General features: G+C 39.1%; 7 protein-coding genes across 16 annotated transcripts in view; 4 read left to right on the top strand and 3 right to left on the bottom strand.

Annotated features, from left to right (window-relative positions):
- Positions 1–5602, top strand: part of SRP9 (signal recognition particle 9) — a 7034-nt gene extending 1432 nt beyond the window's left edge. The window contains exon 3 of the mRNA XM_081945893.1: positions 4542–5602. Within this exon, the coding sequence (XP_081802019.1) occupies positions 4542–4661 (120 nt within the window). The 3' untranslated portion in view covers positions 4662–5602. The remainder of the gene's footprint in view (positions 1–4541) is intronic.
- An 18472-nt stretch (positions 5603–24074) lies between these two features.
- EPHX1 (epoxide hydrolase 1) lies at positions 24075–106431 on the top strand (the record flags this gene model as incomplete). 4 transcript variants are annotated; one of them, XR_014174628.1, is made up of 9 exons in its annotated part: positions 24075–24254; positions 25716–25896; positions 26915–27142; positions 28013–28142; positions 32026–32237; positions 33399–33507; positions 36639–36764; positions 65009–65118; positions 106298–106431. XR_014174628.1 is itself a non-coding variant. In XM_081944128.1 (8 exons), 8 exons carry the CDS (start codon positions 24075–24077, stop codon positions 65010–65012), a joined length of 1170 nt encoding a protein of 389 aa, XP_081800254.1. In that variant the 3' UTR covers positions 65013–65250. The 4 variants fall into 4 exon arrangements, 2 of the variants coding, with proteins under 2 accessions (XP_081800254.1, XP_081800253.1); XR_014174629.1 differs by lacking the exon at positions 106298–106431 and adding an exon at positions 96239–96485; XM_081944128.1 differs by lacking the exon at positions 106298–106431 and having other exon boundaries at positions 65009–65250.
- On the bottom strand, positions 53249–112182 carry TMEM63A (transmembrane protein 63A). 5 transcript variants are annotated; one of them, XM_081944123.1, is made up of 23 exons: positions 111475–112006; positions 109750–109941; positions 109099–109172; positions 108927–108981; positions 106114–106151; positions 104713–104843; positions 98127–98178; positions 96509–96617; positions 91922–91992; positions 91656–91736; positions 84400–84523; positions 76284–76417; positions 75454–75591; positions 74137–74290; positions 73343–73449; positions 67913–67999; positions 66655–66714; positions 65263–65425; positions 63886–63991; positions 60806–60973; positions 56205–56320; positions 55945–56007; positions 53249–53877 (listed from the first exon to the last, which is right to left on the bottom strand). In XM_081944123.1, exons 1-23 carry the CDS (start codon positions 111547–111549, stop codon positions 53725–53727), a joined length of 2451 nt encoding a protein of 816 aa, XP_081800249.1. In that variant the 5' UTR covers positions 111550–112006; the 3' UTR covers positions 53249–53724. The 5 variants fall into 5 exon arrangements, with proteins under 5 accessions (XP_081800249.1, XP_081800250.1, XP_081800251.1 ...); XM_081944124.1 differs by lacking the exon at positions 111475–112006 and adding an exon at positions 112043–112182 and having other exon boundaries at positions 53250–53877; positions 104701–104843; XM_081944125.1 differs by lacking the exon at positions 111475–112006 and adding an exon at positions 112043–112177 and having other exon boundaries at positions 53250–53877; positions 104701–104843; positions 109750–109944.
- Positions 112183–112347: 165 nt separating this feature from the next.
- On the top strand, positions 112348–137962 carry LEFTY1 (left-right determination factor 1). 2 transcript variants are annotated; one of them, XM_081944129.1, is made up of 7 exons: positions 112348–112455; positions 113119–113240; positions 129985–130036; positions 132704–132839; positions 134047–134290; positions 135344–135583; positions 136633–137962. In XM_081944129.1, the coding sequence occupies exons 4-7, from the start codon at positions 132704–132706 to the stop codon at positions 136970–136972; spliced, it is 960 nt and encodes a 319-aa protein (XP_081800255.1). In that variant the 5' UTR covers positions 112348–112455; positions 113119–113240; positions 129985–130036; the 3' UTR covers positions 136973–137962. The 2 variants fall into 2 exon arrangements, with proteins under 2 accessions (XP_081800255.1, XP_081800256.1); XM_081944130.1 differs by lacking the exons at positions 112348–112455; positions 113119–113240 and adding an exon at positions 112549–112912.
- Positions 137963–151430: 13468 nt separating this feature from the next.
- On the bottom strand, positions 151431–162786 carry SDE2 (SDE2 telomere maintenance homolog). Of its 2 annotated transcripts, none has more exons than XM_081940282.1 (8): positions 162578–162786; positions 161774–162089; positions 161109–161226; positions 160211–160322; positions 155029–155198; positions 154409–154517; positions 152793–153144; positions 151431–152235 (listed from the first exon to the last, which is right to left on the bottom strand). In XM_081940282.1, the coding sequence occupies exons 1-8, from the start codon at positions 162607–162609 to the stop codon at positions 152020–152022; spliced, it is 1425 nt and encodes a 474-aa protein (XP_081796408.1). In that variant the 5' UTR covers positions 162610–162786; the 3' UTR covers positions 151431–152019. The 2 variants fall into 2 exon arrangements, with proteins under 2 accessions (XP_081796408.1, XP_081796409.1); XM_081940283.1 differs by lacking the exon at positions 162578–162786 and adding an exon at positions 162180–162327 and having other exon boundaries at positions 161774–161892.
- Positions 162787–192246: 29460 nt separating this feature from the next.
- Positions 192247–198439, top strand: H3-3A (H3.3 histone A). Its single transcript, XM_081945256.1, has 4 exons — positions 192247–192395; positions 193967–194121; positions 195001–195154; positions 197799–198439. The coding sequence occupies exons 2-4, from the start codon at positions 193994–193996 to the stop codon at positions 197925–197927; spliced, it is 411 nt and encodes a 136-aa protein (XP_081801382.1). The 5' UTR covers positions 192247–192395; positions 193967–193993; the 3' UTR covers positions 197928–198439.
- A 22761-nt stretch (positions 198440–221200) lies between these two features.
- On the bottom strand, positions 221201–236922 carry ACBD3 (acyl-CoA binding domain containing 3). The gene is made up of 8 exons (XM_081940248.1): positions 236562–236922; positions 230646–230787; positions 229958–230098; positions 228396–228554; positions 226182–226356; positions 225467–225650; positions 224296–224580; positions 221201–222969 (listed from the first exon to the last, which is right to left on the bottom strand). Exons 1-8 carry the CDS (start codon positions 236839–236841, stop codon positions 222758–222760), a joined length of 1578 nt encoding a protein of 525 aa, XP_081796374.1. The 5' UTR covers positions 236842–236922; the 3' UTR covers positions 221201–222757.
- Between the last annotated feature and the right edge of the window lie 6733 nt (positions 236923–243655).

The raw sequence follows: 243655 nt of genomic DNA, 5'->3' as shown, positions 1-243655 counted from the left end.
AGGTAGAAGGGAAAATCATCAAATTTGCAGACAACACCAAGCTGGTGAGAATAGCCAACACCCCAGAAGACACTAGCTGCATTTTCACAGACTTGAATACTGGGTCCTATCCAACAAAATGAAATTAAATGGTGAGAAAAGTAAGATTCTACACTTAGGCAATAAAAGCCAAATGCCCGGTATCAAATAGGGGGTAACTGGCACAACGGTAGTAACTGTGAGAGGAATCTTGGAGTCCTAGTGGACAATTACTTAAATATGAACCAGCAGTGTGCTTCAGCCAACAAAAAGGCTAACATTTTAAAAAGATACTGAGATTCTAGAAAGAGTCCAGAGAAGGGCAACAAAGATGATTAGGAAATTGGAGTCTAAAATATGACGAACAGTTGCGGGAATTGGGTATGTCCAGTTTAATTAAAAAGGACTAGGGGTGACATGATAGCCGTATCCCAATATTTAAGAGGCTGCCACAAATAAGAGGGAGTTAATCTAATTCCCCAAACCACCTGAAGACACAACAAGAAGCAGTGGATGGAAACTAATCAAGGAGAAAGCTTATTTCTCTTTAGAAATAAGGAGAAATTTTCTAACAGAACAATCAGTCAGTGGAATGACTTGCCTTCAGAAGCGGTGGGTGCTCCATTGCTGGAGGTTTTTAAGAAGAGATTGAACATTTGAGTTGTCTGAAATGATATAGATTCTTCGGCTTGAGAAGTGGGTTGGACTAGAGCAGTGATGGCTAACCTTTTTTGTCGAGGCGTGCCAAAAGTGGGGGGAGCCTGGAGGGGTCACACACATGTGGGCCCACACCCATAATGGAATGCCCTCCCTTGCACATGCGTGTACAACCCAATCCTCCCCCCTTGCATGTGTGCATGCCTCACTGAAGCCTCCGGACTTCCAGGAGATACGTTGGGTCGTTTATTGCCCTCCTGAAGCCTGGGGAGGGTGAAAAACAGCCCAACATGCAAGCCAGAAGTTGGGGAACAGATTTCCGGGTTTCCCGCTGGGCCGTTTTTCTTCCTCCAAAGCCTCTGGAGGGTGAAAAATGGCCAAAAATCAAGCCCAAAAATCAGCTTTGCAGCATGCACATGCACACTGGAGCTGACGGCAACGCCTTGCGTGCTCTCAGAAATGGCTCCACATGCAACCTGTGGCACACGTGCCATAGGTTCGCCATCATGGGACTAGAAGATCTCCAATTCTGTTACTTATTAAGGAAGTGCAGTCTTTGTATATATTTCATATATATTTTTAAACTCTTGGGAACATTCGTTTTTTAGATATCCTGATTAGAAGTAGCTGATTCTGCTTAAACTTTACGCTAAAGAACGATTTTTAATTAGATAGTCCTCAACGTACGACTGCAACTGAGGCCAACATTTCTGTTGCTAATTTAAACATTAAGTTTTTTCCCACTTTACGACCTTTCTTGCCGTAGTAGTTAAGTGAATCACTGTAGTTAAAATAGTAACACAGTTGTTAAGTGAATCTATCTTTCCCAGTGATTTTTGCTTGTCAGAAGTTCGCAAAAGAGATCACATAACTATAAAAAAAATAATTTGGTCCTGAGCAAATGCACTTCCTTTTTATATATTTTGTCCTCATAATCGCTGCTTCTCCTTTGTTAGGTCTTTCTGTCATAACAGCTTAATTTCCATTCTAAAACCACATTGTAATAGCTGTTTTATGTCCTCATGAGGATAAAGAACAAAGTATGTGTTTTAGACGTTTAAAAACCATTTTGCCATCAAATCAATGTTATCTCTGGGTGATCACATGGATAGACCTCTCCTCTAATCTGACTCCAACCTGGCCCTTCAGGTCTCCTAACAGTGTACCTATTGCTGTAGTAATTAAGGACACTCACTTTGCTCTTGGTTATCTTTCCCGCCCTTTTTTTCTTTCCCAATGTTACGGACATCTGAATAGAGCACAGTCTGCATAATGTATCCAAAATATGATTACTTGAACCATTTGTTCAAATGCCAATTGTGCCTTCTGCCATAAGAACTATGATCATGGCATCTGAATATCTTTTCCAAGATTTTCATAACCACCTTACCAAATTCTACTCTGTTGACAGCTGGTCCTTTTATTGTTGATGATCGGTTCTGAAATGCATTAGCTATCCACCAGATCACTGTCTTTGTTGTCAATTCTGATTGTTCTCCCTGTTATCATTCGTTTGGTCTTTATATTTATTTGTAGGCCCATTTTTTCATTGTGATCATTGACTTGCATTACTATAACTTCGAGATCACTTACCTCTATCAGACTAATGACATCAGCATTAGTGTAGTGCAGGTTGTTGATATTTCTTCCTATAATTTTAAATGCTCATCTTCTTCCAGTCCAGCCTTACTCAATATATTTTCCACATGTAGGCTGAATAAATAAGGGAGAATATATAGCCTTGTCTCATTCCTTTGCAACTGTAAAATAAGTTTTTATTATGGTCTGTGTAGATTGTGGCTTTCCTTACTTTGTCCTATGGGCTTTGTATGAAGAAGTTGAGATGTTTTGGGATTCTCATTTTCCTAAGGACATAACGTGCTTGACATAATTGAAACCTTTCTATAATCAGTAAAGCATATATTGACTTCTTTTTGGTATTATTTGGCTTTTTCAATTAACCAGGATGGTCTATTCTTCCTGTCTGTTTTTTTTCTCTAAAACCAGCTTCATCATGCCACATTTCCATGGCTATAATCTTCAGAGAAAGTTAGTTTGCTAACATGTGATATTGTATGATAATTTGCACATTCTGTTAAGTCTTCCATGGCTATAATCTTCAGAGAAAGTTAGTTTGCTAACATGTGATATTGTATGATAATTTGCACATTCTGTTAAGTCTTCTTTGATTGGTATGTAGACTAAGCTCCAATAGGGTTGACCACACTGTTAGTCTCCAGATTTGTTGGTATAGTTGAATTAGAACTGATTTGTCTTCTGTTGCTTGTTACATTTGTGTAGATATTCCATCAATACCTGCAGCCGTCTCAATTAGTAATGACCAATGTGCTCATCTAATTGCATTTGATTGTACTAAGAATTCATGTGAATTCTTCTTAAGGAGTATCTTCTTAAGTCTCTTGGTTGTCTCAAATATGTACAGAATTTCAGTACTGTATGCAGTAGTCCCCAAATTGACAGTCGTAACTTGAGCTTGGCAATTAGAGTTATAAATTGTGACTGTCAGAAAGTAGGTCACTACGTGACCAGAGCCGATTCTACAATCTTTTTCACAGTGGCTATTATGGAAACTCTGCAGTCATTAAGCAAATGCTGCAATTGTTCCTTGTTTGCTATGGACCAGTTTTGGCTGGAAACAGGAAGTAAATACTGGTTTCCAGCAAAACCGTTGTAAATCGTAATCATATGACGACTGGGCATTGCAAACGTCTGTAAATATGGATTGCTTGCTGAATGCTCAAAATGCGATCGGGTGGGAAGGGGAGATGATGTTGGAACTGTATCATAAATAGCTTTTGAGAGGAGATCCATTGAAACTTCAAATGGTTGTTAAGTGATCAGTTGTAAATCAAGGAGTTCCTGTATTCCTTCTGTATATGTTTGACTTCTTTGAATCTGTTATTACGGATCTATTGATATCCTTGAGCAGATCAGTGTGAGATTGGAATCTCCTGAGTTTGAGGAACTTTCGGAAGACTTTTCTTGTTTATCACATTACTGTTTAAATCTTTAGTATCTTTATAGATGTCATTTGTAGTATGGTTTCTTGTTTTTTTAAAAACAACGGTTCTCTGAAATTGTTTGTTAAATATATTCTTAAGATCTTTGATATTCTTGCCTTTAACTTCAGTTCTGAGCAATTTTATCTATTGTGATATCCATTTTGATTTCTTCTGTTTCTTGGTAATTTCTTTTCACATTAACTTATTTATTTCATTTTGCTTATTATATTTAAGATCTATTTCCATCACGGAGGGATTCTGAGCAGTGTACAATAAGATTTAATTCCACAGTTCCTCTTGAGGTTCAGGGTTTTAAAATGATTCCTGATGTTCTCCTTAAAATGGTGGGTATATTTTTAAGACCATAATATAGAAAGTGGTTGGCTTTATTCATCTGGCATGTTGGATGCAGTCAAACCTGAGAGCTTATCACACAGCACTGGATCATCAATCACTTTTTATTATTTTTCCAGGTGGTTTTTATTTTTGATAAAATACAGGAGTGCTTTTATCATTGCTTTTTCCAGCATAATATTGCTAAATTGTTCTTTTACCTCCAGCATCTTCCTACATTGCTGAAACTGTTGCCCTAAAAGGTGCCTCTTTTGGGAAAGTGGGGGGGGGGGCGCAAGTGGAAGATCTTAATGTCATGGGTGACCCTGCTGGGAAAATGTAGTCTTGACATAATCCTGGCATTCTTTGTGTATCCCTCCCAGAAACATTCCCCCACTGCCACAATGAAGCAGCATAGTAGGCGTGTGTGTGTGAGAGAGAGAAAGAGAGAGAAATTATTTTCAGGGAAATGCTGATAAGTCTTTTCCCTATGCTTTTTTTCCCTTTCAGTGTTTACTCTATAGGACAGATCAGGCTCAAGATGTAAAGAAAATTGAGAAATTCCACAGTCAATTAATGCGACTGATGGTAGCCAAAGAATCCCGCAGTGTCGCCATGGAAACAGACTGAATATGTGGAAATAAAATGAATGTTCCAGTCACGTATCACAGGAGGAACGTATCTATTGGATTTCGGCATATTTGGAATGGACACACGATGGCATCAAGTGGACTATTAAAATTGAGTTTTGTAAGGATTTGGGGGCTCCACTTCAGAGTGGCTGGTAGACTATATGCTTTCATTGAAAGCTTCTATTTATTTTTCTTTCAATTTGAGTGAGGAAATATATATATGTTCTTTTCTGGAATTCTTAAAGGTTAAAGTATACTCAGCCAGATTTATAACTTCCTTTCTTAAATCTTTAGGACATTGCCTAAAGATTTCTCTGATGGATTGAAGAATGCTGTTATATAGGCTTGGGGGGGAGGGTTGTGGAATTTTATGTTCTGTTAAATTAGCGATGTATAATCTTTATATATTGATGTATTATTTAGTTGGCAAATAACACCTGATAAAATGTTCTACTGGAAAAACAAGGATGCTTGTGAATCAATTCATGTGTCTAGACTTAAAGATTCAGAACTGATTCTTGCTTCATAACCATATAAACTGAAAAAGATGTTCTATTTGTTAACAGGCGAATGCTGAAAACAGCTATTTCTGTACTGTATTTAAGATTGCTGGCAAAGCAACCTTCGGTGAGATGGGCAGCATACAAGTTTGATGAATAAATAATTCAAACTGGCATTGATTTTTGAATGATAGAAAGGACTAAATGTGCAGAACATTTGATCTTGAACTGTTCCAGATGTGAAATTTCAGGAGTCATCACACTTCTAGTACAAAATTGAAACACTTTTGCAGTGCTTGAAACACCTGTTTCACACTTGAATGAGACATTTTGCAAAATATCATGTTAAAATGGTTTGAAACCAAATGTTTACTTGTAGAAACACTTGAGGCATATGAATAAAATTGTATGTAGAACTCTTAAATAACTGCTACTGAAACCAGCCTTCAAGTGTCTTCTAATTTATTTTCATATGAAGTTCTCACTTTCAAATGTTAAATTAAGTAGTGATAGATATGGGACTATGTATGATTAATGATAACAACAAAAGCTTCACAATCACCCGAAGTATAAAATGGTAGGCATAGCTTGCCAATAATAAAATAAAATTCATCTTAGATTGTTTTTCTGAAACTAGGAAATGTTCATAGAAACTAGAAAATAAACATGAAACTAGAAAATAATGCTCAAATGTTTTATTATAGAATTATCAGCTTCTCTAGGGAATTGCAATGATCAGAGATGTGTAAAGCAGGTTGTTCCAGGGATAAAATGTTTTAGGAAATCTAGATTTTTTTAAAATCTGAATTATATCAATCCAGCTGCCTTTGTGGTCCATTTCTCTGGAAGTAGACTACTGAAATACCATGGACCGCTTTTCAGTTCTTGACATACAAATCTGCCAGTGTTATATGCTCTCATTTTCAGGATATAGCATGCTTATTTTTTGCAAGTTCCTTGTGCAAGAATTTTCAGCTGAGATGGGAGCCATGAATGTGCAACTATCCAATTTAAAGGCTAACTAACATAAGTCACATCTATCAAGCATGTAGATTATCTTGTGCCTATCTTGTTCTGCATATAAGTATAACTGTGTTGAGGTAGATGACAAAAAATAAGGTAGATGAAAATGAAAGTGTTTGAGGATATTGTTTGGATCTTCATTTTGTTTTCATCTATGGCTGTGATGGCAAACCTATGGCACGCGTGACCAAAGTGGCACGTGAAGCCATGTCACCCAGCACGTGCGGCCTTGACTTATTTGTCTTCTGTGTTTCTGGCGTGCATGTGCGTGCGACAATCAGCTGTCCTTCGTGCACGGGGAAGTGTTGAAAACCAGTGCGCATGTGTGCTGGGCAGCTGATTGTCGGGTGCGCATGTGCGCTAGAATCCGCAAGTTTAGCTTTTCCGGAGCACGATCCCTTCATGTGTGCGGCAGTGCCAAAAACCAGCCTGCGCATGTGCACTAGCCAACTAATCATCGGGCTTGCATGTGCGCTACAACCCAGAAGCTCAGCTTTTCCAGAGCGCAGCCCTGAGGAGCGCACAGAAGCACATGTGCAGCATTTCTACGCAACCTTTTGGGGACACGGTGCAGGTTCGCCATCACGGATCTATGGTGTCCCAGTATTTTATTTCTCTGTGACTTCCAATTGCAAACAAAACCTACAACACAAGTGCAGTACCAACATCTTCTTACTCAGGATCCCTAATGCTGAGAGAATTGCTGCTTTCAATACACAGAAGGAAGTTATATAGAGATACCAGAACTAACGCTTCTCATAACTATACCAGACATGTCAAGCACACCCACAACTGGATCCGGCCTGTGCAGGCCATGCCTATCCCAGCCCTGTAAGGGCAAAAAAATCCCAATATGTCACAATAAGGCCTGCAATGCAATCAGGTTTGAAACCCTTGCTTTGTACCATTTGTTTAATTACTTTGAAGACTATCATTGTATGGGGCAGGGCTTAGTTTATTATATGAAGGTTGATCATGTTGTAAGAAACTATTTCTCACTCTACTTGAATTAGTTGGCTGTGAAATCAATTTTGTAATTTCAGGACATGTAAGTAAATGAGCCCCTGTGGTGGTTTCTTTAACTGATAGATGCTGTTACAATCTTATGAAGAAATATAATCTAGAAAAGCACTCTTCATACTTGAACGAATAAACTGTCCTTTAGAAACTAAATTAAAATTGGAAAATGAACAGGGGTATATTAGTTTCAATTACCTTTTCCATTTGGGGAAAAAAATCTCAGCTTCACAGTGGTCAAAAGTATTTCTAAACTACCATATTTTTTGGAGTATAAGACACACCTTAGTTTTGGGGGAGGAAAATAAGAAAAAAAAATCTGCCTACCAGCATCCATGGTATTCATTTGGCTAGCATCCTATCAGTGTTTGAGAAAGTTGAGGGCTGTTTGGAAACACACTATTGCTGTGTGAGCAACAAAGAAGGAGACAGCAAGGAGCCAGGGCATGGCTTGTTCTGTACTATAAAGCTGCATGCTGTGCTGATATCTGAAACTAAAAGTGAAAGTGAAACGTCTCTGTTGAACTACCACATTGGAAAACCTGCTTTTGGTATTGTATGTTTACTTAATGTGTTCTATATAAAGAGAAGTTATTGAATCATGCTGAATCAGTTACTTGTGTGTGCTTTCTGAATGTGATTGCTGCTGGAAACTCTGACACATCCTTGCAGCAAATAGCAAACAGCCATGTCAGATTCAGCACATTATTACAGCCTGAGTCAGTGTGAGCAGCTGATTGGTGGGTGGATCTGCCTCCCGGAATACCCCCAATCAGCTATTCCAGGCTGCAGGGATTGCCACAGACCATCGTCTCCTGTGCCTCGCATTTTTGGCTACATCCGGTGTATAAGACGCACCCAAATTTTCACCCTCTTTTGGGGGGGAGCGTGTCTTATACTTCGAAAAATATGGCAATTTGTTTTAGTGTTTAGATACTGCACTAATTTTAAAAACTTCCAGTAAGTGGAACCTGCAGTATGTAATGCTTCTAATCTGTATCACCCATGCTATCTCCCAGGATACTCCATTCACCTTTATTTCCTCCCTTGCCTGTCAGCTGGCATTCCATGCCCACTCAGGGTGCTTAAAAAATCCTGGAGCGTTCTTAAGAGCAATGTTCTTTAAGGCAAGTGGATGTCAACTCCCAATGCTGGCTGGGGAATTCTGGGAATTGAAATTCACTTGTCTTACAGTTGCTAAGGTTGAGAAGCACTGCTCTAGTCTAGAGTGTTCCCCACAACAACAAGAAAAGTTACTTTCTAGCTGGGAATTTCCAGGATTGGTTTCCACACACACATTCTATACACAAGCCTCAATCCTTTTTATGGATTTTGACACCCAAAATTGACCACTTTTGCTGAAATTCATTGTATCTAGAAAACAACAAATTTGAGAAACCTGATGAGAATAGTCTTCTGACTACTCTGGATGACCATGAAATCAGTTTATTTTGTTGATGAATATTCATTTCATGTGATTACTTCCGCTAACAAAATACAATTTTGAAAAAAAAATCTGCCAGCTATTCCAAAAAGCAGCCACACTTCTGTAGAGATATGGTGTTAGAATACTAATATATCTAATTTCCTTCCTTACTGAAGTAATGATAAGTCACACTTCTGGAACACATCTCCCATTCAGGCATTATTGTCTCTCCCCTCCCCCCCGCCCCATCTTGCATAATATAAAGTATATTATTCATAGTTTTCCAATGTAATTTATAAGCCAAGTTTGGAATATTGGAAACATAAATGTCATTCTTCACCTTTTCATATATCTGCACAAGATTATGACTTAAGGCCCAATGCTGAATGAAGATTTATAAGATTTAACGAAACAAACGCAAGATCCATTTCAGATCTCTTGTTTTGCCTCTTCCCAGTCCTTGCATTTTTTATCCTCCTTTTTTCCATCTTTTCATCAGAACTGCCCCAAGATATTTGGCTGCCTGCGGTAAAGGATAAAATGGTACTAATTTATGATACTAATTTCCTGTACAAATGTGTGAACCGGACAGTCGTCCTGACAGTACTGCGCCATAATATAGGGAGCCGCAGTCCATCGCCTTCCACCTCAGGGAGTTTAGGGGAAACGAGTACAAGTGGGCTGCCCTCTATAACGCGGACCGAAGCAGGGGTTTCTTAAGAACTACATTTCCCAGGCTTCCTTAGGTTTAAGCTTCCCTTCCCCTCCTTGACCGCGCCGGGCTTGGGTTGGAGTTGCTGTGGGGTGGGCGGGGAGTTCTGACCTGTTTTTGGAAGGACGAGGGGTTGATGTGATTGCGGGTTTTTACACTTTGTAATGAAAATTTAAGCCTTCCGTATATTGTGCATTCTCTCTTCTGTGTTGATTCCTTCCTCACTGACAGCATTCACACCGCTCGTCAACCGCTAAGCAGCCGCAGGGAAATCTTTTCGATCGTGGAAATGAGCTTCATATCTTGCTCAGGCAAGGGGGTCGGGGGGGAAACTTGGGCATACGGGTGGGATAGTCTCTCTCCCGCTAGCGTTTCCTAACGCGGTACTCTAATTGGGAGAAAACGAAGCGTGGCGTAGGTATCTGAGCCATGCCACGATCCGGTCTGAAAAGGTGCATCTTTTTCCTCCCCATACGTGTTCCTACATTTACACGATTTTGTGTTTCAGTTTATGCTCTCGAGTCCCACAGCTTGTGCAATTGTATGCTCTATTGTATGCAATTTGTAAAGTAACGACAGCAGAACCTAGGAGTTGAAAAGTCGCAGCCGCCTCTACGATCATTGAGATTTAAGATTTGCTTAAGAAATTTCAGGGTGCAGAGACGAATGCTTTTTAAAATACAAAATAGCAAAACAAGATGTAGGTTCCAAAAAAATTTCAAAAAGAGACCCTTGCTTATAACTGCATGATTTCAGCTGGGAAAACCTTTGGTTTTTTTTTTTTTTTACTTGGACTCAAATAAGAAAATGGATTTTGAGTTTACTTCCCATATTCCATGATATAACCAGACTTGGATGACAGCATCTTCTTCCAAAGACAACTTGATTCAGAGTCAGACAATCAAAACCTGAGAACAGAGAATGGAACAGATCAATCTGGATTACAACCTTCATTAGACATCTATATTTTCGGGGACCTGCTAAGGCTCTGATGGCACCTGAGTACAATTATTTTTTGCACTTTTGCTTTTTTGTATTTTCACTAAAACCTTTAGGCTGAGCTTTTGCACTTTTTTGTTCTTGGACTTGGCTGATGGCAACCTATTTCTCCCTGAGTTTCTGAAACTACTATCCTAAGATGACTTGTATGGGATAGGAGTTAAGAGTGTCAGTTTAAAGCTGAGAGATTCAGAGGCCATGAAATTCATTGAGAAACTCTGGAGTTCATTACTTTGCAACCTAACTTGCCTTGTAAATTTGCTTGGAAAATGAAATGGGGAATGGGCACTACTGCTTTAGGTGTTCAGAGAGGCAGAGATCAGGAGGCAACAACAAGAAGGATAATCAAAGCTTGTGACTCTAGGTGGCAACGGAGGCTTAGCTATTCCCAGAAAATAAAGATGTCTGGTGAAGGTTGTAATCCAGACTGATCTGTTCCATCCTCTGTTCTCAGGTTTTGATTATCTGAATCAAGTTGTCTCTGGAAAAAGATGCAGGCATTCAGTTTCCATAGAAACTGACAACAGTCCCTTGTCTGCAACTGTAGGACATTTAGAAAAAATGAAAGGAAATATTTGAATTAATTTTTTGGCTGTTATTTGGGATTTTATATATGTTATTGAATAATTTATTCTGTTGCAAAAATGATTTATATTATATGCAATACTGGCTACTCTCTCACAATACAAATATTATAGTAAACAAATCAATAATTATCAAAATATAAAAATGCAATTTTGAAAAATTATCCTATCTTTATCATATTAATAAATAATTCAAGGTGATGAACATACCTAATGTTCCTACCTCTTCCTATTTTTCCCACAACAACAACCCTTTGGGGTGAGTTGGGCTGAGAAAAAGGGACTGGCCCAAGGTTACCCAGTTGGCTTTCATGCCTAAGGCAGGACTAGAACTCATAATCTCCTGGTTTCTAGCTGGGTACATGAATCACTAGACTAAACTGGCTCAGAGTACTTATTCAACTAAAAATCTAAAATCATGTATATGGGTAAATTATCTACACAAGGACATACACTCTTAACCTTGTAAACTGCCCTGAAACGTTTATGAAAATCTGTGTCATACTTTGCATAAATAAATACAGCTTGTACAGAATATATATATACAGTTTGGCCATTGTTTTAAAGAACAAAGGAAACTAATGCTGTGAATTCTTATCTTGGAGTAATTTCCAATGAATATATTGGGAGTTATCTAAGTAGAACATTATAAGATTGCTTTGCATCTGAAATTTAAAGCAATGATAAGGTTCCATGTGTTTTTTAGGAAGAAAACTGAAATGTAACTCAAACCTTCAGAAATGGGCTTCTGAAGCCAAGATCATAGCTATGATTATCTGTATCATTTATCTTCTACCAGAAGTTTTAATTCTATGTTTGACTGGACTTGCAACTGCTGTTCATTCATTATTGGTTCAGTGTCCATGTATATTTCTCCAAAGTGAATATATCTATATGACCATGTGTCATTTGTCACCATTACATATCAAGAACCACCAATCCAACTTGCATGGAAGTTGGAAGCAGTCCATCAATTTCTTCTGATTCTGGTACACAAACCCTTGACTTCAATAGTAATTCTGTTGACATCATCAAGGCATGATGTGTGGAAATTACTTTCCCTTTCCCAAGACTGTTGAGTAATTAAATAGTTGTGGGTTTTCTCACATTTCTTTCTGCCTCAAGTGCTACTATGAGGACAACACAAGAGACCAAGCTAAATCTATTTTTATGTATAACATTCAGGGTATTGCTATGGTGCATTCAAAGACTGAAACAGAATATGTGAATAGCATTGAGTTTGTTTTTTTCTTTTGTGCATGTCTTAAATTAAAGAGTTTTTTGTTCTTGGATTCAGCTGATGGCAATGGCAACCTAGCTTTTCTCCTCCATGTGTTTTTGTACCTACTGTCTGAAGATGACTTTCTCAATCTTGGCAACTTTAGGATGTCTGGATTTCAAGTTTCAGAATTCCAGTCCTGGCATCTTAAACATATCAAAGTTGAGTAACACTGATAAAATAATTAAATAATTGTGGCTTTCTCACATTTCTTTCTGCCTCAAATGCTATTATGATGATATCAGTTATACTAATTGATTATATCAATTATTTTGATACCACCCTAACCAATTGCAACACAGTGATAACACCCCATTGAATTGTGAGAACAGATAATAGAAGATCCACTTGATCTCATTGATACCTCATTTTGGGCTTGGTCAATCTGGAACAGCACCACCTGCGGTTCGATGTAAGCATAGTACACAAAATTGTCTGCTATAACTTCTTGCCTGTCAACGATTGGTTCGGCTTCAGCCACAATAATACACGTGCAAACAATTGATACAAACTTAAGGTAAACCACTCCAAACTCGATTGCAGAAAATATGACTTCAGCAATAGAGTGGTCAATGCCTGGAATGGTCTACCTGAATCCATTGTTACAGCCTCAAATCCTCACAGCTTTAATCTTAAACTCTCTACTGTGGACATCACCCTATTCTTTTTTTTTATTAAAATTTTTTAATAAGTTTTACAATTATTTCCCCCTTTTCCCTCCCTCTTCCCCCAACCCTACCCCTCTTCCCTCCCTCCCTCCCCCCGACCTCCCAGAGCAAAATATAGGGTATAAACATTTAACAACCATACGCTAACATAAGCTAACCAATTTTAACATGCTACCATTCTTGTGTTTTAACTCCCCCTTTATTAAACTAGCTTTAAATAAATTGTAGCATTCCTTATGCCTTCATTCATAAGCTAACTGAAATTTTTTAGTCAGGTATTTGTTTTGAATATAGTCAATCCATCTTCTCCAGTCCAGCTTATACTTCTCATCTGAGTGGTCCTTCAGATACGCTGAAATTTTGGGCATTTCTGCTAAGTTTATTACTTTTAACGTCCATTCTTGGATAGTAGGCAACTTTTCCTTCTTCCAATACTGCTCCACCAAAAATCTTGCTGCCGTTGTTAGGTTCATAATCAAATTAGTCTCTTCAATAGTACAATCTGAAACTATACCTAACAAAAACAACTGGGGCATAAACTTTATCATCTTTTTCAAAATATTTTGAATAACCGACCATATTTTTATCTACAATGCTTTAACTTTTTTACAAGTCCACCAAATATGGTAATACGTGGCACTAACACAATCACATCTCCAACATTTAGATTGTAAATTCAGATACATACAGGCTAACTTTTTTGGATCTAAATGCCATCTGTACAGCATCTTGTAAAAATTCTCTCTCAAGTTCTGAGCTTGTGTAAATTTTACATTTCTTACCCAGATCTCTTCCCATGTTTCCATCATTATTGATTCTTCAAAATTTTGTGCCCATTTTATCATACAATCTTTAACTAATTCTGTTTCAGAGTCTATTTCTATCAATACATTATACAACCTTTTTATATGCATTTGACCCTGGTCCCTAATTTGTTTTACCAAATTATCCTCATTTTGGATAATACCAGTTTTCTGGTCTTTTTTCCATCTAGCCTGTAACTGTCCGTACTGAAACCAGGTTTGAGTTATCCTTTCCTCTCTTAATACATTCAAAGATTTTAACTGTGGTACACTTCCACCCATACTAAGAAGTTGTGCATATGTAATTACATCTTGTTTTTGTTCTATACTTATGTTCTCTATAGCGTGTCTGGGCACCCCCCACATGGGTATCTTATCATTTAACCTATATTGATATTTTTTCCAGACACACAATAAAGCATTCCTTAAAATATGGCTTTTAAAAATCTTAACCACCTTCTTGTCATATATTAGATAAGCATGCCAACCATATACCAGATCATAACCCTCAATATTCAATATTCTATCCTCTGTTAGGTTAATCCAATCGCTAATTGTTGTTAAAACTACTGCTTCATAATATAATTTTAAGTTGGGCATTTTTAAGCGTATATCTTGCATTATTTTAAGTTTTATTCTCGGTTTCTTCCCTGCCCAAACAAAGTTGATAATACCTTTCTGCCATTCTTCCAAATTTGTGTCTTTTTTAAGTATTGGTATCATTTGAAAGAAGAATAGAAACTTAGGCAAAACATTCATTTTGACTGCTGCTATCCTTCCCAACAAAGACAATTGTAGTTTTTTCCATTTATTCATTTCTATCTGTATTTTATGCCATAATGGTTCATAATTATACTTATATAATTTCCCATTTGAAGTTGTAATATAAATTCCTAAATATTTAACCTTTTTTACTATCTCACATTCTGTTACTCTTTCTAATTCTTCTTTTTGGTTTATAGTCATATTTTTAACTATCATCTTTGTCTTCCCTAAATTTACTTTAAACCCAGATATTTGACCGTATTGATTAATTATATTCATTAAACCTGTAACTGATTCCCCCAGCTGGGTTAAAGTTGCAACCAAGTCATCCACAAATGCTCTTACTCTGTATTCATAATGCCTAATCTTAATTCCTTGTAGTTCGTCAGACCCACATATTCTATTCAACAACAATTCCAAAGTTAAAATAAACAATAATGGAGACAAGGGACACCCCTGTCTTGTTCCTTTTTCAATTTTAAAAGATTCTGTTAAACCTCCATTAACTATAATTTGTGCTGTCTGTTTCTGATATATTGCCTTAATAGATTGCATGAAATGCTCTCCGAACTGCATCTTTTGTAATATTTTTATTAGAAATTGCCAATTGACTTGATCAAATGCTTTCTCAGCATCAAAAAATAGAAGCGCTGCCAGGACTTGATTGTTCTTTCCCAAATATTCCATTATATTAATAATTTGTCTGACATTACTTTTCATTTGTCTCCCCTGTATAAAACCAGACTGATCATTATGAATCGTTTGTTGCCCAATTGGCATTAACCTGTTTACCAGTATTTTAGCAAACATTTTATAATCTGTATTAAGTAATGAAATAGGCCTGTAGTTTTTTGGCTGGGTAGGATCCTGATCTTCTTTTGGAATCAAGGAAATAAAGGCTGTCTTCCAGGATGGTGGAACCCTGCCTTCCATTTGGATTTTATTAAATAATTCCCTAAGAGGTCCCACCATTTCTACGGTAGTTCTAACTTTTTATAATAAACTGCTGTCAAACCATCTGTGCCAAGAGCCTTGCTAATTTTTAACTGCTTAATTGCCAGGAAAATTTCCTCTGTAGTTACAAGTTGATTCAATCTTCCCCTTTGCTCATCTGTGAGTATAAGAATTTTCTCTTTCTCCAAATATCTGTCTATGTCTGAGCCTTGTATTTTATCACCAGCATACAATCTAGTGTAAAATTCTAAAAAAGTCTTTTTAATCATATCCTGTTGAAAAACTTCTTTACCTTTGTATTCTACTTTCTCTATAATACGAGACTTGTTTTTTCCTTAACATGTATGCTAACCATCTGCCTGGTTTATTGGCATTGCAAAAAGTGTTGTGTTTAGCATATAGAAGATTAGTAGCTATTTGGTCCGACATCAACATATTAAACTGCCCTCGCAATAGGGTAATTACCCCTTTTGTCTTCTTATCATCTGGTTTAGACATTAACTACTGCTCTTTTTTTTAATCTCTTCCTCTAATTCCCTTTGTTTCTCCCTTTGTCTGCACCTATAAATATTATTCAAATTTATTAAAACACCTCTCATGTATGCTTTACTTGGGTCCCAAACCATTTCCATAGATGTCCCCTTACGCATATTAAAAGCAAAATATTCTTTCAATAGTTTTTTACATTCCGTAACATTTTTCTCATATTTAAACAGATTTTCATTTAATCTCCAAGACCTCCTAGATCAGTCTCCATATTCAAATTCCATCCAAACCAGGTTCTGATCTGTTAATATTCTCGGACATATCTTAGCCTTCTTCACCCTAGAAAAAAAGTCATTTGTAATTAGTATAAAATGAATTCTAGAAAGGGATTGATGCCTATCAGAAAAAAATGTGAAATCCCGTTCTTTAACATTCCGTTCTCTCCAGATATCTCTCAATTCAAAATTGTCCATCATATCAAAAAAGGATTTAGGTAATCTTGTTCATGTTTTGTAAAAGCCTCTTCTTGTCTTGAACGGGATCCAGTACTCCATTCCAGTCACCCAATAAAACACAGGATCTATAACCCCATTGTGTTAATTTAGTGTAAAGCAGCTTATAAATATTTTCTTGTTGTTGATTGGGAGCATATACTCCTGTTAAGAGTATTTTCTTCCCTTCTATTAATAGTTCAATTGCAATATATCTTCCTTGAGTATCTGCTTCAATTAATTCAGCCTTTAAGTCTTTTCTTAAATATATGACTATACCATTTTTCTTCTCCAGAGCAGATGCTACGAAGTGTGGTCCCAGTCTTGCGTTCATCAAGTATTTCTGATCCTGTGTTCTAATGTGTGTTTCTTGTAAACAAATTACATCATTTTTAAATTGTTTCAAATAGTGAAATATTTTTTCCCTTTTTTGTGGTGAGTTTAAGCCATTAACATTCCAGGTTAGAAATTTAATTGTCATCTTTGGCATGCTGAAGCTTTCTAAGAGCTGCCTGGAAATCTTGCTGAGATTTCACCTTCGGTCTAGCTCCTCCCACAGCTTCTGTGCTCGTATTTATATTTTCTTGGACTATCATCTGGGCTTGTTGAGACTTTAATTCTTGTTCTTTACCTTTAGTGGCCGCACTGGTTTGTCTTTGTTCCATAATTTCTTCTGTTTCCTGCAGTAAACTCACAACCCCAGTTTGTGCCTGACTATAGGAGTATAGCAGAATTGTTTTCTTTCATGAGCTATTAAATGCAGGCATTTTTACCCAAGATCAAAAAGTCCTTGGTTCAAAGAGCAGTGCTGTGTATGGAATGGAAGAAGTTAGTCTTAACACCACTTCTCAGTCTAATCCACTTCATTGAGTTGTTATTAGAACATAATTATGGAGGAACTATGTACTTCACTCTGTAGACAAAAGGCAAAATAAATAGTTTTTGTAATGGATTGCATGAGCTAAATTACTAGAACTGAAATCTCATTTAAATCAATGGGCAAAACTAATCTGAATTTGTTAATTCCATTAAATGGAAACATTAGCTAATTTCATTCAAATCCATGACTTGAATTGCAACCCTTCCTCCCTCCCTCCTTTTTAATTTTAATCTTAATTTTATGATTGATTGAATCCTTAAGAGCAATTCAAGCAAAAAATGCTAGCTTTTATAAGGTGACCAACCGTCCTCCTTTAGGGAGGACAGTCCTTCTTTTGTAAGTTTTGTCCTCCCTTGAAAAGTGTCCTCCTACATGTCCTCCTTTTCGATATTTGAAGTCTAATCTGTTGCGCATTATGTGACGTATTTGTATTTGACATGACAATTCGTCAAGGCTCGGCATAGTGCGATTATGAGACGCATGGGCTCCGCATGGGAGACCTTGAGAGAGAGCGTCGCGTGCAAGTGGCTTTGTTTACTTCTTACAGAAACACGACACGGCACATACACACGCAGTAGACTGAGATTGAGATTGAATGTTGATACTGTAGCTGCAGCACTTGCCGTAAAATTCAATATGAAGGATATTTCTTGTTCAGATATTTCCAATATATTGTTTAAATTCTGAAAAATTAATACAATGGGAAAATCAACATGTTGAAATTGATAAAAGATGGGTGGATATTTTCAGCCATTTCAAAAATGAACATATTCCATGTGAACATTTATTTATACTTGTTTAATTTACGTTGTGCTGCCCTGGAACTAATGCAGCAGTTGAAAGAGTTTTTTTCAATTGCCAATGATTTTTCGACAAGTGAGAAATCGAGATTGAATGTTGATACTCTAGCTGCAGCACTTGCCGTAAAATTCAATATGAAGGATATTTCTTGTTCAGATATTTCCAATATATTGTTACAAGATGATACATTGACAAAAAATATTAATTCAATGGAAAAGTACTCATTTAAATAATAATTAACAGGCATGTAAGCATAATTACAATATAAAATGTTACAAATGTTTTTATTATGCATATATCATATTTTAGTGTATTATTGTTACAATGAATAAAATATTTCTTTTATTTACGATATTTTTTCCCAATTTATTTGTCCTCCTTTTCATTGTAAAAAAGTTGGTCACCTTAAGCTTTTAGAAAGCTCAGAACATGTTATTGGACATACCCAATTACTTCAGTGTACAAGCCCCTACATGCCGCTGTTAATTCTTCTCATCATTTTGTTGTAACAATTGGCACATGCAACATCAAACAAATAATAATTACAGGTGCTGGCATTTTCCAGCATTGGCTGCCTATGACATATAGCAAGGAGGCTTTAAAAAGAGGTTCGATATTGCATGAGTTCAATGAAGAGGAAAACGACAAAGAGGTATGTCTGGTCTTCAGCTCATTTTGTTCTCTGGTTTTCTTAATATATTGTTTGCTTATGTGATTACTATGTGCAGTGCTAGCTTGCATAGGGTAATTTTGATAGAAAACAAAGCATATTAAAAAAATAAACCAAATTTTGGTTTTCCACTTTCTAGCTTCTGCTTGTAGGGGGAACTAATTTTATCTTTTCATTTTTCTCCTTTCTTGGGGAGACGGGTTCTGTTATGAATGTCTTGAATAGCAGCATTTTAAAAAGGAGGGAGGAATCAATCCATCAAATAAAATGATGTAGAAAAGATCCAACACAGGGAAGGCCTCTGAGACACTAATTTCTCAAGTAGAAATGCTGGTTAGGCGTCTGGAGTTCCTATTGACGGTTGCCTTCTAAAAACCAGAATGTGACCAGCTGAAAATTGCAAATTTGATGAGTTGGAGAAGGAGAAGGTCAAGCTAGAGGGTTTAATTGTTGAGATATGTAAGAAGAAAGGATTTTATTTGTATGGATTTGGATTTGGATTTATTAGATTTATATGCCGCCCTTCTCCCAAGGACTCAGGGCGGCGTACAGCATTAAAAAACACATAGTACAAAAGTTAAAAGGAAATTAGAAACAGTCCAAAAAACAAACCCAATTTATATAACACTCACATTTTAAAAATTAAATAAAATTAACAGGCCAGGCCGGCTTGCTGGAAAAGCCAACTTTTTAGGGCGCGTCGGAAGGACCGGAGGTCAGGGATTATGCGAAGCTCCAGGGGCAGCTCATTCCAGAGGGAAGGCGCTCCCACAGAGAAGGCTGGAGATGGGAACACAGGGATCATTTCCTGTGGGACTAAAAAAAACCAAGCTCTTTTAAAAAATGGGAATGGAACAGTCCAAGATGACATTATGCCATGAGCAAAGTTAATAAAGTTTTCAGGGTTAGGGTTTAAGAAAATGATCCACAATACCATTGGATCAGGGATAAAATTCAGCAGGTAAAATTGACAGGTTCTGGAGAACCGGTAGCCGAAAAATTGAATAGTTCAGAGAACTGGAAAATACCACCTCTGGCTGGCCCCAGAGTGGGGTGGGAATGGAGATTTTGCAATATCCTTCTCCCAGGAGTGAGGAGGGAATGGGGATTTTGCAGTATCCTTCCCCTGGAGAGGGGTGGGAATGAAGATTTTGCAGTACCCTTCCCCTGCCATGTCTACCAAGCCACACCCACAGAACTGGTAGCAAAAAAAATTGAATTTACCACTGCATTGGATATATTTTCTCCTTTAATTTTTTCCTGGTTGGGGGGGGGGGGAGAGACAGTGTATCAGAGAAAGCAAACACCAGACATAACATACATGCTCACGTTAAACCCAAAAATACACTAAGGCAGAAGCTTGTCCACCCCAAGGAAAAAAACACCCAGATACAAACTAAGCAATGTGATATATGCAGTACAATCCTGTGAGACATGCAGATCTATACATTGGAGAAACAAAACAACCACTTCATGAATGCATGTCGCAACATAGGAGAAGAAACCCGTCAAGACAAGATTCAACAGTCCATCTGCATTTGAAAAACAAAGGTCACTCATTATAAAAAAGCAAAAAGTTGTAATTTGATATTAATGCCTTATTTTACCCCAACAGAGTCAGAAGTCAATGTTTCTTTTCCTTTTCTTTTTTCTTATCCTTCCTCACTTCTCTTCCCGCTATTCCTCCCCACCGTTTCCTATTTACTTCTGCATTTTGTATTGTAGGAAGTTATCACCCAGCCCTCTCCCAGAAAAATGAAATATCCTAGGAAATATTGAAAAGGCAGAATATTATATTTCCCTGGATGTGAAAAGGAAGAAACATGTTTTAAATTGAGAATAGCTCCCTGTAGCTTCCTGCCTCCACCCACTTTGTCAATGGGCCATTAAGAAAGCCAAGCCAGTCCCTTTACATAATAAAGAGTTCTCCCCTTCAGCTCCAGGGGGATGGGAATGAAGGCATGATAATATAAGCCTTTACTCAACTGACCACATGGCATCTGAGAACTCTGAGAATTCAACCAAACCTGGACTACAGAGTTGCCCCTGCATGGGCCCATGTTAGTCTGACAACCAATCAGAATACATTTCTTACACAGGAACAGGAAACAGAGATGTGGGACTGAACAGGTTATAAAAAGCCTAGCAAGCCCCTCCATCGTGCCTTCTCTTCTTCTCCACCAACATTGAAGCATGTGATCACATTTTCTGTTCAGGACTCAGGCCATGTGGTCCTATCCACCATTAAAACCATCTTTCCAAGCAGCCACCATGTCTCCAGTGTCTTTTTCCCCACTTGGAGCCAGAACCCAGAAGGATATTTCTTTCAACAGTATCTTATTTTATTTTATAATTCATTGCAAAAACGAAAGTCACTCTTTTGAAGACAGCAAAGTTCACGTTCTGGACAGAAAGGACTTCTAGAATGAAAGGCCAAAGAGGTCATCTACCTAAAAATTGAACAGCCTTAACAGAGGGGAAGGAATACAATACTACTTATCTTCTGTTTATAAGACAGTCCTTTCGGCAGTTCCAAGAAGGTTCCATACACATTTGCACTATTCAGGTGACCCTCAGGGCACAAATAAACCTTCAAGTGGCTTCAGCGACTCTTCCATTCTCCACCATTTAGTCAGCACTGAAGAAGCTTCTTGGATGAGATGTAAAACATTTTGAAGGAAAAAACAAAGTCCAGCTGCCTTTTGAAAGAGCGCCTTTGGGACAACCATGATCTGGACGACTGAGAGTCTACAGACACGCAACAAACTTTGTCCTTTGCATCCAGATGAAAGACTCAATGGCACCACATTTATTGGAAGAAAAATAACAACTTGGCAGAAAGAATTACATAGAGCTCCTTGGGTCAGCCCAATTCCCAAATAACCAGGGAAGGGCACTCCAGATTTCTCTGGAAGAGAGGTGGGAGTATAAAGGGCTTATACTTGGTGATTTCCATATGGAAAATGGAATTATTTTCCTTTTTTATTGATGTATTATTCATAATAGTTGCTCCAATCTGGGACCAGATCTGTTATATTTCCTGCAGTGAAAGCAAAAGCAAGCTGAAGTTCCTTTTTCATTAACCTTTCAGCTTGAGTTCTCAAATTTACTAGCACTGACTTTTCTTAAGCTGTCTAAAGTGCAAGCTGGCCATATTTTGACCATGAGTGCAAAAAAGAGTAAAAACAAAAAGTTGGTATTCATTAAAACAGTAAAAGATGCAGTATTGTGATTTTCTTTTCTTTTTTTTAGATCATATTTACCAACAGTGCAAAAACAAACCATTCTGTTTATTCTGTGAAACAATTCTGGGAAGATTAACTCAGGGAGCCCGTACACCAAAATACCTTTTGAATAATAACTTCCTTAAAAAATATACGTTTGAGATTTGAAGTGCTAATAATTCATAATTCCTAAGATAGTAGTGATTGTTTAAATACAAAATTCTTCACTTTGCTTATATTTTAAAAATCTCAGAACAATTAATATTAAGAAATCATTATTTGTGCATATATTAAAGGCGATTATGGAATATGTTTACACAATTGCAGAATGTTCCAGTGTTTTCTTGGATTGCTATTGCATCATATTTGTTTGCCATTTCCAATCCTCCCTGTTTATTTCCCACACTGAAATTTTCAGTATTACCATCTCCTGGCATCTCTGTTACAGTGTCTTGCCAAACTCTCGTTTTTATGATTTTTTTCATCACTGCAATTTGTTCAAAATATCTGTGAACAAATATATTTATGTTTTTGTGTGCCCATTAATCAGTAATCAGTACAGGTTTTAAGGGAAGCTGTGCTCTGTTTTAATGTACCAAACATCATCAACTATTTTTTTTCAGTTTTCTATTCAACGATAAGGAACAAAAAGGGTGTCTTAATGTTTTTCTAAGCCTGTTGTATCCATATCACTGTTTTAAATACTAAAGCTTCAAAAGAGGAGTGTGGGCGTGTGTGGGTGAATATTGAATAAACTTTCTCTGGTTACTCATTATGTTATTGACCATACTCTTATCATGGTTTTCACTTGCCCTGTGCATAGTGTAACTGCTGTGATGATTATTACAGATATTGCCCCGAAGGCAGACTGGTAAAACTATTCCCTTTGAACTCCTCTATCAAGAATCTGTGTGGGTAGATGTGGTGTGGGTTCTGTGATTTGTAATTCTGTGGTTTCTGTTAGACAATAACTTGTATATTTCAATTCAGTCCTTTTTTGTATTTGTTTTTTGTATTTCATTTGTTATATTTACAACTTGTTTTTATTCACAATTTTGAAACATCTTAACAGAAATAAAGTTACGGTAATAAAGCAACTGATAATATGCAGCATCTTCCATGAAAACAAAATAGCTTTTATGTCGTATGTATGTATTTATGAAACACCCAAAAGACCAGAAACAATGGCAAACAATAACAGAGAAGTCCAGTGTCCTATTTAAATTAAACACTAGGGTAAATAAGATTATTTCATTGTATTTGCAATATTTTATTTACAATATTTTATTTTATCATACAAACATCTGTATGATTCCTTGATTCACAAGACTGGTACTTTAAGCATTATTCGTTTTTAGCACAAATTCTATAGTGCTGCCATTGAAAGATCTGACTTTCTCCCATAACAAATGACTTCTTATAAAATGCTGTGTAACTTGAAATTACAAAAAAAGACTTTGTCTTGCTTGATTAATTCTGACTTATCTGTGTTAATATTAAATCTCATCATTCACAAAATACATGGAATTAAATTGATAAAGATTGTGATAAACAAATAATTCCTAGTTAATTATGAGTGTTCCTACCCTTACCAGCAATTCAAATGGCTACATGCACTATACATGTGTATATATGAGGCAGAGAGCCAGTTTGGTTTAATTGTTAAGGCACTAGACAAAATCCAGGAGACTATGAGTTCTAATCCTGCCTTAGTCATGAAAGCCAGCTGGGTGACTTGGGCTAATCACTGTCTCTTAGCCCAATTCATTTCATAGGGCTGTTGTTATCGAAGGAAAAGGAGGAGGGAGAAATATTAGATATATTTGCCTCTTTGAGTTGTTTATACAAATAATAAAGGTGGGATATAAATAAAATAAACAAATAATGTACTAATATACAATGGATAATTGCAAGTATATTCCAAAATCTTCGTTGATTGTTCCTTGCATAAAGGATATGTTTCAACCCCGTTTCAGATAATCCTGTAATATTACTGAGCTTCACGTTCAGATTAAAATTATATAAGCCTTATTCTTAAAACTGGAAAAATTATTTGCTCCTTTCTGGGGAGAAAAAGTCTTTTCTCTGATGAAAATGTTCTTTAATCTGATTACGACTCTGTAGTCAAGATGTTGCTTGAAATGATACTGGCTGCTGTTTTGGGGACCATTATCTACTTGTTCCTAACTAAGAAAAAAAAGGAAGATCTACCTATAGGAGATGGATGGTGGGCTGCAGGACAGAAGCCTGACTTTGAAGACACAATGATACATCCTTTTAAGGTGGTCACCTCAGAGGAGGAGATCAAGGTAAGATACTCTTTCATATTGAAGTACAGTAGAACATGGGGGCTAGTTGTACTGATCTGTTCATGCTTTCTGAGAGATAATGCAATAGCACGTCTACTCAAATACTAGTTAGAATTGCAGGCAAAATATTAAAGTACTTGTAAAGTACTTCAGATGAACCTCACTATTACCTCTTGAGTTTAATTTGTATAACTGATATAAGAAGCATAGAAAGTTGCTTTCTTCACAGAGAAAGAAATGAGACTACGCAAGACCCTGTTTAATAGCAATAGTGTTTAGAACAGTGGTTCTCAACTTTCCCAATGCCGCAACCCTTTAATACAGTTCCTCATGTTGTGGTGACCCCCAACCATAAAATTGGTGTCTTGGTTCCTAAGACTATCGAAAATATGTGTTTTCCGATAGCCTTAGGCAACCCCTCTGAAAGGGTTGTTCGACCCCCAAAGGGGTCCCGACCCACAGGTTGAGAACCACTGGTTTAGACTTACCCATGTTTCCATGAAAATAAGACCCTGTTTTATATATTTTTTTGCCACCAAAAAAAGGCACCAGGTCTTATTTTCAAGGGGTGGGGACGTCATCCACTGACTCACCTCACTTGCGTGCGCCCCTCCCCCTCCCCCCGCCTCTTTTTCACTACCAGAGGCCTTCAGGAACTTCTTCATCCGGCAAGGCCAGCAAGGCTTTCCTGAAGGCCTCTGCAGCTGATAACAGAGCTCCAGATCCATCCAGAGCTCTCTTATTAGCTACAGAGACCTTCAGAAAAGGCTCGCCAGCTGCAGCAAAAGAAAAGAAGAGAAAAAAATAAAAGCGTACCAACATTAATCAAGCAATAAGGTGAGAACGGGCAATGTCCTTATTGAATGTACTAATAATAAATGTTTAGATTTGTTGGTTGGGGTGATATTAAAGATGCCTCAGTTGCAGTAATGGTTTTCTCTTACCTTCGCTACTGGTTCGGAACTGGGAGCGTGTGCGCTTGCTTCGCTCGTGTGTGGCGCTTCTGCACATGCGCAGAGTGTCTGTGATGATGTCTGGGTGAGTGGGTGGAGCCTCCCGCCGCTGCTGCTACTGGTTTACCTGAACCAGGGCGAACCAGCAGAATAACACCTCTTACTCAGTTGAGCATATGATATGCAGATAATGGCATATTGTTGACAGAGACAGCAAATTTTAACAAAAGCTTTTTAGTAAGATTATATATAATCTATAACTTTCAATTGAAATATAAATAATAACTATTCATGATTATTTCCATGTGTAGAATAATGTTGTACCCCATCAAAATACATAGCAGTGGTCCTTTTTCAAGTTCTCAGGAAGGGAGTAAATATATAGCTTACAATACGTGATATATTTACTTAACTTCATTGCAGTCATTAAGAGCACATTACATGGTATCCCAGTTAGCTTTTTAAATTTTATCTTCTTTTTCCTGTACACACTTTGCTTGTGTTCTAGGATTTACATCAAAGACTTGACAAAGCAAGATTTGTAGAGCCATTAGAGGACAGTTGTTTTCATTATGGGTTTAATGCAATTTACCTTAAGAAAATTGTCTCTTATTGGAGAAATGAGTTCAACTGGGAGAAACAAGTGGAAATTCTCAATCAATTCCCACAATTCAAAACAAAGATTGAAGGTTTGCCACTAATAATTACTATAGTATGTTTGAGCTGAGTATTTTAAGCCATTTGTGTTCTTAGCAATTGTGCCTGAACTTTGCCATACCCTATTTGCCAGTCGGTGCATTCTGGTACTTCCTTTTAATTATGAGTGAACACACAACAGAGTCTTTGCCCAAACCTTTATTATATTTCCCTGATATAAGAGTCTTCTCCTCTTGTTCTCTGAATTGTCAACATTCCCCTCTTTGTTATCTTTCCCTTTTCTGTACCAAGGATATGGAGAGAACAAGATGTAGTAAACCTGGATAACCATGGATATCAGCACGTCCTTGAAAAAGGACATAATCAGCTGTAAATGTTGCAATGCTCATTAGCAAACTAAGTGTGGCCAACTGGCTATCTGAAACAATGGCCTGGATGTATGTGTGCTGAATGGGGCCAATCAGTTTGCCTCTTTGCAGATTGAGAACTCTTTCTCTGAGCTTCCTGGCAACTCACATCCCTTTTGGGATGGTGGAGGAACTAAACTGAACTTGGCTTAAGGCACGGAAGGGGGGGTGTATTTTGCCTAGTCACAGCCATGCTAATCAGGCAGTTTCGGTGTTGTTTCTCTTGCACAGAGGGATACTTTCAACCACATGGCTCTTTTCCTGCATATAAGTTCAGATAAAACATTTTCTTCAGAAAATCCCCAATAAACACACACAAGGAAGATATGTTCATTTTAATGTTTTTTACATACACTGAAGTGGATATCCTCAACTCCCCCTTTTTGCTGGAGTCGGTAAATTGAGATTACTTTTAAAAATAAAGCAAAAGAAGCTCAAACCACATTTTTGCTCTCCAGCAACCTTTGAGAGCGAGAGGCCATTGCTTCAGGCTGCAATCAATTTCATTTTGAGAATACAGATGCTAATTTGAAATCCACAGGGCACAACCCAGGACCCTATTGACTCTCAGAAAATTATATTATGTTGACCTATCTATTTAGTTATTTTCTGAAGATTCTGTGTCTATATTTTCTTCCTGTAGGAATCAATGTCCATTTTCTTCATATAAAACCTCCGCACTTGCCTAAAGGGCAGTCTGCTAAGCCTTTATTGATGATCCATGGTTGGCCTGGCTCAGTGTATGAACTGTACAAAATTATCCCTCTTTTGACTGACCCTACAAACCATGGCCTGAATGGTGACCATGTTTTTGAAATGATTTGCCCTTCCATCCCTGGCTTTGGCTTCTCGGAGGCTCCTCGCAAACAAGGTATCTGGTTTGGGACGGGGGAGTAAAAATAAAAGGCCCAAGGTATAGATTGTCTTCAACTTATGACCACAATTGAGCCCAACATTTCTGTTACTAAGTGAGACATTTGTTAAGTGAGTTTTGCCTCATTTTACGACCTTTCTTGCCATAGTTGTTAAGTGAATCACAGCACTTGTTAAATTAATAACCCAGTTGCTAAGTGAATCTGGATTCCCATTGACTTTGCTTGTCAGAAGGTCACAAGCAGTGATCACATGACCTCAGGACACGGCAATTGTCATGAGTCAGTTGCCAAGCATCTGAATTTTGATCATGTGCCCATGGGGCTGCTGTAATGGTTGTAAATGTGAAAAACAGTCACAAGTCACTTTTTTCAGTGATGTAACTTCAACCGGTCATTAAAAGAACTGTTGTAAATTGAGGATTACCTGTATTCTAGTCAGCCCTGTAGTGTCTGAGTGGGATTTGAACAACATGTCTCTTCTCCATATCCAAGATGCTGTGAAATGCACCACCCTTATTCAATACAAGCCACCAATCACATGTAACAGCCCCCCCCCTCCCGAATTCAATGAACATCCTGTGTCGTTATCTGCATGTTGTTAAAAGAAGAGGAGGGGTCTATTTTGGGCAAGTCTTTAGACAACTCTTCTAGAGTTTATTGAGACTTCTGGCAAGATTTAACATAGGGAATGATTTTCTAGTGAAATACTGTATTGGTAATTGTGATCTCATTGTTTTGGTAAAATATTTGCAGGGGAAAATGTTAACAGTCTTAAATATGAATAAAAGAACAATTGCAAGAACTGCTTATATCTGAATTTAGAAAAAAAAGTCTTACTTGGTTTTTTTCCTTTCCCTCCCCCCTAGGCTTTAATCCTATGTGTGCTGCCCGTGTCTTCTATAAGTTAATGCTCAAATTGGGCTTTAATAAATTCTACATTCAGGGAGGGGACTATGGGTCTCTGATATGCACAAATCTGGCACAGATTGCTCCGCGGTGAGATTTTTTCTTTGTAATGGTTAAATTCAAATCAGATTTATCGAAGCAGTGCTCAAAGATGAAGTGTCTTTATTCTGCTTTAGACTGTTGAGTAGCACTGTATCAATCTACAGTAGACAAATTCATTTTACAGAGCCCCCACTGGAAAAAACAATGCATTTTTAGTCATCAAGAGATTTCAACTTATTTTTCTTATTAAAAATGAATATGAAAAAAGAGTCTTACCAGAACAAATTTTGGATCATGAAATGTAAAGGCCATGTTTCTTGGATTATTACTACAGAAGTAGGACTGGATTGATTATTGGAATCTTTCACAAGTTACACTTTATATCTTACTGAATAAGTTTATGGAAAGTTTTCTCCTGTTTTCTCATTAACAGCTGCTGTTAAAATTAGTCTTAATATTATTCTTTATATTATTTCCATCTACGTAAATGGTATTTGATCTTTCAGTACTATACTCATGCTGCACTATAATGGTTATATTCAGAGGCCACATTCACAAGCAATCAATTTTCTTCCTCCCAAACGTAATTCGGAATAAAAAAAGCTAACACTCTCAATACATAGTACAGCTACTCCTCAACTGATGACCATAATGGAGCCTGGCTATTATAGTCAAGTCATGATGGTCATTAAGTGAAGCATCTACAGTGGGGCAAAAAAGTATTTAGTCAGCGACCAATTGTGCAAGTTCTCCCACTTAAAAAGATGAGAGAGGCCTGTAATTGGCATCATAGGTAGACCTCAACCATGAGAGACAAAATGTAAAAAAAAACCCAAACTATCACATTGGCTGATTTGGAAATAATTTATTTGTAAATTATGGTGGAAAATAAGTATTTGGTCAATATCAAAAGTTCATCTCAATATTTCGTTATATATCCTTTGTTGGCAATGACAGAGGTCAAACGTTTTCTGTAAGTCTTCACAAGGTTGGCACACACTGTTGCTGGTATGTTGGCCCATTCCTCCATGCAGATCTCCTCTAGAGCAGTGATGTTTTGGGGCTGTCGCTGGGCAACACGGACTTTCAACTCCCTCCAAAGGTTTTCTATGGGGTTGAGATCTGGAGACTGGCTAGGCCAATCCAGGACCTTGAAATGCTTCTTACGAAGCCACTCCTTCGTTGCCCGGGCAGTATGTTTGGAATCATTGTCATGTTGAAAGACCCAGCCACGTTTCATCTTCAATGCCCTTGCTGATGGAAGGAGGTTTGCACTCAAAATCTCATGATACATGGCCCCATTCATTCTGTCCTGTACACGGATCAGTCGTCCTGGTCCCTTTGCAGAGAAACAGCCCCAAAGCATGATGTTGCCACTCCCATGCTTCACAGTAGGTATGGTGTTCTTTGGATGCAACTCAGCATTCTCTCTCCTCCAAACACGACGAGTTGTGTTTCTACCAAACAGTTCTATTTTAGTTTCATCTGATCATATGACATTCTCCCAATCCTCTTCTGGATCATCCAAATGCTCTCTAGCAAACTTCAGATGGGCCTGGACATAGACTGGCTTAAGCAGGGGGACACGTCTGGCACTGCAGGATCTGAGTCCCTGGTGGCGTAGTGTGTTACTGATGGTAGCCTTTGTTACATTGGTCCCAGCTCTCTGCAGGTCATTCACTAGGTCCCCCCGTGTGATCCTGGGATTTTTGCTCACCGTTCTTGGGATCATTTTGACCCCACGGGGTGAGATCTTGCGTGGAGCCCCAGATCGAGGGAGATTATCAGTGGTCTTGTATGTCTTCCATTTTCTAATTATTGCTCCCACAGTTGATTTGTTCACACCAAGCTGCTTGCCTATTGCAGATTCAGTCTTCCCAGCCTGGTGCAGGTCTACAATTTTGTTTCTGGTGTCCTTTGACAGCTCTTTGGTCTTCACCATAGTGGAGTTTGGAGTGTGACTGTTTGAGGTTGTGGACAGGTGTCTTTTATACTGATAACAAGTTCAAACAGTTGCCATTGATACAGGTAATGAGTGCAGGACAGAGGAGCCTCCTAAAGAAGAAGGTACAGGTCTGTGAGAGCCAGAAATCTTGCTTGTTTGTAGGTGACCAAATACTTATTTTCCACCATAATTTACAAATAAATTCTTTCCAAATCAGCCAATGTGATTGTTTGGTCTTTTTTTTATATTTTGTCTCATATAGTTGAGGTCTACCTATGATGCCAATTACAGGCCTCTCTCATCTTTTTAAGTGGGAGAACTTGCACAATTAGTAGTTGACTAAATACTTTTTTGCCCCACTGTACATGATTACCTCACTTATGACCCCACCTTCCTTGCTCTTCCTAACGTGGTTTTTAAACAAGCAGGTCATTAAGCAGAGCACAGGGTGCTTCAGGGACTCTGGGGAAGTTCCTGGGAGGTCTAGTGCAGCTTCTGCCCCAGGCCTCCAAAGACCTCCCACACTCCCTAAGATAGCCTGTGCTCTGCTTTCCATCACTTGTTTGGGCCCAGCACCTTCCTCCTCACCCCACATCACCCATTGTGCACTTGCCTTTGGAAGACTTCTGGAAGTTAGGAAAGGAGAGTTTGCCACTCTGTTCCTCGGTCACATGGTGCAATCCCAGAAGTGGCTGCCATTTTCATGGCAGCTTCATTGAATTATGGGCACTCCAAAAATAGCAGCTGCTTCTGGGATCATGCCACATAGCCCAGGAATGGAGGGACTAACTCTGCCTCCTTAAAGTGAGCTTCAAGAAGCTCTTGAACTCTGCAAACCATTGTGGATTTTTCCAGAGTTCATGTTAGGGAAACAGAGTAGGCCTCTTCATTGCTGGGCTGCCATTTTCAAAACAATCACAATTCAATGATAAGTGACCGGTCATAAGTCAAGGATTATTTGTATGTTAAAAAACAACCAAAGAAATATTAGTTCCTTTATTGTCTTCTCTTCCTTTTTGACCATGAATGGATGTCTACTGGCATTGTATTTTTAATATCCCTTAAGCCAGGGGTGGGTTCCTGCAGTCACTACTGCCGGTTTGCTTGTGTGCACACTTCTCGCACATGCTTCATGTGCACTGCCTGTGCATGATGCGAACTGCACATGTATGCACAGTGCAATTAAAATTGTTCTACGCTTGCGCAGAACTGAAAAACAAGATGAACTAGTTTGGAGAACTAGTTTGGGGGTGTGTCAGGCCTGGGTCGCTGCCATCAAACTACTGGTTTGGCCGAACCAGTAGGAACCCCCCACTGCCTTAAGCTGACTTCTGAAAACATTAACTGTCAGTGATTGTATAAATACAAGAATACACAGAGGATAGAATTTGTCAGATTTTGCACTGGATGGATGTGGTCCATAATGAGAACAGAAACCAAAATATCCATGGGGCTTCTTACCTCATCCCCATCTTAACACTCTAGCATACAGCTGGCAGCTCAAGAGGTCCCTGCACAGTAAGAGAACCTCTTTTCTCTGGGGTATATTTTTGATTAAAGGAAGGAGTTGTCCATAGAGGCAGTGACCTATCAATGGATGTGGTCTGGGAAAAAGAATTACTGACAACAATAATGACCTGCCAAAAAACTAAACATCTGATTTCTTAAATTGAACTAGTCTTTCCAAGTTATCATTCAAGCTTTTGAATTGCAGGGACCATCTTCTTCAGCCAATGGACACGCTACATAGAGTTGCTAGATAGTGTAACTTATGCCATCTGGATGTACCACTTTAAAGCAGAATGGCTGAGAGTCACATGACTATGTCCCCAAAACTTCTGTTGAAGATTTATTTTACATCTGTAATATCCTGAAGAATCAAGTGTGTCATTTTTACTTTGAGTAATAAGACATAAATATACAAATTTGAACAAATCACAATGTTATTGTTAAAGTGCCTGACTTCTTTCTAAACAATTGTTTTAGCCACGTGAAAGGCATTCACTTAAATGTAGTATTCCTGACCGCTATCAGCTACAAGCAGCAACTCTCCATTCTACTGGGACAATATTTCCCAGGACTATTTGGCTTCCAGGCAGAAGATATTCAACAGATCTTTCCTTTCAAAAAAATGGTCTCTAAACTTATTCTAGAGACTGGCTATATGCACCTTCAAGCTACAAAGCCAGACACTGTAGGTAAGAGAAGCTTTTGCTTTGAGCATTGCGTGTGCTTGTTTTTGCAGACAAGTATTTATAGAATCAGGAAATGCACCTTTGGGTTTTTTTTTTAGTTACAGTTAGGTGTGGTAAGAAGCATCTAATGTAGCCAACCTTGGCTGAACCAAAATGCTAACGGGTCAAAGCTAGTTAGAAGGTAGGTGAAATCTCAGGTGTGTAGTTTAGACTGAGGCAAGTCTTCAAATGCATTGTTGGCTCTGAGTGTTTTGACCTTCTCTGTAGATGAATCTGTTCTAAGGACTTCACAAAAGGGGGTTGGGAACCTTCAGTAGTCACTGAGCTCTGTGGATACCTATTGGGGCTTCCAGTGGTTAGTAAGCCATGAGTTGTGTAACCTGTACTAGTATATATGAGTAAAAGTACTGCCATCTATCCAATTGAAGCATTCTTTGAAACAGATGAGAAACACAATGAGCTTCTTTTCCTTATGGTAGTAGTTCTGCCTTCAAGGGAAAGCTGGTGGGCCGACAAGGCAGGGACAAGTCTTGACTTAGCTTCATAGTTAATATGATACAAGTGGGTTGCAAGGAACATTCTTAAACTTCTTGTTTTCCCTTTATTAAAACATTGGATTAAATGGGGAACTGCTAGTGTTGGTAAACAGTGTGCAGTGTCTTAATTCTTTTGCAGTGTTTGATACATGCTGTTTCTCCCATAATGTTCCTTGTCATGAATCTGTTTATTAAATGTCATCTGGGGACAGTAATTTGTTATGTATCCATAAGCCCCCCAAGTAGATTAAACAAGAAACACAGCAAGATGATTTTACTTCTAATTCTGCTTAATTAGTAATGAAATCAGGTGATAAAAAGAGTCAGTGGGAGATGTGTACTTTCAAACTCATAAGATTCTGTTAATGTAAGACTAAATTAACAGAATCTTACAAGTCTGAAAGTAGAAATCTCACTGTCTCTTTTTACCACATAATAAGTTAGAGCAGATCCTTTCCAAGTTTCTTTTTCTGCCAGTTATGGGCTTCTCACTCTTTTAGCTAATAGTTCCCTAGGCAGCAATGAGCAATTCCCCCCCCACACACACTTCAAAAGAAAGCATTCCATTATAAAAGAGGCATCTGAAAGTTATCTAAATTGAAACTCGCCACTTTCTCTTTTTTCCTAGGCTGTGGCTTGTATGACTCTCCTGTGGGATTGGCTGCATACATCTTGGAGAAGTTTTCTACATGGACTGATCGCAGTTTTAAAAAACTAGAAGATGGCGGATTAGAAAAGTAGGTGTTATTTACCACCCCATCCCGAGCGTAGTTTAGCTGACTTTAATTGTCCCAAATTATATTGTATCTATTTGTTTTATGTTGTTCTGCGATGTGTTCATATGCTTAAACACTGATGGGTTAGGAGCTCCACAATGCTCTTCTGAGGACTAATCATGCAATGAGTTCTGCTGATGATTGTAATTTTATTGAACTAGAAAAAAAGAACTTCTATAGAACAGCTCTCCCATGTTTCAACTTAATTCTTAGTTCAACGTGACTCTTACAGTGTGCAAAACCTAATTTTCATTTATGGGGCATCTTTCCTGTGGCATAAATTGTGGAGTCAGGGATACCTATAAGATATCTTGTACTTTATCACTGTTCTACTTGACTGATTTTTAAAATATGGTTAATTATAAATAATGAATGAATAGGAAGCATTGCCTCAGCAGCTTCCAAGTTGATGCCCCATGAAATTCACTATGAGACATTGATTGTGTGGAGACTAGTATAGATTGCTCATCCGTACTGTAAAGCTGTTTACAAATTGTGCACTTGCTTGCAAATTGCAGAGCTAATTGTGAGAGAGACAGATGAAGCTTTGGTTTAGCAATAGATCTGTACATTGCACAAAATCCTCATGGAATCTCTCTGCTAAAATCTTATTGAAAAGGAGAAGGATTATGATAATTTAAAAATATTTTAAAACATAATTTTAACAAAATAAGGTAATTGAGATACTACAATGTGTGATATATCAAATTATAGGTCCATATAATCTAGTGCTCCATTTTATTCTGGTCAACTATATGCTCACAGAAAGGGAATGAGTCCATTAGTTCCCTCTGACCTGCATTCTACAACATCTAATTTTAGGATTCAGTTTTATTCATTTAAAGCCGAGTTCCCTAACCTTTCTGGCTTTGTGGACCAGTGGAGGGGGGGAGGAAAGAGAAGATGGTTCTAGGTGCGTGGCGGTCAAAGGTACACACAGCTCGGTTTGCATGAGAGATGGGCCTGGTGCAAATGGAGCACACACACATCCTCACCCACTACTCTCAAAAATGAGGATGTGCGCATATGCTCACCCTCCACTTCCATAGCCCAGTTCCAAATGGCTCAAGGCCTGGTAGTGGGCTGTGATTTAAAGTAAAGAGATCTGCTGATGATAGGGTTGAAAGCTATACAAAAAACCATGAAAAAAATAATGTTTGCTCCTAGGATGTAAGTTATGTTCCCTGATCCTAAAGAGTCAAATTAATTTTGGGTACCAACAATTGGTTTTCTGACAACTTCTTATTAATGTGTTATTATTGTTGCTAGAACCCACCCAGAGCACTTGAGAGATTATGACTCTGTTTTTAAAATCTTATGATTTCCTTTCACATGAATTGAATTTGAATGAAATGAAATCAAATGATTTCATTTCAGTCAAACCTTAATTTTTAAAAAATTGCTTGGAATGGTATCAGCTTGTAGCTTGCCTTGAAAGCAATGGTATACTGGGCAATGATATTTATTAGGTGTTTATTAACAGTGAGTTCACTTCAGAAATATTTGATACATTTTCCTTGCATTGAGTGACAGATGCAGCATTAATAGGCAGTAATTGCTCGTGTTTTTATCATCTTCTTAGTTAATATATTATTAATTGCATATGGTGAGATTCAGTTCATGAATAATAAATATCACAAAGTACTCATTTACTCTTACCATTCTGGAGAGAAAACAGTTTAATTAAAATGATGTTGCAAATCACAGCCAAAAAGAATAATGTGTTTGTCAAAGTCACTGTAAGTGACATTTCTGCCCTCTCTCATTTTCTTTATACTAAACGTTATGGACACCTACATCTAAAATAAAATCACTGGGATTTATTCCCAGTTAGGTTTGCATAGCAGCCACTCCAGGGCTCCATAGATGCGTTGGAATACAATAGCTAGTTGCCAGTTAGTGGTTTTAAGTATGGATGATGGGAGCTGTATTCCTGCCCATCTAGAGGAAGCTAAGTTAAGATATATTTTGTTGGCATGTAAGATCAAGTAGGAAATTGGAATACGAAGTTGTCAGAGAATAAATAGGTGGGAGAAGGCATTCCAGCTATGGTCTTAGCCATATAACAATTTTACTCAATCAGGGAAGATAATTTTTAAAAATTATAATTGAATGAAGTGATGAAATTTGCAAGCAAGATCAATGTAACACCCAGGTGGGAAGCTGAAGAAGTCTTCTCCATTGAACACAACTGCTAGGCTAATGTCAAAGGCAACAAGCCCCAAATAGATTCCAGAAACCTAAAAGCAGCCTTAGGATATTTAGAAATAGAAGACCTCAGCATGTTTCATTTTCAGATTGAAAATGCCATTTCCAATATAGGGGTGCTCCAGTAATTTTGGCTTCAACTCCATTAGTATATTGGCCTGAAATTATGGAAGCTGAAATCTAACACCTCTTTTCCTGTTGGCATATTATATTTATTAGTTTATAATATAAAATACAAAAATACAAAAGAAAATAGTAGGGAAAAGGGAAGTAGGCAGGGGAAAGGGAAGGGAAAAGTATGGGGCAAAAGGAAAAAAGAAAGAAAAGGTCTTGACTTCTGACTCCCTTTGGTGCAGTAGAATAAGATAATAGTACAAAACCTCAATTTTTTACTTTTGCATAATATAAACTAGCCATTTCTACAACAACAAACCTATGAATCAGTAAATAGTACAAAACCTCAATTTTTTACTTTTGCATAATATAAACTAGCCATTTCTACAACAACAAACCTATGAATCAGTAAATCCCAAAATCAAAATTTTAGGATTCAGTTTTATTCATTTAATTTTTTTCCACACCAAGCACAAAGTCCAAGCAGAAACAAAAATAATTCTATTTTTTTCTTTGATCAAAGCAGTCAATTTGGCCATCTCTGCTAAATCTAACAACAGTTGAGGAAGAGTGCAATGGCTACTGGTGCTTTGGATGCCAGGAGGGGAAGAGGAATATCAATTGTGCTGCCTTCAGGCAAAACCCAATAGGAGCCCTTTATTATGAGTCAGAGTAAAGTCAGAAGGCAACTGCCTACATTCCTTGTGAGCTGCACTAGCTACTGTTTGTAAAAAGAGATTAATTACAATGCATCAATTGTACTTTTTCAGGAAGTTCACTCTGGATGACCTTCTCACAAATGTAATGATCTATTGGACTTCAGGTTGTGTGGTTTCTTCAATGCGCTTCTACAAAGAACTTTTGGGGAAGGGTATTGGCGTAGAAAAACATGACAAGTAAGTGATTGCCATATTTCTATTTTGGAGTTCTTGCTCTAGAATGGTCTGTATCTCTAGGATGGTCAGTGTTATATCTCTGTTCTGCAAGCTGCATTGGCTGTCAGTTTGCCTCTAGGTGTAATTCAGTAGTTGTTGTTCTCTTCTTTGTCTGTTATGGAGTAGCTTCTGCTGGATCTTTTTTTGAATTTGATGAAGGCCCAATTGGGATAGCGATTGGTTCTGAGGGCTTCCTTGATGTGTTTTAGGGTTTTTTGTTTTTGTTTTCCATCTTTGCTGGTAGGCAAACTTTCAGCCTGGTGGTATAAGGTTCTCTCTTCAATCCCATTTTGTGCTCCACTGAGTGGTGAGTCTTAGCAAGAGGTCCTCCATAACAGACAAAGAAGAGAAGAACCAATGAAGCAACATTATCATTCCATACTTTGCAGGAATATCTGAAAAACCCAGGAATATTTTCAATCAACACAATACACACATACACACACACACTTTAAACCCAAAAATACACTAAGGCAGAAGCTTGCCCATCCCAAAGATAAAACTCCCAGACATAAACTGAGCAATGTGATATATGCAATACAATTCAGTGAGACATGTAGAGTTCTATACATTGGAGAAACAAAACAAATACTTCATAAAAGAATAAACCCATCAGGATAAGATTTAGCATTCCATCTGCATTTGAAAGATAAATGTCATTCTTTTGAAGACAGCAAAGTTCACGTTCTTGACCAGCGGTTTGAAAGAGGGGTCAAAGAGGCCATCAACATTAAAACTTAACAGCCTTCTCTCAACAGAAGGGACAGGATGCAACACCAGCTATCTTCTGTTTACAATACAGTCCTTTCAGCAGTTCCAAGAAGATTCCACACTCATTTGCACTATTCAGATGACCAAATCTATTGTGCAATCCCATCCAGGACCAGAGGTAAAAGAACCTTGTCTTGGGTGTGTTTGCGTGTCCAAATACAGCCACTCTGTTATCTCATCCAGTTCCCAACAGTCTTCAGACACTGAATAAATAATAAATACAGATTCAATAAATAATAACAAACTCCGACTTCCATCTTACAGTATAATCAAGACTGAGACCCAACAATATCTAGAGGACTGCAGTTTGATCACTTCCTACCTACTCTTAACTCTGAGGCACATATTTCCTGGAAATAAATCCTACTGATTTATGTTCAATTGTCTTTGTGTAGGTAGGATTATGTTTCGTGCCTCTTTACCTTTTGCTTGTGGCTCAAGAAAGCAATATTGTTGGTAGAAGATCATGCCTTTCATTATGCAATTATATCATTGCTTTGCAGGTTGCCTGTGGAGGTTCCCACAGGAATTGCTGTATTTCCCAATGAAATGTTGTACATTCCTCGTTCATGGGCTCAAAAGAAATATCTTAACATCGTTTCATTCAACTTCATGCCTCAAGGAGGTCATTTTGCAGCTTTTGAGGAACCAGAGCTCCTTGCAGCAGACATCATACAGTTTGTAGATAAAGTAGAAAAAGTCGCCTTTGTCCAATGAAAGAGAAGAAAGGTTCTGATTGGGTGATGGGAATAGTTTTACCTTCAGTGCAGGATTATTGCGATTAAATATGGGAAAAGGTGATTTGGGTTAAACTATTACCAATTGTGGCTCTGTTTATGCTAGTTGATGAAAATCAGATCCTCCATTCAAGCTGAACCCATGATGAGCTAGTACAGTGCTATGACTGAATGACTGAACTGCTCATGAAGACTTGGTCTATTTTTTTTTTGCATCATTATTGTACATCACCCATCTAGATGGGCTAGTTAAATAATAAGAGGGCAAATCCTTGCTAACAATCTAGAAACAGGCACAAAAGAGAAAGCAGGACAAGTGAAAGGAAATCTCATCTGTATGAGCTCACCGAGTAGCTCTTCCATAGTCACTCTTCCCTCTTTTTTTAAAACTCTTGAAACAGAGGGATGATAACACTGGCCTACCTTACAATACCTTATTCAGATAATATGGATGCTATTCACTGGATATGCAAAATGCAGCATTCCAGGAGCACATATTTCAGGATGAGCAAGGGTATCAAGAGAGTGTCAAAAAATATCAAAGTGGCAGGCATGGCCATACAGTCAAAATCTCATTGCTTTTTAATGCATGTGTGATGCACGTTAAGGATCAAGTCTTTGACTGTGCAGTCACACCTGCCATTTTGACTTTTTTGAGCTCTCTTTGGATGCCCCTGCTCTAAGCCACACTTAATGGCCTGCCTGGACTGTGCTCTAAAAAGATAGGCAGGGGCTGAGCAAAGTCGTTGAATTTAAAACTTTATGTAGATAAATAAAATACAGTTAATATAATTGTTTCTCCTGTAATTCCAAATAATTTCTCTTTTGTCACATTAATAAATCATAATTTAGTTAAAAGGAATTGCATGATGTACACCCTTGCTTTGCATAAAACACTAAGAACAATTATTAAGGTTGTTAAACCAATTGTCTGATACTTTTGTCAGTTACCGTATTTAAAGTGCCTCCCAGCTGATTAAACCGAAGGCATGAAAGACTGATGAAATAACTCTCATGTCCTCAGCTTTGATTTATTGATTCTGTGCTTTGTCAAAAATTATATGAACTGAAAGCCAACAAGACACATTTTTAAAGGCATATAAAATCAATCTTATGGTCCACAGTGTCACTTCTGGCCCCAGAATAAATTATTCAAATGAATGTAAATTGTGTTTACTGACTTTGGGGGATAAATTGCATCTCTCTGGAACAATTCTGACCTCCAAGAGAAGGTTTTCAATGGTTATTTTAAAAAAATACATGATGGAAGAGGGCAATGATAAAGATACCAAGAAAATTGAAGCCTGATGTCACCAGGAGTTGAGTTTTTTTTTTAAAAAAAATAGTCAAAGATAGAGGCAGTGAAGAATGAGCTTAGTAGAGAATGGAGGAACTAAAAGGGTGATTGTAAGGATGGAGTAGTGGAATTGTACAATACTCAAAGCTTTAAAAATATTTTCCAGTCTCAAACCATATCTTCTAGAACTTCTGTCTTGCTTCCTGCAGAGATCAAATGTTACCAAATTATTTCTGATTTTATGTTAATTGATGAGTGCTGCTCACTGTTCACACATGTATCTTTTTGTTTAGAATTCAATTCTTTTACAGAGCACCTCTGATTTAGGCTATTTGGTCATCAAATGCAGCCGATATAGCCTTTTGCTGACTGACTTGGATCTCATTTATTTTTCACTAGTCAGGAGCATTTCCCGATTACAATTCCACTCAGAAAACTCCACAGTAGAAAAGTGTATCTTACTAGCAACTTCACACATTTCTAAAAGTTCTTTGAACAATAAAACAGATTTGATGATAATATAGGAAATTGAAGGATGAGGGAAGAATCAATGCAGGCCGCTGTGTTATTACAGTTAGAGTGTATATTGAAATATACTAGCTGAAACAAAGAAACAGCAGAAGGAGCTATCAGTCTCCAAACCAGTATGTTAGCTTCCTGAATGTATTTGTTCCTTTCTCATAGTATAAAGAAAGAAAACTTCTGCCATTTAAATCCACATTTAAAATTCACTCTAGAGATTGGAAAAAAATTAAGACAATATTTGCCTTCAAATTTATACTCCACAGCCCACTACCATATAGAATATTTTCTACAATTATGCTTTAATAATAAATGCCAATGTTTTAACTAATGAGCAGATTTTGCAAATGTAATAGTTGCCTTCCTTCATAAAATATGTAGCTAATTGAGTAAGTCCAATTGAAAATTTCAGAAAATAGTGTACGTCTACTTTTTAAAATAGAAAATGAATCTCATAAACATTTTTATAAAACAGGAGGGTCCCTTGAAAATCTTAAATATTTCAGGAAGGATTGTGTGAATTTGATTTTCATGAATTTTATTGCAACATTCTGTACAATTGTATTTCTTTTTAAAGTATTTCAATAAATCATCAAGAATTAACTATGGACAATAATTCATAGATGGCATATTCAATTAAAATTAAATTATATTAATTGTCATTTTTTAAAGATTGTTTTTGTGGGAGGGGTAAACAAATTGGTCCATATTACCAACTTTAATGGCAAAGCTGCAGAGGACAATGGCTGTTCCTGTTTGGAAATATAAAGTTAGCTTTACACTGGAAATATAAACTTATTTTTTCACTAAATATCACTAAAGTGATATTCAAAAATGAGCAAAAACCTGTTTTCTGTGGGTAGAAAAATTAACGCAATAAAATAATGGTCTTTCAATGCAGGTTAAATATAGCAAAATATTTTTGCAATAATAATAATGTTTTCCATATAAGATTAATGCTGGATGTTTAAATGTTATTTTGAATCAACAAAAATAATGAGTAAGTTCTTTGTATTTCAAAGACCACATATACATTCATTTATATCTATTCCTAACTATTATATTTTCCTAGTTTGTAGCTTTGTGTTCTTATTCTTTTCGATTTCCAAATTCTGAAATTTTGTTTTCAAAAAATGAAATTTCTTTCATTCCATTTTGTGCCACACATTTGTGATGATAAAATGGTGGAAAGAGGGTTTGAATGATTGCGTGCAATTGTTTACAGTGTTCAAGCCTGATATGACTTCTTCAAATCGTATGCAAGAAGTCCTTCCATTCAAAAGCTTAAGAGAGATCAAAGTGAATTTCTACAGATCCTGGATCTTGATGAGATAGAGAGAGAGATTATTTGTGCAGATTTTAGAATTTTTAACGCAGTGCTCAAGTAAACTGTAATGATGCCAGAAATGACATGCAAAAATAACAGCTAACCTTGTGTTGACCTAAAGAAGCTTGTAATGGAAAATTCTGACAGCCAAAGATCCTAACTAGCACTGCTGTGCATTTTATTTCAATTGCATCTGTGTATGTGTTCATGAAGCAGACTAAACAAAAAGACAGGTGTTAAAATAGAGAGGAGAAACTTCCCCTGGGTTAGCCTATTCTGCTGCACCTGCCACCTGCCACCTCCTTCTCACGTTTCAAAAGCCTTTTGTCCTAGAAGAATGAGGATGAAATATTTCAAGAAGTAGCATCTGGTGTGCCATAGTTAAGTAGTGTTGAGGATTATCCTACAGACTTGAGGATGTTAAGGTATCAGGTTTTTATTTTCCATCTTCAATGTTTTATATTTCTGATCTTGGTTATAAGATCTTTTGAGTAACAGCCAAAGAAGAAAGATTTTGACTTATATTATTTTCAGAGGTTAATATTTCTGTTGTTCCAGTCACTGTTATAAATATGTGATTTTAGTATAATCATCCTGGATCACAGAATAATGTGGTTGTTGGAGGTGCTTTTTGATGAATGAGTTTTATATGTAAATAAGTGTAAATAAATCTTATTCCTGTGTATTGGGGGGGGGGAGACAACTCAAAATCTGGGGTTTTGGCTTGTTTTTAAAGGAACAATGAATACATGCACATGGCAATAAATGTAATTCCTAAAATAAAGGAGAATAAACTGTAGAAGACAGTAGGCATTTAAAAATGATAACGCTTTCGGGAAAGTTGGGTGGGGAGGTTAAAAGCATCAAGATGGCATCTGTGATTGAAGTCCCACCCCACTATCACTCTGTTATAAAAAAAATTAAGTTCTTAGTAGTATTTTTTAAAGGGAAGTGTATTATTCTGGTGAAAGTAAAGTAATTTCATTACTTTATTCCAGTCCCAAACTTTTGTAGTTAGGGTTGGGAAAAATACTTGAGTCTCTGCCACCAATGGTGATAATACTGAGTTAAATGAATTAATGAACATGTTTAACATCCAACAGCATCCTGTATGTGTCATTTCTCCTAGTCTTCCCACCATTCTATCATAATAACAAATTAATAAGCAATAGATTCTGATAATCTGACATTTCTTTTTCTATTAATGTTTTGTTTTCTATTCTTGACTTTCCCACAACCTTAATTTGCCCTCCTTTGGTTCCATATACTATATGTGATCTCCTGTTTCAGGCATGAGGTCACCTTCCTGAAATATACGTCAACATGTGATAAGGCTCTGTGGCAGAGCCACCACATAAATAAAATTAATGTTTCCTACTAGACAGATCTGTCATGTTACAGACAAAATAAGTGGAAAGGAGGCTTACTGAATGATGGTTGCCAGACTGGCTTTCCAATGAAGTGTGGGAGGCTTTCTTTTCAGCCTATGACTTCAGCAGCAACCTCTTTAGAGGTGAGAGGGAAATCCAATGCACATTCATCGAATGCTTTTCTTGGAAAGAGGAGGAGGAGGAGGAGGAGGAGGAGGAGGAGGAGGAGGAGAAGGAGAAGGAGGAGAAGAAGAAGAAGAAGAAGAAGAAGAAGAAGAAGAAGAAGAAGAAGAAGAAGAAGAAGAAGAAGAAGAAGAAGAAGAAGAAGAAGAAGGAAAACTAAACAATGAGACAAAGAACACAATATACCAGAGAGATAGCTGGTACAGTAGTAATTAAAAGATGGCATGTCTCTGTTGACTACCACAAGGTAGTACAGTATATAGACTCATTAAAATTCATGAGGCATTAATTATGATAAAGAAATCCTATTGATTGAAATATCTGGTCCATTCTGAGTGTAGTCAAAAGTTTAAGAGTTTAAAATGCAAGGGTCTAAAGCACTAGATGAGTGACAAAATCATCTTTGTTCTTTTCAAGGCTAATCAAACCCAAGGCTGTAATTCCACTCTATTATGAGTTTTACCTTAAGCAAAGCCCATAGGGAGGAAGAAGTGGCAGATTCCCCCTTTTATGTGTGAGGCCAAGGTGTCAAAAAGAGAATGTAATTTGGGGCATGTAGAGCTACAGTATGTTGGGGTTGCCACAAAGAAGAGGGAATCAAGCTATTCTCCAAGGCACCTGTGGACAGAACAAGAAGCAATGGGTGGAAACTAATCAAGGAGAGAAGCAACTTAGAACTGAGGAGAAACTTCCTGACAGTTAGAACAATTAATCAGTGGAACAGCTTGCCTCCAGAAGTTGTGAATGCCCCAACACTGGAAGTCTTTAAGAAGATGTTGGATAGCCATTTGTCTGGAACGGTATAGGGTTTCCTGCCTAGGCAGGGGGTTGGACTAGAAGACCTCCAAGGTCCCTTCCAACTCTACTATTGTATTGTATTGTATTATGTTTAATTGAGTCACATTTTCCGAAAATTCTGCACTGATTCTTTTGAGGATATGCTTCACAGTATCCAAAATTAAAACATGGAGGGAAAAACTGCTCATCAAAAGGTCATGCTTTTTCTATTCATCATGGAATGGTTCTCCTAACCTTTTCATATTTAATTAGTTCAGTCGACATGTGATCATTGCAGGATCGGGTGATTTAGTATGAAGACATGTTTACGTTTGGCTGCCAGGCTCTCCTTAATATTCAGTTGTGGTTTAAAGGGCTTCTGTCTCTAAAAGAGGCCAGCAAGAGAGGCCCTATTTTAGAATATTGACTTCCCATTGAAATGCTGCCTCAGCTGCCAAGAGTATTGTGAATATAGGATGGAAAATGTCCTGCTCAGAGTCACTATCTCATAAATAAGATTTGCTGCAAGAAAGAGTTGAGCTATTTTTAAAAAATGGTTGCCATTCTTATTTCTTGTTTAGGTATCTAAAAATTTGTATGTTTTTCCAAAAGCGAGAAATAAATATAAGAAGTTGATGGTGGCTGTGACCATGTAGTTAAAGAGCTGCCCCATTTTATATGTATCGTGAGGCATCTGAAATGATGTTTCATTTTCAATTATGTAGTTGCCATTAAGTTCTTGAATTCTTTTGATCTCTCAGTGCCCTTCATTTAGAAATTCTAAACATCAGAATATTACAATTCCTGTCAAACCATATAAAATGTGCGTTTTATGCTTCCATAATTTAACATAAGTTGCTTTTTAAGTGTAGGAGAAAATCAGGGGGGGGAAACATCTCTGTGACATAATAGATCATTTCTAATTGCTCCATTCTTGTAGCCTTTGTCTGCATGAATGTTGTCTGCTTGCCCCTTAGAGAATTGACAAATCCATTCAAGATGGTTTCTCCCACATTTTATTCTCCATTTCACTAAGTTTTTGGCTGGTGATAATTGGCTATTGTGGGTAAATTCTGTTATAAACAGTTAAAGCTATTCTTCCAACACAGAGCGTGTTGCATTATCTTCCTTTGTGTAGTTGTTGGGATGAAATACCTATCAAGGGAAAGACAACTAACCTTGACTCAATACTATTACTATATCTGAATCAAAAAAAGTTAAACCTTTGCCCTTAAGGTTTTAAGGCAGATTTCTTAGTGCCCCCCAGAGTGCACTGAGTTACAACTGCTCTAATTGGCTAGGAATCTATGGGAGTTGAAAGAAAGGTTGGCAAAGACCATCCTAAGCATTTATGACACCAAGCAGGGAAGAACTAATCCAGCCATCCCGATCGGATGTCCTTCAACTGTGTTGGGATTACCCTTCTTAAGGTAAAACCACTTGGAGTGCCATGATCTAAAGATAGGAACTTCTTTTTACCACTACAATAATTGTGTTTCTACCAATAATAAATCCTCAAGCTATGCACCTGATCTTTTAGAGTAGGGAGAAGGAACATATAATTGGTTATTTGTTCATCTTCTAATATTTAGGATCACCACATCCAATAGTGAGAGATAGTGACAATTGTAACCAAAAGTCTCTGGAAATTCCCAATTCCAGTTACAGCAGAAATTCCAGTTACAGCAGAAATTCATTTTCCTCCGGGCCAGAATTAGAACTATTTAACAGACAGATGAGTGAAAATGGTTTCATGTGGTTTTGGAATCACAGAGGGGGGGAAACACTTTATCTGTTTTGTATTCAAATAAATGGGTCCTTCAATATAGACATTATTAAACAGGAGAATATGATTCTGTACTCCTCTATATATTGGTGAATTAGAAGACATAATTTTTCTGAAAGAAGAAGTTGTAATTTGATCCATGCACTGTATCAAAAATTCTGTTAGAAAAACAGCTGTATGCATACTATATTCTTCAGAAATCCTAGCCTCACTCTAAAAATAGCACTTTCCAGAATCACTTGCAGAGATATTCAAAGGGGAGTAAAAAAATTAGGCAAGAGGCCAGACACTATGCAATCAAAGCCTCATCTCTTTTTAACTTGTTGTGATGTGTAATACAAAAGGCTGTGGCTTTGGCTACATAGTTGTGGCTGCCATCTTGATTTTTTTAAAATCCCCTCCCTGAAGATATTTCTGATCACTTGCAAATGAGTCCCTTCATATTTGAGACAACTTAGAAACAGAGACAAACTAAACAGGAGTCCCTTTTACACATTGGCAAATCATTTATAGACATTCACACACCCTTGCATACACCGTTCACATCACCATTCCATCATAAGGATTCAATATGCCTCTGTATAGGCAGCTGAAAGACAGCTGGTCTACATTCAGATGCTTCCAAAGAGATCCCTTTACAGGCTGGATGGAAATGAGGCCCAGCTCTATTGCTAGGCCTGTGTGAAAGAAATTGGGAGAGCTGCATTTGCCCCTGGAGAACTTTGCATCCAACACAGACTGATCTGAGACTGACCTCTGCAGCAGCTACTTGACATGTCTGAAATAAGTAGAATAATTACAATTACAAAGATGGATACTTTTGATGTATCAAAATTAGAAGACAGTTTTCAGGGCAGTTGCCTTTTGGGGTATTTGTGGTCTCAGTTTTACTTCTTTGCAGTTGGTCCAAACTATTCAAAGCAGTTGTGGGGCAGCTGTTACAAAATATGAAAAATGCCTTCTAGCTAATTGTGTACTTCTTAAAAAAAAACTGGCTTGTGATCCAATTTACTTATAACATAATTTTTAAAAGATTTACCTTTACAACACTTCCCAACATTTGGAATAGAAATTATCAGTAATAAATTGCAGTTTATATTTGCTGAAATGTATTAGGTTATATTACATTTGGCACATATCTGTACTCCTTGAGAAAGATAGATTTTATTATGATTATGTAGATATATGAAAGCATCTACAATTGACATGAAATAGGGGACCATTTAAAGGTTTAGTTTTAGAAACCAGCTGATTTCCTTTAAAAAAAATAGCAATTATATTAGAAATTACAATTACCAATATAAATAAAAGAAAAATAGTGCAGGAGAGAGAAAAATAGAAAAAAACAATAAAACATATATATGAAGAAATTACTTCCTCCTTCATCACAAGGAGGAAGTAATTTTAATAAATTATCTTCTCTTAAAAGGCAACAAATGATCCCATATCCCATCTCTCTTGAATATAAAAAGCCTAAAAGCTGAGTTGTTTAAATTTTAATCAGCAAAAGTCCATTCAGAGTTATCAAAGATAACATTTTCTATTTTAACCTTGATAAAATAAAGCAATTTTATATTCCTACCTTTTACTTTTAACAATCTTGGTATTTAGCCCCTTTAAATAATGTCCTAAAATTTGATTTCTTTGCATTTTTTTATTCATTCTTATAAATTCTTCAAAGTTTTAACAAGCCTCTATTATAAATCCAATATAAGAAAATTATCCAGGCCATTCTCTTGGCTATTTGTATATGCCTTTAAAACATCTGTTGGTTTTCTTTGTGTGTCCAATGTGGCATTCTTTTCCACATCATTCTTATAGCCCAGTGGTTCTGAACCTGTGGGTCACGACCCCTTTGGGGGTTGAACGTCCCTTTCACAGGGGTTGCCCAAGGCCATTGGAAAACACATATTTTTGAAAAAATACAGAAAACATAAAATAATTTTATGGTTGGGGGTCATCACATGAGGAACTGTATTAAAGGGTCACGGCATTAGGAAGGTTGAGACCCACTGTTATAGCCTGTCATTTTTAAATCACTTTCAGTCCAGTGTCATTCTTGTTAGGTAAAACTGACTAGAAAAAACATTTTTAAAAAGGATTTCTGGATCTATTATTCAAAATACTCTTTAATAATCCAGTGTTAAAATATTCTGTATTAGTATTTTTCTCCTTTAATTGTAATCTTTTAGTTCCTCTTGGTTCCCTCTAGCATCCAATCTTTAAAGTCTTATTCTACGTTTTTTTAAGAGAATTCAAAACAAAAACATTTTTCCTACATGAATTATAATTCATTCCAAAATATGATTTCAAATCCATCTGGAGCTTTGGTCCATTTCCAAAATCAAAGTTCTAATCACCTTTTTGCTGTTTATTAAGAATTGTTAGCTTATATTTAAAACTTTTTTTGCTAACGATTGAAGGAAGCCCAGTGCTATAAAACTGGTTGATCTAAAGGTTCTTAACAGCTAAAAATGTTAACAAGTAATTTCTGGAAGTTATTTAAAAAGGGAAGTATGTGAATTCAGTGTTTTTTTAAAGTTTTCTTAAAGCCTAAGGGTTTAGGTTTGAAGATCCATTTAGTTGGAGTGTGACCTCTTTGAACTTTCTGGAGTGAAAAACGTCTGTTCCCTGCCAGGGTGATTAGAGAGTTCCCTTGTGCCTGGTCTCTCTACCCCCCCGAACCCCCTTGGCTGCTCTACCACTCTGACTGATTCTTCTCTATACTGACTGGACTCTTTATTACTAACAATGACATCTAAAAGACCACCTCCTGGAAAGTCCGGCTTTGCTGCCTCTGCCCCGACATCTGCAACCTCAAGTCCGAGCACACAATCAACATTGACAGCTTTTAAACAAGTTAAAACTACGGACTTGGAGTTTCATCAAATGTTTCAGCAAATTTTACAGGGACAAGAGGAAATTAAGAAACAGCCGAAGGAGATGAAAGAAGAAATTAGAGGGAACCAGGAAAAAATTGATAAGAACTCACAGAGATTGGATCTCTTGGAGCAGGGGGCGGCTGAGATGAAAGGGGGGGGGGGTGGAGGGCGTGCAAAAGGGAAATAAAGAGCTTGACACCCAACAAATGAAAATAGAGTTTGAGAGAATGTCCTTTTATCTTAGATTTCAGAATGTGATGGAGACAGATGATGAAAACATTAGGGACATCATGACAACTATCCTGGCTGAGTATACCCAGAAAGAAAAACAACAGATGGGGTGGGAAATAGACCTGGTCTATAGAGTGAACTCCGCATATGCTAGAACACACAATGTCCCCAGGGAGGTGCACATTAAATTTCTTAGGAAAAGCACAAGAGATGAAATTCTGAATACACAAAGGGGACAAGCCCTGATATACAAAGATAAGGAGATAACTATACTGAAACAGATCCCCAAGAAAGTGAGGGAGAAAAGAAAATATTATTCGCAATTGGCGAATAAATTATACCAGAAGGGGGTGTGGTTTCGTTGGTTGCTGCCTGAAGGTATGTTAATATTCTGGGAGGAGACAAGGGTCAGAATTAACACACCCATAGAGGCGCAGGCCTTTATGGAAAAAAATAAATTACTCCTAGAAAAACCAGAAGACATCCCAGTAGATACACAAGACACGGGAGGTGCCGGAGCACTGCCAACAGGGGGAGATGGGGCGACATCAAGAAAGCTTAGATCACACAAATAAGTAAGAAAATCCACATGATACAAATTGATTGAAATTATTTTTGAATTTACCACACTGACTATATGTTATTATGTAATATTTGAATGCTATGCAAATGTACACCATGAGTCTGGAGGGGGCGTATACCTACCGCAGTTTGCGGCTGCCACAATTTGTAACTTTCCCCATACCTTTTCCTTTTGTAAAACACCAAAAAACCAATAAAACTTTGTTTAAAAAAAAAAAAACCACCACCGGGGAAACCAGGCTTTGCTGGTTCTGCCCCAACATCTTCAACGTCTAGCCCCAGTGGACAACAGACACTAACATCTTTGCTCCAGCCTAAACCCCTTTAATTTTTAATTAATTTATTAAATTTCTAGACCTCCCCCTCTCCCCGGAGGGACTCGGGGCGGTGTACAGGAATAAATTTAAAACATACAAACAATCATACACCTTGAGGTGGACCTAACCCAACAGATGTTTCAAACGATCTTAAAGGGGCAGGAGGAACTGAAGAATCAACTAAAAGAAATGAATGAACAGCTCAGAGAAAACCAGAACCGAACAGCCCAAAATACACAAAGATTGGAACTTTTGGAGGAGGGGACAGCTGAGATGAGGAGGGAGGGGGGGGGTCCAGAAAGGAAACCAAGAACTTGAGAACCATCAGATAAAAATGGAGTTTGAAAGGATGTCTTTTTTCCTTAGATTTCAAAATGTAATTGAGGCTGATGATGAAGACTTGAGGGACATTATGACAAAATTATTGGCTGAATATATAAAAAAAGACAGACAACAGTTGGGGTGGGATATTGACCTGGTCTATAGAGTAAACTCAGCATACGCCAGAACACATAATGTTCCAAGGGAGGTCCACATTAAATTTCTCAGAAAGACTACAAGAGATGAGATTCTGAGTGCACAAAGGGGGCAAGTATTAAAATACAAGGATAGAGAAATAGCCATCCTGAAACAAATCCCTAAGAAAGTTAGAGATAAAAGAAAAAAATATTCGCTTCTAGCAAAGAAATTATACCAGAAAGGGGTGTGGTTCAGATGGCTCATGCCAGAAGGTATGCTGATATTCTGGGAGGACACTAGAGTTAGAATTAACACAACTATGGAGGCTGAGGCCTTCATGGAAAAAAACAAAGTCCTCCTGGATAAATCTGATGACACTACACGGGACATACAGGACACGGGAGGTGCTGGAGCCTTGCTGGTGGGGAGAGAAGAGGCAACATCGAGAAAACTTAGATCACAAAAATGAACTAGAAAATCTGTTTGATATAAAATGATTGAAATTATTTGAAGATAAAAGGCTAAAATATGCTGACAAAATATTACTAAGTAGTAACAACTTAATGTATTAATAAATGAAAGTTATGTGAATGGGGGGAGGGCCATTTCCTGCATTATGTAACTGTCAAAATTTGTAACCTTATCCACCATCCCTTTTCCTGATTATTTTTTGTAAAACCAATAAAAAATTTGTTTGAAAAAAAAAAACTCTTTGAAAAGTGTTGATATAAAATGCAAAAAATGACAACCATAGTAAACCAAGGAGGATGAACCCCTTCCCTACCCAAAAAAATCTAGAATGTTGAGATTATTTTTGGAATAAAAACGCTAGGGGAAAACTGTTATCTGTATGTATAAAATATAGTGTAGTGTGGAAAGAGAGGACAGAGAGAATTTTTCCTTTGCTCTAATACACAGACCAGGAGTCATTCAATAAACCAATTGGAAAATATAGAAACAACAGAACCCCTTGTTCACACAGCACATAGGTAGACTGTGAATTATTACCACAGGATTTTGGATTGATCAGTAACTTAGATGACCATAAAAGAGAATTGGAAACATTCATAAAAATCAGTTTCCCAGAGAGAAATAGAGTATTCTATATACTCTATAATCAGTGCCTAGAATGCTGTAGGGGCCTGGATGAGGGACAATGGGCTACAATTGAAGCCTGTCAAGACTGAGTGGCTTTGGGTGCATGGAGTTTCAAGATCCAAGTGTTTGACATCTTCAATTTTAGATGGGGTTATATTATCCCATTCAGACCCAGTTCCAGGGGTTTTTGGACTCCACGGTTCCCCTGGGGTCGTAACTGCTACTCAAAGATCAGATAGTAGTTCTGACTAGGAAAGTCATTGCAGAGTTTCGGTTTGTGCACCAGCTGTGGCCTTTCCTAGATCAGGAGTCCCTGCACTCAGTCACTCAAGCTCTGAGGCATCTCATATTTGGACTACAGAAAAGCACTTTACATGGGCTACTCTTGAAAAGCATTTGGAAGATACAGCTGGCATACAGTGCAGCGATATGGGCAGTTCTTAGGGCCCCTAGAGTGGCCCATGTCACACCATTTCTTTGCAAGCTACACTAGCTGCCCATTTGCTTCCAGGTGAAGTTCAAGGTATTGCTTATGACCTTCAAAGCCCTCCATGGCATAGGTCCAGATCACTTGGTAAACCTTCTCATTCTACTAAGACAAGTCCACACCAATCGTGCTAGCAAAGGAGGTCAACTGGGAATCCTTTTCTGTCAAGGAACTCCAAATGACAGGATTCAGGAGAAGAGCTTTCTCTGCTGTAGTTCTGACCCTCTGAAACATCCTGCCCCACAGGTTGAGGTTTGCCCCCATCTTCCTATCCTTCTGCAAGAGGCTAAAGACCTGGCTCTGCTTGCTGTCTGGGGACCCCATCACTGGAGATGGCTACTGGACTTATTAGCTGGCCCCACCTCCCTACAGTGCTTCCAGCTCTCCCTCTGCCCGTCTTTTAAATTTCTTATGGTTGCACTTCCATTCTTTGATTGTTTTATGGCTTGTTGATGTTATGTTTATACTTATCATTTTTTTCCTGTTTTATTGTTGTAAGCCAGCCTGAGTAGACTTACGGTGAGATGGTCAGCACACATAAATAAATTTATTTATTAACAAATAAATAAATATAAATAAATACTATGTAAATTGCATTATGCTATTAATTCTGTGTTCAATATAATTTTTATTTTTATTAAACATATTTATGTGACTGCCCAAGTCACAAATAGTGACTCCAAGTAGCTTACAAAATTAAAAGTCCATAGTACAGAAACCCCTAACTTCCAACATCCTAAAAGAAAGCAACAATACATAATTGCCATATTGTTACTAAGAAAATTAAGGGATAAGCCCATGAATACCTGTGGTGTCGATCTCAACAATGTACAACAATCGGAATGGGAGGTAATAAATAAGATACTAGATTGTGCAAAAATGAACAGGTTGACATTGAGAATAAAGGACAAAGAGGAATCAGTGTACTTCAGGACATGGGGGTGGTTTTACAATTGGCTTGAAAAATGATATAAATAGAAAGAGAAAGGAACAAAACATGAAATAAATAACTCAGATGACACATTATTAAATTAGAGGGAGGGGAAATAAGAAAATATTAAAACGTAAAATATACAAGCGGAAAAATGACATAAGTGGAACTAATATTAGAAATAAAATGTAAACCGAAAATTATTTGTATGAAAATATAAAGTTGGGATTGCTGAAACACCATCAGAGAAAATAAATAAGTAAGGGCAACAATGGAAAGGAGGGGAGATTAGGAGGGAAAAGAAGAAAGGGTAAAGCAGGGAAAGTAAGGGTGGGGAATTAAGAGTAGGAGAGAGGGTAAGAAAGAGGAGAAGGGAGGAGGAGAGGGGAAAGAGAGGGGAAGAAGAAAGGAGGAAGGAGAGGAGGAAAGAAGAAGGTAGAAGGGAGGTTGAGAAGATGGAAGGAGTAAGGTTGTTGCAAAATAAGATGGAGGCACGAGGTGGCAAGAAAGTGACATATATATATATATATGCAAAAATGATATAGAGACTAATGATGAATAGACAAATGTTAAATAGTGATTATAAGAATGTATATCAATGAATGAATTTGAAAGGAAAAAATAAAAAACTTTAAAAAAGCAATGTACATTTTGGCAATATTTTACAACAGGTAGTTTCAAAATTCAATAAGAACCGAGGTAAATGTGCATTTGAATCCAGTGTTTTATTGAAAGTGATTGATTAATTACATTTAAATTTAATATTACTTCTTTCAAAAAATTTATCTACCTCATAATTCAAAAACAGTGTAACATATTTGTGATACTTTAGCAGATTTAAAGATTCTTTAAAAAAAAACCTTAAGAGATTAAAAATAATAAAATGTTTACATCCTTTATTGTTTGACATGTTAGCTCCTTTTGTGTGACGCCCTTAAAACTGTGACTAGAAAATTGATTTAAATAGTCCCATAAATAACAGTTCTCAGCCACCTATAGTCTGTCATCCCCAAATCCTTTTCGGTCATATTCTGGTCCTCTACATGAAGAGGTCATACTTCTTAAAAAGATTGCACTGAAACACAGGAATCCATTTGTGAAATCTGCTCTTTTGAAACAGGGCTAAGTGTGCCATCTTGTGTTAGTTCGTGATACCAAGATTTTTCACATCTCTCCGACATCTGTTTCCTCAGCGTAAGAGACACAGATGACATCTTCTTCCCCAATTCTTGAAATAGCTCCATAGGATATCTGACCTGCAGAAGATAAAATACTCTTTTCGGTAGAAACACGCTGCAGAACGCGAGGAACATAGATCTGTAATGGTAAGAGGTTTTCACATAATTAAATAACAAGGCAACTATAATTCTAAATTACCTAAGATTTTAATCTTAACTCACTCCATACTTTACTTCCAAGCATTTTCTATAGGAATAAAACAAACACATAAATTTCATTACTCCAATTCTACAGGCTAAATGTAAATTTATGTCTTATAAATCTGAAGTCAAATATATTTAAGTCGTGTTCCTATTCTTGTCCATCTCATGAAGTTACCAACTTGATATGGTGGGAAAATTCATAGCTTCAGTGTTCCTGAGAGTAATACGGGGAGAAGCATGACAGGTTCATGCTCACTGGAAGAGTTGAAAAGGGGAAAGTGAATCTAAAATCATAACATGTATGAGGGCAGATGAGATTCTGCAAAAAGGAAGAAAGTTATTCCACCTAGAACAGTGTTGGCGAAAGTTTTTGGCACCGAGTGCCAAAACAGGAATGAGCACGCATGGAGGAACGCCAGAAATTGGAAGAGCAGTTCCCCGGTGCGCATGCGCACACTGAGAAGCTGACCTTCCAGTTTCTGGCTTGCACATGCGCATGGGTCACTGGTTTCTGGCGGGCATTCACACACAAAGACTAGCTGGCTGGTGCGCATTCATGTGCCGGAAACTGGAAACTCAGGATGCAGTTAAATATACACGTTAATAGATTCTAACCAATTATATGTTTTTCAAGGATTACTACCAGCTCATGTTTACATATGCACTTATGCCATGAATAACTCATGATCTCCTAGTTTCTACTTTGACGCTTTAACCACTACATCAAACTGGTTCTCGTGGCAATAATTAAATCTTTAAGAAAAAAATTACGGATGACAAAGCATTTGCAGAGAGAAAGTATATTCAAGAACCAGCCAAAATAGAAACTGAGATGCAACAAGCAGAAGGCCAGTTGTGAAATAGGAAAGCAGCAGGTGAAGATTAAATATTCACTGAGCTGTTTTTGGCTGCAAGAGAAGCCTTTTAAAATAACAACAGATCTATGTCGAGAAACATGAAAAAGTCTTCTTCATATTTCTTCAAGAAGAAATATGTGACCTAGTGATTGGGTAGGGGGAATCAGTTATATTTAACTATGTTCTAAAGATAGAAGAGGTAGGACTGCAAGAGAATGGTCAAATGATTGCCTTATTAATTCTTCATGAAGGCAAAGTCTTCTGATCTTGCCCTCATAGATGCAGTTGTAGATGGAGAAAAATGCCAAATGAATAGAACCATTACAGAAAATGTAGATGGACACTAGATCACATAGTTAATATAAAATGAAGAATGGAGAGAAGAAAAATGTATTGAGATTTATTTATTAAATACAGCAGGACTATCAGAAAAAGTACCATATAAAGGCAATAATAAAAATAAAAATTTAAAAGTAATTATTTCAAGTGCTAATGCATGGCTACAGAAAAGAAGACACTTTTAAATTATAAATTCATAATCAGCTAGTAAAAATCCCATGAACTTCAGAAAGTAGCAAATAAAGACTGTCTGCTGTCTCAGGGCAGTGACCAGCAAGCAGAAACTAACGTTCTTGATGAAAGCAGATGGTAGATTAGAAAAAGACTCTATACATTGAGGGAAACCAAGAGACAGACAACAGATAAGGTGGACAATTATGAAGTGACCAAAGGCATTCCTTTTAAGAATTATCACCACATATAGCAAGAGTTTATCATTGCATAGTCACTATGCAATGGTTATATCTGATTCAACAGCATCTATCTAGCTAATTGTTCTGCTATATAACCTTCTAATATTACATAAATCAAGAATTGGTATGACTGCCAAGTAAAACATTACCAAAATTGAGCATCACATATATTATTATGTAGCAAACAGTTGTCTTAACCTGTTTCAGTTGCCCACAACATTTTATCTGCAAAGAAATGTTTTCTCAACAAGTCAGAATTAAAAACACTATATTTCAGTATTTCTCAATAGTGAAATCATTAATGCAAATATTTTGTAACTTCAGAACTCTCTAATAGACACAAGCCCTTTCTTAGAATATTTATTTTCCTATGTAATAATATCTGATACTTACAGAAGATGTTGGAGCTGAAATGTCAGCTTTATTTTCTTTATCCCTGGACAGATATTTTTCTTCCTATAAGTAACAATGAAAGAAAGTTAAATTGAAATAAATTTCAAAATATATACACAATATAAATATTCAAAATTCTACAAATAACTATTATATTTATCAACATATAGAAAGTGCTTTTATTTAATGATCATTTTATGTGTTTTACGTTAATATCTAAAATACAGCAATTTTAAAATTAAATGTTTTGATTCATTTACCTTGTATTGCATGGGGGTCAGATACCAGAACAAGCTAAAACAGGTATATGCTACGCAAACAACAATTGTTATGCATACAACTAAGAACGTAAGTAATGTTGTAGGTGCATTAAATCCTAGGAGAGAGAGAGAGAGAGAGAAAATAAATCTGTCAACTTAAACTTAAAAGCATGATAGACTAGGCAATGGTACAATTGTAGCAATGACAGGGGAGTGAAGACAGTAAATGCTAGTAGCCATTATTTGAATGGATTAACAGATAAATTCATCAGACTTGAAACTCAATAATGCAAATAGCTGTGTATTTGCCTTTAGTTTCAACTGTTGAAGGCATAAAAGCTCACTATGCAGTAGGTAATAATATTTGTTTATTACAGTCACAGACCAGCATTATAAACAAGAAGCATTAAAAAAAGACAACATAGTACAATTAGTGGTGGATTGTTAGTGAGCAGTGGGCAGTCAAAGTCTGCCTAATTTTGCAGAGAAAATCTAGCTACATTCAAAGAAACTACAACGGACTGATCCGATACATGTACAGCAATTGCACATAAAAATGATTGGTATCTCCCAAGTATTTATCCGGTGAGATGTTAGGAGATGGCTCCGTGAGTCCTTACAGAAGGTACAATATAATAGGACATGCGCTGTAATTTTGATAACCCCTTGTCCAGAGGGGCACAGTCTCAGTTCATATGGAATTTTTATATTGGCACTCTAAAAGTGCTGTGGGAAGTACATTGCAGCATGCTAAAGTTAGTGCTCTTTGGAGTTTGGGGACAGTTATATAATGTAAACATCTCGATGTTTTGAAAAGAGGAGTTTGCTCAGAAAACAAATGTTCTTGTTGGGCTTGCAGGTCTTTAATACGTTTAAAGTGCACACTTGTACCCTATCATTAAGAGCACTTCCTTGGAGAAGCCAAGACACTGACGTTTTGGGGAGATGGTTCTGAACCATACTGATTCGTAATTGACCTCTAAAAGGAAAGAATTCAAACCTGTGGGGGAAAGAGTAATTTTAACCAATGTGCTATAATGTAAATCCATGCACCTGTTTCGAGTTTAGATAATCCTGCCTCCCTCTTTAGTACTACATTTGTGACTTAGTGAGCTACCTGAAATACACGTATTAGGAATTTGGACTGCACACTTTCCAGAGAAGTAAAAGTAGAGTAAGGTCCCAGCTAAGCACCAAAGAGTAGTTGTGCATGAGCCATAGCTAAATATAGCTTCAGTGCTGCTGGAGTATACTGTGCTCCTTTGGAGAACTGAAATGATTCAATTGCTGCCTCTGTTTTTTGAGCATTTTGAATAACATAGTTTTGATGTACACTGTATTCAGTAAAGCTATGGAAAACCATACCCAAATATTTAAAGGATTTAACTTGCTTGATGTTCTGGCCATTTTTTCTTTCAGGCATGCAATTTAGGTCTTTTTGCAAAGATCATGATCTTAGTTTTACTATACAGTAATTGATTTCAAAAGTTTCTCTGAAGCAATAGCTAGCCAAAGCGTTCAGGGCTCCTATAAGTCCAATTTGTGTTTGCGATAAAATAACTATATCGTCTGCATACAACAAAGATGCACTATGTCTATTAGCTAATTTGGTGTGTGTGTGTGATATTCTAATTGATTAATTGGGCCACAAGTAGGTTATATAGAGATTAAACAGCAGAGGGGCTAAAATGCATATCTGCCTTACTCCTCTATAGCCTGGAATCTCATCAGGGTAGTCTTGCATACTGCATCAAACTTTGATTCTGGAATTCTTACAAAGATTGTAAATAAGCAATAACAGGAATCTCTCAATGGTAGTATGCAGACGCTTACTACATACAGAAAGCTTAAAGTCTTTCTCTGGAAATCAAATGCAGACTTAAAATAAATGAATACAGCATACAGTGATGAACTTGGTTTGGATATATATATTTCAGCTGGGTGATGAAGCGTAAGAGCATAAATACAAAGGGGGTACAATGGTTCAACAGTTAAAGAAACTGAGCTTGTCAGCTGGAAAGACTTGAGCGCAGTGTGACGGGTGTGCTCCCATTACTTGCCCTAGCTCCTGCCCACCTAGCAGTTTGGAAGCATGCAAATGTGAATAGATAAATAGGTACCACTTCGGTGGGAAGGTAACAGTGTTCCATGCGCCGGTATATAGTCATGCTGGCCACATAACCATGGAAATGCCTTCAGACAACACAGGTTCCCTCGGCTAAGAAATGGAAATAAGCAGTCCTTACAGTCCTTTTTTAAATTTTTGGATTGCAGAGTTATTAAAGGGGCAGTTATGGCTGGTTATGGGAGGTGTTGATGAAATGGAGTAAGAAGTGTCATATCATTCTTCCCCACCCTTGCATTTAAGTTATCAGAAACTATTATATAGGCTAAGAGAGTACACATACTATATACATGTATATATATGTACACATACATACACTTCAAATTTGGTCCATAAACTGTTAAATTAGGACCTGTTTTGAGATGATGGAAGAAACATTAACCAATAATAATAGGGCATTATTGAATTCTAGCAGCACAGACATTGTACAGCGGTCCATTGGATCTAATTATGTCTGAACGTGGCGAAGTTGATATATATATATACTCAAAACATTACAGAATCTGCTGCATACCTGCTCAGGAACTGCTGGGAATAAGAAGGATTTGTACCCATTTATATGCAAGTTGTTGTCAAGGTAATTTCTTGGAGTAGTAGGAGCATATTGAATTCAGCAATGTAATTTATAAAAGCAGAATATTTGGATTTAGCATTCCAGCCCACAATATTCCATGAGAGAATGGTTAGGGACTCCAAATGTCAATCTGAGTTCGCTGTATTTGCCCTTATTAAAGGCAAATTCTGAGGAACAGTAAGAAGGTTGTGTCATGCTGTTTGTTGTTGGGATCAACTATCGATGAGGCAAGTATATTCTGGGTATCAGAGAAGGCAACATCAGCATTAGAAGATAGCTCCAGGGATGACATAAGACCTGGAACCAGACCTCTGTCTCTGGGAAGTTGCCAAGTGCTGGAACATTGGTTCTTCATCTTTTATCAGAACAATCTTCAACATCCCCATTTAGTCCCCATAACGATTTACAGCCATTTTCTAAGGGATGCAGTCGGAGAACCACATTGTAGCAAATGTTGAAAGCAGGTTCAGAGAAGGCATGGGGTGGACTGTTCCTTCAGGATCTTTATGCTTAGGAAAGCACAAAGTTGTAGCAACATTTTGCCAGGCTGCAGATTACCAGGAGCTGGATTGGACACCATGGATTCTCCAGTGACTGTATAACTGGATTTTTTTTGATATTGTGGGAGTATTAGCAATTTGTTGATTGAATGTATTGCCACAATCATAAGTAAATGACAAGGCCATATCAATTAATGGCTTAGCTGTAAAGCATATTGTCCACATGTTTCTCTTAATTTGTCCAGTCTGTGTATGATGTCTGCTTGTTCTATATCTGGCAATGCACCAAATGAATCAATCAGCTTTCCTTCCAGTGAGTCCTCAGTAGACTTTCTAGATGAGACACTTGTCTCAACTCTGCCCTTTTTCTGCTGGAGAGTTGAGCCCGCCACAGTTGTTCCTTTTTCTGCCAATAGTGTCAGGGATGAGGACAGCTCTAAACTCCCTGGTAGCCTCACAGTGTTTATCAGCATGAGCAACATATGTCTTTATGGCTTCTGCAGTTATAGTGGCTTTTAGCTTACTTTGCAAAGGACTCCTTTAATTAGTTAACTTTATTTTTAATTGAAGTTAAATATTCAAAGACTGAAGTCATTGTGTGCTGTAAGCAGACATTGTCTAGATATGAAGTCTGTTCCATTCTCCCTTTTAAAGTTCAGATCATCCCCATCCCTGCATAATCAAGGTAGCTGCTGAATAGACAGCTGGAGTCAGGGGAGGGGAGGCATCCTCTATCAGGGAAGACAAAAGTTATATAGCTGTTGGTTTCCTATTTCCACCTGTAGATCCCACTCCAAGGAGTCATGTGTGTTATATCTATCTGATGAGATAGTAGAGTCAAAGTTACTTACTGAAGTTATCTGCTTATTTATCGTATATTCACTTATTTCCTGTTGCTTCAGAGGCTTGGTTGAAATCTGTGTTGAAGTGGATATAGTGTCTCTTCTTCTTCCTTTTCCCCATTCTTAAATCCCAGATTAAAAATTATTAAGTTATGACTGGAGCAGCAGATAAGTGACCTCTCAGGCAATACAATTTAAAAAATTAGAAACGGAGAGTAAAACTACTAAAATAAAAGAATAAAAATGGAGAGCATACACTCAGAACTGCTCATCCATCTCTATCTTGCACCCCATCTTATGCAGAAGGTATTGGTAAGCCATTTCTGAAAAATGTTGCCAGAAAAACTACATGGGCTTGCTCCTGCATTGACTCAAAGGACCACAGCAACAACCAACCACCCCTTTGGTTACCTCTGAATCTTTACATTTTAGGATATTGTTTTCGTTGGCTCTTATCCAAATGTATATCAGTGGATTAACAGAACACCCATGATACATAATGTAACATATTTATCTGCTGCAATGTCTGCATTCTTTTTCAGAGAAGCAGAGATATTTACCTAATCTTAAAAATGAGAAGAAAAACAGCCAGAAAAGGCAGAGGATAGGAGCTGCTAATGCCTGAGTCACAGCTGCAATATGAATCTGCTTCTCCAGTTTGGTGGGAAGGTATGCATAATAGAGGTTATAGCGATCAACGGTATGTTTCAGCAATAGATAAACTAACCCTGAAAATAAGAAAAATTATGACAGAATTACTAAGGGCTATAAAAAAGTTTAGCAAAAATGTATATCAACATCCAAAAAACTCCCTCAACTCATCCTCCACGCTTAGTGATAAAATAACTCTCAAAAACGAACACAAATGGCATAATGAATGGTTATAACATTTTGTTTTCTTAACACATATTATTATTTAAAATTCAATATATTACACATAAATAGTGCACAATGTTAAAATGCAATTTAACAACTAATGCAAAAAACTGACACTCTGGGTATCTTTCCTTACTATTCACACAAGCATTACAGACAGCTTTTAAACATAAGTTCCCATTATCTATGACATGTTGTTGAGATGTTCTGAGTATGGGAATAAAATATGAATGCTAGATGCAATACACTAGAAAGTATAAAAAGGTAAAATCAACTTTTTTATTATTAGTACTTAAAAAAGGCATCTTTGCCTCCTAAAGCCTGTAATTCTTTGGGAGGGAGGGGGCAAGGCAGGAAAAACACCCCCAAAGCATGGTTTCTGGAATTATTTTCTAATTATAAGCAGTAACCATAAGAGGAATCTGTAATTACATTACAAATGTGATCTAAAAGCTACCAGATATCTTCAATTTCTTTTCTTTCATGCTATTTCTTTCACTTGTAATAGGCCAGTGATGGTGAACCTTTTGGGCTCAGTATGTGAAAAATTCAGAAAATGACTAAGTTGACTTTGCTGGCGTGTCACTTCCCCACCCTTGAACAAAAGAGAAACAATTCTTTACATATTAATTTATTTTTAAAAAATACTGTCCAATTATGTCTGTGATTCTTAGAATCTGCTGTGTACCACTTGGATTCAGGCGGTGTTCTCTGTTGACAAGCCACTGTGATCTACCCAAGGTAGCTCAGGCTCACACAAGGTTTTCATTCTTGAAGCACCTTCGAAGAATATTCTTCTGTGGCCTCTGTAGCCTTCCCAAACCCCACAAAAGCACATCCAATTCTCAAGCAATTTTTGTAGGCTTCAGAAGCTGTGGCAAAGTACAGTCTCCTTGCATGGCTTCCAGAAGCCATGTGAGAGCACAGCTCATTTTTGGGGGGCTTCTGCAGCCTCTGAAAATTGTGCAAAAGCACACCCTGTTCTCACACTATTTTCGGAAGTTCTAGAGGTTACATGACTTCTTGTGGGTATGCAATTCTCACATGGTCTCAGCAGTCTCTGCAAATCAATTTTTGTTGACTGCAGAAACCACGTGAAAGTGGAGTGTGCTCTTGTGTATGGCCTCTGGAAATTGCGCAGTTTCTAGAGCCTTCAAAAATCACACAAGAATGGGGCATGATTTCGAGAACAGCTGTTGCTGGATGTTGATGAACACTGGCATGTCACTCAAAAAGTTGTGGTGTGTCACCTTTGACACATATGTCATAGACCAGGGGTGTCCAAACTTGGGAACTTTAAGACTTGTGGACTTCAACTCCCAGAATTCCCCAGCCAGCATGGCTGGCTGGGGAATTCTGGGAGTTGAAGTCCACAAGTCTTAAAGTTCCCAAGTTTGGACACCCCTGTCATAGACTCACCATCACTGTAATATGCTGTAATGCTCTTTCATATTTTTTTCAGAAATTTAAAATGCACAATCTAGATTCTTTATTTAAAAGCTGAATTGCTTTTGAAGTATATGCCCAATATTACTTCAGTAAATTTCTACCTCACACTTTTGTATGTCCAGATTTTACAGAAGATGGAGGCATGCATGAAGGAGAAAAAAACATCAGTAGGAGAACCCAATAGAATAAAGTAGAGTAGAGTAGAGTAGAGTAGAGAAGAATAACAGAGTTGGAAGGGACCTTGGAGGTCTTCTAGTCCAACCCCCTCCTCAGGCAGAAAACTCTTACACCAGTTCAGACAAATTAGCTATATAGCAATATCAACAGCAATAGCACTTAGACCTATATACCACCCCACTGTAAACTGGGTAGTTTGCAATGTCAGCAAATTGTCCCCAACAATTGGGGTCCACATTTTACAGACCCTGGAAGGATGGAAGGTTGACTCAACCTTAAGCCCTGTCAAGATTGAACTCCAGGCTGTGGGCAGAGATTGCCTGCAATATTGAATTCTAACCACTGCACCCCCAATTGTTATTGTTGAATATTTAAAACCACCAACTTCTTTCAGATCACTTAAAACATAAATGCTTAATGTAAAATGATAAATGACACTCTCTTTTTCTACAAATGGAACTACTAGATACATATGGCTTCAGATTCATGAATATTGGTAAACAGGTGACTCATTCCATTTTTCTTATATAGATTTGATGCCCTAAATCTCTTTTTCTTTTTTGCAAGGCTTCCTACCAAACTTAGACTAAACAGCATTTTTAAGCATCTTTGCAATGAAATAGTCACTTCATCTAAAACAAAACGATAAAAGTAATTACCGTATTTTTTGGAATATAACCTTTTTCCCTCAAAAAAGAGGCTGAAAATCCGAGTGCGTCTTATACACTGAATACAGCATTTTGTGCCTCCCGAAACCCCTCCCCTTTCACAAAAATGGCCATGCATAGCCTTTAGGAGGCTTTCAGAGTGCTCCTGGGGGCTGGGGAGGGCAGAAATGAGTGAAAAATGGGGCATTTCTTGCTCCATCCGACCCTCCCCCCCAGCCCCCAGGAGCACTCTATAAGCCTCCTGAGGCTATGCATGCCTTTTTGAAAAAAAAATGGGCCCGTTTTTGGGAGGTCTGCAGAGTGTGCAAAAACTTTTTTTTTTTAATTTGCCTCTTCAAAATCTTGGTGCGTCTTATACTCCAAAACATACGGTAAGTAACAAAGGCATTCATTTCAATGTTATTCCCAAGCCAAGTATCTGGCACTTCAGTCTGCCCCAAAATACAATCCCAGCTCATTTATCAACTTACCAAATGGGACAATAATAGGACATGTAATACTGTATGCTATGATGACCGTGAATACGCATAACATCCCAGCATACATTGCTCCAAATTCAAATTCATAAGCTTGTTCCTACAAGGAAATCAAAATACATTAAGCATGAAAATAATTCACATAAATTTCTAAGGAAACTGATTTTGGCAAATGTACATAAACAATCAACAATCAACTCCTCACTTATATAATTATGTGCACAATCTAGGCTTGTGATAAAAATTTCAGATTCTTAGATGGGAACATTTTGTACACACTGCAACATTCCCAGACTTCAGTGACTAAACATTGCTTGCACAGATTACCATTTCATGGGCAAAGGCTGACTCCCTCATTTCCTAAACTTATTAGGCCATCATTGCTCAGGAAAGCCCCAATGGTGGTGAAGATCTCTCTTTGATAGTGGCTACATCCAGCTCTTACACTGAAGAGGCTCTTGAAGAACCAATTAAACATTCTGGCGGTAACAGCTGAGCAGCTCATTGTCCAAACAGAATGGCACATAGCATCTGGAATCATTCACTGTAAAATTTGACAACAGAACGGTGGATAGGTTCAGACATACTCCCTATTTCCAGATAGATTAGGAGTTGCATATCTTTGACATATGAATCTCAATTGGCTACTATTCCAAATATGGCCATTGCTCATTCCACTAGGAGGGTAGCTAATCTGACCATTCTGTCAAGACAGCAATGTCCTTGGGAGATAATATTCAGGAGGGCCACATTGTCTGTATATTTCTTAATTGTTCTGTATAATGTATTTTTGCTTTAGCGGAAGATATTTCTGTGAGAAGATGCCTGAAAGGATGGTTCCTTCCCTCTAGCTGCATGTCATATTCAGCATGTTCCTCTCCCATGGTAAATATGGAGACCACTCTGGTTTGCTTGCTGTGAAGGGTACCCTCCACCACTGTAGGAAAGTGAAAAGTTAGTATTTATCATCCAATTTTCTTTCTACAGTGGATGATTGGCATCCAGCTGTCCTTGAGCTAAGTATTGCTTATGGTATGGAAGGCAGGGGAGGATATATCATTAAATGTTTTTTCTCTGAATAGGTTACTGTTGCTGTTATTCATTTTTCTATCTTTAGGTGACATAACTAGGAGCTGATTCATCCTGCCATAACTATATGCAAAGTTCTGTCTCCTGGTTTAAGTGGAAAGAACAAATTCAATAAAGGATATCTTCTACCCAGTAAAGGTAAGAAGTAGTGATGTTTCATGCACTACTAAGAGGTCAAAGTGTCTCAGAATGAACAGCAGCAAACCCAATGGGCAGAGATGTAAAACACTCCAATGGAAGAATTAAATATAAAATGTGTTATATGATAGAAAGATTTGATACCTGCTTAACATTTTTCCTCTCAGCAGAAGATTTGGCCATCATCATGCGAATGGTGTACATCATAAGGCCTGGGAAACGCAACAGTTGTGTTCCATTGCCAATAAAAGCTGAGGCAATTACATAGTTCACAAAGAAAGCTCCCTGATCAGGCAAAAAGACACACCTGCAATGAAAAAATAGGCATGCAATCTTATCTCCTTTTCACCCATCTGGAGACCATGGTGAACAGTGAGCATTTTCTTTCTCTTCTGCACATCTGTCTTGAATGGAAGCAGTGAAAACAGGGACCAGTATTGTCTTCAATGTCCACTCACAAAATAGGAAATCAATCCAACAATAATTTGCACACATACCCATGGTTTTGCCACATACTCATTTATTTTAAGACAACTGGAAGAATTTTGAAATACAAAAAAGTGACAAACTTTAAAAATACTGCAAATTCCTCTGAGGACAAAGGAAGTTCTGAGTTAAACTTGGGAAAAACGAAGTATTTTTTTCTATGCTTTTCTGCTGTGAATGAGATTTGCAGAGGCTTAAGGTACCTGTTTTGCTTTTGTAAGGCTTAATGTAAGTAATTTTATCTTTACCACTCATGCCGCCTCAAAAAAGTTGCCCCGACTCATTCTGAGGAGTCAGTAGCTCTCATGGCATATGAAATATATTCTAGAAAATATCGGTCAAGGGTGAACATCATAGTAAATAAAATCAATTGTTTGATTACATTGATGTCCCATCCACATAGCAGCCCTTCCTCCAATTTCCCTCCACAGCCAAGATAGAATGGGTTGACACAGAATGACCAGCCCAAAGTCATACTGTGATTTTTCTCAGATTTAAATCCTTGACAAGATATCAGTGGCTTGAGCTTTGAACATCTCTGATAGATCACTGCATATGATGTACTTGGGGCCAATGGCTGCACTAAAACAGAAAGGCTGCAGTGACTGGAGCAATGGTTCTAAGTAGAAGAGACAGCCTCTGAGTGTGGATAGCTCCAGTTTTTCCGGGGTTTTAGGATAAATTTAAGAGGCGTTTTAATTTTTAGAAAGCAATATTAAACTTCCCCCATCAACACTCCTTCTGAAGTTGCATAAAACCCACACAGAACTTATACAGCTCTTTGGCTTCACAATGCCTTCCTTTTCAATGGAATAACTTTAGGTCACACTTTTGGGGAGCAGCGCTCCTGAAGACACAAAGAGCAATGTTTACTAGTTATTCAAAATCATTTCCCAAGACAAACAAATCATCACATAAGAATCTTTACATTCAGTTCTTCCCACTGGGTAGTATCAATTTATGATTCATAAACGAAATAGTAACTGAAGACCCATTCACATATACTGGGTCAATTAGCAAAAGAATGAAAGCTTCTTTTTAGATACTTACTCTAATCTAACTCTAGATTCAGATGCTTTATCAAATAGCCAGCGAAAGAAGAAATCCAGACTGAAAGAAATATTTGGTGTTAATTTCTCCAATTTACTACAACATCAAATAGAAGAGAAAAATCTAAGTACAACAAATTTAATAGTTTCAAATCACTGTCTATCACCACACATATTATAAAAGCATAAAAGTTATTTTAAAAACCCAAGCTACAAATGGATCATGTTTAACAATCATTCGTTCAGCCGCTATTCAAACGTTTGACAGCATTGAATGAGTTGTACTTACCAGTCCTCAGAATTTCAGCCATCACAATATTCTGTGGTCACCATTTGCAATCTTCTTTGTTGGTTTTCGGCAAGTGAAGTTATTGGGGAAACCAGCAGGAAGTTGCAAGTGATGAGTACACGACATCCTTACTTAACCACTCAAGGGGATTCACTTAACAATGGCAATTGGGATTGCCAGAATTGCTGTCGCTAACTCCTGTATCGTGTTTTTAACTTTTTAGCCAATTAAAATCAATTATAATGTGTTTGATTTTAAAATGAAAAAAATAAGAAAGGTTTTTGAATAAAATCCAATGAAATTCTGCTCTTGGTGGAATTATTGTAAAAAGTAAAAATAACACCGGACCAACCACTCCCCACCCCAAGATGGACATGGCAAAAAAATCAATTAGGGCTGAAGGCTCACTGGAACAGGAGGAACAGTGACCTTTGAAATGCCATGAGTGTTTAGAAGTGATTCCCCTGCCCCTGTATCTGTATCCCTGGAAAAGGGGCGGGGGGAAACTATTGGATGAAATGAAAGACGGTTATGTTGCTATAGTTCCGTCAATAAAGCCTAGAAGTTTATGAATAAATTGTCCACTCATTCTGCCCAGAGAAGATTTTTGAGGTGTGGGAAAACGATAGATGAAAAAGGCAAGTCCCTTGGGCAATTCTGAATTTCAGCCAGTAAGGAGACATAGATATATAAACAACAGATATAGACCAAAATGTGATAAGCAAGTGAAAAGTATTCTACCTCTCAAACACTTAAATGTAGAGAGTTGCTGATTATTTTTACATGGTTTATGTACATTTTGTACTGCAAAGAGGAAATATGAAGAAAAAAATAATTAGGGAGAAAAAGAAATTATTTTTTTGGCATGGCAAAGATTGTTTCATGTATTTAAAGGCTGCAAAAAAAATAAATTTAAAAGAATGGAAACCATGTCATACTCAGAAAGCTAGAATTTTACAGTAGCCTTTACCTAGTCAAACCAAGTGAAGGTAATATTAGTACCATGAAGATCAAAAATGAGTAAATCTTGTGCATCATTATTCTGTTTTCATTAGACCTATTAAAAAAGAAGAAAATGATTAATTGTTGCACGTTGTCAAACATTATTGGGTTGGTATGGTAGTTGCAAATGGAAATGCTTAAACTTAAAATTTGGAAATAAGTTGATTTTGGATTACTCTGGAGTTGGTGTTATTTGTTACTCTGACTGTTTTTACACTAGTTTCTGTCAGCTCTATCTAAAAATTATCCTTTAGTGCAAGCATCCTTTACTTTACTTACTTTTATTTAGACTTTTATACCACCCCCTCTCCCCAAAGGGACTCGGGGCGGTGTACAGTTAGATAAAACACATCAACAAATAGAAAATACAAACATAAACATAAAAGAGGAGGCAATAAACTGTACATAAAGCAAAGTTTCAATTAAAAACACTATATAAATAACCCTAAAAATACCCAACTAAAATATCTGCCAGGAGGTAGAATAAGACTATGAATGGGCCAGGCCGGCTAAACGGAACAGGGGAGTCTTCAGTTTTTGACGGAAGGAGCGGAAGTCGGTGGTGGTTCTAATATCGGGGGGGAGGTCATTCCAGAGGGTTGGGCCCATCACAGAGAAGGCTCTACTCCTAGGTGCCGCCCGTTGGCATTGCTTAGTGGACGGCACCCGGAGGAGTCCTTCCCTGTGAGAGCGAATCGGTCGTAGGGAAGTATGTGGTAGGATGCGATCCCGCAAGTACCTAGGTCCTGAGCCATGGAGCGCTTTAAAGATGGTAATTAACACCTTGAAACGCACCCGAAAGACCACAGGCAGCCAGTGCAGCTCGCGCAGGAGCGGTGTTACATGGGAGTACCTAGTACTCCCCATAATAGCCCGCGCGGCTGCGTTCTGGACTAGCTGCAGTCTTCGAGCGCGTCCCAAGGGAAGCCCCATGTAGAGGGCATTGCAGTAGTCCAGCCGAGACGTCACCAGTGCATGAGTGACCGTGCGTAGGGCATCCCGGTCCAGTAGGGGGCGCAATTGGCGCACCAGGCGAACCTGGTGGAACGCCCCCCTTGCCACGGCTGCCACATGGTCATCCATTGACAGCCGGGCATCTAGGAGGACGCCCAAATTGCGCGCCCGTTCCACAGGGGGCAATTGCTCGCCCCCTATGGTCAGTGATGGAATCAACTGACTGAACCGGGGTGCCGGTAGCCACAGCCACTCAGTCTTGGAGGGGTTGAGCTTGAGTCTGTTGTCCCCCATCCAGACGCCGACGGCTTCCAAACACCGGGTCATCACCTCGACAGCCTCGTTGGGGTGGTCTGGGGTGGAAATGTACAGCTGCGTATCATCAGCATACAGATGATACTCCACCCCAAAACCATGGATGATCTCCCCCAGCGGCTTCACATATGCGTTGAACAGAAGGGGCGAGAGGACCGACCCCTGAGGCACCCCACAAGTGAGTGGCCTTAGGGTCGACCTCTGCCCCCCTGTCAACACACATTGCGTCTGGTCGGAGAGGTAGGAGCCGAACCACCGCAGAACGGTGCCTCCAACTCCCATCCCCCCCAGCCGGCGCAATAGGATACCATGGTCGATGGTATCAAAAGCCGCCGAGAGATCTAATAGGACCAGGATAGAGGAACAGCCCCTATCTCTGGCCCTCCAGAGATCATCGACCAACGCGACCAAGGCCGTCTCCGTGCTGTGTCCGGGCTGGAAGCCGGACTGGCGTGGGTCTAGATATTCGGATTCCTCAAGGTGTCGTGGAAACTGCTGTGCCACCACATTCTCTACAACCTTCGCTAAAAAGGGAAGGTTGGAGACTGGACGATAATTAGCTAACTCCATCGGGTCAAGGGAAGGCCTCTTGAGTAAGGGCCTCACCACCGCCTCTTTCAAGGCGGCAGGTAAGGACCCCTCGCTCAAAGAGGCGTTCACCAAGCCCAGTAGCCAGCCTGGTGTCACTTCCCAGGATGCCAGTACCAACCAGGAGGGACACGGGTCCATTAAACATGTGGTCGGTCGCAGCCGTCCACGCAACCTATCCAAATCCTCGGGGGCAACAGAATCAAACTCCTCCCAGAATGGTCTCACAAGACTCACTGTTGGCGGCTCCTCTGGTCCACTGAAGGGGGCCCATCCGCTCCGGATCTGAGTGATTTTGTCCTGCAGATATTCCCCAAACTCCTCTGCTCTGCCCTGTAAAGGGGCTTCCCGCGTCCTCTGTGATAAGAGAGAGCGGGTCACCCGAAACAGGGCGGCAGGGCGGATGCAATAAGAGTGGCAAAATGTCTGCGTTTGGCCACTCTTAATGCCACAAGGTAAGTCTGTGAATAGGCTCTTACCTGTGTTCGGTCAGATTCGGAGTGTGAGGACCTCCACCTGCCCTCTAGGCGTCTCCTATGGCGCTTCATCACCCTCAGGTCCTCGGTAAACCAAGGAGCCCGGGTGGGTCGTCGCCGCAGGAGAGGCCGCAAAGGCGCAACTCGGTCCAGGGCCCCAGCGGCCGCCCTATTCCAGGCGGCCACTAGGTTCTCGGAGCGAGAGCGGGTCAGGGCTACAGGGAATGGCCCAAGCTCCGTCTGGAACCTATCCGGTTCCATCAGGCGCCTGGGGCGGTACCAACTTGGACAGTTTGGTTCCGCCTCCTCGCGGTGGGGGGTAGCGCCAGGGAAGTCCAGCCGGAGACATGAGTGATCTGACCATGACAGGGGAGTGATGGTTACATCCCCTCTTCCCAGATCACTCGTCCACTGTTCAGATACGAAAATAAGGTCCAGAGTGTGGCCACCTTCGTGTGTGGGGCCCTGAATTAATTGGGTCAGGTCCATGGCTGTCATGGAAGCCATGAACTCCCGAGCTACCTCGGATGCTTCCCCCGTCGACGGCAAGTTGAAATCCCCCATAACCACAAGCTTGGGGGTCTCAACTGCCGTCTCTGAGATCAGCTCGAGGAGCTCGGGCAGGGCTGCTGATGCATAGCGAGGAGCCAAGTATACAATCAGCAAGCCCCACTGCCTCCCTGGGCCCCATTTCACACCAAGGGACTCACATCCGGGTATCTGAGGTACAGTGAACTCCCTCGGCTGTAGACATTCCCGTATAACTACCGCCACTCCACCACCCTTACCCAGGGCCCGAGGCTGATGGAATGCACGGAAACCCGGTGGGCACATTTCCACGAGGGGTAAACCACCCTCGTGGCCCAACCAGGTCTCCGTTATCCCTGCAAGGTCCAGCTCCCCCTCCGAGATCAACTCATTAATGAGGGGGGCCTTGTTGGTGACGGACCTTGCATTGCAGAGCATCAGCCTCAGGCCCTGGCTCTGTAGTTCCTGACCACCTAGATTGCGGGGGTTGGTACAAACGACCGGGTGTAACCAACAACCACGGTCTCCCAACCGATGTTGTGGTCTTCTCCTGTCCTCGCATCCCCTCCTCCCCGCGACCGATGTAATAAGACAACCCTCTATTGGAATGTTCTTTCCCCTCCCCCCCTCCACCACACTCACTTCCCTCCTAGACTCACCTGTTCGCCTGGCACTGGCCCCCCTCCTGGACAGATTCCCCCCCTCCCCCACCCTAAAACCCTCCCTGGAACCCCCTAAAAAGGATAAAAAATAATTAGTTAAAAAACCCCTAAGCTTCCGTTTCTTCATCCATAAGTCAAATACTAAACCGGATCCAATAAGCTATACAATAAATATTATTTGTGCAATCATTTAGTTGACTGCTTTCAATAAAAACCCCAACATGTTAAATATAAAAATATTTTGTTTATTTATGATCCAAGACCAAGTCACAAAATTTAAAACACAGCACATCTCTTGGATAGGAAGGCTCCATTCACAGTCACTCACACCCTGGTCATCCCCCGTTTGAATTCTATAGCGCACTCTACATGAGGCTGCCTTTGAGAACTACCTGAAAGCTTCAGCCTGTACATAATATAGCGGCAGAGACACCATATTTTTCAGAGTATAAGACACACCTTTCCCCCCCCAAAAGAGGGTGAAAATCTGGGTGTGTTTTATACACTGAATACAGCATTTTTGGCCTCCCAAAACCACACCACCTTCACAAAAATGGAGGTCCAGAGTGTTTTTGGAGGCCTGCAAGGTGCTCCTGGGGGCTGGGGAGGGCAAAAACAAGTGAAAAACGGACCATCTTTTTGCTAGCGCCCCCCCCCTCCCCGGAGCACTCTACAAGCCTCCTAAAGGCTATGCGGCCAAAAACGGGCCCGGTTTTGTGAAAAACAGGCCTTTTTTTGCTCGTTTTTGCCTTCCCAGTATCTAGGAGCACTTTGCAGGCCTCTCAAACACTCTGCATGCCCCATTTCTTCACAAAAAATGAGGTGTGCAGAGGGTTTGGGAGGTCTACAGAGTGCAAAAACTTTTTTTTAATTTACCTCTTCAAAATTTTGGTGCGTCTTATACTCCGGTGTGTCTTATACTCCAAAAATATGGTATATGAGTGGCCCTAAAACAATATAAGTTACACTTCAGCTCTGAGCTGCAGTGATTCCCAGTTTATTTTCAGATCCAATTCAAGGTACTGGTTTTGACTTTAGCTCTTTGACCAAATCCTTCAAGGCATGGGGCCAGATTATCTGAGAGACCACTTGTTCCTGATTACAACTGCCAGTCTCATCAGGTCTGGCAGAAGAAGTATGTTGCAGGTTCTGTCTTCTGAGGAGTTGCATCTAGTATAATCCAGAACATGAGTCTTTTCTGCTGTGGCATCCACCCTGCAAAATATCATCCCCCACATGGTAAGATTGGTCCTCCCCAATTCACTGTTAAACTTTCCATGTCCCTCAAAACGTGGATGTGTCAATTGATCTGGGGAACTCAAGGCAATGGTGAGTTGTTATGACCATTATGAGGCCAGGCTGGACAAATAAAACCATGACCGGTCTGGACAAGTAAAAACTGCTTTTCAGCAAAAACATTGTAAATCACAATAAATCAGTCACATGACTACAGGATGCTGCAAATGGCTGTAAATGTGGACTGGTTACTAAGCACCCAAAATTTGATCTTGGACCATAAATAAACAAATAATTATAATAATTCCATCAATAGCAAAAAAATCACATTGCTTGGATCTGACCTATACTATGCTGATACATTACAATATCCTAGGTTTTGGGGAAGAACTCAATACATATGAAGGCCAACTCAAGCTAAAGAAATGGCAGCTGTGACTTTACGTTATTGTGAACAGAGGATAATAATTAACATAAATATTATTTTGTGGTTTATATAAAGCTAAAATCAGAGCTGTGCAAAAAAAGAATGTGGGGAAAGTAGACATTACTGCAAATTCTGAATATTATCCCTTGCCTTTCCTATCCTTTAAATCTTCCAAATGTAATTTGATGAGCCAAAACAAAGAGTCTTCTTACTTTGTCCAGTGTGATTCAAACACTGTTGAATAATAGACGATGGTTGGTAGCAAAGCTGTAAAGGACCACAAAAGGAGTGTTGGGAAGAACTGACTAATAACAGGATTCTGAGGAAAGAATAAAGAGATATATAACTAGTTCTGCAGATTTACCACAAATGCGATCAAGCCAAACATATTTATTATATCAGCTTAACAACCATTGAAATAAAATTGTTCTTATGAAAAGAATAATAATAGCAGATAGGATTTGGAAAGAGATCAAAATCTCTTAGCAGCTTAATCCAGGAACAAAGATTACATTTAAAGAAACCCCAAAACCTGGTAATTTCCATTTCCAAACAATACCCTTTAAAACAAGATGAACAACTTTTAGTGGCAAGGAACTGACATGACTAATTCTTGACGTGTCTAAGGGCTAAGAATGGCATGATGCAAAATGAATGTTGCTGGGAATATTTCCTTTGTGGGAAGGCAGAATTTTAATTGATGTTCAATTATCTTTACTGAGGACGTACTTTTGTGTTTCCTATCTCAACACAACAGAAGAATGAACTCTGGCAGTAACACAGAAAGTGTATCAGGACTTACAACTATAGGACTTAAAGGATGAAAGGTGCTTGTCTATATTTGAGAAATATGTGTCAGTGTTTATTAAATGTGGTTATATTTCACATTATATTTTCTTTGCTTTTATTAATTAGAATGATAGTCAAGTTTAACCTCAGAGTGAAATCTTTTATGACAACCTAAAGAAGCACAGATGATTAAAATCAGATATAGTGCATTACTCACATTAAGATATTGAATCGGTTTGGTTACATAGAACTTGTCCATTGTTGAAATAATGATGGAAGGGGTTGTCAAGAAAAAGAGACCAGCAAAAAGGAGTAAATTGATAAAAAACCATTTACTCCACCACTTCCGTCCTTGAACTGAGAGATTATTCCTGTCAAGCAAAAATAGAGAAGACAAGCAGTAACAGTGCTTATTTTCCAAACTGGCATTAAGAATATGATATGTTTTGTTCAAAATAAAAATATGTAAAAATGAGAAAGTTATAGGTAAACCTGAAGTGGAGATTAAATGGACAAGAGATTGCTTATGCCTTTTCCTGGCCTACTGCCTCCCCGAGTGCAACCTAATCATCTACCCCAACCTCCCAATTGTTTCATAACATAATGTAGCATTTTTTTTTGCCTTTACTGAAGAATTCAGCAGGGTACCCACTGTAATAACTTTTACCAAGAAGTGATAAAAAATTCCTCTATCTCTGGAATAGACCTTGTTTAAAATGAGAGACAAATTCTTAAGATCATCTAATCCATGATGACGAACCTATGGCACACATGCCACAGATGGCATGCAGAGCCCTCTGCAGGCACATGAGCTATCTGCGGGCACACAAGCCGTTGCCCCATGTCAGACCGGCCAGCTTGTTTTCAGGTCTTTCGGGGGGGGGGGGGAACGTAGGAGGGGTCATGCACAATGCACAGGGTGGGGAGTCATGCACGCATGCCCAGGGCATATGCAGGGACGCGCACATGCACGGGGTCATCCGTGCATGAGCAGGGGAGCGCAGGGGATGCACACGGAGGTCATGCATGCATGCATGGGGGCACCAGGAGGGCATGTGCATTGCATTATGGGTGTGCGCATGCAACAAAAAGATTAGTCATCACTGATCTAGATTCATGAATAAAAATTGGCTAGATTTCTTTTACAATAGTTTAAAATAAGTATTTGAATGCTCAGTCTTGACTGTAAGGCATGTGTGTTGTCCAAGCAGAACATAGAAGTCCTGTAAAATACAGTGGTGTTTAAAAGTTTGTGAACCGTTTGAATTTTCAATATTTTAAGCAACATTGTACCTTACACCATTTATAAATCAATGCACTGGATTAGTTTATATTTTTAGTCTGGACATCAATGTAATTGTTTTGAGATTGTATTTTCAAGATTTTCTATCAATTTCTGGCCTCATAATTAAATAATCTGACAATAATACAGACAATAGCTAAGATAAATTTCATTCATCTTCTAAAAAAAACAATGGTATCAAATTTCATTTTTTTTACACATGAAATAAGAGGGGAAAATAAGATACATTACCAACAAACATCCTGAGGATATGTAGCATACTTAATATTCCATTTGGAAATCCGAAGTTCTTTGCTATAAGCTGATGGTTGAGGGTCTCCTTTGCACTTAAAGCCTTGACATTTACAGGCATTGTAATCTTTGAGAATGCTACAGTAAAATTAAGCATTTTAGCTATTATGGTTGACTCAGCATAGAATCATTATTTTTATAGACTGCACATAAAAGGTTCTCCTCAATTTTATGACTGTTTTTACAGCGGACATTAAGTGAATCATGCAGTCAGAAGTCCAAATCCATTCCCCAAATGGGTGTTTTTTGCTGAAAACCAGCAAAAAATATTATAAATTTGATGATGTGATTGCGGGATGCTGCAACCAATTATAAATGTTAACCAGCTGTCAAGCACGCAAAATGTGGTCATAAGACTGGGGGGGGGGGAATTGGGGGGGACACAGTTCTATATTTTATGACAGCCAGAAGTGCTTTTTGGGTCATAAAGCACTTTTCTCAAGTTTGTTGCACGTCAAAGACACACAAATAAAGCATATGATAAGAAAATGTTTATAATATTACTATCTGAAAGATGCAATGATTGATCTATTCAAAGCAATGTAGCCCAATCAGTAGAATACATACACAGGTGCCTTTTAATAGGATTTCTGTGTTGGGGGATCCAATCTGGGTTGGTCACTGGGACCATCAACAGGAATTTTATGCATTGCCTTCAAATAGGATTTAATAGAGCTGCTTTGAGTTGGAAGTAACCTTAGGGATAGACTGATGTTTCATTTCATTTAAAATAATTAATAGTAATAATAAAATTTAAAATGCACACTTACAGAGAGGCCATGGTTATCCTCTGGAATGTTACAAAAGCTATTCCCAATGGCTTATCATAAATTAGCTTCTCTTCTTTCAAGTATTCTTCCATACATTTTTGGGAAACTGCAGTATAGTAATCTATAGCATCTTCCTGTTGAAAAGCAGAGTGCCGTTACATTTTAATATTCAAGTATTTATATATAATCCTATTTCACTGTTCCATTTGTTTCTTTTTATTTTCCTTCCCTAGGTGTCTAGTAGTTTCACATGCAGTTATTTCAGTAATAATAAATCAAACTTCTTTTAAAAAGTTACCATCTACCTTCAAGTTTCTGGGTTCTATTATATCTCAAGACTTAAAATAGACACCTAACATCAAAAGTATCATTAAAAAAGCACAACAAAGAATGTTCTTTCTGCGCCAACTCAGAAAGTTCAAACTGCCCAAAGAGCTGCTGATTCTGTTCTACAGAGGAATTATTGAGTCTGTCATCTGCACCTCTATACCTGTCTGGTTTGGCTCTGCAACAAAATAAGACAAACACAGACTTCAATGGATAATTAGAACTGCAAAAAACCCCACAATTGCTACCAACCTGTCTTCCATAGAAGACCTGTATACTGCAGGAGTCAAAAAGAGGGCAGTGAAAATAACTTCAGACCCCTCACATCCTGGACACAAATTGTTTCAACTTTTACCCTCAATATGACACTATAGGGCACTGTACACCAGAACAACTAGACACAAGGACAGTTTTTCCCCAAATGCTATCACTCTGCTAAACAACTAATTCCCATAACACTGTCATATTACCTACTGTATTACTATTATTCTTCCCTTCCTTCTTAGTACCTATCTCTTTCCACTTATGACTATAATGATGTTGCTTGTATCTTTAAAATTTATATTGTTTTGTTTCCTAGTATAATTTGATTGCTTATTAGTAACTTATGACTATAAGTAAGTATTGTATCTTATGATTCTTTTTTATATATAATTTTTTTATTTTTTATTTTCAAAACGGACACAACACAAAGAATTCTTTACATACTTAGAAAGTGTATCAGTTGGTTACAAAAAACTTTTGTGCATCTCTTCCACAGTCATCAACCATAATTCATTTTAACTCAGATATATTTATACATATTACCATCATCATACCTCCATTTTCATTTGACTATAATTGTTTAAACGTCCTTTAAATATATCAATATATCAAAATATATCAAGATTTAAAACATAACCACATACTGGCATTTCATTTGCTATTTCTAATATCCTCCAATAGCACTGAATCCTTATGGCCTATTCTAGCTAAACATCCATAATATTTAGTAACAAAAATTTCTAATCCTCCTTTCCAAATCACTGTTTACAGTTTACAGTATACATCCCCTTTCCTTATATTGCACCCATGCATATATATGCGTTATTATCATTATCCCTCCTTTATTTGACTGTGTCCTTTATCATAACATTTTCCCCCAATAAACAAAACTTAACTGAATTTAACTTAGTTCTTTTTTATTAACCTTTATATATGATCAAAAAAAATTATAATCTTCCTTTTATAGGTACCATTCAATATTCATATCCAATTATTACTTAGCATAGCAATACATATGTATACATTATTATCATTATCAATTATTTATTTAACTATATCTATTGTCACTAAATTTCACTAAGTTTAACTAGTTTTAGATTATACCCTTTCATCTATCAACTTGTATCTTTCCAGTAGCAAAACAATCTCATGTCTTCTGCCATTTGTGGTATCAGTCCTCTAATCATCTCCTTAATCAAGTTTGTATGGACTCCTCTTTGCAACTCATTGCTTATTAAGTCTCATGTAATTTCAATGCCCTTCTTCTGTTTGCTTAATCAGTTTATCTTTAATTGTCAGTGGTGTTTTCAATGATGTTGCTAACAAAATGGGCGTTGGTACTTACCTGATATGCTCATTCTCACTGCAGGTGGAGACAGCAGTCATGTAGGGTTCACTCTGTCCAGTAACCAATAGGCTGAGTCTACAGGTTATAAAGCCTTCCCGCTTGCTGCTCTTCCCCAGCTTTTAGATGAAGACATGATGTAGACTGACGTGTAGTTGATATGGAGAAGGAGAATAAAGGGAAGCCAAGAAAAGGGAAGAAAGGACCAACCTAATCCTAATGAAGGAGAACCTTGACCGGAACAGGGCGGGGCTGACTGCTGTCTCCACCTGCAGTGAGAACGAGCGTATCAGATAAGTACCAACACCCATTCTCCACGATTGGTGGAGACAGCAATCATGTAGGGACATATCCAAGCTAGTCTCTAATTAAGGGAGGGATCCAGTCCCCATGGAAGAGGAGTCCAGAGAATGGACTTGCTGTAAAACCCTCCTTCCAAAGGCAGTGTCAGGCCTGTAATTATGTTTCTTTTAGGATCTTTGGCCTGCCATACTTTCTATTATTTTCCTATGCTGTTTCATTAGTGTAGTAGTTGGGAGTGGGGAATAGAAAGGAGTAGGATTGTGGAATGTATTATTGTGATTCTTTTCTAGAAGCCAAGGTCATCTTTTGTCTCCGCACCTCGACACCTGACCGGAAGCAGAGGGGTGTAGATGCCAGCGTGGAAGATGATGATTGGAACATGTGATGGGATTATGGGTGTGGGGATAAGATCATGAACTTTCAACTGGGTGGAATTCCAGGAAGAAAATCAGAGTTGGAATTCCACAGACATGCTAAAATGCCTGTATGATTAAATTGGAACTTTAAGGATGATTCTGCCTTGGTCTCTGATTGATTTCATGCATGGTATTTAGAATGCTGACATTATTCCAACTCTCCCTTTAAAAATAAATCACTAGCACCCCCCCTCGCACGGGGGTGGGGGTGGCTGGTGAAGGGTGCTGAATTCCCAACGCTGACCGGGACAGTGTAAAATATCAGCGAACAATTATGAGTAAGCTTTTGGAGATAAGAAGCTGAGATGAGACACTTCTCTGCAAATCTTCAAAGGCAAAGGAATTTCTACTTCAAGATTTATTGCATTTGGCAAGGGGCACAGCCTGAGGGGATGGAACGGAGGGGCTGGAAAGACTTTTTCTACACCCGGCTAGAGGATGGCCAGAAGATCTGATGAAAGGAGATCACAGCCATCCCCACGTAGTCATCTCTGATGGGCTTCCCAGACCATTTCGGACAACTAAATGTGAGTGTATGCTTCCCCTCCTTCCCCCCAGCTTGGAAGCAAGGCTTGGAAAAAAACCTGGAGTGGAGGTTTTGACTCCTTCCAGACTGCAATAAATGAAATGACTTATTACCCTGCAACTGAGCTGAAGACAGATTCCCTATCAAAATGGGAATTTCCACCCAGACAGCAAGAAGGGATTTGGCCAGCATCTTTCACTTGCCAGCCACCAGAAATTGGGCAGCTTGTGAATGAAGCACCACCAGATTGGGTTTTTTCCCCAGAGTATGGATGGATAAGATGCCACTGGGCACCTCCTGTGCCATCAACATGGGAAAATGCTCCAAGCCAGCAGAGGGCACCTACTTGGCCCATAACTCCTCCAAGCCAACAGAAGGGTCCTTGGCACATAAACCCCCCTAGCCAGCCATCGTTGGTTGAACTGAAACCTGTGAATCAGGCAACCCCGGGATGGGTCTTAACCCCAGGTCATGGATGGGAGGGATGCCAGTGGGCACCTGCCCTCCCTCAGCAGATGGCACCATGGCAGAAAACTGGGCAGTGGCCAATCGAGGGATTGACCTCCCCACCGGTTCCAGTCGCCCCAACAGGTTCTTACCCCACCTTCCTACAGAGAAGCAATCTCCACAATGGAAGAAGGGTTTACCAAAGGGAGGCCTGCAAGATGGATGGCGGGAAAATGTGCACCTGCAATGCCCCAAAAGGTTCTTACCCCACCTTCCGATAGAGAAGCAATTTCCACAATGGAAGAAGGGTTTACCAAGGGGGAAGCTGCAAGATGGACAGCAGTCCAATGTGATGAGGTGGTTCCGAAGTTTAGAGATGTAACTAGGTTCCTTTCCTCATGGGGGCCAATAAAATGCCACCATTGCTGTCAACTTGGCCACAGAGCGTCAGAGTGCTTGGCTCCAGCCCCAATGCCACAACCGTGCGCACCAACCACCACAGTGGTAAGAAGAATGCCCCAGATGCCACCAGAAAAGAGTCATCTGGGCCACCAGCCTCTGGAAGAGGATCCCCAATTTAAGGTGAAGAAGTGTCCTACCAAGGGGGAGGTCTCGGAGGAGGAAAAGGGCAAACAATCTCCAGAGGAGGATCCTTAACTTAAGGTGACAAAGAGTCCTACCAAGGGGAGGCCTCGGAGGGGGAAAAGCCCAAACGATCTCTGGAAGAGGATCCCCAACTTAAGGTGACAAAAAGTCCTACCAAAGGGGAGGCCTCGGAGGAGGGAATTGCTGAAGAACAAATGTGTGTACCAATCACCACTGCGGTAAAGAGTGGGTCCCAGATGCCACCACAGAAGAGTCATCTGGGCCAACAACCTCTGGAAGAGGATCCCCTCTTAAGGTGGACAACTTAAGGTGACAAAGTGTCCTACCAAGGGAGAGGCCTCGGAGGGGGAGAAGCCCAAACGACCTCTGGAAGAGGATCCCCAACTTAAGGTGACGAAGAGTCCTACCAAGGGGGAGGCCTCGGAGGAGGAAAAGGGCCAGCCAGGGATGATTGAATCCAAGAGCCCAGAACCTACAGCACCTGCAGCAGAGAGCCCTAACCGACCATGGGAAGAGGTCGTAATGGACTTCATCGTGAAACTCCCAGACAGCAGTGGGAATAGAGTAATCTGGACAGTTATTGATTTGGGTTCTAAGCAGGCACACTTCATTGCTTGCTCAAGATTGCCATCCGCAAAGAAATTAGCGAAAATGTTTGTGAAACACATTTATCACCTGCAGGGAGTACCCAAGAGGATCATTTCAGACCGCGGAGTCCAGTTCACAGCCAAGTTCTGGAGAGAGGTCCTGAGATCCATTGGGTCCACACAAGAACTAAGCTCAGAGGTTCATCCCAGCATGAACTGCGCAGCAGAGAGAGCCAATGCGGTGGTGGAACAATAGATCCAGTGTTTTGTGGACTATCAGCAAGACAACTGGTCGGACATGCTACCCTTCGGCAAAGTGGCGTACAACGACGCGGTCCACAGCAGCACAGAATTAACTCCTTTCCAGATTACCAGTGGCATGGAAGTTGTTGCCATGCCTGAGTTGCCTAGAGAACCTCCTTCCTCCATGCCTTTGATTGAATGGATGGACACGCTAAAGAAAGGATGGGAGAATACGAAGAAGGCTCTAGCAATTGCGGCAGAAGCCTACACGAAGCAAGCTGATCAACATCGCTCGCTCCAAAACCCCTTTTGTGTGGGGGAAAAAGTTTTTGTATCTACCAAATACATAAAGATTAGGAATGCCTAGCAAGGAATTGGGTCCAAAATTTCTAGGTCCATTCCCACTAGTGAAGATAGTTAACCCAGTTACAGTTCAACTCAGTCTACCCAGAAGTCTAGAGAATTTTAACCCAGAATTTCATTGTAGCTTGTTGAAACCAGTAATTGGGTCTAGCATAAGAGCATCCACCCAAGCTCACTCTCTTCCTGTAGTGATAGGAGGGGAAACACAATCTGAGGTGGAAAAAATTGTAGACTCCGGGCTGAATAGGGGTCGCTTACAGTACTTAGTGCACTGGAAGGGTTACCCTTGGTCTGTAGCTACTTGGGTGAACAGTGGGAACCTAAAAATGGAGAAGTTAGTAAAACAATTCCATGAGAAGTTTCCTGATAAGTCAAAGGGTCCCCCTGGGGGGAGAAGAGGTGGTTAAATTTTATTATGCTAACTTTTATGTTATTCTCTTTTCAGGAAACGTTTTTTTTCTGAGGAGAGGCCGCCTGTCAGGCCTGTAGTTATGTTTCTTTTAGGATCTTTGGCCTGCCACACTTTCTATTATTTTCCTATGCTGTTTCATTAGTGTAGTAGTTGGGAGGGGGGAATAGAAAGGAGTAGGATTGTGGAATGTATTGTTGTGATTCTTTTCTAGAAGCCAAGGTCATCTTTTGTCTCCGCACCTCAACACCTGACTGGAAGCAGAGGGGTATAGATGCCAGCATGGAAGATGATGATTGGAACATGTGATGGGATTATGGGTGTGGGGATAAAATCATGAACTTTCAACTGGGTGGAATTCCACTGTTCCGCCGATCTGTTGAGAGGAACACTTTGCTCTGCACAGTGTCTATTAGAGCTCCCAAATGAAGGATGCGGGTGTCTGGGTTTAGAGAGCTTTTTGCCAGATTTATGGAAAAGCCTAGCCCTTGGAGGACTTGAATGGTAGTTCAAATGTCCCTGTGACCCTGTCTGATGGAGGGTGACAGCAGGAGAAAGTTTTCTAGATATACTTGAATTCTGACTAATCTTGAGCCACCATCATTAGCACTTTTGTGAATACCCTTGGGGCTGATGACAGCCCAAAGGGGAGGACCCGGTACTGGTAATGATTTCCACTGTACTCGAATCGAAGGAACTGCCTATGTTCGCGGAGGATGGGAATATGAAGATATGCCTCCGTGAGGTCCACCGAGGAGAGGAAGTCGCCCTTGCGGACGCTCTCCAGGATGGACTGCAGGGAGTGCAACTTGAACCGTCGATAAAGGACATATCGGTTCAAGATTTTCAGATCCAGATTTGGTCTCCATTCCCCCTAGGCCTTTGGAACCACAAACAGCCGGGAGTAAAACCCCTGACGTTCCTGGCCCTTGGGAACAGCCTGGATGGCCCTGATCTGAAGAAGATGGTAAATGGCCTGTTCCACCAACTGTCTCTTAAGACTGTCGCGAGACACTGGGCAAGGGACAAAATGGAGCTGATCCGCTGCCTAATACAGGCCTCCGACGATCGCTGACAGGAAAAAAGCCTCCGTCGCTTTAAAACGGCTGTCCCAGCCGCGCGGCTAGCTCTGCGGCGAGTAACAAAGCTCCTTGCTTAATATACACACTCCCCCTGCCTGCAAGATCTTAAGAAATAGCAGGGGTTGAAATATGGAAGTTTTAGAAATAGCCAATCAGTAAGAAAGAACAATATAATCAGAGAAATACAACTACACGCCCAACCCAGAACTGGCTGAGTTTAAAAACTGGGGAAGAGCAGCAAGGAGGAAGGCTTTATAATCTGTAGACTCAGCCTATTGGTTACTGGACAGAGTGAACCCTACATGACTGCTGTCTCCACCAATCGTGGAGAATTACTCTCTTTAAATCCATAAATTCTTTTATTTTTTATTCTTCTGTATCTTGCCATCTGGGGTAGAGTTCCCCTCCAATGAATTCCCCTTTCCATATTCCACTCTTTCCATTTCCAGACACAAACCAATCACCATAGATATCAGCAGATTTAATTTCTTTGTAGTCATTTTTCTCTTCGGTTTTTAGGACTCTAACCTCCACTTTTTCCACTTGATAAACATCTCCAACTTCTTCATCATATTTTACTGTTAGATGCTCTAGATTTTCCAACTTCTTCTCCGTCCTCTCAAATGTGTTTGATAATTTCTGAATTTCTAACAATATCTTTTGCAAACGTAAAGTTTCTTTCTGCTGTTGAGATTGTGCCATTATCTCCAGCTGACAAACACTGCTGCTCTGGCTTGGAAGGTTTTTACAAAATTAAGCATAAATTCACAATAAGGTCTTATTTTCACTTTTCTCTGGTTGAAGATATACTTCAAAGGAACATCTGTATGCTTTTCTTCTTATCACTCTCTACGGACAAAACAGTGAGACCTTGTACCAAGCCAGAATAATCAATAAAGAAAGTAAAAGTGTTTTGTTTCCAATACACAAACCTCCAGCCTCCGAGTAGCAGTGTCATTTTAACCTCTGTTGTTACAATTTTCTTTGTTGTTTTTGTATCTTTTTTATTGCAAGTTTTTTAAAAAAGTGAGTAATAATAAATAAATTATAAATAAATAAATAAATAAATTTATTATTAATAATAAAAAGTTTAAATTCTTATTAATCTTTTCCTAAAAAACAAGCATGGCAAATCTTATCTTATTTTAAACATTGCAATGATTTAACATTTTAACTAAGAAACACAATAGCTTCTTACCCTTTCACATCCTCTGATGTTACAGCAAAGGAACTGACCACATGGCTGTGTATGTATGCGATACCTTTTACCAGTATGCTCAAAAGCTTGGGTATAGTAAGCCAAATTCTTCTCTGCCTTTTTTCTAGTATAAACACATACATAAATGTGATATGGCAAGGAATTTATTAAAATGAAGTGTATATCTAAAATATGTATTCATTTTCACAAATAACATTCACATGATAGGCAATATACTTAAGCGGATAACACATATCATAGGTATTCGAAATATTTCTACTTCTTTAATTATGCAGGCTTAATCATGTAGATATTATTTATATAAAATTCACTTTTAAGCTTTGCAGTTAATTTTGTTAACTAGAAGAACCTAATTAGTAAGAAAAACCTTCAAAGTCCTTATAGTAATAGTTTTTGAAAAGATGTACACTTTTATTGAATTATTAAGAATAGATCATCTTTAATATTATAAAGTGTGCTTAAGCATTGGTATTTTACAGGACACCAATGAAAGCAACTCTCTTCAAAGTTCAGGATTCAAAATAATCAAACAATAAATTAAAATATAACCTTAGATTCTTGTTTAAAACAGCACTGGATTTAATAGACCAAAAAATGGAGAAGAAAATTACAGACCTCATCATTGTCTCAGATATACTGTTAATAACAGCATCTCAATGAAACGTCTAATTGTTCCATCAGCCATTTTTGGGCCAAAGTGATTGCCTTCCAAGTGTCCAAAGTCCAGGAACAACAATGGCATTTGGTATAATTGAAAATTGTAAACACCCTTCTTTCATCTCCATTTCCACTGCATTAGCCACCTAGAGCCATATTTAAATCAGTCCTAACAGCCTGGATGAGGAAATTCTGTCTTTTGAAATATCTGAGAGGGGCATCCACTTAGTGCTGTGTCATTTCCTCAGAGACCTGCAAACAAAGCTGTAGGCAACATCATAAAACTTGGGATGAAGTCTGCAAATGTTGACTTTCTCAAATAATTTGCTTATTTTTGTTACTTTTGAAATATATTGTATTGCATCTTAGTCAGCAAGCAGAATATAAACCCTTTAAATAAATACGATAAGATGAGAAAGAAATTAACCAGTTTTATTCACCAAACTCCTTAACTGATCAGGCCATCCTGTATCTAAATGACAGTTGGTCTTACCTGAACTGCATGTCTCGAAGGTGGCGTGGGAGTAGTCACATATGGGTAATGTCACAGCCCTTTTGTCCTGGAGGCTGAGGTAAATCTTGAGGCCACACCTCCGTACCTCCTGACCTCCCAGATTAACCGATGGTCGTAGCAAAGAACCTGGAAAGGAAGGGACAGATAAGAAACACACATCCTTCCTGCCTGGTCCGTGACTGACCGCTGAGCTAACTCAGGCCCCTGGCGCGGGGCGCCCTAATGGGGGGGGGGGAAGTGACCAGTCCCACGCCACCTTCGAGACATGCAGTTCAGGTAGGACCAACTGACAGTCTCCGAAGTGAGGCGTCGGAGGAGTCACATAGGGGACATACCAAAGCTAGATGTCCTTGGGAGGGATCAATGGGCCTGAGCACCCCGAGAGTCCAGGACTCCCTGAAGAACCCTCCTCCCAAAGGCCGCATCCGCAGAGGCGTATGCGTCTAGCCGGTAATGCCTGATGAAAGGCGATAGAGAAGACCAAGCGGCAGCCCTACAGATCTCCTCGATGGGAGACTGAGTGGCCCAAGCCGCTGAGGTGGCCGCACTCCTGGTGGAGTGCGCGGTGATGCCCCCTGGAACCTGGAGACCTTGTGCCTCGTAAGCTTTGGAAATGGCCGCTCTGATCCACCTGCTAATGGTTGCCGGAGAAACCTTGGCTCCTCGGGTAGAATGCTGAAAGGAGACGAAGTGAGCCTCTAAATGCCTGAAGGGTGCCATGCGCTTCAGGTAGATGCGCAGGGCTCTTCTAACATCCAGCCGGTGCCATGATCTTTCTCTATCCCTGGAAGGCTGCGGGCAGAAATCCGGCAAAACTATCTGTAGTCCTCTGTGGAATGGGGAGTTGAACTTGGGCATAAACACGGGGTCCAGTCTGAGGACGACCTGGTTCTCCAGGAAGGAGCAGAGGTCCGCCCTGCTGGACAGAGCATTGAGCTCGGAAACTCTCCTGGCTGAGGTGATGGCAACCAGGAAAACGACCTTAAGGGTCAGGAATTGAAGGGGAACCTCCCTCAAGGGTTCGAAGGGTGCCTCCATTAGTGACTGGAGGACCGTGGGTAAGTCCCAGGTAGGGAAACGATGGACCACGGGGGGGGGGGCTTCACATTCACCGCTCCCTTAAGGAAACGCCTTAGTACCGGATGTTGAGACAAAGGAGGGGAGTCCACCACCCTCCAGGACCGTGGAGAGGGCAGAGACTTGTCTCCTGAGGGTGCTGGGGGCCAGACCCTTTTCCAGGCCTTCTTGTAGGAAGTCCAACACCTGGGGCACAGAAGCCGAAGCTGGGACAAGGCCTCTTGCTTGGCACCAGTCCGCGAAAGCAGCCCAGGAGGCATTGTAAATGCAAGTAGTGGACTGCCTCCTGGACGCTTCGATGGTCTTAATGACTTCCACGGAGAAGTGCGCCCCTCTCAGTTGTTCCCGCTCAATCGCCAGGCGGTCAGATGGAGCCACTCCGGGTCCGGATGTACCAGAGACCCCTGCTGAAGGGACATCTCCCCTAGTGGGAGCTTCCAGTGGGGGGCTGAAGACAGCTCCACCAGGTCTGCTAGCCAGGGACGACGTGGCCGGAAGGGAGCCACTAGAATCATCTCTGCTCTCTCTGCCACTAACTTCCTCAGGACCCCGGGGATGAGGGGGAGGGGAGGAAAGGCGTAGAGGAGACCGGCCATCTGCAACGAAGAGCATCTGTGTCCATGGCGCCTCTGGACAGGAACCTCGACACGAAGGTCGATAGCTAGGCGTTCGCTGGAGTTGCGAAGAGATCCACCGTCGGGCGTCCGAACCTCTTGCAGATTTATAGGAAGGTGTTGGGGTGGAGCTGCCACTCTCCGTTGTTGTTGTCTCTCTGCTGAGCCAGTCTGCCTGCTGGTTCTCTGTCCCCGAGACGTGTTCTGCTCTGATGGATCGGAGGTTCCTCTCTCCCCAGTTCCCCAATCGGAGGGCCTCGTTGCGCAGGGCCTTGGAATGGGTGCCTCCCTGTCTGTTCACGTGGGCCTTGGCTGCCACGTTGTCCGTCAGAACCAGGACATGATGGTCGGTCACCGTAGTCCTGAAGTGGCGTAGAGCCAGATGGATGGCCCTCAGCTCCAACCAGTTGATGTTGTTGCGCAGGTCAGTAGGAGTCCAGCGGCCCTGGGCTATCTGGGCCTCCAAGTGAGCTCCCCAGCTGAACCTTGTTGGTTCTCTGAAGAGTGACCCCTTGTCTAGGGCTGGGGTCAACCACCAATGGAGCAATAGGAGAACCTGGGGTGACACCTGGACCTTGAAGCTGGTGTCGCTTGTTCCGGCTCTCTGGTGTGGGAGCAGGAACCACTGGAGCTCCCTGGCATGGAGGCGAGCCCAAGGCACGATCCCTATGCAAGAAATAAATTTCCCAGGGAGCCTGGAAAGAAGAACTACAGGGACAGAGCGTAACCTGCGTATCTCCTGAACCAGCTGAACAATGCTGTCCCTACGTTCCCGGGAAAGGAAAACCTCCCCACACTGAATCTATAATGGACCCTAGGTGTTGGAGTCTGGTAGTAGGGGCTAGGTGACTCTTCTCGAGGTTGATCGAGAATCCCAGGGACCTTAGCGTGTCAATGGTGAGACGCAGGTCCTGCCTAGCCGTGTCTGGAGACCTGGCTAGGACTAGGATGTCATCCAGGTAACAGTGGAGACGGACTGGGAAGGAACGAAGGTGACCCTCGGCCGCGGCCAGCACCTTGGTAAAGGTCCTGGGAGCTGAGGCCAGCCTGAAGGGGAGGGCTCTATACTGGAAGTAGCTGCCCTCGTGTGAGAATCTGAGGAATCTACGATGTTCTGGGGCGATTCTGATATGTAAATAAGCCTCCATGAGGTCGATGGAGGCCAGGTAATCGCCCTGTCTGATGCCCTCTAGGATGGACTTCAACGAGGCCATCTTGAACCTATGGTAGACCACTCTGGAATTGAGCAGTTTAAGGTCCAAGATGGCCCTTCACCCCCCCTGAACTCTTGGGAACCAGGAACAGGTTCGAATAGAATCCAGAACCCTTCTCCCCCTCTGGTACTCTCTCTATAGCCCTGATGTCTAACAGGTGTTTCTCTGGAGGAGGCGAAGGTGCAGAATCTATTCGGGGGCTGCGAGTGGAACTCCAGCTGGAGCCTGAGCTTAACCGTCTGGAGGACCCACTCGTCCGATGTGACGCGATCCCAGGCATCCGCAAATAAGGAGAGGCGACCGCCAATGGGGTGATCCCCGCTCGGATCACTTGAACCTGCGAAAGGGACGGCTGCCCCCTCCTTGAAAGGGCCGTTTTCTCTGTTGCTGGCCTCTGAATCTGTCCCTAGAGACTGCCTGTCCCCCTACCTGTGGAACCTGGGAACCAGGTACCTCTGATTCTGGGGGTCCGTGTCAGGCAGGCGGTAAGATGCTCTCCTGGGATATGGGGCCGGTCGGTGTTCTGACCTTCTGGTCGTGGCCGGGAAGACCTTCCGCTTATTCTTGTCTTCCACCAGGATTGGATCCAGTGAGGAGCCGAACAGTTTGTCCCCGGTGTAGTCAGCTCCTGCCAGGTGCCACTTAGCTCAAGATTCCACCTGCCAGTGACGTAGCCACAACAGGCGCCTGGACGCTACAGAGTACGGCAAAGCTCGAGAGGCATATTTAACTGCATCCAGCGTGGTGTCCAGCGAGAACTGGGTGACTGCCAGCACCTTGGAAATGTCTTGCAGTAAACGCACCTCTGTGGACGGGATCCTATCTCTCAGCTGTTCCAGCCACAGCACTGTTGACCTGTTAAAAAAAGGAGGCGGTTGCAGCTGCCCTAATAGCCCAGGTTATAGCCTGGAAGGACTTACGCAAGATCATCTCCGCCTTTTTGTCCCCTGCCTTGAGGCAGTTGGCAATGTCTCCAGTCACCACCGCAGAGGCAGAAGCCAGGCTGGCGACCGGCGTGTCCACCGAAGGTACCTGCAGAGCTTGGGCGAAGGTAGAATTGAGATTATAGAATCTACACTCATTGCCCCCCGGGTTGGGAAAAGATCCTGGCTTAACCCACTGGGATTTAAGCACCTCTAGGAACATCTCTGGAGTAGGGATCTCCTCCTTTTCCACCTGGGGCCTGTGGAAGGGCCCCTTCTTATTCCCCCCGCTGGTGCTGGGGGTGGCAGTTGTAGGAGTTGACTACAACTGCCACTGACTCCCTGGAGGGGAGTCCAGGTCCACTGTAGCCCTGGCCTTACCAAGTAAGGAACTAAAAAGGGAGGGGGGAAAGAGCCCGGTAATCTTGGGCGCATCAGGGGTCTGGGCATCTTCATCCTCAGAGAACCCCACCTCCTTCAACTCCCCTTCCTCCAAATCCAAAGCCTCACTGGCAGTGGAGGGGAAGGGTGACCTGGGCTCTCTGGTGGAGGTGTACCTGGGGTGATCCTGATGTCCCCTGGACTGGTCCCGGGAAGACCTACTCCTGGCACCCTGTGACTGGTGTTTCATCCCAGAAGCAATTCCCTGGGCTATGGCCCCGGCTAGCACCTCCTGGAAGGTCTCAGGAAGCTCTGGGAGGGAGGGGTGCAACTCTGGGGGTTGCAGCGGCTCCCCTGAATCAGGGGCCTGCGGTGCCAGTTGGTAGCTAGGCTGGCTAGAGACCCTGCCCCCAAAGGGGTCAGGTCTAGTCTCGGATGGATGGCCAGGCGATAGGGGGGGGCGATATGGAGCTACGCCCTCTTCCTGAACCCTCTGGAGAGCCAGGGGGTGCCACCTGGGCCTCCTCCAAGGCCGGGAGCTGTGGGGTGAGCGAGATCTGGAAGAGGAGGGGCTGATGGTGGCCCTGAATCTTCTGGAAGAAGCCCTGGTTGCCCGAACCTCCTTCCTAGAGGTTCCGTTCTTATGGGCCCTGGGGTGGCCTTTCTTGGCGGGGGACCTCCCTCTGGTGACTGGGGGAACCCCGCTGGAGGTCCTCTCGCCGGGATCCGCACCCCCTGTGGATCTGGTCCTCGAACCCCCACTCCTCGCCGCCTCCTCCATCGTACTCACGGTTCTGCTGATCACCAACCTCCTCCCTGTTTGCCGGCCTCGACTGTGGGCTCCGAATCCCCCTACAGTCCTCTTCTCTGCCACGGATCTGCGGCCCGAATTGCCGGCAGGCACCGATCCACGGCCCTCCCCGGATTACCGGCAGAGTTTAGGCCCTTCGAAGCCTCTTCCGGCTTCGGCGGTGCTTTCTGAATGCTCTCGGCGTCCGTAGGAGAAACGCCGGTCACGCGCTCACCCATGTGCTCAAGATGGCAGGGCAAGATGGCGGCCGCCGATCTGCGGCCCGATCTCTTGTAGCTGGGGAGCGTTGGGGCGATCCCTGCCGGATCCCCGATCCTTCGAAGGTCTTCGCCCATCTCCTGGAAGCCGGGCAGTCGTTCCACGCGCTCCATGCGGCGCAGAGGTTTCTTCCCCCTTTTTCATGACCGCCCAGCCGCTTGGGGAGCACGCGCTAGCCAGCGGCAAGGCTCTGCGCTAGCCGTGCAGCAATCCAGCAGCAAAGGAAAAAAGGTAAAGGGAAGAAAAAACAAAATTCTCCAAACAAAATTCCTAAGTCTTCGAAGTGAGGGAGAGTCAGGAAAAACACTCCTTCTGGGCCGAAGGCTGAGGTTAATCTGGGAGGTCAGAGGAGGTACGGAGGTGTGGCCTCAAGATTTACCTCAGCCTCCAGGGCAAAAGGGCTGTGATAATACCCATATGTGACTCCTCCCACGCCTCACTTCGGAGACTAAATTCAGTACACACACTGCAGCTTCCCCAATAAATGCACTTCCTTGGAACTTCTCAGAACAAGAGTCAAATTGACTCAACAGAAAATGCATGAATTATTTCACTGAGAGAATCAGACATTTAACAAATGAAATCACTCTACTGTGAGCATTACTATGACATCCTTCCAATGTGTTCTCTATTGAGTATTTGCACATATTTAATACGTTTTACAGTACGGGTCTTGTGGGTTGTCTGGTGACAGACAACCAATATTTATGACAATGGCACAGAAAGCCTATTGCACTTAGCATATTTTCTACTTAAAATAAGATGCTTTCTCCATAATACAGATACCTTTCATCGGATAGGTATGTGAGTTTGGCTACATCGTAACACAACTGTACCTCCTGCACAATGCAAGTTGGATAAGCCTCTCTGCAAAAGGGGGAAAAAAAGCTCAGTTACTACAGATTAATTACAGGAGGATAAGTAAAATTTCAAAAGAAAGGAAAATAGAAAAAAATAGGAAGGAATTACAATAGTCATTTCTCAATATACATGACTGAACTATTGCAACTAAGAAAATGTACATTTGAAAATCTTTTTATAAAAAAACTTACTTGAAATGATTTTCAATGGCTGTTTCACTGGCATTTTGGGGAAGGCCGGTTATGAACAATGTGCGCTTTACCTACATATAAAAAATAACATTCTCAGTGAACTGATCATAGAGAAAGATTGAAAGGAAAACTAAAGTGCCAGACCATCTCCAAAGTCCCTCCTAACACTTTCTTTGTATGATTCTACGACTGACTTCAATTCAGGTCTCTCTTTAACCTATACACATTTATAAATTACATTAAATTTAGCTTCAGTTTTTAAATTGTTACCAGGGATATTTATCATATTTTATGCATGTTATATCTATGTAGGCCAGTGCTTCTCAATTATTTTCTGTCATGCCCCCCCTAGGAAGAAGAAAACATTTCGCCCCCCCCCCCCGCGTGACTGTAAATAGTATCATTTGTCTATAAAATTGTTATAAGTACACCTCTGCATAACACTGTATCCTTATTAACGTATAAGAGAATAAAAAAAGAAAAATGTGGATCAATTTACAACAAAGAATAGCTTTATTAACTGTAGCAGAAAAGATTTAAAGGAGCACAGCTAGAACATATATATACATATATTTATATATAGAGTATCACAGAAGTGAGTACACCCCTTAACATTTTGTAAATATTTAAGTATACTTAAATATTTACAAAATGTTAAGGGGTGTACTCACTTCTGTGATAACACTGAAGAAATGACACTTGTATGTGCATGTATACATGTTACGGTGAAAGTCCGAAATCTGGTGAATGTCGACATTCACCGGTGAATGTCGACATTCACCAATCTCGCTTGGTGAATGTCCGAAATATTTGCTAAATGCCCTTATTTCTGACTTACACCGGTGAATGTCGACATTCACCAAGTACGTTTTCCCCTCTCTTTGGGGAGGAGGAGAGCCAGAGGATCGCCTCTCTTTGGGGAGGAGGAGAGCCAGAGGATCGCCTCTCTTTGGGGAGGAGGAGAGCCAGAGGATCGCCTCTCTTTGGGGAGGAAAGTACGTTTTCCCCTCTCTTTGGGGAGGAGGAGAGCCAGAGGATCGCCTCTCTTTGGGGAGGAAAGTACGTTTCCCCCTCTCTTTGGGGAGGAGGAGAGCCAGAGGATCGCCTCTCTTTGGGGAGGAAAGTACGTTTCCCCCTCTCTTTGGGGAGGAGGAGAGCCAGAGGATCGCCTCTCTTTGGGGAGGAGGAGAGCCAGAGGATCGCCTCTCTTTGGGAAGGAAAGTACGTTTTGCCTCTCTTTGGGGCATCCTTTGAGGCGATCCTCTGGCTCTCCTCCTCCCCAAAGAGAGGGGGAAACGTACTTTCCTCCCCAAAGAGAGGCGACCCTCTGGCTCTCCTCCTCCCCAAAGAGAGGGGGAAACGTACTTGGTGAATGTCGACATTCACCGGTGTAAGTCAGAAATAAGGGCATTTAGCAAATATTTCGGACATTCACCAAGTGAGATTGGTGAATGTCGACATTCACCGGTGAATGTCGACATTCACCAATTTCGGTCTTTCACCGTAACATACACACACAAACACACACATATATTTCCTGCATGCAGTGATTTCTAGAAACAACACCTGCTCGTCTCAATGGGAAAGACCCATGCATCCCAGATGCGAAGACAGTCCAAGTGGTCTCTCCCTCTGTCTCTCTCTCTCCCTCGTCTCTCTCCCTCTCTCTCTCTCTCTGCCTTTCTCTTTCTGTCTCTCCTTCTATTTCTGTCTGTCTTTCTGTCTCCCTCTCTCTTTCTCTCTCTCTGTCTTTCTCTGTCTCTCTCTCACTCTCTCTGTCTCTTTCTGTCTCTCTCTCTGTCTCCTCTCTCTCTGTCTCTTTCTGTCTCTCTGTGTCTCACTCTCTCTTTCTGTCTCTCTCTTCTCTCTCTCTGTCTTTCTCTGTCTCTCTCTGTCTTTCTCGGTCTCTCTCTCCTCTCTCTCTCTTTCTGTCCCTCTTTCTCCTTCTGTCTCTCTCTGTCTCTCTCTGTGTGTGTGTGTCTCTCTCTCTGTCTATCTCTTTCTGTCTCACTTCTCCCTCCCTCCCTCTCACTAGCTCTCTCTTTCTCTATCATCTTCTGAAGGTGGGGGGGGTTGAAAAGGGGCCCATTTTTTGTGCCTCCTGGGGCATCTGTGCACCCCATTTTTTCACCTCCCCCACCCCCAGAAGCATTCTACTGGCAACAAATGGGCAAAAATGGCCCGTTTTTTGGCCAAAACCTTCCCCTCACGGCCAGTTGCAGGGCGTGGATCCCGCTCGGAGAAGGCGGAGCGGCAGCTCCTCCCTCAGCCAGGAGCCAGCGGGGGCTGGTCGGACAGGCAACCTTGGCGGGAAACTCCAGTCCGCCGCCGCCGCTGCGCTGTTGCCGCCGCCGTTGCACCCAGATGGAAAGGGAGCCCTCGCGCCCCCCTTTACGGAGCCTCGTGCCCCCCCTGGGGGGCGCGCCCCACTATTTGAGAACCACTGATGTAGGCTAATGTGGAGCCAAGAGGTAAGTAGGTCAAAGTAGTATTTCTTCTAAGCAGACCAGATTTGAATCTGACCCTACCCTAAGTTCTTTGGAGGGACATAGATAATAAGCTACTATGAATGCAAAAAAAAAAAAAATTTCCAGAAGTACTTCAGCCCCCCACAGCTCTGAACCAGCTTTTACAGTTCCTGGAGAACCCATAGAAATAACATTACAGATAATTACTGATATTCAGTAGCAAAAACAAAAACTCAATTTATTTCACTTTCTTTTTGACAATTTAAAGGTTGGAAGCAAGTGATTAAGCCTTTATATAATTATTTCTGTCCTTTAAATTTCAGGTTAAACAAAAAAATTACAAATATTTTCCTTCATGCATAATGATGTTATCTTGTAATCCTATTATCGAATATATCTAATATATCCCATATGATGCCCAGAAGCTAGATAATGATGATCAGTGGTGGCATTCAGCCAATTCGCACCAATTCAGAAGAACCGGTTGTTAACTTTCTGAGCAGTTTGGTGAACTGGTTGTTGGAAGAAATCATTAGGGCAGACAACCGGTTGTTAAATTATTTGAATCCCACCACTGATGATGAGGGCACTTTTGTTAGTTCTCCCTCCAGAAAAAGCAGCTCAAATATTTTGGTAGAATCCAGATATCCACAAATTTGACTGCAACTAACCAAACTACAGGTGGCTACAAACCCCATTACTAGATTATACTAAAAATATGTTTTTTGTTGATAATGTGCTGAATTTTCATTTCCCATTACTGTTAGCTCCATAATGCAACCCCCTACTCCTGCATACTGCTTATTGACTTCCTTCCGACGCGCCCTAAAAAGTTGGCTTTTCCAGCAAGCCGGGCTAGCTGTTAATTTTATCTAATTTTTAAAATGTTAGTGTTATATTAATTGGGTTTGTTTTTTGGATTGTTTCTAATTTCCTTTTAGCTTTTGTAATATGTGTTTTTTAATGCTGTACGCCGCCCTGAGTCCTTTGGGAGAAGGGAGGCATATAAATCCAATAAAACAAACAAAACAAAAACAAGTTAGTGCCAACTGAGATAAACTGAAAATGATGTTTTTTTATTTCATATCCTTATCTCTGCCTCTGTTCTTACAATTTTTTGTACACTTCTAGGTCAGTATCCTCTCTGAGAAATAAGTTATTTATGCACTATTCTTGTAGTAATTGCACATTAAAAACATAGGGAGGTATGCACTTTTGGCAACACCCAAATGAGAAAGGATGGTTTTGCATTAAAAAAACCCTCTAAACTCATTCATATTAGGATCAGCATGCTTCATTCCCTTGGAAGTGTCAATTTGGGATGAAAATTTCATTACCTTTTGATAAGAAATAAAACATTTAAAACATAATACATACATCTAATATCTCAAATTCAGGTAAATTCATCCTAAGGTTACTATTATTTAAAGTGTAATTTTATCTATCTATCTGTTGTGTATAAGTATGCAATCACAGCAAATAATTTGGAATATGAAAAATTTAAAAATTCAGATTTTGTAATCAGCTTGAACCTTGTTTTCACTTTTCTTTACATAATTCAATACAAAAACATAAATACTCTAAAATCCCATACTAACATATATGCAAATAAAATCCAACAAACTGTTCTCATTCTAAACTCACTTTTATTATGGTCATGCTTATGTTTTTTAATTGGTAACAATTTATGTCATAACTTTAAAATCCCCCATCAAAAGCACAGATTAAATAAAAAAGGGGATGGTGATGGGAATTGTGATCTCTTTGTCCTCCACACATACAGTTTTGCAAACTTTCAATTACATTTTGTTTTAAAAGCAACATTTTAATGAAACACTTGTTGTCTCAGAGAAACTCTAGGTGACTTGTTAATGGGGAAAAAATCAAAGCGAGAGCAAGAAACATTATTCACAATTTGAATAGACCTATTAACACCACTGAGACTCTACAAAGCTGAATCGTGGAATAGGCAATTAGGTTTGTCCCATGTTGAAGACCCCCTCCTCCCATCACACCCTCAGTGAAGAAACAGGTATGTAAATACAATCTGCCAAGAAGCAATTTTCACAATCTTCACAAATATTTCACAAAATATTTTTTTTAATTCATAGAAACTTACTATGCTTTCTTTTTTGTATCTAATGGAACCCACATGATGTTTCATAAAGACAGCTGTCAAAATCAAGTAAACCACAGCAAAAATTGTATGTAGCCAGAGAAGATTATTCCTGTGAAGTAGAATTTCAGAAAATTATAAATGAAATAATTGGAGCAAAATATTTGCATTGATTACATTTATCATGGCCTCACTTATTTGCCTGGCTTTCTACTTATAGGATGCCTCTGCCTGACTTTTTGAGAGTTGCTTGTTCACCTCTGAGACACATTCAGCAAGTGCCCCTACAAGTAGTCCTTGACTGAAATTATGTCACTGTTGAAAAAAATAAACTCACTACCTGGCCTAAGTTATGGCTGTTGTACCGTCTTTACAATCAAAATTCAGACACATGGCAGTATAGTGCAAAGTTGTTACAACTTGGGAATCCTCAGCTGCCCATTCAGTTTACCAGTGCAAGAGCACTGCAACTCCTCTGACCCATCTATGCCCCCCCCCTTTATGCTCATTTTTCTGCCCTGCACAACTGCACTTTTGATGGAAGAACTATGGCTGAAGTCAAGGCCTTTGGAGAAGACAGCTTTATGCCAAGCTGGTGGGTCTGGTTGGTGGGCCAGAGGGGGGCTGATTTGCAGTGCCCCAATGGTCCTAAGTGTGGGCAGGCTGCCAAGCACCCAAATTTTGATCATGTGATTGTGTAGGTGCTTTAACGACAGTAATTTTTAGGCATGAGTTATAAGTCCATTTTTTTCCAGCATGTTTTTAATTTTGAACAGTAATCAAATGAATGATCATAAGTCAAGGACTACTTGTATATGTGTGATTCCTTAGTTTACTCAAAAAGTGTACAGCTCAGATTCAAATAGTATTTATTCTTCCACTGGTAGCCCACTTAGTTAAACTCTTCATATACAGATAGCATATAGAAACAGCTATTGGGAGGGAATGAAAATATGTCTCCATTTTACTCTTAGGCATTGGGAATTACCATATTTTTCGGAGTATAAGACGCACCTTTTTCCCTCAAAAAAGAGGCTGAAAATCTGGGTGCATCTTATACACTGAATACAGCATTTTTTGCCAGCCAAAACACTGCCCCCTTCACCAAAATGGCCGCGCATAGCTTTTAGGAGGCTTTCAGAGAGCTCCTGGGGGCTGGGGAGGGCAAAAATGAGAGAAAAAAAAGACTTTTTTTTTTGCTCAATTTTGCACCCCACAGCCCCCAGGAGCACTCTACAAGCCTCCCAAAGGCTATTCATGCCTTTAAAAAAAAAACAAAAAAAACAGGCCTGTTTTTGGAAAAAACGGGTCGTTTTTGGGAGATTTGCAAAGTGCAAAAGCTTTTTTTTTTTAAATTTGCCTCTTCAAAACCTTGATGTGTCTTTTACTCCAGTGCGTCTTATACTCCGAAAAACATGGTACATTTTTCACATTTCATGACAATACATTCTAAGATTCTAAGATAATTCATTGATAACTATGTAGTTATTACATTTTTGTTTTCAGTGCACATCTAGCACATCTTATTCTCTTCTACCAAATGATTAAAAATATTGTCCAAACTGAAAAGTAAAGAATGTTCAAGGAAAGTATTCTGAATATACATCTCATGATTACTTACCCTATTCGTAAGTTTGCGATAGTTGTTCTTCCAAAGCTATATGGATCTTTACCTAAAAGGCAGAAAATAATATTTTAAGTATGTTTTATTCATTTATTTGCAAATAATTACGGTAAGTGTTATACAAATAAAGCAGCTTGGTTATCCTATTACTGCTGCTTGTTAAGATAAACATAACATAAAATAGCTTCACTGAATCAAATCAAGTCATCTTCGTCTAATACAGTGGTTAAAAGGATCTATCTAAAAGGACAAAATGGATACAGGCCCTTATTTTGCCCTTGTCTCCTTGCTCCAATACAGAGACTAATACTCCATGATATACCTGTCTTCTATGAGCTGGTTCTAAATCTATTTCCAATTAACTTCATCAGATGATTCCTAGTCCTAGTGTTTTTAAAGAGAGACAAAAACGAATCTCGGTTTTATGCAGCTCAAAATGCTCATCTGTCACCTTTTTTGCAAAGTGTATTCAGACATTCTACCCAATCTATAAATAAGTTATTTAAACTCTCAGTCATACTGGTTGGCCTTTTCTATGTTTTATTCCAGCTCTATAATAGCATCGTTTTAAAAAAGTGCTGAGAACTATAATCATGTTGCAGACACAATTGTTAATTACATTTCTGTAATGGGACTATAATATTAGCAGTTCTATCTTCAATTTCTTTTGTAATGATTCCTACAATGGAATTTGCCTTTCATAATTAACCCTACCAGTTGTCAATATCTTCATTGAACTACTCACTGTGACTACCAGATTTAGATACTGATTACAGGTGGTCCTCGACTTACAACCATTCATTTACTGACCAAAGTTACAACAGCACTGAAAAGTGACTTATGAGCAGTTTTCACACTTATGACCATTGCAGCATCCCAATGGTCATATGATGAAAATTTGGATGCTTGACATCTGGTTCATATTTATGACAGTTGCAGTGTCCCAGGGTCATGGGATCACATTCTGTGACCTTCTGATAAGCAAAGTCAATGGGGAGGTCAGATTTACTTAATAACCGTTACTAATTTAACAACTGCAGTGATTCACTTAACAACTCTGGCAAGAAAGGTGCCAGAAAACAGAGCAAAACTCACTTCTGTCTTACTTAGCAGCAAAAATTTTGGGCTTAATTGTGATTGTAAATCGAGGACTAACCGTAGTTCCATGAAGCTCTGCCCCATCAGTGTATATACAAATGTTAGGGGTTTTTGTTGCATTATGCCTCAATTTTATACTTAATGACACTGAACTTGCCAAATTTGCTATTTGGCTGTCATCCACTCCAATTAAAGTGATATTTCACAAGATCTTCACAATCATTTTTTCTTTCAAATACTCCGAGTAGCCTGGTATCATTCACTCACTCGGATAGCTCATTGTTTATGTCTATTTATGATCAGAATTAATTTATTGGACCCGTGTCCCTCCTGGCTTGTACTGGCATCCTGGGAGGTTACGCGCGACTGGCTCCTGGGCCTGGTGAACGCCTCGTTGGGTGAGGGGTCTCTACCGGCCGCCTTGAAAGAGGCGGTGGTGAGGCCCCTGCTCAAGAAGCCTTCCCTGGACCCAACGGACCTAGTCAATTATCGTCCAGTCTCCAACCTTCCTTTTTTAGCGAAGGTTGTAGAGAGTGTGGTAGCACAGCAGTTCCCACGTCACCTGGAGGAAAATGATTATCTAGACCCGCGCCAGTCCGGCTTCCGACCCGGGCACAGCACGGAGACGGCCTTGGTCGCATTGGTTGATGATCTCTGGAGGGCCAGAGATAGGGGTTGTTCCTCTATCCTGGTCCTATTAGATCTCTCGGCGGCGTTCGATACCATCGACCATGGTATCCTGTTGCACCGGCTAGAGGGGCTGGGAGTCAGGGGCACCGTTTTACGGTGGTTTGGCTCCTACCTCTCTGGTCGGACGCAACGTGTGTTGACAGGGGAGCAGAGTTCGACCCGGAGGCCACTCACATGTGGAGTGCCACAGGGATCGGTGCTCTCGCCTCTCCTGTTCAACACATATATGAAACCGCTGGGCGAGATCATCCGTAGTTTTGGAGTGGGATATCATCTGTATGCTGATGATACTCAGCTATACATTTCCACTCCGAACCACCCCAATGAGGCCGTCGAAATGATGTCCCGGTGTCTGGAGGCCGTACGGGTCTGGATGGATGGCAACCGACTAAAACTCAACCCTTCCAAGACGGAGTGGCTGTGGCTTCCGGCCTCCCGGTTCAACCAGGTGCTTCCATCTCTGGCCATCGGGGGCGTCCAACTAGCCCCCATGGAACAGGTGCGCAATTTGGGCGTCCTCCTGGATGCCCGGCTGTCCATGGACAACCATGTAACAGCCGTGGCAAGGGGGGCGTTCCATCAGGTTCGCCTGATGCGCCAATTGCGCCCCTTATTGGACCGGGATGCCCTACGCACAGTCACCCATGCGCTAGTGACGTCTCGCCTGGATTACTGCAATGCTCTCTACATGGGGCTTCCCTTGAGATGCACTCGGAGACTACAGTTGGTCCAGAACGCGGCCGCGCGGGTGATTATGGGGAGGACTAGATACTCCCCTGTAACACCTCTCCTGCACGAGCTGCACTGGCTGCCTGTGGTCTACCGAGTGCGTTTCAAGGTTTTGATTATGATCTTTAAAGCGCTCCATGGCACAGGGCCTAGTTATATGCAGGATCGCATCCTGCCCCACACATCCCTACGACCAATTCGCGCACACAGAGAGGGACTTCTCCGGGTGCCGTCCGCCAAACAGTGTCTTCTCTGTGATGGGCCCAGCCCTGTGGAATGACCTCCCCCGTGACATCAGGATTACTTCCGATCTCCGCTCCTTCCGTGTACAGCTGAAGACCCACCTCTTTCAATTATCTGGCCTGGCTCAATCGCAATCGTAATTTTCCCATTCCTCCAAACTGTTTTAAATTGTTCTTAAATATTAATTTTTATTGGGTTTTTACAATTGGGGTATTTTAAAGTTGATTTTTAACTGTCTATTGATGTAATTTGTTTCCTCCTCCGTGTATGTATGTAGGTATGTTGCGTATGTATGTACGTTTGGTGTTGTTATATATTTTTTATGTTTTATGCTCCATTGTACGCCGCCCCGAGTCCTACCTGGAAAGGGAGCGGCTAATAAATCCAAATTTATTATTATTATTATTAAGCCTGGGTCCTTACACAAATAATTGAAGTACTCTACTTGTTTCTATCCTCCAGAGATAAAACTGTGTATGCTTCTCTTTCTGGTCCCTAACAAGTAAGTAATCAATAAAAGGACAGGCCCTATTAGCCTACGGTCACTAGGTTAGTCAACCTTCTGACAAGATTTTGTTAACAGCCTTTACAAAATTCAAATACAATATACTACATTAGCAGGATGATCTCCCTTCAGGTGCCTGTTGACATTGTAAAAGAAAAAAATAGAAAATTGATAAAGCAGGATAACCTTTGCAGAATCCATGCTGACTTTCCTTCAGCAATACTAGTTCTTCTGCATGTTTATTTTTTCTTTGGTTTCCCATTTCTACCTACTTTTTTCTGATACCTGACTGTTACATTAACTTTCATCTCATCTTCAGCTGAAGATCAAGACCCAGTCATGTAATCCTTAGCAATATCAGCATTAAAATAGCATTTTCTTCTTATTTCTGTCCTGTGAAAGGGCAGCCATAAGTTATTGTAAACATGCTAGACTTTGACACCCATTATTTTGTAGAGAGGTGAATTTAGTAACTTTATATAGAGAGAGACAATCTAGGCAGAATAGAGGCAACAATGCAGACAGGAAATATCATGCCAGTATAGTTTTTGCTGACTCAAAGGGGGGGAAAAGGGGGTTCCCAATGGGAAAGGAAACTGATTAATTCTAAGTATTGATATTATACAGTAGAAAAGTGCTAGTGACAAATACAGCAGCCAAGCCAATGTTCTACAATTAGTAAAAATCTAGAAAACAAAATGGAACTAAATGATAATACAGTGGATCATCTCCATCTAAATCAGTGTGTCTCAACCTTCCTAATGCCGCGACCCTTTAATACAGTTCCTCATGTTATGATGACCCAACCATAAAATTATTTTATGTTTTCCATATTTTTTAAAAAATATGTGTTTTCCGATGGTCTTAGGCGACCCCTGTGAAAGGGTCGTTCGACCCCCAAAGGGGTCCCGACCCACAGGTTGAGAACCACTGATCTAAATTGTCCTTCTGGCAATTAATATGTGCATTTTAAAGTTTCAGGATTCTTCTACCAGCAGCACTATCATGGAATCTCATGTTGAAGAGAACACTGAATTAAATAGAAGGGAATTTCTTGCTACCCATTTTTCCCCTTAAGATTTATAGATGTCATTAGCCCTACATTTCTGTGTTCTTTCCTTGGAAAAAGAACAAATAACTGAATTTATACCAGCTGTCTCTTCCCTATACTGGAAAGAATCATATCTGTGTAGTGGAAAAGATAAACCCAGCACATTGAATGGTGACTATCCTCCTTCCCATCCCATCTCCCCTCTTCTTTTGGATATGACCAAGGTCAAACCCAGTATGTCTTTTTTGCCTAATCCTATCAGACTCAAATTGACTCTCTCTGTCCCAGAAAAAGCTCCCGGGCAGCTCCATCTAGACCAGGGGTGGGGAACTGTGGCTCTTTTGCGACTTGTGGACTTCAACTCCCAGAATTCCAGAACCAACATAGCTGCCTCAGGAATTCTGGGAGTTGAAGTCCACAAGTCGCAAAAGAGCCACAGTTCCCCACCCCTGATCTAGACCAAAGAGTCAAAGCCTGCCTATCAGCATTCCATTTCCTTACAACGAACTTCCGCATCTCTGCTGTCCATCTGAAAGGTCCACTTTGCCTACCAAGAGAACTCACTCCAATTACAGAGACAATGACCTGTCCAGATTCTCCAAACTGGCCAGAAACCCTGTTTTGTGGCCCTCAATTTCAATTTTTTTAAAAACTTTGTTTTTCCGTTGTTCAGGGCCTATCTTTCTTGTAAAGCAGGTATCTAATTATCATTGCAATAAATATGGACCTCTTTCTTAATGTTGTGCTTCTTACTTTGGCAAAATTATATGGCAATTGAACAATTGTGAAAATTATTCTGCAACTGAATAATTTTGCAACAACTATATAATACTTTTTGAAACTTGGAAACAACGTTGTGAGAGAGAAACGTTTTTCTCTCTCTTTATTCTGCCGCTCTGTTCCCAAAGGATCAGGAATAAATGGAACACAAGGTCTCTATAGTTTTATAGCTTTCTTTGAGGAGCAGAAACTGTGGATAAAGTCTCTGCCCATTAAGAATTACATCGACAATCCACCTAGACATATTACAATATAACATTCTGCAAATATCTCAATTCCTATGATGCTATCTAAGCAACTTTATGCGGAAATACTTGGGGGGGGTGGAGGGACGGAACAATTTCACAAACAATTTCACAAACAATTTCACAAAACCTGATCTAAAACATATTGTTAATAACAAACTATCTTGTTATACTTACTGATTTGTTACAACCTTGACAATCCTTATGCATTGCAGAAAAAAAGAAACATATATTTTAACTTTGGCAGTTTCAGTTTCCTGAACTATTAGAAAAAGGCAAGAATAATATTTTTCAGGAAAATATAATCCTTTAATCCCAGACCTGTCTATATACTGAAAAAAGCTAAAGATGGGCTGTTCTAAATTCAAAGTTTTTCCATTTTAGTATTGTCCTAAAATAAAAAGTCTGCTACAGTTTCTGTATTTGAAATGGACAAATTGATAGAATTCACTTATTTTCAATTATCAATAATTAGCCTACAGCCTAGGTTTTGTTCTTCCAAATGATGGTGAACTGAGCATTTCAAGCAACTAACTTCTGAAATACAGGAGAACATTCCAGTTACTGAATGTCAATGTACATGTCCACTTGCCTCTAAGCACAACTTGAAAGAAATGTAACATGTCATCACCAAAACAAACGTATCGTTCAATAAAGAATATACTATAAGTACGCTTTATACTTAAATAACTGTATATTATTTCAGGAGATCAAAATCTAGCAAATTAAATTACAGAATAGGGTATTTTGATTATAAAAGATATACCATATTTTTCGCTCCATAAGACGCATCTGATCATAAGACGTACCTAGGTTTAGAGGGGGAAAACAAGACAAAAAGCTTTCAGGCGGAGCCTGAGAGGACTATAGATAGGTTTCCTCTCATGTGCCATCTCTGCCTAGTGATTCCTGAACTGCAGAAAAGATACAGAAGAGGCAGGCAACGACAAAGACAGAAGAGGCACTGAAAAGGACCCCGCCACGGCAGGCCAGCTGCTATTCACCAAAGATACACAGACATTTCCACCCACGTTTGGGGGGGGGGGAGAAAGTGCATCTTATGGAGTGAAAAATATGGTAATTTTCATTAGCTATTTCAGTAGTCTCATATGAATCATAGCGCTAATCTTCAAGACAATTCAGGTAATACAGAACCCTTCAAATGCTACAGTTAAATCAGATTGCTCTGTTTTGCACATATGCAATTCAAATCATAAAAAAGTTTCTTACCAAGCAAGTCACCTGATAGGTTTGCAGGAAGTATAATACACAAAGACAACACGCTGACCACGATCAAGAGACAGATGAGATGGCGTTGAAAGGAGAGATAAGTAATGGCATCATGCCCACATTGATCGTAAATCTCGTCATCACTGCACCACAAATAAAGAGAAGTCAATCATCAAATTTGAAAGTTGTGTAACCATAAGGAAAGTACTACATAGGAACAAATCAAAAGTGCTTGTGATATCTAATAAAATACTATAAAAATAATGGAAAAATAAAAATGATCACTAAATACTGTTCAAATTATTGCTTCTGACATTACTTTAACAATCTTCTATTTTACATGCCTTCTGTATTCCAGCTACTTAGAAGCATGTTTGACAAGTATTCTTAACAGCTGTATTCGTTTTATGGAATGGTTTGTCCTGTGAATGCAATAGATTCCGCCTCCTTTTATTATTTTCTAAATACTATTTTATTTTAATAGACTTTTCTCCTATGTACTAAGAGTTTTAAATATTTTGGTTTTTATTTCTCAGTGATCCTTATTTAAAATTGCAGGGTTGTCACTGTAAATATAAATCATTTTAGAGAGTAGTGATGCTACTACATAACATATAAATTAATAATTCAGATGCAAGTAAAAGTGCATCTTTATAAAAAAAATTGAGCCATTCTGCTCCTGCTTTTTTTAAAAATTAAACTTGTCAACCATTGTTCCATAGTAAGCGAAAGCCTTCTTAAAATGCTGTTCTAGGTTAGTCTTACATACAGAAGTAAAATAAAATTCCAATTTAAAACTGAACTACCTAATAGAACAATTAGGCTTACTCCTGCAACTGATTGAATGCTATAAAACAGAAATGTCACTCAAATTTTAGAATATAGCATTTTAATAGTTGTTTTTCCTTAATGAAAAATGTAGCAATACTGATCATAGAATTTTCAATGTAATTTGAAGCTGATTCAGGACAGCTATTTCATTTCTATAGAACAAAATTAACCAAAGTACTTAACCATAAAACAGCACTTCTTGTTACAAAATCCAAAGTTGCACATAGGTTTTATACTAATCAAGTAATCAAGTATATGTATATTACTAGATCTTTAATTATTCATTGCTTGAAAAATTATTATAATGTTTTAACCTGAGAGGAATCATAGCAGATTCATATTTTAAGGGAAAACCTAAGTCTAAAATACAATAATTTAAAATTAACATCAAAACTATGAGTTAATAGTATGAAGGGCAATATAGTTTATTTAATAATTACAGTTCTTATTTACTGAATGCATAACACTAATGCATAAAACAGTCAGCAAACAGGGAATGAAATTGAGAAAAATGAAAAAAAAAATTATTTTCTTAAAAATATTAAACAAAATATTCAGATCGCAACTTTTGTGCATACTTACTGCATGCGAAAGGCAGAAACCATCCAAGAACAAATTCCCTAGAAATAAATATTTACAGAATTGTTATTCTGAAAATAAACCAGTCTTAGATACAACACAAAGCCTCTGGGTGAGATCATCCATCACCATGGGCTGAGGTATCTGCAGTATGCTGACAATATCCAACTCTATATTTCTACCCCAGGTGACCCAAGATATGCTGTTGCTGTCCTCTCACGGTGCCTGGAGACTGTGTAGGACTGGATGGGAGAACAACAGGCTTCCGCCGAACCCGTGTAAGACCAAATGGCTCTGAGCATGTGGAGCCTCAAGGTCTGAGACTTTGTCATCTTTAGTTCTGGATGGGGTGGCACTACCCCAGATAGATCTAGTTTGAAATTTGTGGGTTCTCCTGGACTTGCAATCACAGCTAGGACAGCCTGTGCTGCACCAAGTCCCTGTGCTCAATCATTCAAGCCCTAGTCATCTCACAGTTGGACTATTGCAAGCGCTCTACATGGGGCTATCCTTGAAGAGCATTCAGAAGATACAGCTGGTGCAGAGTGTGACTTGCATTGGCTACAGGTTTGTTTCTGATGTAATTCAAGGTGATGGTAATCACCTTAAAAATCCTTCCTGGCATCCGTCCAGGCTACTTGAGGGATTGCCTCACTCCACTGGCATTGCCCTACCTTCCCCCTGGATGCCAGCAGAGGAGGCATGCTGCATTCTCCATCAGCCGAGGTATTCTGTTGGGGTCCAGAAAATCCTTCTCTGCTATTGCTACTGCACTTTGGAACATCTTGGCCCCCAGAGTGAGGTTGGTTCCAACCCTGCTGGCCTTCCACAAAAACTTAAAGATCTGGCTCTGCCAGTTGACTTGAGGCTCCAATGCAGGGGTTTCACATTGGGAGAGATTGATATATTAATAATAGATCCCACTTCACTCCCTTCTCATCCTACTCCCTCCCTCCCCATCCTTTAGTTAGGGCTCAGTTTTATCTTTTTAATATTGTAGGTTGCCAAGAGTTACTCGATGGTAAGATGGGTGGCCAATAAATTTTACAAATAAAATAAAAATTATTATTAGCAGTAATCCTGTTGCAAAATGTGACTCTCACTTGCTCTTTCCAGCTACAATTGTAGTATGCTCTAGGCCAGAAGTGTCAAACTCATGGCCCATAGGCTAGATGCATCGCCCGCTGATCACTCTCACCCCCATTTTAGCGAAGGGGAAAAAAGTCACAATACGTCATTTGACAACAACAGGTTTTAACAACCCTGTTCGAGGCAATTTAAATTCTGCACTTCTCAAACAAGGGAATTAAAGTGACCCAAAGTGGCATCAGGAAATTTTAAAAAAGCAAACTTTATGAATTGGTGGTACCAAAGATCCCTGTAAATTGTCTTTTGTAACCATTTAGGAATAAGCAAAGTGATATTCTTGGATCATTCTTACCTGTCCAATATTTAAGAGTTGTCAAATGGAAGTTTGACACTTCCTGAACTTAAAATCTTTAGTGAAATGGAAAACACCAAAAAGATGGGATTGCCCCAGTAATTACACCGTAAATCTAATAAAATAATTGGCTTGATATAGTCTATAATGGTGTCTCCCATTTCTCTAATTGCAAAGAGAGTGCCGTTTATTCCATATTTTAATAATACATATGCCTCAGAGTCAACAGGATCTGGGGGAGAGATTAATTGCAAATGCAACAATTATGATGTGAAATAGTCATAATCATTATGGGTATGTTTAGCTTAAGAGAAAGAAGGACTAGGGGAGACATGATAGCATTGTTCCAATATCTCAGAGGTTGCCACAAAGAAGAGGGAGTCAAACTATTCTCCAAAGCACCTGAGGGTAGAACAAGAAGCAATGGGTGGAAACTAATCAAGGAGAGAAGCAACTTAGAACTGAGGAGAAATTTCCTGACAGTGAGAACAATTAATCAGTGGAACAGCTTGCCTCCAGAAGTTGTGAATGCCCCAACACTGGAAGTCTTTAAGAAGATGTTGGATAGCCATTTGTCTGAAACGGTATAGGGTTTCCTGCCTAGGCAGGGGGTTGGACTAGAAGACCTCCAAGGCCCCTTCCAACTCTACTATTGTATTGTATTATTGTATTGTATTAATGGATAAAAATACTTACAATGTTTATATTAATTTTAGAGGAAAATCATAAAATTGTATTAATTTTACTTAATATTTCAACCATTTTATGATTTAAAATAAGTGGATATCTCCGCTTCCAGAACGTGCAATTCCTTTTGTGGATCACATTAAATCTCCTTTCGATACCAATGATCTACCATTTTAAGGAGAGAAATATTGGCAATTTTTCTGAAGTGAATCCTGCAGGCTGGATGTAATTTGTGCTATTGCAGACACAGTAGTCTACTGTGGGGACAGACCATTGTGGAACATTTAATACTGCCTCCAGTTTAGAATATTTGCTTCCAGAAAAGTAGTAGGTTACTCTGGGAATGAGTATACAGTTGTCTTGGAGATACTCAAATACTCAAAGATATATAATAAAAACAAACAGGACAGTCTGAGGATTCCATTCCTTAAATAATGAGTTTTACATTTACCTAGTTTAAAAGTGTTAACATAACTGCGCAGGGACATTTCTTTAGAACACTGATTCTTTATCTGTAAAATATTAAAGTTTAAAGAAAATTTCTGTATTTCCACAAACTAGTCCGTAAAGTATTGGAATAAAATGGGAGCCATAAAAATATTACCTTTTAAAGTATTTCTTAAAATATTAAGTGGCAATATTTTATGAATAGCAAAATGTCATATGCTTAATCCAATAGACAACTGACCTCTTCAGGTTGAGGTTCTTCAAGAACAGAAGTGGATTCAATTACTTCATAATACCTAGATTCAATCGAAAACAAAATAACAGACTTCAGTGTTAGAATTTTATACTAATATAATACCTGAAGGTTCGCCATCATGGCACTAGGATATAGAGCACCAACTTCTTATATTTACCTTTCTGATACTAATGCAATGCGACCATAATCCCAAAATCTTCTTCTAATAAAGGAAAACATCCCCAGCAACACCTAGAAAATAAAAAGGGGATTAATTAAAGGCTCAATATTCATGTTGAATTATATGCTTCTTCCACTTTATTTTTGCTTTTACTTTAGACAATATAAAATATAATATATAAACTTATAAAATATAATATATAAGACAATATAAAAGCTTCAAAATCAAGTAGAACACCAACACAAAGTAATCTAATATTTGGCAATGAAGATGCATTAGTTAAAATAATGCTCTTTTTACATAACATTATAGTTGCATAGATTATATTATTGTATTATAAATATATAATGAATAATATTACATTGCATTAGGAAAACACAAATGCTACCTTTAGCTTGACAGACAGTACAAAATTTTTCAGATTCAAGACAATGAAGTAGAATTGCTATCAGCATGACAAGCCCTATTTTCCAGCACAGTTCTCTCTAGTGGAGCAGGAAGAAGGGAATATTGAAGCTCTTCTTTTCAAAGCTATATATATTTCAGCAAAATGAAACAAACTATTTATTCACTCTTCAAATTGCCATGAGCCAACAATGTGAAAGAAAAAATATCAGCTAGCTATAAAAATAAATAAATCAAGCCTACCAAAAAGCAGATTACATCAAGCAGCAGGACAGTAGGAACCCCACCAAAGGTTACTCCTTGAAGTACAGTGCTTCCTTTTGCAGAACTGTAACAGTAGGTCCCATTTGGAGACTCAGTATTATTTCTTCTACTTAACAAGTGAACCAGATGTGAATGACCAGCATCAAAAGTCAGGAATGGAATCATGTTGTCCTACTTGAAAAAGAAATTGTATAGCAGGAAAAATACACTTTTACAGATTATTTATTTTTGTTTTATAATACCTTTTGTCTATTTGTAGTCAGTTTTCATAGCTGTTCAAGCATGGAAGAAACTTGCTCATTTCCAACCATCTACAAGTATTAAATTGTCTTTAAAGCTATAAGGACCACTTCCAGAAAGAGAGTCATTCACTTAAAATTTTCAAAATTATGCTTGATAAGCAGGGGCAGCTGTACCCAGGGGAGCCTTTACGCAGGTCCATTTTGTATGCCAGTTATGACCCCTCTTGGAACAGAAGTATTTACTTCCAGTCATTTATGTCTTTGACATCATCTGACTGGATTACTACAATATAATCTATGTGGAACTACCCTTGCAGAGAGTCAGAATGTACATCTGGTCCAGAATGCAGGGATCTGAAAGGTATGTTTTGGTCTTGTTATAGAATACACTACTACAAATGCTATACTGATTTCCTATTTGCTCTTTGATACAATGGAAGGTCCTGTTTGTCACATTTAAATTCCTTTATGGCTCAGGACCAGAATATCTGGAGGATTTATTCCTAATAGCTTCTGTCAATCCATTTAAGATTTGTCAATGTCCTCCCACCCATTTTTTTGTTTTATTGTTTGCTGTTGAAGATAGAAATATACAGATATTTTCTTTGTGTATATTGTTTTTATACCAACTGGGATGTATACCATTGCAGATGTACATTATAATTAGACTAGTCTATAAGCCCAGTTAAATAAATTAATAAATATTTCTAAGAGGTACAAACTATCATTCCTTTAACTCAATTTTACAATTGCAATTACAATTTATTTATCTCTGATTCAGTCATTTATTTTTCCAGGCATTTGTGCAGTGAATTCTGAAAGAGTGGAAGAAATCTGGCTAGAACAAGACTATTTGCCCAAAATAAATTATAGGCAAATAGATGTGATGGGATAGTGATGTGATTAGAAAATGCATTTCTTCCCTGCCATAGAAAGATAAGATTCCAACCACTCCATCAGGAAAGCAGAATCCATAAAGCAAAATAATTTAGTTAGCACAATTGCATAAGAGATAAAACATAGCTTAATACTTCTCCTTTCTGAACTTTCAAATTGTTTCTCAAAAACAATTTCAAAAATTCCTGCAGATGCTATAATGGAGTCATTTTCACTTGCCACCATTAATTGAGACTGAAATATTTTCAGTCTTAGAATATATATGTATGTATTTATAGATAACTTACTAAAGTTTTCATAATGCCTTTGCTCATTTGGACAGCCTAAAAAAACCTCAAGATCACGGCATAAAATATCTGAATATTGAATAGAACGTTATTCTCCCTTATATATAAAAGTAATAGAGGCCTAACCTTGCTTCCTCTTTCCTCAATATCATTTTTCACTAAACAGAAGTTCAAGCATGTGATCTTCTGCATCAATAATTCTCCTTTCTGAACTTCAAGCAACTGTCAAAACCGAACTTAGAGAACAGGGAGCAGCAGGAGAAGCTGCAGGGACCTACCAGAACTAGGGTGCAAAAATCCGGCAGACAATTAAGGCGATAGAGAAGAGGCAGGATTTTCTTTTTTGCTGCCATCTAATGGTCATCCGGATTTTGCAGCCCCGATCGGGGAGCACACTATAAATTAAGCTTTTAACCCTTGGACCAGGGCAAGATGACAGACAGGAGGGCGAAGCAAAGTGATACACGACAAATCCCCTCGGAACAAAATAACGACAACAGGTGGCAGGTTGGGAAGACTACGGGAGTCGCTTAAGGAGGCGGGGAGGTCTCGAAGACCCAGGACCAAGCCAGTCGCTCCCTCCGTCGGCTCCCTTCTCCCGAGGCAGCTGGTCGGCGGAGAGATGCGGCAGCCAAGATAACAGCTGCTGCCGTTCTCTCTCTTTTTTTTCAAAGACGCTCAGCTCCCGCTCTTCCTCCCGCACTCCGAATTGCTGGGTACTCTTGGCTTTCCCGCTTCCCAAGGTTGGCCAGCGCGGCCAACCAGAGCCTTAACGAGAGTATTTCTCGCACTCCCCCCTCCCCCCATGCCTACTTTGGCCACCAGCAGCACAGCCCCGCTACCTACCGTTCTACGGAAAACCAATAGGGAACAGCGCAGCCGCTTCGCTCTTGAAGAAAACAGGAGGTGACTCGAAAGCCGCGCATGCGCTCCCCGCTCCGGAGGGGAAACCTAGTAGATGGAACTGCCTTTTAAGATTAGTTTCGTTGGACGGGTTTTCCACAGCGGTGCCGCCTGCTTGCCACGTGGGAAATATTCTCTTCCCCTCCTCCTCCTCCCGACGTATTTGGGAGATTAATCCATAAAGTTAACGCTCTTCAATGTGAATTCACCCTTCAGAGGAGGCGTTAATGGTCTTTTAATGCTAAAATATTTAGAGCCGACCAAGAGGATGCAAAACTTTGGTCGACTCGAGTTTTGTTGCGGCGTGAGAAGCCCGGTTTAAGACAGCTTCTTTTAATACAGCACAGATCAGCGGGGTACGATCTGTAGCGATGAGGGGCAGGCAGTGGACAGATGGCGATTTACTAGGGCAAAGTACACGGGTTTCTCTAAATTCCCAGCTTACCTATTTGGCTATCCTTAGTTGGACTTGTAAATTGTTTCGCTCGTGATTCTCAACTTTGGCTACTTTAAAGACCTGTGGACATGAACTCCCCAGAAGTCCCCAGTCGAAGGGGAGAGGAGTTTAAGTCTATAGGGCTTAAAAGACTAAAGTTGAGAAATCCTATGGAGCTTCTCTATCATCCAGGTCATGGTTGTCCCAAAGGTGCTGTTGGAAGAGGCAACTGGACTTTCTTCAGCTTCTTGGATGAGAAGCTAAAAGTCTTCAAAGAAAAACAAGAAAAGCCAGTTGACTCTTGAAAAAGCACCTTGGGTTGAGAAACATTGTTAAGCAAAGACTGGAGAGGTTCCTTCCCACAACCTCTCCTTGTGGTAAGGCTTAAAATAAAAGGCTAGTGATGTTACAATAATGTAATCGTGTTTTTCCTAAAAGTTGTAAATGAGCAGAGACAGCGCCAATAGTTTAGAGATATTAGAGGGATAAAGACTCCATGAGATGGGCAATATACAAATTTAACAAATAAAATATTTAAAGAAATTTGTCCCATACCTAAGATTAATCATTTTCTCTGATCTAGATTTTTATCAAAACACCATTCTGATGCATCAAGAATTACCTTCAAAAAGCATTTTTCCCATAACATGGGCAATTTATCAACAGTTTGCTAAGAGATCAACATAGAGTATTGGATTTTCTCAAGTGAGCCATCCTTTTAAAATAGCTAGAGGTGTTTTTTGTGTATTGTATTTGCATATTAGAGCTTTTTAATTTTTCTCATTTGCCCACTCATTTTGAGCTGTCCACAATGATTTATTGTATTACACAGCCATTTCCGTGGCAACATAAAGCCTGTTTTAAACCAGGATGGCAAAGTGATCACTAGTACAGAAACTGATGATATCTAGAGACATCATCTAATTTGCTGTTCTCTTCCTGTAGATATTAACAATACTGGTATTTACCACAATACCAAGGGTCTACAAAAACTGGTCTATCTTTTTATATTAAAGTTTTTGAAAGGTATTACTAACAGGCAACATAGGGTAATAACCTTTTTACCTGACTATTACCTGTCTAATTTATTTGCAGAATGTTACAGTGGAGGAAAACTAGGATTGTGGGTCAGATGATATGTTCTGATTGTAATGCTAATTTGTTTCCCCCCACATTTTCTTTAATGAACAAGTATACTTCTTTCATTTCTTTACATGGCTTCTCTATCACTTGTGTGGAAAATAGATCACATTTTAGGTCATGCTTATGCAGAAATATTGAAAATTCAGAAGGGTTTATAAATTTTTAAGCACCACTGTAGCTTCAAAAACCAAAGTGAACACTGCATATGCTAATGTATAAGGTCAAAGCTTGGCAGCACATAGAAATATAAGTTCAGTATGGTTGGTCTAAGAGAACTTGTAGAGATCTACTTGGCTATTGTAATGTTGCATTAATTTACTATCTATTAAGGTGAAGTAAAAGTTTGGTTAAAATTGGTTTTGGATTTTTCTCACTAATGTGCATAAAGCACTTTTATATGAAAGAATTCTACCAATACATCTGTCATGCTCCATTTCTGACCTTATAAATTGGAGTTTGAACTGAATGACTTGTCATACTATTGGCAAATCCAGTATCGATAGTGAAAAGATAAAATATCCCTCAAATCTGAATCAGTTCTTGGTGACTTCCTGTCCCTGCAGTCCTGTAAGCATAATTTGGAAATGGTTTGATATATTCCCATTGCTTCAATTCCTCAGTGTAGACTACATGCGTAGAATAGCTAAAGTATCTGCCTGCCATCCAAGTATAACTAGATCTGGCCATGTTTACTTTTTCAGAATTGGCCAAAGTCAGTTTGGTGGTGCCACATAGATGGTTCAGTAGGTACCAAACATTTATTTTTCAATCCTAGCGATAAATGGAAACCTAAAGGCAAAATCTAATTATACAGATAAATTATTCAAATCTTTCATTATATTTTGGATAATCCACTTATCACTTGAGTAATCTTAACACCCAAGCACTGTGCACACTTACTTACATTTACATGTGTGATTGTATCCACATGACTTCAATTAGTGAGCCACAATACACTCCTACTTCAGAGTAAACTCAGCTTCTTATTATGCCTCCCAGCAGGATTTTCCTTTATGGATAATCTTCCCCTGAGGAACACATATATCCTTAGATTTTAGACAGCGGGTGGTATGAGGTGTTGTCCCATAACATCTATCGGTGGTTGTATTATTTCTATTACAGATTTTCTTCCAGTGGTGAAAGTGAAATAAAGATTAGATTATCTGTTAAATGCCTCTTTGTTAAAAATTCTAGTTATTACGATTAATTCACTTTCCTAACACTGCCTGCCTTTTAAATGTTTCTCCTCTGAAAATTATTTCACATGTTATGCCTTTTAGAATTAAATAATCTGTACAATTTTTTACAGGGTCTGTTTTAAATTTTTAAATTTTTCTTTTCAAAAATGTTAAATTTTTTAAAACTGTCATTTATCTACAGAATTCCTTCTATATTCTAAAGTAAGACAGATATTAATTATCTATGCTGCCCAGATCACCTAATAGGAACTCATCTAGTTCTAGATTTTCATGTGCAAAAAGAAGGGAGAGGAAGATTTGAAATAAATAAGGAAGCTTTATTCATCTGTATGTTCAATATGCTTATACTTTTTCAAAAGTTAATACATGAATTATATTGATAAATTATAGAACAATTCCCTTTTTTTTTTGCTGTTACTTTCTCCACGTCCTTCAAATGATTCCTTTGTTCTTGTCTTCCTTTTTCTGTGGTGTTTCCAAGCCCTTAATTCTTACAATTTCTTCATATCTTTAATCATAACATGGTTAAATAGATTGGTTGGGTTGAGTAACCTGTGTTCAGACTTCAGCCAGAAGGAGGGGAAGAAAAATATTTTGCAATCAGCAATTTATGCCTTAATACATATTCAAATACTTGAACTATGTTTTCAAATAAATTAATAACAGTAACTATTTTTATGGTATAAAACCTTTTTATTTAAATCGTTTAAACAAATACTCACTCTTCTGAGTATTTGCTTTGTAGCCAAGTTTTATTGACATAAATGTTGGCATATTGCACTGAGTTCCATTGCAGAGTGCAGTGTTTTTGTATGAATTTTTTTAAAATGTGGAATCTACAGGCAACGACCCTCAAATATGCATACTTAAGGGTTTTTTAATTGAATAGATGTTCCTACATCCAGAATCTGCCTCCCATCTAAATAAGATGGCCATGTGTCCCATATTATAGAGAAAAGTGCCCTTTTAGCCATTTTATGAGAGTGATTAAGAATGATAAGATAAATTGATTATCTTTCCTAGTATTGTATTTTTTCTAAGTTCTAGCATTATCTTAACATTTGCATTCATTATACCAAATAACACATGTTTCATGTAGATTTTCCTCCTTTCTCCTCTCCCCCTCCCCCTCCCCATCAGTATCTAAGTGGCTAGAGTAGCCATTAAGAAACAGGAAAATCTGATACCAGTGTTCTTGATATGGGGAGTAACTACATTGATCCTTGTAACCAACCTCAATGGTGTCAAGATAATAACTGGTCATCCTTACATTGCTGTGCAAAGGATACAGCTTAGTGTTTGCATTGTGATAGCTGGCGCCTATATAAGTTGTGTTGTTGGCAACATGGCCTCTTGATATACGTATGTGTCTTCATGTCATAGGGTAGGAGTTTATAATTACCGGTAGTTCATTGAATCCATTGGTTTTATTTGCTTTCAGCAACTTAGAATAGATCAGTAAGTTTATTTTTTGATATTTAAACAGATATTACTGCTAATTGTACATGACATAGTATAAATACTACTGTTATTTTTGTTGTAGATATTCTTCTGCCATTGATTTTCACCCAGATCACTACAAATATTACCCCTTCTCTAATTTGCAGACTTCAAAGGGAAGCTAAGCTGGTTTTGCAATAATACTTCACAGATCTTTAGCAGGGAGCATTTTCTACCATGTTTCTTCTGACTGAATTTTTTCTCAAGGCTGACTGAGAAGACACCTTCTAGAGATTGCAAATTACTTGTCTTTTATTAGCATGCAGATTGTAGCAATTTCCTTTGAAGGTCTTTATTAATGCATTCATATAACACCTTGTAGAACCTTCTGTTCTGTTTGCAGGAGCTTTAAAGTATAGCTGCCCCTACTGTCCCATGGTTAAATTAAGAAAAATTGGGTGGGAAATTAAATGTCACAGAGTTGGAATTATAGGGAAACGCTGTTGTTTTCAGAACACTGCATAATTAATTGTGCAAACTTAAGCTGCAAAATGCAGTGAGAAACCAATAAAGTCAGATTGGTACAAACTTCTTGGCTTCCATCAAAGATTGGAGTGCAGATCATTAAAAGCTTAACAAATCTCCTTTGTTTGTTATGCTTCTAATGTACTGGGATTTAAGTAAAACTATTTTGTCTTTTCCTGATGGGTGTTTTATTTTGTGGTGTTATTCACTTTTTAAATATTTCAGTGGATCATTAGGTCTATGATTGAGGTAAAAATTCTAAAATACATTAGGATAAACGCATAATGGCATTTCAGTTCCTGTTGTGGGAGATAGAGCCTGCTGTTATAGAGAGATAAGAGGCAGATCTATGAAACGAGATACAAATATTTCAGTTATTGGGGTTCCTACTGCTGTTTCTTCCTACTTGCAAGACTGACAGCCCTCATGTACACCACTCCACATAATTAGATAACCGGTGGACACCCTTTGTGAATCAAATTAATTGATATCTGCCATTAATTTTGCATGTTATGAAGAAAAGCACCATTGGAGCTGAAGCTGTTCTTTGCTACAGTTTAGGAGGGGATTTACTCAAGCGCCTTCATTGGTTTAATGTTAATTATTTAAACTCTTTTAATATTGTCTCATAGTATTGTTTTAATAATGTGTTCAGATTCCACATTGTAGTTTGTATATTTGCTCTCCTATATTTTTATGTAGTTTAATTGTGCAGTACAATTTCTGAGCCATAAAATTCAAGTTTTGATATGTATGTGTACATTTATTTATATCCCACCTTTATTTTTACAAATAACTCAAGGCAGCAAATGTATCCAACAAATCTTCCTCCTCCTATTTTCCTCATGACAACAACCTTGTGAAATGAATTGGGGTGAGAGAGAATTACTGGCCCATGGTTACCCAACTAATTTTCATGGCTAAAGTGGACAAGAACTCCTGGTTTCCCACTTTCTAGCCTGGTGCCTTAACCACTAGACCAAACTGCTCCTGACATGAGCCAAACAATATTCAAAGGAAGTCAAAAAAACAAACTAGTTTGATTTTTAAGGAATTGAACTATATTTCCAAACTTTCATTGGCATCCAGGAGTTCTAGCCATATTCATAGAGATCTTGACAGTTATATTGTTCCAAAGCACAGCCAATCTGTACACGCTATAGAATGAGGTGATGAGATCCAAGGATTTTTTTTCTGTTTGAAGTTAAATACGGCTTAATCTTAATTATAAATAAGATTTTTGCTGTGCTTGGAGGCTGTGAAGGCCTGGATGGGGAACAATAGATTTCAGCTGAACCCCAGCTATGAGTGGCCTCTCTTTATCCAGGAGTTTATCATCTTTGGTCTTGGGTGGGGTTGCACTACCCCAGACAAACCCAATGCATAATCTGGGGCTCCTGGATTTAACAGCTTTTGCTTAAAGAGCAGGTGGCAGCCATGGGTAGGAGGGTCTTTGCTCAGCTTCATGTTGTGTACAGTAACTCCTTTTCCTGGATGGGCTTTCCACCCAGAACAGAGGTGGGTTGCTCCCAGTTCGGCCCGGTTCAGCCAAACCGGTAGTGGAATTCATGCCTGGGTCGCAGAATCGGCAAAGACCCAGGCCTGCCACGCCTCAAACCGGTTCCCTAGCCGCCACTGGGCCTGTCACGATGTTAAAAAGTTTGCTAGGCATGAACTGACATTCAGGAGTTAAACTAAGAAAGCTTTATTGCGCAGGTCATAAAAAAAAAAAAAGTTCTTATCTGAAAGTGATTTATTGCGCATGCGGTTACACATTCCAAATTCTTTTCTTCTTTGTTCGGCTGCCAACTTGGCAGACGGAGCTTTCATTATCAAAATGTAACAATTAGTTATTTCTGTTTCATTTACTTTTTTATTTTATTATTAAAGTTTGTTTATTAATTAGAATACTTTTAAAGACTTTTACTTTTCTCAATATCTCAAAAGATATGCGGAAGGGAATCAGCCATGGTCCATTGATCTCAGATATCAGGCGTTTTTTCCCCTGACAACTTGGTTGCAGAGGTTGGTCGACAACTTGGCAGCTGAAATGGCTACAATTTATGGCTGTATTTTCCCTTCATGCTATCTAAAGATAACCGACTAAGCCTAATTAGCAATGTCGGAGAAAAAGAAAAAAAAGGAAAAGAAAGATGGGGCGAGCACAGATGAATCAGCTTCCTCTGACAAGGAGGCTCCCTCGGACACACAGAAGCAAGAACCTTCAAACGTATTCCAGGAGCAACAAAGTGCCGAGCCAGATGTGGGGGAAGGAGCTACAGGACGCGACATCCACGAAACGAGGTCAGTGGTTCCTCCTTCTAAAATATCTCCAGGAGATTATGAATTTTTGGGGGCCAAGCCAAAACTTTCCACTCTGCCAGAGCCACTCCATTCCCAGACCCTCGCAGATTATCAAACAATTGATGAATGGCCGGCAGAAAAAATATCCTCCCACGCAGAAAGCAAAGTCTATGAAATCTCCCCAGATGATGAGCAAGAAATGCAAAGCTATCTTGATCAAATAGAACGTTTCGAAAAATATGCCAGGGACGCGAGAGTGTGCTTTGAGGAGATAAGGCGAAGTAGGAGAAGCTCCCCCACTCCCAAAATGTCTGAGGACGCCATCTTGTCTTCAAAACAACAGCCTAAGACACACCCCACAGAGTTCATTGGTCAATTAGAACAAAGAGACATGTACACGTCACCGAGGTCACGTGGTCCCTTTGAGTCAACTGAACTTCCGCATACGTATAGACGACTGCAGCCAAAAAGTGAGGCTGCACTGCCATCTGCTGGTGGAGAAAAATTATTACAGCAAAAGATGAAGCAGTTGGACCAGATTTTTAGAGATCTGTCTATGAGTTTTACAGAAGCCCAAACTTTGCCCCCAAAGGTTAAGTCTTCAACACCTCCTGGCAGTGTCGAATCCTCCCTAGATGGAAAAAGGCAAAGCCAAAGGCGAATTCGAGGAAGCCAATTTGATGTTGCCACGCAAAGGCCAATGATGCAACCCCAGCATCCCCTGGTTCAACAACCAGATTTGCAACCAGAGCAACAAATTGTTCCGATGCACATTCCTCAGCAGGTATTCACAGTCACCCCCTTGACTGGTGAGTCCAAATTAAAGGAGTCAGGAGAGAATTATAAAGCCTGGGTCAGTGAAATTGCGCTCTTGCTTCGAAGAGAAGGCACACATTCCATGGTTTTTAATCCTCCCCCTCAGCCCTGGACACCTGTGATAAGAGACCTCGAAAACAGAGCAATCACGACTTTACTCATGTCAATGGAAATTGAGATCCAAGGTATCTTTCCACCTGATGCAACTGCCCAAGAAATATGGGCTATTTTGGAAGATTGCTACAGGCCCGTTTCAATTGAATCCTCATGTTTGCTCATGTCTGAGTTCCATGGTTCGAAGTTGAAACCTGGTGAACGAATTGGTGGACATTTGACCAAACTGAAAAGAATGAGAAGTGAATTGAGACAAAATGGCCATGTAATCGATGATATCCAAATGATTAGCATCATCATTAACTCATTGAATTATGAATGGAAAGATGCTGTTGCAAAGATTAACTACGTGCCTATTGCTCAACGCACAGTTAACCACGTTTGCAGACTTTTAGTGGAAGACGAAGCTATCAGGTTAGCTACACCACATCTGCAACGGCCCCCAGCATCAAAGGCTCCAGCCAGACGTCCCTTCCGAGGAAGAGGCTACGCTCCAAGGATGCCAAAGTGCTACACCTGCAACCGTGTGGGACATGACACCCGGGATTGTCCCCAACGAGTTCCAGCTCACGTCACGTACCAGCCCAGAGGAACAGATTCCAGAGGCAGAGGTAGAGGCGGAAGACAAGGTCGTCGTGGTCCAAGGCGTGATCCACAAACTCCACTTGTGACACTGGCCATAACCAACGTTCCACAACCTGATCCAAAGTTCGACAGACGTCTTTTGTGGACTTTAGATAGTGGAGCAGCTGTGCACGTTACCCACAGAAGGGAACTTTTCACAGAGATGGGCGAACCAGAGCCCGAGTATCGAGAACTGTATTCCTTCACCAACCACACTTGCAAGGTCATGGGAAAAGGAACTGTTTACATTGAAGAGCTCGATACACACATCCCTAATGTTTATTACATACCTTCAGCAACCAGTAATTTGCTTAGTCAAAGTCACTTGTCTAGAGATTTAAAGTTCCAGGTTCACCACCTCGAAAAAGCAAGTTACTTAGTTAAAAATGGTGATATTGTTGCTGAAACCATGCTGATTGGTGGTGTTTATTACTTAAAGCCAAAGCCTAAAGGGCAAGCACAGGCAAGTATGCAAACTCCAAAAAGGCACAACGCAGACCCAGAGAGAGTTGTCCCAGAGAGAGAAAACGTTACTGTGCCAAAGGCTCCTAAAGCCAACAAACAAAGAAAACAGAAACAGATTGCTCAGAGCAAGCCTGAGGGTCCTCATGAAACTGTTAATGTTGAGAATTCACTAACTGGTAAACCTTTGCATTCCAGGTGTATTCACAAGTGGCACAGAAGATTGGGGCATGCCAGTTTCCGTGTTCTTAGAAAGATGCCGGAGTTCGCAAAAGGTTTGGATCTAAAGGGGTGTTAGGTGTTTTTGGATTGTGCGGTTTGCAAAAAGGCTAAATCCAAGGTGGCTGCAATTCCCAAACACGCTACACGCCTGTCAACACGCATTTTTGATTTGGTACACACTGACATAGTGGGTCCTTTCCCACCAACACTTGGTGGCAGAAAGTATTTTTTAACAATTGTAGATAATCATTCTAGATATGGATTTGTATATCCTATGAGAGAGAAATCTGAGACCTTTCAGATCTTTAAAGACTTTGCAGCGTTTGTTTCTACACAATACCAAGTTCGCATCGCCAGAATCCAGAGTGACCGTGGTGCAGAATTCATGTCTCAGCGTTTCCAGGACTGGATGCGTAAGAATGGAATTCTCCATCAGACATCTGCTCCATATACACCGGCTCATAACGGAGTCGTAGAAAGAAGACAAGGGGTTCTACAAACCATGATGCGTTGTCTTCTAGAAGATGCCAATCTCAGTAACGCATACTGGGGTGAAGCAATCAAGTATGCAAATTACATTGTCAACCGTACTTGGAGCAGTGTAATCAATCAAACTCCTTTCTACATGCTTTATGGCTACAAGCCTGATCTCAAGAACCTCCATATTTTTGGTTCATATGCTATGGTGAACACTCCCTTAAGTCAAAGAAGAAAGGGAGGTACAGTAGCAAAGAGACTGAGATTTATGGGTATTGATGATAACTCAAAATGGTACAAATTCATTGATACTAAACATGTGATTGTCATTTCACAATCTGCTAATTTTGAGGAAGATATTGACTGGTCCAGGATTCATTCCAATGATCCTGAAGTTTATTTTCCTAGAGATGGTGTTCCAGATGCCACGCAGCCTGATGACAATTCGCAGGCAGATATTCCTTCTACCAGTTCTTCACAACCTGATGTTCCGTCTTCGCAAGCCGCGGATGCTGATGCTAGCGACGAACGTGAGGACGAGGATGATGATGATGAAGAAGAAGAAGACTGGTCTGTTGCTCCTAGACGCTCCAAGAGGGCCACAAAAGGAATCCCTCCACAACGTTATTCATGGCAACTGACAAAGTCACCATTACCTTTGATTTGCAACGTTACTCTTCCTCCAGAGACATTCACACAAATCAAACAGCTTCCTGATTCAGAACAAGACAAGTGGTATGATGCAATGCAGGATGAAATGGACAGTTTAAAGAAACTTAATGTATTCACACCTGCAAAACCTCCAGCAAACAAGAAAGTCATTGGCACCCGATGGGTCTACAGAATCAAGAAGAAACCAAATGGTGAGTCTTTATACAAAGCCAGACTGGTAGCTCAGGGTTTCGCTCAACGTTATCCTGAGGACTACACAAACACTTACTCACCAACAGTCAGAACTGAAAGTGTAAAAATTGCCTTAACCACTGCAACTATTCTTGGTTTAGAAGTTTTCCAATTTGATGTGGACACAGCTTATCTACATGCAGACCTAGATGAAGAGATCTATGTGAGAAGCCCTCCAGGATTCCGAAAGCAAGAAGGGGATACCTGGTTCCTGAACAAAAGTCTTTATGGTCTGAAACAGTCAGGTTTAATGTGGTATTTATGTCTTACTGACAAACTAAATTCAATGGGCTTTATTAAGTCCGAAACTGATGAATGCGTGTTCACAAAAAGATCTAACAATGCATATGAGATAATTCTTGTTTATGTTGATGATATTGTTTATATTGGTCCAAATAAGAAAATGAGTGAGATTTTTGCTAAAAGTTTGCAGAGATACTTCACACTAAAATCTTTAGGACACATTAGCACTTATTTAGGTGTTCAAATTGAAAAGACACAGAAGGGGTTTAGTCTTTCACAAGAAGAGAAAATTGACCACATTCTACATCATTGCAACATGAAAGATGCTAGCACAACAAAGACACCCATGCAAACAGATTTTCACAACTTAACACATGAACCAAGTCCTGAGTTCGAGGATGAAACACTTTATCGTTCAGTCATTGGTTCACTATTATACATTAGTAGTTGGACCAGACCTGACATCGCACTTAGTGTTAATCTTTTATCACGACACGTAGGTAAGGCAACACAATTTCATTGGTCATGCATTAAGAAGTTGTTGAAATACCTGAAACACACTAAGCACATGAAGTTATTGCTAGAACCAACACACACTGATCAACCAAAGTTGATTTGTTTTTCTGATTCCGACTGGGCGAGCGACAAGAAGTCACGCAAAAGCACTTCTGGTTACATGATGTTCCTAAATGGTTGTCCTGTTTACTGGCAAGTGAGAAAACAGAGTTTTGTTTCATGTTCATCTACTGAAGCTGAATATGCTTGTGTTTCAGATGCTTGTAATTCTCTAACGTGGTTTGATGCTTTGATCACAGATATCTGGACACGTCCGATTCGACCAATCACCGTGATGGAAGATAATGTATCTGTTGTTTATATTTCTGAGTCACATTTTACAGGTTCTAGGTCCAGACACATTGACATTCGTTATCAAAACACAAAGCAATTAGTTAAGCAAGGTTTTGTTAAATTGCAATATGTTTCTACACATGATCAGATCGCAGACATGCTTAACAAACCACTTGCTGCAAATCAACACGAATATCTGTGAAAGAAGATGTGCCTTAATTGATGATTTGATGACGTCAGCCCAGACTAGCAAAAGAAGGGGTGTCACGATGTTAAAAAGTTTGCTAGGCATGAACTGACATTCAGGAGTTAAACTAAGAAAGCTTTATTGCGCAGGTCATAAAAAAAAAAAAAGTTCTTATCTGAAAGTGATTTATTGCGCATGCGGTTACACATTCCAAATTCTTTTCTTCTTTGTTCGGCTGCCAACTTGGCAGACGGAGCTTTCATTATCAAAATGTAACAATTAGTTATTTCTGTTTCATTTACTTTTTTATTTTATTATTAAAGTTTGTTTATTAATTAGAATACTTTTAAAGACTTTTACTTTTCTCAATATCTCAAAAGATATGCGGAAGGGAATCAGCCATGGTCCATTGATCTCAGATATCAGGCGTTTTTTCCCCTGACAGGGCCACCACCATTTTAGTTTTTAGTGACTGTGCGTGCGCAGTTCACTGTAAATTGTTCTGCGTATGCGTGAGCCGGTAATAGAACTAGCAGCAACCCACCCCTGACCCAGACATTCATGCCTTGGTCATCTCCAGCCTATTGCAGTGCACTCTACATGGGGTTAGCCTTGAAAAGTATCTGGAAACTTCAGCTTGTACAAAACACAGCCATGTGGGCAATTTTGGATGCCTGAAGAAGGGTGCATGTAAGAGGCTGACATAAATTGTGTCTAGATAGTTTCACAACCATGAATTCCTACACCCCCCCCAGCCCCCCAAAATACAGAAAGTTGCTGAGATGTAATCTTGGCAAAGTGTTATTTATCAGGCCATATAAAGATGGAAGCAACAATAACTGAGGGAAGCAGGAAGGCTGAAAGCAATTTATCATGAATGCTTTTATTGTCTTCCTATAGGAAGCAGAAAGAATCAAAGGTCTCATTGGTTCCTTCGAATTCTATGATTCCAAGTCACTTTTACACTGCTATTTTTTTAAACAGTATTGAAAACTCTTAAGATAGGGTTACTATATCTGTGCTGCATAAATATGAAGGGGCACTTATCTCTTTGTTGTTCTCTAATCATTAAAAATGTAAAAATGCAAATTCTTTGTTTATTAAATGCATGTTAGGGAGCGCAACTAACATGGTAACCCTTGAATCTATATGAAATAAAATGTTCTCCTTTTATTTAAGAAACTTCATGTTGCTTTCTTTTTTTTAAAGGTGACCATATATGGTCTAAGGGATTGTCAGACATGGGCAGGAAGAATTTATTCTTACTCAGCTGGGAAGATTACTGAAAGCTTTTTTATCGAGTGGTATGATCTGATTCACACACAAAATTCAACCATGATGAGATTTCATGGCTGTTTTTAGCTTAGTGTGATGTGTGATTCCACCCATTATGGCTTAACATTATATGCAATCCAGATCATTGTTCAATGAATCATTACTTTAAAATTTTTGGTTTAATACATTTTGTGGAGTTAACCAATTCTTTTAGTCTAATCGATTTTAAAATTGTAAAAACTGGAAGGGGAGGTTTAACTCAATCTTCAGCAAAAGCAAACTAAAACTGAAATACACAATAAATTTAAAAAATAGCCTGATTATTCAATTGTTTATTTAATTTTTTTTCAATTTAGACAAAAACCCATCTCACAATAGGAACTAGGCAGTTCACATCATTTACAAATAATACCATAACATCACAGGAAATACAAACGTCAAGGAACTAAACAAAATTTAAATAACCACTGCATGGGTTCCACCACCCCCCGCCCCCCATGCCTGGGAACACATTCACATCTTGAGAGTTTTACCAAAAAACAGCATGGTCATAGCTGACCTTTAGAAAACTTCAAAAAAGACAAAAAATCTTCCTTTCCTGGGTCCCATAATATATTCTTTTACCAATGGGATCTGATAATTTATTGTTTTAAATGTATGTAAAAGGTGCACCATGCTTATCTTGCAACAGTGTTACGATTAGACTTAAACCAATCACAAATCCTTATTAACACCTAGGTTTATTGATAAAAGAGCAAACATTATGCAGCAAACAGCTAATACGAGTTCTATAAGTATCAGTTACACAAAGAATAATCTTTTATTTACAGGCATAATCAAGGCAAACTTTACCTGCACTTTTGGTGGAAAATGAGAGTCTCGTTTTCTCTCTCATATTTCATTCTAAGGAGACACTTTAAATCCCTTGTCTGACATTTTAAATCCACCATGTAGGTTCCAATCAACATTGCTCAGAAAGCTCACCTACATAATGCTTGCCTTTTCTTGTTTGCATGACAAAAAAGGAATAGTAAATCCAGCAATTGGAGCAGATAATCACCATTGTGTGAACTCCTCTTCAATCCACATTTTATTTTTTCTAATTGAGTTCAGCTGTTTGTTTAATAATTCTATTTCACCTGTGGTGGTCATAAATCCGCTTCCAATACACATTTAACATTAAAGAGATTTCAGTCTATTAGACTGGACACCACACAGAGGAGAAAACAATCTCTAATCTAGAGACTCCAGCTGCAAAAAACATTCCCCAAAGGCTTGGTTTACTATTCAAGCCAATTGGGGAGGGGGGGGAGTGTAATTTAGAACTGTATTTGAACTCCAGGAAAGAGGTATATTACTAATAATAATTTAAGCAGATACCAGCTTTTCTCAGCAATAATTGCTGAACCCAGCTCATAGTACAACATGGTCTATGTTTTACATATTTTCTGAAAATGCTTCTATTGTACAATTGCCCCTCAGTGAATACAATATTTTTCAAGAGATTATGCAGATATTATTGTCTTTCTGCTTTCTTCCTTTTTCTGTTACTTCTGTGTTTCTTAACAAAATCTGTTCAGAAAGTGAAGCTGGAATGGCTGTAATTGCCTTTTAATTATCAGTAATAAAAATAGGTTATAATTTTTATTGATATAAAGTACTATTTTTCCTCTGAAATGCTTGTGTTTATAAATGTTAGAATTCACAAACATCTTTTTTCCTAAGAATAAGTTACCAATTTTGTATTAAATGCTTGTCTTATGTACATTTTCAAAGATTGTTGGATAATTGATTCAAATCACTTTATAATAATTCTCAAATGCAAGTGAAATGATAACTGAAATTTATCTGGTGAAATATGGATTATGATGTTCTTGATTACTATACAAAGCATATGCTAGATTAATTAGAAGAAAATATAATCGTACCTTAGTAATACTATTATATCATCATCATCATCATTGATTAGTAAGGCAAGAAAAAAGAAATAATAAACTGGCCTATATAAATGAAAGTGAATTTTCTTCAAAAAAGGGGGAAAAAATAGATCCAGGAAACTATATACCTATCAGCCTGACCTCAATACCAGGGAAGATTCTGGAAAAGATAATCAAACAACGAATTAGCGAACGCCTAGAAGCAAACAAGTAGTAGCCAAAAGCCAACATGGGTTTGTCAAAAACAGATCATGCCAGACTAATCTTATTGCATTCTTTGACAAAGTGACAAAATTAGTGGACCAGAGGAATGCCGTCGATATAGTTTATTTGGACTTCAGTAAGGCATTTGATAAGTTAGACCATAACCTACTACTAGATAAAGTAAAAGAATGTGGGTTAGACAGCATCACCACCAGATGGATTCGTAACTGGCTGACCAACCATACTCAACGTGTAGTCCTTAATGAAACTGCATCTACATGGAGGAAAGTATGCAGTGGAGTACCCCAAGGCTCTGTTTTAGGCCCAGTACTCTTCAACATCTTCATCAATGATTTGGATGAGGGAATAAATGGGGAACTCATCAAATCTGCAGATGACACCAAGCTGGCAGGAATAGCCAACACTCCAGAAGATAGGCTTAAGATACAGAAGGATCTTGACAAACTTGAATATTGGGCACTATCTAATAAAATGAAATTCAATGGAGAAAAGAGTAAGGTTCTACATTTAGGCAACAAAAATGGAATGCACAGGTACAGTATAGGTGGTACCTTGCTCAGTAGTAGTAACTGTGAAAGGGATCTTGGAGTCCTAGTGGACAACCATTTAAATATGAGCCAGTAGTGTGCAGCAGCTACCAAAAAAGCCAACACAGTTCTAGGCTGCATAAACAGAGGGATAGAATCGAGATCACGTGAAGTGTTAATACCACTTTATAATGCCTTGGTAAGGCCACACTTGGAATACTGCATTCAGTTTTGGTCACCACGATGTAGAAAAGATGGGGAGACTAGAGTGCAGAGAAGAGCAACAAAGCTGATTAGGGGACTGGAGACTAAAACATATGAAGAACGGTTGCAGGAACTAGGTATGTCTAGCTTAAGAGAAAGAAGGACTAGGGGAGACATGATAGCAGTCTTCCAATATCTCAGGGGTTGCCACAAAGAAGAGTGAGTCAAGCTATTCTCCAAAGCACCTGAGGGCAGAACAAGAAGCAATGGGTGGAAACTAATCAAGGAGAGAAGCAACTTAGAACTGAGGAGAAACTTCCTGACAGTTAGAACAATTAATCAGTGGAACAGCTTGCCTCCAGAAGTTGTGAATGCCCCGACACTGGAAGTCTTTAAGAAGATGCTGGATAGCCATTAGTCTGAAATGGTGTAGGGTTTCCTGCCTAGGCAGGGGGTTGGACTAGAAGTCCTCCAAGGTCCCTTCCAACTCTGCTATTGAATTGTATTGTATTGTAATTATAAAAAAAACCATGCTAGTCTATGATGATTCACAAAAGTTGATCTGTTTCAATAACATTTGTGAGTATGAAAGGATGCTACTAGATTCCTCAAGATCTGATGCAGAAGACACAAAAACTGATGACTGAAAGAAAAGAAACAAAATCTCTATGGAGTCTTTGGTGTTCTTTGAGCTTGATTGTTTGTTTTGCAGATGTTTCATTACTTAGCTAGTAATGAGACTCACACTTCAAGGCTCACCTATGCTCACCTATGCTTATTCTTTCCATCGTATTAATAACTTCGTGCAGTTATACCAGCAGCTACAGAAAACATCAAGTCAAATCAATCTCTCATTTTAAATATCTCTGAACACGTTTAGTATTAAATTTTCTATAGTGATTTTTTTCATTGAAAATGCTCTCTGATCATCTCTCTGAAAGAACCTGCCAGTGTAACTCTTCTAACTGCTTGCTTTTTATTTGCAAAAATCAAAGCACTAGACAGATTTTAAAATGCCAGCATTCAACTAAAGTTGTGCTGTTGGTATTATGCAAATTTAAAAATGCTTTTTTTTAACTATGTGAAATCATCCCATGGAAAAAGTTCACATGAGAACAAAAATGTTCCCCACATTAATATGAGTTACATGAAACCAAGTATACATGAAACAGCATCCAATTATATCACAACAATTGTAATATATTTGTAATACAATATATGATTATAACTAAGGCACACCAGATTAAAAAAACAATCTTTTAAGTTTAATAACTGATATCCGTGTTGCCTGGTTTTTCATTTCCCATCTTTATTTTTCTAATGAAGGAAATATATTGTTTCAGATTGGAAGCCTACCTAGATTTTATTTGTATGGAAACTGGAGAACATCCTAATGAAGTTAACACATAATAGATCAGGATATTGTTGAATGATGTTTTGTTCTGATTTAAATATGCTTACCCAAATAAAGCCAAACACCATGATAACATGATGTTTGAATCTAGTCCATGGTAATGCTCTGGGCAAGGCAAATATTTCTGTGTATTAAGTGAGAACTTAAATTCATATAAAGACATCCTATTCAGGAGGGCCTGGAGATTTAGCTAGGCTACTGTGCCTATAAGTTTGGCGAGCCTTGGCAACGACTATATTAAATGAAGGTATGATTTATATTTGCCCGCTGACTGTGATGATATTTCATTGAATTTTTAATCATGGTGTTAGAAGAGTTGTGTGCTGCTGTGTTGTGTATACTTATTTTATCCATCTTAGGCTCAGTTGCAGCTGTTGCTTGGGCGGACCAGGAATCCAGAAGCAAGAAAAGGTATGTACAGCAGCGCTGTTGTTCAGCATATTGGCACTTTCATTTCAAAATGGGTATTCTGAAGTTGGGAAAGGAGCATAGGTGAGGCCTATTTTGATATTAGACATGAATACCGCTTTGTGGAATTCTGCACAATAAAGGTAAAACCAGTCTCAGCAAGTGGCAACCTCGACTTGGCTCCTGAGCAGCGTTGGGTCTGGTTACTAAATTGACCAGAGACCATCAAGGAATAGCAGGATAGACCAGGAAGTCAAACCGGCATTCTGGGAAAAAAAGCAGCAACAAATCACTTCTACGGGGAAGCAAATCCTTTCTTGTTACCAGGAAAATTACATTGATGTCTTTGTGATGTCTCCAGGAGTTGAATGCAACTCGGAAACTGTATTCTTTATAGAAACTCTATAGGAAGATTTTCTTTCTCTCTTGTAACTGCACAAGCTGGGCCACCCACTGAATGGTGGCAGATTCAGCATGCTAATGACTTAATTTTCTGTGCAAAGATGTGGAGATTAAGAAAAGATTAAACAAATTGATAGGGGATTAATAGCTATTAGGCACAATGACCTTGTGCTAGTTTAGGATTTACAATTATTCCTGACTCCAAATGCCATATGTTGGGATTGTCTATTATACTCATGTCCTGGATGAGAGCTTTTCTTAGACATGTCACTCACCATTGTGGAACAATATGCCAATCCAACATATTTCCCAAAATAATGCTTATGGAATGAGAGTAAGTGTAACAGTTTTATTTTTTAAAAAAAAAATTAAACTTTTATTCAAAGCAAAGCATTCAAATACAAACTTTAAAAAAGGGAAAAATACAAAAACAAAACAAAAACAAAAATACAAAACAAATATAAAAAGCTAAACAAGACTACATCAAAAAGCACATAAAGCAAAACAAAACAGACATATACATAAATTGTCTCCCATAGTTGAATACTGATAAATATATTTCAAAAATAATAACTCCTCCCCCTTGTGAAGGACGCACACAATTTGTACATTTCTACAACACTGTTTACCCAACCCACTTAGCCTGACATTGTTCTAGTATATGAAAACATTAACAGGTAAAACCAACAACTAAATTAAACTCATAAACCCTTTGTTAGCAATCTCTTTATTGTATTTCACTAGCAGAAAATCCACAATGGCTTCTGGTGTACCATAAGTCACAACAATCATTGTATCTACAGTAGTCTATCCAGGATCAAATATCAAATGTAGTAGTTTTCTGAAACTTTAAAGTAGCCATGTCTTTTTACACAATTAGATGCAAGATGGGATGGTCACAAAGTTGGGTGATTTTAAAAAAGAAGTAGAGAAATTTGTTATACCTAGGCCAATCTCTGGTTAATAGTCATTATAGTAATGTATTATGAGCAATAGATTTCATAGCTCCTGGAAAAATTGTGGAGAGGTAACAGTTATCCTAGGGCCTAGGCCATGCTTGATGATTTTTGATATATAGTCCATCTGCAAGAACAAAGTGTTAGAGTAGCTTTTCATGTGAAATTGTTCTTATTCTTTTTCAATGCATTAAAGTTGGGCAGAGCAAATAACTAGATATTTCAGTACAAAGACAAAATATAAGTTTTCCTAAATTGAAAAAGTAGAGGGGGGGGCTCTACTTTTTGTTTTTCTAATTTTGTAGTGATTGGTATTGCTGCAATAATACATTTTTTTAAAGATTGAGTTTTGTGAAACAACAAATTACATCTGCAAAATAGGACAAACTTACTTTTAAATATATATAATATACTTAAAGTTAGAGGAAACTATAATAAACACAATGCAAATGCATATTCAAAAGGTTTGGTCTATATATTTTTAGGTTTTAGAAATTAAAAAGTATTATGCAAGGCCTGGGAGATATGGTGTCACGATTAAGTAGTATTTGGCAACATTGTCATTTATAATGTTCACACACCTAACAACAACAAAATAACAGACCATAATCACCAGCGCCCTAGTATCAGATTACTTTGGAAAATTTTATTTTAATACATATCTCTTTTGACAAAAGATATGTTTTATTTTCCTAGTCAGATATAGAAATCTTCTCTAATTTGGAACTTTCCAGAGTGTCCAAAGTTTCATAGATATGGAATTTGAATTTCCATTTGATTTTACAACAATCTGCAGTTGATGGAATAGGATGTAATAATAGATATAATAATTATATAACATTTATAATATAATTAGTCTGCTGTTCCTCTGAATGGTGGCTAAATTATACTTCCACTGCCATCCTTATTCCTATGTTATTACTTAAACTTGGGAAGGTGTGACCATGGTTTGGATGTATCCAAAAAGATGTAACACTTCCACTTCCTCTGCCTCACTTCAGCTTGTGGAATTTGTTATGCCAGTGATATCCCACTCACTATATAAAGACATCCTATGAGTTCTCCTTCCCACTCAAACAGCCTGCAGCTTCACAGCACGATCTCTTCTCTGCCAAGAAAAACTTGTGCTGAGAAAGGAGAGATTTAGAGAGTCTTTTCCTATTTGATTGATTAGCAAATGATGGCTGTGAGTCTTAGCTGGGCTTTAACCTCTGCCCTGTTCCTAACTGCCACCACTGCTGGATTGAGCGAGAAAGGACTCAAGCAAATATTGCTGGAGAAACTGAAACTTCCAGATGTCCCTGCTCTCCAGATGACTGACCTGGAAAATCTAGTGATTCCAGAGAATATAAGGAATAAATATATGTCCATGCTGAAGCAGCACCGAGTGAAACGAAGAGCATTGCCAAGTTTAGCTGGGATCTTGAGAGGAATTCCAGGCAACGCAGGTAAACTTGGTCTCATGTTTGCATGAAGCTAAAAGCAAATTCTCCATCCCCATTTGAAATCTGAAACTTCATTAATGTCAATTGTTTAAGAGATTTAATCCAAACCACAGGAAAACAGGATTTCTAAGATATTTTAAGCTAAATGTATCCACAAAGATGAAATTTGAAGTTCAGAATTTGTCTGGAAATCTAATTTATTTCTCATAAAGGAGAGTTGATGTAGTGTTGATAGCCAGTTTTAAAGATTAAAGCATAACCTAGATATTATGTTATAGTATTGTTCATAAAATTATGTTGCTTTCCTTGCAAAGACTGAATACATTGCATTTGTTTACTGTAACACAATCTTAAATGTGATTACTGAGAAAAATATTTGCTATTTAAGCACATTTTCTCCTAAATGAGGCTGGTCCCTGCTTTGTTGAATAGCAGATGAAAAAATAATCACAAACTATGCAATTGTTATTTAAAAACAAATGAAGGGAAGTCCCATGTTATGGCTCTCACTACATAAAGAAAGAATTTTTTGGTGACTCAAACAATGAGAAATGCTTATAAAGGAAAAGAGATTTAATTTGCTATGAAAGTTGTAAATATATTATTTTTTAAAGTCTTGGAAATACATGATCCATTTTGGGAGAAAAAAAAACATTGATGATTAAAGCAATTTTGTAGAACAATTATGCTGCCTGGAAACATATCTGAAGGGTACCAGGTTGTGGAAAGAAAATCATGAGTAGATTTATCTTCTCTAAATATATGTCTATCAGATGACTGTACATGACCTCCATTTGAGATGTTAGTAGTAGAAAGCATTGTCATGAACAAATACCATAAAGCTTTTCATTGTTTTAAATATATATGGTTGAGATAGGTCTTACTAATCACTATTTACAATTTTTATACTGTGTTTATGTAAAGGAAGGATAGACAAGTGCAAAATGGTAACAAAAATTAGAAGGAATTGGATGTCCATCTGTCTTCCTCTAGAATTTTAATAAGTGATCTATTTCATGTTATTTTTTCTTAAAATAGCCTTTGATAATCAGATGTCTTCTAGATATGCTGTATTATACAGTACAATCTCTACCAGATAATTGAAACATCACTCCTCCAGAGAAATAAAGAATCTTCTATTTCCTGTATACTTCTTGTGGCAGTTGTAAATAATGATTTAAAAGTGTTCCTTCTGTTTCCATCCTCAAAGATATTTCAGGAGACATTCTCTATTCAGACACCACCCGTCAGAACCTGATCTTCGACATGGAGGGCAGGATTCCAGAAAACAGTGAAGTCACCATGGCCGAACTGAAGCTTTTCAAAAAGCCCCTGGACAAGAAACATCTGCCCAATAGGCAGTCACAAAGACCAGTCATGAATGCAAGGGTGACTGTGTACTGGGTGCAGCTTCAAGATAATGGCACTAACCGGACCTCTTTAATTGATTCCAGGTATGAAGAAGAGTCCACAGTCTCTTAGAGTACTCTGAAGCATGGGAAGATTATTTTGTCTCCAGTAAAGCCAGTTTAAAATTATATAGTCAACATAATATAATTTAAACAATGTTTCTGCAATTCATTTTTTTTTAGTACTTTCTAAGAACTTAATAATATATAAGCTGGTTCACATACTGTGTTTGGCTTAATGTAAGTGTGTGTGAATTCAGTTACTATTGTTAATAAATCATGGTTTACAGTTTGTAGCAATGTATACATGTACGTTGCTGTAAACCATGTAATCTATAATACCATGATTCAATCTGATATGTGAATGCAGCCACTTGTTCTCTTGAGAAATTATTATATTAGCCTTGAAACATAGATTAAGCCGGGGTCTCAATCTCAAGAGCATCAGGACAGCATCCAAAATATTGGGCTAGCCATACAAAATAGATTCTAAATAAGGCATAGCTACTATTTCTGGACTTCAGAGATCAAAATAATCACTCAGTAGTAGCAAAGAGTTAAAATTTTATGTGTCTCCTTAGTGCCATCTAAGAGTCATCCAGGTTTTGCAGTCATAAAATAAGGTACCATATTTGTCTATGTAGAGATTTCAATGGTTTTCAGATAGCCTCACATGATTTCTAAAAACATCATGAAAATTTAGGATCACAAAAATATTTTATTCCCAGTCTAGATCAATATATGTTATATTTTGGATTTATCAGTTGTATTTAATTGGTAGCAGGAATTACAATAGGGACCAGATTCTTCTTAGTTTTATACTTTGTATATTGTAGCATTAATTTAATACTGTTCTACTTTTCATTCATTTATTTATGTGTGTACCATTTCTGCATTTTGCCCATAATTTGTTTGAATATAGTATATTTTTGCTCTGTCCAAATATTATTTTTTACATTTTCTAGAAAAAGGAAGTTAGAGTAAAAGCCTATGTTAGAAGCTATTGTTGTTAGTATTCTCATTATTATTATTATATTCATAGTATGTTTGCATTAACCAAAATACTCAGATAAGCATTTCATGCTTTTAAATTTTTAGATTAGTTCCCATTATGGAATCTGGCTGGAGGAATTTTGATGTTACTCAGGCTGTACATTTCTGGCTAAAAACAAAAGCCTCTGGACCAATGCTCCTGGAAATTTGGATTGAAGGTGAAAGATTAGGCAGCTATGCCTCTGAAATAGCCAAAGGTGTGCGGTTTACATCACAGGACCCTTCAGATAAGGCACTAGGCAAACCGGAGTTGGTCCTCTACACTCTTAATTTGGAAGAATATGGGTAAGTGTCATGTTATTTCTGCATTGTGACATTGTTTCATTTCTGTCTTTCATGTTGGGAAAAAAAAAGCCCAGGCAGCTTCCAACCTATACTGAATAATATTTACTTGAAGCTAGGGTCAACTGGTTTTTGAGTTAGGTTATTTAAGATAGTGACTGTTGTGTATGTCCTTTACCTTGTTCAATTGCAAATAAATCCATGTTCAGCAAGACTCTCAAGAAAGTTGGCATGATCTTGAATTTTTGCTTGCTTATTTCTGAATAAATGTTCATAGAGTGGCATGTCTCATTTCACAACTAATACAAACACTTTACATGAACAGTAATACTTTAGCAAACCACATCTGGGAGTACTGCTAGTGGAGGGGGGGGAAATCTGGAATTAGTCTGTCTTTGATTAATTAAAATAACACCTATCAGAGGAATCAGAGAGTAATATAATCTATAATTGCTACAGGTATATAGTAAATTTATGTATACACACACACACACACACACACACACAGAAAATGAATGTGATGCAGAATATAGAGTGGCTTACAGTACAAATCTTTGATCGTCAAGCAGTAAATCAGATAATGTTAGACGAGTCATTATAATCTGCCTGACATAACTGTTAGAGGAAAGTCTGTAGAGATTCTCAGTCATCCAGGTGATAGTTGTCCCAAAGGTGCTTTTTCAGAAAGCAACTGTACTTTCTTGGCTTCCACTCCATTCCCCACTGTCCTGTCAGAACTGAAGAAGATTCTTGGATGGGAAGTGAAAAGACTTCAAAGAAAAAACAAGAAAGTACAGTTGCTTCCTGAAAAAGCACCTTTGGGACTACTGTTAGAGGGAAAAAATGGAACATGGTGAAGTAGTGTGTGAGACAAAAGCCAAGAGAGTTGAGTATGTAATCAATAAACAGACAACATCATTAAAACAAAGATATATTTTTGTTCTTGCCTAAAGTTTTGTATGTGTTAGTCTGTTTCTTGCTGAAAATTTTCAGCAAGTGGGTGCAGTCCTCATCCTACATCTTAGATAAATATTGATTCTGCTTTTTAACAGAGGACCTGGGGACTGTGGAGAAGGAAGCACGATGGTGAGATCTACCTGCTGCCGGCAACAATATTATATCAATTTCCGTGAGTTGACCTGGACTCAGTACTGGATTATTGAGCCAGCTGGCTATCAAGCTTACCATTGTGTGGGCAGCTGCTGGCAGCCGAAGAATTTGCTGCATCATTTTGGCTATGGAGAGAGATCCTGTGCTGTGGTCGAGAGTTCTCCTCTTCCCATGATGTATCTTGTCAAAAAGGGAAACTACACAGAAATTGAAGTGGCAGAGTTTCCTAACATGATTGTAGAAAAATGTGGCTGTATAATGGACAATATAGCTGTGATCTAATAAACGTTCTATACTGGTCAGTTACAAGGAAATCTTTTTCTGCTTCAAGCACAGTAACTGCAACCGCAATACTTATTGCTCAGAATCCAAACCACATGTGGTAGATTGAATCTACCTGCTAATCTTGTGGACACCTTCATTGCACAATTCCAAAATATCTTTTGGGGCAACACTTGGATTAGGCAACTTCAAAGATATAAACCTTTTTAAAATCTTCAGATTTCTTCATGAGGCAAGATTCTAGAAAAAGTGAATGGAACTGGGGAGAAGGAAAATTAAAGAAAAGCTTTGCCTGATCAGAGTTTAATGGAACGTAGAAGATGGAAATATTCAAGCTAAACTCTTCCTAGCTCATTGATCCCCAGATGGCTGGTACAAAGAAGCAAACAAGTGATTGTTCCCAGATGTACAGTAAATACTATTAGTTCAGCTTCAGATTGGTTTAAATCCACCAAATAACAGTATTCAGAAGAAGATACATTTTAACTGAATTTTGACAGAGGCTATAGTTTCCTAGAGAGAACTGCTGTCCTGTTGCAGAGCAGATTATTAATGCTAACGTAAAACTGTTGGTTTTGGGACAAGATTGGAGACAGATGGGTCTTTTACTTTATAGTTTTTGGATATGTATTAACAAGGGCAAGTGTATACTCTCCCACCAGACTCTCCTGAAGGGTCTTTGTCAGAAAAGATCAGATTCTAAGTGCCAGAAGACAAGTTTACCTGTGTTACAAGAATGTCCTATACATGGTATGATTTTTTCTCGTTGATATGAATGACAGATATTCATTTCCTATAAGAAGAGTAAAGGAGTATTTCAAGAATACCAAAAGAGTAGACATTGGAATCTATATGTTCTTAGCAATGGAGAATCACAGTGGATATTACCCATATAGCTTCCTTCCTTTCGCCTCTTACCTTTAACATGATTTTCTATCGTGTTTAAAAATTGACCCAGAATTTTATTGTCTTCTGTAAACAAAATCTTTTTATACAGTACCAGATATACTAAAACTGATCACCTGATGTTTGTTCTGAGGGGCTTATGTTGGCTGTCAGTTTGTTTCCAACTGAGATCTGCAGTGTTATTTATTAAAGCTGGAGATTATTTGTGTTTATATTACAGGAAAGGATGCTGCCTGTGGGATGATCTCTTCCTCACTCACTAAGGTAATCTGAAGAGACTACCTACATCAAGCTACTCAGTTTCATTGGGCAGCATCCCATAATCTCCTCTTCATTAAGAAATGTCTCTCTTTAAATGGATGTTTAACTATTTATTATTATTATAATTCATTTTAATAGTCTTCGTTTCATATATTTATTGTGTATCCATATAAAATTTTTAATTAAATAAATAAATGTCACAGGACAGACCTCAATAGTTATGGCATCTAGTATTTAAAGTCCAACTGATTTCATAGGAAGAGTTAAATCTTTACTTATCTCTTTCTGGCTGTACTCAATGAGACAACACTACTCAACATTGGCTAAGTGAGGACAAAGATACGATTGGTATAATTAACTACAAATCAGGGTTGAACAGAGAGCTGAATTTTCTATCTGATTCATAATCAGTAACTATAATAACAAGCACTTATCTGCAAATAATGCAGAATTCATATATGTGTCTTCTTAGAAACCAATATGTGTTATCTCAGCAAAGCATTTTTTTTAAAAAGAAAAATGTCTCTAACTTTGCATAAGCACACTGCCTCTCTGCTGCTCATTAAAGCAGCCCAACTCCCCCCCTGAAAATAAAGGTGCAGGTGATTTTAAGAGACAACTTATTACAGTAGTTGTGCCTTTTTAAGGCTTGCACAGAAGGTTGAAAGTAGCTATGCTACTTTAACGAATAGCAGAGTTGTGCTCTCTTGAGAGCTTGATCATTTCTGAATTATTGTTGGACTGTGCATAGCCCGGGTGCTTAATAACTAAACATAAAAACAAAAATCCTATAAGTGAGACGTGAAAAAATATATGCTTAAGCATGTTTTTGAAGGTAGTATTATTTTTAATATACAAATTATGTTTGATGATTTTTTTCTTAATTTGTGCATTTGTGAAATGATATAAAATAAAACATAAAATCAACACAATGGGGCTTTTTATTTCTCTCTTTCATAAACATCTAAGGAGTATATCATTTAATAATAAAGTAATTTTATAATGGTAGATCGTTATAGCAAGTTCTAGCAGAAAAGCAACTCAGAGTAAACAGTCACATGTAAATGTCTCAAGAACAGCTTTGTATGCTTATTTAAAGCATATAAATGGCCATTCAACTCAAATATAACTCTGGGCAACATACCCAGAATATCAGTAAGCAAAAATATAAAAACATATAACTATGTTGATCATTAGACAAAAATTCACCCTGAAACAATTCCTTTATTATGACAATGGAAGATTTACAATTTCAAAATCTTTTCATCAGTCAAGACAGCTAGACTTTGGAGGAAATGGAAAAAGGTCAGGGCGAAAAGGCTGTTGTCCTTTAAAGCCAACCTGAATGATCACAATCAGAAGTGAAGAGACATAATGAAATTGAGAACTCTCTTGCTTTATTTATATGTCCAAAATTCAACTGCATTTTCAGTTTATCTCAAAAATTAATCTGTGTAACTCTGAAGTTCCAACATTAATATATTTTTAAAAAGCTGGACTAGAGATATATCCCCTCACCTATTTGAAATATTAGGTTACAACATTTGGTTAGAGAGACAATGGAACTGAGCATATGCTGGATTGCTGTTCACTTTATCACTGAATATCAAATAAATATGAGGGATGGTTTTCCTTTTAGTGAAAAATATATAATGTTTACAAACCTTTAAAAATTGGAACTGAGAAGGACACTATTAAACACTTGTTTGGAACGGATTCATAACCTACCATACTTTTAATATGACTGCTTGAATACAGCTGAATATGACAAATAGTGAACAAAATAACAAAGCTTCTACGTTCACAGTATGTTTGACCTCAATTTGATGTCCTCCAGCCTCAGTTCCCTTGAATGTTAATCCATATGGTTAGAATAGTTCCTTCTATACATAGGAAGGAATAATGGAAATGTGTCAGAGTTACTACAGTATAGTCCCAACTGGAGAGGAGACAACTGGAGATATCTGATCCATATTGGCCAGGTAGGTTGACAAATTAAGTTTGTTAACCATAGTTTCTTGACTAAGTCACAATTGAATTCATTCAGATAATACACTACTAGGCCCTAAATTGTGGTCTTCTAATCAGAAACTTGCCTTGAAACCTAGAAAATTACCTCTATGACTTAGGACAATTTGGCCATCCAGCTACTATAGCAGCAATTTAAAATCCAGGAGTAAATCTTCAGAGACTAATGTTCACCAGCCTACTTAACCAGTTGTTTTGAATTCAGTAACACTCTCTTAATAAGGTGACTATGAGAGTGAAATGGCGGAAAGGAACCTTGTATACCGGTTCTAAATTTATGAAGGGGAACATACTAGAAATAAACTCTGGGGTTTGATATTAAAAATTGGCACAGGGAACTGTAGTAAAACTACTACAGCCCATAGAGCTCCCTTTCAAAAGATTCCATCCTATTCTTGCTCCTTCCTACTCTTTTGTTTCCCACGTTTTCCATTATTCCTTCCTATGTAAAGAAGAAACTATTTTGACTATATGGATTAACATTCAAGGGAACTGAGGGGGATACTAGTAAATGTAATCAGTATATATAAATATATCCTACGGTTTCGAAACTACAATTCTCAAACTAGAAAGATATTGCTAGTTAGTAATTTTCGGAATTGTAGTCCATATACCAGGGGTGTCCAAACTTGGGAACTTTAAGACTTGTGGACTTCAACTCCCAGAATTCCCCAGCCAGCATAGCATAGCTGGCTGGGGAATTCTGGGAGTTGAAGTCCACAAGTCTTAAAGTTCCTAAGTTTGGACACCCCTGCCATACACATTTAGAGGGCACCAGGCAGCAAGCCTGACCTATATCTCCTATAATGATCAGATAAATTGAGTTGTTATTCTTTATGTCTAACAGTATAGCATGTTAGCAAACCATTTATTTCTAAAACTATATGCATTTAAAAAAATAATCTTTCCATTTATACACTCAGTGATTTATAGCACTATGAACATTTTATGAAAAAGTAGCAGGGTTGTACAGAATTAGAGTTTCTTTTCACATCATTGTTACAATCCAAAGTAACAAGGCCACATATATTTTTCAATTGCTTAACACCCTTTCTTTAGGACTAGCATGGTTACTTGTTTCTGGCCTTTGCCTTATTCTCTATTCTTTTTTCTTCTTCAATATACAGTAATGAAGAAATGGGAATGAAGTGTATGAAGCATATTGCTATCCTTGAGTTACCTCCAGTTGTGGAGAGGATTGCTAATTTACTTTTTCAAAGTTCTCACCCTTCTGCTAAAAACCTTAGTCTTTCTTTAAGGAGGTGGACATAAGGTTTTTCCTATCAAAGTTGTCCCAACCCATTTCTCTTCCTTTGACAAAGGCTTCCTTTGTCAGCCCCGTCTGGCACCCTGCTTTCCAGCAGTGGCTCTAATGAATAGTTTGAACACAAAACAAATGCTGAATCCACATCCCAACCAAAGTGGATATCAGGATGGCTCCATTTGGCTTCTGTTTAAACCAGCTGAGGTTCTTGCAAAAGAACAGGACAAACAAAAGATGTGTGGTTAGACACATTTCAGGATATGCATTTGTTTTTAAAGGAATATTATTGAATTTCTCAAAATACTGCCTTGAAGTGTATCTTAGAAGTAGTTAGAACACCCTTATGGAAGAAAAATAATTACAAAATTCCTATCTTAACATGTCTGAAAGATATGTATGCTGGTATTCCTTTGATTAAAGGAGGCAGTGATTCTCTATTACAAAATATCACAGAGAAAAATATATTTTTCTTGCTCAATTTCCCCCCCCCCAGTTGAGTAACATGTTCTGGTGTTGGCATAAAATAAAGACCTGAAAAAGCAAATTAGCAGCTGGCTCCAAGTATTTAAGGACTCCTGTTGGAAATACTCCCAACTGAATATCCATTCTTAATCTATTTTGTTTTCATGGGTCAAGCTGATATACTAATTCAGGATTATTTTTAAAAATTATTTGAGTTGAGTAAAGTATAATACCATTATTTAGAAATCATGCTAAACCATATTTTACAAACCAATATTTCGATTCCTGTACGTTAAACCAAAAGTCATGGCTTAACATAAATGAGTGAATCTGTCTGCTATTTCTGCTAAATAGGGCTGTCAGTTCTGGGCTGTAAAAATCCAGATAATCATTAAATGGAAACAAAGATATTTGAAAATAAATAATTTGTTCCTATTCAATAATTACCCTATTTTTTGTATCTAAGAAATGCTCTAACTAAAATATTCCCCTAAAATATGTAAATGTTATAGGTAATTTAATTCAGGATTAGAAAATATTTTACTGTCAAGTTGAAATACTATTGTCTTTCAAACAGCTATAAAGGGGGATTATATTGCAGTCCTTCAGTAAGTATTTTTTTAAAAAATGCATTATGAGCAAACATAAAAATAGTCTGAAATAGCCCATTCTGTGCCCTTCAGATTGTTTGGGTTACAATTCCTATTATCCTTCAGTTGCACACTGAGATTTGCTTGGAGAACTATTATTGTTCTAGTGATATATAATACTGTAGTGAACAGATTAATAAAGCAATTAGTAAAAGATTATTAGAGTTTAGTAAGAATTGTCTCTTTTCCACTTGTCAAGAATTGCAAAGAACAATTTTCTTTTTTAATTGAGCTTTTACACATCAAATAGCATTTCCTTATCTTTAGGGTTCTTTATTGACATTTGTCACTTTCAGTTTCCACACACACATTAAAACTGCATTGGTGAGTGAGTGCCACTGACGGAATATAGTGACATGTACTTGCAAGAATGCCTGCATATGATGATGCTGTTAACTGGAAGATTTCAAGGATCGTGCAAGCACTGGGAATGTGGTAAAGCTCTTCAAAGAGGGGCAGACAATTGTTGCTCCAGCAAGATGCCTGAACTGAGTTCAGTTTTCTGGGCTCTAAATCATCCCAGGGATGGACTTGATTCAATTGTTTGTAGTTTAGTAGATTATATGAAGCCAATGGCTATTCTTGGCCAGCTATAGTTTATTGCTTTTTGTATTAGAAGAACACATCCAACCATGGCTTATTCAATAAATTATGCTCATGTAAACTTTAGTACAGTGATGGCTAACTTTTTTCTCCTCATGTGCCAAAATTGTGCCCGTGCAATGCACCTCGCCCCCTTGCTCATGCATGGATGCCCCCCATGCTCCCCCCCACATGCATGTGACCCCACACACCTCATTTTGGGCCTAGCAGGCCTCCCTGCAGCCTCCTGGGACCAAAAATGGGCCATGGTGGTGGGATGCCGCACCTCCAGTGCCCCTTTTTGGGCCTAGCAGGCCTTCATGAAGCCTCTTGAAAACAAAAATGGGCCATGGGAGGCCGCCACACAACCTTGCACTTCCCCCACCCCCCATACATGCGTGCATGACCCCCTGACCCCCTGCACATGCACATGCATCTCACGCATGCGCAGCAGAGACTTGAAAATCAGGTTGCCCACAGGAGGCATACACGCATGCATGGTGGAGCTGATCTGGGTGACAGCTCACGTGCCCACAGAGAAGGCTTCGCGTGCCACCTGTGGCACACGTGCCATAAGTTCATCATCACAGCTTTAGTAGAATGTGCAAATTCAGGCATTGAAAAAGAATATAGTGCAAATAAATAGTGATCCCCCAATTTGTTTTTTAAGTTCTAGAACAAATTAAGAATTAATATCCTACTAGAGCCTATCGACCAAGGAATGTCAGCTGGCGGGGACCAGGAGGGGTGCCTTTTGTGCTACAGAGTCTGCCCTCTGAAACTTTTTTTCTCTTGTGATTAGGATGACTTCGATCCTAAAGGCCTTTTGGAAGGCCTTGAAAACATGGCTATATGCCCTCACTGAGGTCCTGAATGAGCTAAGGACCCAATTTCCTGATTGTGCTGACACCAATGGATTAAAATATCTTTTGGCAGCTATTTGTATTTAATTTCTTTTTATATCATGTTTTAATTATTTTTATTGTTGTTTGCTGTTCACAATCACTGGTTTGAGTTGGGGCAGCTGTATAAATAGAAGGAATGTAAATAAATAAATACGTTGTTCATAGCATGAAAGAAAAGCATATAGCTCTGACATGATGCCTATATCATATTAAGTCATAATGTGACTTATTCCAATAATGTCAATTGAGCAATCCATGCCATATCCTTGATGGGTGGATACTATCATTCACACATATGTCAGAGAAAGGTATAATCTTCAAAGATGAAATTGCTGAAACCTTACCTACAGTATTTCATTTGAAAGATGTGCCTTTCAATTAGTAATGTTCTCTGCTGTCCTCAGTGAATAAATTACCATTATTTTGCTATAATCAATAACAAAATAAATAAGTTGAGCTTTAAAATCACAAAACATGTTTTTTTTACTGAAAGAGAGCTCCATATCTGTTATGTATTGCACACACACACATTTTGAGAAATCAAGTATATATTAATTGGTATAATTGATAATTGTACAAATTAGGAATTTTTATTTTTCTGCTGTTGCTTTGACTGAACCACATAATAAAGTTACAAATATGTTCGATTTGATTTCAAAAAGGTGCTTTTAGAGTATGCAAATTAGCAACGTCTGCAACATTTTAAAGCCACTTTGTCTTTTCCCAGGAATGCCATGTGAGTCTGCAAAAAAACTATATTCATGACCAATGTGCTCAAAAGCAGATTTCTAAATCTCTGGGGAATGGAATTTGAAATGCTGAACAATTCTAACAACAACATTCACTGTGTAACCTATACAAATTAGGGTTATCAAATGACCTTTTCTTTGTTTGTTTAAGATATCCCCCCCCCAACCTGGAAAATGACCAGATGTGCCAACTTCAACTCCAAGAATTCCCCAATTAGTAAATAAAATAGGCACAGCTTCCAAATACTGAATTCCAGTCCCAGTATTAGCAAAAACTATAATTTGTTCAGATTCATCTTATTCCATTATCATATGGAAGCTCTTCAAATATTCAATCCTGGAGGCATAAGAAAAGAAATATATAGCTGATGGCAACTAGCACCTAAAATTTTAGCATTTAGATAGCAACTAGCTCCCAAACTACTTAAAATTCTTTCCAGCAACTATAGGATTGGTCTCCCAATAGCATCCTCTGATTGTTCTTAGACAGGGAAGAATGGCATCGCTTTATGGTCTAATTTCCAGGCTTTGAAGTGCTCCCATAATCTACCAAGCTCAGTTATAGCAATCATATACCAAGAGAGAGGGGGAGAGGGGTTGTACTTCTCTTGTCTGTCTTTTAGTACATATTATCCATCTGAATGACTCAAGCTGTTTGCCAAAGAATCTAGGTAATTGGTTTCTTGTCTCGAGGTAATGTATACCTCAAGAGACAGGTTACGAAACTGAGAAGATTTTTGGGCTTCTAACATAACAATATGTTGGATACGGTATTTAATATACAGGATTACCCAGAGGGACATCAATTTGGCATGGGTCCAAGTGATTTCTTCTGTGAAGAACCAAGCAATATGCTCACAAAGCTAGCAGATATCTTCAAATGTAATTAAGAAGAAAAGAAAACCAATCCCTTATTTTCCTACCTAATCACTTGCATGTAGGCAAAATAATAGCACCCACAAAAAGTTTGATCAGATTCATCCCCATTTCATTACCCCAAACTACACAGTATCATAAGATCATAAGGGTTCTGATTTCAAACATGCAGTACTTGGAAGCCACTGTAACCAGCCTTGGTATTATACATCTCAGCCAGAGTAGTGATAGAGTGGAAAGTCAAATTCAAGAAAACATTCTTCTGACCCCCTGAAGTCAATTGGAAACCTTAACTTGTGGGGAGTAGAGTCTGATGGTGACTCCACTCTTGTAGAGGAAAGCATGCTGCAGCAATCAACGTTCACTAAGTAATCTGTCTAGGGCAGTGGTTCTCAACCTGTGGGTTGCGACCCCTTTGGGGGGGTCAAACGACCCTTTCCTAGGTGTCGCCTAAGACCATCTGAAAACACATATTTTTGAAAAAAATGGAAAACATAAAATAATTTTATGGTTGGGGGGGTCACCATAACATGAGGAACTGTATTAAAGGGTCGCGGCATTAGAAAGGTTGAGACCCACTGGTCTAGGGCAATGCTGCCCCATACAAAAACCACTTTTCTCTGGAATTATGGTAACACCAGATCAAAAGTCTGATCAAAAGTTGTTTCAAGTATTCCATGGCAGCCACAAGATCCTTAATCACACCATCAAGTAGCCTTCAGCTGATTAGGAACAGAGGTAGCACAGTGGTTAGAATGCAGTACTGCAGGCTACTTCTGTTAACTGCCGGCTGCCTGTAATTTGGCAGTTCAATCTCACCAGGCTTAAGGTTGACAGCCTTCTATCCTTCCGAGGTCAGTAAAATGAGGACCCAGATTGTTGGGGTCAATATGCTGACTCTGTAAACCGCTTAGAGAGGTCTGTAAAGCACTGTGAAGTGGTATATAAGTCTAAGTGCTCATTACTATTATTATTAAAGATAAGAAATTCTGAGGATTCCACCACATCTGAGTCCATCAACCTAGGTAGGAAATCAACCATGAGGTGGCCAATATAACAAATAAACAGAATGTTCTTCCTTCACCTAACAGTTCAAAAAAAGGATGTGGTCTCAAAACTGTAAAGGCAAAGAGTGGGAACCCGAAAAGGTGGAATCCTTGTGAATCCTTGCATGGCAGGACACTTGTTCCCACTGTATGGTGCTTACATGGAGCATCCAATCCAGCAATCCCTCCTACATTCTTGCTGTGTTTCTAAGGGCCTTACTTCTTTTTGAGTAGGTCTGATATTTAAATGTCTAGCAGCTGAATTGGCACATCAATCTTAAAAAACACTCAAAAGAGATTATAATAAGTAAACACAGTTAAAATTAGCAATTAAAATACTACTACAGTTACTAGATATTTCAATGTCTAGCTATAACTTTCCTAATAGCTGTTAAGTGAACAGAAAGTGTAGGAGGAAGATAAATCCTCTTAACCTTCAGATCTTGTTAGACTGAAATGTTGAATTTCATGTCTCACATTGTGTAAATTATGTGCGTAGTTTTTAGGGCATCTATTTGTTTGCTTTTTAATGACTCATATTTAACCTGATAAAAATGAGATTTATAAGTTGTCAGACTTGTAAATATTTTCCTTTTATTTGACATTATTTTTCTGCTTTAAATATTTTTCTTAGCCTCTAAGCTTCCCTGTGGAATATGAAAGTACAAACGTGCAGCAAATACATAAATAGGTCTTACCCTGCAATGGTTTTATACTTATACAACTTAGTTCTATAAGTAAAGGGAGAAAGATATTCATCAGGCAGCTCAAATGTTTAGTTCTGGGTAAATAATAGTAGGATGATTTTTGAATTTATTTAGTTATTTTATTTGATTGACTGGCAAGTAAATCACATAATACTCTGGGATTCTTGGCAGTTAATAAATACTTAATGTAAAATGTTCATGGTAACTGTAAATAAGAAATCCGTAACCAATAACATCTCAAAACAAAGTCAAAATCCAAGTCAACAACAGGATTAAAACCTACACACCCACACATACACACACCTTCAGAAGAGCTCCATCAGCATATTCTGATATGAGCCCACCATAGGAACCAACCTGATCTCAACAGGGTACCTGTTCCAAAAAGCCAGGTCCTGTCACAGAATAGTGGCAAATTCCTTTGGCTCTGAAAATAAAGTACGATCAAGCCGTTGTCAGCCAAATATCAGCTCATTGCTTCAGAAGGTGCTGAGTGCCCTCTAATGGCAGAAAATTGCTATCATATTTAAAAGTCAGATCTAAGTTCTGTGTACAGTACTAGGATGCAGGTGAAAATAAAAAAGTTTCAGCTCAATCATTGGTACTTGAGTTAATATTTGTTTTTAACAAAAAAAAACCAGATTTTCATAATCAAACTAATAAATTTATAGATTCATAACCCCACTAAAGAAAAACAAGGTCAGATTGAGTGGGAATATGGTAACCTTTTCAATGATATTGGAATGACTTTCATATGGCAGGTAATTTTTTTCAAAAAAAAAAACAGAGTTTGATCTAATGCGGTTAAAGCATAGGAGGGTAGATCCTGACAGAACATTGAAAAAACTGCAATTGTTACAATAATTTTATAGAGCCGCAGTGGCGCAGTGGTTAGAGTGCAGTACTGCAGGCTACTTCTGCTGACCACTGTCTGCCAGCAGTTTGGCAGATTGAATCTTACCAGGCTCAAGGTTGACTCAGCCTTCCATCTTTCCGAGGTTGGTAAAATGAGGACCCAGATTGTTGGGGGAAATATGCTGACTCTGTAAATCGCTTAGAGAGGGTTGTAAAAGCATTGTGAAGCGGTATATGTCTAAGTGCGATTGCCAAGTGCTAAAGGAGCTAAATACTGGGGGAGATTAGAATGGTCTTTTTCTTGCCAGACAATCCATAGTTGGGTGTGTTTAGATCACAATTTCTTCCATCAATACTTGACTACTATAGTGAGTCACCACAGTCACTCTATTTCTTCTGTTTTTCATGCAGTGATTCCTAAGCGTCTTTATGTCTTTATTCCTCAGAGTCTTAATGACTATCATTATGTTGTACCTTATGATTCGTGATGAATGTATCTTTTCATGTACACTGAGAGCATATGCACCAAAGACAAATTCCTTGTGTGTTCAGTCACACTTGGTTAATAAAGAATTCTATTCTATTCTATTCATTTGCAGTTTTTATTCCTTTCAGCTACTTTGCCTTGTACCTTCCCTTTCTTTATCCTTCAACAATTAAGGTAGTTCTCAATCTACAATTGGGACCAGAACTTCTGTTAAGTGATGCAATTGAGTTGCGTTCAATTATACAATCATTTTGTCATGGTCGTTAAGTGAATTCAGCTTTTCTCATTGACTTTGCTTATTAGAAATGCCCTGGGAAAGTCTCAAATGACAATATATGACCCTAGGACACTGGAACTGTTGTAAATGTTTGTCACTTCCCAAGTGCCTGAATTTTGATCATGTGACTGGAGGGATGCTGTGATGGTTGTGTAAGGACCAGTCATGTTATTTTTTCAAGTGCTGTCATAACATTGAATGGCTATTAAATGAATTGTTGTAGGTCAAGGACTATCTGTAGATTCTAACAAACTGTTTCTCCAGAAGAAAAGGGTAGTTTGCTTTTGAGCTACTCTCACACTATGACCCTCTCTCTCCTTTTCTGGACTTTTCCAAAGGCATATTCTCATTTACTTTAAATTGCTCCTGTCCTATACTGATATCTTTACACCAACGTAAGAACTTGTGTAGATTGGGACAGTATGCAAGAGCTTGCAAGATCTGAACAGCAGGCAACCACATCCTTGAATTTGGCAATTCTCCTACTGCTGGGAACTTCCACTTTCCATTCCAGGAAATAAATTGCCAATCTCTTTTTCCTGTCAGTGGATTTTTCTGGACATACAAGTCTGTACTGAATTTATGTATACAAAGTCAAAGTATCAAAATGCACACATAGCTGGGAACAAGCTGATAAAAAAATATTTCCCAGTGTTTCTAATTTTTAGATCGCCCTTTATCGCAAATATTCTATCCCAGTGCCTGAAAGCTGTATGGGTTTGGATGGGGAGGAATCGTTTCGGACTCAATCTTACCAAGCCTGAGTGGCTGTGGGTGTTTGAAATTTTCAGATAAGGAGATATTCCATCTTTCCATCTAGGATTGGCTTGCACTTCCCTCTTCAAGTGTGTGTATGTATGTATGTCTGTCTTCAAAAGCAGGTGTTAGTTGTGGCAAGGAAGTACAATTCCATCTGGTATGTCAGTTGACATTTCCAAAATTTGGGAGCCTTTAGATAGTTGCTCATATCCTAGACACCTCACAGCTTGACTACTGCAATGTTTTCTACATGGGGCTGCGTTTGAAGACCACCCAGTAGTTTCAACTGATCCAGAATACACCAGCACTAACTGTATGATCATGGTTTGTAGTTTATTTATTAAACTTATATTCTGCCCTTCTCATCTAGAGGTATGCCATGTACCATTTCTGCTTCACAAGCTGCCTTGATTGCCAATTTGCTTTTAGATGCAATTCAAGGTGCTGATTATTACCTATAAAGCATTACTTATATGGCATAAGGCTCTTACTTGAAGGTCCACCTGTCTCCCACATCACTCTAGTCACCTTAATCCTGCTTGGTTGGTGCACTCTTGTTTCCTTAAATTAAACATCATCATCTATCGGAACCCTGGAAGCATACCTTCTCTGTAGCAGCACCTGCTGTCTGGAATGAGGTTTCTTCCTCTCCTACCACCCAAGATCTGGATGGCCCCCAGTTCTGTTCTGGTTTAGAAGAGCCATGAAGATCTGGCTCTTCACCTTGTCCTTTGATGAGGGAGAGGGAAGGATGTCACATCCAGCTCCCAGTCTTTATAAATTGCCACAGCTAGACTATTCCAGTGCCAAACCATTGTTTGGAGACTGCTAACAGTATTTTGGTTAATTCACATTTTTAGCAGGTCTCTGAGGAAATCAGTTTTGTCCAAAGAAAGCAGCATTTCATGTTTCTTTTATAAAGCAACAGTGGCTATCTGCCTCTTTTAAGCATTGCTGGTTTCTTCTTGGGAAATTTATCTACATGTGGGCTTCTTCTGAATGCAGTTTTCCAGCTACTAGCTTTAGAAACATATATTGTTTGCACAGCCAATTCTCAAGACATACAGAAACTTAATTGTACACATTTATCACTGTTGATTAGAAGCAAACATAAAACAGAATTCTATACATACATACATACATACATACATACATACATACATACATACATACATACACACACACACACACACACACATGCATACCTACACGGAGCATCCCCCACCCAAGCCCTGCTATACTGCCTCACTATTGTGAGGTGGAGGAGTTCCTGAGAGGATTGAGAGAAAAATGTTGAGAGTATATGCCAAAAATATGTTCCCAACAGGATCACCCAAGGCATAAAGATCATCTTTATAAAGATCATAAAGATAGTGAGTGCATTGAAGGGGGATATCTTGGATATCCCTAGTTTTAATTCAAGACCTTAATCACATTGTTTTGGTTTTTTAGATATGGTACCAGCTTTTATTGAATAGATAATAGAAGAGAGATAAGATTGTTTATGTAGTTTATCCTAATACAATGCACATTTATATGACTGTGAGCAAATCAACCCTTGGATAATTCAAAAAGTAAGTGCCCTGTCTTTGTTATGAGCAAACTAAGATTTTAATTAACATTTGACAAAAAGAGAACTTAATATATAATTCCAATTTAGTTTATTAAAAGAACTATCCAGTTTTGGCTGTTTAAAAAGACCTGAACAATGTTTGCTTCCAAAGTCTGAGTGTTATTACTACAGAAGCTGCCTGATGGGCAATTGCCCAACTGATAGCAATAACTCTTTCTTGTTCATCTGAATTTTTGTAGCAGTTACAAAGTTAACCATTGATTGGAATACATTCAACAGTATCCATGTTTGATTCCGATTATCTGTATTAGAATATTGAATTTAATTTTTATCAAACACAATCACAATTTATTAATTTTTAAGCTTTGCAAAAATGTTATCCATAAAATATTGACTTTTTCGATAAATGTATACTTTTGTTTGTCACTTAAACATGAATATAAAATATACTAGTCTTTTACTGAACAATAACAAATTTAAAAAACATAGATGTCCACCAACAAGTACTTTTAACATTATCACAAAAAATATTGTTAAAGGCATTAAGGAGTATACAAATTTACATTGTATTTGGCTTTTGAAAGATAACATTATATAAAGCAGCAGAATTAAAAGAACGTTGTAAAACCTGGAGTATAAAAACAAACCATTCCACCATGTTTATTTTTTCTTCCCTTTGGAAGGCTTAGCAAACAAAGCAGGATCAATTTGATCTCTGGCCAAACCTCTCACTGAAAAAAGTCGTTCTGCTCTTTCCTGTAAAGTACCTCCACATTTCAGTCCCAAAGCCAATAGTTCAAACTTTAGTTTGTCTAGTCCTATGGCTTCCAGTTCCGCAACAGAATTGAATTCCATCAGATTGACGCTTGCAGTATCCTAAGAATCAAAAACACGCAACATTTTAAATATATATCTCAGAAGAAGAAAGTGATCTTTTGAATGTTAACTTAACTTAAATGTTCAGTGATTCTGCAATGTCCACTTCTGCAACAAGATGGCTTTGGGGGCTTGTATCTTTTAAAAGTTTGTGAATTAGAATATTCCTGCATATGGGGCTAAACTGCAAATATAATTCAGTTAATTCTTATACTGATAAATTAGTCAATTTATGTCTCTATTTTAGAGACTAGGGCAAAAAACGTCCAGTGAGGAATGTAAATGCTCAGCGGCTACAAAATATTGTCTAACTGTTAAAGAAAATGAGAAGATGGGGGGATGAAGAGGAAATGGGGTTGTTTAAATTTTGAACCGCATTTCTTGCACTTTGATTTGGCCTTAATGCTATTTCTGTCTTTGATGCAATATTGTAAAGTGACATGGATAATGAATTGCCAGAATGGAATAAAGTTTTCAAAATGCACTATTTATAAAGATATCTAATGGATTCAGGAAGAAAAAGAATTATATATTTAATCAAAAACAACCATACTTACTGCATGTTGAAGCTGACTTGCCGCTTTTTCACTACATGAGGCATTTGTATGCTTTTCTTCTTTCAGAATCTGTGTTGTTTTATGTTTCTCATTGGCTTCGATTTTACTGAAAGTTGGATCTTCTAGTAGATCTTTTTTAGCATTCTTTGTTTGATCTTCTGACTTCTCATCAGAGCCTGAACTGCAATTTACAGACTCCTCTGAATTCCCGGGAAACTCATTTAAATTTTCATTCACACTGATATGGCTGCCAGATGATGTGGAGCATCTTCCTGACGTCCCAAGAGATTCATCTTCTTCATCGCTATTAGTCTCTGAACTGTTAGGATCGTCTAACCCTTCTATACCTAACCTGTCACATTTAAATGAATTTTAAAACATGGATATAATTTCTCTCTATTAAACAAAATCTGTGATATAAAAGAACAAATCTGCCTCATAATTATGGAAGAGGCAGACATTCCAAATACCAAAAATCCATTTAAGTACAATAGTGGTAAACTTTTAAATTATACAGAATTTTAAAATATTTTTGAAACAGTCAGGATAAAGCATTCTGCCTGGCAAAAGAATGCCAAAAGACTTTTCAATAGTTTCAATATTGATTTGAGAATTCCAATACTGAAAATGAGGGTATCAGTTATTTTTTAACACAACTTAGCTTCTAGTTTCATTGCAATACATTACATCAACAGAATAATTCAATGTACTAAACAGCTTTAGAATAATTACTGCCTCAATTCCAATTCTCGCTGTTTGAGGAAGTTGCATAACATTCTCAGAGACTCCTCCCATCCTGCTTACAATCTTTTTAGACTGTTGCCTTTTGACAGAAGATACAGAACAATTAAAACTAGGACCATACATCTTCTGAATAGCTTTTATCCCAGAACTATAATTGCACTCAACAATGAACTAAAGGGTCACCATCAGTAAGCTATTGGACAGCACTACTTGGTCTGTTGGGTGGATGTTTGTGTGGCTTTGGGGGCGGGAATTTTTTTTGGTGGGTGGGGGTGTGTTTGTAGATTGTTATGTGTGTTGGGTCTGGTCTCTGGGTGTTATGTGAATTTCGTTATATGTGTAAACTGTGTATATATGTACAATGACAATAAAGTAAAGTAGTAAAGTAAAGTAATAGCATATGCTACAGTGGTAGGATTCAACCGGTTTAACAACCAGGTTCGCTAAGCGCACTTTGCGCATGCGTGTATCTAATGTGTGCTTTGCGCACACAGCATTCAAAAATTGGCCATTTTAAGCTTTAAAACTTGCCTTCTATGTCAGCCCTGGTGAGTAAAACAGCTAACACCCGGCAATCCGCTGTGCCGTGTAAATCAGCTGAGCTAAAAAACGGAAATATAGGCCAGGAAACAGCAGAGGTGGGTGGGCGGGGCCAACTACTAACTGGAACTACCAGTTTGTTAGAACTGGTGTGAACCAGTAGAATATCATCACTGATATGCTAGCAAGCAGAGAAAGCAAGAAAATCTCATTCCACAAGTAGATTACCATTTAAAAATTTTAAGACGAGAGCCACCAACTTTAAAGGAAGCAACTCTTTTATTCTTCCCATTTTTATCACATGGTTATACTTCTTAAAACTCGGTGCTTACCATAAACACCTTTTCTTCTCTGATGGTGGTCCGGTTCCAGAATCAGTGGTCCCTTTTCGACTCTCACTGCTTTCTGGGGAAACCACTGTGCTGGAAGAAGCTTGCATACCTAAAAATAGTAAAAGCAATCAGACTTCAGCATGTTAAACGAAATACAAACATTAAATCATTAAAAGCAGGAATTTAAGGAAATGATGAACTTTTAATTTTTTGCTTCATTCCTCAAATGAAGCTTATCTGTCACTTCTATTTGCTTAATTTATTAATCATCTACACAGCTGACTGCATAATGCAAACATGATTGAGGGATGGGGAGTGGGTTTTCCATTATATTATTCAGGGAACCTGAATTTTCTAACAACTACTTTTTCAGTTAAAATCCAGTATCTATGAAGAATATCAGACTGGCCAAATTGCTTTAATATGGAAGCAGATGATACTGAAACAAGCAAGTAATCAAAGGCAAAGAAAACAAGAGGTCAGAGCCTGAAAACAAAAGGAGAAAAATACAGAAGATATTCAATGTCTATGGTTATCTTATTCACATTTAATTAAAGCATCTAAGGGTCCAACAATCCAAAAGTGCAATGCAGGACAGTCTAAAATTACTTCAGCACTACCTTTCAGGACAGAATCTTCAAGTCTCTCTGACATTTCATGGCACTGCTGCTGGTAATCTGGGTTAGTAAAAAAATGTTTCGGTTCCACCAATTTGCGCTTCAGTCTTTCTAAACGCCTTTGTTCCTTATCTGCTTCTCGTTCTGCTTGTTGTTTCACCCATTCGGCCATCCTGTAAGAAAGAAGCATCCATATTAAACGGGGTCTATTTCAATGGGTGAATTCAACTATGAAGTCTAAAACAAAGAACCCAAACAGTAAAGCACAATGAGTGAGATCATCTATCTTTGGAAAGTCCTTGCTGCTGAAGCTCGACAAGTGACAATATGAATCCAATTTGGTGCCAGATTATTTATGAATGCATTGAAAAGAAATATGCAGGTTTCTTTTGCTCTGCACATTAATTCGTTTTAATTCATTTCACTGTTATTTTTAATTTGATTTATTACAATTATTTTATTTTATAGCATTATCCTATTTAACTACACAAGTATGTATGTGGCATACGTAAATCCTATGCCTCATATATATGGTAATATTTTCAGAAAAAGACAGGTTAAAGATTTTTGAAGAATGATTATTGCAAAAACAAAAATAACATATACTGTTCAATGTACACACAGAGAAACTTTTCTCTAAATGGCCATGAAGAGTCAACACCATCTTCATGACACAACAACCAGAGATAATTGTAAAAAAAATCATAGAAAGCAAGGAACAGCAAAGCCTAAAATAAACAAGAATATATAGAAAAAATGATAAATATAATGCTGCTAGTTGAAAACAAGAACTGATATGAAAATTCATGTATCTAAGACATGACATGGATTTTAAAGTTATACATATATAGTAAAAACAGCAAGTAAATGAATGTATATACTTTAGTAATAGGGAAAATCAGGTGAATAATTTTTAATACATGCAAATACTTTTTAATACTTTTAATACATGCAAATACAAATAGAAAGGATTGCATATGGTATGTAAGCAATGTATGTCATTAAAAGTAAAAATGACAATATGTAAGAGTATGCTTCTGCTCATTTTGTTATGTAGAAGAGAAACTTGAGTATGTTAGGAGACATAAAATGGGTTGAATGTAGCAAGAATGATGCGGTAAGATAGGATCATAACAGAATAGCTGCTGAATAAATGCGGATTGAATACAAAAGTGAATCAGCAGTACAGAAGTACTTTAAATTGCTTTGGTCATAAGAGACAGAACAAATGAGAACTGAAAAGAAAATAAGAATATGAAGGAAAAGTGAAAAGTGAAAGGGTTGAAGAAAAGGGAAAATCGTGAAAAGGAAAAAGCTGTGATTACATTAAGCTGAGATTCTCAAAAAGAAATCCAATGTCAGTGGTTAAAAGAACAAAATGTAATTCATGAAGCACTGTATTGTATCAATATGTTGAAAGCAATTATAGTCTGCAAGAACAGGGAGTTATGAAGCTGATTACAATAGCAGAGTTGGAAGGGACCTTGGAGGTCTTCTAGTCCAATCCCCTGCCTAGGCAGAAAACCCTATACTGTTTCAGACAAATGGCTATCCAACATCTTCTTAAAGACTTCCAGTGTTTGGGCATTCACAACTTCTGGAGGCAAGCTGTTCCACTGATTAATTGTTCTAGTTCTCAGGAAATTTCTCCTCAGTTCTAAGTTGCTTCTCTCCTTGATTAGTTTCCACCCATTGCTTCTTGTTCTACCCTCAGGTGCCTTGGAAAATAGTTTGACTCCCTCTTCTTTGTGGCAACCCCTGAGATATTGGAACACTGCTATCATGTCTCCCCTAGTCCTTTTCATTAAACTAGACATACCCAGTTCCTGCAACCATTCTTCATGTTTTAGCCTCCAGTCCCCTAATCAACTTTGTTGCTCTTCTTCTCCGCCCTCTTTCTAGAGTCTCCACATTTTTCTACATCGTGGCGACCAAAACTGAATGCAGTATTCCAAGTGTGGCCTTACCAAGGCATTATAAACTGGTATTAACACTTCATGTGATCTTGATTCTATCCCTCTGTTTATGTAGCCTAGAACTGGTTTGGCTTTTTTGGTAGCTGCTGCACACTGCTGGCTCATATTTAAATGGTTGTCCACCAGGATTCCAAGATCCCTCTCACAGTTACTACTATTGAGCAAGGTACCACCTATACCAGCGATGGCGAACCTTTTTTGGCTCGCGTGCCACAAGTGGGGGGAGCGCGGGGGGGTCGTGTGCAGGCGTGCCACACCCATAATGCAACGCGCCCCCAGTGCGCATGCGCGCACAACGCGCCCATTTTTGCATGATTTTTTCGCCTTCCCCAGGCTCCAGAGGCTTTATAGGAGCCTGGGGAGGGCGAAAAGAGCCCCCCCCCGCCCACCCCCGGAGGCTTCAGGGAACGTCTGGAGGCTTCCCTGAAGCCTTCGGAACACTTAAAACATCCCCGCCACCCCCGGAGGCTTCAGGGAACGTCCGGAGGCTTCCCTGAAGCCTTCGGAACACTTAAAACCTCCCCGCCACCCCCGGAGGCTTCAGGGAACGTCCGGAGGCTTCCCTGAAGCCTTCGGAACACTTAAAACCTCCCCGCCACCCTCGGAGGCTTCAGGGAACGTCCGGAGGCTTCCCTGAAGCCTTCGGAACACTTAAAACCAACCTCCGAGCAACCCAGACTTCCGGGTTGCTCGGATGGTCGTTTTAAGCGCTCTGAAGGCTTCAGGGAAGCCTCGGGACGGTCCCTGAACAGGCACGAGACGTGCATCTCCATCGCCCGGGCCCGGATCGCCTCCACCGCGCGGCGCCTCAGGCTCGGCGTCCTTGCGCCCGGCCTTCACATCGCTGCCGCCACCGCCGCCACCACCGCTAGGACGGGCTCGGCCGAAGGGAAGTCTGTCAGGCTTCAGCCGCGCCGCCCTCCTCCTCCTCCTCTAGCCGCACCATCGCAAGGATTAAGGCGAAAGGGGGCGGGGGCGGGGAAAGCGAAGGGGGCTTTGCATGATTTTTTCGCCTTCCCCAGGCTCCAGAGGCTTTATAGGAGCCTGGGGAGGGCGAAAAGAGCCTCCCCCGCCCCCCCCCGGAGGCTTCACGGAACGCTCGAACGCGGCGCCGGGGCCCGGCTGGCAGCGAACGAGTCGGAGCCTGCCGACTGGAGGAAGAGGGTGAGAGGTGGGTCCTGTGAACAGCGGCAGCAGCGGCGACAATAGTCGCAACTCGGCTGCCTGCCGCCTTTCCCCTCCTTTGTCTCCCAGCCAGGGCGGCCCGCCGGCAAGTTACGACTATTGTCGCCGCTGCTGCCCCCGTTCACAGGACCCGCCTCTCACCCTCTTCCTCCAGTCGGCAGGCTCCGACTCGTTCGCTGCCTGCCGGGCCCCGGCGCCGCGCTCGAGCCGGTGGGGGAAAGGAGGAGGAGAAGGAGGACAACAAAGCCCCCTTCGCTTTCCCCGCCCCCTTTCGCCTTAATCCTTGCGATGGCGCTAGAGGAGGAGGAGGAGGAGGCGAGGGCGGCGCGGCTGAAGCCTGACGGACTTCCCTTCGGCCGAGCCCGTCCTAGCGGCGGTGGCGGCGGCAGCGATGTGAAGGCCGGGCGCAAGGACGCGCCTCGCGTGCCCTGACAAGTGGCTCCGCATGCCACTTGTGGCACGCGTGCCATAGGTTCGCCATCACGGACCTATACTGTACCTGTGCATTTCATTTTTCTTGCCTAAATGTAGAACCTTACTTTTTTCACCATTGAATTTCATTTTGTTGGATAGTGCCCAATGTTCAAGTGTGTCAAGATCCTTCTGTATCTTAAGCCTGTCTTCTGGAGTGTTGGCTATTCCTGCCAGCTTGATGAGTTCCCCATTTATTCCCTCATCCAAATCATTGATGAAGATGTTGAAGAGTATTGGGCCTAAAACAGAGCCTTGGGGTACTCCACTGCATACTTTCCTCCATGTAGATGCAGTTTCATTAAGGACTACACGTTGAGTGTGGTTGGTCAGCCAGTTACGAATCCATCTGGTGGTGATGCTGTCTAACCCACATTCTTTTACTTTATCTAGTAGTAGGTTATGGTCTACCTTATCAAATGCCTTACTGAAGTCCAAGTAAACTATATCGACGGCATTCCTCTGGTCCACTAATTTTGTCACTTTGTCAAAGAATGAAATAAGATTAGTCTGGCATGATCTATTTTTGACAAACCCATGTTGGCTTTTGGCTATTATTTTGTTTACTTCTAGGTGTTCGCTAATTCGTTGCTTATCTTTTCCAGAATCTTTCCTGGTATTGAGGTCCGGCTGATAGGTCTATAGTTTCCTGGATCTATTTTTTTCCCTTTTTTGAAGATGGGAACATCAGCTCTTTTCCAGTCTTCTGGCAGTTCCCCAATGCTCCAGGACCTCTGAAAGATATAGTTCAGTGGTTCTGAGATTTCGTCTGCCAGTTCCTACAGAACCCTGGGGTGTAATCCGTCCGGTCCTGGTGATTTGAACTCATCTAGGGTAGACAGGTGCTCACTTACCATTTTCTTCCCTATTTCAATGTGTGTTCCTAATCTGATTTTTGTGGTGCTGTTTTTGATAGGTTGGACTGTTTTATCCCGTTGTGTAAAGACAGATGCAAAACATGAGTTAAATAGTTCTGCTTTCTCCCTGTTGCTTGTCACCTTCTTGCCACTTTCTCCCAGCAATGGACCAATTGTTTCCTTAATTTTTCCTGGTTTTTAACATGTTGGAAGAAGCTTTTTTTGTTATTTTTTACTTTTGTGGCAAGCCTTTCTTCATTGTGAGCCTTAGCTTTTCTTACTTCATCTTTACAGGCTCGGGCTATTTGCTGATATTCTGCCTTAGTTATGTCTTCCTCTTTCCACTTTTTATACTTATCTTTTTGGTCTTTCAATTTGTCAGAGAGTTCTTTATGCAGCCATGCTGGTTTCTTTTGGGAGCTGTTATTTTTCTTCTTCGTTGGTACTGTGATTAGTTAATAATATTGGTGCAAATGAGTTTTATCTCATTTACATTTACATCTCTTATCTCAGTGCTTTAATTTCTTTGATTCAATGTATTTTACTCCATTTCTGATATCTGCATAATGTTGCTAACTCCAACAAACAATAGCATGATAGGAATCTATGGATGGATACATTATAAAATATTTTTGATAAATCTATGCAATAATAACAGCAAAATACATGTGTTTTCTACTTAGTTAAATGTCTCACGCTTTTTCATGGTTAACATCTCGAAGTCTCCTTCCACTGAGATCTCTGCACGCCTCTCGGTTTGTTGTCTTCTCAATTTGAGCACCAAGAGCTCGGAGCATAGATCCAAAACCTGAGAAGTAATTAAAATAGGTCAGTAACAGGAATCTAAGTGTAAGAAACATTGACTCTCCAAGAATCACAACATGATGCAACACAAAAATAAATCCTTTTATATGTTGTTAGTCTGTTTTACCCAGATTCAGAAATCCTTCATTAGACAAAATCAAAGATACAAATGAAAGGTAAACTTTTAACCCCATTCCAGAACTCCACTTCTGATAATTCCAAATGTTTCAGAATTGTGCACTAATTACTTGAAAATTATTGACCATGGGAAGTTATAATGGCAAGCTAGGCTAGCCAGTACAGGATTGTCATCTTGTTTTCTTATTGTTACATTATCTCAAACTACACATATTTTTTGCTAAGATCTTTAGCATAAAAAATATAGGCAATATATTTTCCCTTCCCCTTTTTATTTAACTTATTTCTTTTTCCCAGAACTGCACTTATGCATTGTATCTTCTACTCTTTATGTATTGTACAATATATCCTATATTGGCAATTCTGGATTGTTTCCAATTCTGTAGCCATTAATTGGGGATCCACAATCTGAATCCACTACTATATTTTTCAGGACTGAGTGTATTATAATTAAAAGAAACAAATTCAATCTCAATCATGAAACTTGGATAATTTGGAATCAGTCACTATCTTTCATCCAAGCCAATTTCACATAATTATTGATGTGGAAACATTGGAATTGTTTTATCTGTCATCTATAAGAAAGGCGAGATAGTTATCTAACAAATAAACACACTATATTGTTTAGTATGCAAAACAGCAGTGAACCAACCTCCTTTTCCACCACATAATCTTGGTTCCACGTTGTAAAGAGCTCCATCTTGTAGTATACCTTCAGAATTAATACATCGACCATTACACTTTACATAAAAGTGATCTTGAGGAAGCCCCTAAAAACAATTATTTTTTAAAAGGAAAAGAGAATTATACTTAGATCAGAATATTTATTTCAAGATTTACTTAATCTATAGGAAACAGCAACTGCATTAATTTTAAACTGGTTATTTAAATAGCACATTGGCAAATCACTAAACAGTAGAATAAAGATGATGGTAAAAAAAACCTAGTTCTTTACCTACGTTGGACCCCGTGAACAATACATCTGTACACAAAGCCATGCTTCACAAATCACAAAAAGATGGGCAAAAAACCCACTCGAAAACGTCTCAGGTATACAATCCATAAAAAGCAGTGTCCCATCAACAATGATCACTATGGCCACGGATCTAGAATATTCATTTTCTAAGCAAATATATAAATACTTGGCTCCGGGAAAGGTGATTTATGCATCAGCTTCACCTGCGAAGGAGAAAGCAAAACTCCCCCTCCCAAATTGTTTATTCTAAAGACGTCAATTATAAGAAACCGGACACACACGTCTTGTATAGTGGGGAGCCCACGCCACCCACTTCTTTCATTTGAACACTCATTATTTACCTGCGCTTGGCACCAGGAACGGAGAAAATCCCCAACCGACCACCCTTCAGCCGGCAACGTCACACATTGCAGCTCCGAAGACAACGGATTCCTCACTAACACCACCATTTTCTGACTTCCTATAACGACACAAGCAAACTCCTTGCTTTTCGGCAAGACGCAAGAAAGGAAAAACCCGGTGACGTCGACGAAGTAAACAGGAAGTCGGGCATTAGAAATTTTGCCAACAGAAGCGTTCCTTTCCAGGTTCTCAAGCCACGTGACAGAGAGCGTTGGGGATGCGCGCGCATGCGCAGGGACTTTCTGTGGACCCTGCCTGAAGGAGAGTAATAAAGATTGTGGGAGTGGGGAATGCTGACAGCGGGGCGGGGGAGAGTTAATGGCGCTGCTAGGCGTCTGGAGCTACCGTTTTTCTTGCTCCGCCGTTCCGCTTCAAGTTACTGCCCTTCTGGGATCAGAACAGGATATTATCCGCCTGGTTTTTCTTGGCAGATTCGGTTCATCAACCTTCTCTGTTTATATTCTCGTTTCCCCTTCCTTTGCTCTACAACGCAGGGAAATTTCTTGGCATTGCTTTACGAGCCAGAAGGCGGGAAAATCCCTCGGTGTTGTTATCGTCATTGACGTTTTGCTTCTTAAAAGTGACCAAACAGCCTGAATTGAAAATGAAACCCAGTGTACCAACATTTGTAATTCCCCCCCACCCCTGGTTTCAGGCGCGGAAAATTAGGGCACTTGTGATATTTATAAACCTGCAATGGAGCGCTCTGTTCCTCCCTCCCCACCGCCCTTGCGCCCACATACTTCATTGTGTGGTGTTGGTTTGCAAACGCCATGTTTTCTGCCCATGTCAGCTTGGGAGCAGCCTCTTCTCGGTCTCTTCAGGCGGTAGCACAGCGAATGAGGCGGCTCGTGTCACTCTGCCAGTTGCAACGGCGACAAGACGAATGATTATTCGTTTCGGAGGCCATGCATATGGTCTGCTGACTCGAAGTTGTCGGCGTGTGTTAACTAACCCCCTTTCCTGGAGGCAGTTTAAACGCCAAAGCACGAAGAAGTAACTGAATGGGGGAAAGTGTACAACTCGAATTACACAGCGGCTCTCGCCAAGATGAGCCTCCTTCATCCCGTCATTTTTCCTGGTTGCAAATCCAGAGCATGTAAAGCCCGGCCATTCGTGTTTTAAAACAATGAAGCAGGGCACAGGACGGTGGAACAATATGCAGATAAAAGATTAACTTTCTAATGACTACTTTTGGTGAGGTGTGGCTGGGTGCTCTGTCTGCAGTTAAAAGTTGATCTTAAAATAATGAAGACTTGTTATGTTGCTGAGTACTGTGTAGGAAGAAACAATAATGCACTTTTTCAAAACAGCCAGTCTAATTGTCAAATGTTATAGGAAAGAGTCAAGTTGTAATGCTGAAAACATTTTGGAATTAATCCTTCCAAATCTAATCAAGAGTAAGCACTAAACATGTCATATAAAATAAATGCTATGAGTGCATACAATGAAAATCTCAACCTGCTATTAATCCCTCCAAATCTAATCACGTAGCCCTGTACTTATGACTAAAATTGGAACCAGAATTTCAGTTGCTAAGTAAGGAATTTAAGTAAGTTACACCTGATTTTAAGATTTTTTTTACGACAGTTGTTAAGTGAATCATTGCAGTTATTAAATAAATCAGATTGTTTAGCATGTTGAGCTTCTCCCATTGATTGTGCTTGTTCAAGGCCAACTGAGAAATCATAAATGGTGATCACCTAACTCCAGGATTCTGCAACCATTGTAAATGCATGCTAGTTGCCAAGTGCCCAAATTTTGATCTTATGTCTAAGTGGAAGCTGCAAAGACCATGTGTAAAAGGAGTAGTTGTCACTTTTTCCAGTATCATAATAAGTTCCAGCAGTCGCTAAAAAGTTAAGTTTGATATAAATAAATGATTGTAAGTTGAGAAGTACTTATACATCTCAGGAATATTGTCTATTATCTATTTGAGGTGTTTAATAAAAGGTCTGGGGCTGGTTCTTCAGTCTGTCTAGGGCAAAACAGGACTGTCAAACGGCCCATGGGCCAGATGCGTCATGTGCTGGCCTGGCAATGCCCATGACCGGTTTAGCAAAGGGGGACAAAGTCCCAATATGTCACACTGCCATGACAACATACGTTTGACATCCCTGGTCTAAGGATTCGCATGTCATGTATTTTATTATCATGAATATAGATAGATGATAGATGATAGATGATAGATGATAGATAGATAGATGATAGATAGATAGATAGATAGATAGATAGATGATAGATAGATAGATAGATAGATAGATGATAGATAGATAGATAGATAGATAGATAGATAGATAGATAGATGATAGATAGATAGATAGATAGATGATAGATGATAGATAGATAGATAGATAGATAGATGATAGATAGATAGATAGATAGATAGATAGATAGATAGATAGATAGATGATAGATAGATAGATATAAAAGACATTTCAGGAAGACCTGAAAAACTCTCTGTGTGTGTATGACATTACACCAGTGCTTCTCAATTATTTTCTGTCATGCCCCCCCTAGGAAGAAGAAAACATTTCGCGCCCCCCGCGCGACTGTAAATAGTATCATTTGTCTATAAAATTGTTATAAGTACACCTCTGCATAACACTGTATCCTTATTAACGTATAAGAGAATAAAAAAAGAAAGAAATGTGGATCAATTTACAACAAAGAATAGCTTTATTAACTGTAGCAGAAAATATTTAAAGGAGCACAGGATTTAAAGGAACACAATATTTAAAAAAACTTTAACCTGCAAAACAAAAATATATAAAATAATTTGAGCTGAGCCCCCCTTTACGGAGCCTCGCGCCCCCCCTGGGGGGCCCGCCCCACTATTTGAGAAGCACTGCATTACACACACATGCAGAGCACATATTCTTCAAAGTGCATTATTTATATATTCTTTATATATTATAGGGCAGTGCGGTGGCTCAGTGGTTAAAATACTGGGCTTACTGGCTGGAAAACTGGCAGCCCGGTTTGAGACCCGAGTCCACGCAATAGGATGAGATCCCATCCTCGTCCCAGCTCCTGCCAACCTAGCTGATCGAAAGCATACAAATGCAAGTAGATAAATAGGTACCACTTCGGTGGGAAGGTAACAGTGCTGTGTGACGTCATGGTGGCCACATAACCGTGGAAATGTCTTTGGATAGCGCTGGCTCAGTGGCCTTGAAATGGAGACAACCACTTCCCCCTATAGTCAGCAATGACTAGCAGAGTAAAATCCACAGGGACTCTTTCACCTTACCTTTTTAAATATATAGAGGAACCCATTAATTCTGCTTGTTCAAAGCTAGTTATGAAGTTCACAAATGGTGATCATACAAAACAGCTTTGCAACCAAGCCTCATATTTATGGCTGTTGCAACATCCTACGGTCACATGATCACCATTTGCAACCTTCAAAACTGCTTTTTAACAAGAATTAATGGGAGGGGGAGAGAGAGATTATAGATAATATTATATTAGTTTATTGACTACTAAGTAAGACCAAGTTGCTAAACTTAATGCTGGCTGGGGAATTCTGGCAGTTGAAATCCACACAGTATAAATTTAGTAAGATTGTAAGGCAAAACACAATATCCTTGTAAATAACTTCACTCTGCTTCCAGCAACGTCTGAAGTATAGTGAAAAACCCTTCTTCGCACCTCATAGGTCACTTCCACATCATTACCACTACGAACCCTCCATAGCTGTTTGAAGTTGATGCAAGAATGGCTCCCAGTCTTCAAATGCTGAGTACATGTAGAGATTTCCAGGAGCCAACTGTTCCTTTCAGTTAACTAACTTGCAAAAGTAATCAGTGTCGTACTCATAAGGTCTGACAACTAAACCATCCTCTCTCTACCAAAAAAAGTGAATTGCTAACATCCTCACCCTTCTTAGTTATGAGAAGTTATGTGAGGGAAGATCATACATAAACATGTTGACTATCTTATATGTCCTTCCCTGAACTTAGAAGTCTCCAAAATGAGGAATCATTTAATGGAGATACAGTTTTACTAATCTTTCTTAAATAGTGTATCTGAGGAGCCCATGAAATCCAATGGGATCAGCCTGCTCCACTCACTCAAGCAGAAGGGGCCTGCTATGGATCCTGTTCGGCAAGCAATTCTGGCTAGCAGAATCAAGAGTATTCTCCACTGTGGCACCAGCCCTGTGGAATATTCTACCACCAGGACTGAGAATTGCTCCCATCATTCTGGTTTCCACAACAGTATCAAAACTTGGGTTTGCCAATTGGCGTGGGGCCCCAAGGGTGGAAATGGTTGATGGTTTTTATACAGTACTGTAAGTGTAATTTTAATTGAGTAAATATTTATCTTTTTAAAGTACTGTTTGTAAATAATCTAGAATCATCTTATTGATGACAGGGGCAGCATATACATTTAATAAAGAAAAAATTGAGTTTTGGGTTTGTCTGTCAATTTAAATCATTTAAATATTTTCACCTTTCCTTGAAAAACTGATCCAAGAAGCGTGTGCTTATGCATGAAAGTATATATTTACATTAATACAATGGCCAATTAACAGTATTGTACAAACATCTACAAACTTTACAAACTGGTTTCCTGCAAGTTTGATGTGGAGAAAGTAATTACAGTATATGACTGCCTAAATGTTGTAATTGCACACTATGCGACTTCATTTATGGTGGGGGTTTTTGTCAGGTTATGTTGTCCACTAATAACTAAATGAAACCTTTTAAAGTTTCATTGAACTGGCATAAACAAGGAAATAATTATATATGATCCACTAAAAGGCCAAAGGTCAAATTCAAGAATTTGCAGGATTCAAAATGTGATCTAGCACTCTGAACTTCAGATGTGCTATCATATTGGCTAAATGTCTATGAAGATTCTCAGTCATCCAGATCATGGTTGTCCCAAAGGTGCTTTTTTTCAAGAGGCAGCTGGACTTTCTGGTTTTTCTTTGAAGACATTTCACTTCTCATCTAAGAAGCAAAACCAGAAAGTTTAGTTGCCTTTTGAAAAAACACCTTCGAGACTACATACTGACTACCGAACATGAATTTCAGATTGGATTATATTTCCTTATGTTCCATTATTTCTGTGGAAACAGCAAAAGTATCTGTCAGAAGGTCCTCTTGAAAAAGCATCTTTGGGTCTATTTGTCATAAGAGCTGCATACATCCATTTATGTTCATACAACTAAAAATAATTTGTAAGAAAATTTAAGTAATACTTAGTAATTCTTTGCTTGGGATAAATGCATCTAGTCCTTGCTTACCAACTATCTTGTTTAATGACTGTCTGAAATAATGATGGAAAATAAAATCTTTGCAGCTTATCCTCATGGCCATCACAGCATTCCATTGTCATGTGATCACCATTTGCAATCTTCACAACCAACTTTAAACAGCATAATTATTAATAATTATTTTTTGCCACCCATTTCCCTATAAAGTGACTGGATGACAAATTAATGGAGAATACAAAAGTGAAATCAAAAATTGTAGTCACATGTCTTGATTAACAACTGTAGTGATTCATTTAACAAAAAAAATCACAACTTACCTGGTCCACAGACACAGGTAAGTCTTTTATCTTTATTTCAAAGGTTTTCAAACAGAACTCTAATGGCACAAAGTTTGAACAAACAAGGCGGCAGTTAAGGAGTTAAGAACACAATGAGATAAACAGAGAGTTGTCACCAATGATTTGTGAGGCACACAGCTCTCCTTATATAGGGGAGATGTGACCCAGATTTCCTTTTTATGGGGCAGAATTATTTCTGGCCAATAGTCTTGCTATATACACCTTTGTTCAGCCCTCCTCTCAGTGGGCCCTTGCATTGGGGAAAATATTAGCTCCACCTCTTGGTCTTTTGAGCCCAGCAATAGCTGCCTCTCCTGGTTGCTAGGCAACTTTTCCAGCTGAATCTCCTCCGGCTGATGATCCTCTTCATCTTCTGAGTCTTGAGATAGCCATGACAATGTTAGAAAGAAATCTTACCTGGTTCAATTCCAAGCTGGAAATAAAGAATGCAGGCAGTTACTTGAATCAGAGATGAAGTTTACACAATACACAATCAGCTATTGGAGGCAGGTGTGGCGAGTTGTCTCCCATAAGCCCTTTATATAGGGCTACGATGACCTATAAACCCATGACCCGTTTGGTCCTCCTTTTAAATATATTTCTTATTTCAAACTCACCACTGTGCTCCTGCCATCAGCTACAGTCATGTAATCCCTACTGACTCTCCCTGCAAGCTTCTTAGGTTTCCTCATTGACTTGTGGGAAGGTATCAGGGAATGTTGTAAATGAATATCATGTGAGCATGGCAGCACATTGTTGACACTGAAATTACAAGAACTTTCCAGACTTTCTTTCCCATAGGTGTAATGGGTCTCAGCATTCAGTAAGTAAAAGTAACCATTTGAAGTACCTTAACTGGAAATGTTTTGCTCCATTTTGCCCAGTTAAACATTGTACAAACATAAGAGTTTTAGTACTATATAGACAACCCGCCTTTATTCCTCAAAAGTGTGCAAAAGCACACTCTAGGAATTCTACGAGAGTGCACTTAGTTGGCATTCTCAGAGGTGGCACTCTGCACTCAGGCATCCTGCTGAATTGTGGTTTCAGCATTTGTCAATTGAAAACTGTAATCACTTTGAGGAAAGACTTTTTTCTTATTTGATCGTAGAGATCTCAGATTAAGATCAGTCAGAGAGGAATGTTCACCTGATTACATTGGTATTTCCTGTTGCATTTTAAAATCTTTGTCTAGACTTATTCTAATTTGTGATTTTAAATCTTCTCCTGTTTGAGGCAGGAAGACTATGTGGTAGGAAGACTTGATTTCCTTCCCACATCAGCCGCTGACTTCCTTTCAGCCTATTATCCATTTCCAGGCAGCCAAACCTTTGCAACAGCTCACTTGTACTTGTTGGTAGCAATAGTTTGTTACCTGCTACTGACTCATCCCCTTGGCTCTTTGGCATATCTGAATACAATGTTGATTTTTTAAAAACACAATAGTTTTTTAATAATGTTATTATAACAGAGTATGCACATGGATGGGATATGACCTCGAGTCTTGCATTTCCTATTTCCAAACCTTCATACAATCCTGCTGTTCCCTTTCTGCAATTCCTGAGGAGAACTGGCTAAATAAACTTCTACCCAATCACTTTACTTCAAATAAATAATCACTTCCACTTTATTAGGGAAAAGGTAAGTGCCCCCCCCTTTTTTTTCTTTCAACGGCCTAACCTGCAGGAAGGCACATACTACAGGCTAGATCCCTTTCCCAGTATGAACACCACTGGTTCATTAAGAATTTACATCTTAGTTATAAATAATACAGTCAGTCACTCAGAAGAAATTTGAAAATAAAAACAAGGGATGATCAACTACTATCTGATAAAGTTAATTTTACTTTTAGCTCAAGGACTATCTGTTTCCTCAGCCCCTAGTTCCACTCCCAAACAGGATTACAGGCCCATATTTCAATCCATAAATTAAAACAAAGAATGCCACAGTAAGTGATTCTAGCTTTTTTGCCCAAATTCACAACTTTTAGCCCTGCTTTTTTTCTTGCTTTTTGGCAGCCTCACAGGAAAGGAAAATACAAGACTAAAAGGACAAAGGCAACATGGAGGCCTCCTTTCTTCTTAATGTTATATTCTTACATTTTGCTTCTGTTGTTAAATGCTGTGTATAGTTCTTTGGGATTGGAGTGGGTTGTATGAGTGAATGAGCGAGCAAGCCTTGATGGACAGGTCAGTTAATTTCCCTTTGCTCTTTTAATATCTGGACCCTTTGAAGTGGAATTTCCGAATGATTGTTAGAATTACAAAACTCCTAATAGACTTGATGGGAAGATAACCAATCAATCTTTTACATGTATTTCAGCATAAAAACAAGTTAAGAAATGAAAATACTAACAGTGTTTTTAGAAAAAAAATAGTTTAATTGATATTACGCAGAAATATTAATATTACTATTAATAACAGTGGCAGTGGATTGATTGGGACTAATAAATATGTGTACAGAATACACTCATATGAGGCAAATGTAGGAAATATTGATGCCTTTATTATTACAGTCTTTGACAAGTATTGCAAGTATTGCAAGTAAGAAAAGGAAAACAGATTGTTAGAAAGCTCCGTTAATAATTTGTCATAAACAGCAAAACAACACAACTAAAACTTATAAAATTATAAAATAAGTTTCTCAAATCACGTTCAATGTTCTTGGCAGCAGTGCAAGAGGTTTGCTATTGTCCTCTTCAAGGAAGGTTTTTTTCTGATTTCTCAGCCTAGTTTATAACTTTGCGAGTTCCTAATGGTTACTCATCCAAATTGATCCTACCTTACATAGCTTTCTGGCAATGAGCTAGTTTGGCCTAAATGCTACTACATATGCTGTGTAATATATATTCTATAAGATTAGATTATATTGTAACATCACAAACATTGTAATGACTGCAAAAAAGAATACTATTAAGGTGTTTACATATTAAAAAACATTCTTTCCAAAGCCATTGTAACTCTGAACAGTAATTAAAGGAGGAGTACAAGATAGCACTTTTTATACAGAAATTGGAGAGATTATACAATTCTCAACATGCATGGAATTATGTGTGAAAAAGTCTGGTAAATACCAACTTCATAGAAGTATAAAATGACTGGACATGATCCTATCATCCATATAAATACAATACAGGTAGTCATAACTTAACAATCATTCAGCGGCTATTCGAACTTATGACAGACCACCCAAAAGCTACTTATGACCCTGTTTCAAAGTTATTACTACTGTCACTCGCATCCCCCACCTCATCAACCTCATCTTGCCCTGCTGGGTCCCTGCAGGCCTTGGGCCTGCTCCTCATTCCCCCAAAACCCATTGCACACTTATCTGTTGAAGTTCGGTGGACTTCAAATTGGGGAAGGAGAGCAGGCCACTCATCTCTTGGTTGCGTAACTGCTTCCCAGAAACAGCTGTCATTTTCTGTCTAGCGATAATTACTTGCAGTTACTCTGAAATGGCAGCCACGTCTAGGAGGCTGCCCCATGTCTATGAATGAATTGTTCCATTCTGATTCCCTAACACAGTCAGTAGGTGCTGAGGAAAGCTCTGGAGATCTTCAAAAGGTAAGAATGCAATGGATGATAGAGGTTGGGGAGGAGGCCTAAGCCCTGTGGGGAGCCAGTTGGAGTTACTTTCTTATTGACCCCCTTAGGTGATTGTAGCCTCTATTTTGACATTTTTTGTCTCTATCCTCTGAAACACAGTTAATTGTTGCTCAATAGTTCATTCTCTTTCAACTATCACAATAATTTTGCCAGGATTGCCTGTGAAAGAATGACTTTTTTCAAATACACTTAAGCTCCTGCTTGGGTTATTATGATAGCAAAGGTCATCTTGCTATCTAGTTGTATTTTTGATGGCTTTCCATTTTTCCAATCTTTTCCAGTTTTTCTTAGCTTCACATCATCTGTTCAAAATATAGTATGGTACCTAAACCGTAGGTTCATTGTTACAACTTACAATTCAATTCTTCTTTCTCCTTGAATTTCTGAAGTCAACATGTGAATCTCTATGTTTTCTGAGACTGCAGCTGCATTTTCTGGAACTCATTCCAGTGTTACAGGTATTCTTCTCAGCTGTGTATGTCTGAAAAAGTTATTGGATGAGTCTAATTATATTTTGGTACAGTATGGAGGAAGCACCTATATCACAGAATCATAGGACTGGAAGAGATCATTTAGGCCACAAAGTCCAAGTTACTATTCAATGCAGGAGTGCATATTAAAGCATCAAAGCCTGATGCCTGCCCAACCTCAGCTTGTACACAGCCAGCAAAATAAAAAAATAAAAAACCAAACCACCTCCTTCCTAGATTCCCTACTGCCTGGAAATTTTCCCCATCATTCAAACAAAATGTGCCTTTCTCTAACCCAAAATAATTATTTAAAATCCTGCTCTTGGATGATACTGATTCACATTCCCCCTTAACCTTCTCTTTTCAGTAATAAACGTATTTTGCCTCATTTTTCAGGAGTTCAAGTGCATATCTCTTGTGAGATTAAATATGCCTAAAATTATTAATGTTAATTATTTTACACATCACTATACCACATTAACTCTACCTATACATCCTTAGGTGAAAATAAGCTGTTTGAATTGAGTTTGTGCAGGAGCAGATTGCAACTATCCTTTCTGTATTCAGCTTTTACATTCAGGCTCGGTTTTTTTCTTTCTTTTATGTTTATACCAGCATCACGTGGGATTGTTTTCCCTGCAGTACTAAATGCCTTCCCTTACAATCAGCTCTGTGCATCTGGAACCAGCAGCCGTTCCCGTTTCTAGCAGAGCTGAGAAACGGGACTGAGCTAGAATGGCTGACACCTCTGCTGTAGGTCAGAAACAGACAAGACTTTTTCCCCTCAGTAATTCATAATTCAAACAGCAGTATGGAGACATTTCCTTTCTCTGAAGTGGAACTTCTGAGATAGAAAAGGGGTTTATTTGTTTTTTAGTCATACTTTGATTAGAATTACTGCTGAAATGTTTTAGCAGTTTTTTCCATCTCCGGAAAACCCGGAATGTCGGGCAACTAGCGATTGCATTCAGCCTGTGCACCACGATTTTTCAACAGGAATTCAAGGATAAACGGAGGGTGTATTACTTCCTCTGAGCCTGTCAGCGATCGCTTCCCCCCCCCCCCCCCCCCCACTATTGAGGCAGACATAAACGTGCGCTGCAGAGGCTTCCAAGCGCCTGCGCTAAACTGCTGCCGAACGCTGGAGCAACTACGGAATGAAAAGCTCCGCCCAGGGCGATGTCCTAATATGGAAAGTAACCCCTCGGGTGACGTCATGGGCTCGCTGTGCTCTAATGTGGGGCAGGTTTTTCTGCTGAATGACTGGCTGCCTGGCAGTCGGGAAAGGCTGTTCCAGGAGCTTTGGACAGCTTCGTTGCAGAGGTCAACCAAGGGGAGGAAATGAGGGGCCTGCAAATTGAAGAAATGTGGCTGCGGGAATCTCGAATAGAGGCACCCCCGCGAAGGCTAAAAGAGCGGGGGGGGGGGGGGGGGATCACATTCCCTGACAATAGAAGGAAGCTGGCAGATTGAGCTGTAGTGGGATGTCTTCCCACAGGAATTCTTCTATTTTTAAATCTCACTCCTTACTACGCTTTACTATGAATGCATCGAGCCAGCTAGGAAGCTTGAAGGCTACAGTTGTCCCAGCCTAAACAAAGTCTCGAAAAGCAAGAGACCAGGAGATTAAAGGGCACTGTCTTATAAACTGGATTCTTTCCATCACCAAGAGGAATATTAAATGCAAAGCGCCTAGGATTTAAAAGATCCTATTTTATTTTGATAGATTAAAATTATGATTAGCTTCATATGGAGAGACTTATTCATAAAGGCTCCTATTTTTACAGACATTGATTTGCATCTACCTCTTTTCCCCAATAAATACACGTCTGATCAATTTGTAAAGAAGAAATAGATAATATTCAAGAATCCAGAAACAATAAATCTTGGGTTTATAGTTAAGTGCTTTCGTAGATCAGCATCTACATCAGCTGCAGAAAGCTTATGTTGTACACTAAAGTGGAATCACAACTATATTGATTAGTAAGTGCCCTTATAACTTACAGGATTTGCTTCCTGACGTGTTTAGGATCATAACCATTTACTTGGGAATAGTACTCTGGATTCAATGGAATTACTTCTGAGTAGATTTGTGGAGGATTGTGCTGTAAGTCTTTAATGTATTGTAGAAAGTTAGCACCCACCCCTTTCCTAGAAGAATGAAATACTTTAGGAAATATTAAAAAGGCAGAGTATATATTTCTCCTAAAAGAGAAATGGAAATCTTAAGGGAGGCAGAAACTCTGGGAGTCTGACTACAGCCAATATAATACGTGCTTTTGCCACAGGAACAGGAAGCTCAAGGGCAAGGCTCAAGAGAGGGAATAAATAACCCTTACTCTCCACTCCATGTGGTCAGCTACAGAGGTAGGTTGTTGCTGGTTTCACTACTGGTTCACTTCGTGCACACGAGCCAAACGTGTGCTGCATGCATGTGCATAGTTTAATGTAAATTGTTCTTTGCGCATGCGCAGAACAATTTACAGTGATCTGCGCGCACACTCATTAAACGGGAGTGGCAACCAGGAAACCGGTTTGGGGGCGTGGCCAGCCTGGGTCACTGCCAGTTCTGCGACCCAGGCCTAAATGCCATACTTGGTTGGTCGAACCAGGCCGAACCGGCAGCAATCCACCTCTGGTCAGCTACCCAGAAACACACGTGCTTTCTGGTTCTGCTTCACTATTAAATCATCTTTCCAATCAGCCTCCATGTTTCCAGTGTCTTTCTCTCCACTTGGAACTGAACCAGATGGAGATTTCTTCCAACAGTATCATAAGAGTTAAGACTCCACAGTATACTGAGCCACAAATTAGCCACGTACATAGTAGCCTGCCTTGTTGTGTGAACCCAGTCTGTCTATAATTAGTTCATGAGTCAATGTGTTTCAAATCCAGAAAAGCAGATTTATTAACACTGAGTAAAGCTGCCTGGCAAACACCATCATGTTTTTGTTGCAACAGGATGATCAAAGTATTATCTTTCTAAATAACTGATTTTAAAAATATATATATATGCTATAATATTTTGATATTTTTAGTGAAGAATAAACAGAACATCTATGAAGTAGCGACACAGCGAAAGAGTGTTACTTCCCAATATTAAACTTTTACCTAAAGGTTGGTGTGCTTGTCCTGTTATTGTCTCCAACCTCTTGACCTTGATGGGACTTGCTATCCTCCTGAGTTGGGAGACCAAGCCACATCCTGCCATACACTACTTCCAAACCTCAAGCATATTTGTTACATGAATGGATGCCTTTATAAATCTTTCCCCCCCCACACAACTTAAGTCATATCTTTCAATATTTTAAATACTGTATTAAAAAAGCAAATTAATAAAATTTGGAGTATTTTATATTTTTGTAGCACAGGCTTTGAAATGCTCACTTGATTTATCTTTACAACATTCCCTTAATGGTCAACTGATCATCCGTCACCTCAAATCATCTTGGTAAAGGAGACCCTTTCTGTCCTACACATTGTTCATGTAAGCTACCTTTTAGGAGGGGGAAATATGGAATTAGAAAATTTTAAATAGGGATATGGAAGTTTTGAGATGGTGGTGGCTGTTATGGAGTTGTTCATAAAACAAAAATATATATAACGGTATTTTTTATCTTTGTTTCCCCAAGATCTCTTCATTCCAAGATCTTTTCTGAGTAGTGTATAACAAAAATATGGATTGAAACAGAACAAACAGGAAGCAATATAAAGCACAATGGCAATATAAAATGGTCAGATCTCAATACTTCAAATGCTCTATCTTGGAGGGTTGCATTTGACATAGCTGGCTTTCTTGTTATGATGTGCAATTTATGGTTTAGGTTTTGTAGAGTGTGGTGTCGTTGGCCCAAGGAAGAAGGGTTTTTAAAGACATTTTGTTTTTGTATGTATGTGCGTGTGCTTAGAAATGTTTTGCTTGCATGATTCCTTTAATATCTTCAACTTGCTTTCTCTGAAACATTATTGTTTTAAAGGCGAAATATGAAAAAGGAGGATTGGGAAAACTTTGGATTTCAGGATTCGTGTTATTCAGGAACGTTAGTATAAACGGTATAAACCTTTGCATGAGACTCATTTTTTATTTTTGTTTTTATTTCATAATATTTCATTAAAAACTAAATAAATGAGAAGTGGACTGGATTCAAATGAAAAAAAAAAGTCAAAGGTAAGCTGAGTTTATGAGTAGCATCTTGGGAGGCTAGAGGCTAGAGGTAACTGTAAGAAACAAACTTACTAGTTAGAGAAAAGGATAACTGATCAAGCCCATCATCTGCCATTTTTTAACAATGCCTAATAATATGCGCTCAAAAATGAAAAACGTATCCAATGACTGATAAAGGTTGGGGACCACTGTTCTACTTTCATAGACTGCATTCTTTTCATCGGTGGGATGAACATGCATGTGTGTATGTATATGCACATCCACACACATATAAAAGATATTGTGCTCAAAATCTAGCACTGGATGACAGTTTCAAACATTTCAGCAGTTTTGTTTTAGAATTGATATGATACATGAAATCAGAAATATACATTAATTTTATATTATGAAACTATGTTGCTTCAAAATTAGGGGTAGTTTGATTTCATGTGGACATTTATGTATTGTACTATGCTTTATTTTGTAGACAGGTCCTGTTCCATCTTGTTGCCAGAATGGAAAAAACATATTTTAAGGCAACTTGGCTGGGCAAGCAAAAAGGAGCAAGTCAGAGGTGGGTTCCTACCAGTTCGGATCAGTTCAAATGAACCAATAGTGGTTTGCTGGCCTGGGTTGCCAGAACCTGCAGCAACCCAGGCCTGCCATGCCTCCAAACTGGTTCCCCGGTCTGCACGGCATGGTTTTTTTTTTTTCATTTTTTAATGTTCTGCGCATGCGCAGACCTATTTATGGGCAACTGCGCACGCAAGCAAAGCACACATACGCAAAATTGTGTGTGCACCAAACTGGCAGTAATGCTGGCAGCAACCCACCCCTGGAGCAAGACTAAGCAAAATGAAGCAAAAGAGGGCTGAGACAATATTTACAATTGATTGAGGCATTCAGGAAGTGGAAGAACCTTATTCAAGTGGCATTGAATTGGCAATCAGAGTTAAACATTTCAAAAAGTTGCAGCCATAATGCTTAGACATGAAAAATAGGGTTCAAAGGGACTTAGAAAGGGACAGAAATATATAACTAAATGTCTACCTGATGGGGAAATTTCTGCTTCAACAGAGAGACAACTGGAAGATAAAGGGCATGAAAATAATACATCTCCCGAATCTGTGTAGAAAAGGGATGATACAAGACTCAACAGCATCTTTCAGCACTAAGTCCAGGCACAATGCTTGGGTAGACAAAGGGAGAATCTGACTTGCTTTGTAGAAAGCCAAGCTTTGTACAAAGCCATGCTTTGTAGAAAACTGAGCAGAGATGGAAGAAGAAAGATCCTCTTGGGGCAATGGGTTTCCTTACTTTTTGTCAGAATCATCTTCTCATGAACCCTTTAGTTCTACCTGGATTTCATAGTGATGCAGGGATTTCCTGTATTGGAAAATTTATGGAAGATCCTTTAAAGTAGTCACTGTATGGTATCCCACCTCAATTTACATGTACTTAACAGTATTTGATTATTTTATCCTTCCTGGCAAAATTCCTGCTGGATTTAGCTTTGAACCAATTTGTGTTCTTTTGTTTCAATTAATGAACATTCTCCCATAGGTGAATGCTCTCTCTTGTCTGCTTATTAATGAAGCCTGAGCTCAATTCTCTTCTTTCAAATATTCTTAAATCTCTGGGTGTTCAGCTGAGATCTATCATCTCCCTTGATCTGGGTTTCCAAATACACAGATTTATATGTTAGAGTTGCTCATGCACTATAAAACTAATAATCTCTAATACCTGAGAATATTAAAGGTAAAGAGTGTTAGCATACTGTTGATTTGGTTGGCTAATGAGGCTTTGGTGAGCATTTGCTGTGCTGAGTTCATCCTTGACACAAGGTGGTCTGTCGTCTCCTTAAGAAACCACCTCGGGTCCTAAATGTTCTAATAAATGTTCTGTCTCAGCCTCCTTTTTTAGGGAAGATTGTGAGAAGAAGCTTACATTACAATTTCATCGAGCCCTAGATAGCATGGATAATCTAGACCCTTCCAATTGGGATGCCAGGTCAGGAAATTGGATTAAAATGGCATTGATTACACATGTGGATGATGATCTCTAGCAAATATGGATGTGTGTGATGTGTCCATACTAGCTCTTGATCTCAGCGGTTTTAAATACTATTGTTTGAAATACTGAGCCAGCTCAGGGACACACAGTGCTCTAGTCCTTACCCGAGGGCCAGTTCCATTCATGTTAATAAGATAGATGTGGATAAATCTGGCCCAAGATCTATTTTCTCTTCCCTCAGGGTCTTTTCTCTTCCTGTTCCTGTTTAATATCTATATGGAGCTCATAAGATCATCTGACAGCACAGAGTTAAGCATCACCAGTACACTGATGTTACTCAATTATACACATTTATCCCAAGCCAATTGAGAGAATCTCTCTAAGTGCCAGGATGTTATGGGGTTATTGGTGGGTATGAACTTATGAACTTGCCTCTGGATCCAGGGATTTTCTGTTCTCATTTCTCAGCAGGATTGCAATGATCCAGAGAGAATTAGTATGAAATTTGAGGGTTTTCCCAGGCTTGCCGTTCCTGTTCAAAGAACAGATAGTAGTCAGGGTCAGGTGGCCCTTTGCCTAAATTCATCTTGTGTGACAATAAAGCCCTTTCCTGCACAGAGAGGCACCACTTTCAATCACTCATGGATTGGTCACCTCCCAAATGAATTGTTGCAACGCGCTCTGTATAGGGCTGTCCTTGAAGGCCACATGGAAGCTGAAATTGATCCTTAATGTAGCAGCACAGACAGATATAGGTACACCTTTGTAACACCACTGTTCTATGGGATGCAGTGACTCCCAGTAGGCTCCTAGTGTCTATTTAAGTAAGGTGACCAACCGTCCTCCTTTAGGGAGGACAGTCCTTCTTTTGTAAGTTCTGTCCTCCCTCGAAAAGTGTCCTCCTACATGTCCTCCTTTTTGATATTTGAAGGCTAATCTGTTGCGCGCTATGTGACGTATTTTATTAAACAGTTTTTAATGGTGTTTTTTTTACTTCATCGCAAGTATATTGAACAGATATTGAATCTTGTGTTGAATTTTTATCTAAAGAAATGCTAGACATTAAAATAGACGACAATTGTCTCTTTGAAGAAATTAGAAGACTGAATGTATATTTAAATTCTGAAAAATTAATACAATGGGAAAATCAACATGTTGAAATTGATAAAAGATGGCTGGATATTTTCAGCCATTTCAAAAATGAACATATTCCATGTGAACATTTATTTATACTTGTTCAATTTACGTTGTGCTGCCCTGGAACTAATGCAGCAGTTGAAAGAGTTTTTTTCAATTGCCAATGATTTTTCGACAAGTGAGAAATCGAGATTGAATGTTGATACTCTAGCTGCAGCACTTGCCGTAAAATTCAATATGAAGGATATTTCTTGTTCAGATATTTCCAATATATTGTTAGAAGATGATACATTGACAAAAATATTAATTCAATGGAAAAGTACTCATTTAAATAATAATTAACAGGCATGTAAGCATAATTACAATATTAAATGTTGCAAATGTTTTTATTATGCATATATCATATTTTAGTGTATTATTGTTGCAATGAATAAAATATTTCTTTTATTTACGATATATTTTTTCCAATTTATTTGTCCTCCTTTTCATTGTAAAAAAGTTGGTCACCTTAATTTAAGGTGTTGGTAATCACTTATAAAGCCCTTCAATGCAATGGTTTTTGTGTTAAGGGTTTTGCTGTCATTCAGGAAAACCTGTGCAGTCATTGTGAGAATAAGCTGAAAATCAGTCCTTCTGACCAATTTGAAAAGGGAATATAAAACTGGTGACTTGCAGATATGGGATGATGGAGAGACCAAAACCTGGAAGTGGGATGAGGAAGGAGTTCCAATTTATAAGAAATTATAAGCTTCAATTGTAAAACTGCCTTTAGATTTACGTATTTTTTCACACCTTAGTAGAGCCGGATTTTAATTTTTTCTGTTGTCCAACAGATATTATGGTCTTTTCCCATTTGTACATAAGAATGGTACAATGACAGCGTATGCCATGGCAACATCTTTTTCTCCCGTGTATCATGCCTTCATCTCAGCCCCTGTCCATAAAGGCAATGGGGCTTTGCCATTTTTAGATAAACCAATATAATAATACAACTTTGCCTATAAGCTAATACCAAATGTAAAATCTTAGCTTCCCATGACTGTTACAGCACATGTAAAACAGTTACACTTCCCAAGAAGTGAATGGTATCAGACAAATGTTTCTTGATCATTTCAGGCTGTGCATGCTCCCTCATCCTAGCAGAACCTCACAATATCAAAGGTAGGCTGCTAGTGTACAACCAATTGCTTCCTGATCACATGCCTCATACACAAAATCAGAGGGCACCATTTGGCAGGGAGTCAGAATAGATGCAGTAGAGGCAGGATAGGGACTAGCAATAGAAGCTGCAGATTTATCACCAAAATGGGTTCTGCTGACTTACGGAAGGTACATAGCACTTTAACTCAGCAGAGAGAAAAGCCCTAAGATTTATGATGTTTATGATGACATCAAGCAAGGGCCACTTAGAGAATGACACAAGTGCTGCATGAAGATGTTTGGGAGGTGAAAATAGTAGTAGTGTAGTAGTGCCCTGTGTTCCTGTACTTAGACCATTTTAGCTGTAGTTTATCTTGTAACAAATAACATTAGATTGGAAAATTAATTCTTTTTTTAAAATCTAAGTTGCTTAACCAGCAATGCCTTGTTCAACAGTTTTCTTCTTTGGTGGGTGGACTTTTTTATTGCTTTGGATTGTTTTGGCACAGAGTAGGAAAATCAGGCAAACTCAATATATGCATAGTAAACCTAAAAAAGACACTGGGCTTGTCAATCAGAAAGGTCGCAGTTCAGTGGTTTGAATCCCTAATGCTGTGTAACGGAGGGAGTTCCTGTTACTTGTCCCAGCTTCTGCCAACCTAGCAGTTCAAAAGCATGTAAAAATGCAAGTAGAAAAATAGGGATCACCTTTAGTGGAAAGGTAACAGCGTTCCGCGCGCCTTCGGCGTTTAGTCATGCCGGCCACATGACCATGGAGACGTTTTTGGACAGCGCTGGCTCTTTGGCTTTGAAATGGAGATGAGCACCTCTCCCTAGAGTCAGGAACGACTAGCACATATGTGCGAGGGGAACCTTTACCTTAAACCTAAAAAAAAAGAAAACAATTGCCAAATTAGGTCTCCATCTCCTTTCATTTCTGCAGAATTTATTTCTCTGAATGTGATTTTAGATTCAATAGGCTTAGTACTAAATTACTAAGTCTGTAAGGAAAGACTGGATTCTAATTCACCTCATTTACTAACTAAGCATTTGACAACCCTGCCAACATTCTCATGTTCTCAACCCAAAACTGAACATAAAGGCTGCTAAATATCCATAGGGCATTTCTCTGATCTGCGGACCACATCTCTGAATCTTAAAATGCATAGGAAAGGAGAGGCCAAACCTCACATAGCTTTATAAAATGTCTCCTGGAACAGAGTTTGACACTATTTGTAAACATTTGAAGTTTGCAAAGCAGAATTAATGAAGTGGTGACTGAGATGATCATCTGGAGAGAGCCTGAAGAAAAACGAAACTGAATAAACAGATGGGTGTCCTTGTTTCGTAAATGTAACGAAAGCTGCTTTGTAAATTCCTCCTTTGTAATACAGAAGTTGTAATTTCCAAGTCCTGAAACTCCACCCCCATCCACTTAGTATTGGCTCACCTGGAATATTTGTATACAGAACATGGGCAGTCACAAATGAGAAGAATGTATTGAGACCAAAAACCTGTAAGACTGGAAACTTCCATCGGAGTTAGCTTACTACGTATATCCTGTATCTATCTGTATCTGGAAGTAAGAACGTTAAAAAATGTAAAAATAGGTCTTTGGCATATAGCTAATAACTGTTGGGTCAGGAATGTTAGTTAACCAGGTTCAAAAATTGTACCTTTTAGAAACTTATTATAAGCAAGTCAATTCTTTCAACCTAACATACCTCACAAGATTGTGGCGTAGCCAAAATATGATAATTGTAGTGTATGCGCACCTAAGTAGAGCTAGTTCAACAGGAAGAATCTAAACAAAGCCAGCAGATGGAACCATTCTCTGTGATTCCATATTGTACCGTCAAAGGAAATATGGAGAAAGATGGGACAATAAAACCTGTCTTTTACACACCTTTGCTGTCTGTAATCGGTCAGCAGGACAAGAGATCAAAATAGTTTCACTAGAAGTCAGAGACAGGAGTGCAGTTCTCAAAGAACTTGTTTGATGTGAGGAGATTAAAATGAATATATGGTTTGTATAGAAGTTTAGATGAACCACATCGCAACTCTTGTTGTCACTTTAAAAAAAAACTATTTGAGAACATTTGGAGTGTTTGCTAAAATTTATTGTCATGGCCTAGGGATTGGCACAGTGTATTAATAAAGTCACTGCTAAGAATGCATTTATTTAAATTATACACAAGAATAATTTCCACACTTCAATCCCGTCAGAATTATAGTCAGGTCAGGCCCTGCTTAGGGTTTCTTTGTTTTTGAAATCAGCCAAGGCTGCAATCTGAATATAAGTTATCATTAGATTTTTCTTTCTTTAAGGGTCAGGCTTTCTGTATGCAGATTCTATTACAATGGTTCTTTTATCACCTGAAAAGCAGGAATAAAAATGTTAATGTTGCAGGTTTTTGTTTTGTACTTTATTGAATATCTTAAGCGTTCTAAGTATCTTGCAATATTATTGACATGCTATCATTATCATGTCCCGTACTATTGAAGAATTTTGTCTTTATTATCAGGTTTTAATAGATTTTGCTATAAATGGTAAGCGCATGTAAATTGTCGTTATGAATCCACTGAGAACTAATATGGCTTGATGCTGTTTATTTTCCTTAACTGGTTTTAGCAAATAAGCACAAAAATATAAGTTTTCTGCACATAAAGAGCAGCTAATGCTGAACCCTATTACAAAATCTAATCAACTGGGAGGAAAGATAGGTAAAAGTAGATTCGATTATTCTTGTTCAATTCCAAAGTAACAAGTTTTCATGAGTATAATTGTTGCTATGCAAAACTGCACAGATGCACAAAAACAAAACCATCACACTATTCCCTTTTGGGTTAAGCATGTAGTGCAGAATACAGAGAAAGAGTTCTGCACTAAAGAAGTTAAAGGCCTGAGAGAGGAAAAGAAAAGGAAACATATGTAGACATTCCTTTTTATTATCATACCTTGCAAACTTTACAAATTGTCCATTGCTTCCACCGCATCCATATGCCATTCCATATAGTTCTCCAGATATTTAATATCGTCACCTCAAATCATCTTGGTAAAGGAGGCCCTATCTGTCCTACACATTGTTCATGTACGCTACCTTTTAGGAGGGGGAAATATGGAATTAGAAAATTTTAAATAGGGATATGGAAGTTTTGAGGTGGTGGTGGCTGTTATGGAGTTGTTCATAAAACAAAAAAATCTATAACGGTATTTTTTATCTTTGTTTCCCCAAGATCTCTTCATTCCAAGATCTTTTCCTAAGTCTCTCAGGTTGCACTTGCAAGTCAAGGGGATGCGCGTGCGTGAAGAACGGGGTGGCACGGCAGCGGCTTTTTCTGCGACCTCCAGTAGTTTTTGGTAGCCAGCTGCTGCCACCACAAAGTAGCTGTCAAAGAGGCAGCGGCTGGGAGGCTTCTTTGCCAGCCACTTCCCAGCAGCGGTGGCTGGCTGGGGGCCGCCAAAAACTACCAGGGGATAGCTTGCCTTCCAGAGTCCAGACCAGCCGCCACAGGAGGAAGGTAAGCAGCCCAAACAAAGAGGCAGTAGGGAGGGAGGAAGCGGGGCTAGGGCTGGGGCCACTGAAGGAGGGTAAATGGGGTGACACATGCGACTGGTGCAGGGAGAGCGGGCGGCGGCTCTGGGACAAGGCCGGAGCTGAGGAATGGTGCATTCCCCAACCTGACAAGGTGGGTGGCGAGTGGGCGGTGGCTCTGGGGCAAGGCCGGAGCCAAGAGAATGGTGCATTCTCCAACCCAGCCAAGTTGGGTGGCGATTCCGGGGCCTCAGAGAATGGCACATCCCTGGGGTCCTGGCCCCCAATCCAAGGTGAAGGGCAAGTGTGTGGCATGCTTATTTAGTTTTGGTGAGCTGAGCAGAGCAGGTGAGGCGTGTAGCTGAGCCGTGTGGCGAAGCAAAGGCAATATATATAGGGATAGGATGGGTGAGGTGAGCGAGCGAGCGTCCAGTGGGCGGGTGGGGTGAACAAGTGTTGAGTGGGCAAGCGGGGTGAGCGAGCGTTGAGCAGGTGGGCAGGGTCAGCAAGTGGCGCCTGGGAGACCAGTTCGGGGGCATAGCCAGCCAGCAGTTCGGCGACCCATGCCAAATGTCTGCTACTGGTTCGTGCGAACCGGTGCAAACCGGCTGAATACCACCTCTGATTTTAACATTTCTTTGGTTACCTTATCTCTCATTAATCTGTAACCTTGCTAGCACAGCACTTATAACTTCCTTTCTACTTTTTGTGGTGGTGGAGGTGGGGAGGAACCTTTAACATTTATACCATTCATTTAAGTTCCACTCCAACATATTACTATTATTTCTATATCAGTCTCTAAAATTCTCCTTCCATCATTCTCTCCTGTTGGTTTCATCCCATATTATTTCTTCACTTTATTTTAATGTTGATTACTTTGGAAACTCCATCAGAAGGCAATATTTCTAGCTGACGGTTGAACTGTGGAGTCCTTGGTGCTCTTTGAGCTTGTTTGTTTGTTGCAAATGTTTCATTACTGAACTAGGTAACATCCTCAGTGCTGCATCTTCTCCAAACTTTAGAAGTTCCTTGCTTAGCTGTCTTCATCCACTTCCAAAACAAATTTTCTATTTCCATCAAAACTGTTTGGTGTTTTCTCTACCTCATCTTATCTTAACTATTCCATGTTCTTTTTCTTTTTTTTTTACATTCTTTGCCTTTATCCTTTCTTCTCTATACATCTTACACATAGATTATTTGTATCCGTGTATTTACAATATTCTCTTGTGACACTTTTTCTTCTATAGCCTCTATCATGTCTTCGTCCATCAAGCATTCCTTTTCATATTTCTATCAGCAGAACTTTACATACCGAAAATCCAGATGGCGCCGCCGATCATAGAACAGGTACAATCACGTGTCTGCTGAAGTTACTATCTATTCGGCCGAACTGGACCAAATAGGTAAGAACCCACCTCTGGAAAGGAGAGACAACAATTCTGTCCTATATGCAACATAGTAGGTCTTGATTAATCAACTAGGTAACCCTCTTGTATGTTTGAAGTTATACAGGGAATCTGGCAAATGATCTGGCAATTGATCAGCAAAAGCCCAAGTCAACATCCCTCATTCTGTTTGAAACCTTATGATGAGGAAAAGCAGGAGTGCTAAATCTGCCCTGACACAATTTCAGACTTACAAATTAACTTCCTTTTATTCATTCCTACTTGGAACCAAGGTTAACTGCTGAGTCTAGGAATCTGAACTGTGCTTTACCTATTGTGGTCACTCCCTTTTAGTTGGTTCATTAGGAAGAAACTGACTTTACACTTAGAAACTTGAATCGGTCACTAGTCCTTTTATGTGAGGATGGAATTTGTTATGAACTAAAAAATATATAGTAAAAACATGATCTTTTCATAGTCCACAAGCAAATAATGGGAATTAGTCCTAAGTGATTGTGGGATGACTATCCATTTCAAAGCTGTTTCAGATATGATTCTGGAATTGAAATATTCTTCCTTGCTCTGATTAGTGTATTAAGCTGAGACCTAAACAGGAAGCATATCTCTCTTTGGGATCCTGTAGTTCCTTAGCAGCAAATCACTTGTCATTTGATACTTTGCCAGGGTGGGCTTGGAAGACTATTCCTAGATGCTGTTTTTGGTTTATTTTATTACTATTTTTCCCTAGGCTATTATACCACTTCAAAAACAACTGACTTTGAGAGGCTTTCATTTTCACATCAGTAATTGCATTAGAGAGTCAGTTTGGTATAGTACTTGAGGCACTAGGCTAGAGACCAGGAGACCATGAATTCTAGTCCTACCTTAGACACAAAGCCAGCTATATGACTTTGGGTCACTCCCTCACTCTAATAAGAAAGCAAAAGCAAACCATCCCCCCCCCCCCCAAAAAAAAAGTGCCAAGAAAACTACAGGAACTACGGTAATCCAGACAGTTGCCAAAAATCAAAATTGATTTGAGATTTTAAAAAAATACATTAAATAAAATACAGCCATTATTTGTTATCTTTAGTCTGAAAAACAAAAAATGACGCAGTAACAATAATTGAACTTCATTTGGGAATATCATGGCAGTGAAGCATACTAGGATTGATTTATTTGTTATCATGAGCCATCATGCGATTGTTTCGTTTTTGACTTGTGTTGTGTAACCTCAACTCAATTGTGGCTTTTTCAGCAAATCATGACAAACTGAATCATACCTTAACACAATGTGTGAACCCAACCAATAGGGATGGAAACTTTAGCAGCAAGCAATAATTTCTGAAAAGTGTTCTTGTAAATATTCAGTCATAAATCTTATTCCATCAGTCTCTGCTCCTCAGTCTGTAAGTACAGTACTTTTGAAACAATACCATGATGCATCTAGAGTCCAACAAGCAAGAGCAGCTACTTTTTAAAAAATTATTATGTCAATTACTTGCATTATTTTCCATTCTAAAGACATGAATGTTGATCAGATGGCCATTTCTGATATCAGAAATTGTGTCCCCAAATTGTCAGAGGTTAAGAGCCATAGAGTTGTTAAACTTAATTTACAATTTCAACAATTCCTGCTTTCATTTGTATTACCATGCAACTCTAGAAAACAATGTTTAAACTGTAGGCCATTTGTAATCAATAATCTAGGAGACTTTTTGGTAGAACCTGGCCCGAAGTAATTGAAGAGCTAGGCTATATATTGTATTATAACTTTTAATATATCTAGGTATTATATGAAAATGTGTGGTTTAGGATAAAAGACTAATCCAGATTGGGACTGTGATTTCTGGAAAGTAGAGGTTCAGCTCTTTTCATATAGTACAGTCCTATTAAAGCTTCACCTGCCCACCCCCACCCCCAAAAAACTTTCCTTGTTATGGGAGAGAAGCTATTATGTCATCAGTCCCTCTGCTCAGTTTGCTGAGGAGCTAGGGACATTAAAAGCATGAAATTGTGGCTAAATTGAAAAAAAAAAAAGAAATTTGGTTACGTAAATCCAATCAAATATTGGAGAGAAAAAAAGGTAATTTACAAAGAATCTCCCCCCATATGGCACTCCCAAGGTAAACTAAGCTAATAAAGGGGGAAAATTAATTTACAAAGGATCAGTCCCATGTGTTTATTTACGTAGGCAATGACTAAAGATGGAATCCTCTTTGAAGTAGGATCATCTTTGGAATTTTCTCTTCAGAAAAGCATTGTATTCTTGTTATACCTGGAAGAGATATGGTTTATTTTCCCAGGCAATTAACAAGTGCATGCTGTTTGAATTTTTCTTTTAAAATTCCTTCTGTTGCTTTATAGTATTCTATTTTTATTATACAACATGGGGCTGAAAATGTGATGTATAAATTATTTCAGGAGGAAGAACACTATTACTGATGGTGACAATGGCAAAGGAATTTTATTTCTTCCTTGCCACTATGGTTATATTCAGTGTCCTCTAGCAGATCTTCTTTTCATATATATAGAGGCTTATCCAATCTGGCCAGAGAATGACAAGGTAAGGCCCTTAGAGACTTCCTGACATTGATTTTTGGCTGTTTTATAGATAAAATTGCTTGTGGAGGTGTTGCACCAGAATTCAAGTCAGAATCAGTACCAGTTTGTCACTTGGCTTCCATCTTGCCAGATTGTGTTAGATGTTTTGGAGTTAGTGCAAGATGTACATGGTACTTTGAGAGGCAATTTGTTACATATACCTTCTTGCTTTTTATGTATCCTAGTTGGTTAAGTTAGATGGAAAATCTGGACTATAAAGATAATAAATTACTGATAGTAAGTATGTTTCTAAGTGTTCCTTGACACATCTTGCTTTTTTTAGATCTAATTTTCTTGACCAAGCTATTTAAATTGAAGATGAAAAAATCAGTTGCATGTTTTCATGAATATTAATTAGAATTAGAATAACAAAGTTGGAAGGGATCTTGAAGGTCTTCCAGTCCAACCCCCTACTTAGGCAGGAAACCCTACACCACTTCAGACAAAATGTATATCCAACATCTTAAAAACATCCAGGGTTGGAGCATTCACAACTTCTGAAGGCAAGTTGTTCCATTGGTTAATTTCTCCTTAGTTCTACGTTGCTTCTCTCCTTGATTAGTTTCCACCCATTGCTTCTTGTTCTCCCCTCAGGTGCTTTGGAGAATAGGTTCACCTTCTCCTATCAGAACACTGCTATCATGTTACCAGTGACGTGCGGTGAGGTTTATGACTGGTGAGGCACTGACACAGTGCTGGGTTTCAAATATTTTTAGACTTGTGGACTTCAACTCCCAGAATTCCACAGCCAGGCATGCTCAGTTCCAATTTAAAGCGACAGCATTTGTTTTTCTCCTTTGCTCCTTCTTTCTTTTTCTTTTTCTTCTCCTTCCCCTCCTTCCCCCCTCTCTCCCTTCCTCCCCCCCCCTCTCTCTCACACACACAGAAGTTGGATTGGACTATCTCTCCTACCCCTTCCCTCTCTCACTCACTCTCAAACAAACCCCCACACTTTTCCAGTGGCTTGAAAGCAGCTCCTCTGCCATCCCCCCCCCCATTCCCCTGCTGCCTTTCCCAAACACCTCCACCATTGCAAATGCAGCCTGCTGTCTGGGTGGGAAATGCCTGGAACACAATAAAGCCTACCCACCACCTCCTGCTGGCAGGCTGGGGTGAGAGGAGAGGCAGAGAAGCCGGAGAGGAGCCGAGCCGAGCCTTCCAAAAGAAAGAGGCTGGGGGGAAGTGTGTGTACTACAGCATGGCTCTTTGCCTGGCTTCCTGCCTCCTCCTGTGGTCTCCTCAGTGCTCGTTTGTGCTCTCCCTCCCCAAGTGTAGTTTGATTGCAGGTGGAGCCTCGTTGCCTTTTCAAACTTGTAATCAGTGAAGCTGGGCTAGATTTTTATATAGTTTTATCCAGCTGTGTGTGTGTGAGAGAGAAATGAATGGGGGCCTGGGGAGGAAGTCACTACACTTGGGGAGGGAGAGCACCTGTGAGGTTAAGCAGAGTCATCCACGGTGAGGCAGCAACTAGCTCAGCTTTTTCCTTTTACTTTTTTTTTTTCATGATGAGAGTGGTGAGGCTGTGCCTCACTTGCCTCACCTGACTGCACGTCACTGCATGTTACCCCTAGTCCTTCTTTTAATTAAAATAGACATACCCAGTTCCTGCAACTGTTCTTCATATGTCTTAGCTTCCAGTCCCCTAATCATCTTTGTTGCTCTTCTCTGCATTCTTTCTAGAGTCTCAACATCTTTTTGCATCATGGCAACCAAAACTGGATGCAGCATTCCAAGTGTGGCCTTACCAAGGCATTATAAAGTGGTATTAACACTTCATGTGATCTTGATTCTATCCGTTTATGCAGCCTAGAACTGTGTTGGCTTTTTTGGCAGCTGCTACACACTGCTGACTCATTTGAATGGTTGTCCACTAGGACTCAAAGATCCCTCTCACAGTTACTACTATTGAGCAAGGTACCACCTATACTGTACCTGTGCATTTTGTTTTTGCCTAAATGTAGAACCTTACTTTTTTCACCATCGAATTTCATTTTGTTAGATAGCACCCAATATTCAAGTTTGTCAAGATCCTTCTGTATCTTAAGCCTATCTTCTGGAGTTTTGACTATTCCTGCCAACTTGATGTCATCTGCAAATTTGATGAGTTCCCCATTTATCCCCTCATCCAAATTATTGATGAAGATGTTGACGAGTACTGGGCCTTGGGGTACTCCATTGCATACTTCCCTCCTTGTAGATGTAGTTCCATTGAGGACTACACATTGAGTGTGGTTGGCCAGCCAGTTACGAATCCATCTGGTGGTGATGCTGTCTAACTCACATTTTTCTTCCCTATCTAGTAAATATATTTTATCTATTAAAAGATAGTTATTTTTAATACTTTCACCTGTTCTTTCATTTTGGACCAAGTTGTTCAATTTTAGATCCTGAATTTTATTATAGACCTATAACATATTAATATGTGTTATTTCACATATCTGCAAACTTTATTTTTAATTCTGCTGTTTTGGAGTCTTGACCATCTGTCACAGTAGCAGTTTCAATTCTTTCCTAAGTGTGACTTCTAAAATTTAAATGACCTAGAGATGATTTTTTAAAACCTATTTGAAATTTTGAATTTGCTCCCAATAAATGCATACAATAAAGGATATTGTGCTGTATAGCCAACATTGTTTTGGGCAAGCAGAACCACATATACCATGCATTATTAACTCATTTGTGGAGTTTCAAGGCGGCTTACTTGCATTCAATTTAATTTCAAACTGAGATATAATAATAACCTGCAACTTATAAAAATTGTGATATTGTATTCTTAAGTCAATGTTTATTTTTTATTATATATTTTTTTAAATGGCACATTAATTTGTTACCCCAAAGTCAGGACTATTTTTACTACCAGATTTGTTCAATTGGTATAAAATAATGCATATAATCCATATTTCTGAGTTGAGAACAACTCCCTATTCGTAGAATATGAAACTTTGCTATTAATTGGACAAATACATATAAACAAAGATGAATGCAGGAGCACATTTTATTCTACACAATCTTATTCATAAAGGTATTACAAGTCAATATCTATGGAAGGCTTAGTAGGAATCCAATTTATACTACAACAGCACTGTGCTGTATTTATCCCAATAGTTTTCTGACAATTTCTTTGAGCATGCTTTTTATGAAAAACAACTGGGTCACTAGGAGTTTGACAACAAATAAATTTATCAAACAAACCAATAAAAAAAGAAATTCTAAAATCCCTCTTCTCTCAGTACCATTTTTGCCATGGACACAACCTACATTTTATGACCATGCGGAGGATGATGGGATCTGCCACCAACTATTGGCCATTTCAGACTTTGTGGGCATACTCCTTCCCCTCAGAGCACTGGGATCTTCCTTCTGTGACCATTTAATCTTCAGCTACAAAAGAGAGCAATCCCTTGGCTTCTGCAAAAATATCTGTGCAATGTTTGACCAGTGCATTGGAAAGGACCAGTCAAGTGTTAACATGCATTTGTTAGATACATGAGGATAGCTGGATAGATATAAATAGTTTAGCATATTTTTGAAAAAAATGGTAGGTGTGTGTATAAAAAACATAAGGCTAACATGCTCCGATGAAAGTTCTAGTCCTGGAGAGAGAGAGTGCAAGAGTACTCTTGCAATATATGCAAGAGTAATAAAGAGGCAGAACCACTCACACCACCAGAACCTGAAGCTGGGCTTGATTCAGATTTCACAAATCTCAACATGACTGCCTTTAAAAAACAAGAGCAATGTTGTTTGTTGTTTCTCAAAACTGTTTCTCAGTTGCAGAACTGAGCCCAACTATCAATGTGGCCATCATACGTAGTTTAGGAAAGTCAAGCATATGTGACCTATAACTGGCAACTGAGCATACAAAGAACAAGCTAACAGCTCACTAATACTGAAAATACGTAAATAGCAAAAACAAATGGAATGGAAATGGATTCCTAAAATAAAAGAATCAGTAGAGAACAAAGAATCTAGTGACTAGATTCTAGTCCAGTGTTTCTCAAACTTGGCGACTTTAAGTCCTGTGGACTTCAACTCCCAGAATCCCCCAGCCAGCTATTCTGGGAGTTGAAGTCCACAGGACTTAAAGTCGCCAAGTTTGAGAAACACTGTTCTAGTCAATAGACCACATATAAATATATCTTGAGTGTAGGTGATGCACTAAAATGTTCCTCCTTTAATTCAGTTCTATATTTCAAAGACTTTTCAAAAACAAAAATAGCTTGACATTTATCAAACATGTCTATCACAATCTTTTTATTGCCCCCTCCATTGATGAACGATCGTTTTATCATTAGTCTTTGATCTTTAACGGCTCATTCACTTGGGTTTATATTCGTGACCGCCCCCTCACAAACTTGTCGCGGGATACGAGAGGCATCTTAAAATGGGAACACAGGTAGAGTGCCGAAAGGGATTCAGCAGCGGGCAACACGAGAAGATGGTGTCGGAGTGGCGTCGTCCCCGGCCAGGTACTAACGGTAGTAATAAGTGACGGTTGACCTGACAGTTGGGGCTGCTCGCGGCTTGGCTGTTGGCCATCGAATCGGGCCGCGTGATCTCCCGACATCTGTACCGGCTCTCGCTAGGGCGGAGGGAGAGGACGGCCAGGGGAATCCCTCTCTTCCTCTCTCACTTACTCACTCTGTGCCTGGGGCGCGCGCAGCGTGTCTTTTGTGTTTGTACACACGGAGGCGGCCGCGGGAAACCGAGAGTGGGTGGGGAGGAGAGCGGGTAGGCGTGGCCTCTCCTTCCCTCCATTGTGCGCCATTGGCGGTCTCCGAGGGAGGAGGCGTTGCCTGGGCGGTCGGGAGGCGTAGCTAAGCAGCGGAGTCGGCCTTCGCGAGTCAGCCATCTTTCAATTGTGCTCTCATCCGCCGTCGCCCGCAGCAGCTTCAGCACCTCCTCCTCCTCCTCCTTCCTTGCCTGCTCGGCAGCCGCGCTCAGCGTAAGCGGACGGGGGTAAGTCTTCAGCCTCCTTTACCGGACCCCCCCAGACCCCCGCTCGGCCGAGGACCCCTCCGAGCCGTCCCTTAGCTTCCCTGGCAAACTTCTGGGAGCGAGAGCCGCTGTTGGGGGACCGGAGAGTCCCTTTATCTCTCCGCCTTCCCGAGTACGGCGGAGAAGCTCGGGCTGCTCCTTCCCTTTGGACCCCCCCGGCCCCACTTTGCTTGGCCGTTGCCCCCTTCTTTTGCCCTCGCCCTCCCCCAAACCTTCACTATCCTTCTCCCCGCTCCCTCGCCGACCCCCTCGCCCCATCGCCGCCCTCGATGGGAGCCGGGAAACGGCTGCAAAGAGAAGCCCGTTGCCAGCCCCGGGAAACTCTCCTTTGCCTGCCTTCCCCTCTTCCCCACAGTTGTTGCTCAGCTTCACCATCTTGTCTCTTTTCTCTGGTCACCGACCATATTTTTTCCCTATTGCATAAAAAACAATTCGGTGGGGGAGAAATGTGCCCAGGGAAGCCTTCGCACCCGGGGAGATTTTGGGGGGGTCCGTCCAAACTTTTCCTCTCTCCCCTTAGCCTGCCGGATCTCACCTAGTTTTGAAGCGTTTTGCGGGGTTTGGAGAAGGTATTGTGATGCTGCTGTTTTATTTTATTTTCCACCCCCCTCCCGTCTCTTTCTCTCCCTGCAAAGGGAGTAACTGGGCTGCCTTTGGCGATTGTTTCCATTTTGTTGGGGCTGAGTTTGCCAGCGAGAGGCGCTTGGGAGCGAGGCAGCCGTAGGACTGGCACTTTACCCAGGCAGAGGCAGCACCGAAGAGGCGGCAGCAACCCCCCCCACCCCACCCCCCAAAAAAGTTCGCTCTTTGCTTTCTGGCTTCCTAACCTCTGACTTGGCTTTTCCTTTTGTGGCCGGGCTCTCGGGCGCCTTCCGTTTGAATTCCCTTCGCCCGCCCGGCCGAAGGCAGCGATGGTTTCTTTGCAGCAGCAGCAGCAGCAGAAGCTGTCAGCCCGGGCTTGTTGCCCCTGCTTTAATGCGGACGTTTGCCCTTCTTTTACTCCGATCAAGCTACCCGTCAGTTGCACGTCCCCCGATGTCTTCTGCAATGGGGGACACTTTTTTTTCGTCCTCGTCAAGGGGAAAAGAGGCGGGGGGATCGAGGTGTTGCTATTAGGTTGGAGGCACCTTGGCTGCATCGCTCTCAAATTTGGAGCGCCGGGCAAAGGGCTTTTTTAGTCATCCGCTGAAATCTTTAGGCGGATAGATTCGCCGCTTAAATACAATTAAAGCGCGAACTCCCACCGACATTTTATCATCCAATTTAGGACTTGTAGGGAAGGCTGGTTTTTTTTTTTTTTAACGTTGCAAGCCGATAGCCGGAGTCTCAGGCAGGCTGCAGAAGTCTGCTATTTGGATTGGCAATCGAAGGTGTGGATCTGCACGGTTTTAATTGTTTTAAGGTTTCCGGGGATTCTTTACATCTATTTTTGTGCGTGGAAAAAGCGAATCAAAAGGCATTTTCGGCGGATATTTTTCGAACGGCTGCCTTGTTCTAATGTGGTGATCGCGTGGGTGACTTCTTGCTGATAGGTATAAGGAAGAGAAGTTCGCGGGAACATGGCTCGTACCAAGCAAACTGCCCGCAAATCCACCGGGGGGAAAGCGCCCAGGAAGCAACTCGCGACAAAAGCCGCTCGCAAGAGTGCGCCCTCTACCGGCGGGGTCAAGAAACCTCATCGCTACAGGTATAAAAATTACCGGAAGAAAGTATTACGATCTGATCGCCCCGTAACGACGCGGAAATATTTATCGAAACGCAGTTTTTTTGCTCGAAGGGGGGGAAAGATCACAGTTTACGGTTTCTTGGATCGAGTCAAGATTATTTCATCAGAGTCGTTATTTTTTTAATGCAAAAAATTTATACTCGACTCATAAAATATTTTGAACGAAATATGTCTGTAAACCAGTAGAATGACTAGTAATAATAATGGGCTATTTTATTAATTAAAGCAAATTTAAAATAGAATCGTAAAAAATGCAGCTTTAATATTAATCTAAGAATTCTCTGGTTTGTAGGATGCCATAATAAAGCTTGATAATTATAGTGATTATCTAATTAATAATTGGTTTATTTGTTTCAAATTTATTGGCCATTTTTCATTTACAGTGTTAACATTACAGTAGTTTAATTCTTCAACCGTAACTCGTAGATTTGGTACAGTGTACCACTAGAGGGCAGTATCTGATCCAGAATAAGAAGTAAATACTATATGTTTTATATTTTAAAAATGTTTAAACAAAAGAAATAGCAACTGACATAACTTGTTGGTATCTTAGAAGTCACTCATTTTATTAGCAGCCTCAATGGTAAAAAGTTATTTAATTTCTTGCCAACTTTCATAGTTTGAGAAAACACAATACAACTGAATTATTGCAATTGGAGTCTCACAATTTTCTGTTTTTAATTTAAGTCTACTTTTAAGTTTTTCTTGCAAGCTTATTTCAGTCATGTAAATTAGCTTTGTAGAGCATGTGTTTCTGTGAATATACATTGGGTTTTGTATATTATTTTTTAAGATTGGAAGGGAAATGCTTAATTATTTTTGCTTTGTTTTTATTCAAAGGCCAGGTACTGTAGCTCTTCGTGAAATCAGACGTTATCAGAAATCAACTGAGCTTCTGATCCGCAAACTTCCATTTCAGCGCCTGGTGCGTGAAATTGCCCAGGACTTCAAAACAGATCTGCGTTTCCAGAGCGCAGCTATCGGTGCTTTGCAGGTAAAAATTTGTTATTTTAAGTTAGCCTTCCAAAACACAAGTATCCTTTGCTTGTATTGATGAGATGTGTTATAATTTACAATAACTAATTGTGTTCTTATTATAGTACATATTACAATTTTCTCTACTAATATTTTCTGTATTAAAGAAAATGCACATATTTTCCTATAGTTTTTTTTAAAAAAATCTTGCTTTCAAAAATTACAGCATTACATCTGGCTCTAAATAAATCCAACTTATTTAGTTGTATTATATGAATGGATATAGATCTGCCAACAGAAATTATACCCAAGTTCTTTTCTAGAATGCAGCCATTGATAAAACTGTGCTTTTGCTACGTGAGAAGGCATGTGATTGGTTGCTTCCATGCAGTCACCTTATTGGTTGAGCTGTTTCTATGGTCAGTCAAAATTTCATATGATTGGTGGGTTTCCGAATTAAGGATATATATAATTGTAGGTGAGCTGATAACTGCCACTGGGTATTTTTTTTTGAAGTAATCTGTTTCCTCAGCAGACTCTCAAAAACAAAAAAACAAAAACAGAATTGTTGGAGTTCAAAAATTTTTAACAATAACATTATGACTATATGTCAAGTATTCTAAAGAAATGTGATGATGCCAGTAATTTGAATTAGAGTAGCAAATATTTTGGGACTATGAACCACATGATGCTACATGAGAAAAGGGACCATTCTTTTTTAATGCAAGTTATAATGGAGAGAAAATACAAGTTTCTTTTAACCTGCAAAAGAGTGGAAAGTACACTCTTGCTGTATATTATGCGATTGTCTTAACTGTCTACTAATGGAAGCCATTGAGAGAAATTCTGATCTAGGTGGACCTTGTCAAATCTTAGCTAGATAATTTGTACATTACAGATGAAATGCAAGATTTTGTCTTGTAGTTGTGAATAAGTTATGACTTTAAAAAAATACAAAGTTAAAAGTGCTGTTTTTAGATCTTTCCTGATTATTCCCTCAGTTTGTATTATGTATGTGTTTTATGTGAATGTTTGCTGCACAGTACTTCCAAAGCTAAGTAGGCCTACTACACTTTTCCAAAAATAATAACTTTTACTACTTTCCATATTACTTTTCTGGATAAGAATGGCATGTGGCCATTAGTCTAAGATTGCAAGATAATCTTTCATTTTTTACTGCTGTACTTGATAAGTGTTCTTACACTGGATGGACCTACACAGCAGTTTTTAAGCCCCTCTATTCAACTGCGTATTCTGCACGATAAAGTGGCATCTCTTCTTTCCTCAGTCCTGAGGGAACAGATAAAGAAGAAATATTTACTCCATCAAAATCAAAATAGATGTAAGCCAAAGTTCAGTTTTGGGAAACACCAAGAGGCAACTTGCAGAATTCCAACTAAAACTGATTAAAACATTCAATGCCATACAACATAGGGACCTGGAAGTTGCAATCCATCAGAATTAACATAATTGATTGATTATGTATTGCAGGGCGTCTGGCACCTCTGTTCAAAATCCAGCATAATGGATTTTATGAACATAAAACAGGAATTCACTAAGATAGGCTGTCATGTATGGCCAGTGGATTCCATTTGTCACAGTAGGTCAGTTGTACAGACCTCCTTTGAAAATGAGATTTCTTGTTATCTGCTTGTCATTGCATGTTTCTCTAAATAAGATAGAATCATAATGAGGTCAAGAATCCCAACATTAATGTCAAGTATTCTATAGTTTAACACCAGATAGTGTAACAGTTTAACTGAAATGGGATTTATCTTTAAAATATTACTATTTCTGCTTTATGCATTTTACATACGAATATATATGCTTCGTTGATGAATTGTGAAAGCTCTTGAGATAAGACACTTGGAATGTACCCAAATCCAGTCTACTTCTATTGCAGGTTCCTCCTTAGTTCCTCCATACTCAACATGCAACATTGTGCAAAATAGCAAATCAATACAAGTAGTCCTTGACTTACAACAGTTTGCTTGGTGACCGTTCAAAGTTACAACTGAAAAAAGTTACTTAGGACCCTTTTTTCACACTTAGACTGTTGCAGCATCCCCGTGGTCATGTGATTTACATTTGGATGCTTGACAACTGACTCACATTTGTGATGGTTGTAGTGTCCCGGAGGTCATGTGATCTTCTTGCAGCCTTCTGAGAAGCAAAATCAATGGGGAAGCCAGATTCACTTAACCGTTTTACTAATTTAACAACTGCAGTGATTCACTTAACAAATGTGACAAGAAAACTCATAAAATGGGACAAAATTTACTTAACAAATTTCTCACTTAGCAACATACATTTTGGGCTCAATTGTGGTTGTAGTCCTCAACTTTTAGCCATTCATTTAGCAATTGTTTGACAGTACTGTGGTATTTGGGGGGCGAGGGGAGCTGTGATTTACTTTGAAAGTTGCAATTAAAGAATGTTGTGGGGCATGGAAAATACAATATAAATAAAAGAGCCAAGAAAATCTATGTGTGGAACCAATAAGAGAGTTTTTAGATACAAGATTAAAATTAGGAGTTAAGATACACAAAAGAATGTTTTTCCATTCTCTTTCACTTGGCTTGAAAATAAACTTACCTGTGTTTTTTGTGAGGATTTGGGTACTTTTTATTTTAAATAGTTAAACCATTTTCTTTTCTCAATAGGAGGCAAGTGAGGCCTACCTGGTTGGCCTGTTTGAAGACACCAACCTTTGTGCTATCCACGCCAAACGTGTCACAATCATGCCAAAAGATATCCAGCTAGCACGTCGCATACGTGGAGAGCGTGCTTAAATTCTACTAAGATGGATTTGTCATTCTCAAAACAAATAAAATCTCTTCTTCCTGTTATTGGTAGTAATGAACGTTAGATTTTTTTTCCCATGGGGTTAAAAGGTACCTAAATCTATGGTTGCAGATGGAAAAATAGAGGACAGAATCGGGTATTGGCAGGTTATTTTTCATTTTCATTTGTGTGTGGATTTTTAATATAAACGTGGGGACATATAAAGCATTATTGCTGTAAAAAAAAACAATTTCATTGAACAAATTTCAGCAGTTCAACTTTATAACAATTATAAATATGCCAGTCAGACTTTTCTGGACAATGCCAGCATTTGGGTTTTTTTTTTTTTTAAAAGGTAAATTTCTTATTGATGGCAACTATATGAAGTCTGCATCATACAGTAGATTCCATCCACTCATTATACTTTTCTAAGTTGTCCTACATGCAAGTACATGTTTTTAATGTTGTCTGTCTTCTGTGCTGTACCTGTAAGTTTGCTATTAAAATACACGAAATAATATTTGTTTTTGTCTTAATTTTTAAATATTTTACTTTATTACTTATTCAGTAGCAATGAATATGTTTAAAATGTATTTAATGTGCTACATTTATATGAACAATATTTAAAATGTATATTGTAGCTTAAATATAGAATTATGATCCCATTAAAATATCTGAGGGCATCTTGTGTCTTAGAAATAAATATTCATAGAAATTCCAACCAGAGATTCACTTTTGTTGACCTGAAGTGCAGCTGTATCTATAAAACATGATTACCGTATTTTCCAGCGTATAAGATGACTTTTTAACCCAAAAAATTATTTCAAAAATCGGGGGTCATCTTATACACTGGGTATAAGAAAGGCCATACCAAAAAACCAAAACAAAAGAAAAAGCAATGCCGCCAAGCAAAAAGCAGCGCAGACGCCGGCCTTTCAATTGATAACCTCGGCGCTCCTCGCCTGGGCACGTGGAAGGATGAGCACTGGGATGGCTTAGTAAGGTCTGGCTGGCAATCTGGAGGAGGAAGGCGCTGAGCTTAAACTACGAAAGCCCAGCAGCATGGAGGCTTTCAGCTGGCTCGCGGGCGCCTGAAAGTAGGGGGTCGTCTTTTACGCCCAGTCGCCTTATACAGTGGAATATACGGTAGGTGAATTCCACAGATTTGCTGGACTTTCAATTTCTTATTTCTCAAATAGTTTGCACAGGTTTGTACCAAAAAGCAAGATGTAAAATACTAGTTGAAAATTACATCAGCAGCAATTATGACAGGCTTCTCTAACCTTTTGCCCCTAATTCATTGAGGGCAAGATAAGTTTTAGTTTCTCAAGAATCTATTTTATCCAGAACAAGCCATACTCTGGTGTTTCTGTCAGGAATTGCTCCAATTACATAGATGGAAACACTTTTTGATAAGTTTTGGTTATCAAAACTTCAACAATTGAAATTTATAGAAATGCACATGTTTGAAGGAATTTTCTTGTCCCATTGAGTTTTTCAGGGTTTTTTCCCCTGATTCTTTTCCTTCCTGAATTGACTCTTATCCTTGCAATTCCATTAAAAACCAATACAATTGCGCTTCCTTAGTAAAATTCCATTATTGTTTATTCCCTGTGCATGTTCAATACTGCTAATGTCATCAGAGAGTAAGTTCAAAATGGGCCATATTATTTTAAGACATTTCTATTATTGATTGCTAGCCACTTGTCCAGTGAAAGCAAAGAACTTGCATTATCCTGCTTGAGATAGAAAACTGTTTTACAAGGAAAAGCTATAACTAGATACAAAAATACAGTTTTAAGTATACACAGTAGCAATATTGTGTTTTAGTCTATTGATTTGTAACCTTGCTTAGGCTACCAAAATTGTGCATATAGGAAAAACTACATTCCCAATTTAAAGACTCTTCAGATATGATTTTTTGTTGTAATAAAATCGCATTAATTTTAATCAGAAGGTGACCGAAGCAACATGTATTTTCTTATATCTATGTCTGGCATTGTAGAATAATGCTGCTTTTAAACTGGAAACAATGCTACAATGCACAAAGTAAGTTGTCTTTCAGTGTGATAATACTGTGAAGATGTAAAACTGAGTAGTTGGGGATGTACTGCTATTAGTTGTATTTATATCCCACCTTTCTATCCAGGAACATTTGAGAGGCAGATTCAGCTGTGCCTTGGCACATGAGGGAGCAGTGAGACATGCAGTAAAAGGCAGGTACATGCCATGCTTGTCAAAATTAAAACAAGGGGAACTCTTCTTGCTGCAGAGAGATCGAAATGTTGAAAGTATTGGAATGGGGAGTGGGGGGGGGGAGAAAATATTCTGTAGGAAGTTGTGATTTACTGGTCCAATATTTCACCAAATAAGAGGTTGCTGCTCAGGTAAGCATTCAGCTAAAATGAAAAACAAACTCCTTATGGATTAAAATTCTTTTTTGCAATCCCTCCTGCTAGAAAACCAAAGCACTCTATTAACACTCATCTGTTGGATGGTATCTGAATAGAGGGGGGGGGGGTGTTAATGACTACATGCAATAGCACATGGAAAATAAGATAAAAGCTAATCTGAAAACTGCAGAAAATTCTGGAGGCTTTTAACATCACCATGAAATCTAAAAACTACATATTGAAATTTATATATCGTTCTTCAACACCAAAAACAACAACATTCCTAAGGCACCGTACTTTTCAGAGTATAAGACACACTCCCCGCCCCCTTAAAAGTGGGTGAAAATTTTGGTGCATCTTATACACCAAATGATGTTGAAGCCCCGCCCTGGACCCACCATTAGGCTGTTTTTGGCCTCCGAGAATCGCGTTTTTAGCCTCTGCACACTCCGTTTTGGACCCGTTCTGGGCTACAGGGATTGTCACAGCACCAATCACTGGCTCTGCATTGAGTTTTTGGCCTCTGCACGCTCCATTTTTGGCCTTTGTGGGTGGCAGGAACACCTGGAACCAGCCAACAATGCAATGTATGGAGGCCAAAAATGGGATGTGCGGAGGTCAAAAACGCAACACACAGGCCAAAAATGCAACATACTGAGGTGACAATCTGATGTGATGTGGTGAATCACAACCACTTTTGCTAGAAACCAGAAAGAACATTCCAGAAGGAATCCACTTCTTGGATGCATGCATAAAATTCCCAGTAGTCTCCTATCCTCTCAATAACTCAATCAGCTTTCAACAACGGCTGTCTTTCAAATATAGTTTGATTGCTACTGTATGGCGTTGTGGGAATGTTAGAGACACCATTGTTGAAAAACGTCACATTAGGACCAGTTGGACTTTCTTAGTTTCACTAAATTAGCTAGATCATGTAAATGCTGAGGATTTATTTGGGAACACATTTTATGGAACTTCTCAATAAATCTTTGAATAACATATACTTGCAATTGAGTATCCCAGCAAATTTTAGCAGATTTTTTTCTGTTGTACTTAACAATTGGCTTGATACTCTAATAAAGAATTAATTTTTACAAAAAGGGCCATATTCATGAAATTCCAAGGGGAAAAAACATTCAAGGGAAAATGTATTTTAATCCCATTTATAAAGAGAAGCTGTAACCCCCTGATGATTTTGAACAAGAATTGAGAAGAAAATCAGAGATGAGTTAAAAACCTACTCTTGAATCCCTAGCATTTCAGCCAAGTGCTATTTAGCCAGTGCAATTTTGCTTAATTTGAATTATTTCAGGCTGTAAAAAGAAAGCTGATTTTGAAATGGGATAGAAAGGCATAACTATCTTAAAATGCTTTAAACTGCAGCAACAATAGCCTGTGTGACCGATGGAAAAGTAATACACAAGTGGTAAATGCTGGTCTGTATAAAACATGATTGTGAAGAGCCAGAGAAAAAAGAGCTCTTAAATGTGCTACAAAATAAATCCACAACTTGTGAGGAAAAGCTCTAATCCAGAAATCTGACAAGAGATTCCCTCCCTCTCCAGTCAACAAGCACAGTAGTGAACACAATGGCATACTGCTAGCAAAAAATAACTTTTTCACAGCTGCATGGACCTATAATGTTTGCAGCACGTCACAGATCTGACATTGGTGGATTCATTTCTACATGGAGCCAAAAAACAAATTTAAAGCGCAAAGGAGATGATGACAGCAGGTTGAACATCTATATATTCTAACTTCCAGAGGGTTCACAGATCCCTTCACAAGTGGTATTGCTCCTTTCAAATATGAGCCTTGCTTGACCTGCTGTCAGTGTAAAGAGGGGATTGAAGTATTAGGAATGAATGCAAAATAATGTAGTTATTTATCCATATTGAAAAATACAAGGTATTTAGTACTTCCCACCCATATCTTCAGTGAAATTAAAGAAAAATCATATAATATTCCATTACACACAGGACATATCAACATACGTATATAATTATTCATGCTAAAATCTAATGTAGTATATTTTGGTGGCTGAGATGAGGGATTAAAATGACCCCATCTCCTTTCATGGTGGTAAAATACTTTATATAATTATTAAATGTTGATAACCATATCCATCCCTCTTTGCCTCTTGGAGACAAAGAACAAGATATAATTTGTTCTGGGTTTCACTTTGTATAGGAAACCTGAATTTGTCTTCTACACTAGCAGTGGAATAAACTTCCACAATAGTTATTGAAATAATGAGGGAAACTGAGGACAAGTCATATGGCAAAGCCAAATCTCTCTTTCTATACAGGTAATCCTTGAATTATGATCACAACTGAGCCCAAAATTTCTGTTAAGTAAGTTTTGTCCCATTTTTCGACCTGATCATATGCCCATGGGGATGTTGCAACTGTCATAAGTCCGAAAAACAATCATAATTCACTCTTTTCTAATGCTGTTGTAACTTTGAACAGTCACTCAATGAACTCTTGTAAGTCGAGGACTCCTTGTAGTGGGGAACAGCCAGATTATTCACAATGGTTGTCACTAATGTCTTCCAGAAAGTGCCATGAGATGCAATTGGCCCAGTTTGCTTAATGATAGGGTCATCTCAGAGCTCTGGTCTACTCTTATGATTTAAAAGATGAAAAGAAAGTCTCTATAGTGGCTCAAATCTCAAAAAATCAGAAGTAAAATCCTCTGGTCATAAGTGCTGCCTGACCTATCCATCCTTCTGCCCTTTGTCACCACCTGCCAGATAATTCACTTATGTAAAATCACAAGTGGTTTGCAAGGCAGAGCAACGGAGAACCGAAAATGAATGTGGGGGGTGTATGGGTGGTACTGCATAGATCTAAATGCCCTACAAGAGATTAGATGGCAATGGTAATGGGCCACCAATCCTAATCATAAAGTGCAATTGAGTTCTCAAATTTATGTGTCATAAAAGGTGGCATTCCTACATTGTGATGGAGCAATTCAAACCAAATACCTACATCAGTATTCCTTTAAGATTAATAGCAAATTCAGAATGGTTCAAGGCAGGTTAATACTAAGGTAAATGGATGTCCCATAAAATGTCAAAAACACTTTTAAATGTTGACAGATTAAATGTTAACAATCAGACAATCAATGGTCCTTGGCTAGTATCATATCCCACTAAAGAAATCATGCTTCCCACAAGAAAAGCTAAATAAAGAGAAGCAGCAGTAGCTTCTAACAGGCTGTGTTTGTAAGATGAATCAGAAATCTGCAAGGTCAGCAATAGTACACTAGAAATACAAATACTTTTCTTCTCTCTAGTTGTTATGACATTCACTCTGGTTCAACAGTCACTGCTGGTAGTGACAGGGCAGGTGACCTGAACAGCACTGAAAGATGTAACTCCTGCAGATACCACAGAACACAGTGAATGAGGATCTCTCCTTCCTCCCTTCTTTCGGAACAACAATGCAGATGCTCTTAGAGACATGGGTTCCAGTCTTACGTCAGTAGTGAGCTTTCTGACCCGTGCAATAACTGAGGGTCTCTAATGGAGATATGTATTCTGCCATGAATGAGAAGTTATTTGCAGCTAGTTCAATGAGGAACAAACAGCTGTTGTCTACATGTATACCATTTTTACTTGATTAGGACAATAAATAGCCCCTTAGAGTGAATATACAGGTTTGGGGATGGTTGATGCGTTTAAGACAAAGTTGATTCCTGGCAACTGGCAGGACAAATTCTTGGGAAAGTTTTCAGAAGTGACTTGCCATTGTCTTCTTCTTAGGGCTGAAAGAAAATTACACATTGATGTAAGTTGAAATTTTAAACTGGAAATATTTTAACGTCTCAGAAATGATCAAAATCTCACTAAAATGACTTTTAAAACAAAATAAAAACAAAAAACCTTGATAATAACAAAACAAAGGAACATCAACTTAATGGAATCATGAAACAATATTGTAAAGTTGAAAGGAGGAGGGTTAACTTAGAAGTTATCTCATTCCACCCCTCGCATAGTATAGTATCCCTAGATTTAGACTAAACTAAATCAGCTAGCTGTACCTTTTCATTTTATTTATTTATTTTTATTATTTTATTAGATTTGTTAGCCGCTCTCTCTCCTCGAAGGGACTCGGGGCGGCATACAATCAAAGATATATATTTTATGTTGCATGGAGGAGGTATAAAAACTCATAACACAATATTACATTTCATAAAATAATACAATAATAATAGAATTAAAATAACCTTAAAAACTACCCTAGGATTTAAAAAATTGCCAGGAGGATTAGAGAATAGAGTTGTAGTTAAGCCAGGTCAGCTAGTTGGAACAGGTGGGTCTTGAGTTTCTTGCGGAAGGAGCGGAGATCAGTTGTAGTCCTAATGTTGGGGGGGAGGTCATTCCAGAGGGCTGGGCCCATCACAGAGAAGGCCCTACTCCTGGGCGCCGCCCGCTGGCATTGCTTAGTGGACGGCACCCGGAGGAGTCCCTCTCTGTGGGAACGAATTGGTCGCAGGGATGTATGGGGTAGGATGCGATCCCGCAGATAACTAGGTCCTGTGCCATGGAGCGCTTTAAAGATGGTAATCAACACCTTGAAACGCACCCGGTAGACCACAGGAAGCCAGTGCAGCTCACGTAGGAGAGGTGTTACATGGGAGTATCTAGTACTCCCCATAATTGCCCACGTGGCCACATTCTGGACCAGCTGTAGTCTTCGGGTGCATCTCAAGGGGAGCCCCATGTAGAGAGCGTTGCAGTAGTCCAGATGGGACGTCACCAGCGCATGAGTGACTGTGCGAAGGGCGTCCCGGCCCAATAGGGGACGCAATTGGCGCACCAGGCGAACCTGGTGGAACGCCCCCCTTGCCACGGCTGCCACATGGTCATCCATCGACAGCCGGGCATCTAGGAGGACGCCCAAATTGCGCGCCCGCTCCACGGGGGCCAGTTGCTCGCCCCCAATGGCCAGCGATGTGAGATGTATTTCACACTTGCAAATGGATCATAAGCTTCCTAACAGACAGAAAAGCAGCAGGTAAAGCTAGGCAAAATCACATCAGATACCTGTACAATTAGCACAGGAGCCCCACAAGGCTGTGTGCTCTCTTCTTCTTCTTCACTTCTCCACTTCTCTCCACTTCTCTTCTCTCCATACATCAATGACTGCATCTCAAAAATTCCCTCTGTTAAAATACTGACATTTGCAGATACAACAGTGATTGGTCTCATTTGAGACAACAATGAATTTGTATACAGACAGGAGGTTGAACAACTAGCCTTGTGGTGCAACCAGAACCATCTTGAACTAAATACACTCAAAATGGTAGAAATGGTGGTAGATTTTAAGAGAAACCCTCCTATACTATCACCTCTTATAGTACCAAACAACACAGTATCAACAGTAGAGATCTTCTAGTTTCTAGGTTCTATCATATCTCATGACCTAAAATGGGCACCTAACATCAAAAATGTCATTTAAAAAAGCATAATAAAGAATGCTCTTTCTTTGATTGAAAGGTGGGGGAGGGTTAGGGTGGAGGGTGGGGAAATATATATGTATAATTAATTTAGAAGATGGGACTAATGGGATATTGTTACTTTAAGGGGAATTTATGTTATGATTTATATATGTTCAATTAACTTAGAAGATGGGGTTAATGGGCTATTGTCACTATAAGAGAAATTTAAATTATGATTGTTGGGAGATGAGGGGGTACAATATTTGAATGAGAAACTTATCTTAAGACGGGGGGAGGGAAGAGGGTATAGTATTTGTATGTGATCTATATTATATGTCGGGGGGGTAAAGGGGGGGATTTGTTTGTATAAAACTTTTTCAATAAAAAAAAAGAAAAAAAAGAATGCTCTTTCTGCACCAACTCAGAAAGTTCAAACTTCCCAAAGAGCTGTTGATTCTGTTCTACATAGGAATTATTGAGTCTGTCATCTGCACCTCTATAACTGTTTGGTTTGGCTCTGTAATCAAACAAGACAGACACAGACTTCAGAGGATAATTAGAATTGCGGAAAAAACAGTTACTACCAACCTGCCTTCCATTGAGGACCTGTATACTGCATGAGTCAAAAAGAGGGCTGTGAAAATATCTACAGACCCCTCACATCCTGGACAAAAATTGTTTCAACTTCTACCCTCAAAATGACACTATAGGGCACTGCACACCAGAACAACTAGACACAAGGACAGTTTTTCCCCTAATGCAAACAACTAAACAACTCGCACAACGCTGTCATATTACCTAGTAAGAACTTAGTGGTTGGTTGCAAGCGGTACGCCCCACTACAGGGGTAGCGGTGCCTGCCTAGAGCACCAGGTACCATTCTGTTACGCTCACCCACCTGCCCGAGCTCCTTACCTGTATTTGAACTCTTCGGAGCTTCTGTACACGGAGCGCATGGTGCAGCTGGAGCATCGCGGAGGCTCACGGAGGCATCACAAGAGGTAAGGACGCATGTGCGCGATGCACGCATTCATGTGGTAGATGCCAGGCCCCGTTGCAACCGTACCGGTTGCAACAAGATCCAGAACCCACCACTGCTAAAACTGTATTAATATTCTTTTTCTCTTCCTTCCTAGTACCTATCTTTTCTCACTTATGACTATAACAATGTTGCTTGTATCTTTAAAATTTATATTGTTTTATTTGTTTCCTAGTATAATTTGATTGCTTATTAGTAACCTATGACTATCACTAAGTGTTGTATCTTATGATTCTTGAGGAATGTATTCTATTCTATTTTTCTTTGTGTACACTGAGACTCTGGGACATATGCACCAAAGACAAATTCCTTCTGTGTCCAATCACACTTAGCTAATAAAGAATTCTATTCTGTTCTATTCTATTTCTCTGACAAGTTACCATTCAGCCTATAAATGAAGATCTCCAGTAAAAGAGAACTCACCATTTGTGTAGCAGCCTATTCCACTCACTGATATCTTTACAGTCAGGAAATTCCTTCTAATGTCTAGCCTGGACCTATTTCTTTTAGGCCAGGCCCAGAATCATCATATCTACCTTCAGGTGGATCTTCTGTAGGCTGAACACACCTAGATCTTTAATAATCATAGGACCTAGTTTCTAGAACTCACCTTGGTAGCCCTCCTCTGAATTGGCTCCAGTTTGTCACTGACCTTTTTAAAAAATTGTGATGCCTGAAACTGAACACAAGGCTGTAAATGGGCCTGACCCAGGCAGAACAGAGTGAAGCAATTATTTTTCCTGAAAGAAACTCCATGTTTCTGTTAACTGAAAAGGGTTGAGAATCCAACTCCTTCTCAAATTCAGAAATTCAAAGCAGTCCCAAAGCAGACCGAAGCAGTCCCAGAAAGATGTCTAGCTAGCTATTCCAGGTGCTGGAACACTTCCAATGAAGAGGAACTCACCATCTTTTTGAGTAATTGGTTCCATAGTTCTGAATACTATTTAAAGTTTATCTAATATGTATCTGGAGTCAGCCCTCTTTTAATCCTGTCCTCTGAGACGATAGAGCCAAACTCTTGTTTTTCTTCTGTGTAGCTTTCTTTTAAAAACGTTAAGCTTTTAAATAGAATATGGAATATGGCTTTAAGCAACAATAAATGTGCATGCACATTGCACACAGATCTTGGCAACATTCACTACTATGAATATATTCAAAAGCATGTAATATGCAACATATACACTTAAACAAGAAAAAATAATAATGAGGAACATCAAGTTATGCTCATATCAAGCCAAGAGAATTATAGGAAGGCCCTTCCAATTTGGCATCTAAGGCCAAAGGCACATTCTTCACAGTAATTAAACAAATGGGTCTAGGAAACTTGCCACAGCTGACTCGCCATGGCTGACTTGCCCCGATCAATTTGACATGAGGGCAATTCGACATGGCCAACTCACTACAGAACAACTCAATGCAAGATAACTATACTGTTATATGCCACTGTTTCTTTGACATTATTTTAATTTTTGGTATCCATTCCATATTTCATTTTATCCCTCCTTTAGAACCCTTTCTTTAATGATTCAATCCCACCATTTCTTCAATATTTCTTTGATTCCCCAACAGTGACTGCCACCTGCTCCTCAAGCAGGACCATGAGTCCAAGTGGACTCCCAAATTGTGCACCAACTCAGTCCAGAGAAGTGCCACCCCATCCAGAGTCAAAGATGGAATATCTACTGGGCCCAAGGGGAGCCAAAAACTCATAATCACGCCATCTTGCCAGTGTTGAACTGAAGTTCACTCTTCCCCATCCAAACCCTTAGAGCCTCCAGACTCTTGGCCATCACAATATCACCTATTTGGCTAAGTCAATTCATAGTAATTGAGTCTATTCATCTTGTGCTAATCATCTTTTCTAAGTATCATAGACTTTTCAAAATAATAAAAGTCTAAACTCCTCACAAAAATTGTGTGAAGTGTCCACCAGATGTCACTAGTTTAACAGCTATAAGTTCAAATAGAAGGAAATGAAGAAGAGTAGTGGTTCTAATTACTATTTCTACCAAAAAAACTGTTACCAGCAGGATAATTCTTGGTCCAGCAAATGTATCTCTTGTGATTTGGTATAGAACAGGTCATTACACAGGTGCAGACGTTCACTGCTTGTGATCACAAAAGTACAGAGTATATCAATTGTGTATCATGGTTGATCACATGTTTGAGAACTGCCCCAGTTTTCAGTTAAATTTAGAAGTTCTTGGAACACATGGATTTCAATTTGTTCGTCTTCATTTTCCTATTTCTAAGACTGACAAATTAATACTCTAAGCACAGCCCAACAATACCAGGTTCCCCTTGAAACAGTCATGCTATGAGATGGAAACTTACAAGACCCTCAAATCAAGGCAAAATCTGGTAATTTAAAGAATGCATTAAAAAATCTGGGACCATTACCTCTGCAGAATTGAGAACAGTTTTAGTCACGAAGTTGTGGCCATTACGCAGTTCTGCTGTCATGTCATTGTTATTTCCAAAATTCCCTGTTAGCTTCCCACCAGCAAAAACAATAGGGGAGGTGGTGGGAAGCTAGAAGTGTCCCACTCCCACTGCTTTTTTGCCTGCTTGTAGTCATTATGTTTTCAATAAAGGAGAATATTTGTAGCTCAGAGCTGAAATGAAGGGTCCTTGGTGCTTTCTGAGTTTAGTTGTTTTCTTCCAGCAGGGGTGGGTTCCTGCCAGTTCTAACCTCTCCTATAGAAGAGGTTCCACTAATCCACAGTGGCGTTTAGAACTGGTTCCAGCGCCCTCCCCCAGCCCGTCCACACATCATCAAGATGAAGAGCGAGAGTAGGAATTCTGGGAGTTGAAGTCCACAAGTCTTAAACACGTCAAGTTTGAACACCCCTGGGTTTTTTTTCCCTAAAGAGTTAGGGGTGCAAGGGTCTTGTAACTTGACAGCTTTAAGATTGCGTGCTTCAAATGCCAGAGTTTCTGAGCCAACATTTTGGTTGCTAAGCAAGAGCGTTGTTAAGTGAGTTTCACCACATTTTGCAAGTTGGCCACGCCCACCCAACCACATGACTGCCAAGCCACTCCCACCCAGTCACATGGCTGGCAAGCCACTCCCACGAAGTCACATGGCCAGCAAGCCACTCCCACAAAGGAGGCCACACCTACAGAAGAGGTTCTAAAAAATTTTGAAACCCACCACTGTTTGTAGGTATTTCATTACCCAACCTAAGTAACATCCTCAATGCTAGTGCTAATTAACTAACACTAGCACTGATGATGTTACCTGGTTTGGGTAATGAAACGTCTGCAAGAAAACAACTAAGCTCAAAGAGCACCAAGGACCCTCATTCTGTTTTTCTGTTTAGGCAAGTAAACACTGACTTGTTGAAATTCATTTTCCACCACAATTATTTTTTCTAATTATGATATATGTACTCTTTTTAGATGATCTGAGGATTGTCCAGCACTGGTATAAAAAATATGGTCAGCCTAAAATTTAATGTTCATTCTGGTCACATCAGATTGTACATCTTTTTCTAAAAAGATGACCCAACAGGTCACAGGCTTGTCTAGTTATTTTTAAAAAATGTAAGACAGCATCATGTGCTACAGTAAAACCAAGCTATCACACATCTCTCCAATACTAAGACAGTGCCATGTTGTTCAGTGTATATTCCAGCTAAGTAGAGACTGCTCCAAATTTATTCATTAGAAACACATATAAATGCTCTTATCAGCATTGTACTTTTTCACTGGATGAGGACCTTAGCATTGGACAGATATTTCTGATTAAATTATGAGACTAATAAATAAGGTTGAGGAAGATTTCATATGTTAAATCATGCTCCCTTAGGCCACATTCCTTCAGATCAAAGTATTTCATAATTCCAGTATGTAGCTCAGGGTTGAACTGGGGAATCCTTAGTGCTGAATGAGTTTGGTTGTTTGCTTACAGATGTTGTATTACCCAACTAGTTAATATCATGCAGCCCTGGTGGCGCAATGGTTAGAATGCAATATTGCAGACAACTTCTGCCCCCAGCCTGGAGTTCAATCCCAACAGGACTCATGGTTGACTCATCCCTAAATCCTTCCAAGGTCAGACTCAGAAAATGAGGATTCAGATTGTTGGGGAAAATACATATGTTGACATTGTAAATCACTTAGAAAATGCTGAAAAGCACTATGAAGCAGTGTATAAGTCTTAGAGATATTGTTATTGCTATCATCATATGAGTCAGAAAGAATAGAAGATAATACATAGGCAAGGAAGCTAAGGTTGTTTTTATTTCCAACCTGGTTTGTGGATAAGTTTTTAGATTTTTTTTTAATGTTTTGATTCTGATAAGTCAATGTAAGATATAACATTTTCCAAGTTACCAACTTTACAATGATGGGAAGACATAACAATGTTTTGTAGGAAGGTTAAAATATTATTTATTCTTAATATTAAAAGGAGGCAGAATATTATATTTCCCCAAAGGAGAAGTGGAGAAAAAAAATCTTAACCAAGGCAGAAAGTGCCCCAGTCCTTCTTAATAGCCTCAAGCTATTAAGAGATGGATATTTTGTACCTATTAAGAAAGTCTGGGACCATCTATTCTTAAACAAAACACATTCAGCCCCCACAGCTGATGGGATTAAGAATGCACATCCCCCACCCAAATTCTAAAGACAGGACATGATCCTTAGGACATAATAGGATTAACCCACCACCATTAGAATAGCAAAAGACAGAAGGTTCACTACATTGCACGACCCCCTAAAGCGCAGGTGTCAAACTGGATCACATCATGGGCTGGATTGTTACTAGTGGTAGAATTCAAAATTTTGAACTACCAGTTCTGTGGGCGTGACTTTGTGGGTGTGGCATGGCTTGATGGGTGTGGCAGGGGAAGGATACTGTAAAATCTCCATTCCCTCCTCACTCCAGGGGAAGGTTATTGCAAAATCTCCATTCCCTCCCGATCAGCTGTAACTCAGGAGGCAGAGAATAAATGGGGGTGGAACCAGTCAGAGGCAGTATCTACCGGTTCTCCAAACTACTCAAAATTTCCGCTACTAGTTTTCCAGAACTGGTCAGAACCTGCTGAATACCACCTCTAATTGTGACATATTGTAACTTTTTTGCCTTTACGGAGCTGAGATGGGTGTGGCCTGTGCATGATGTATCCGGCCGGCGGGCCTCCAGCTTGACAGTCCTGCCCTAGAGCATCTCAATCACAAAATCCCAGAACCCTACAAAATCTATCCATTTACCCAGCCAAGGGGTCAGCCACCCCAGAAACACTGCTGTTGTCACTGAAGTTTCTGGAAATCAAATAAGTCTTCTTTCCTTGCAGCCAATCAACCTCCATTTTATTTCTCCCCGATTGGAACCAGACTTCCTATAGTTTCATTTTGTTTTTCCAGTTAATTGATGGGGGAGATGGTTCTAAGAGCTGCAGGAAATCTTAAAGGGCCCTAGGGATTTGGGTTCTAATTATGTATCACAGAAATTGTTGTGTAGTATCTGAGATAGTGCTGAACTACAAATATGAACACCTTCCTGCTATAGCTTTAGTTCTGTTACATTTGAATAGCCATAAACGATGGATTTTCATATTACAAAGCACAAAGAAAACTATCTTAATTTTAAGTTGTAAAATGAATTAATATGAAGCACATTAGAGATAATGATTTTCTATGGTAGCGGTAGCCCACAGGGAAGGGAAACAGATTGACAGCATCACTGTGGTATTGCAATACAAATCCCTCCCCTTTTCTACCTGCATTGTGACATTGCGCAGCCCTCTCTAAAAGGGGCAGAGTCAACAAAAAATGTATTGGTTCTAAAAAGCATAATTTATTTGTTAGATACTTGCTCTAACTACAGTGGTTTCCACCAAGATCCTCTGTTCTGGCAGGAACAGAGGTTTAATCCTATTGGCCGAAGGGTCTGACAGCTCCCTATAAAAGGGCTGCTGTCAGACTCAACCTTGCTGTATTGTTCTTACTTGTACTTAATAAAGAGCTGTTGTTACCGTTAAGCCTGTGTGTGCCTAGAAGCGCACCAAACCGCCAACAGAGGCCCAGCCAAGGGGCCTGGCAGAAGCCACCACGGTGCTCAGAGGGCGACAATAGAGTCACCCACCACACGTCAATCGGCCAAGTCAGCACCAGCCGGCCAAAAAAGCTGAAGGTCACAGTCCTCATCGAGGTCTGTCCATGTGAGATGGAGATCGACACCCGGTCATCACTGACCATCATACCATGGTCTACCCTAAAGCAGACTATCCCTAGCCTAAAGAAGCAGCATCTTCGCACCCCTGACATCCGCCTACGCGATTATCAGGGAAACCGGGTCCCCATCATGGGCCAAGGCACCTTCCAGGTGAAGTTCAAGCAGTTCAGCAGGAAACTCCCAGTGGCAGTGGTCAGTGGCAACCTGCAGAGCCTCCTAGGGCTAGATTGGTTCCAAGCCCTGGGCCTAGAGGTGACCAGCATCAACACCTTGAAGGACGATAGCACTGAAGCCATCTTTAAGGAGTTCGAGGACGTCTCCAGCACCGGTCTGGGTAAATATGTGGGGAGTCCAATTTCCTTTAGTTTGGACCCCAACATAGCCCCAATAAGGCTAAAACCCAGGAGAGTACCTTCTGCTCCCCGCCCCAAAATTGACAGGGAAATTGACAAACTCATAGGCCAGGGAATCCTAGAGCCGGTCGATCACACACGCTTGGATATTTCTATAGTGACACCTGTCAAATCTGACAGGTCTGTCGGCATCTGTGTGGACTACAAGTGCACAATAAATAAAGCGCTACAACAAAACACCTACCCTGTGCCCATTGTACAGCACTTCCTTCATTCATTATGCCCTGGAAAACTTTTCGCTAAATTGGACATGATGCAGGCATACAAACAATTGCCTGTAGATGGTGCTATGGCGGAGGCCCAAACCATTGTGATGCACAGGGGTGCATTCAAATGTCACCACCTGCAATTCGGCGTTAGTATCGCCCCTGGACTGTTTCAAAGTGTCATGGAACGGCTTTTTACAATGGGATTCCATTGCTGGGTTTACTGGCTGGGGACCGACCTACCCCAGTGTCATTATCACCCCGCATGACCAGATGGACCATCTTCCTAGCTGCCTACTCCTACCATCTCATCCATTGACCAGGCTCCACTTTGGGGCACGCTGATGCTCTCAGCCGCTGCACACTGCCTGAACTTCTCGCTGACACTACCTCCCGAGACACCAGTCCTCCTCATTGACTGCCTGGAGGCTGGGCCTATCTCGTCCAGTGACGTTGCCCATCACTCTGCAAAGGACTCCACCATCAAGCAAATTTTGAGCTGGGTGTGGAGAGGGTGGCCCAAGGGGCTGATTTCAAAATGTATTTTGCCAAACGCTATGAGTTATCGGTTGTAAATGGCTGTCTACTTTGGGGGGATCGGTTGTTGTTCCACCCAAACTGCACATTGCAGTATTAGAGGCTTTACATGTAGGGCATCCTGGAATTGTCAGGATGAAGTCTTTGGCTAGGAGCTATGTGTGGTGGCCTAACATGGACAGGGAGATCAAAGAATGGGTGGCTACCTGCACAATGTGCCAGGAGTCCAGACCAGCTCCCCCAGAGGCACCCGCTAAGGAGTGGGAGCGACCTCAAGCACCATGGTCTAGGGTGCACCCAGTTGCTGGCCCAGTTCACGGCCAGACATTTCTCGTAGTTGTGGACGCCTACTCGAAATGGTTAGAGGTAGTCCTGATGAACCTCCAGTACGGCAGAAGCGGTCATCAAGGTGCTAGAGAGACTTTTCTCCATTCACGAACTACCCGATGTCTTGGTCTCAGACAATTGGCCCCAATTCACGGCCATGCAATTTGAGACCTTCCTAGCAGCTCAGGGAATCAGGCATGCCCTGGTTGTGCCATTCCATCCAGCCTCTAATGGTCAGGTGGAGAGAATGGTGAGATCTGCAAAAGAGGCCCTCTCTAGGATGGGCCCGGGCGATTGGCAAACATGGGTTGACCACTATTTGCTAATTCAGCACATCACACCCAGTGCCACTATAGGGAGAAGCCCCTCCGAGCTTCTCATGGGTTAGACCAGCTACACCCCAATTATTCTGCCTCATCACCCCCAGACTCCACAAGCAAGATTCGGACTTTTAGCATAGGGGATTCGGTATACGCCCACAACTATGCCGGGGGAACTCTGTGAATTCCTGCCACAGTGATAGGCATCACTGGCCCTCGCTCTTACCTCCTAGAGCTCGAGTACAGTAGGAATTGGAGAAGGCACATTGACCAACTCTGTGGCCACCTCTCCAACTCCACTTAGACAACCAGAGGTAACTCCTGAACGAGTTAGCCAAAGCCCTACCCAAACGGAGCAAACACTCACTCCTTCCACGGCCAGCTCAAGCCTGAGGGTACTGGGAAACTTATCTGGTTTTGTTGCAGGCCTGCAGTGAGCTCTGAGCGAACTGGCTCTAGAAGCTCCAGCCGCGGCCTGTGAAAGGTTCCAGGAGCTTCCATCAAGCGGAGCTGCGGAGCAAACAGGTCCGTCCGACCTGTCCAAGGAAACCCCTCCTACTGAACTGCGCAGGTCAGACAGAGCTACCCAAAAGCCCGCCTATCTGCGTGACTACGTAACTAGTAGGATTGTTCCATCCAAGAGGGGAGGGGTGTTAGATACTTGCTCTAACTTCAGTGGTTTCCACCAAGGTCCTCTGTTCCGTCAGGAATAGAGGTTTAATCCTATTGGTCAAAGGGTCTGACAGCTCCCTATCAAAGGGCTGCTGTCAGACTCAACCTTGCTGGATTGTTCTCACTTGTTGTACTTAATAAAGAGCTGTTGTTACCGTTAAGCCTGTGTGTGCCTGTCCATTACCCAATCTAACATTATTCAAAGTCTACCAGTAAGTAACATGAGGTTATTAACCATCTGGATACTATTCAGCCAGGGCCTCAAATAACTAATTCAGTTCTAATAATAGGCTGCCAAAAAAACCTCATTTTAGCTTTCAACTGTAGGTCAATCATAGAGGCAGTCCTCCCAAGGGGGATGAGGGTTCTTTTTCAGTGGAGGCCTTAAATATGCACAAAAGAGAAATGAAGTGGAGGGATAATTACGAGCCTGGATTTAACTGCAGGATAGCATTGTGTGCAGGCTCCGATATGCACAATACTTAAGTTCTGAGAGCCAAGAAAAACAGGGTTCAACCTCTTGGCAGCCCAGAGAAGCTACACGTGTTTAATATTTCCTTTTACGTAACAGATTTTAGACTTCCACAATGAACTGGTTGGATTGAAGAGTAAAACTAATCCTTCTGTGTTGTAACATTGATTCTGTTCTGACCGAGGCTTCCCAAGAGCATGAAGCAAACTCCTTGTCCCGACAAAAAACCCTTTTATTAATTTACTGTGAATCCTGCTCATTCACATCCAGCAAAGCCTTTCGAGGGAGGATTTACAGTCAGACCTTATTTGGCCTGGAGAGCTGAGAGGCCGATACTTGCAAAACCTCGCAAGGAGTCCCTGACAGTCACGAACCAATTAAGCGAACTAATTGTCTCCTGCAAACTCCACTCCCCTTTCGCTCCTCTTTTAGTTCCTCTGGGAGGGGCCATTCATCATCCACCTGTGGCCTTATTCCCAAGTCGACCCCTGTTCTTTAGCTGTTCCCTTCGTCTGGCAACTCTACGCACGCGCACACTGGGAACAGGGTCCAGTTGTTCGTTTGCATCACTGATGTCTGACTTTGAAGACAGCTGATAATGGCATATGGCTCTGTCTCCCTCTCTGTCTCTGACACAGAGCCTTCTCCAGACTCCAGGCCTGGCCCATGTTCCTCCCCAACCTCCTCACTGTCCGAATCTGCTGCCAGCTTTTCTGGCCGCTGGTGGGCCACAACAGATTCATCCACAGACGTTGAAGATAACTATTTCCAGCTAAAGACTAATCAGTGTTATTTTACATTAATTGCTTTTAACATCTAAGAATATTATTTGTGTATTTATTAATTTATTCCAATGCAGCTATCTAAAGTTAGCAACATTTGTACAGTACAGGAAGAGGGATCCTATAACCTTAAAGAAGCAACCTGGAATTCAGGAGAAACTTCCTAACAGTGAAAGCATTTAACCAGTGGAACAGCTTGTCTTCAGATGTTGTCGGTGCTTCATCGCTGGAAGTTTTAAAGAAGAGATTGGACAGTCACTTGTCTGAAATGAGCAAGGGCTGGGCTAGAAGACCTCCATGGTCCCTTCCAGCTCTACTTTGATTTTGATTCTAAAGATATGACTGAACTGCAATTCAAAGTATTCATTACTATTGACTGTGCTGGCTGGGGCTACTGGGAATAATAGAGATTTGTATTAGATGATTGTTCAACAAAATGATGGTTAAGAAACCATAGGCAATGTATACAGCTGTTCTGGATTTCATTTTTAAGTAACAGAAACTTTAAGAATTAGTTTCTGAATTTGGTTTTCCCTTCTCCATCTCTTTTTTGTGTGTTATCTTTTAGATGGCATAGATCTACAGGGTGTGGACGAAAATAAACTAAAAATATATTAAGCAAAATGAAATACCAGTTACCAGTAGATGAATTATGAGGCTATCTAGGAGAGCTGATTAAATTGAATGACATGGATATTTATTTCAATTTAGGCACTGCCTGACTCCAAACTGATTCTATGCCGTTCCATATAATAAACCATAAAAACACAATACAGTACAGAATAAGATGGGATTTGGTTGCTCCACACAAAAACAGAGACAAAGCACATCCAAATAAGGGGTTCCTGCATTTTAACCTTTAGCCTTATGAGACCCCAGCAGGGTAGGAGCCATCTACATTTCAAGAGGTCTATCATTCTAGGGTAGGCACAGCAACAGAGGAGGCGCTTCTGGCCCATTTGGTCAAAGGAATACACCAAATGTGCTGGCATATACCAGCCAGGCAGAAATCAAGGGAGAGAGGTCCCTCAAATAACCTGGTGTTCCAAAACCTCTTGCAAAGTAGAGGTTTCACCCAATTCATGCCAATTGTGTGTGAAGTATATTTGGTATCCTTTTCTGAGAGACTTGGTTTCTATTCATGCCTATATGCTTCTAATAACTTCTGAGAATTAAATCAGAGAGACAGGATTTAACATATGTCAATACCCTGATTTTTTTAACGAGAAGGCTTATTCTAGTTTTTCACCAGAATCTAAGCAGTCCTCACCTTAGGATCACAACTGAGCTCAAAATTTCTGTTGCTAAGCAAGATAGTTGTTAAGTGAATTTTGCTCCATTTTATGACCTTTTTTGTCACAGTCGTTAAAAGAATAATGCAGTTGTTATGTTAGCAGCACGGTTGTTAAGTGAATCTGGCTGCCCATTGACTTTGCTTCTCAGAAGACCCCAGGACACTGCAACCATCATAAATACATGCCAGTTACCAAGTGTCTGAATTTAGAACACATGAGCAGGGGAATGCTGCAATGATTGTAAGTGATGAAATAAGTCACTTCTTTTGACGCCTTTGTAACTTCAGTCACTAAACAGTTTTAAGTCAAGGACTACCTGCATGATCTTCAGCACTAGAGTGTTAGGCTTTCTGACACAGGGTTATATCCATTACCTTTCTATTTTGAATGAAATTCTATATTGTAATATTATTTTGCTATTTTTTAAAGAAGAAATAAATTTGTTTGTAAGTGGATCGGTAATAATTTTCCCACTTTTTAAATATAAAGGCGTATGTTCTTCTAAAACATCTGGCCACTGTAATTTATATGAGTAGTTCCATTTTGTTGTCATCTTGTCAGGTATAATACAAGATCCCAAAGGTTAAAAGATATGCATGTGGATTAATTAGGCTTCTGATAACGTGTTAGCCAACATTAGTATTCATATTTTACCCCTTCCACTAGATGGGAAAGCACACAGGCACACACATACACACTCATTCATTCTCACCAAGCATGGCTAAATCTCAATCTGTGTGATTCTTTTTAAAATTTCTTTTAATAGTGTATCTGTTTTAGAACACTAGATACAACTTTTAATAGAGCACTGTATTTTTTGTTTCCTATCTAGCTTTACAGTAGTTCAGGATCACTTGTTATCACCCTCCTGATAATTTTTATTACCACAAATTAAATTAATCCTCTTAATGAATTAATTATATAACTAAATCACCCATGGCTATAATTTATCATATAGAAAAATTGTGAAAATCAATGGGTTTTTTAATGCTTTGCGTGTATATTATTTGTAGCTGCCCCAGTCCTTTTCTTTTCTTGCAGACATTTGAACTTTCAACTTAAAGTTTTAATTCTAAGCAATTATTATTTCCCATATAAATTATATAATCTATACCAATTAGGAGAAAAAAATGATTTTAAAATAACCATTCATTATTTTAAAATAACACGGGGGTTGGTGTTAATTTTTTGTGCCTTTGGGTCTGTGTTGACTCTCAGCAACTTTCAAGCCCCAGGTGGTTTTTATTTTTTTGGCAACATTTTTGGAAGTGGTTTGCCACTGTACCCCCTCCTAGGAGTGTGAGTACTTGCCTAAAATCGTTCCAGCTCATTTCATGTGTAAAGTGGGACTAGTAAATCTCCCAGTTTCTAGCCTAGCGCCTTAACCACTATACCAAACTGGTTCTCAATAAAAGATATAATCAATTATGTTTCAGTACTGCTTGAAAATTACGCAGGGGATTAAATAGTATGTTGTACTAGATACCATCTCAAAGGTGCTTTTTTTTTTAAAGGCAACTTTAGAACTTTGTTTTTTTCTTTTGCTTTTCATCCAAGAAGCTTCATCAGTTCTGACTGGATGGTGGGTAGGATGGAAGGATGGTCAGAACTAATCCTTCCATCTTCCCACTATCCAGTCAGAATGGATGAAGCTTCTTGGATGACAAGCGAAATGTCTTCTTCCTAAAGGTAAAAACATTTCTCCCTCAAGGAAAAAATATAGTCCAGTTGCCTTTTGAAAAAAGCACCTTTGAGACAATCATGACCTGGATGACTGAGAATCTACACAGATATTAGGTATCATGTTTACTGGATTTTCAGATAAGAAATTTGGCTAGAAAAATTATTTTCACATACATTCATTGAAATGTGTGAAGTACCTGAGATTACAAGTATGACAAAAACACACCACTTATTGGGGACATGCAGCAATGCACTTACATTCCTAGCTTCTGTTAAGTGTGTTCTGATTTCAAAGAAATGAACAGATTTAGAATATTGGTTCCTTGTACATCTCATCAGTTGTAGGCTGGGTTAAGATCTGCAACTAGAATGAGAATGGTAGGTGACATGAAAATTATTAAAGGATATCCAACGTTATTCAAGTTTTCGTGTCTTGGTTCAATTGCCTAGTTGTCTGGAATTATTTTCTGTACCTTCTTGCATCACAATCGTTCCTGGTTTGCAGTCTGGCTTGAGTAGATTCACATGAGGCGACTGGTGGAATGTTGCCAGCATTAGCTTCTATTTCAGGACCCCAAATTGTGACTTGGAGCTCTTACATGGCTTTCATACAACTTGTTTGAGTATTTAAGTGCGCTTTTTGGGGAATTAAAAGAAGATTCTCAGTTTCCAATGATAGTTATGAGGGATGTGACCTACATTATCTCTCTTCTCCCATCTGTGGCATCATATTAGCAATCTATACAACAGCTTTTTTTTTTTTGTCTTTTAGCATCTCTTCAATATCAACCTTTAACTCTGGTAATATTACCTAATTAACCTGAATTTGGGTAGCAGAAATGTTTCTGAAGCTATGGGCAAATCATGCAAATTAAACATGTTAACAGGCAAAGAAATATATAAAAATAAATACATGCTAATGAAACACATCTTGACAATCTCTGAGTTAAAAATATAGCTTAAAAAGCGCTCATTAAAGAAACATTTCTAGTGTTGTATCTAGTATTATATCTATTTTCCATGAGCCAAGTAATGTTGATAGAACTTAAGAAAAAGACAGAAGTTCCATATAATCATTTTTAATTCAGATTAAATATATTATTCCAAGATATTCTGAACGCGCACTTATCTGCACTATTTAACAGCAAGAGGCAACTTTTGGAGTTTGGGTATCCACAAAGTCTGGCAGCAAAAAATTGCTTTTGTTTACAAGTATTGCTCTCCAACATATTTTTTAGTTTTGGATCATAATTTGTATGAATGAAAACAAATGGAACAGAATAAATGCCTGCCTCTTAATTTCTTTTTAAAATAACAGCTTTTAAAAAGCAAATTACTTTTCAATTCCATTGCTTATACAGTATTATGTACACATGAGGAAACAACATGTTAGAGCAGAACTGTCGGGACAGCATTAGTTGGACAGAAGCTTAAAATGTAAATCAAATAAGGTAACTCTCCGTAACATGTGAGAAAGGAAAAACATTATATATACAAATATTCAAACAGAATGTCCAAAATACCAGCAGATTTATTTGCAGTGGAACAAATATGTATGTCAGCCTATCCAAAGAGAAATTGGTGATAGGGAGTCAAGCATAACACATCTCTACAAACTGATTTTTAACACCTGCACGCCTACCTTGCTTTTGGGAAGAAAACTCTATACAAAAACTTTTATTTAACTGAAAATAAAGAAGAAAAATCCACCTTTAGTCATTGTTGAGCAAATATGTAATTTTAGTTTTGGTCTAGTCTTGATGTGAACATTGGAATATTACTTGTGAAAGAACAATAAGGCCTGTGTTGGAAAATCAAAAGTAACCTAAAATTAAGATAAGGGGCCTGGCAGTGATTTTAAGAATATTAGTGCAATATTTATTTTACAATAATGCAAACTTCTTTGTTAATGCATAAAGTGGACGTGGAAGCTTCAGTTTTCAAAAAAAGAAAAAAGAAAAGATCCCTAGATTATAAAACCAGCGCAGAAAAATGCTATGAAGTATTATGTATTAGGACATTTACCCATACAGTTCCAAAAGACATGTAGTCCAAAAGGAATGTCTCATACATAATATTCCTGTTTATTGCAAATTTCAAAAGTAAAAGTGGATCTCATTAATTTTAGGTGAGATAAATTGAGAGTTTTAGCCAAATTTTATGTCTTCATTTTAAAATAAGAATAATTACACAAAACAATATTAGGAATAGCAGCAGATAACAGGAGAAAGACAGATATCTGTTATTTTCTTGATGCCCCAAATCAATTCTTTGTAAGCCTGTGATCAAACAAAATATCCCTGATGTATATAGGTATAAGCATATGCATGTATTAATGTATATGTACACTCATGGGCGTGCACACCTTTCGACAAGGACACTTGCTTGCATGCGTGCACATCACACACACACACACACACAGACACACACACACTTCTTTATCTCATCCAAAATCATATTATACTAGGCTCCAAATTTTTTTTTTCAATGAGAACAGACAGCAAATACTTTTCTAAACTGCATCCACTAAGGTTTCAAGTTTAATGGTGTAAAAATCTGACATTCAAATACAGTATTAAGAAACTTGCTTGCTACAGTGCAGATGGCATCTAACTTCCCTGTTCCCCACAAGTAAGGCTGGTACCATCAAATGAACAGCTAACAGATTTTGTTTTTAAAAGTTCAAAGTTTATACATCAGGCAACATCATGACTGCCACTAATGAAACATCTCCCGGTGTGTGCTTGTGTGTGCGTGCGTGCATACATGCCTTAGAATTGAAAGCATTTTGAAAGTCAATGCATAAATTCAATTGACTTTTGTCTTCACTTCTGGCAAAGAACCACCACCAGACAAGATGCAACATCCTAGCCCCATCTATCTCATTTATAATGATATATAGATAAAAGCCTCATTCCAAGTATCAAAATTAACAAGCACACACATACGCACACACAACCACAGATACATTAAACAGGATAACGAAGTCAAATAGTCCAGTATGCTTGATGTAAGTTCCAAATAACATGATGTCTTCCGCACCACCCCAACCTCCAACAATATAAGAGCTTTATCTAGTATAATACACTCTGTAGTAAACTGTTTTTGACCTCCATAGTGAGTAAGAGTTGTCAAATTTAAGAAGGTAAACTCCTCTCCCTGGGTACTGATGGCTGCCAGCATACACTTCTTCATGACAGTCTCTTCTGTACACAGGCACTATTTCATCTAGCTGAGGTTTGTTCGCATTCTTTTTGGCTTTCTCTTCACTGCTAGCATGTTCTGAGAAAGAGACAAAAATAAAGTATTAATTACTGCATGCCTTAATGCCAAATAAATCGCAATATCAATTATTTATAGACAATCATTAATAAAAACAATCCAACCTTAAAGAATTCACTGTATGAGATAAGAAAGTATGACTTCCTGATACCAGGGGATTTGCAAAGAAGCAACTGAAATTAATCCACACACTTGCAATCTGGGCTAATCTTCTTAACTAATGAATGGATGCTTTTGATCAATGTAAATACAGAATAACAAATGTTAGATTGAATGCCTTTATTTTATAGTTGAGTTGTACTTGCAGATGTTTCCATTCCTACTATTATCAGGGCCTAATAAAACGAAGATCATAATTTTGAATCTTTCTTTAGATATCTACAAGTCCTCCTCCGACTGCACTCGCATGCACCATACTCCTTCCTCCCAGCCTTCACACCACTCACTCACTCCTTCCCTTGCCTTTCCACGCTTGCACTGTGCCTTTCTTTCTCTGCTTCCTGCATTTTCATGGCCTGCTTGATTACCTGTTTAACAATGTCCTGGATTACGATGGCAACTGTAAATCATGATCATATGACACAACCCCAGCCTAATTGCCATTGTAATCTGAGGACTCCCTATTTTATCAGACAATGAGGGATAAAGGTTAGGACAATTGCTCATCATTGCAGTTGTGAAGAAAATATCACACAGAAGCTGTACAATAAATGAAAGTTATTGAACAGTAAATAAGAATTTGGAAATCACAATGATGAAAGCTGAGAAGGCAATGAAATTGGTAGGAGGATTTGAAAAATGATAGTAGGAAAAAACATGCAACTTGGAGTCTAGATGGTAATCTACATAATACAATTTTGTTGTTTGCTAGAAAGGTACAAGTGTTCTAATTTTTTAGAATGGCAGCTGGGGACTATACATACTTCAAGAATAATTTTTCTATTTTCCCACATTGATTTTTAAATTCCCAGGCTGATTTTATTGTAAAGCACTGTGGGACAGCTACTGTAATTGAAGAACCTTGTAATATCAAGGTCATTTACAGCAATAATTGTGAAAGGAATATTAACATGTTCAACATGCTTCCCAATTGTTACCTTCAGCCCACAATGACTTAACCCACTAGCCAGCTGGGCATTCTGAAAATCACAGTCCCAACATCTTTGGAAGTACCAGGATAAAAAAAAGATTATTCTAGCATTTATTATTTCCTATAGGATTTGGTTTGGTTTTTTTTAAACTAACGAATAATGTAAAGGAAAGATGTGACAAATTGATAGAGTCTCCAACATGTTTAAACCTTTGCTAGGTATATAAATAAGATACCTTCTTCTTCCTCCTCATCTTCACTGGATTCACTAACATGAACACTGACAGCTGTGTTAGGGGAGTCTGTCCATTCAAAATATTCCCCAAAACCAATGTCATAATTGTCTGTAGCAAACTCCCAGAAAAGATAAGAGCCCTCTTCATGTGTTGGAACTCGAACTGTCACTACTTCTCCTCTGCCCACTGTGATTACAGAATCTGCATCCTGGCGAATCTTCTCTTTGAAGTCAGCAATCTGGGGCCGGGTCCACATGGAGGGTGCTGCTATTACTGGAACAGATTCTAAAAAGGAGAACAAAAGAAAGTGCAACAAACTAATTTATAGTGCAATTTATATTTTCCCACAGAATTTTCTTGGGATGGTATATCCATGGATATTACAGGGCTACACTTTCTAAATTATTTAGCAAACCTAAATGGAAAGCAGTCTCAGTCTGCCAAAACCACAAAACCACAACTTAAAACTGAGGAGAGCAACTTAGAATTGAGGAGAAATTTCCTGACAGTTAGAACAATTAATCAGTGGAACAGCTTGCCTCCAGAAGTTGTGAATGCCCCAACACTGGAAGTCTTCAAGAAGATGTTGGATAGCCATCTGTCTGAAACGGTATAGGGTTTCCTGCCTAGGCAAGGGGTTGGACTAGAAGACCTCCAAGGTCCCTTCCAACTCTACTATTGTATTGTATTGTATTGTATTGTATTGTATTGTACATAGCATCCATAGGTTTGAACCACCTGAAGGCTGGTCTGTAAACAAGGGTTAAATCTCCAGCCGTATGCCATGTCCTGTCTTGGTATAGATGAGAAGCCAAGGTCAGTGTAAACAATACTGAGCTAAGCAGTAGCAATAGTCCAGTAATAAAGCAGTTTCCTATGATGCTACCTTGAAACGCCACATGAAAAACCGTAAGTAACTGCATTTTTCCTCCACTAATTTTTATTTAGCCAATTTCTGTCTGTTAATATGATTCTGCACTCTGCATAGTTACAGTACATGGCAGTAAGTCACAGATCTGCAGGCCACTAGTTCCAATCATTATCAAGGATGGGCATACAGGCTTTAGTCAAAAATAAAAATAAGCAGGTCTCTATATTCTGTACTAATTATGATTCTAGCTACTCAAACTGCTTATTGTGTTTTAAAGAGCCCAATAAGCATCAGTCATACCTTTTGGTCCATTCTCGAGTGCTTCTTCTAAAGCATCTATTTCTGGGTCTTTTTCAGGGCCGCATGGATGTGCACTAGCCTGTCCATTGACTGATGAGATTTCCCCTGCAGTGGATGAATTTGTCTTTGATACGGATGTAACTAAAGCTGTAGCAGCTGCTTCTTGCTGTTTCTGTAAAGCTGCCTACAAATTTTAAAAAAAGCACTTATTGCAAAATCAATAAAAGTGTGCAATGTATTTGACAGGGGCCACCTAATGTAAGCATCAATTTAAACCGAATTTTAAAAACTATAACAGAACATACACACAAAATAATTATATTTAGATCTGGTGACTGCATGGGCATATTCATGTTCATACATAAAATACCAAGCTCTCCTGGTGATTATGAATATATTCATATTGTTTTCTTAGTAATAATACAACAATGATTTTTCACCATCTTTTTCCAAGATGTTCTTTCAAATTAGCCAACTTAGTTTATAACCCTTGGATTTCCTGAATCTCATCCAGACACTAGTCAGTCTGGAACTTGTTTAGCTTTTCAGCGTCGCCATTAGTTGCCTAGGTGCTGCCACTTGGCTGTAAGATATATTATTAGAATTTATTCTAGCTTCAGAAGTACCTACAGTATAGCTTAGTAGTTTCTGTTTCAACAGAAAATTAAAAAGCTGCTATTCTATGAGATGCATTGTTACCATGATGTACTTATACCTGCTGCTGTGCAAGTTGGACCTGATAAAGTTGCTGCATATACTGTTGATAATGCTGTTCCTGGAGCTGGCGAATTAGGATTTGTTGCTGCTCGTAGTTGCCTGGGTACTGTTGGGCTGCATATTGTTGGAACTGGACAGCAGTCTGAGAGTTCAATGCTGCCATTATCTGTTGCCTGGATTAAAAATAAATTGCCCCAGTAAATAACTCAGCAGACATAAGAGCAGCAGTTATTTAACTGGGTTCAAGCATACTAAATTTTATTTCTAAAATGTATTAGTGAAGTTTACATGAAAGTACAAGTGGAATATGAACCCTTAGATCAAATGTAGTAATTAAAAAAATGAATTATATGTCAGAAAATCTGTATTTCACACCTTTCCCAAAAAGACATTTATGTTCTGACTTGGCGTCATTAACATGCAAAATATGAGAAATAATCACTTGTATTATATACAGTATATATAGAAATAATATGAGATATTTTGCTTTCCATAATATCTAAAAATATAATCTCCTTCTCAACATTTCCGCTTCTGCATTTAGTGCAACACCAACTTTACTGCGGAAAGCCTTACGATCTATTATAGGTAGTTCTTAACTTATGACCACAATCGAACCCAAAATTTATTTTGCTAAGTGAAAAATTTGTTAAGTGAGTTTTGCCCCATTTTATGAATTTTCTTGCCACATTTTTTAAGTGAATCACTGCAGTTCTTAAATTAGTAACACAGTTAAGTGAATCAGGTTTCCCCATTGACTTTGCTTGATTGAAGGTCACAAAAGGGGACCACATGACCCTGGGACACTGCAACCATCATAAATGTGAGTCAGTTGTCAAGCATCGGAAGCATCCCCACGTGACCCTAGGGATGCTGCAACGGTCATAAATGTGAAAAATGATCATGTCACTTTTTTTCAGTGTCGTAATTTTGAAAAGTCATTAAATGAACTGTTGTAAATCGAGGACTACCTGTATTATGAAGTGTCCATATTATTTCACGGTCAGATTCAGAATTTAAAAAAAAACATAAAGAGCCTCCATTCAATTTTCCAAAAGCAGCAATCACCAATTCTAATTCTTAAGAAAACTCCCTACATTTTATCTCTTCTATTTAAAAACCATTTGATGAATTCAGTGTCTGCCAGAGTAAAGGTCACATAAATGTTGGTTCTCTTTCAGGCTTGATTTTGAAATTTTGGTGATGCACCACAAGAAGTTAACAGCACCTCCCAATTGCAATTTCACAAAATTTCAGAGAAGAATTTTGCATTTTTCATGTTACTCCAAGAGTTCATGCTAAATGCATTATCATTTTTATTAACTTTTCAGTATAAATAGTGAATTCTAATTCCAGTACTAAAGTTCAGGTACCGAACTTGAATAAAAATTCAGATGAAGTGATACAGGTTCAAAGAAGAGTAACAAGGATAGACAAAAGACTAGAAACTAAGTTGTATGAAAAGAGGTTCAAAGAAATTAGATAGTTTAGTCTTAAGAAATAAAAAAAACTGAGAATGAATGCAATTTCAAATACCTGGAAAGAGGTCACACAAGGGTAAACCTGTTCTTCATTATTCCAAAGTACAAGTCAAGAAATCATGCATTCAAAATACCAGGAAAAAATATTCTAACTGAACATTAGATAAAAACTTTCTAATAGATGAATTCTAATAGATTCATCTTTCATGCTTCAAGCAGAAGCTACATAACTGTGCAATAATTTAAATTTCTGCATTATTTAATTTGTTGGTTTAATATCGCTTCAAGCTCTATAGTTTTATAACTTTCTTAGCAAAACTCTCTTCCAATGGACTTGTTCCTAGTCCCATCAGTACAAGAATTTAGATACACCCTTGAAGAATTTTTATTCATCAAATTTAGAAACTTCCCATCTCCCTCATAGATTTGCCTTTGGTATTTTAAATCTCAAAAATGGTTTGCCTCTCAATAATATTAGGTTGAATCTAAAGCCTATTGTCTACAAAGTTTATTTCTTATAAACCTCAGCTTATTCCTTCTGTATATCACTTTGTGAGGGCCCAAAACATAATTTTAAAAATATTTAGTCACTTATAAAAAGTATTTGTATGGCCTTGGGCAAGGTGGCATTTCTATTAATGTGAGATTAAACGGGATAATCCTATGTTCAAAACTCTTTAAAAAAAAGACACAAATTATGGTATGACAAATCATGCATTCCTGAGTCCTACTTTTGCTGTTCCATTCGGAATCTCTCTTCTTCTATCCTCCGTCTCTCCTCTTCTTCCCGTCTGAGTCTCTCTTCCTCTTCTTGCCTGCGTTTTTCTTCCTCTTTTTGTAAACGCTGTCGTTCTTCCTCCTCACGTTGCCTACGTTCCTCCTCTTCTCTCCTGTAATATTTGTATCTATCATTTAATTACTCTGTAATTCTATAAAGCTTCTCATGCTGCAATACGAAAAATGAAGTTTCAAGTCAAGTGTAGCTACCCTCCAATCTGTCACTGGATTTAATGATAAAGAACTCATATAAAATTACCTCCATAAAACTATCAATGGCTACTATCATAAGAGTTATATTTCCTCCATTAGTGAAGGTCATATAGCTCCATTATCTGCTGTAGGGGAGCACAAGAAAACAGATGCTGTCCTGCAAGGTACTTTTTTGAGGCCTTTGAGAAAGTTGGATGAAAAGAAACTATTTTTAAAGTGCCACTCATAGGAGCGGAGGGCGCTTGTGCTTCCACACGAAGCTCCCCTCACTTGTGCTTGCACGGAAAGCTCCATTTACATGAATGGAACTTTGCACATGAGGGCAAGCATCCTTCGCTTGTGCAAGTGGAGCTTCACACATGCGCACTTGCCCATCTCTTCCATGGTCCAGTTTCAAACAGGCTGCGGCCTAGTAGTGGGTCACGGTGTGGGAGTTGTGGATCCCTGGTCTAGACATTTCACGTAATTCATATATTTAAGTGATTGACATCATTTGTGTCAATTGATGCAAACAATGTCAATTATGACAATTTAAATTCAACAGATATTTGGATTTAAAGGAACATTTTTTCCCCCAAATGTTCTTTAAATCATGGTTTTATTGTAGTGTGATTTTTAGATTGTAATCTTAGGGAAACTTACCCTGGAATCAGTCACAATGATGGCTGATTAATAAGCCATCATTTTTGTTACAGAACAACTCAAATGGAACACAGAAGGCTTAAGTAACCTCTTTTCAAAAATAATATTGTACACAGAACAATCGCAAAAAAGTTAAAATAGTTTATTATGCACCGGAAAGTTTATCAAGAAACCAGAAAAACGCAACAAACCTAACTATATTCTGAACTCTGATGCAATGCAAAACAGAACAAAATATGTTTTTTCATATGATGAATTTTTTGTAATGAATGTCATCAATAGGCAACAAAATCTGTGTTGAAAGCAAACACATTTAACTTTTTGATAGCAATTAAGATATTGGGCAAGATACTAGATAATATGCTTTTTTCCTACCACAGTAAATGAACATGGAGTTTTGAACTGATCCTACTATAAACCACATTACATATTTACAAAGATTCTTATGCACTGGTGTCAAGCATATATTTAGCCTCATTTAAAATATTACTAATAATCCTCATATTTGTAATGCAAGCAAACAAAAATTGCAGCAAAGCAAATAACTTCATCATCAAGACTGTTACAAAATAATAAGAACTAAGAGATTATTACTAAAGATCCCCATGACATAGAAATCTCTATGAACTGGAACTTGGCGCCAAACAAGTACAAAGCATACCTTTTCTTCTCCTGCTCTTCTTTCTCTATTTTATGGGATGTAACATATATTGAAAAGAGTTGACAACATCTATTCAGGAGTTTTACAAACTCTGTCATAGCTTCTTGCTTTGCCATACTGCCAAGTGCAGCCCATTCTTTCCTGCAATGATGAGATAAAATGAGCTGGGATAGAAAGGAAATAATTTCTATCAAATTAAGTATAAACACAACAGTTTATGCTTAAAGTGATGCTAGACAACCAGGCAGGAAAATGTTTCCAGAAAACAGCTCTGAACGTGGATACTTCTGAAAGCAGTACTTCTGCCCAGAATACTAGGAATTATATATGTATGTATGTACGTATGTATACATACATACATACATACATACACACACACACACACACACACACATACAAAAACTTATCAGATGACTCCTCAAGATGACAAATATGGTAATGATTAAATATTTCATTCATATTTGTCTTATGTGAGAACAAGCATAAATGTATGTACAGTTCGGTTTAACTATTAAATTCAAATCTGCTGTCAGTAACCACTTTTTAGGTCTCCAGGAATTTTAAAAATATGCTCAGGTGCTGAATTTATAAGATATCACCATACTACAGATATTTCAATCCAGTCCCACGGTTAGGTTAAAATGTCTTGGTCAAATAAAACAATGTTATATTTATAAATATTTTTTACCTTCTGTCATTTCCAAGTACATCAAAGAATCCAACTTCAGGGCAGGTATCTGGATTGTAAGGTCCCAGAAGAATTTGTTTATGCAGGGCTACCAGTCTGAGTTTTTCTTCATAGGTGGGATGAAAGGCTTTGCCATCTTTTTCTGAAAGTAAAAGATACAGTAAATTTCAAGATCATGCTACGTATTCCATAGTTAAGAACACAATGAAATGTCATATCTTCTACAACGGTCCCTCAAAGTGGTATCAATCATGCTAGCTGATTTGGTTGCCCAGTGCAAAATACTGAGGAGTGAATAGACTTTTTCAAGGCTACCTCCAAGAAAGGTAATAAACCAAGATTTACTTATATTTTCAGAGAAAAACAATCCTAGAGTTACAGAGACCTAAATCCACTTGACCTCTCAGAACATGGGTTCAACCTTATCCCAGCACATCTTTTACCTGGAAAGCCATCAAGAATGTTAGTTTCACTTAACAGCCTCATATGTGGCAAAGAACTTTATTGAAAAAAAAGTATAGTGTGATAACTTAGCATACTGAACTAGGATCAAAGATCTGGATTAAGTCTCAACTTAGTAATGGACCTCAATGTGTGGCTTTGGGGGCCTACCTTACCTACTGCAGGCATTGTGAAAATAAAAATGCTATAAGCGCCTCAGCACACTTCATAAAAATAAACATAAGGCATAGCAATAAACTAAGTCACAAATCTACATATATGCAGCATTATCTATAACAATGTGGTTTTGATTTTACAGAAACGAAGTGCTGTTCTTTTATTATTTGCAATACATAAATTCTATTTTTAACTATACAGCTAGGATAAAAAATACGCCTAGAAAGTTTTCATGTTATTTTATATTAATATAAATTATACAATAAAATTACAAAAATATTAGTAAACAAGTAAGTTTTACTTTTAATTATTAAAGAGCATATTAATGAATTATTTACATATAAGACTGATAAATGAGCTAACAGAGAGGAAGAGATAGAAAGACTGAAAGAACCTTATTAAAAATTACAGCAAATAATGAATCATTTCACAAATTTAATCTAATTTTTTTAAATATTTACCAGAAAAGAAATATCATTCATTTTAAACTTATGTCCCATAAGCATTGATCTGGTTTCAAAGGTTTCATTTGTAATAAGCATCAAATATAACCGTATTTACACCACAAAGATAACACAATGATTTAGTGTATTTTAAATTGTAACCCAAATCAACATGTTTCTTTTTTAAAAAGAGCACATATTTAGTGAGCATATGCCAATTATAGTACATTCAGTAAATTTACAAAACACACAAAAGAGCAAAAGCTATTGCTTGAAAAAATGCTGACTAATGAAACATGAAACAAAGATGCACGTGCAAGAATTATTTGTTATACAATAAAGAAAAAATATTTCTGTTACACTATATTACCATACTAGAGACTGTATTAATGCCCACTGAACCTTGCAAAAACATGTTCTTGTTGACATTGACATTAAAGGTCTCAAATACTGGCCACACTAATTTCAAGCCAGACAGCAGAGGAGAAATTCCTGTTCATTCTTTAACCACATCTTCTGCAAAGCCATTTTATTTATTTATTTGATATGCTCGAAGTTGGATGAATTATATTTCTTAGAATAAAACCAGCCTCCCAAGTTTTTATAATCCATTTGCATTATATCTTATACTTGAACTTTAAAAGGATGTACAATTACTATAATAAAACAAACCTGGATTACCATTTTGAGGCACTTTACCTGGTATATTTATCTCAACATTATTTCCTGGGTCAGTCATAAGTGCCAATTTTCAGATAATATTCCTATATTTAGGAATTATCTATACCAGTGTTTCTTAATTCTTTTTTTCTCAGAATCCCAACTTTTAAAAATGATGGAGGACCCCAAACAAGGCTTTTTAATATAGATTATATTTACCAATATTTACTATATTAAAAATTAAAATTGATGCATTTTATTATTGTATTATTTTTCAACATAGGCTGGCAAATTTTTTTGACTCCATGAACCTCTTGGGGAGCCCCAGAAGACGTAGGTTGTTGTCGTTCGGTCGCTAAGTCCCCTCTGACTTTTCACAATCCCAAGGACCACACCATGGCAGGCCTCGCTGTCCTCCACTGTCGCTTGGAGTTTGCTCAAATTCATGTTGTGTCGATGACACTATTTAACCATCTCATCCTCTGTTGTCCTCTTTTTGCCTTCAATCTTTTCCAAAGTGGCCAAAGTATCTGGCCAAAGTATCTGAGCTTTAGCTTCAGTATCTGGCCTTCCAAAGAACAGTCAGGGTTGATTTCCTTTAAGATTGAATGATTTGATCTTCCAGCAGTTCAAGGACCACAATTTTAGCAATGCTAATTTGTACCATTTAAAACAAGTTTAATGAAGCACAAAATCCAAACTAGTACCTAGCCATTATTTATTTCAAATGATATTCCTGATAAGTGACAAAATCTAATGGTAACCTGCTTCTCCCCACAAAACCTTTCTTTTTCTTACAGACTTACATGCTTAAATATATCCTACTTATCCAACAAAAGAGAAATAAGGCCTTCTAACAAACTGAAATGTATGTACAGCCCCTTATCTGCTCAAATAACATCATTAAAAGACCTATTCACACCAGGATCTTAATTACTGGGTGTCCTTCAAATATAGTTATATGCTCTTTTGTCACTACTATCTTGTGCTCTGATAAAGAAGTCAGTACCTACACGAGATAAAACTGGAAAGAAATTAAGACCATGAAAAAAGAGAAAGAAATTGAAACATTAGCATGCTCAGGTGATCCTCATAGGTGCCAAAGATATTTAAAAGAAAAAAAGGCCCTTCAAAATACATTTCAATAATGATTGAACATAATCAGTTTCTCCAAAAACAATGGAAAAGCAGAAGCTCAAAGAGAGAGTGGAGCAATCTTCTTGATACCATTAGTGCTCATCCTGAAGTAGGACAAGGTTGATAAGTAGATACCAACTGCTGCACTCATTAGGATACAGTGAAACATTTTATGGCAGATAAAATATCTCTCACATTAACCTTAGTGCATCCGCTGACCGAAATGTCATAGTTCAATTATATCAAAAGAGAGGGACCTACATTAGCAGTTCTGGGCTCCATAATTTAGGACAAGCACTAGATGAAAGTAAGAAGCTACAGAATTCTATCTGCTGCCATCAGGATTTTTGCAGCCTAGATCTGATAGTAATATCCTACTACCCTACCTAAAAATCAATTGGATTTAATTAGGACTAGAATGATGGGGACTCCCTTCCTTTTCTCTCTTTCTTCCTTCTTTTTTCTACATAGCAATATTTCAGACAAAAATATCAGTAGGGATAACACTCTTTTTATCTTGTATAAATCTATGATATTTTAAAAGAATACAATAGGTATATTGCGCCTGTTGCATCACAATTCTATGTGCATTCAGGCATCTATATATGTCTGTGTAAATCAGCCACCCAAGGGTAACTCCACACAGTTGCCAAAGAAAGGTAATCTACTCTGTAACACTGCAACATAATCTACCAATTTAAAATTTCCATAATTTTTCTACTTAACATTACTTTTCTTTTTGTTTTGTATTCCAACCATAGCTCAGAAATCCTTGTATATAACATTTTAGAATAGTAACAGTGACCATATTTCTGGAATCCAGTGGCAGTAGCCACAATCTACAGCATGGCCGTTTGCTACATGCATGTATTGCACTTTCTCCTGAGTTTATAAAGCAGATTTAAAATGGGACTATGAGATGGTAAGTAGTATTTGTTTTAGCAACTGCAATATTTTCCAGAGACAATTTGCATTTTTTTGTTTTATTGGATGGTCTAATAACTTAGATACATATAGATCTCCTATCCTTTCACATACCAAAAAAATACACATTTCATGGGTATAAGCTTACTATCTAGTCATTCCAAATGGGGATTTTTGTATGTTTCTCTATTATTCAAAGATATTACATATTGGGAATTTCTGTAAAAGTTGAGTATATATTATAAGACCCAACTGTTTCTCATTTTATTCCTTTATTGCTTTTATAATTCACAGCTAGATTCCCACACATAAAAATTGGCAAGTGCAGTAGTATTGTAGAATTGTCATGTACTTGTAAACAGAATATGAGTAACAAAAATGGATTTATAACATAATTTGATGCAGCATAGGCTATAATTTGGCCTAATGTATTTTTCAGAATATAAGACGCACCAAGGTTTTGAAGAGGCAAATTAAGTTAAGTAGATAGAGGGATAGAGAAGGAGAGAAAGAGAAATATAGTCTGGGGAGAGAGAGTGTGTGTGTAGGTAGGTAGGTAGGCAGAGGGATAGAGAGAGAGAGAGAGAGAGAGAGAGAAATACAGTAGATAGGTAGGGAGAGAGAGAAAGAAGGTAGGTTGAGGAATAGAGAGAGAAAAAGAAAGAAATACAGAAGATAGGTAGGGAGAGAGAGAGTAGGTAGGTAGATAGAGGGAGGGAGGGAGGGAGGGAGAGAGAGAGAGAGAGAGAGAGAGAAATACAGTAGGTAGGTAGGGAGAGAGAGAGTAGGTAGGTAGGTAGATGTTTCCAGGTGTATTTATCCCTGTGCTGGAGAAGGAAATCGCTGACAATCTGCAGCACCTAAGACTTTGTTTCTGCTGGCACAGCACTTGATCAATGTAATTCTCATCAATCAGTTAAAGAGCTTTCCAAAAGGAAAAGAAAAAGAAAATTTTTGCACTCTGCAAACCTCCCAAAAACGGCCGGTTTTTCGTGAAAACAGGCCTGTTTTTTTAAAAAAGGCATGAATAGTCTGGGGGGGGGCTGCAGAGTGCTCCTGTGGCATGGGGGGAGCCAAAAATGAGCAAAAAACGGCCCGTTTTTCACATAAATGGGCCCGTTTTTTGTCAAAAAAATAGCATGCATAGCCTTATGGAGGCTTATAGAGTGCTGCTGGGGGAGGATGGCCCATTTTGTGCTCATTTCTGCCCTCCCCTGCCCCCAGGAACTCTCTGAAAGCCTCCATAAGGGTATGCATGGCCATTTTGGTGAAGGGGCGGGGCTTAGGGAGGCAAAAATGATGTATTCGATGTATAAGATGCATCCAGATTTTCAGCCTCTTTTTTGAGGAAAAAAGGTGCATCTTATACTCCAAAAAATACGGTATTTTATTCAAAAATAAACATAGTTTCCTATCTTTATCTTTGCTTTTATATTACCTTCTGTGGTTTTATTCAAAGCATATCTAGATTTAAAATATTCTGGAAAGGTTTTCAGGAAAGTATATGTCCAAATGAATCAACACTGGAAGTCTTTAAGAAGATGTTGGATAGCTATTTGTCTGAAACGGTAAAGGTTTTCCTGCCTAGGCAGGGGGTTGGACTAGAAGACCTCCAAGGTCCCTTCCAACTCTGCTATTGTATTGTATTGTATTATTGTAATATTAAAAGAAAAACAAGCACACTATCATTTTATAAGCTCCCATATTTGCACAAGGCTACACAATCTTTTGAAGAAAAAAGTGTTAGGTCTACATACAATTTAGGCTTATTTGAAAACATTACTATATTTCATTTAGCAATTTCGCTCTTGCCTGCCTATTCGAAGCCTACATAATGTCACTTCTGCAACTAATACACCCCCCCCTTGAAACTGAATAGAATATTTCATTGAATAATTTCTCTTGCTTCCCAACGAGCTTCTGAGGGTGACGGCGGTCTCTTTCCACAGACACAAACCAAGTAAACGTACGTCTAGTTTAAGATTCCCAGGGCTCTACGAGGGTGAATGGGGGCCGGAGGCTCCCAACCTTTCTTCCCCACAGACCCTCTTACGGTGGAGAGGCCGGGAAGTCGAGAGAGAGCCAGGACACTTCAGTCACTTTCCCGACTTGGCAAAGAGGCAAAGGCGGTCACCTTTGAAGAAGCGCAGCGCCAGGCCATACAACTCCTCCAGGCCGAAGCCCCAGCGCCGCTCCAGATTCAGCGCCCCGCCGCCGTCTCCGTCGCCGTCTCCGCCGGCCTCGTCCCTCACCTGCCCCCCCGGCTGACCAGAAGTGCCCCCTCGGCTGCCAGCCAGCGGGAGAGGCCTAAGGTCTGCCTGGCCAGGCCTAGCCTCCTCCGAGTCCGGGCTCAGGGTCAGGCCGTCAATGGAAACCTCCAGCCGCTCCGAACTGAGCGCCGCCGCGGCCGCCATCGCCTGCCTCTCCCCCTGCTGCTCAGCTGGGCGGCCACGTCCCGACTTCCTGCTCCCGCCTCACGACCCGGATCTTCCGGCGAGGCAGGCAAGTCGGACCGCAAGAGGAGGAGGAGGAGGAAGAGAGGAGTGGGAGGTGGGGAGGAACAGGAGGAGGAGGAGGAGGGAGAGGAAGGGTGGTTCTCCTGGAGACCGCCGTGTTGTCGCCTGCCTCCTCCTGCTGCTGCTGCTGCTGTCTTTGCCAAGTTGCCTGCCTTGCCGCGGGCATATTGGGGACATTTCCTGAAGGCCGTCCTGGGACGGCCGAGGAAGTGGAGTTCAGGCCGATTTAATCCCGAGTAAAGATGAGCAAAGTTGCCCTCTTTATTTCCGGACAGAAATCTCTTTGACGTCTGCATGGCAACCACCGATTCCCGTAGTTCTGCTTTTGAAACTACGGCGAATTCACTCTGGTTGTCGAAAGGCAGAGCGGTCTTGAACAACACCACCAGTGATGCCCGTTGTCATGGGACACTTGGTACCATGTCCAAGAATGGTATAAAACACATCAAGAAATTGCAGCTTTCTACAAAAACACCAGCGGAACTGCAAAAACTATGTACATCTTAAGAAGATACTTGGTTGATACCTAGCCCGTATCAACCATTAGTATCAGTCAATGGTATTTGTGATGCGTTTTTAAATGTTCAGTTGACTGAGTTTCATGTTTAATGAATAAAGTATATTATTATTATTATTATTATTGTTATTGTTATTATTATTAATAACAACAACAACAACAACCAGGTGATAGCAGGGTCGAGGAGAAGGAACATGAAAAAGTCGCGAAATACCAGGACTTAAAAATTGAAATTCAACGATTATGGCACAAACCAGCAGTGGTAATTCCAGTGGTAATCGGCACACTGGGTGCTATTCCAAAAGCACTGGAATTACATTTAAAACAGTTAAAACTTGACAAAATCACCATCAGTCAAATGCAAAAGGCTGCACTGCTTGGATCTGCATATATATTACGAAAATACATTACGACGTCCTAGGCCCCTGGGTGGGGCCTGACTAGTAATCAATGCCAAATCCGGCGAAACAACTGGCTGCTGTGATACAATCGTATAATAATAATAATAATAATAATAATAATAATAATAATAATAATAATAATAATAATAATAATAATAATAATAATAATAATAATAATAATAATAAAAACCAAAAGGACAATCAACATGCATCCTTCAGTCTGTTCACAATCAACTTTAATTTTACTCACCACAGCAGGCGGAACTGCTCGGTAAAGTAGTCCCCAAACTATGCAATAACAGGTGGTGGACGTGTGACCTTCCAGAAGAGCCGCTACTCAGAGTACCGTAATCTCATTTGGTATTACTACTTGAAGTTCATTTTGAGCAAGCACTTCTGTCTCTCTTTAATACTTTTTCTATATTTTTAAAACACACACACACACACACACACACACACACACACACAAGAGTTTCAAATAATCTTGTGAAGGGCATGCTAAAGGGCTTTTAAAACTTGTTTTCTATTTTGTATAAAAGCAATCTTCAAGCTTATGGAAATGATGTAATGCTATCTTGACCTCTGGGACAGCATATTAAATCTTGTGAACACAGTATCAGCTTTATGAGTCAGGAAATGGGCTCTTCAAATCTCATGCCATTAATTCTAGACCATCTGTAAGATAGAGAAGAAAAAGAAGAAAGGGATAGTGCAACTGTTTCAGTCAAAAAATATTTACACTGGCTCTCCAAAATCCCCCTTCTGATGGAAAAAAGCAGCCTTTGAGAAACCTTTGCGATTACCCTACACATAGACAGCAGGCTCTCTTTGGAGCCTTAGGCTGAGCTCTTTCCTTCTGCAGTATGAAATACATTTGCTCTTCCTTATAAAAATTACACATTAAACCACTGAACAGTAGCTTTTCTTAAAACTTTTGGACTGGTAAGAAACTGGCAACCTTTAAAAATAATACTTGTGCAGGCAGGGCAAAGGAACCACTTAGCAGCAAGCTGGGCAGAGGGACATTTGATCCAGAATAAGCTTTACTAATTTCTGGTTGTTCCTGCAATCAACTTCTTTGGCTTCATGTTGTTCATTAAGTACTTGCAAATTAATTTTAGAACAAATGCCTAAGGGATACTGTTGTTCATAGCTTAACTACCAGGCAATCTGGAACTAGAGATTTACAGTAATATTTAGAAATTGGAAAAAGCTGAGAAAAATAGAGAAACAAACTTTCTTTGTCTTTTCTCTTCCTTGCCTCTTCCCTGCTCTGCTGTAGAGTACTACAGCATTTACAGTAGTTTTGAGTTGGCTGCCAGGCTGTAACTGCTATATTTTATCCCATGCTATAGAGAAGTGAATAATAAGAAAAAAGAGGCCTTTTTAATTCTTTTTTTCCCCAGAAACATCCTGCATTTTAACTTTCATGCCTGCTTCTGTCAAGATATTTGTTACAATCAAGCTTTATTCAAACTTCCACAGGGACTGGCATTCCCATAATTTACAGCTAATAATTCAATATTACATTTCAAAGCTGATTTTCAGACAGAATAGCTGTTCTGTTTTAGTTAAGCCTGTCACAATTTGTTTATGTTCTACATTATGCGTAATGTAACTCGGCTGATGAAGTTCTATAAATAATTAGATCAAGTATTTAGTATGTGTTATAAAGTATATCATTTCTATGATGGCATCTTTTTCAAAGCTGGCTCTTTAAATACAGAAATAGCAAAAATCTAGAAAAGGAATACTGAACAATTGAAACTCAACTGCCATCTGCTGGACTATATAATGAATTTTGCAAAGCAGATTATTATTTTTTCTTTTTGTTCAAAATCAAGTATTACCATTTTACAGACTATCTACATTGTTAACAAGATCATTTTCAAAAGAACATTTTTTTGGGGGGGAACCCTCTTTTTAAAGCACTACCGAAATAATTAGACTATGAATGAAACGGTAAACCACTTCCACACTGTTACCAGTAAGAAAATTGTAGTCTTCAAGGGTTGAGTTCAGCCTTGAAGAAGCCTTTATTTTCAAGCTATATATGTACAAATAAAAATATACCCATTTGGAAAAAAATGTTTTTAATTCATGCTATCTGGAAGGCACCTGGTTACTTATCTCTGCCAGTAGAATCTTGCGCTTTTATTTTGATAAGTATATTTTGCTTTCCATCTACAGAACTGCTCCAGCAATCCAATTACTCTTGTAGAAAGGCTACAATGGGGTAAGAGAAAAGAATGCACATATTCAAAATTTCTCTTGATAGTAGGCATGCTCCTGTTGATGGTACAACTTTGCACTTGGCTTGGGTGAGGGAATTTTCCTCTGCTTGTGTTCAAAGGGAAGGGAAAATAGCTGATCCCCTATTGAGATAATCTCACTCACACTGTCGGAATAGACCATAGGATATAATTTAACTTGGCACATAATAACAGCATGCCATCTCCAGTATATTTAACCCTCAAGGAAGCAAGGCAAACTTTACTGAAACATGAGGAAGGATATAAGGGAAACTGTTATTTCTTATATCAAAGTAAGAATAAACTCTAATATGATAAAAAATACCAGAAGACTAGGTTCCTCTACTACAGGTGACAATATCTGGCCACAACTATAAATCAGATTATTATATGCTAAGTCTACCTCATCAAAATATTGAAGGTAATCTTGTGATGGAGAAAAGTTAAAGATGCAGGCAAATGAAATGTAATGATGATGAACTTCACTTAATCTCAGCTTGATCTGTTCATGTTCAGATTATGAGGAAGAAACAGATTTTTAGATACTGTACATGATGATTTTATAACAGTTGGCCTTTGGAACTGATAGCATTGAAGCTATCGTAGATTTGATTTTAAGTGATATCCAAGATCTAGTGCAAAGTAGTATTGTGGAATGATTTAAAACAGTGACTATAATGCTAATATGTTTTCAGACTTGAAATACAAGGTGGGTGCAAAATGGTCACATTTCATTGCAAAAGGAGAAACTTCCCCAATATAAAGGAATTGATGAAAAAGACTGAAAGGAAAAGTCAAGAGGACCAAACTTCATAATTCCTGAGGTTATTTGAAGTAATTCAGTAGGTTGGGGTTCAGATGGGATATATTATACAAAGTAGGGAAAGGTAAAACAAGTCCAGAGGAAGGTTGAGTATTTTACAATTTGTAAGAGTTAAAGTGTCTTTCTTCAGGAAATAGAAAAAGCATAAAATTCCTGTCATAAAAAGCATATAATTTGGCAGAATAAGTATTAAGGGATGTTAAAAAAATGATCTGAGAAGTACACAGCAAATATGCCAGATGTCTTTCTTATGATGTCTTTAGAGTGGATCTACTGCAAAAAGATTAAAAACTTCCTGCTCTCATGGTTTCAGAGTTATAAGGCTGTAGGAAGTTAAAATCCACCCCTCTCCTAGAAAAATGAAATATCCTGGGAAATATTGAAAATATTATATTTCCCTGGATCAGAAATGAAGAAACATGTTTTTTAGGCAGGAAGCAGACCCACTCTTAATAGCCCCCATCTTTGTCAATGGGCCATTAAAAAGCTGGGTCCAGTCTATTCTACATAACAAAGATCTCCCTCTTCAGCTCCAGGGTGATGGGATTAAGGAATGATAGTATTATCCCTTTACCCATCTCACCACAGGGCACTTGGGAAGAAGCAATGCTCAACCAATCATGGACTCAAAACACAGCCTAGAGAATTGCCCCTGAATGGCCCCATGGGAGTCTGACAGCCAATCAGAATACAAGTTCAAGATCAAAGGCCAGAGAGGGCATCAAACCAGGAACTTTCAGCACCTCGGTCTTTTTTTCTTCTTCACCCAACATCTGGAAACATGTGATCCCCCTTTTCTGTTCAGGAGCTCAAGCCATGTGATCCTGTCCACCATTAAACCATCTTTCCAAGCAGCCTCCATGTTTCCAGTATCTTTTCCCCCACTTGGAAATGAACCCAGAAGAACATTTCTTCCAACAAGGCAAAGTGGGATTGGGTTAGAACTAGGGGAAACAGAATCCCAGGAATGAATTCTTGGTGTTCTCATGTTTTTGCAAAAACTGTTGATGGTCTAATATAAAGCTGGCCCAACCAAAGCATATTTCTCAGCAGAGACTGGAATACAGTTCGACTCGGTTTAAAAAAATGCCTTTAAGGAGAGTCAGTCCACTATTATGACCGGAAAGTTTGGCTCCCTTTTTATTGTCCCTCTAGATAAAGCTCCCCACCCACCCCCGGTAAAAGCAGAAATCATTTCCCCCAGGACTGCATCGCTCCCCATCCGTCGGAAAAGGGTTCTTCCCTCCTTCGCTTCGGCGTTTCTTAGTTTGGCAGCAATTGGCCGAAGAGAACTTTTCTCCGGCCGAGGAACAATAAGCGGCTGATAGGGACCGATTCTGGGAGTGGGGAATGTCGAAATCCAGATAGGAGCGCAAGGCAGTGAGGGAACAAAAAAATACGTGCGGGTTCCCATCTCGCCAACTTGTCGGTGCCTTCGCAGCCCTTCCCTGCGAAGTGTATTAATAAAGAATAGATCGTCCGAACGCAGACGCCACCTCCGGAGCATAGAGGCATTTGGAAGATACGTTCTCCAACAGCTTCGAAAGGTGCCTGGTTTTGCCAGCAGGCAGCGCTTTTTATAATAAGGTGTGCCCTCCCCGCATAACTTTTCTCTGCACTTAGTTTCTTAATGTACCAGTTTAAGCTTTGGGAGAGGACGAATAATGAAGGTAGAATGTTGGTGCTTATTGTTTAACTTTGTATATTGGGCCTAAGTATGTAAATTAAGGTATATTGGATATGATCTACTGCACTCTTGTATTCTTAAAACCAAACAGTCCTTAGCCCATCTATGCCAGCCTTACACATAGGGGTATTTTGAGAAGTGCACAAAACTTGTAACTGGTTTATAATCCTTTTCCTCGTGTCACTACCCAAAAACTAGTACAGGTTGTCCTTGATTTATGACAAGTGAGCCCAAAATTTATGTTGCTAGGTGAAGTTTTTAGTGAGTTTTGACCCATTTTACAACCTTTCTTGCCATAGTTGTTGAGTGAATCAATACAGTTGTTAGGTGAATCTGGCTTCCCCATTGACTTTGCTTGTCAGAAGGTTAACCATGGTTGCAACAATTTGCTAATCAAATGATTGTAAAATGAGGGTATCTTCCCCTCCCCCAATTATAATTTTACCTTGGCTTTTCACTCACAACAAAAAAAAAATTTTCCATTTCTCTTTTCAGTAAATCACTGCATTTTACCATAAATTTCTCTCACACATTTTCCATAGAACCTCTCTCATTTGTTTTCCTTGAAAACACTTGCCATTGCCTTTCTACTGATTGTATTAAAAACATATTACGTCCTTGTTTTGGGGATTTGGGCAGAAATGATTAAAACTATTTTAAGTAGTGTTAAGGAGTGCCTAACCAAATAATATCAGTGTTCCAGATACTATTATGCTTGTTACATGAGAATGTTGTACATTTTACTCACAGGATAATAGAATAATAGTATCACTGTCATTTCTTATTCCTTTTGATCTTACTCAGATGCTCTCAATAGGGACATGAACTTCTTCACAGGTATATGATTCTTTATATACATCCCTTTCTCCCTTTTTGATGTTTTGTTATGAGTCCCATCCCACATATCTATGACACCTATCAAAACATGTTTTTTCATGTTAGGATTTCTAGCTCCTCCACGGATTAGTGTACAGATTCTAGAAATGGCTATTTACGGATCTCCCTTCTGCCTCATCATGAGGATCTTGAATA

This window comes from Natrix helvetica, assembly GCF_964273705.1.
Source record: "Natrix helvetica genome assembly, chromosome: 2".
Taxonomy (NCBI): Eukaryota; Metazoa; Chordata; class Lepidosauria; order Squamata; family Natricidae; genus Natrix; species Natrix helvetica.
Note: the sequence above shows the minus strand (reverse complement) of the source record. Positions and strands in the feature narration are given on the sequence as shown.

Excerpts from the sequence above, each read along its gene's own strand:
- ACBD3 (XM_081940248.1), bottom strand. The coding sequence starts at position 236,841 with ATGGCGGCCGCGGCGGCGCTCAGTTCGGAGCGGCTGGAGGTTTCCATT. Across the intron at positions 226,357-228,395 it reads TTCCGAATGGAACAGCAAAA|GCAACAGATAATGGCAGCAT; the intron begins GTAGGACTCAGG and ends TTTTTAATCCAG. Across the intron at positions 225,651-226,181 it reads TCCAACTTGCACAGCAGCAG|GCAGCTTTACAGAAACAGCA; the intron begins GTATAAGTACAT and ends TAAAATTTGTAG.
- LEFTY1 (XM_081944129.1), top strand. The coding sequence starts at position 132,704 with ATGACTGACCTGGAAAATCTAGTGATTCCAGAGAATATAAGGAATAAA. Across the intron at positions 132,840-134,046 it reads AGGAATTCCAGGCAACGCAG|ATATTTCAGGAGACATTCTC; the intron begins GTAAACTTGGTC and ends CCATCCTCAAAG. Across the intron at positions 135,584-136,632 it reads CTTAATTTGGAAGAATATGG|AGGACCTGGGGACTGTGGAG; the intron begins GTAAGTGTCATG and ends GCTTTTTAACAG.
- H3-3A (XM_081945256.1), top strand. The coding sequence starts at position 193,994 with ATGGCTCGTACCAAGCAAACTGCCCGCAAATCCACCGGGGGGAAAGCG. Across the intron at positions 194,122-195,000 it reads AAGAAACCTCATCGCTACAG|GCCAGGTACTGTAGCTCTTC; the intron begins GTATAAAAATTA and ends TTTTATTCAAAG. Across the intron at positions 195,155-197,798 it reads CAGCTATCGGTGCTTTGCAG|GAGGCAAGTGAGGCCTACCT; the intron begins GTAAAAATTTGT and ends TTTTCTCAATAG.
- SDE2 (XM_081940282.1), bottom strand. The coding sequence starts at position 162,609 with ATGGCGTTTGCAAACCAACACCACACAATGAA. Across the intron at positions 162,090-162,577 it reads AACCAACACCACACAATGAA|GCAGGGTCCACAGAAAGTCC; the intron begins GTATGTGGGCGC and ends ACTCTCCTTCAG. Across the intron at positions 152,236-152,792 it reads CAAGTCAGCTTCAACATGCA|GATACTGCAAGCGTCAATCT; the intron begins GTAAGTATGGTT and ends TTTGATTCTTAG.
- TMEM63A (XM_081944122.1), bottom strand. The coding sequence starts at position 111,549 with ATGGCAGCAAAAAAGAAAATCCTGCCTCTTCTCTATCGCCTTAATTGT. Across the intron at positions 91,993-96,508 it reads GATACAAAAAAGAAAGCATA|GTAAAGCGCACATTGTTCAT; the intron begins GTAAGTTTCTAT and ends TTTTATATGTAG. Across the intron at positions 66,715-67,912 it reads CCTTCACTTGGTTTGACTAG|TCTGGATTTCTTCTTTCGCT; the intron begins GTAAAGGCTACT and ends TATTTCTTTCAG.